A 288,358-nucleotide genomic window follows, 5' to 3' on the forward strand; every position below is an offset into this window, starting at 1 on the left:
TGTGTGTGTGTGTGTGTGTGTGTGTGTGTGTGTGTGTGTGTGTGTGTGTGTGTGTGTGTGTGTGTGTGTATGTGCCTGTGCGTGTGAATTCAGTTCAAGGACAGCTAGTACCAACATCAAGAACAAGGCAATAAGAAAAGGATTAAAGGATTGTGATCTCAAGTCGCTCTCAGACTCTCCTGACAGACTGATGGAGAGTCGGACAGGAAACTGAGAAGCTTGTCTGTCCGTCTGAGCCACCAGAAAAAAACAAGAGAGTGTATTTTAATATCACCTTTCAGAGTGCAGGAAAATTGAGCACTGCTGCTGATGAAGCAAGAATTTATTTATTTATTTACTGTTAATTTAAATAGAAAATGTGAGTGGGTTGATATGGATATAGAGATGCAGAGGAAGGGACTTCCATTAAAAACACATGTCAGTAGTTTATTGTTCAGTTGAAACACATTCTCCATATTATTTCAAGCATAACATCCAAATACTGTACATGTAACAGTTTCATACTTTTTGAACATTATGAGTAAACTTATTTTGATTTGGTCACAAACAACTTCGGCCATCCGTTGGAGTATGCTGTGTTATTCATTGAATACTCTGAAATACATAAATAACACTGTGTTTCCTCAATATACATAATACAATACATAAATACATGTCTACAAATGACACAGCATAGAAATATATCTTGATGCTTTATGAAACAATGGAAAATATACATATTCCTTCCAGCAATCACAATAAATCATTCTCACAAGAGAATTGCACAGATCTCTGGTTTGAATACATAACAAGCCCTCCCTGAATAAATGGAGGACAACTCAATCAGGTGTAATTCACAGTAGATAACATTCAGTGCATCCGAGAAAAAAAGAGATATGTGTTGTATCCATGTGTTCACATTCCATCTACTGACTCAATCTCATGCTCCAGCCTCGCATCACTCTTTTCATGACCTGCTATCAGAACAGGATGGAAAGGAGCTTCTGTATAAGAACCCCACAATCCATCTCTGCGTCTTCATCATAGTCACCCTCCTGTAACTTGTGTGTGGCAAGGGGTTTGGCACCAGAAGATGGGAAGGAACAGCTTAAAACCTCTCTCAGAACAGCATTTGTTAAATAGTCACACACTGGCCATTTTGCAGTTACTTCATAATCACCCAGAGTATGAAGTAAGAACAATATGTCTGTGGTGTAAATATGGACAAATGTCATGTTCATCATGGATCAGCCTGGGACCTATATGCTATTGCAATACATTTTAGGGAAAGGAGGGCCTCACCATGCCATGGCCAATAACACTCAGCAGACAGTTGCACTGAACTGAGTGTTCCTGGTCTTGGCAACATAGAGACAAACTGGACACCCCAACTGCGATGGTTGGCTTTGAACGCAGCTTATTTATGACACAGTTCTTCTATTAATAGCCACATGCCATTCACATGTTCCGTCAGAGCAACACATCACGAGGTCATTGCGCTGTCATCTGTGCTCTGAGCAGACGTAACCTGAATACCACCACTTATATTCATATTAGCAGAACCTAAATTTAACTGACATTGGACAAGGAGGGAGAGGTGTAAAGTTTATCAGGCCATGTGATGTACTATAATGGGAATGCTGGTGTTTAGGCTGATATTGTCAAAGGTCGGAATATGGCAGTAGGTGCCAAGCTGTGTTTAGACTCATGTTGTAAGACAGTTGTTTGATTTGTATGAGCACCTGCTGGTAACAGCCTGACTTGTGGCACATTTATAATGCTTGGATAAGACTTACAAAAGCTTCATTACACATGCATGACTGCTGAATACACCCTTATGGCATCTTTCATAAGGTATTCAATGAATGCCTTTGTCATTTGTGACATAAGGGAGGAGCACTGGGCCATTAACACTGTTGAACTGTGAAAATAAAAGTCCCCATGACCAAGACTGTCTCCTATTTAACATATTTCTTATTTTATCATGTTTATTCTTATCTAGATAATAATCTCGGCTACCATGCTACAAATATGTTACAGACAGATATGTTACTGAGAACTTATTGTGTTCATAGATGTCGCATGGGATACTTTCCTCTAGTTGTACTGAGGTAGACCCAAGGCCATGGTCACAGAGGCCAGGAGTAGGGCTGCACTAGCTATGAGTACAGTCCCCCCTGACCGATACACCATTCGACCATTCAAGGGCTGCACTGGTCGGAATGTCCCCACCATGTGCTTACCGCTATGGAACTGGAGTTCAGAGAACGCCTTCAGCTGGGAAGAAGCACAAACAGCACACATTTGATTTTCAATCATTTGACTATGACAGTATAGGCTTTTAGGCAGTAAAGTATCAAGGCTAGGGCTTACATCCTGTGACACTATGTTACAGTATATCCTGGAACTGTACACAACATTACGAAATATAATATACCATAATATCTGGTAGTTTTGGTTTTGAAACTAGAACTAAAAAATATATTATATATTTATTTAGGTGATTGTAGTTTATTTTATTTTTTTATTTTACAAATGTCAATGTTTTTGGGAAAGTCAGTTGCCATGGCAGTATCGAAATACAGTGCAGATATATGGAGAATTGATCAAGAGCACAGAAACCAACATTCATGACATTCTAACCTGTGTCTTGCTCAAGGGGATGGGCTTCTCAAACACGGTCCAAACGACGGCCTCATTGCAGCTAGGGGTGGTCAGAGAACCCTTGTAGCGGTAGTAGTTGGTCAGGGTTTGCTCAGATGGGATCAGCTGCTCCAGGGAGATTTGTGACACAGACGTGTTGCTGCCTAAAAACAAACAGCAAGAGTACAAGCAAAAACATTTTAGCTGTTGCTATCCAGACACTCTTGTCATTCGCTGTGCTGAATATCTGCTGTTGCAATTACTACTGACCTGTTGTTTTGATGGCTTTCAGGGCATTGACAAGAGGCTCATATTTTTTGTTGGCACTGTTGGACTCCTGAACGCAGAAAAGTGACATATTTGAGTAATTGAGTGAGGATTGCATTTTCTGCTGGGAATAAACTAAATATATTTTAGAATTATAATTAATTCTTATATAATATATTATTTACCTCATAGAAAAACCCAAGGACTGCAACTCCTTCTGGATCTGATAGTGCTTTTGTCAGGTCTGTGTACTCCTGTTTCATGTGCACAATATGCAACTGCAGAGACAATCAACACAACATTACTGATGCTATCATTATTAACAAGGTCTCATCAAGGCACCATATTCAGCTCTTCACTCTGTGAGGAATCCACAACAATATACAATAAAATTCCTCAGTGATAATTTACAGTATTGTGTTGTAGCAACAGACTCAGAGGTGCAAGCATAAATGATATAAATCCAAAGGATTTGTTATTTCTTCACAATTTAATTTCATGCGTGTATGCATGTGAGTGTGCTTTGCGTATCTTGAAAACCGTCCAACCAATTTACTGAGGACCTGAGGGAGTGCGGAACCCGGCGTGAAGTTGGACGGATCAGCGATTATCCAGAACCTGCCGATCCACCCGATATGCCCATATGGGCATATATTGATGACATCAGGGATCGGATCGCTCAGGCAGACACTACAACATTATCAGTTGTCCAGAACGTCGGTTCTGGACAACCAACCGACTTCACACCGGACACCTCAATACCTCGGATCCTTGTAATAGGTACGCCAAGTTTGAAGTCAAGCGGTCAAGCAGTTCTCAAGATGTGTGAGGGACAGATACGTACACACACAGAGATTGGGTAATTTATAGTATGATTGTGGGTATTGTGTTGGAGCTGTAGAGCTGAACTATGAATCATTATCAAAGAAACGTCATAACTAAATGGAGATCATAAAAGTTGAAAGCAGGGTAAGTGGAAAGCATTATGACACTATACCACAGGGGCTGCTGTGTGATACAGTGCCAGTGTGGTACAGTGCCCATGCTGCTGACGTGAGGCCGAATTTCCTGTAATTGTTTATTAACATCAATGAGACCCGAGAGATTCAGGGCTCAGCTCTTGCATGGCAGGACACCTGAGACACCTACACTGATAACTATACAGATAAGCAACCATGTGTGAGACATCAGAGAGATAAGTGGGCTGTTGCCTTCCTAATATTGCCTTGGACCTCAGCCCTCGTTGGGCCAATGGCAGCTTGTGTGAACAGAAAGCGGCCTAAACTGATGGCAAGGTCAGATTACATTACCTTACCAGATGCTCGGGTCAGGCCTTGATGACAACGCTTCTACGCTATTGTCTTTATTACTACTCAGGAACGATATAAGTGAGGATCTCCATATATGGAGCTCCATTTCTCCATGGCGGTTCTTGACAACCGCTGATCCGATCAAATTCACACCGGGCACTGCAGTGCTCTCTCTCTGGTGCTCTGTCAAATACACTGCAAGTTTGAAGTTGGTGTGTGTGTATCGCACTCAGGGATTTGTGTAATTTATAGTAGGAGCGTACAATCTGTGTGTATGTGTACATGTATATCTGCCCTTCGCGTATCCCGAGAACCATCCGACTGCACTCGTATCACCGAGGACCACTGAGGGAGTGTGAGGTCGGTCGGATCAGTGGTTCTCCAAAAATATCTATAGATCCGCAACATTGTTCACAACGGTTTTCAATTTGTCATCCACTTCTCCAAATAAAAAACACTGGGGCTATACGCAGAGAGAGTGTTTATTTGCTATAAATCTTATTGAACTTTGGACGTTGTAATATTTGACCAGGTTAAACTTAGGCTATATTGGCTTTGATCTTATAATTTACCTCCATGGGGTACTGCTCCCCATCAACGGTGTGTTCAGAGCCAGGCCCTCCATTCTCCCCCCAGTGCAAGTGGAACTGCACAGCCTTGTACTGCGTCACCAGGTTTCCTGCTGCGATGGTGGCCAGGTGGGGAACTGAAACTTGAACTGGAAGTGGGAAGATCAGACATGAAGTGATCAACCCAGCAGCTTCAAATCCCTGTGGCTGTATGTAGGTGTGTTTGTTATAAACATTTATTCATTTCATCTTGGTTGACTATAAGCGTACCAGAGTGGCCATTGTTCTTGATGATGCTTTTGAAGTTGTGCTGGTAGTTGCTGAACTGGAAAGGAGTCAGACGGTCATCTCTTTCAGTCTTCCTGTGAACAATATTGATTGGGGACTGGGACCTTCCGCTACATAGCCCATTGGCATGGTCCCACTTCTCTGGTCCTAAAGAACAGCCAAGTAAATACCGCAATCATCACTAGACTGGACCTTTCTGTTGTTATCTTAGCTGAGATTTGACCATTTCCTCACTGGTTCTTGTTTGATAACCTTACCATTGCATTGATGTTCACAGGTGAACTGGGACTGGTAGCACCAATCTAAAAGAGAAAGAGCAATGCATATGTTGGAATGTTATAATGAAGCTGTTTTCCATAACCCTATTAGCAAATAGAGCAATGCAGGGAAGAGTGGTCTGTGATATCGAGAATACATTTAAAAAGCAGAGTTATACATGCAAATGCATGTGTGCGCGAACACACACACAAACACACACGCACACACGTCAAAAACCACAGGGGCAATAACATACAGGAGAAGGTCCACACACATGAAGTGGAATAGGAAGGTGCTGGAGGCGAGAAGAGAGAGAGAGAGAGAGAGAGAGAGAGAGAGAGAGAGAGAGAGAGAGAGAGAGAGAGACAGACAGACAGACAGACAGACAGACAGACAGACAGACAGACAGACAGACAGACAGACAGACAGACAGACAGACAGACAGACAGACAGACAGACAGACAGACAGACAGACAGACAGACAGACAGACAGAGAGAGAGAGAGACAGACAGACAGACAGACAGACAGACAGACAGACAGACAGACAGACAGACAGACAGACAGACAGACAGACAGACAGACAGACAGACAGACAGACAGACACACACACACACACACACACACACACACACACACACACACACACACACACACACACACAGAGTATATTAAAAAGGAGGGAGTCTTCCACACATTTTCTCCATTGAAGATTTACCTGCTGAGCTCAGCACAACACAACACAACACAACACAACACAACACAACACAACATTCAATATGTAACATTCTTAACCACTTAAACCCTTTATTCCTAGTAAAACGGACCTGAGTTGCATATGTACTTGGACCGCTTTTTTGTATGTTGTAAGCTTTTTTTTTGGCAAATATTCCCCCCAGATTGGGAATGCTGGGGTTCAAGTGGTGACATTTATCAGTTAGCCCACTGCATTAAGAGCACTTGCAGTAACATCAACACGCCTCAGATTGTTGTAAGAATTGGAAGGATGTTTCTTGCTTGGCATATTTTCTGGCAAACTACCAGATAGAGTTCATTAAGTTGTATTTATTAATTCTTCTCTGTTATCAATAGTTTATTTTTTCTATTTGAAAACAATGAACTGTTCAAGTATTTGTTTAAGTCAACTGTTATTCCCGGTCATACAAGCACTCTTAATACACAGGAATTGTCTTCCTATTGTCCAAGGGCACAAAGACACACAAGTTTGAGCTTTTTTGGGCTTTATTTTTCCGTGCTAGAATAAACACAGACCCACTTTCTCACATGTTTCTTTGAGGGTGTATTAATATTTCACAATGGGGTTGCATGTTCCACCACATACCTTGAGACAAATATCTACTGCAATCTCACAAATCAAATATTTATGAAAAACACTCATGCCATTGAAAAACATATGGGGAGGGTCTCCTGCTCTGTTATTAGAATTGTATGAGGAGGACTTGAAAGTCTCCTCCCTGTGAAGGAAATGGAGTGAATTGGATGTAAATGTATGGGTTCTTCGCCTCATTGGCAAGCCATTTCCTCCTGTACTGGCATGATAATGGGTATTGAAAATAAACACAGCAGGGGCATTCATTTGGGTGGGATCAGATTGTACATAATGGTGCCATCATTTATTATATTGTTCTCAATTAATAAACAGAAACACATTTTTGAATTTCCTCCAATAAAGCAGCATGTAGCAGGATTGTATCAGCGGGTGATAGCTCACAAACAGCCAGGAGAAGTGGAAATTCTCCTACACAACTCTCTGCTATCTTGTAACACAAAAAAATCTCACCATTTTAGAGCCATTTCAATACTACTGTGTATTGAGAGATGACACTGTTAAAGGACGACTTCACCGATTTTCAACCTATCTTCATATAATTGGTCCTCAATACTCATGATAAAATGGTACCATTTTTTTCTACTTGGTCTGTGTCTCATAGGAGGGCTGTGGACAGTCCAGAAACCCGTCTACCAATGACATCATCGTTAGGCATGATTTTTTTTTTCCAACAAGATTTCACATTTTTTATTTAGATTTGTATTAACACAAGAACAATGGCTTCTTTTATTGCATTGCAACTTTCCAGGAATAGAAAGCCTGCAGTTTCTATTAGCTTGGATTCCCCATTGATGATGTCACTGGTAGACGGGACTCTGAACTGTCCACAGGCCTCCTCTGAGACACAGACCTAGTAGAAAAAATGTGTACCATTTTATCATGAGTATTAGTGAGGACCAATTATATGAAGATAGGTTGACAATCGGTGAAGTCGTCCTTTAAGTTCATCTGTACAATTTGATTTCACTCTTTTTCAATGTCATCACCCATAACAGAACAGAAACCCCAGCATAGGTATTGTGTAGAAAGCTTTCGCTGAAAATAGCAGATCGACAAGCTCGCTAGGCTATTTTCAGCAAAAGCTTTCCCCACAATAACAGAAAACAGAAAATATACTAGTATTGAGCCCTGAGGGGCAGATGCAGATGAGATTCACATTTGATTTTTTGTTTTGTGTTGTTTGTTTTTATTGGTATCATGATTATCTTTACTGACTTTGTATGTTTAGCCAGTCAATTCATCTCCATTCTCCAGTCACTAATGTTAAGGCTTATCCAATCAGATCTCGGTGCGCACAATTCCTTGCCTCGCCAATATATAGCCTACGCTTTGATCTTTGGTCCAAAGCGGGTCGATTAGCATCGGGAACAATGGCTTTCAATTGGTGCTCAACGGCAACGCGCTCTCTGGGGAATTAAGTTGGAGCAAGTCGCGAAATAGGAAGCTGTCAAAAAGAAACAAAAGGCAATGAAAGGAAAATAAATACGTTTGTCTGGGGATACTGAGCTGTGATAAACAAAGACATGGAGTGAGATCTTTAAGATTGTGTGTGCGGTCTCACAAAAAAAAGACAAACTGTCAATCATGGGAAAAGTAGGCTACTCAATTTTGTTTTACCTAAAAGTATCGATACCGCAATGTAGAGATACTGTTACTAAATCTGGTATTCAGAATTTACGTTAATAAAAGTAGGCCTACAAAAGCATTGGCATCAAAGTGTAGGCCTATTTAAAGGACTAAAAGTAAAAGGTACTCATTGTGCAGAATATTATGTCCCATTTCAAGTTTTCAAATTCTTTTGAAAATAGCAGATCAAGCTCACAATGTGTCACATCATGACCAGTTGTGAGCTTGTAGATCGGCTATTTTCAAATAGCATAAATATGCCTATATGAGGCTTAAGTGGTTAATTTTTTGTAATAATAATCTAAATCTACAAAGTAACTAGTAACTAAAAAGTAAATGTAGTGTAGACGACGTCTCCACAACTGGAGTAGAAGTAAAAGTACAGAAAATTGGAAATACTTCAGTAAAGTAAAAAATACTCAAAATTGTAGATAAGTACAGTAGGCTACTTGAGTACATGTACTTAGTTACTTTCCACCACTGCAAACTGTAGCATAAAGTTAACTGCATCGACCGCATTCCACATAGAGAGGAAAGTACTCGGAAGGATAAACTATGAGGTGCGCGCATAAGCTGTCAATCCATCCTTACAGCCAGTCACAGCGTAGGATATAGCACTGGTTCCAAAACAGTGGGTCGGGACCCATTTTTGGGGTCGTGGACACATTTTCATGGGTCACGAGTAATAAATATCCCTTTATTTTTTGTTTACTACATTGTGTTTTTAATTATTATTTAAACACATTAAAAAATGTTTTCATGAGATTTGAGATTTCTCAAAATAATTAAATAAATATAAAATCAAAGAAATTCCATAAATTATTAAACACATGTTTAAGAAGTAGTGCAAATAGCCGATCTACAAGCTAACAAGGCATCATAGCCAGGTTGTGAGCTTGTAGATCTGCTATTTTCACTAGTTTGGGTCTTGGGGAGACTTCTCTTTTGGGTCTCGAGCGAAAAAGTTTGGGAATCACTGGTGTATAGGATAACGGTTTGTGGTGGATGTAAATGCATTGTAAGCAGATGTAATCAGTAATCAGATGCAGTAATCAGTAATCAGACAGATACAAACCATTATGACAGATCATTGTTCTTGTAACCAATCAAATCATGGTCCACAATAATTTCCATACTGTCATTTAATGTTATAGCGTCGCGATGTTCAGGGTTGGTAACTTGGTAGTAACCGATTACCTGCAATCGGGATTATGTAATCCAATTACGTAAAATAAACTATTCGGAAAATGTGTATGGAAGCTTGATGAATTTGCTTGCAAAATATGGTAAATTTCAATCCCCACCCCTGAGCTGTGTTCCGTCAGCAGAAATAACGGAGCAGAAATAAGACTTCCGGTTGACGATCTCTTCAGAATAAGAGTACCCTCTAGAGTAAAAAGAAACCATTGAAAACCATTGAAAAACGGTTCATTTGCACATTAAAACTATAAATTAAGCATTTAAACGAAGCTAGAAAACACATATTATGTATATTTGTAATAAAAAAAGTGTTTAACTGTTTTTATAATATAAAAAATGTATCTAAATGGATAAATGCTGTTCACTGGAGTGCATAGACTTCACAAATTGGGCGCTGGACACGAGACAGGAATTTGTGGCGGCACTTGTGACATACGCACGCGTTCAGGGAGACCCCCTCTACAACGCCACACTCTCCGCTAAGCCAGACAGGTGTATTTGGAAAAGTGGCGGGCCGTCCAGTGAGGTCAGGGGTCAGAAAACAGCCATTTTTAGTGCATAGACTTCACAAATTGGGCGCTGGACACGAGACAGGAATTTGTGGCGGCACTTGTGACATACGCACGCGTCCAGGGAGACCCCCTCTACAACGCCACACTCTCCGCTAAGCCAGACAGGTGTATTTGGAAAAATGGCGGGCCGTCCAGTGAGGTCAGGGGTCAGAAAACAGCCATTTTTAGTGCATAGACTTCACAAATTGGGCGCTGGACACGAGACAGGAATTTGTGGCGGCACTTGTGACATACGCACGCGTTCAGGGAGACCCCCTCTACAACGCCACACTCTCCGCTAAGCCAGACAGGTGTATTTGGAAAAGTGGCGGGCCGTCCAGTGAGGTCAGGGGTCAGAAAACAGCCATTTTTAGTGCATAGACTTCACAAATTGGGCGCTGGACACGAGACAGGTATTTGTGGCGGCACTTGTGACATACGCACGTGTTCAGGGAGACCCCCTCTACAACGCCACACTCTCCGCTAAGCCAGACAGGTGTATTTGGAAAAGTGGCGGGCCGTCCAGTGAGGTCAGGGGTCAGAAAACAGCCATTTTTAGTGCATAGACTTCACAAATTGGGCGCTGGACACGAGACAGGAATTTGTGGCGGCACTTGTGACATACGCACGCGTTCAGGGAGACCCCCTCTACAACGCCACACTCTCCGCTAAGCCAGACAGGTGTATTCGGAAAAGTGGCGGGCCGTCCAGTGAGGTCAGGGGTCAGAAAACAGCCATTTTTAGGGCATAGACTTCACAAATTGGGCGCTGGACACGAGACAGGAATTTGTGGCGGCACTTGTGACATACGCACGCGTTCAGGGAGACCCCCTCTACAACGCCACACTCTCCGCTAAGCCAGACAGGTGTATTTGGAAAAGTGGCGGGCCGTCCAGTGAGGTCAGGGGGCAGAAAACAGCCATTTTTAGTGCATAGACTTCACAAATTGGGCGCTGGACACGAGACAGGAATTTGTGGCGGCACTTGTGACATACGCACGCGTTCAGGGAGACCCCCTCTACAACGCCACACTCTCCGCTAAGCCAGACAGGTGTATTTGGAAAAGTGGCGGGCCGTCCAGTGAGGTCAGGGGTCAGAAAACAGCCATTTTTAGTGCATAGACTTCACAAATTGGGCGCTGGACACGAGACAGGAATTTGTGGCGGCACTTGTGACATACGCACGCGTTCAGGGAGACCCCCTCTACAACGCCACACTCTCCGCTAAGCCAGACAGGTGTATTCGGAAAAGTGGCGGGCCGTCCAGTGAGGTCAGGGGTCAGAAAACAGCCATTTTTAGGGCATAGACTTCACAAATTGGGCGCTGGACACGAGACAAGTAGACATAGTACAATACAGTAAAATAGGAGGAGACACATCAGTGATTAATGGAGGCGAAATTTACTCATGATTACAAATTTGGTTAGCTTTTAGCCATCTTTTAAGGTTGAATTTGAAGGTTAGAAAGTTGTTGGTCTCTCTTACTTCGGTAGGAAGACTGTTCCAGTGATGGGGGGCTCTAACAGAGAAGACTGTTTTACCAACACACTCCGTCTGAATGGTACCTCACAGTCTCCTCTGGTAGTTGCCCTTGTTGATCTGTCACCACTCTCCCTTCGCTCTATGAACTGTTTTAGTGGTGGAGGTGCAAGCCCATTTAAAACCTTAAAAATGAGACAGGCATCTGCAAAATGTTTAAAGCTATCAAAATTAAATAAATTATACTTTTGAACTATACGGCAATGGTGGTAACGGTTGGGTTTTTGATCAAGTGTTTTTAATGTCTGTTTGTAAAGTGATTCTATGGGTTTGAGAGTTCTTAGATGTGTCTGTCAGTGCATTGTGCAAATAACATTGTGCAAATAAGTGTCAATTGGTCACCTGGTAGTACCAGGTGACACTTTGCCGACTGGGACTGTACGTGTGGGACTGGGACTATTTTAAAATAGTTAAAATAGGCGATATACTGTACAAGCTCACAATGTGATTTACAATTTAGGCATTTAGGCATTTAGCAGACGCTCTTAATCCAGAGTGATTTACAGTAAGCAAGGTAATACATCAAATGCATAGAAATAGTAATCTAGGATCATACTGTATGTAAACCAAGAATCATCAGTCTAACAGCTCCCTATCCCCCCAAAAAATCTATAATCGTGTAAATCTATAAATCTATAAGGTCTCCCTGAGTCAGGGAGACGCACGCGTCAGGGAGTGCGTCTCACACTCCCTGTGTGAGACGCAGGGAGTGTCTCACACAGGGAGTGTCTCACACAAGTGCCGCCACAAATTCCTGTCTCGTGTCCAGCGCCCAATTTGTGAAGTCTATGCACTAAAAATGGCTGTTTTCTGCCCCCTGACCTCACTGGACGGCCCGCCACTTTTCCAAATACACCTGTCTGGCTTAGCGGAGAGTGTGGCGTTGTAGAGGGGGTCTCCCTGAACGCGTGCGTATGTCACAAGTGCCGCCACAAATAGCTGTCTCGTGTCCAGCGCCCAATTTGTGAAGTCTATGCACTAAAAATGGCTGTTTTCTGACCCCTGACCTCACTGGACGGCCCGCCATTTTTCCAAATACACCTGTCTGGCTTAGCGGAGAGTGTGGCGTTGTAGAGGGGGTCTCCCTGAACGCGTGCGTATGTCACAAGTGCCGCCACAAATAGCTGTCTCGTGTCCAGCGCCCAATTTGTGAAGTCTATGCACTAAAAATGGCTGTTTTCTGCCCCCTGACCTCACTGGACGGCCCGCCACTTTTCCAAATACACCTGTCTGGCTTAGCGGAGAGTGTGGCGTTGTAGAGGGGGTCTCCCTGAACGCGTGCGTATGTCACAAGTGCCGCCACAAATAGCTGTCTCGTGTCCAGCGCCCAATTTGTGAAGTCTATGCACTAAAAATGGCTGTTTTCTGCCCCCTGACCTCACTGGACGGCCCGCCACTTTTCCAAATACACCTGTCTGGCTTAGCGGAGAGTGTGGCGTTGTAGAGGGGGTCTCCCTGAACGCGTGCGTATGTCACAAGTGCCGCCACAAATAGCTGTCTCGTGTCCAGCGCCCAATTTGTGAAGTCTATGCACTAAAAATGGCTGTTTTCTGCCCCCTGACCTCACTGGACGGCCCGCCACTTTTCCAAATACACCTGTCTGGCTTAGCGGAGAGTGTGGCGTTGTAGAGGGGGTCTCCCTGAACGCGTGCGTATGTCACAAGTGCTGCCACAAATAGCTGTCTCGTGTCCAGCGCCCAATTTGTGAAGTCTATGCACTAAAAATGGCTGTTTTCTGACCCCTGACCTCACTGGACGGCCCGCCATTTTTCCAAATACACCTGTCTGGCTTAGCGGAGAGTGTGGCGTTGTAGAGGGGGTCTCCCTGAACGTGTGCGTATGTCAAAAGTGCTGGCGCCAACAGCCGTCTCCTGTCCAGTGTCCAGTATTGTCTGAAATTGGCACTTTTCTTACGTCAGGCCGCACTGGGCGGCCTGCCACTTTCTTTTTTTTTTACAAATTATCTCTCAAATGTTCACCAATATTCTCTACTGGTCTGTATCCATTTTCTATCAAGTTTAGGGGCGCTCAGTTATGGAGAAGTACACACACACACACACACACACACACACACACACACACACACACACACTAAAAATGTACTAATATTTCTCTATCTTTTTTTATGCTGTGTTTCCATGTTGTATATATGTTGTTAAATAATATAAATTTGTAATATTTTTTTTCTGATTACTTTTGTATTTGTATTGTATTTTAGTTTTTAAATACGTGAGATCAACTTTATAAACCCCAAATTCTTCTCTTTTTTTTTTTATCTCGCTTGCACTATCTACTATTATTATTTGTAGCATATTTTGTGGTCTCTTTTATCATTGTTTATTTGCTTCTGCAATAAACAATATTATATCATCATCATTTTCCAAGAGTGACCTGGCCTAGAGTCATCATTATTACAACAATGGACAAACAATACAAAAACAATACATATATGTAACACACACAAATCAATATCCAGTTAAAGTGCAAAACAGTGCTAAGTGCACATTTAATGGGGGTCAATAGCCAATTTCAAACTGGAACAACCTGGCACTTAGAAGTGATCTAGTATAAGCCATTTAAAAAGACATAATGTACATCATAAATGTATTTTTTAAATACAATTGTGTCTTTCTTTTTTAAACTTGCCACTTAGAAGTGTTTTAGTATGAGCCATTTAAAAGGCATACATCATAAATGTATTTTTAAATTAGATTTGTGTCTTTTAAAAAACATAAAAAATCACGCTCTTATTTTGAAGGCAACCGGAACCCTTATTTCTGCTAGCTCGAAAACCGGAAGTCCAATTTCTGCTGACGGAACGGAGCTCCACCCCTGACAGCTCAACATGCAGGACAGCCTGGATTCCCTTTCTCAATACAGACCCCTGCTGTCCCAATCCATATCTATCTACAAGGCATGTGACATGGTTGTACGACGGCAAGACAGAAATACATATAAATCACGGTGTGTGTGTGTGTGTGTGTGTGTGTGTGTGTGTGTGTGTGTGTGTGTGTGTGTGTGTGTGTGTGTGTGTGTGTGTGTGTGTGTGTGTGTGTGTGTGTGTGTTGCCACTGAAGGTGGCACACAAAGCAACCTTTTTTACATCATTATAATGGCATGAACTCGTGAAAATCTTTAGCAACACATTCACATAATCAGTGGGTCACAATGCTGTTGGATAAATGTGTCTTTTTACTTGCATTGAAATGTTTATATAAGCGGCAAAAGGCCTATATATCTTTTTTTAAATTCAGTAATCCAAAGGTAGGCTATTTTGCAAAAGTAGTGAAATTAGATAACGTAGTTTTTTGTTGTAATCCAATGATAAGGCCATGTAATTTATATTCATTAACTGACTACATTTAAAAGTACTCTTACCCAACCCAAAGCCTATCTGCCTAGTATCATGCTATTGATGCTGTTCCATTTACCATTTCACCAAACTTATGGGCTTTCACACTGAAGCGGCTACAGCCTTGTCTTTTGAACTGTAGCAGTAAAACCCTCCGTGTTAATGTATCCATGTATAACTCTCTCTGATTTAGCCCCGTTTGGAACCTCTCACTCCGCTGTATAACTCCGAGATGAGGTCCCGCTGCGTAAGGTGCCAGCAGAGTGCGAAACCGCCGTACGGTGGCCAATATTGTCGATTCTTACCCTTTTCCGCACATCGTATCCAAAAAGTAAAGGTCGTCCCACCTGCTCTCAGATGTTTTTCATTTTAGCGTTCGAGAAAATCTAACTGACGGATTGAAACAAGCGTTTAAATAACTTCTTTAGTCAGCCTGTGGCCAGCAGTAGCCTACTGCTCCCGTTACGGTTGCATTGGGAAAACATGCCACATAGGCTGACTAAAAAAAGCGATGTAAACGCCTGTTTCAACCCGTCGGTAAAAAGTTCTTGACCGCTAAAATGTAAAACATCTGAGAACCGGGGGGGGGGGGCAACCTTGACTTTTTGGATGCGATGAGCGGAAAAGGGTAAGAATCAACAATATTGGCCACCGTTCGCCGGTGTCGCACCCTACGCAGCGGGACCTCAACTCGGAGCTATATAGCGGAGGGAGAGGTTCCAATTGGAGCTATCTCTGATGGTGTCTGTAATTAGGCTACAACGTACACTTTCAGAGAGATGTAACCAAATGGACGCTTATGGGTCCATTTGGTTACATTTCTACACCACCAGAATTAAATGAACGATGGAGTATTTTACTGTGAGTCGCAAATTGCTTTGGCTTATCCGGGGCTGCTCTTTTTCCCCATGCTTGGTGCGTCTCTCTGCGGCAGGACGCACGACTCCCTCATTGGCTGATGGTGCATAACAGGTGCACGGAGAAGAATGAATGGAGGCATAGTGTCATAACAGAGGTATATCTATATGACACTCTAGTTTCTGACTCACCTTTTTATTTATTTATAGCGAAGCCTATACTGGACAGATTGAAGTGATCTTTGACGCGTCTTTCGTGGGTTACGTTTGTTTTGTTGGCATGATGTCGGATATTATAATGTCCTTGAAGTGTGAATCCATGTGATCAGGTCAGTAAAAGGTGAAGCCATTGGCGATGATCTGAGTGACGCTGGTTGACGATGAGCGTGGACGGTGTCAAATGTGCATGATGGACAAGGCAGGTGTGTGTGTTGGGTAGATATTATTACGCGTGTGTTTTGGTGCTATTTTAGGCACATCACTTTCATGAAGGAAATTATTTGCCCGCATAAGCCCTGAGCAGATATATTCACAATGTTAATGAATATACTTTTTTTGTGTGTGATTATTTTGATTACGCGTTTGAACATCAAGAATGTGGAAAACGTTAACCTTTTCATTGAAATAATAATAGTAGCCTAATTGACACTGTTCTACAGTTTGGGGTTATATTGTATAGGCTACTAAGAAAATTATCAATTATGTGTATTTTAAATTTCTAATGCCTACAGATAATTCCACAGTGCACGAGTAGGCTAACTATCCACATGGTTTTCAAGTAAGTAGGCTACATAAAATTAAAAAAAATCCATAACACTGACAAAGTTAGGCAATACATTGTTGATTGTTCAATCAATATAGGCTATTACGTCGATTCTTCCGTTTCAATTTGGTTCTAACATATTTAAAAATGTATTAAAACAATAATATTTCAATTTTATGGAAGTAGACTCACCACCTGCTCCTGTGCAGATCGTGAACAGGGATGCCAGGATAAAGGATAACGGAGTAAGATGCTGCATTCTGGAGCGTCTCCGACTCGACCATAGGAGGGCAACACAATGACTTGTTTTTTGTGATCGCATTCTTCCAGGGGGTCTTATATTTATCTATCACCAGTCGACAGGAAACGTGGTGGCCCCTCCCCTGTGGGCATTAATATACCTGCAATACACATCTACGTTGATATGAGGCTTATCGATTGCTCCTAAATACTGTATGCTAATTTAACCGAGTCCTTTTATGATATGCAATTAGTCAATTAGTCTACTTTTACATTTTTACAGTGACTAATGTGGCTATATCTAGGCTACATGAATACATGAAATGAATCCTAATTGGGCTGTGTGAAATGAGAATGTACAGCAAATTAAGGCAAATGGTGCTTTTTTACATTTCAAGTTAAATGTTAAATCAGTTAAATGAACACTGAGGATGTGTGTGTGTGTGTGTGTGTGTGTGTGTGTGTGTGTGTGTGTGTTCAGAACCACAGGTAGCCACAGTACCTGTGATCAGGGGTAGTAGCACAGGTAACGGGATAGGTGGGCACCAAGAAAGAGTGCACCTCGTGTAAAATGGCTACTTTTTCCAAAATTGTAAAAAAAAAAAAAAAAAAAATTGGAAAATGTTTTTATGTAAAGTAAAGTATACATGATTAGAACATGCTTAAACATTTGACTATTAAGGTCTAATATTTCTACAATTGCTGTAGAATTGTATAACTGTAGAAATGCTGTAGAGATGTCCAGTTGAAGGAGTTGAAGGATAAAATTAATTCTGATAATGATGTACCATGCATGTTCACATCATGTATACTTCACATTACTTAAGAACATTTTTCAAATGTTTTATTTTTTTTAAACATTTTGGACAAAATAGCCAATTATACATCGAGGTGCCCACATGTCCCTAGTGCCCACCTATCCTGTATCCATAGTACACACTGTACTGAGTAGGGCAGGCCACTAAAGGATTAGGTGTCGAGAGGTATCTGGCAGCGGCTGTCCATGTGGTATAGTTGTCTCTTCAAAGAAGGGATTGTTGGTAGATTCACCCTCCTTCCCGAACCATCAACTTGCTGTCCACTTTGTCCAGTCTCTTGCATGCCCTAACACAGAGACAGACACAGACAGACAGACAGACAGACAGAGCATGCCTGCTTATTTTTCAACCTTGCAACTCACTGTAGCAAGACTAAATGCTTTGTAAAAGTTTAACAAAATCGCTTCTGTCCCATTTTCAAAACCTTTCAGGGTTTATTTTTACTCACCGGTTGAATCCATGGATTTTCTTGAATTATTGATAATTTGAGTGAAGGACACTTGAAAGAGCCCTCATACAAACATGAATCAAGTTGCATTGGACTTTGAGGACAAAAGACCAATTTGATTTGTAGCACAAGCATATTACTCACCAGCGGTGACTTGACAATATAATATATTGGCCCATTATGCAACAAAGGGGGGGCAATGGTTGCCCCCCCTTTTTACACTCTTTCTGTACACACTGACGTGACATCCTGCATCATAGCAGGGAAAGCTGTGTTTATTAATGTGAGGGAGGCACTCTAATCAGACCTGTCAGGACGTGCATTCTTGAGCCAAAAAAGGTGTTTGGTGATTAATCCCATCATCTCCTCTCTCCTACTATGGAATAGCAGTTTTATTGTATGTTTTGTCAACATATTCTAGTTACATAAACACATAGGAAGATCAAGAATTAAGATCAATATGAAATACACGTTTATCCCCGCCCCCTTTATTCTTTGACAGGTTAGTGTTGTGTAGTGCTCTTTCTTCTCTAACATTATTAATAGGGTGATAATGTCATATAATCAAGTGGTTCTCAAACTGGGATCCGGGGACCCCAAGGGGTCCTTGAGGGGGTTCCAGGGGGTCCCCAACTAAATGACTGATAGTTAGGAACCCAATGGACACTTACAGATCTGTAACTCCGAGTGTGCAAATGTACACTGAGGATTTTACAGCATAGATTGGGGTCTGAGAAATATTGTATCAAATGGAGGTCCGTGGCCTAATGCATATCAAACTGGGGGTCCTTGAAATTAAAACGTTTGAGAACCACTGGTGTAATCAAAGTATGCATTGTTCTCTTAATATGAAGTTGAGCAGACCTCTTCAGCAGCAATCCTCTCAGTCCAAGTTTAGATTGGTGAAATGACACCATCTAGTGGACATCTGGAAAGAAACCAATGATAATATTCCAAGGTACATAAACAAGTGCAGGAGCAAATCCATGATATAATCTTTATTTCAACCCATGGGATTTAACTTTTACAGTGCATTTCTTTACAAGTTATTCACTAAGTGACAGGTTTTAGCCACTAGTACAGGTCAGATAAGTATGTATATTACATTTCTGGGTTGCTCTTAAAAGATTCTGACTTCATGAACACCGTGTGAAAGACCCCAAATATTAGGTAATGGATAACCATATAGGTTAACTAATTCAGTGACATTAACTGATCATTCATTGGAAACATTAGCCTCTTTATCAAACAGAACAGTTCCTGTTGATGTTTAGTCATCCCCGTGTTATTAAGCAGCTAGTATATCTGTACCATTAAACATACAAAGAGATAGCCAATTAGAAACCTGCTGCCATTTATATGAAAACAAAAGGCTTAAAAAAAAAAAGACAAAAAGAAATAAATATGGCACTATTGTCTCAAGGAACAACCATTGACACAAACACAGATCTTTCGCAATAGAACAATTCTTAGGGACCATGGCCTAACTCCTCTAAGGAGGAAAATAAACATAATTATTCCAAGTTATTTTGTTCAGTCCTTTCCCAGGATTGGTTCCTGTTAGGTACCACCACTGCCAGTCACTTAGTTATCCAAGATTGTACATGGAGATAAAGTCATTAATTTCTCAAACATTCTCTCTGAAAAGCAATGATATAACTTACCATCATAGAACACACAGTACTTTAATCAATCCTTATTTCAAGTCAGAGGATGATGCACATACCTGGTAACGACATTCCTGGTTCTATAATGCCGTGCTTTTGTCATCTCTTCTCATCGGCGGCATACCTGACAAGCGGTCAACTTTTATCAGCCTCTGTCTCATACAGATGTCTCGAGAAATGTCTTATGCTGCAACAATGTTACACGAGGGTTGGGGGCGGGGGGAGACAAAGCATTGTTAAAGACAGAACCACGTTGACTGTGCATATGCATAACTTTGAAAACACATGGACAAGTAAGACAACCCACCGAATGCACATAAACAAAACACCACTCGTTCCAGTTACCCATCACAACATTACATTCAGGCTCCAAGAAAGAGATGCAACGGCAAAGTAAACAGCAGATTTATCCCTTTTGCTCAAGTTTGGTCTCAGATTCTTTCAAACACACAATAGCTTGTAGTGCACAAAATAAGAATACAAAATTAGACTTTTAAATACTGTAGCAGCAACTTGTTTCTTTTAAAGTTGAAAGCCTCCAGTCGACCAGTTAAAAGGCTTCAGATTCCCCAACATGTGGGAGGGTGGCAGATTGTCCTCTGGTGTGTGAATGTGTGTGTGAGAGAGACAGTGTCTATTTTAAGGGATGTCTGTGTGTGTGTGTGTGTGTGTGTGTGTGTGTGTGTGTGTGTGTGTGTGTGTGTGTGTGTGTGTGTGTGTGTGTGTGTGTGTGTGTGTGTGTGTGTGTGTGTGTGTTTGTGTGTGTGTTTCATAGGAAAGTTAAGTGATTCTTCTGGGGTGGGCAGGTTTGAGATGTAGTCCACTCTCTGTGGGGTTGGTGGGTGGGGGTGGTGTCTAGGACAGGGCACCAACTAGAGGACAAAAGCCCCAGGGATCAGGGGGGGGAGGCAGCAGGACGCTGCAGCACCCCAGGCTGAAAACGTCTTTGACCGTAAAGGTGGGGTTCATCGAGTGAAAAAGACCTCCCCCTGCTGCCACACCTTCACCTCAAGTCTCTCAGTCTACCTACATTCCCCCTTGCTCCTCTGTCCTCGGCCAACCAGTCTGTGTGTCCGTCTCAGTGCATCGTTCAGTCCTGAATCGGACCTCTCAAACAGTAACTGTAAGCTTCCTTCATCTTCACCTACAGCCAACAACACAGCAGCTTTCAGGAGTCGGGGGAGGAGAGGGGCGGTGAGGGAAGGGGTCGAGGGGATTTTGGTGTCGGGCGCTCAGCTCATCTGTCCGAAGCATCAGGACATCAGGCTTTCCGTCGGAGGACCTGGACTGAGCAAAGTGCTCACCGTGCTACAGGGCAGCTCTCTCAGCTGGAGGCCGTGGCGATTGCCTTCTTGAGCTGCTGGCTGCGGATCTCACGGGTGCGGCACTCCAGCAGCTGGTCATGGCAGGTGTTGCACACCAGCACCGCGTCATACAGCTGCTGGTCCGGGATGGGCAGCTTCAGGTGACAGCAGTCTTTACAGAACACGTTGCCACAGTTCCTGTATAGTAAATTAAGTGCAACTGTTTAAGTTCTGGTGTGGAAATGCTTTATTTAAGTTAGTGCTTTAGGCCAGAGGTGGGCGACCATGTCTTTTAGTTTGACAGATGATCAGATTGGGCTATTGAGTCGATGAAAAATAGCCATTCACACTGTACGACAAAAACAATCACACTGAAACATTGAATGTGAAACCTATACAAATCATAGGGGATTAGTGCAGTGCAAATGAACATGTATGGCCCTGGTTGGGGAGTGTCACCTGTTATGTACTGTACTAGAGTACTACTGCTTTTAAACCACTGCCAAAGAGAGATGAGATGAGAGTATAGTATTTAGTATGACTTCATTAAGAGACTGAGACACCAATACAGAAGATAGCAAAATGGGAAGATAATAATTGTGTTTATATATAGACGCTCGCCAAAGCCGGATGCAACACGCTAGATCACTGTGTTAACTCATTCACTGCCAGAATTATTCTGGCTGCGTTTGAACACTGCCATATTTTTCATTGAAAAAAAAAAGTACTCAGGAGCCGAGATACAGAATTTTTAAGTTTTAAGTTAACAAGTAAGTGGATGGGAGTCTATATCTTCGAAAAATCATATCTCCTTGATCTTTGGGTCAAAAAAAAAAAAAAAAATCTAAAAAAAAAAAAAAAAAAAAAATATATATTTTTAATTTTTTAAATTTTTTAAAAAGTCGTTTTAGTCGTTCTTGGCAGGCATGGCTTATGGACAGAAGTCGTTTTAGTCGTTCTAGGCAGTATATGAGTTAAGTGTGTTTATTATGTTTATTCGGATTTGAGTGTAAACCTTGTAGAGAACTCACCTGCAGTGATGACGTCTCTTGGCCATCCAGAACTCACAATCACAGTTGAAACAATGAGAGGCCATGTGGTCGGGCACCCACCTCGTCACCTGTAAACACGCACACGCACACGCACACACACACACACACACACACACACACACACACACACACACACACACACACACACATTAAACAGTGTGCGGTGCTAGGATTCCAGCCAGGAGGGTGAGCTGTGACGCTTTACTTGATATTGTCTGGCCACGCGAGGCTAACACTTTGCGAGAGCCGACATAGAAGCTCTGAAGGGTTCCTACCTCCATGTCCTTACGCTCCACCCTGTCCCAGCTACCCTCAGAGAAACGATCCTCACTGTGGGTGGACAGGGAGTCCTCCTCGTTGCTGTTGTCCGACTCCCTCAGACATGTCTGGAACACAGTGACCAGAGGAAGGTCAAGCAGGGAGATGGGATGAGAGAGAGATAAGATCGTCAAGGATTATCAAAAAGTTTTATGACTCACAGCAGCCAGTATGGGAGACAGTGAGAAGAGACATCTTATCTAGTATTTAGCTGCCATTAGACACTGAAACAAAGTGTCTAACGGCAGATAGAAACAAAGATAGAAAGACAGAGACAGAGCTACACTCACAATGTCATCCTCGTAGTCGATGTCTGGCTCGGAGGGCGGGGTTCCATACTGTCTCTGGTTCTCCAGCCTCATCTGTAGCTGCCGTACCTGCTGCCGCAGCACCTCCACCTCCTGCTTGTAGCCCGCCTCGATCTGCCGCAGCCGCTGCTGCACCGCGTCCATGGGCACTGGCAGCCCATCGTCATCCAGGTAGGCGGGAGCCTGCGGCGGAGGAGGAGAGATGGAGGAGGGCGAGGAGTAGGCGTAGTAGGACGCTGCTGGCAGCAGCAGCTGGTGGCCCGCAAACAAGGAGTAGCCACTGGAGGCGGTGGGCCCGCAGAGGGCATTGTAGCCTGCGCTCTTGACCGCAGACAGCCACCCGGAGTGCACAGTGGGGCTGCTGGGCCTGCGCTGGTCCTCCTTGCGGCAGCACTGTTGACCGCCATTGGGGATGGCCAGGGCTTGGGCACGGAGCAGCTTGCTGGCCAGACGGCGGCTTTGGCAGGTGGCGGGCTGCAGGGCGCGGCAGAGGCCGGAGTGGCTGGCGCTGTTGCAGGCGGATTGGACCAAGCCCTGGACGCTCTCCCAGTTAGAGCTCAGCAGGGACAAATCGGTGAGCTGGCTCTGGGAGATCAGATGGCGCGCTGCTGCTGCTGCTGCCTGAGTGCAGTCAACAGAGGGCACTGCCACTGCCACTGCCTGAGTGCAGTCAACAGAGGGCGCTGCCACTGCCACTGCCACTGCCTGAGTGCAGTCAACAGAGGGCGCTGCCACTGCCACTGCCACTGCCTGAGTGCAGTCAACAGAGGGCGCTGCCACTGCCACTGCAAGTCTTGCAGGCTCCCACTCTTTGCCCTTCACAGCATCTGGTTTCATATCTTCTCTCTCCTTCTGGGATGGAGTGCGGGGTTCAGGCTTTTCCACAATCTCTTTGTCCTGGGACTCTGTCAGGCTTTGACCTTTCCTCCTACCGATAGGCGGAGCCAGGTGGAGCTCACCCTCCTCTGTGAGCGTCTCTGTTGATTCCTCCATGGGGAGCAGCGGGGTCAGTTGCTTGAGAGCCAGCAGCTCTGCAGATGCGGGGAGACCGTTTTCCGGACCATTGACGTGGCCATTCAGGAGTTTACTTTGACTGGCTGCAGGTGGAGTGCTGTTGCAGGGGAGAGGTAAGCATGCTTCTGACTGATGTGTGGGCGAGGCAGCAGCCTCCACAGTGCTGGAGGGGCTCTCAGTCTCCTGCAGAATGGGAGGTGGTGGGAGTGTAGGGCTGGTGATCTGAGGCAAGGCCTGATGGAGGATAGGCATGGGGAAGGGGAGAGGGATGGCAAGGTCCTTATTCAGTGGGACAGGGGGAAGAGGCAGGGATGGTAAGGGTTGCGTGGTGAGGCATCTCTCCTCTCTCAATTCTGACTCCGGGCACGTGGCGGGGCTATGAATTACAGGTTCTACCTCAGAGTCTTCGCTGTCCGATCCAGTATCGGGGCTTAGACCCCCCTCAGGTTTGTCAGGAGGAGCTCCTCCCATGACAGCCACGGGCTCCAAGGCAGGATGACCCTCCTGGCAGTGCTTGTTGAGGTTGGGGTCACTGGAAGTACGGGTGAGGTGCACCCCGTTCTCACAAGCCGACAGCAGGTTGTCCATGGAGCGAGTCTTAGGAAGTCTGGATGTTAGAAAGACACAAGGCATTCATTATTGTCTTCTGTGAATGCAATGGTGTAATCTTGAATTTACTCCACTAGAGGGCAGTATGGAGTTTAGCAACTCCAATACAGACACAGTAATAATACCCATTGGATTAATGCAAATGTCTGCTTTGTCGCCAGCCTGGCAGTTAGAACGAGATGTCTAGACAGTCAGTAAATAAATCTGGTGGCACATAAACATACCTGTCTAGGGAACGGGAGGTGAGTTCGTCTCCTGCATTGCCGGGGGAGAGGTAGAGCTCCATGGCGTCGTCTATGGCTGTGCACGGAGAAGAGGTGGGCAGGTAGACAGCTGTCCATAGCTGTAATGCCCGCGTGTGGCACACTGGCTGCAGCACCTGGCAGATTAACAGGAGGAAGGACCATGCTTGTGTCAGCATAAAGCCTGATTTATAAGTAGTCACTCGCTCCCAGTGTCACGCACTGAAAATATCAGATCTACATTGCATTCGCATTAGTTGTTATTTCAGGTGCACGACACAGTTTATACCGTAAGTATACATCAGGCATAATCCTACTGTTATCAAATGGACATGGTGGCAATGACGCTTCAACACTGCATGTGCAAGACACAGAGAACCTTAGTCTTAACTTAACCTTTATTATTTGGGGCATTATTTCCTATTTTTTTCAGATAGGACGAGAGTGCAGAGAGAGCGGAGACATGCTAGAAATTATGCTCGGACCTTGCACAGGACCTTACAACTCACACAGAACTTGTGGTCAGTAGCTGTTGAGCTACCAGGTACACCTAACCTAAAACAAGCACAAGATCACCATTATGAGGTGATCATGTGCTTGTTTTGGGATTGAATTTGTTATAGTTGTGGTGTGAACTCTGCCATCCACTTGACTTAGAAAAAAATTGTAAACTATATTTTAATAGTTATAGTTATAGTGCTCTTAATGGTCAAAAAAAGGAATACCATGTCATGACTGGGGATGTAGAGAAAATTCTGGAAGTTCTTGTTCCCCATACGGAGCAGGGACCAGACGGAACAGGTACGCTTGTAGATGTTCCGCGCCTCCCTCTCCCGAGCGTTGTTACACAGGAATGTGCCATAAAGGCACGAGTATGTGTGCTGCACCAATTTCACCTGAATGAAGAAGATAGATATAATGCAGTCAGGCTTTTACAAAGGCATTCTGTCAATTAAATTAAATTATTGGCATGGGAAACGTTTACATTACCAAAGCAAGTGTCGACAAACAAACAAATGTCAACAAATAATAAACAAATGCATGGTTAAAGAACAGGCTGGTTGAACTCGGCATCTCCTGTTTCTCTGCAGGTAAGGGCTTTCTTATGTCTGGGTCACTTTTCTTTAAGTAATTATGAAATGTAAATGCTCTCTTTTTAATTGTGATTATTAGTGGCTATCGTCCTAATTATGCTCTGCATGCATTGTTTAGTGTTTTTGGTTGGATGTGGAGAATGTATTTGCAGTCCATCAGTCTGTTTCACTGCTTATGATGTATGGAAGCACACCCTTATTAGATACAGCTGAATTTTATACAAAGATGCACACAAAAACTATTTTAAGTTATGAGAGGTGCAAACAGAGGTTACGGGGGTTTTCCACCTACCAGGAAGGCCTCGTTGAACTCAAAGAGACAGGGGAACTGTTTGAGCAGCTGGTGGACACAGTCCAGCCACTGCAGGAAGACAGGACACTGCTCACTCACGTCGTCTGCGTTTTCCTGGTGGCCACAACGATCCCCAAACTTGTGGCCAAAGTCCAGCCACTCCGTCTCCACTAGCACCTGGAAACCCTGTGCATGGGACAGTTCATGTTAGAGAAAACTCATTACAATTCATGGGGTATGCATGAAAGCTAAACCCACATTCTCCCAATGAGTCAACAGCATCTGAGACAATGAGCAACATGAGACATGTGGGATGAAGACAGTATTTCTAGAACATTTCAGACCTCTAATGTCCTGTAGAAAGGGTCTAACAGGATCTTGGCCAGAGCCACAATCTGGGGGGTGCGGTCCCATCCGTCCGAACAGTGCACCAAGACCGGACGTCCATCCCTCTCCACCGCCGAGCAGACAAGAGTCGCTGCTTTTAGCATGACGGACAGGTGCTGCAGCCAACGCGTGGCCTCAAGTGCTGAAAGCCAGCTACATACAGAACAGAAGAGAAGAGGGAACAATATGTCTGAACAACACATCCACCAAAAAAACGCATTATGGACTATGAAACCATCAAAAACTGAAGCATGATCAGAGGGGGGTAGTAATGTGTTACATTTACTATGCTACATTTAGTTAAGTACGTTTTGGGATATATTGTACTTGTAAGAGTAGTTTTAATGCAATATACATTTTACTTCAGAATATTTAAAAAAAGATTTTCAGCTTAGGGGTCTAACAACTGAAATAGATTAGACTAAATATTAATAAAAACTTGATGGATGTCTTGGATGGTTGTTGATAGCATTAAAGTTACACATACAAAATAAAACTCATCACTGCATGTGCATGTCCAATCAAAATTAATCTTGAATCAAAATAAGTATTGTGAGGAAAATACAATGACACCTCTAATGTGTGACCCCTACTTCAAACAGTGACTGATTTATTCAAGAAGAAAAAGGGCAGTGCCAGTTTCTTCTTAATAAACAGAAGCCTCCAGAACCTGGCTCAGGAGGTAGAGCAGCCGCACGGGAATCAGAAGGTTTCCGGTTAGATCCTCGACGTGTCAAGTGTCCTTGAGCAAGACAGTGAAGCCCTAACTGCTCCTGATGAGCAGGTGTGTTGCATGGTTCCCTCTGCTGTCTGTGTGTGAATGGGTGAATGTAATGTAAAGCGCTTTGGATGAAAGAGCTATATAAATTCACCATTTACTATTTAACCCCCTCACCTGGAGGAACACAAATACACACATGCGCGTGCATGCTCATGCAGACTACGCACATTCCAAGAGTGTGGAGAGGACATTACTTTTCTTTTAAAAACCTTTTTAAAATTAGATATATCTTTTATAACATTAGAAATATAGTTAAATCTTTTTATTGTCTTTTACTGTGGTGTCTTTTAACTGTGCTGTATTTACCTCTTGTCTTGTCTGTATTGTCCAGTGCAAAACTATTTTCCCTTGTGGAAAATAAAGGACATCTAAACTAATTTAATCATTAGTCAATGGCTGAAAGTGACAAATATTGAGACCAATGCGAGTATGTAGAAATATTGGTAATTTGCCAATAACATTATTTTGGGAAATAAACAGCTTTTTTATTTATTTGAGTTATAGTTATACTGTACTATGTATTAAATGCAATCGTCCATAACCCTCAAGTTAAAGTCATTGTTTTATTTTATGGCCTTCCGGCCCTGGCATTTGGCCTTTGCTCCCTTAAAATATTGATAACACCAAAGGCCAAGTGGCCTTGAACCCTATGACGTGACGAAATCCCAGGCTTGATGTGTTTGTGAGAGCTTTGGAGAAATGGGCTTGGCCAATATGACCTATGTGTGTCATGATCCAAGGAATCCCGGATTGACATTTGTTTTGATTGTATGGCCTACGGTTCAAGAGTTATAGGTCAAAATATTTGAAGAAGTCTTTCTACTGGAATTGTGCATGGAAAGCCAGTAGTGTCCGATATTAGCTGCGCACAAACACACGCAGAGACACATGTGGACAGGGGCGAAAACATAGTTGTCGGCCTAGCAAAGACAACTAGCGCTGGTGAACGTATTTTGATTATTGAATAAAAAAGAAATCAGATGTTAAAAGTACTAGTAGTTTTTTCACTAAATACGTTTGTAGGGTATTCATACTAGCCGCCTTAAAAGAATTGTAATGGGAAATGACCAAAATGTGACCGCACAGCGGCCGTCTTTAAAAGGCGCTGGTCAGGGTGCTTTTTATTGCCGAGTGGAGTGCTATCAAAAGTTGAGAAAAGTTAAACTTTTTGAGGAATGCGCTGAAGATGTGGACTGCTTTTTATCAGCTATCCAATCACGAATGTACACAAATGCAGGGCTACTCGTCCAAATGGTCTCTCTCTAGGCTATGCCCCGCTGTTGGCCAGGGAGGCACCCACACATGACTACCACCAGTGTCCCTCCTCCTCTTCTGTCAAACAAAAACAGTATATTAATTACCTAATATAATTACATCATATTCACTATATTCATTGTGGAGTTGTATTTTATTAAATACAGTCCTACTACTATTTATTCATATATTGCAGATTCACTATTAACAATGGAGTTGTGGTTTAGTGTCAGCTCCACTGCTCCAGACTGAGCAAGCCAACAACCATGCCCAACAGGTGAGAGGAGAAACACAGTCAGTCAGTGTTTGTCTGACAGCTTGAGCTACATTTTAGGCGATAAATGCAGTTAATCAATCTTGATTAATTTCACATCCACACCTCCTAGTTTAAAACCTTATAAATTCTGTGCTTTCCATAAGGTATGTGTCTGTTGATTGTGTGACCACCCCTTTTTTGTTTTACTTTTCAGCTGAAAACCAGCGCCCTTTCTTCACAAAAGGCGGACTCGGACCCCACCAAAAAAAATGGCGCTAACGCTTGGCCACAGCTAACGTCTGGTCAAGGCCTTTTTTTTTTTTCCTTACAATTTTTATCCCACGATTTTGTAACCCCATTTTTTACACCCAGTACCAATTGTCTATGTAATCCTGGGCACTACCTTCCCTCTGCAAACCTAGGGAGGCCAGGGCCGAGCTCATACCTCCTTCAATGCATGAGAGCCAACTGACCTTCTTATCACCTGACAGGGGAGAGTTTCCCTGGTTGGACGTAGCGCGTGGAAGGAACACGTTATTCCAACCAGTTCCTTTCCCCTCCATCAGGCGCCCCGGCTGGCCAGGGGGAGGCAGTATAGTGACCAGGATTACTGCATGTTTTTTGTGAGGGTACCTACCCTAGGAGACACGGGGAGAACATGCAAACTCCACACACAGAGGCCCTTTCGCCAACCCCACCTAGGGGGGTATGGGCACTGATGACGCGGAGGAGAGAACACGCCCCCAGCGCCCACAACATCCCCTGCGGGAATCGAACCCAGGACCTTCTAGCTGTGAGGCGACAGCGCTACCGACTGCGCCACCGTGCCCCCATCAAGGTCAAGGCCTTTTAATGAGAATGCGGGCGGGGTGGGAAAATAAATCTGCGGCCAGTCATTCATTAACATGGGAGCGGGAAAAAACGGTGTCCGCGTGCTACTCTACCCACCTCTGGACATACATAACATAAAGGTCTAGAATGGGTAGTGATTATGAAACGATTCACCTGATATGATCCTGCAGCTAGCAGCTCAGAGCCCTTGGCCTGTATCTGGTCGTTATCTATAACCCTGCGTCAGTATACACCTCTTTCAAAATATTGAGAAAAACATGACAGCTCTGCAGCAGTATGCCATGCTTAAAGCCACACACACACACACACACCCACAATCACTCTCACTGACGCGAACGGCCTTATCCCATGTGTTTGAAGCGCAAGGGGGCGGGTGGGGAGAGAGTCTGTGCGCTGAAGTCAAGGCACAGACTACTGTGTTGTTGACGGACAACGGATGCACGCTTATGAGAAACAACAAAAATAAAACCTGGCAAAACAGTTGCGTGCATTAGCGCAAGATGAGGATAAAGGAAACATTCAGTCTAAATGTCCAGTTTGCTAATTCTCGCCTACTACTACTACTTTTGTATTTGAAACTTAAAGTTTCTCTAAATATTATAAACTTTCAGGACAGCCTAAGTACAAATATAATTTATGAAAAGGCTACTATAGGCTACAGTGAAGTCGGACTGAATAATGACTTTTGAAATTTAAAGTTTCAAATACAAAAGTAGTAGCAGTAGGCGAGAATTAGCAAACTGGACATTTAGACTGAATGTTTCCTTTATCCTCATCTTGCGCTAATGCACGTTTTGCCAGGTTTTATTCTTGTTGTTTCTCATAAGCGTGCATCCGTTGTCCGTCAACAACACAGTAGTCTGTGCCTTGACTTCAGTGCGCTGAGTCTCTCCCCCCCCGCCCCCCCCCCCCCCCGCTCCCTTGCGCTTCAACAACATGGGTTAAGGCTGTTCGCCTCACTGACACGTACGCATAGACACAGCATATACTGTGTGTAGATGAGATAGCTGTCCATCCCAGGAGAGGAACTGGGCTGGATAGTGGTTGCATTCCATCTCTATTTGGTGTAGAGATACTGAGGTCAAGAGTACAGTACGTACGTACATACGTACGTACAGACAGACAGACAGAGAGAGAGAGAGAGAGAATCTGGAGTGTCTGAGTGAGAAAGGTCAGAAGTGTTGACTTACTTCCCCGGGTCTGGGATCTGGCTACAGACAGTTCTCAGGGCCTGGAAACTGTTCCTGATGGCATGGATATTGGCCATTCCCATGAACATCACCTCACAATTAGGGTAGTACTCTAAACACAGAACAAACATACAAAAGTACATTGAATAAAGTCATGTGAATTTCCTAATGCAAAGACCAAACAGTTCAAGTGTTTCCATGAGGTGAGTTTCACGCAATTTTCCTTAAAAAATATCCATAATTGAAAAAACGTATACAAGTGGTACAAACACACACTCTAGGTGTAATAAATAATAATAAATAACTCTTTGTATGCCATGGCTCTATTGGTGGCTTTCTATAGTGTGTGTGTGTGTGTGTGTGTGTGTGTGTGTGTGTGTGTGTGTGTGTGAGAGCTAATCTTGCAAACTGCTGGACAATCAGCCACAGTAGTGCCCCCACTACTTTTTCTTTTCACATATATTTAATACTTAAAAACAAAAAAGTTCAATTTTATAAAGGAAGTAAATGAGACTTGGACCAGGCTGAAACCTTGCCCAATGTGGAGTCATACAACTGTATGTCATAGGCTGGCCACATGAATCCACATTGGAACCACACCATTCCCATATGGATTCCGAGATCCTCATGATTAGATTTTTGCAAGATGCATGTAAAACTGCCTTGAGTTTTAGAAAGAGTTTCACATTGTAACATAGTATCAATGCATGCTGCACTAATAACCATGTTAACCAATAGTAAAGGGAGTTTGAGAAGAGAGCAGATAGGAAAGATAAGTCTGAACAGCAGGTATTTGTGGAGACACTGACCCTCACACTCACAACCTCCACCCTTGGCCCGGTTGGCCACTGCAGCTGTGTAAGAGCGGGCATCAAGGATAAGCAGCTTCTGGGGCACAGAGCTGTCATCAGAGCCAGGGCTTCCTATCAGAGAGGAGTCTGGGCAAGACAAGTCCAGAGAGAGAGGGAGAGATGGGATTTGGTGATGACAAGTGGGAGAGGTGGGTTCAGGAGCAGGTGAACGAGGACAAATGAAGATAAGACGATTTACCGGTTCTATTCACCCTATACTCGTAAAAAGAATAGCACAAAAAAACAAATGTGTCAATTTGGACCTTTAAAAAAAAAATCTTAACAAAGTTATCAGTGTGCTTCACACCGATATGCCCCCCCATACTGATGACATCAGCACCAGGATCTAATCGGACCCCAGGTTAGGAAAGACTGCTCTAGAGCTAATCAATGCATCTCCTACTGATGCCATTACTGCACAATCTGCTACAGGGAGCAAATCAGCAGGCTAACAGCCCCTTACTCTGCAGCTAAAGAGAAATAGCAGTAATTACTCCGAGAGACAGTCTCTCCACTTAATCCATGTACCACTGCCAGTTATTTCTCAGCACAGCAGGTTGATATTGTGTTGTCACTGACATTGGGGTGGTTCATAGCCTCACCACTGGGACCAAATGGACCCTTTTCAGGTCTAGGACCGAATACCACCTGGACTTTCTCCCTTGAATCTCCCCCAACCGTTTGTCCCTCTCTGCCAACTGACTCAACAAAGAAACAAAAGAAACAAATTCCAAGGGGATGAAGTGTTCTGTGCAAAATAGGACTTGATGAAATTAAATGACTTTGATTCTGTGTTCTATTCAGTGGTGTAGTCTAGTTTATTGCATTGGGTATGCAGGGGTGTCAAACTGGCAGCTCGCGCGCCAGATAGGGTTTTGAGGGGACAAAATGAAAAAAAAAGAAGACAACCATTATTATGCATTTGTGCGGTGGGTATACAGAAATCATGGAGCTTTCTTATTGGGTATTTGGGGTATTCCTGCGTAGCACGTAGACTACACCATTGGTTCTACTAAAGTCTCATTCTCAGTTGAAGTCACACTGGTGAGGCTAGGCTTTGAGAAGATGCCATATTGGGATTGTGTGTGAGACAGAAACTTGGACGTATACTGTGGCTGCTGTGTGGTCAGGATTTTATATTTGTCCTTGAATTACGGTCATCAACAATACATGCAGAACTTGCATCCAAGTTCTAAAATGGGACATGCAAAAGTGATTTAACCCTAATGAATGCCGTCGGTCTATGCTGTTGACAATCCACAGCGAACCCCATTGAACAGGGGCATAATAGAGAATGGCAGGTTTCCAAGAATTTGAATCACGTTTAGCTTCATTATCAGTGGGTGGTTCCCTTAAGTCTAATAAGGTTAGTTTGGAGTTGGGGTTGAATGAATGAGCCAGATTGAGTTAGGCTTAATCTGTAAATGATAGCAAAAGTTGACAAGGCCATTTTCAGGAATAGAAATTTCAATCCAGATTTAAATGTACAGGATCAGGTGTAAACCAAACTATTGCTTTTACCAAAGTCACTGTCTGAGGAGTCCGGGCCTTCGCTGCGGGGCCGGGAGGCCGGAGCTGCACTGCTGCCCTTGGTACCAGGGTCCATGAGACAGGCCTTGGCGATGGAGGTCACCAGGTACTCGTCCTCAGTGTTCCGCCAGCCCCACCAGCTGATCTCAGGCTGGCTGCAACGAACGATCACAGCCCCATTCCTCTGGTGTCTGCCAAAAAGGAAGGACCACATGGTCAGTTAATACAGGAAGTAGACCGTTCCTAGCATTTACAGTGAATAAACAACTGAATGCGTAGAGAGGATGCCTGGGGAACAGAAGGTCACAGGTTCGATTCCAGGACCGCCCTAAACCGACTGGCCAGGAATAGTGATTCTAATGAAGCTATAGCCTGAATAGAATACTACATTTGTTTCTGTTGTGTAGATCAGTGGTTCTCAACCTTTTCAGGCCGCGACCCCCCAAAATAATCATATTTGAACTGGGGACCCTGACAAGCACTTGGAATTGTAGAAGTTGAGGCATTACATTTTGTTTGACTCTGTTCCACAGATAAATATTGTGAAAATAGCTGATCTACAAGCTCACAATGCCTCGCAACATGAGGCGTTGTGAGCTTGTAGATCGGCTATTTTCAAAAAGTTTGACTCTTTCTTATTTTATTTGACAATTTGGCCAATGTTTGACCAGTTCTTATAGTTTGTTGATTACTTTTAACACAGTAATGGTCTTTTTTTCTTTTTTTAAGGTCTTAAATTGTTAGTTAGTTAGTTTATTTGATCATCTTCACCACTTCATCAACATAAGCAAACTGTTACATGCATGAAACAAAGTAAATTGTCACTTCACTATCATCTGGGGACCCCCCCAAAATGATGTAGGGGGGTCCCCACCCACACGTTGAGAACCACGGTGTAGATGAAGCAGAGAAACTGGAAAACTTTTTGATAGCTGAATTTTTAAGTAGAGTTTGGAAATCTGCCATTATAAGCAACATAATAAAGACATGCATTTTAATATCCACAATCCCTCATAACTCTGCTCAGCTGTTTCCAATGCTCACTTGTTAATTGCACGGTCTTCTTTCTCTCATGTTCAGTCTATTATGTTACTATGGCTTAATGTGCATATTGCGTATTGCTTTTTGCAAATTGCATCGCTTGAATCCTGTATTGCTGCTTGCAGCTATACATATTTTTTGTTATTATAAATGATTTTATTAAGACAAAAGAGTGTACATGCATGTGAACACACCTGTAGACCACCGCAGGGATCCTTTTCCAGGATCTGAATGATGCCACACTTTCCAGCTCTTTGTCAGTGATCCATACTGGGACAAGCAGCTTCTGGGGGTAACTGGAGCACAGCCTGAGGAGAGGAGAGGAACTTTGATGTAGATGAGTGGGAAAGTAACAGTGATTTATCCAGCTAGCAGACAAACAAAAACATCAGCTAATTGTGTTTGTAAGATATTATTTTACTGGGTGAAAAAAGGAAACAACACAGAAAAGCTTGGAATAGAAATGTTTCTTGTCTAAAACACATAATATGGCCTACTCAACAGGGACACACTGTGTAGAATGCATAAGGCACAGAAGCCAGCATATTCTTATCTTCTCTGCTTTTGGGGTTACTGCCTCACTCCATCTGTCCTTTTGATCTCCTCTCCTATGATGTTACCTATTCACCTGCTGTTTGTCTTATGACTGCTCGGGAGGGAGGGAGGGAAGGAGGGAGGAAAACAATGACGGAGAAAGAGAGAGGGAGTGAAAGAGAGAGGAAACATAGAGCTACAGTGCTGAGTCATAGGCCTCAGCAGGCTATGGCGTATTTAATTAGCCAGTTGTCCTGTATGTCTGTGTCCCCTGACATGATGCTCTCTCTCTGGTTGCTCTAATCTCAGTCACCGTTCACTGTACAAGACTATACCATCCATAGACGCCTTGTACATTCTCAGTGTCTTTGTTTGTGCGTCCTGACTAGGGGGTACCTGGTAAGATATTTAGAGTCATGTTTGCACTTGCACTCATATCTCCTTGTTCTTTTATATTTTAGAGGGCATTCAACTGACTTCCCTCCAGTCTAAAATCAAATCCGACTTCAATGTGCAGGAAGCTAAAGCTATTTGTTAACAGAAAATAAATGTTACATTTAAAGATTCTCCTAAACGTACCTGTCTGACAGACATGTTGTGTTATTTTGTGCAAACACACACACCCACACAGGTTGTCCTTGAGACTGTCCGACTGTCATATGTGTCTTTCTGTGATATTAAGGTGACATTGTGGCTGGTCTCGTCTGAAAAATACTGAGTCACTCTCCAGACAGTGGGTCCTAACACGCTGCATTAACTGTAGCACAGAGAAAGAGACAGAGAGACTGAGACAGAGAGCGCTAGCGAGAGAGCTCTGGCTACGTTGGCTCATGTGACGTACTTGTAGTTGCAGTTCATATCCGACACTCTCCAGGCATTCTGCGTGTCAAAGCCCATCCTCCTGACCTCCATTTCCATTCTCTGACGCACGTGATCACCTGCATGCATGCATTGCACACGCACACACACACACACACACACACACACACACACACACACACACACACACACACACACACACACACACACACACACACACACACACACACACACACACACACACACACACACACACACACACACACAGGGCATGAGCTGGAGAGGGAACCGAACACGAGGCATAACTGGATGTCAACACAGTAATACTCAGAGAGGCATAGTTGAGCATCGGAGAATGCTGACTCTGTCTGCATTCTTCGATGCCCTTCTCTGCCTCTACTGTATGAGTGTGTGTGTGTGTGTGTGTGTGTGTGTGTGTGTGTGTGTGTGTGTGTGTGCGCGCGCGTGTGGTCACCTGGGCGACAGAGGTGGACATGCTGGTCTTCGTCATCTGCATTCCCACCCAGACACCAGGCATGGTACGCCAGGGCGAACAGGTCCTCCTGCCGTGACGGGTAGCCTATAGCTCGGTTCAGGCGCTTCACCCACTCCTGGCACTGCTTGAACGTGGCAAAGTGGCATCTGGGGGGAAACAGAACGCACACATTAGGAAGGAGAATACTGGGGTCCATTGACAAAGTGAGTCAAATGGCTTAATTAAGGCATTCTTTTCATGTTATTATTAATTAGTGAGGGGCCGCTCAGCCTTCAATAAAGTACAATTATGTGAGAGCTTATTGATGAGGAACCAAGGCCACCCTGATGCAGCTGCTGTTGGGTAAAGAAAACCTTCTTCACGTCTGAGAACAGATGCGGACAGCAGTGCCCTTTTTCAATGTCAAAAGATTCGATTATTCCCCTGATGAGGGGAGACCTTTGTAAATCCCACAGGGGAAATTCAGTTTCACCTTTCACCTTCACCGAGCTGATGGCTGCTCAGATGAACACTCTGGGGCGGGAGTTGATAGGGGTTAAGTGTCTTGGTCAGGGACATTTCGACACGTAGACATGGGTGGGCCAGGATGCGAACCGGTGACCTTCTGATTACCAGACGGCCTCTCTACCCACTCATGACTTTAGTAAAAGCTGGCACTGTTGCTTTTTACAAGTTGAGTTAAGACATCATATGTTATTGTTCATGAATTGACAATGATCTCATCATTGCCAATGTGATATGGTAAGCAACACTGCAACAGTAACAAGGACAGACAACTTTAGTACCATTGCTAATATTATTACGTTGCCGTTTATGCAACACTCTGTGACCACCAAGCAAACTCTATTCCTGGAACTATTGATTAATGTATTAACGGGGAACAGTGCTGGAAGCTGGACATTTAAGCTACATTGGGCCTTTCAGACAGAGTAAAGCCATTGTGGAAATCAGTCAGCACATTACCAGAACTGTGTGTATATATACACACACACTGTGTGTGTGTGTGTGTGTGTGTGTGTGTGTGTGTGTGTGTGTGTGTGTGTGTGTGTGTGTGTGTGTGTGTGTGTGTGTGTGTGTGTATATATATACACTGTATGTATATATATATCGTCGGTGTCCAGGACGAACCAGTTAACTCCTTTTTCATCTTTTTTTTTTCTCTTCATAAATCAACGCTATTGAACACCCTTTAGGTCTGTGTAAAAAATCTAAACATTTGAACCAATGAAAAGTATTAAAAAGCGCCTCTGACGAAAACTCCCAACGCCATTGGATCCTCAAACTGTCCGTCAAAAACAAACAACTCCCCCCTCTCCTCTACAGCGCTGCCTTTTAACAGCATGAGTAGTGCGCACTGCGCAGTGAACGAGGAGGAGGACCACGTAAACAAACTCCCCGCAGTCTGTTAAAACAGTCTGCAGTGTACCTGTTTATCAAACTTAGCACTGACGCTAATGTTATGAAAACAAGTAATTATATTTCTAAAATCTATGAAGTGTTTAATGAGGAGAGCAATGTGACAAGAAGAAAGGCGTTCATAGCATTTCTGTCGGCTAGTTCTACTACCTCATTGCAGAAGTTATTGTAATATTTAAAGTCCTGTTTATTATTGTAGGCCTATATAATAAGTGTCATGAAGCATCAGGGCATTAATTCACACATTGTTGTGATGCATTGTGAGCTTGGAGATCCATTGTTAGCTTTTGAGAATTTGTACCCTTTTGAAACCTCTCCCTCAGCAGCGAGTGGAGCTATTGTTGTTTGGACACCTAACTCCACTTCAGCTTGATTTCTGCTCGTCTGAAACTACTAACTCCACTTGCGCTGGGTAAAGTGTTGATTTACCCGCGATTTGGGTACAGTGTTGATAATATAATGACACATGCAAGTATCTGACAATATATAAAGTCACTATACCAACTTTGATGAGGCAGTATTGCTTTGTTTTAAAAAGATAAGGTTTTCTTCATTTCCTGAAAAACGTATATTTTGTTTTTTCGTTTCCTGAACAATGAGCGTTTTGGAGTTAGCAGTTTCGCGCTGGACAGCAGAGATATGCGTGTGTGTGTGTGTGTTGTTCCTGTACTTTCATCTAGTTTGCACTGCAGTCACATTAGTCAGTCAGCAGAGCTAGGATGATGCCTTAAGTGGTGCGGTAGGCTGCACTCCTTACCTGACGACTTTGGAGTCCTTGCAGATGATGTGAAGCTGGAACATATCCCTGCTCTCCACGCACTCTATGAGCCTTAGAGGCACCTGTAGAGGGAGACAGCGAGCAGACCCGGTCAGCCTGGGAGGTCTTTGTCAAAGCAGACATATTTTAGTACTGACCAACCCCTGATATAGTACAGACAGGCAGGATGAAGAGGCAAGCCGCTGCCACACAGCATACGTTCTACCCTCATGGGAGGATAGGTGCCAATAGCTCAACAACCCTGGAACTCTTGTTAGGCGCGATAAGCCACACACATCAAATCAGCAAATTATTCTAGGTCCATTGCATGGTTTATGCAGAAGGCTTGTGAGTGCTATTGTGGGCTGGATTGTTAATGAGGTCACTCCAAACAATTAATCTAATTCCTGACTGGGTTTGATCTTTGGCCAACTTGTCAGCACCAACGTGGAATGAACCTTGCATTGACTCCACAACCATTTCATGCCATGTAGTTCAGAATAGTAACATTTTTGGGAGACTCCACACAAGGAGGGCATAATTATAAAATGTCATTCTACAATCTGCATCCAATATTTGTCGAAACAAAAACAGAAACATTTGATTTTAAGGTACAATATAATTTGCCCATAGTGTGGTTTAACCACTTTCAACCTGTCGTCCCCAACATTTTCACTTTTGGAATAGCTGCTCTACAAGCTCAGAATGCGTCACAATGCGACCCATTGTTAGCTTGTAGATCGGCTATTTTTGCCGTTCAACACAATCATACGACAAAGTATAAATCAGGCTTAAGTGGTTAAAGCTCGAACACCTTGAAGAGTGCCTGAGTGACTAAATCCGTCTAGACTATGGCAGAGGGTGGCATTTGACACATGATGGTACTCACAGATATCTCATTGTCCACACCTGGGTAGGTCTATAACACAGTGACACCAGGGAGCACACGCACAGAGAGAGATAGAGAGACAGAGAGAGAGAGAGAGAGAGAGAGAGAGAGAACAGAGAGGGCGGACAGAAAGGAGAAGACACAAGGAAGACAGGAGGAAATGAAAAAAACAAAAAACAAAAACAAAAAAAACTATTAAACCAAAGGTCCAACACAAAAGGAAAATGAAGAGTTATAAGTTATGGGGGAGACAATTAAAGAGGTTGACAGATGAAAGATCACTGAAGCAGAGCAGATCAACAGGAACAGTGTGAACTACACATGATCAAGTAAACTGGAAATCATAGAGACAAACATGAATTGGGATGAAGGGGCAAAGGATAAGAAAATAGTTTAGAAGCCCAACTATGGGGGGAGGCGAGGTCGTTTTTACATTCATACAGTATACAGTATGGTGCTGGGGTTAAGGCAGGACAGAATATCAGTCTTCTCTGGGATGCAAGCTACTGTCTCCTGAACTTAGTGCCCTGATCTGAAACTGCTGTAAAAACAGTCAAGGTGAAATGTTGCAACCTTGTCAGTTAGTGGCAGACAGTGTATTTATGGACGGTGGATTTATGGCAACTTGTATTTTTTGGTCGAGCTGTGTTGGAAAAGATGACATGGATTTGGGGAGAAGGGGGAACTTCGCTGCCAGTAAATGCAAACAAATGGCCTGTTTGTGTTTGAGGAGAGGCTTGACGTCAGTAAAAGCAGACTGCTGGATTATGTTGCCAGCGAGGGTCGGACCTGTGGGAGCTAGATGCCATGTGAAAAAAAATCTCCTGCCTAAGGAGCTTTGCCGCTGCTTAAGTGCAAAGCTGGTCCAACAACTTCATGCCAACTTAGCGGGGGTATAGAGATACCCTGGCCCACCAAGATGTGATAATGTCTTAAAGGAGTTCACCTTATGCAAAGTACTATTAGCTATTTTGCTTGGTTAGCAGCATAACCTGTTGTATTATTTGTATATAGGGAGAAATGTAAATTATGTCATGTGTTCAAATTAAAGTGTATATAGCCTCCTCTCTCATACTTTGGTTAGCTTTGCTGCCATTAACCGTAACACTCAGGTACCATTTGAGCTAAAGTACAGGGTCTACACATTGCTCTTACATTGATGACAGAGTCCTTGAACTTAATGTGGAGCCTGTAGTTGGAGATGGCAATGACGGCTTCATCGGCACGGCCAAGATATTCCACCCCTTCCCCCTGAAGAGCTGGGAATGGCACCTGTAAGGACACAAGACAACCACATCATAAGCACATCATTTTTAGTCAATCGATCAATTTATGGCATTTACTGGACAGTTTACACATTGCCTGTATGTTTATGTCCTTTCAAATCCAACACTTGACTGCCAAGGACGTATGTTTAAGTCTTTAAAAAAAACACACACACACACACACACACACACACACACACACACAACTTAGGAATGATCCCTTGACTCAGAGAAGGAATGGACGGAAGTGACCTCATCCCAAAAAAGTCACTTTTGTCCACTCCTATATTAGGATTTGTAGAAAAACACGGCAAGCTCGGATTTCTTCTTTTTTTTTGCGAAAACAAGCCTTATTCAACGGCGATAGCAACAAATTGACCGATAGCGGTAAAAATGTTTTTGCTCCGGTGGCTAGAGGAGACCCTCCCCCACCCTCCAGACACCCTTTGTTTACTTCTGTGACTACAATGTGGCTTCCACGGCTCTCCAAAGATCGTCAATTTAAGGTAAAAAACACTGGCATGGGGATGAAAATGTATGTTTTAATCTCAGGCAGTCAATGTGTTAAAAGAGTCACAGGCAGGGAGTGCAGCGGAGGGAGGACATCCTGGGTTTGGGAATCGAACACAGGACACCTGGTTGACCCACCACAAAATATTACAAACAATACTTTCTCTATTGCCTCTTACTTTACCCTTGTTTGTTTAAACGTATTGCTTTTCTCTTTTTATTATCATTATTATTATGATTCATTATTTTATGTCTACAATGCTATTTTTGAAGCTGAAGCTGTGAATGTCATCTAATGGTTGTTCTTATGAATGTTGCATGAAGATCACCAAGCTAACAACCCTGCTCACCTCAGTGAAAGGCTATTAACTTTGAGGTTACAATTATCAACAAGCTATGTTCGCTGCAGCTGGGGAAGGGATGAAGCCTGACATGGTGTGTGTGTGTGTGTGTGTGTGTGTGTGTGTGTGTGTGTGTGTGTGTGTGTGTGTGTGTGTGTGTGTGTGTGTGTGTGTGTGTGTGTGTGTGTGTGTGTGTGTGTGTGTGTGTGTGAATAATGTCTGCTGGTAGATAAGGTCATGGTTTAGGTAGACTGACTGACTGGGCTGAATGTTCCACCATTAGTGAGCATGTGTAGGGGTCCAATTAGCACATAGTGGTATTATAGAAGGATCATTGTGAGCAGAGGGGCTTGTCATCTAGCTTGACTGAGCAGGCGGAAAACGAGGGTGGTCCGGAAGGAGGGAGTGTCTACATGACTGCTGATGTCACAGTGAGGGCTATCAAACTGTCCATTAACATTCCTAGTTGCACTACCCGGTTTATTACAGCCGCAACCAGGCTCCTGCTGGAACGCGACCCCTGCATTAAGATAATTGGTTCCCATCAGAGGATAATAGAACACATTTTTCATCTCGTTTCGAAGCAAGGACATTAAGTGCTTCAAAAGCCAACCACGTGGAAAGGGACACACAGCCGTGCTTGCCAACTTCTAAATGACGCTTCCATTCATCTAAAAATGGAAGCATCTTTATCGGTCAAACTGGCCAGCCGCACAACTTCACATGACAATGAAGTTTCCATCCGCTGTAGTTCAGCCAATGCAATTCAGCGCTTCCCAACGAACGTCTCACTGAGAGAATTATGTGGAAGAGATAAAATCACTTTCCGTTACCTAGAACAGCGTGTGCTTTCTGTCAGCTGATGTGTGACAATACTAATGATAACAACTACGCACACACACGCGCGCGCACGCCCACACGCACGCGCACACACACAATCTCAGTCTCAGTTTCTTTCAACCATAACTTCTACACGGTTGCCTGTCCAGACACAGTCTCTGACGACTGTAATCGTAATTGGGGACACAGGGCCTAGTCATTCGATTCCTGATAAGCCACGCTACATTGTTGCCTGGAGACCACATATTGCACTACCCCATTGTGCATTAGCATGCAAGCTGCTGAGTCACGGAGAGAGGAGGACCTGCAGGTGCACTGGTGCATGATGATGACGGCAGGCATGCAACGAGCGGGACCATGGAGGGATTCTCGTAATGACAGTGACGAAGGTGCCCACTCCAAGCAGCGCCATTAACCGAAGCATAATGATGGAGGAAAAAAAAGTATGGCCCTACAGTAGCATTTCACAGGAGGGATTTACAGTGGTAAACCTTGATCTTATTTATATGATATGTGTCCACTCTAGTTCTCAGCTACAACCCACACAGGCCAAATAATTGTCGCTCAAATAATCGCGATTAACGATTTAATTGCGCTTCTGTCGTTGAACGTTGGAACGTTATGAATACAAGTTACATTTCTGTTTGGCTTTTAGGGTTCCTAACTGCACAGGGCAGATCAGGGACAAATATCTTAAATAATTTAACACATTCACTGCCAGGGGTTTTCTAAAACAGGCTGTAGCTTCTGCCAGCATTTTTAAGCATTCTGACTAATCTTTCAAGAACCACAGAATATTTAATTAAATTTTAATTGTGTTTTTGTTATTGAATACTTGACCATAAACATATATGAATACAAATAATATTTCTGTTTGCATGTTAAGCTTTGTAAGCAAAATTTGCACAAGGCAGAAATGACAAATAACTTAAATATATAAAGAAATTACTGATATATTTAACACATTCACTGCCAGGGGCTTTCTAATGCAGAAGCTACCTGCCAGCATTTTTAAGCATTCTGACACATTTTTCAAGAACCACAGAATATTTATCTCCAGTATGATCGATCCCCTAATGGTTGCTAATCACGGAGGGTTTCACTGTGCTTCCATGAAGAAAAAATAAATGTCATCGCGACCTCCCGTTCGCTTGTTATACCCAGTTGAAAATAGCATGTTTCGACAAAAATACATAGTAAAACCCAGGAGCCGATATACAGAATATTTCCCAAATACTTTAACCAATAAGTGAATGGAGGAGTAAATCTTTGGATCGCATTATCTCCTGGTTTTATGTGAAAAACAAAAAAAACAAAAATGACGGCGATCTCGGTCAATGGCGGTGAACAGGTGGATTTTAAATGACGGAGATCTCCAAATGGTGGAAATAGACGATCTACAAACACGTCACATCGTGACGTGTTTTGAGATTGTAGATCTGCTATTTCCACTATTTTTGAAAATGTTTGAAAATATATGAACATTTTTCAACATGGAAACGATTATGACGATTAAGCAAAAACATTATTATTGCGGTTATCTCAAATAATTGCGATTAGGCGATTATGTAATAATTGTGACAGGCCAACTGAAACTACACTAACCTTATGTAGTGACTGATAAAGAAATGCAACTGCTGATAAAGTGGAAGCTGTTGGCTGAAATGCAGCTGTTGGGTTGACATAATATTGTCTCATAGTAGGCGGGGGGGGGATCCATTATCTATTATCTTCAATCTGTCATAGCAAGTAAATAATGGAGTGGAGGGGAGGCAATTCCATTTCAATTTCACCTCGACTGCCAACAGAAACGTCAGAATGTGACCACGGAAAGAACAGCGTGTACCAGCGGTGTTCTGTTCACTGTGTCTACGTGCTGCTCCACTGTGTGGCATGATCTATAATGTGTCCAGGGCCACGGTTAGCAATGGCATGCAGCCTTGGAGCTGCATTAAACAAGCTGTGTTCCGAATGTAGGTGCATGAGTCACTGGCAGCGGCTAGCGCTCAACAGAGGATATATAGTATCACGCTTCCTCTACACAGCCTTCGGAAACACAACTACACAATACATCTTTTAAGCGAGAGAGAGGGGGATGGGGGGAGGGGTCAAAGAGAAAAGTGGCACGTAATAATTTCTGACTTGCTTTGCGTGAGTCGTGACTTCCGATCCAAGCAGCCTGCGCACACATTCATGTGTGTAGGTAACCATGTGCACTGTACATATACTGTACGTATGGGAGGGTGAATGCAGATCAGCACGTACATGCAGCCACCATGTGTGTATAAGAACATTACGCAGGGATAACACATTTTACAGCTATGAGACATCAGCCATGAACTCATTGAACTCATTACATAAAAGCATGACAAAGGCAGCAGGAGATTGTGAATCAATGTGTGAATGCAAGAGAGAAGGGAGCTATACGAACTGAGAGAGAGAGAGAGAGAGAGAGAGAGAGAGAGAGAGAGAGAGAGAGAGAGAGCAACAAATACTGTAGATAGCTTGGAGGATACATTTATGGCAAGTCTAGTTGCCAAAAGAAATAACAAAGACCTTCAAAACATACCTACATGACATATATTACTTATATATAATATATATTATATATTAAAAACCTGTTCTGAATGTGTTCCATGCCCCATTCTCATTTGCATTCATAAATGCAATGTGTATGAAGCTGTTATAATAGATGATATAAACTATTTAATTGTGTTTTTGGCATTGAATATTGGACCATAAACACAAACAAATTATATTAATTTTTGCATTTTAAGCTTTGTAAACAAAACTTGCACAAGGCAGATATGACAAATAACTTAAATATATAAAGAAATGACATAATATTTGTATCTACAAGCTCACCTATTTCTGCTTTTTGGGAAAATGTTTGAAAATGTAAGAACATATTTCAAATCAACATTTGATATTTGACAGCAAAAATAATTGCGATTATCTCAAATCATTGCGTTTAGGCGATTATGTAAGAATTGAGACAGGCCTACGACACTGCCAACTATTCCGAACTAATTTAGCACGGAGGCCACAGTTGTCACCTATCGCACTTCTGTCACTAACAGTAGCACCTTTGACATGGAATACATTTAAAAACCTCTTGCTTCACTAGCTTAAAGAGCTGTAGACAGAAAAAAGCGGTCCAAGTAAAGAGACAACTTAGGTCCAGTTTACTAAGTCTAGAGGATTTAAATGGTTAATACAGTTTTGTTTGCCTTGATAACGTTTGACAGAAGGTGTCAATAGCTTTGGGAATGACAACTTAATTAACTGTGTGTGTGTGTGTGTGTGTGTGTGTGTGTGTGTGTGTGTGTGTGTGTGTGTGTGTGTGTGTGTGTGTGTGTGTGTGTGTGTGTGTGTGTGTGTGTGTGTGTGTGTTAGTGATGCGCGGGGTCGGTTTTTTCATAACCCGCCACGCCAGCCCCGCCACGGAACCGAACCCGCCCCAACCCGACCCGCAAAACGATATATAAATCAACGACTCGCCCCGCCCTGTGACCCGCGGTGAAAAAAAGAGAAGATAATCATGAGTGAGTGTGAGTGAACTGCTGCGCGACACCGTACATCAGTATAAACAAATGAATATATGTTTTGTCCTTTACATCTCATTCAACCTTAATATACAAAACCTACAGCTTGTGTTTAGTTTTGTTAATGTTAAATCTGGGAACCCATCGCCAAATGAAAAGGAAAAACAGCGCCCTCTGCTGTTTTTTACTAGCAGAATCTGTTCTTGAGAGATTAGTTAATGTTATACATGAATGATGGCGCAAGGGAGGTTGATTACTTGTCTTAGTTGCCTGAAATGTGTGTCACTAACTTTCGCCACTAACACTTTATCCATTGCAGACAGACAGTCACTTTGCTTGCTTGTATAATATCCACGACCCATACAAGTTCTGGCTTTGACGGGTTTTATTATCGTCAAGTGGGTCCGGCTTGGTTCAGATTCTATCACTTCGGGACCCTGGTTCTTTTTATCATTACACCCGAGCGAACCACCCGTATGCAGCGCTGATTAGGTGACGCAGTTGTGTAAAGCTTCATTTGTGCTTCGCCGTATGGCGGTGTTGTTGCGTATCGAAAATAGCAGACATACTGTACAAGCCCACAACGGGGCGCGTTGCGACGTGTTGTGAGCTAGTAGGTCTGATATTTTCAACGCGCAACGCCATGGTACAAAGAATAGGCTGATCTATCGGATAACTGCAGCGCTGTGAGACACAGCAGCATCATCAGGCTGTCGGGAATGAACCCACACTGACATTGTCAGATCATGATACAAACTTTAAATAATTATGATGGGTTTTAATGGTAGTTTTATCCAAATATTAATATTAATAATAGGCTTAAATGTGATTTTTTTTTGCGTGTGAGAGTGGTGTTACCCGCAGCCCGCATAATTGCCTCTGAAATCTTGACTCGTCCACCCGCGCCGCAGGTTGACCTGCGGGTAAAGGGTCGACCCGCGCATCACTAGTGTGTGTGTGTGTGTGTGTGTGTGTGCGTGTGCGTGCGTGTGTGTGTGTGTTCAGTGGACACTGAAAAAACCTGACATTTGTTCCTGGAAGAAGGAGTTATTCATGCACCCCAGGAGTGAACAGCTATGCGGTCTGACATCCAATGTGATGTCTGCTCGTACAAGAACAACAACTGACCCAGTCAGCTTTCTAAATAAGCCTGTGTGCGGTTAAGACCTTGTCTAAATGAAGAACATTCAAAAGGTATTTTTCCATTTTCTCTCCAATATGTAATTGCAATTCCCCATGTTTACTGGGGTCCCTGTCGCTGCCAACCTCTATTGTTGGCTTTGGGTGGGGTAATATACATTAGTCTCCAGATGCTTCTTTTCACTAGATAGTTTCCCCAGGAGAGTATAACATGTGTGCTAGGCCTGTCCCCTGAAAGTCGACGAATCGATTAGTCAAGAACCCCTGAGCCAACGCAAATTTGATTCGAGCCGTCTGTTTTTTTTTGTCAAATCATTTTATAGCGTCAGTTACTAGTAGGCTATCTATACGATGCGGAGCTCTGGTGTGTCATGTACTTCTAATTTAGTCCATCTACTTCCTGTAAATAGACTTAAAAATAAAACCAGTTGAGTACTCATATTACAGGAGACTCTTATTTTGAAATCCGCCGTTTTGAAAGGAAATACTTCTTCTGTTGCTGCTAATCTACTATGACGCTTGTCAGAAGTAAATAAGATATCACGTGGATTAAACTCAAGATTTTGGGTTTTTTGGATTTTTGTTTTTTTGGCAAATTTATGATATGAAAACCATGCTCCTGTGACTTAAACAATGTACACCGTTTGGAATTGTGTTAAACTCTTTGAACCTCTGCAGCATTAGGTGAGTGGACTGGTTAATTATCTCATGCTGGCTAAAGTAGCGCTGCGGTAAAGAGACGTCCACACAGCTGTAGCTCTGATAAAAAGGTGACTGTGCAATTATCAGGTTTATCTTGGTCTTTTCTCTTTACCGTTATTTATTTTGTCTTGCACCAGGGACTACTGGATCTGCAACATAGCTATTTGATATAGTAGCGTTGTGCTCCGAACTGTATGTAGTCCTACACAGGATCGTTGTCAATTAAAATAAGCCGTAAAAACAACTCGTCGACGAGTCACATTAAACCCCCGACTCCGAGTCGACTAGATAAATGAGTCGGGGACAACCCTAATGTGTGCAGGGGTTCACAGCCATCTCCCCCAGATCCCCTCCCCACTGAACAGGCACCCCAAACAACTAGAAGGGCTGGGTGATATGACTTCAAATAGAGTCGCACCGCCGATCCTACTGATATTCCCATATATGGATCTGTTGGGCTCTGACTTTGGAAGTAATGCATTGGCAGTCTCTGGCTGCTACTCTAACACAACTGTAGCTTTACCACAAACTTCTCCAGCACCACACCAGGAGCTGAGATTAAAGATGAGCTCACAGTCTGGAGAAGTTCAACAACCAGTCCGGTTCCCTCATTCATGGCCATCTAATCCACAGACAAATAGTGGGTGATTGTTGGAATAGCTGGATCATTACTGTGTAGCACTGGTTACTAACCCATTCAATCCGGGAACGCATTTGTGTCATTTTAGACATCTTTGGCAGATATACAAGCTCATAGCGTGGCACTCGGTGCCGCGCTATGAGCTTGTAGATCTGAAAAATCGTGAACATTTGTGCAAATCTTTGAATATATATTTTTTAAAGCGAACATTTGTATAAAATATTTTGTTCCAGGGACCTCCAGAAGCAAAGATTTGAGTTTAAAACGTTCGCTTCAAAAAACATAACACTCACAGATTTGCACACATTTTCACAATTTTTCAAAAATAGGCAAAGTATAAAATAATGGTTATAGGCAGCTCAAATCTAAAATGACAGAAGATGCGTTCCTGGATTGAATGGGTTAAATAGCCAATCTTGTTGATGTATCTGTCTGTTATGTCTTATAAAAAAAACTATAAAAACTAATATATATATATAAACATTTAAAAAAAGAGTATCATAATTCTAATATTACCTGAAGGCTCTCGTCTTCCTTCACCAGCTCCTTCTGGGGGAACAGGTCTTTGGCCTTGATGTACTCCAGACTTGGAGGCCCCTCTTCACCCTGCAACAACAAAGGCAAACGTGGTCAGCCGACTTGCTTTGCTTTTACGCCAGTACAGTAAAACATGTCTTCTAACCAAGGTTATGTCTCAGAAAATGCTAAAGCCCCGTTCACAAGGAACAAGAGGACATTAATGAGTACATGGGCACATGAAGTACAAAGCCAGTTTATTCAATGCAATGTGAAACTACAGGACATAAGTATCTTTGTGGTCATTGCTAAAACATCTCAGACAAATTACTCTCTACCCTCTAAAATGTTGCTGAATTTAGCATTATTCATTACACTACTTGGCTTCTCTTCCAAGAAACTAAACGTTAGGTGGAATTTCACTATCACATACTAGGGCATATTCACAAGCATCATTTAGCAGCTTAAGTATTGACAATGAAATATCTCAAATTCAACTCAACTTCAATTCAACTGTTCAGAGACAAAGTCAGAGACAGTGATTATTTCTCCAATAATGGAAGCAGAAAGGGGCATTTATAGAAAGCTCAATGAAACAAATGTTTGACACTTTTTACTCTGCGTCCAAAAATAAAGTACTATTGATACTTTGGCTACCAGTATGCGGCCACCTTCTTGTCTATTGAAGACTACAGCATTCTCCTGCATAGTGTTTGACACTGCCTAATGACAGCATTATTGGCTTGTAAAACTAATGTTGGAGCTGCAGCAATTGCATTTTGTAGTCTCGGTTGCTTGGGTCCAGAACATCAGTTATGACGTAGGTCAAACATTTACCTTGCACCTGATGCCAACAGCTGCAGTCTCAGACAACATGGTGCCAAAGTCTTGAGCAAACAAAGAAATTGTGGCTTTAGAAAATACAGGAATGCCTGTACTTCTGTGGGAGCTAATGAGTAATACAACCAATGTGTAGGTTTATCAAGGGAGCCTTGTGAACTGCTAAACCATCAACATGAAGGGTGCAAAATCCTGAGTGTCTAGAATGCCTGTAACACCACAATAGTAGTGAACACGAGAGGAATAGAAGGGGCAATCACCTTTGTCCTTTCTGCCTGGGATGACCAAGTTTCCCTTTCAGACTGAACAAACATTTCAACCAGGTCAGAAAATCATCTGGAATGAAGACCAACAGGGCCAAACGAAATTCAAAAGCTTTAAAGGCATTTCTATGCTGTAACTTTGTTTATTCCTGAGGAAGATTAATTTTGTTTAAGCGGTGCTCAGCCGCTTCTACAAGTGACTGTGTGTATGTCGGTCTGTTTGTAGCACAAACCCCTGGAACTGATTGGAAACTTATCACAAACAGCACGACTTAACAAGATGCATGCACAAACACTGGCTGGCACAAACGCACACTCACGCATGCCACACACACTATAGCTGCAGCCTGCTGTTTCGATCTTTAATAAGCAGTATTTGAAAATTCTAAAATCTAAAAGGCAGCATTATGTCAATGGTTTTGAGGCAGAGTAATTGAAACCGACGGCAACTAATAGTAATTAATACTTGTATAGCATGTATTGCGATTTAGTTAGCTTTGATAGGCTAACCAGGCAACCCAGACTACCCCATGAGGGGTTAAGCCTGTGAGCCTTCCTTCTCCTGCCGCTAGCAATCACCTCTTCTTAAATGGAATAGCTACTGAATCAGCTGTATTGTCACATCACAGGTTTACAGAAGTAAAAAAATGTACAAAAAAATGTGTGCAAGTTTCATCGGTCCAACGTTCTACAGGCGAGTGGTGTTAGCCGAGCTAAGCTAACCTAACGATTATGTACTTAAAAGTTGCACAAGAAGGAAAAAACAATTGTTTCTCTTTCCTAACAGTACACGCAGATAGACACGCAGGAACAGTGCAGTGCATCTATGATAAAGTGGTGGAATTACTACTGGAACAAAATGTAGTGATCAGTCATCATGACACGCACGTGATGTGTACAGTATTATTATGGCTCTTTAAATTTAACATTTGGCCAGTAAATTTGGCCAGCCAAACCCTGGTAGGACCAGCAGATGGCATGTGCTTTTTTGTAACTTTGTCTGCTCCACAATTAAACTACTCTAAAATCGAATTGTCAAAATAAGTCAATAAGAAAAACTGTGAAATTATAACCAACTGGACTTTCCTACTGCACCATACAGATATCAAAGCAAATCACACTGTTGTTCGCAATAGCCCAGTCCTTTTCATATTCTTTTGATACAAATTCAAATCGATTAAATAAAATAATAAAAGGTCTGATTCTAAAAAACTCTATATACATTCTAGCCAACATGCAGCAAAACCCAAACAGGAACCCATCGATCTCCTACAGTAGTTAATGTTTTCTTCTAAATAAATTGCGTAGGAGGAAACAATTCTTCCTTTTCTCACTCTCTCCATTGTGGGTGTCTCGGCAGCAGATGGTCATCTCAATCTCTCAGTGCCTCCAATCAGACACTTGAGTCTAGGGAGCTTTGTGCTCCACAGACAGACTAGACAGGCACCCTTGGCAAAGATGAATTTGGACACAACATACACCAAAAAACACATCTGTGTTCACTGTGCTTTTTATGTTAATCATGTAAGTTGTTACTATAACTGTGTTTTCATACTTTTAAATAACTCAAAATATTGATATTGACATTTTGCACCACTAGAAGTGTCTAAAAAAACATATTACCACCAGGCTTTGGGATGCATCATTATCACTGAAAATGTGCGGTAGTAGTTTTTTAAAATGTGATTTGATTTGAACAATGGCCATTGTCTTGGTTCTGGATGCTACGGACTCAATATAATATAGCAAAATGGATCAAATAACAACAGTTCGTTATAGGCTAGGACAAGCGCACAGTGCACAAAATAAAAGCAATGGCGGGGAAACCCCCTGAGGCCTAATCATACAGACCCCCTGCCATGTGAGCAGTCATTACATCTGTTGTCCTCGGGTTTAAGCCAGTGATTTAACCATATGACAAGCACATCGCCCACTGGGCAGAATGGGAGGAAATAGAGACAGTGTGCCAAGAATAACAGCCCCTCCTCACCATGTCACCAAACTCAACCTGGCTGATTGGCTGAACTGGGAGATAAGAGGGGAGAACCTGAAGTCTGTATCTTTGGCTATCGTCTCTTTGTCATGGTGAAAGGAGAATAAAAAAAACAAAATAAAGAAAAGGAGAACCAAGAGCCATGAATTCAAGGATAAGTCAATAGTTTACAAAACTATTTGAAACTATATTCAAGATTGAGTCAAAGACATTAGTCTAGAATAATTGCACTATGCTATTAATTACAACATTGATACTAGCAAAACATCAGTTGAACATCAGTCTGTCATATGTGTGGAGGAGCAATACAAAAAGGCAACAAAATTAACAAAACACTTTGTGGTGTGGAATGGATAGGAAGACAGTATCTTAGTACATGTTGAGTAGAGCATCTCCTGATGTCTTTGCACACTCTGGATGTTTAGCACACACTGGATGTTTAGAACAAGAGGTATCAAACAAAGCTGCGGGCTAAATCTGAAAATCCCACTAAAAGGGAGCATCACTTGCATCCACAGTTGTGGAGAGCCAGAGCTACATGATACTAAGTGAAGGTGTAATCACACTTTATAGGAGAGCCATCATCACCATCATCATGGTCATCACGATTGACAACAGGCTCCATGTCCTCCTGCTAATGTTCAAGCTAACATTGTGTTTTGATTGAAGCACTGCAGGACCCTCAAGCGGTGACAGTGAATGACGGGGTGAATGTGACAGAACAGAAAACAATATTCCAACTGACTCATAGCAGGACCAATGAAGCTGCCAAACATTACACAAAATGTCCTTGTTGTGATATATTACATTTCTCCTTGTATGTATTGTAATGTAAACTGACACTTTTTGCTTCCAAGTCAGTACTCCAGCATCACTTGTAAACCTCCATCTCCGGTTGTTAATCTGTCTCAAGTCCCTCTATTGCTGGGCAATCTCATACAAACGTCTTAGCGTGTCAACATGAGCTCTGCCTCTGACCAAAGTCAGCCTATGATGTGGACTGAATGATTAGACAGCCTTGTGTCATCAATATTTCTACTTTCTCCTGAGCCTAGATGGGGTTATTGGACCATGGGCATCAGTCAGAGACGACCTGGACGAATCAGGTTATTATAGGTAGATCTCATTCACTGTTGCTGGGTAACTGGAACGGCAGCCTTTTATTGAAGAATAGGCTCATTTGCTATGCTTGGGGAATAAGATTTGTTGGGATGTGCCAGACAGAAGCCATAAATTATGTAACAAGTTAATAGTAGTGAGCAGCACCCTCCCAGAGATTTGATGCCAGTTTCTGGCAAGGGGTATTCACTCTATATTTCTACCATGCACATGCAGGCACATACAGTTAGCTCCAAAGTCAATGCTCCATCAATTTCCAGTTCCTATTTTTCTATGTCCTGCACAACTTGGCGTGACTTAAGTCGGCACCATTTGGTGGTTGCTCTTATAAAGCTGCCCTGACAATCCCAATAGTCCCTGCTAGCACACAGTGTACCGTAAAGGGAAAATGGCTGACCAGAACCAGGCTCAATGTTGATAGATACTGCTCTATAAACCCATCACCACACTCACAGAGGGAGGGTTAGGTACAGTACTAGGAAAACAAGTTGCATGTTGGATAAAATTATAAGGAAAGGAAGAATGTGAAAGAAAGCAGGTGTAGCATTTGCAGAGCCGTGTCTCAGAGGGACATTGAGTAATAAGTGGCACTAGAGGCCTGTCTTGTAGGTAAGCCATTCCAAATGCACATCTGATCATCTTAGCCAGTAGATAAAACATACTGCCACTCTGCTGCCAGGTTACAAGTATACATATACAAACAGTAATAACAACAATATTTTCTGGTGTGTGTGTGTGTGTGTGTGTGTGTGTGGGGGGGGGGGGGGGGAGAGACATGCTGTCCCCAATCAGATACAATCAGATTAGCACATCTTTGAAAGACTGAAAAAAGGAAAAGAAAATGCAGTGTTTGTTCTGAGCCAGAAAGATGGAGAACAGCATGTCCTGAGCCTGCCTGACAGCGTTTTTGCCTCGTCACTGCTGAAAGCCTCCACACCCTCCCCCACCTTTGGCCAGCAAGCAACCAAACTGATGGATCAGACAGACGAACACAGCCTCCTTCCTGCATTTCTCAAGTGCTTGTTAACTTGCTAAATATTTCCGGGTGACAATTTGTCATATACAGTAGCTGGTAACTGGACAAATAATGTCCATTTGGCAGTGACAGGGCAATTTTTTTTATTTATTATTATTTGCTGAAAACAATGTTCTGATCCGTTTTATGAAAGCAATATGAGCAATATGAGACCTCCATTGACCACTATACGGTAAAGCCTAAAGGGACAACATGGGAGTGGTTGAGAGATGGAGGGGTACTGTGTTGATACATCAGATAGAGGGAAGAGACAATGACATGGTCCTCAATAGGAGTTTGGTTGCCATGGATACAACACAGCCTCCTTTTCAGAGTTGGAGGCTCTGTCTATCTCAGTGGGAACAAATGCTGCCTTCTAAAGGCAGCATTCAACAGCAGGAAGCCATCAAGGACCGTCCCATACTGAAGTTAGAGTAAAATGTTGCCTGCTAAGGTACCTTCTTTTGGACGATTCTGAAGGCAGCATCAGAGAGTCCTATAGGATATGCCACAAGATAGTTATTCATTCAATTATATTCAAATATTTTGGTTTCAATAAGGCCGAGCACAGGCACTGTAGGTAACCTTGGTGTGCCGTTAAGTGGTTCATTTAACAGGTGTTAACAAAAGGGCTGCACTTGTGCATGAGCCACACAAACATCAAGTTCATGACGCCCATAAAGCGTACCTCCTTCAGATTGATTTTCAGGTACCTCACACCAAACTGCTGCCCAAAGACCATGACTTTACTTAGGCATCAGGCAGCTACCTTCTCATTGAGACTGAGAGTCTGTTCCTCTATTGCAAATTAGCAATGGCTATTAACCCTACAGTATATGCCATACATCCGTTTCATGGGTTGGTAAGCCATTACAATGTTTTCTACATTGTTCCTGATCAATGTAATGCCTCTGGGAACACTATGCTGTTCTTTTTTCCAAACAGGATACCAACATTTACTAAATATATGACAGAAAGGTGATCACTGTATTCAGTAGCTGTAACCACGCGTTATAGAAGGCATGTTTAATCCATACTGCACAGTTCATCAGAAGTGTCTGGCGTAGTCCAAACACTTCTCTTGCCCAAAACATGCCTCTTTCCAACATCCCTTTTTACACTCTTTCTATAGTTCTTGGTTTTTCACTGTACCTATGTCCCTTAATTGCTATTTTTGCTAATAATAATTGCTATCTATTGCACACACACCTGAATACCAGGTCACAACATAGCTTGCATGAGCATACATCAGGAATGAGCAGCAGAGATTAATTTCTCAGTAGATTTGTTTGGTTACGAATTAATTAACCACCCGTCTAGACTGGGACGTGCTGTAATGACCTAATGTTAAACAAAGAATTTACAGCAGGTAAATATTGTACATACAAGGTCATAGAAAGGGATGGATACGAGATAGTGCCAGTTGCTAACAAAAACAAACAGGCTAAATTTACCACTTAGACCCTCTAGTCTTAGTAAAACGAACCCGAGTTACAACTGTACTTGGACCGCCTTTTTCTCCGTCTAAAGTACACCGAATCTCTCTCTCCGATCTACAAGTTCACAACGTGTCGCAAAGAGACGCATTATGAGCTTGTAAATCGGCTATGTTTGGCCTATTCCCCCAAGAATAGTTCAAGTGGTTAACAAGCTACAGTAGTCAACATCTTGCTGAAGGGTGAAAGGCCAAAATAGATATTTGAGTGAAATAAAGGGAATTGGACACAATTCCTCAGTAGGCGTGTGTGTATCCAGTGAGAGAAAACCCTACACATTTTCCTCGTCCTGATGGCTCTGTGCCTCTAAAAGTAGTCTGTGGCGGTGACCAAGGCCTGGATCAGTAACACAACTCGTTGCCATGGGCTACACGTGAGGGCCTTGCTCCTAGATGCCAGTCAGTATTGGGTTTAGCCCAATACTGGAACAAGTGCAGGGTACCAATGTGATCTTAAAAGGGACACAGACTGAGACTTTGTCCCTCAGAAAGCTCTTGGCTCATGTTGCATTCCTGATTCATTTAGCCCATGGGGTATAATGGCGTCTGAGTCATGGAAAAACAGTCCTCAATTCAATTAACACTTGTTATAGTTCTCTTTATGGCAATTATAGCTGGAACACAAAGATGACACGGAATTCACTGCCGACTTTTAGCCCCTTTTCTACTTTGTACATATAGTGTTTTATATTTGATGATTTAGTATTTCGGTGTTATTTTTATGCTATGTTGATGAATTGAATACATAAGACCACAATGGAAACAAGTCCCCAATAATGTTTTGTGTTATCCTTTCAGCTCAAATAATAATGAAATAAAGTATTCAATCAATCAAAACTGACGATGGGGGGGAGAAAGAAAAAAACAAACATTTGCTGGTGATGCTTGGCACTACTCTCCCATCTCACAAGTTTGTATGCTTCAAAGAGATGGGGACGATACAGAACTATACAGACACGACACAGGATTTGCTGATTCAGCAGAAACACAGGTAATAGTAAAACACATTGGAGTGAGATTGTAAATTGTGTCTATAGCCTATTGTCAAACCAGTTTAGTCGAATTCATGCTAGCCATAGGGAAAGAGTTGAGGAGAAGGTTGAAACCACATCTGTACTATAACTTCAGCCTTCCTGCCATCACCTCAAAATGTTGTTTTTTTAATCAAATTTAACAATAACACGTTTTTTATTCTTATTGCATTTGTTTCCCTTTGTTACAACAATGTAGAACCATTTGAGACGTTCTGCAATTATTAATGTATGATTAAGTATCCGGGTTGACGAAACAAATGAACTTTCTGGCTGTGTGTACTAAATCATATACCAGGTGCAAATTTAACTAGCTGTAAGATAGCAGTCAACGTCATGATTTGAACTTGAATATTGATGCTGTGTATGTAGCTTTATGGCATTATCCGGGGACTTTGTAGTGGCATGCAGGTGTGGATAGATGAGATTAGTTTTGGTGAAAGTTCAGAGGTTGATAGGTAGATGAACACATGCACCTCATGCTATGAAAGGGCTCTTATTCTTCACTCATCTCCTCAACCTTCTACCCTCTGTGCCACAGGTACTCTCTTCTAGCCTGCCATTTGCCATCTCTATGCATGTATGTATACAGTCCCTGTACATCTGGTTCGTGTGACTCTTTGGAACACAAGGTCCTCCACTGCACTCCCAACTACACGTTCTCATCGCCTTTCCCCAACGCCCCGATTCTCATCATGGCCACTCACGTGGCTCAAGGTCCTCGATAGAACATAGGTGTGAAATAGCAGCATGGAGGTGGTTGGGGGTGGGTGGTGGATAACCATCGCATTTCATCATCACATGGCTGAGAAATAGCAGATTTAACACAAACGACTCACATACGTACAGCGTATATGGAGCCTACATCGGTTACTTAATAGCTGCAGCGATCACGTGTGCCGGCGAGTACCACTCCCCTATACCCCATCCCCCACTGACTGACATGCACGCATGCGAGAGCTGTGTAGAGGTGCAAGCGTGAGTGGTTTCTTCCAAACACGCCCATTCCAACCAAGTCACACTGGCACAATGAGAGAACACACTCGCCACAATGCGCTCACAAACACCCAAAAAAAGGTAGTAGAGAAAAGGCCGTTGACTTACGAAGCAGTTGAGCATAGAGCAGGCGACCCTTCCTGCGAGGCTCATGATGATGAGGGAGAGGTGGAGGTGGCGCAGGGCCGTGCCTGACCGACACGCAGCCTACGGAGCAGCAGCAGCAGCGCGACCGGAGCACGAAGGGCAGGCATAACCATTCTTCTCCCCGGCGAGAGCCTCTCCCCCTCCACGGCCCTGCCTGCTAGACCCTCTCCCACCTCACCCCCACACCCCTTTCAGCGCGTTCTCCCCGGGAGGTGGTCCCAGTTGGCCCCCCCACCCCCCAACAGATCGGGTCAAAGGAGCAGAGAGTGCGCCTGAATGAAGCCCCTATTGTGTGGCCATGAGGATGATAATGGCCCATAAAAACAAAACAAAACACAGGAGTCCACCCGCTGTTGAGGAAATAACGCAACAAGAAAATACAGAGCCAGAGAAGCGAAAGCAGGTGCGCCTTCTAGACTGAAGCGTAGGGGATGAGGAGACCGCGTGTTAAGAGAGGAGAGAGAGAGGGAGAAAACAGAGGGAGGAGGAAAGAGGCAGGGACACTGAGGCAGGGAACTGACTGATGCTAAGCTCCACCCCTCTGCATGCCCTGCATCTCACTGTTTCACGTGCTCACATTGCTCTCTTCCTCTCTCCTCCCTCCTTCACCCCTCACCGAGATCTCCCTCACCACCCTGAGGATGCGCCGTCTGCCATGTGCCACATTTATATCGAACACACGCTAGCCACACAGTCAGTATCAGAAGCTCTGTTCACAAGGTTTGTACTGCTCGTATTAACAATCATGGCTTCAGGAAAAACAAATCAAAATGCAAACAACAAAAGGCGCTGGCATACAGTACACGCACCGGGAGGGAGGGGGGTAGACAGACACACCTCACGACCAGCGAGACAGGCATTAAAAGCAACTAATTTGGTCTGGGTGGACGTTTGCGATCCATCATGTGTTGACTGTGTACGAGTGCAGTAGGGAAGGAAAGAGAAGGAGAGAGAGAGAGGGTTTGCATGGTTTATGCAGAGAACCCCAGTGACACAGCATTCTACAGTGTCTGCCTCTCTCTCTCTGAGAGTCTCCTTGCCAGTGTCTGTGTAGCTGCGGTACATAACTGCAGCCGCAAGCTCCTCTGTTCCCCAAGGGAGAGGGTAGGGTGTGTATGTGAGCGTGTAATACAGCATGCAGTATGCTTGAAGGGGCAGACACAAGCCCCTCCTCCTCGCATCCCCCGCACCCCCCCGGGTAGAGTCGTGACTACTGGGGAGCCACTTCTGCACCATGTGGTTGCAACTCCATGGTTAGACACGAGGGCATGAGTTGTATCGTTTCTTGCAACGGTTAGGGTTGTCACGATTGCTAAATTTAAGTTGACAATTGATTGTCATACAAATAATTGCGATTAACGATTTAATTGTGTTTTTGGCATTGAACACTGGAACATATGAATTTCTGTTTGCCGTTTAGGCTTCGTAGTCAGAAATTGCACAGGGCAGATATGACAAATAACTTAAATATACAAAGAAAATAAATTACATTTTTCACCATGGAAACGATTATGCAAAATTATATATATGGTATGAACCGTATATAGGCATATATAAATGTGAATGAGAGGAGTATAATATGAGTTGTATATGAGTAATAAATGAGTTATTTGATTAATAGTTGAAAAATGGTAGGAATATTTAAGTGCATACTTCTCCAAACTCCTTTTTTTTAATCATATTTAATACTTGATATTTAATTTGTGGTAATGTTTAGCTAATAGCTATTAGATATTATTTAAGTTCACCTACATCTTTTTACCATGCTTCATATGAGTCAACTACCTTGGCTTGGAGAACCAGGCTGCTGGAGAGGGGTGATGCATGGCAGTGATTCTCAAGTTAACCTTTTCTGAATCAGGGCCCACTTGAAAACCTTGGTGGACCCGGCCGCGTGCATTTTCAGAGCATGTTCATTTGTGTTCCGGTTTGGATCAATGTAACTAACATTAATCCATTTAGACCAGGAACACAGCTGTGTCATTTTTAAGATTATTTTGGGCTATTCAAAAATAGTTTGTAACTCAAATCTTTGCTTCTGGGGATCTCTGGAACAACATATTTTGAGATATTTTTGTTTTTTAAACATTTAAATATTTTATATTTATTTTATATTTGTTATATTTTTTATATTTAAAACCTATTAGGATTTAGAAATCATTTTTAGAATCGGCCTCAGGTCTTAATGGGTTAAGTTCCTGTTTATCGGTATCACAATGAATATTTTTTTTCTTTCAAAGTTGTGAAGAAAACCATGACCTCATGACCATTTGCTTAACATTATTATTTTTAGATTAATGTTATAGTATCATTTAAATCTTTTTCTGTTTTCATTTAGTTGGGGGCCCACTTGCAATATCCTCACGGCTCACCAGTGGGCTCCGGCCTACAGGTTGAGAATCACTGATGTATGGCACTCATGTGCACTGCACTGTGATTTCCACCTCATCCTGTAAATGGTTCAGAGCGTCCACTGCAGCAAAATGCAATTCTGCAAATTAGGCACTTCTACAGATTACCGCTACTTGCATATGCCTCTGACATGTTTACGTCCCACAGGCCATCTGAAAGTATACGCTCTGGACCATGATTTAAATTCTGTCGTGCTAGCTTTTCAGCATAGCACATTTTTCTTTCCATAATGTGCTTGGGTTGTTAGTGCATGAATGTGCATGTGACGTGTACGCTGGAGTGGTAAAATAGGAAAACTGGAACAATTAACTTATTTCTTGCGATATTGAGCCATTATTAATCGCTGCAGACATCAATGATATGGGTTTTTTGGCTGAATTCCAAATGACTGTACTTCTTGAACTTCCAGAAGTGTGCTCTCACACTGAGCGTAGCTGGGCCTGGGGGCACTCACTTGTTAGACCCCAGCAACCCCACAAAGCTTCTTGTGCAGACATTCTGGCTCCTTAATGACAGTATACTATAGGATAGGACAGACAGATATTTATTCTCCTGGAGCAGCTTACAACACAATTATTTTTTATTTTCTTTTTTATAAAATCTATATCAGTCACTGTCCTCATTCATATGCTTTCAACTACCATTTATATTCATATTTATCTCTTCTCTAGATCGAGAGCTGCCACCAGCTTTCATCCAAAGTTCGAAACAGACTGACCAAGTGAATGAATTAACTAACCATTGAGTCCAGAACAAACACAATGTGTCTTTCCTCTCTCTCTCCCAGCCCAGCCCTACAACAGTCGGTCAGCTCCAGATATGGTCCCGTGTCTCATGTTATTTTAGGAAAGGAGGGCAGCAACTCAACCAGGCAGAAAGCCGGCTGGCATGTTGACACACAGTTACAGGAGTATATTACTGAGAGATGAGTCATTAGACTACAGGTCTAAATAGAGCTGAATCCAAGATGCACATTGTATTTGCTGCCAGCCTGCCACATTATAATATGCAATCCCGTATCTTACTGTAATTAATGGGGAGGAATACCAACACAAGTTTTGAAAATATTTTGCATTAAAATGTGTATGCAGCTCAAAATAAAATTCCAAATATTTTAGTATGTACACAATCTCAAACAGTATCTGCATTACTTGTGACGCAAACTTCACTAGTGTATTGGCTGTGGCAATGTGTGTTGGTGCATTTATATAGTGCCTTTATCCAAAGGCAGCGTCTTGCAATGTGCATCACATTCACCCTTACATTCACACACCGACGGCAGAGGAAACCATGCAACCATGCACCAACCTGCTCTTCGGGAGCACTTCTTACTAGGGCTTTAGTATCTTGCTCAAGGACACTTTGACACTAATCCCAGGAGGAGCCGGTGGGGATCGAACTGGGAACCTTACGATTCCCCAAGTAGCTGCTCTACCTGCTGTGCCACTGCTGTGCCATTATCCATTACTATCCAAAATCATACTATTAATCCTGCATACCATGTAATGAACTGTATTCTTAACCCATTCAATCCGGGAACGCTTCCGTGTCACTTTAGATTTCTTTGGCTATTCAAAAATAGCATATATACAAGCTCATAGCGTGGCACAGAGTCCCTTGCTATGAGCTTGTATATCTGCCATTTTTGAAAAATGGAAAAACATTTGTGCAAATATTTCAATTTTTTTTTTTTTACTCAAATCTTTGCTTCTGGGGGGGTCCCTGGAACAAAATATTTTGAGATGGGGTCAGCAGCCAAATACATATAATTTTGGGGGTCCTTCACATGAAAAGTTTGAGAACCACTGATATTATAGCTTTTTTTTAAAACTGATTTAGAAGACATTTGTAGAATCCCCAGAAGCAAAGCTTTGATCTAAATAAATGTGCTTTAAAAAAACATATATACTCAAATATTTGCACAAATTGTCACGATAAAAAATAAATAAAAGCATCCACAAGCTTGTAGCGTGGCACTCTGTGCCGAGCTATGAGCTTGTAGATCTGCTATTTTTGAATAGCCCAAAGTATAAAATAATGGTTATAGCTAAAAAATCTAAAATGACACAGAATGTGTTCCCAGATTGAATGGGTTAAAGGGTTTAGGCAAGACTGAGACTGAGTACCATAGCAGGGGCATCTGGGCAATCGTCACTTGCCACCAAGAGTACCAGAAGTTTAACATAATGACAGATGACACTGGGCTGTCGGGTGACTTGGGGACACAAAGGGTCATCCGGGTGGTGCAGGGGTAAAGTTCCTGCCCACCCCCATGGATACTACTGGGGTTCCAATACGCAATATCAATGTCAGGCGAGTGAGTGCCCACGCTGAGCAGCTGATGGTCTAACTCGACAAGCATGCCAAGCTGTGTTGGATGTATATATGTTATCAATTGTTTCAAATGTGCACATACACACAATGCATTGAGAGTCCTAATGTTGTTGGTCCAAGAAATGTGGTCTTAACGGCAAGTTGTGGTATCATAGGAAGCCCCTACTCGCATCGTCAGACCTGTCTTTGTTTCAGAGTTGGAGGAAGCATGGGAGAATGAGAATTTGGACTTTTTACCAAACCCACTTCATCTAAGATTAAAGGACCTTGCATACAGAGTCCAATGCAATTCTTCTACTGGTAAAATCACTTTTCAACGCATTTAAAAAAAACACAGGAATTAAATTGGGCTCGACTGAAAAACGAATGCACCTTCGCAACCACTTGGACAGTACTTTTGGAATAGGTGTGCTAGAGGTCATAGAGAAGCGTGTGATCGTTTAACATTTCCGTGGTCTGTTATTTTCATGCAAAACTGTGTGCAAGGTCCTTCAGGCAGTGAAGCAGTAAATCAGGGTAGTGGTATGTAATCGAATTGCTCAAATTACTATGCTGGGTAGCCTTTTGAAGAGCAGTCCTCCATAGGCCAGTTTACCCGTATTGGGTGGACTGATGGCATTCCGGCTAGAAGCAACATACAGACAGTTTTGTAATGGTCCCATAGTTGCATACTTGCCCACACTGACAGACTTCTATCAGGAGCAGCAGCTTCATCCTCCTCCATGTCTCTATATCCCGACTTCATCTTTCAGAGACGGCATGAACTTGGGAAATGATGGCGTGACGAGTGGAAAATAAATGTGTAATATAATTGACTGAAGTGCACCATTAAGGTGATTAATCCTTATCTGGATTCAAAACATATGTGTTAAATAGATATATATTCCGAGCAATCATTATAGTGTTTGTTCAGTAACAGGGGTCTCTCTGTCTTTCCAGCTCTTTAGTAAACAGAAATGTAGACAAACTGGAACTTGAGCACCATAACTATTTGAAGCTGATAAATTATCTTTGTGGGGTTCTCTCTCTTCATTGGATAAAATTGGTATCCCAACCTGAAAATGCATTTTCTGTAGATTGAAGAGCTTGAGAGACAGGGAGAACCCTATAATTTATTAGAATTGGCAAATGGGGGGGGCGGGCCGGCGGACATCTGACGTCACTCTGACTCAGCCATAACCATATAAGTGGTTCCCATTCCCACAGGCACAAAAGGGACACAACGGATACTCTGACAAAGCCCCCAACACAAAGCCCCCAACACTATAACTCAAAGACATATTGGTTGGATTGTATTTTATCTATACTGTATTCTATCCTGTACACCTGTAAATCTGTGACAATAACACTGATTCTCAGTTATTACTGCTATGACAACTTACACTTTAAAAAAATATATATATACATTATTATTTTTTTCCTAAATTTTTATCCCACGATTTTGTAACCCCATTTTTTACACCCAGTGCCAATTGTCTATGTAATCCTGGCTGGGCACTACCTTCCCTCTGCCAACCTAGGGAGGCCAGGGCCGAGCTCATGCGTCCTTCAATGCATGAGAGCCAACTGACCTTCTTGTCACCTGACAGGGGAGAGTTTCCCTGGTTGGACGTAGCGCGTGGAAGGAACACGTTATTCCAACCAGTTCCTTTCCCCTCCATCAGGCGCCCTGGCTGGCCAGGGGGAGGCAGTATAGTGACCAGGATTACTGCATGTTTTTGTGAGGGTACCTACCCTAGGAAACACGGGGAGAACATGCAAACTCCACACAGAGAGGCCCTTTCGCCAACCCTACCTAGGGTATGAGATCAATCAATAGACTTATCTCATTTGGTGCGTAATAAAACATATTTGTCATTTCATTACCAGAAAATTATTATTATAACCTACGGTCCCTCATTCAAATCCCTCAAACGTCTGTTTGGCGAAACATACAAAGACAACATTTTATTCTGGTGACTGTGTTGGATAATACGCTTGCCACACTGCAACGAGTTGTACTATTGGCAAGTTGAAGTTTGCACACGCACGCCGTTACAGATGAAAGAGCACGCAGTTGAAGAACTGGAAAACAAAAGTTAGAAGTGTTCTAGTTTGATTACTTGTATGCTGGATATAGATTTAGAAAATAATACACATTATAAAAAAAGTTGCGTCAATCTGCGGGCATAACTAGTAACTTCATATTGTTCGGCCCGATTGCCTGTCCCTTTCTCCTGTTGTCTCTCCGCGTCCCCACCTGCAAAGCGCTGGTGGCTCACAAGGAGGGCGTGCCTTACACTTTGAAAACCCCTGCTCTATTCTAATAAACTACCGGTATGCCCCTGACAGTAACATACTGTAGACTCAAGTGGCAGTCTGTTGTGGCAGGGAATTGGACTGACTACACTACCATGATGCAACATGTCTTGTCTACCTCAACTCTGTCCTGTCCTCTGCTACCTCCACTAGCAATTCTGCTGGTTAACGAAAACAAGAACATTTGGTCTAGACCCTATTCAGTAATCAAAGCCAGGTCAAACAGCGCTGGAAGCAAATGTCCTTTCATGAAGAACTGAAGTCAAATCATTAACTGCAACCTGGAATGAACCATAAAGGTGTAACTCGAGCCATGGACCAGAGTGTCTGGTATCTTACCAGTTGAAGGGTATCCTTTGTCTCAAGCCTAGAGAAAACACACGCGTGCACCTCATGCACACACAAAGGTGACATCATGTGGGGCAGTAACACAGAAGCTCCCATCGTTACGTTGGACCTCAGAGTGCCTGAAAAGGTAGCTGAGCAGAGTGTGCCCAAGGAAGGTTAGAAAATAACCCCATTGTCCTTTTTTCCATGCTCACATTAACCTGTCGACAATACAGCAGTGTGAACTGAATACTTCCCACTTTGTTAGGGCCACAAAAGGCAAACACGGCACATGGAGGCTGGGAAGCAATTAAATGCTGCTTCACAAGGCGGGCTTAATGGGATCGTATTACCTGTGGAAAAGCTCGCTGGAACAACCTGGCTATAATCCCACCTGAGAAAACAACACAACACCTGGACATACTGTACTGAGAGCTAACATTAGCAACTGACAGAGTGATTTTGGTGAAGGCCGACCGCACTTTCCTTCTTTGCCTTCGACAGTGTTGTGCAGACCTATACAGAACAAATGAATGAAGATTTCTTTAAATGAAAACATCCAATTTACGTTTTTGAGAGTTTAGATAAATACATATTGTGAAAGCAAACCAAAATTACAGAGATTGTAAACGTTTGTCAAAATATTTTTTATATAGTTTTCTCTTCTTCTCCCCAATTTAGTAGTTGCCAATGAATTACTCCCCACATTTATGTGTTTGTTGCCAGTTGCCACTGGTGTTGTACCCTACTGGCTCACCAGCCAGTGAGATGCTCCCACTGGCATCCTACTCCTCCTGCTCAACATTGCTGCTGACAGGTGCAGCCCCATCCCGTAGCATTATGTGCAGTGACAAAGATCACCCTCCCCATCCGCCTTCCCTCCCCTAACACGAGCCAATTGTGTTCGCATAGAGCAGGGGTTCTCAAACTTTTTTATGCTACGTCCCCATTTTATGTGGGATTTTTTTTGGCGACCCCACATTTATAATTAATAAAGCAACCTCAAAGTGGAAATAAAGAATATCTTAAAACAACATTGTTGGCCTTATATATGAATATTTATTAGAAAGTCAAAGCAGTGATTCCTGCTGATTTGTAGGCCTATCTTATCAATGAAATTAGTCAATAATATTGCTGCGCCACCGAAAAAGGATGGATGTCTTCAACGTCCTCTTCACGTTGGTAACGACCCCCCGCCCATGCAACGAAGTGGATCTGAACCCCTAGACTTCACGGTGGTGGACAGGTACTTTACACCTACCACTTGAGCGCCCATAATTATTATATTCTCATGTTTATATCCAGTATTATCTTATTCCTTGTACTACTAAATTGGAGTTAAACTTTTAACTGAAATGGTTCATTAATTGTTCACTTGTATTTTAGTGCAATCAGCCTCATCACCGTACTAACCCATTTCATTCATACAACATAGCTGAATACTTGACAGAAATGTCACCTAGTCCAATTAAAAACACCTAGTCCAATTAACCTACATAAAAACAAACGTGTCTTTACATAATATCCCCGCCACCCGAAAAAATTCGGGACATTTTACATACATGTAGTGTTCATTTAAGTTTTGATCTCTGTGCAGCTGTCCAACAGAGCCCTCGAGATACATCGGACGTAAGTGGAGATAATAGATCGGGTCTTGTACAGAGTGACTTGGTGGGCACATTGTTTGCCTGACGCACAAAAGACTGAAGCCTGGGCACAGCACCATGGTGCCATTCTGTGGACCCAGTCAACCAAAACTCTGGGTCACAAATCCTCCCGTTACACTTCCTATTTCTGTCCCATAATTTCTGCACCAGGCCTCTAACACCATTCATCAGCGCATCTTGTTGTCACCTCTTCATACAGTTACGGTACACAATACATTCCTCTCCCTTTCAGAATCACCTATGGCATCTGGCACCTGGCATCCTACCAAAAGCTTATACATACACACCTACAGTACCACTCAGGTACAACCCCATCCTTTTCAAGGTTCGATGGGTTGCACATGCTCCAAACTCATCTTGTAAAGCATACTGTAGCTTGTAGATCTGCTATTTTTGCCGAATGCACACCACTGATTTATTGAGTTATTTCTTTGTAGCCTTCCTTGTAGCTTTCAGGAGACTCTCGCTTCTCACATTAAGAAGGTTTTAGGCCTATATATTGTCAGTGAACTCATACACATTGTACAGGCAACATCAGTGATTCTCAAACATTTTAAGGATCCCCAGATTGATATCCATTAGGCCACAAATCCCCATTTGATAGGTGCTTCTTTAATATATATATCTGGGACCCCAATCTACACTGTAAAATCCATTCTGTTCATTTAAGTCTGAGAGAGTAAAATTGAATTAATTGGTTCCAATTGTACACTTTCGGACTTACAGACCCATAAAGGGTCAATATGGTTCATAATTATCAATCATTTAGCTGGGGAACCCCCTCAAGGACACCTGGGGGACCCTGGACCCCACGTTGCGAACCAGTGCTGTACAGGACGGTAGCTAGGTAGTCAGGACGGTAGAACCACTCTGTCTGGCACTAACATACCATGTTCAAAGTCACTTGGATTATGTCACTTGCTCATTCTGTTGGTGGAACTGGAACTCTTTCTGCAGAATCTACACGCAATACATTATATACAGAGTTTCAGCAACATCACTCTCTCTTTGTAGGAGTATGTTCTTTGCATTAATGAACGGGGGGTACCAAGTAAAGTGGCCATTGTGTTCAACACTTAAAACTAAAGAAAACATTTAATGAAGTAGCTTAGGGATCTGGCACTACTACTGCGTCAAGATAGATATCGTCTCTGTCGGGTGGAAACCTTGTACTGTATGTCCAAAACTGTTACTTTTCAGGAAATTGAAAATAATGTATTAAATGTTCCAATTAATACATTAAGTTATTTAGTCACAATCTCTGGTTAATACTTTTCATTGGTTCAACATTTATAACATTCACAGACACACTTAAAGGAGTAGTTCACCCAAAAAATGACTTATTTTCTATCAATTATACACCCCATGAAGCATTGAAGTCATGGATTTATTTATTTTTTGTCGCATTCCTAAGCCAATAATTTGATGACCGGCGGAAAGATTCTAATGTATCCGGTAGGAGACACAAAGGAGACTCTTTGAGTCTCCTACCAGAGAGACCACCGGTCATCAAATTATTGGCTTAGGAGTGCGACAAAAACTAAAAAATCTCCATGAATTCAATGCTTCATGGGGTGGGTAATTGATAGAAAATAAGTCATTTTTTGGGTGACCTACTCCTTTAAGCACTTTCAGTCTTTCACTTTACAACATTTAAAAACAATTGCACAAATAGCAGATCTACATGCTCACAACGTGTCACATCGTATTTTTGCTACTTTTGTGTGACACTGTAGCATGACGAAGTACAGCATTCATTTACAGAACAAAACAGTTGAAATATGGAGATACGTGGTTTCCGCCCGACAGCAACAATATGTTGGTTATGTAATAAGTGTTGCCCTTCAGCACATTATGTGGCATTAGATAAGCAGCTGATACATCTCCACCACCAACCAACAGTCACAATCAAGCAGGGACGTGCACAGATAGACTCTAGGTGGTGCTAGAGCACCTGCCCTTTGCCCTCTTGACCAGAAGTGCCCTTTTTTCTTTTTTTTTTAAAGTTTTTTTTTTTCCAGTTTACAGCATGAGTCTTCAGCAGGGGGTCCGGGGACCCCTAGGGGGTCGTCAGAGTTACTACAGGGGGTCTGCCAAATCTTTATGTGATATGATTTTTCTTTTTACCATAACCACTCGAAACTTAGCATCCCTTTTCTGAGGAGAACTTTAGCCAAAAATAGCAGATCTACAAGCCCACAACGCTGCGAGGCGTTGTGGGCTTGTAGATCTGCTATTTTTGGCAAAGAGGTATAGGTGTAGAGGGAAAAAAGAGCAGACCAAGTAAACAAAAAAAAGTATAATTTACTTGAGCACCGGCCCCTCAAAATGTCTGTGCACACCACTGCAATCAAGGCGCATGGAGTAACTTGAGACAACTCTATACTTGCATCATCTACTGCTTCAGAATGATAATGACATACTTATAACCACACATGAAAAACAAACTGGCCTGCTGGCAGAGTCCCTTGCATAGACAGACACTGTGAATAACTGTAGTTCCCTTTTCCAGAAGGTGGCATAAACATTTCCTGTTCCGGGTCAGTTTCCCATAGCTTTGATTGGCTCAGCAGCAGATATTAACCGGAAACACACAACACCTATGCAGTGGTGGAAAAAGTACTCAAATCATTTACTTAAGTAAAAGTACCAATACTACAATATAGAATTACGGTACTCTGTTACAAGTAAAAGTCCAGAATTCAAAATGTACTTGAGTAAAAGTACAAAAGTATTGGCATCAAAATGTACTTAAAGTACCAAAAGTAAAAGTACTAAATGTTTGGAAATAGCAGATCTACAAGCTCACAACGCGTCGCGATGCGACGCGTTGTGAGCTTGTAGATCGGCTATTTTTAAATAGCCTATGTATGAAATAGGGCTGGAGCGGTTATTGTATGTTTTATCATATCATAATTTATATCTGCAAAGTAACTAAAGTTTTCAAATAATTGTAGTGGAGTAAAAGTACAATATTTGCCTCTGAGATGTAGTGGAGTAGAAGTAAAAGTATTGGAAATTGGAAATACTCAAGTAAAGTACAAATACCACAAAATTGTACTTAAGTACAGTACTTAAGTAAATGTACTTTACACCACAACACCTATGTGTTTCCGACACTACAATTATGCACAGAGCCTTTTCTGAGCAGAGGCTCAGAATTCCATATATACATATGTCCACTAGAGGGTGATATTTCCACAGAATCAGAATGTACAATGCACAGTGAGTGCAGTCCCTACTACGGATCAGGTGTAGGAGAGGAGTCCCTCATCTGATATAAGGAGATTTGAGAAGAGACAAGTGTCATTCCATTTCAACCAGCCTCACGTCAGCCCCTTCTGCAACAGACTGATGCCTTGATCATCATTAGGTGTCGCTTTATGCAATGCCACCATGACCACCTGCGGTTGCAGCAATAGGTTGTTTTGATAAATGCATAAGGCCTATACAGCAGGGTTTGACACAGGGCGTGCTCTAGTATCAGATGATAACCAGCAGGTTCGAAAGATGTATGGGAGGAGGCATTTAACAAACAGTTTCTGCGCTGGGTCTGGATGCACTCCAAAGCACAGAGGGATCACTGTAAGTGTTGTACAAGAGACACGTGGCAATTATAGAGCAACCTGGTGCCTACATACATCAAAGACCTGAAACATCTTTCAGCCTGCCCCACAGCACTTTCACTGATACGGCAGCATGTCCCTTCATTGAAACATACAGGAAAATAAAACCCTAGCTCTGTCAGTGGGGGGGGGCAGGGAAGAGCTGCTTCAGGGGATGAACAAGGATGGTGTTTAAAGAAGTTGGTGTGCTTTCACTTTTCACAATTTTTTAACGCATTCCCTCAGCAAAAACAAAGATCTGTGATAGTGAGCAGCATAAAGTAAACCACAGTATGTGCAAGATTTAAAACCTATGCATTACAGCAACATTTTATAAAAAGTAAAGAAGTAATATGAAACATTTGGCAACACCCATGCTCTTTGTTTAGGCATGCAAGAGTATGGGTTCCACCTCCTTTGTGAGGGGGAAAAACGATACGACTTGCCGGTTTCTTGCTCAAGATGAATGTATGAGGGCGGGACCGGGAGAGGCGGTTGGCAGTTTTGGCAAAAAAAAACTCTAAAGGAATCATGCAGTCAAACATACAGTATTAAGACCATATCCATCCCACTCAACTGGCTCACCATGCTGTCAGTCAGCGCTGCAAGACAGTCGACCTGGGCTCTCCTCTCCGGATCCCTCTCTCCTCCCGTCCACCGGGCTCCGCTGTGTCAGCGACCGCGCCTGCAAATATAAAAGAAAACACACTAGTATGTTTAGACATAGTGTGCAGGGCATGTGCGTGCCTGCAATGTGTTTGATGACAGACACACGCGCACACACAATCTATATTCCATAAGAAACCCTTCTCAGACTAAAATAGAACAATAGCAGAAGTGGTAGAAGAAGTCTACATGCAAGCCTTGAAAATAATGTGAAGGCCCAAATCGCTGGCCTTGCGGTCCGGGCACTTGGGCTGCAATGCAGCCTGACAGCGTGTTGCGGGTTCAAATCCCGATCCCGACAACCTTTGCTGCGTGTCACTCCCATTCTCTCTCTTCCCATTTCCTGTCACTCTACTATACTATCAATAAAGCAGAAAAAGCCAAAAAAATATATTTTAAAAATAATAATCATAATAATAATGCTTAGTAATACTGTATGTGTATTATTTAACATTTCTTCTGCTACATTAGTACTGCAAAATTAAGTCTCAGAGATTAAAGCCCCACCAACTAAACCCGCATACGTCTTGATGCTGGAGAGCGACAGGGTAACCCGACTACTGAGGCCAACAACCACTTCGCACCGATCATCAGGTCAAGTCATTGTAAACACGCCCCACGTGAGGTTGTGAGCAGCATACAAGCAAGACGTGCTACAGCTACGCTGTACTGTGCTCGCCAGCAAACCTGATCCAGATCCAGAACAATCGACCTTCGAATAGGGTTTTCTATAGTGATGGGTACTGAGAACCAGTATCAATTTGCTACCAGCTACTGACTGGTTAAAGGAATAGTTCACCCCCAAAATGGCTTTTTAGCGGCGCTAGCCGCTCTATACCTTTAGGTATAGAGCGGATCCTGCTCTATACCTGACTTTGTCCGTGTTCACCGTCAACGTTATGATTGGTCAGACCCGTCAACGTTCTGATTGGTCAGACCCGTCAACAAAGTGATTGGTCAAGCTTCACGTGACACATGGCTATAAACACATTATAAACACATATCGATGACAAAATGTATCAAAGGCGCTGCTACCTTCACACAGGGTGTGATTTTTTTCTAACGATTACTCACCCCATGGAGCCTTGAATTCACGGAGATTTTTAGTTTTTATCGCATTTCTAAGCCTTTGATGACTGGCGGAGTCTCAAAGAGTCTCCATTGAGACTCTGCTGGTCATCAAATTATTGGCTTAGGAATGCGACAAAGTGCAAAAAAATCTCCATGAATTCAAAGGCTTCATGGGGTGAGTAATTGACAGAAAATAAGTTATTTGTGCCAATTTCCTATGTAATCCTGGGAGCTACTTTCCCTCTGCCAGCCAAGGGAGAGCCCAGAACTGAGCTCATGCCTCCTTCAATGCATGAGGAGCTAGCAAGCCGCTTCTTAACACCTGATAGGGGGGAGTTTCCCCAGTTGGACGTAGCGCGTGGAAGGAACACGTTATTCCAACCAGTTCCTTTCCCCTCCATCAGGCGCCCCGGCTGACCAGGGGGAGGCTGTATAGAGACCAGGATTACTGCATGTTTTTGTGAGGGTACCACCACGGAAACTAGAGGTTGGAATCCTCCACGATGCCTCTGGGTTGGCCGGGCATTCCAACGAACACAATTGGCCATGTTCGCAGGAAGTAAGCCAGGCGGGGACGACACTCTCTATGACTGGACCAGCGACTCCTACAGGTTTGTCAGGGGCCTGTTTGGTCAGTGGGGAGATGAACTGGGAAAAATAGCGCAAACCGTGTGCATCAGGTTACACGTGTTCACCTACACCTTCCCTAAGACTGACCAGTAGGTGTCAGCATCGACTTGGGAAGTGACTGGGATAAAAATGGGGGGGGAATATATATACAACCTCGAGGACACGTATCCCATAGCCTGAAGAACAGTAAGACTGAGCTTCACAACGATGTGAAGCAACTCAATCTGGAATTGAGTTGCTTGGCGTGCTGGCAGTGAGTACATGTCTATCTACTTCACGCTGATCGGTCAAGTACATTGCGAGATTAGCTGTGGACAGACATGGGTGAAAACAATATTTTTACAATTTATGGAAAGGAGTTTCAAGCACTGATATATAGCAGTATTCGGTATAGTTAATAAATAATGATTCCCAGCCTAAACTCTGACACTGTCAGAGAAGGGAAAACAGCATTCTTCCCACATAGTGGGCAGAAGATATAGCAGCAGTGGCCAAGTGAGAGCGATAAGCAGCAGGGAGTAACAGGGAGCAACTCTGCTTACGCACCCACCACCCTATAGAACAACAGGTGTTCCAGTTGACCCAAGAGCATGAGGTGAATCTTCTGATACTTAGCAAACACTACCACACTGGGTGTATACTGTACTGTATGTGCAGGTTGTGGGGGTGGAGTAAGGCCTAGGAGGTCATAAATGTTGTATAATGTAAATGTGTGCGTGTGTGTGCGTTGTGGGGGGGGGGGTGCTGTATCCTTGCATTATACAGTACATATTTGTATTCCTTTTTTGTGAAACACGCCGAGTTTACTGTTTATGAAATGATTGTAATCTATATACATCTATATAGATATATAGGATCGATATTATGGGAGCTTGTAGGAGAAATTATTTCACCCATTTTGTTCACTTCTTTACACCTGTAAACCTGTGATGAGACAATAAAGTTGCTGTTGAAGTTACGTTAAATAGAATACAATTAATAATAAGCATGACTATAAGGTAACACTTCAGTTTCAGTAGAACATTCTCTCCTCATGCACAACAAGCCAAACCAGAAGACTCAAATACCAAATGCTGCAAGTGTAAGCTCGAAATATGAGTGTAGACAGCCAGACACAACACAGGCGCGTAATTTCCCTAGTTACACTGAAAGCTACAACTAGGAAGTAGCCAAACATCTTTCTCTCTAAACAGGCTTCTCACTTCCCCATACTTTTGTGTCCGCCCCCCCCCCGACACACCCCCTTTTGCACACAGCTCCACAAAGACAGAGAGGAAAAAAGAAATACTCTAAAAATATCTTCCTCAATCGTTACATTTCTTACCTGAATAAAAACTGTTCAGCTGCAAGCCTCCTTTCTTTGCAAGGGGTTCTGATTATACTCTTCCCTCACTTTTAGAGTTAAATAAAATAAATGACTTTGCAAAGTGGCAGTGCTCACCGTCTCCCAAACACTCACTGGTGGTAATCCAGGGCATGACGTGCCTCTCTCTCTCCCTTTCATTGCTCACTGGTTCTCCCTCCCACTTGCCTGTCTGTGTGCCAGGCTTCTCAAAGTGAAAAGAACCATACTACAGGCAGGGCACACCTAGATTCAACCTACTATACCAATACCAATCTACCACCTTCCATTTCGGAGATCAAAACCAAACACATCTCATTTTATCAGCAACAGTGGATTTAATTGAATATACCAGTTCAATTTACATACTACTAGAATATGTAATCAAGCTCAATAGTGTTGATCAAATTATCACTCAAAGCTAGATTTAAGTGACTGCTTGGATGAATTAACATTCAATAAACCCTAAGATTTTGTGGGAGTGCAGATCTCCACCAGGCCAGATAGCCTGCCTAGGACTGTGTTAGTCATGGGTGCAGCCATCAGGACATGAGGAAGCTGCGGGGGGGAGGAGTTTGGGACAGAGGGTGCAACTTCTCGCATTTGTGGCAGACGTGAACAAACTTTTGAAGGTGCACTTTATGGCTATGGAGTTTCATTTTTAAATAGGCCCCACTCACAACTTCATGAATATAATTTCAGGCAAACGGTATGAAATATGAAAACCCTGTGTGACTGTCATCGTTACATGACCCACGAGAACATTTATGCCTACTGTGATGGGATGGGGGGGTGCATCTGGCGCCACCTATGAGAGGAAGTTAAATCACTTTTGGCTCTGCGCTCTAAACGGGACCCACCCGCAAACTCAGAATGGAATATGAAAAGCCTGACAGATATATCTTGATCACATAAATGATTATGATTATGATAAATGTGAAATGATTTGTTTCCCTGTGAAATAATGGTTGGACTAAACGTGACTTTATGAATTTATTTCACATTTACAAGCCGATAAATTCAGGCTAGAGTTTTAACTCATTTTCAACCAAAATCACATTAGACGTTGTGTTTTATCTGTTGTGTAATGTAACAATTCAGCTAAACAGGACAGGGATATCCATCTAGTGGTTTACGCTTGCTGCCAACTGCCAAGTCAATAGAGCTGTACCCGAATTAGGATTTAATTGATCGAATCAGATTCAGAATATTGTGAATATTCGACCATTCGTTTTATAAATGAAAGTCTATGAGACTTTCTGAAAAACAATACATTTGCAAGTGTTTCAGACAGTGCTGATTCAAATCCAGTCCACACCTACGCAACTAGTCGCAACTTGCAACCAGTTGCAAGAAATAGCAGCAGTCTGGACTGGCTAGTTGCAGGCTGTATATGGGCATGCCCCCTTTTGTACCCATATATGGAGCTGACTGATTTGTTTGCGCCTGATGCAATAACGACACATTGAGGTTAGACAACACATTCCATATTTGGGTGTAGCTGCATTGGGAGCTCCTTATATGGTTATGCCTGTGTCATAGTGACATAAGCGTGATGAAGTGGTCCGCCGGCCCGGCCTGACTTCACTTCACTTATCGTAGACAACTTACGCCTAAATTCAACAGTTTTGTGTTTAGTTGTTGTTATTTTTTAAGAGATTAGCTGTAGCAAATAATGTACAGTCTGCCGGAATGTGTGTTAATCAATTCAAAATGTATAAATCCTACTAGGTTCTTAAACTTAGAAGGGATATTTCACTTTCAAACATGTTTGGGGTAATTTTAACGTCTACTTGGGCTTTTGTGAACACCCCAGACAGTTTTTAAGTTGCTTGATTCAGTATTTAGATATTTGAATAATGAAGCAACTTGAAAACTGTCTGGGGTGTTCACAAAAGCCCAAGTAGATGTTAAAATTACCCCAAACATATTTGAAAGTGAAATATCCCTTTAAACGGTTTATAGACAGCAAATGTATTTAAGAATGCCAAGATTCTCTCTCATATTAGACTACTTACTGTTAGACAGAGAAGTAAGACCACCCTCAAACCTATTGAGAGTATAAACAAACCCTGAAGGTTTTAAATAAAAGGTCAAATTGATACCATCACTGTGACATTTTAGGCAAGAATGACTTGGGAAAATCAGGTTACGTTTACAGATGCTTTTGCGAAACAGCCCTATATGGAACGACTTCATGCATGACCCTGTGACAGAAGAAAAGTAAATGTGTTGGGATGAAGACTTAAGTCCAAAGTAGTCTGATTAAACTCCATCTGGGAATTACAAAGCTATGTTGTGGGTTGAGCATGATGGTGTAATGTACACGGTTTAAAAGACTTTGCTCAATAGTGTACCTTCTAATGACATGATCTCTCTGTAAAACCATGTCATGCATTCTTTCACAGTACCTTTTTCAGCTTCTATAAATTCACCAACCAGAAGAACTAAACTAAACTAAAAATGCTCTAGTAAATCCACCTTAAACTAAAATGAAATCAAACGCCAAACTGAAAAACTAAAACACAACTAACTAGAAAATGTGCTCCTCGGAGCACAGGTCTCCGCCAGTACTGTTCCTGCTAACATTGGTCAAGTGACACGTGACAATATGTAATATAAATATATTACATATTGTCACGTGTCACTTGACCAATGTTAGCTTGGCTGATGCTTCACAAAAAATATAAATGATTTTTTGAAGTGACATGCATTATTTATAGGTTTTTATTTCGTCATGCGTCTCGCTAGCCAATCAAAAGCATTGGTGACAACATATTGTCACGTGAAGCTTGACCAATGTTAGCTTGGCTGAGACGGACGGACACACAGAAGGACAAGAACGAAAACATACTCTCCACCTCTGGCGGAGACAATGACATTTCCAAAACTATATGACCGGGTAAGGGGGAAACCCTGTTACGTCTTTCATACATTTAAGTTGTTAGAATTAAGAAGTGCATCAATAGGCCTAATGAATCAGGTATATGCACAGTTGCTGTTTTATTGTCTGCATCTGCACCCAGTCACGGTTAGTGTACAACAAGTGTATGGTAAACCGCTTACTGGAAACTTGTATTGCAATATCAATACTGATCGGTTTGACCATGGAATTAATGGGTTATCCCAAGATTCGTGCATCCCCTGTAAAATGGTTAAATATCACTCATTTTCAACATTGAACCACATCATAATACACCTTAGAGCTGTTGTGTGGAAATAAGAAAAAGTCCTCCCCCCCTTCTATGTCACCTAGAACTGGAGAATTGATTGCTGCGGTCATGTGAACAGTGACATACGGAAGGTGTACTCTTTGGCCCGTCCTCTAGGCTGCTGCATTCACTAGAATGGGGAATCTCACTTCCAGCTGAAACTTGTAGTAGTTATAATGGCATATGGTTATGTATCACATTTCACAAGACATTGTAATTGTAGATAATAGAAATAAATTGGGTGAAAATGCTCTAACAAGTCTTAGCTTTATATTCAGCTGGAAGTGAAATTCACCATTCTAGTGAATGCAGCAGCCTAGAGGGCGGCCAAAGAGTACACCTCAACAATCAATTCTCCAGTTCTAGGTGACATAGAGGTGGGGGGGGCTTTTTTCTTATTTCCACACAACAGCTCTAAGGTATATTATGACATGGTTCAATGTTGAAAATTAGTGGTATTTCACTTTCAGTGCATGCTGATATAAGCATGCTGCTGCATGACATTTTTTGAAGCAATGAACAGAAGATTTGATTCGATTTTTTTGGTCATATACATAACGTGTTAACTACGTTCCCATTATGACTGCAATGCTCAAAAAGCTGAAAAATATAAATACAGGCTCCTTCTTTGAAACCTGCCTGAAAAGGCTTATTATTCAAGACTCAATAAAAGACTCCCCTCCCTTGTTCATCACCAGCTTCCAGTTCCTCGAGAAGCCATTTAAAAGTATATTTTATTTCCTGATATCCAAATATCAGCCATGTGAAATTGTTAGCTCCCAGCTGACTGGCCATCTTATCTGACGGTAACAGGGAGTGGCTCTCACCAGGTGAAAGTGAAAGTTTAGTTTGTATAGTTTGTCCCCTATTAGTGAGTGAGTGAGTGAGTGAGTATATATGAGAGAGAGAGAGAGAGAGAGAGAGAGAGAGAGAGAGAGAGAGAGAGAGAGAGAGAGAGAGAGAGTATGAGAGAGAGATTGAGTGTATATGAGAGAGAGTGTAAGAGAGACAGAGAGAGTGTAAGATAGAGAGAGTAAGAGAGAGAGTGTATATGAGAGAGAGAGAAAGAGAGAGCGTAAGTGTATATGAGAGTGAGTGAGTGAGTAAGTGTATATGAGAGTGAGTGAGTGAGTAAGTGTATATGAGAGTGTGTGTGTGTGTGTGTGTGTGTGTGTGTGTGTGTGTGTGTGTGTGTGTGTGTGTGTGTGTGTGTGAGTGACAGAGTGAGAGGTGTGTGAGAGAGAGTTAGCATGCTAACCAGATAGCTGCAACACACTACTGGAAGTTGGTTTCTAAAACCTGCTTGCTTGTACGCAAAGAAAAGCTTAAGTAACGTTAAGTTCACGCACTCGGCAAACGACAGAAGGCACGCGGACGTTTCACAGACACACGCAATGTTTACAAGTCGCTTCATTTTGAAGAATTAAATGGAGTTACTACTCACTCAGAAACAATCAGCTGATACAACGGTGACTCAGTAGACAGTACACGGACACTTCCGCATTCCCGTGCGATGACATGTCCGTCAGCCAATCGCCAGGGAGTGCATTCGGCACATTGGACCAATGGCGCCGTGGTATTTCTACTAGCCAATGGAAATGTACGACAGGTACCGGCGCATCATCGGCATCGTACGCACACACCAGTGTTGGCATGTCGGCTTATTATAAGCGACTTTGGGCTTCTTTTTCTGTAAAGTTGTTTGTAAATATTGGTAGTTGCGGGTTGCGTTTTTGTAGGCTTGTTTCTAACGTGTACTTGCTTATTTAGTCTTGCTTAACACGTTTTGTGCCACAGGAGAGCATTTGTGTTTTTAGAATGTTTCAAAAGATATTCCACATTTTATTTCAAGTGTTTGAAAATAGCAGATCTACAAGCTCACAACGCCTGAGCTTGTAGATCGGACATTTTCAAATAGCCGACGTATAGGTTTAAAGGTCTTATGTGTTTCTCTTGGGCTCATTTTCATAGAGCCGGCTGCTTGTTTCTCTCGCAAAACCTGGCAATACTGGCACACACCCACACCGAGGCCAATCAGAGGCGACGACGCGGGTAAAGGTCTCGATCAGACACCAATAGAAAATCACAGCGCGGCATACCGACCGCGCGCGCGCACTCAGTCCACACGCGCCACCGGGTAACATCACATGAATTAATATATATTCAATAATAATAATAGGTTATAATAATAATAATAATAATGAATACATACAAATAAAATACCAAATAAGTCGTTTTTTGCATGACTAAAATATAACGGTAAGCCCATATTAAAATTACAGAATGCGTTTTAGTTTCATTTGGGTATTTGAGCTGCGGTAACCAATACATACTCAAGCACTGTACTTAAGTACAATTTTGAGGTGGCCTACTTTTACTTTTACTGGAGTATTTCCACATTTCTGTACTTTTACTTCTACTCCACTAAATAGCAGAGGCAAATTATACGGTTACTCCACTACAGTTATTTGAAACTTAGTTAGTGACTTTATAGATTTTGATTATTATTACAAAACAGACAGTAACCACTTCAGCTCTGCATTTCGGCCATTTGAAAATAGCCAATCAAGGTCACAATGAATGCAGTGCTATTTGCAAAAGATTTTTTATACATTTGAAACTTGTGAAATGGGACATTCTGCATAATGAGTTCTTTCTACTTTTGGTACTCAAAGTAGCATACATTTTGATACCAATACTATTGTATTTCCACATTGCAGTAGGCTATTGATACTTTTACTTGAGTAAAAAATGTGCTACTTTTTTCCACCACTGCATTTGAGTGTTGTTGCACAACAACAGTACATGATGTTTGTTCTTGTTGTTCACCTGCCTCTGGCCTGTAATCACCTGACCTCAAATGGCCTGTCCAATGGTCAACAGCGTGCAACCTTTCATCTCAGTCCAATACAATGCTGTAGTGACCTGACCCCCCCTGCTATGTTTGGTCAATCATTAGGCTAAGCGTCACACATATATATATAAATATAAATATATACATATACACACTCAGTGGTGGGAAAAGTACTATTTATTTTTTTGCATGGCATTGTGAGCTTAATTGTATCGGCTATATTTTCAAATGGCCGAAATGTATATACTGTAGGGCTGAAGTGGTTAATAATATATGTAATAATAACAATTAAAATCTACAAAGTAACTACTTACGTTTTCAAATAATTGTAGTGGAGTAAAAGTAGAATATTTTCCTCAGAGATGTAGTAGTAGTAGAGGTAAACGTACTGATTTGTTTTGCTTTTTATGTACCAACTACTAAAGGAAGGCAGGACACAAACCACAGACAATGCAGGTGTTTTATCATGTCTATGATTACAGCAACTTGTTTTTAATCTGTTTTACCATCCATTTGAATCTGACCACCATACCCTATTACCACTCAAAATAATTAAACACATTGTCATGTAGGAAATGGCTCACAAATACAAACATGGCTATGTGCCGAGCGAGAGTAGTGTACTATGAAAGTTTCAACTAACAGTGATGGAAGCGTTGGAAGGTAAATAGTCTGCAATACTCTGCCTCCATCTAGAGGTGGCAAGTGGATAAAAATCATTTGAAAATAGCAGATGTACTAGCTGCGATGCATTGTGAAGCTTGTAGATCTTCTATTTTCAAATGGCCAAAATGTATACAGGGCTAAAGTGGGTAATTTATGTTTTTTATTAATAATCAAAATCTACAAAGTAACTAGCAACTAAAGTTTTCAAATAAGTAGTGGAGTAAAAGTAAGCTATAATATTTGCCTCTGAGATGTAGTGGAGTAGAAGTACTGAAAATTGGAAATACTCCAGTAAAGTAAAAAATACCTCAAAATTATACTAGTATTGTACGAGTAAATGTACTAGTTACTTGACACCACTGTGTGCATATATATATGTTTGTTTTATTCATTCATTTAATCATTCATTTAATTTTTTGTGTAGGTCTATTTGTTTTTGTGCAAATCTTCACCAGAATAGTTTATAGTTTAGTCTATTTGTTTTTGTGCAAATCTTCACCAGAGCCTAAAATATGATTTTTTGTTTACCTTAACCTCTTCAACCCTAGCATCCCTTTTCTGAGGAGAACTTTAGCCAAATAATAGCAGATCTACAAGCTCACAACGCCTCGCGCTGCGAGGCGTTGTGAGCTTGTAGATCGGCTATTATTTGGCAAAGAGGTATAGGTGTAGAGGGAAAAAAGAGCAGACCAAGTAAACAAAAAAGGTTTAATCTGAAACACAATTGTATACAATATAGAGGGGGTCCCTGCTTCATCTCTCTCTCAGCTAGGGGGTCCTTGGCCTGAAAACGTTAAAGACCCCTGGTTTAAAGTTTGCGCATTTGAAAAATATTTCTGCAACAAACAATGACATTTGTAGCATTTGTGGCCTATAGGCTGTGAAATTGCTTTTGGCTCTGCATTGTTTAGAGGCCCACATTTGGGGTAAATCGGACACTGCGTTCATGAGATTTGCAAAGGTTTTGTCAAATGGATCGCTCTCGTAAAATTCGTAAAAAAAAAAAAAAAAAGCCATTCATAGGCAATCAGAATGGAATATGAAAAACCTGAATGCTCCATTTTCATCTCATGACTCCAGAGATAATGTGTACCAATTTGTCTTAGTTACAAAACCTGTAGAGTAGTAGCCAATCAAAAAGTGTGTTTTGAAGAAAATGCTAAATGGAGGAAAATGTAGTCATATAGGCTAAAATTAATGTGGCCTATGTGAGAGTTAGGTAATGATCCAAGCCAAGGAATCCAGGGGATTTTTTTGTATTTTGTTTTTTGTATTGTACAAACTATAAAGAGTTATACAGTAGTTGAAAACATAAAGCGGCCTGTTATAGCATCACCATGAGGCTGACTTAAAAAAAAACTTTGGGGTGGAGGTAATTCCTTGGCCTATTGGGAGTGTGCATGCCAAAGTCTGACACCTATCAGTCCAGCAGTGCCAGATTAGCTGTACACAGACAGGAGTGAAAACATAATATCCGCCTCCCGGCCTGCTTAATCAGTAAGCTAAACTATTTCCCCATTTTGGACAGCTGAAGGTTAATGGTTACTGTATGTCATTCATTTTGGTTCTAGGACTGCTAAGCTTCAAAGGACTGTCAACTGAAACATAGTAGGATCAATACTTGACAGAGATGACAAATCCTGGCAAACACTTGCAATTGACAATGCGCTTTGAATCCTGAAGCAGGAAGGTAGTAGGCGGACAGGGGGTGTTGACCCTGAAAACCAATCATAATTGGTCCTCATGCCAGTACTTATCTGTAGATCATTCGGCTAGACAGTGATTTTGGTCTTCTGCATGGTGAACGGCTGGCCATCCACAAATATAGCATGGTAAGGAACCATTATGCCAGCCCATAATGCTAAGAAGGCACCCTCAGTTGTAGGACATATAATAATGTTGTTATGATGGTGTGAGTGAGGAAATCATTATTATTATTTACAGGCACAGAAGGCGGCACTCAATGATTCAAGATTTTAGAAATGTAGACTCTAAGTCCGTCTGAGATACCATGTGAAAATGTGTTTTTTCTTTTTTCAGACTACCTACACAGATAAAGGAGAGAAGGTAAGATGTTAACTGCAAGTGAAGATAAAGTTTTTTTTGGCAACAGCATGTAGTATAATTTCTCACCGTATCACTATCTGATGAAGAATGTTACCTCATGATAGATGACAAAATTCTAAATGAGGAAATTAAAGTACGAAGTTCATATAAAATTAACATACTATTTCTAATTTTCCTCTAGCCCGCAAGGGGAAAGTTTCTCAGGTTTCATCATTTGACATTCTGGGTGGGCAATGCCAAACAGGTCAGTATCCAAACACAGTGAAGCTAAAACAAATGTTCTTAAAAGCTGTTTAACACTGGTCATATAGCAAATACATCAAATTCAACAAATATATTATTTTTCATTATATCAAATAATATTAGGAGGAAGACTAATATAGGCATCGAAGTATTTTAGCAAGCCATACACAACTATGTGAGCACTTTGCGAATGCAAATGCTGACAATTCATCATACTTTTTCTTACATTTTAACAGTCAATGAGCAGGTCTTTACAGAGTAAATAACATTCCTACTTCAAAGGTTCACCTAGTTCATTCAGATGTTGACAAGGCACACAGGCAGGTCAACACACTCTGCAATCTCCAACCTCTAACGTTGTTCTGACCACATGAACCCTAGCATCCCTGTACTGGCATGTTATAACAGGAAAATATTCAGCAAAAATGTATAAACATTCAGCGAAAATGGACAAACATTTGGCAAATGCAAGCTCTTATTATTTCTTGTGTGTGCTTGTAGTTAGGCCATTTTGCCTATTTGACGTACAACACACACAGTATATACAGTAGGTTTTAAGTGAGTAAGTATAACTTGGCTTCACAGTTAGTATGAGATGTACCATTATTTGTTGTCATCTAACTATACCCTCTGTCCAAATCTACTGTAAATTCACTTCAGAATTAAAACATTCAAATTATGTCATAGGCAGCTGCATTCTACTGTGACAAAATGGGATTTGAGCACTTTGCCTACAAGGGTTTAGAGACGGGCAGCCGAGAAATGGTGTCCCATGTCATCAGACAAGATAAGGTATACATTCTCACAGTTTTACATCTCAGGGTGATGTTAAATCAAATCACATGACAAACATGACAAACCTAATTCAAACAATCCCATCAACGTCACTTCACAGATACTATTTGCATTTGCATCTGCCCTGAATCCAGGAAATGAAGGCAAGTCTTTCTTTTGAAAAGTCGTTTTGACATATTATGAAAGACAAAATCTCACCCTGTTCATATAAGCACATGTTGCAACGTGGTTTTGTTTTCCCTCAGAATTTGGAGAACATTTGATGAAGCATGGGGATGGGGTCAAAGACATTGCTTTCCAAGTGGAAGACTGTGACTTCTTGTTCAAGGTAACACTGTGGTGGTTAATGTATGAGTATGATGAAAAGGTAGTGCTTATTTTTTACAAAAAGTTTATTGTTAAACAGAAACATAAAATACATTTCCAGGTGGGTTGCCAATTTCATCCAGTCAGGAGAGAGTACCTTCAATATAATAATTTTCCATTTCTAATTTTGTCTGCCCCTTTTTTTTCCTCATCTCATTTGTTTATCCTGTATCCTGTATGAGTTCTCTCTCCTCCTGACTGGCTGAAATTGTATTTTCTGTTTACTTAAGAGCTGGAGAGATGGGGAGAGATAGTGAACAAACACTATATAGCAATGATTACTATCAGAATATAGCGCTATTTTACACTTAAATAAATCACTTAGCCTACACCACGTTTAAGGACATATTGTTTAAATGGTTCATTTGAACGTTGCCCTCTTTGTATGTTAGACAGCGGGTTTGAACTTTGCCCTGTACTGTACAAAGAGACCTGTAGCTAAGCATCACACATCCAGAAGAAATCTGCCTGTGAGAATTGGACCCTGTTATGATGGCACATTTTATTTTCAGCCACTGGATGGCTGTCAAGAGCCTGGACAGGGACTGCCAGAACCATTATCTTATATTGTGTTTTCTATCTACACTAATGTCAACAGACTGCTAAGGAGCGAGGGGCTGTAGTCGTCAAAGAGCCTTGGGTGGAACAAGACAGCCATGGGAAAATCAAGTACGCTGTGATTCAAACAGTGAGTCAAGAGTGAAAGACACACATAGGACCATACTGTAAAATGTAATCGTTTAACTCAGTACAAATGTATAAATGAACACTTTGGATTTTGCTGTGCAGTAGAATACACACACAGGCAAGAATTCAAATGAATGACAATTGGTCCAATAATTTTTCCTCAGTATGGAGACACCACACATACTTTAATTGAGTACCTTGGACCCTACAAAGGCCTTTTTTTACCAGGCTACAGAGAACCCCTGTTCAAGGATCCCCTGCTACCCACACTGTGAGTTCATTTGTGTATTTTACATATTTTACATTTACTGGATACGGAATAAAGGCCAAGCTGCTGGCTTTCCCCAGCACGCGCGTACGCTTAACAGTTCTTGGAAAACTGATATACTGATAAAATGTTTTTCTCCTTTTCTGTGTAGTCCGACAGGACATCTGAGCTTTATTGATCACGTTGTGGGAAATCAGCCAGATGAGGAAATGCTGCCAACATCAGACTGGTAAGGGCTGTCACGGGGCTCACGTACACACATGGTACAACAGACACATGGGGCAAAAGGACAAGTAAACACCACTGCACGGTGAAACCAAATGAGGTGGATCTTCACACTAGGCCCACACGTAGCGCATATTTAATTACTTATTAAAATATTAATGAAATTAAGTGCTAATTTGTGGAATATTATTGCTGTGTGGGAGTACTTGAATTAACAGATGTTTTAAAATCTTTGTCCATCACCAGAGAGAAAAGTCGACGTGTGTAAAACATTTCCTTTTTTCTTCATTTAAAATGCATTTGTAATAAAATATAAAATCAACAATACAGCTGCAATACTGCTTAGACTATTCCAACTGACAGATTTTATTTGTTTAGTCTAGATTCACTTGAATGTGTCTGTTTCTGTCCACCAATCCTAGGTATCAGAAGTGCTTAATGTTCCACCGGTTCTGGTCGATAGATGACAAGCAGATGCACACACAGTACAGTGCACTAAGGTCCATTGTGGTGACCAACTACGAGGAGACCATCAAAATGCCCATCAATGAGCCTGCACCTGGTAAAAAGAAGTCACAAATCCAGGTCTGACCTCCACCACACCACACCACACTCACCATCAATTATTTCTCTTGCAATTATGTCTCAGTGTTTCAGTTGTTCTTTGCCCAACTTTACACAGGAATATGTGGACTACAATGGTGGGCCGGGTGTTCAGCACATCGCCCTCAACACTTCAAACATCATCCAGGCTGTGAGTTACATTCGTTTTGATTAGCATTTAGAAATGCCTAGGGAATACAAGGTAATCAACAGACTCCACTTAAAAGCATTGGAATTCCTGTCGGCCTCATCTTCAGATGTCCTCCTGAACTCGGCAAGTAAAGGCAGGTTTTAGATCCTGCTTTCTTCTGTTTTGCTTTAAAACAGATAGTGAACCTGCGTGCCCGGGGGATGGAGTTTCTCGCAGCCCCTGACACGTACTACGACAGCCTGCGGGAGAACCTCAAGAGCGCCAAGATCAAGGTGAAAGAAGACCTTGACCGCTTACAGGTAGGAACACTTATTTCCTCACTGTTCATTCAAACTGTTTTTCTTTAGCTGGGGTACTACAAATATCAGCAATAATGCTGCTGTTTTGTTTTCTTCTGTCTAAAGGAATTGAAAATTTTAGTGGACTTCGATGACAAGGGCTACCTTCTCCAAATCTTCACCAAACCTGTGCAAGACAGACCAACTCTCTTCTTGGAAGTCATTCAGCGGAACAACCACTTTGTAAGTACCAGGAAAAAATATTATAAATACCCGGCCGAAGATACCGGTAAAAGCATCGGAAACATACAATTCAGCCTTATGTCTTCATAGTCTACTCAGTTCAACACCTCAATAAGAGGTGACAAGATTTACAGGGCAGTAGACGCTATTTCTTTTCCTCACCTCCATTAAATACCTAACATGGAACAGCCTTAACACCTGCTTACTGCTCCCACCCAGTGTGAACACAACAGTAGCCCATTTGGAAAAGCCCAGTAAATCTATCACAGATGCAGATTAAAAGGCCCACTGCTTTACAGCAAAGGGGATCTTTGGATTGAGTTGCACCCTTTGGCACTAAATTTATAACACCTAGCCCCCCACTCTACCTGTCAGAACAGGCTCCCCTTGTCATTCTCTGGCATTTCACCGAGTCTAGTGATGTGGATACAGTGTCTGAAAGTGAGACGCTGAATGTGAACCACACCAAAGAACCTCTGGGAGCAACCACCAACACTTGATCGGCTGATTAACTATGAAAATATTTACATGATTAATTTGGGAGCTTCACGTGAGGGCAATTTTCTGTCAAAGTGGACTGGATGTTTGAACCTAAAACCCTTTGAGAATATTTATCAACTGCTAGCAATTCCAACATCAAAGTCGTCACCAATCTGAGTGTTGAGTGTGAGAAGATCCCAGAACTGTAACAAACGACATAGAAGAAGGTAGATCTCTCAGTAATTAGCCATCTGTCTGTTTGTTCTGTCTCCAGGGCTTTGGGGCAGGAAACTTCAAGTCCCTATTTGAGGCCATTGAAAAGGACCAGGATGCCAGGGGCAACCTCACTGTGTTTACTCCAGAGGAAGAGCCTAAAGCCTTCTACTGATCCTCCAACCTACAAGATCACACTTATACCTTACTGAGATCATTAACAAAAATGCAACAATCATGTAAAGCATACACAGTATTCGTTGATAAATACATATACCTTTTTGATAAAGTACATATGTAATGAACAATGCACATTAGTTACTATTCTGTAAGTAGTCATCATATTCTATATGGTTGAGCAGTGTGGTTATTCTACAGTAATAAAATACTTACTCATGAGTCGGGAGATGTGTATGGGAAATAAAGCATAGGACACAGACTATACTGTACAGTAGATCTGTAACTAACTGTAGATCTGTAACTTCATTTTTTGCAAATAGATCTACAAGCTCACAACGTGATGCATTGTGAGCTTGTAGGTCGACACATTTTTTTTGTGGTTAATAACAACTTCCAAGCAAGGCAGAAGAAGAGGCAACTCTCGGTGACAGCGTAGGAGACCTGTAGATTATATTACCCAACAAAATCAGCACCCAGGATTTATTTCAAAATAATTTATTTGCATATAATTGGAATGAAGCCAGGTTGATACATCTGTGATGGCACTAGTTTCATATAGTTACATTCTATACAGAAACCACCGTTTCAGACCTGGACAAAAATGGATAAATATATTAGTAAATAAATATATTAGTGACATGTCACCATATTGAAATGTTCTATTATATATAAAATACAACACTATTTCATTTCTGCTTTTGTCTTTCTCTTTTTGTACACAAAGTATCCAAAATATACTGACAGATCCCTTACATTTCTGGAGGGATTGTACTCTATTAGAAAAAAAGGCAGTTTCAGCTCATTATTCTTTCAAAACAAAAATACAAAGAGAAAGACCTTACACAGGACATGATTTAAATGCTATTTTCATGTGCAGATGGTTGTGGGCTTGTTTGAATTCAATGCTTTGAGGATGTTTATGTTTAACTTAATATTTAATATTAATATTTTGAAGCCAAAGTGCTGCTGGTAATTCAGTCATTTTCAGCTCTGTCCAGCAGACCATTCTTGGCATAGTGAATAACATACAAGTAAAACCTGATGATTTAGCTGGAGAGACTGTTTTGAGACACATTCAAAATGAGGTATTAGCACAAGGGGCTGTAGTGGCAAATTACTATATGATTGTCCTCAATTCTCACTGCAAAATTATTTCCACTTGAACCAAAACATTTATTTATGATTCAGGGAAAGGGTTGAAAGAGGACTGTAAGGCACAAGACAAGTACTTCTGTAAGTTCACTGTATTCAAGAGTTTCTTTGGTTAGATACGTAAGAGCTTAGTATATTGCTAAGTCACTGATTTTTGGATCATGAAAAGTACTTCAGTTCATCAGGATGTGAGATCTGAATGAATAAGGCGCATGTGTTATAGACAGCACAATGGCAAATAAAAAATCAAACTTATGAATATAAGTTACACAGAGGATTACTTGAATAGCTAAACAACTCCTGTAAGCTTTTGTAAGTGCTACCAGCTCTGATAAAATACACAAGAGCTCCTTGTCTGCTGTTTGTCCTGCAGTCTGACTGCAGAAAAAAAGATTGTCTCCTTTCACATTTTAACTGAACCTTTAAGGGAAATTCCACCATGACACAGAAATCGTATATGCTATTTCTCCGTATGGCTGAGAACTGTTGCAACTTAATTTGTATTGAATAAGAATCTTGTAAAGTCATAAAGAGACTATTTTGGAATGGCTTAATTTATCAAACAGCAGGGCACCTTTCTGGTCACTGCATGAGCTAAATGGAACCATTTCCTTGAATATGGTTACATTTAAGGACCATACCCAAGTAGCTAATTAGGAACCCTAGGAAAGTTCCCAGTGGGCCATTCAAAATTAAACCTTGATTCTCAAGTTTCTTTCTTTACAAGAGCAGTTGCCCACATTTCTAACCATTTATGAAACTGTCAATGATCATTAAAAAGGCATATTCTGTAAGGTGGGCTTTTCCTTTAATGCATTAACCACAATATTGGGGAAAGATACCTTTACATTTATCATGGTAAAGTTCCTCCAATAGGGGTGTTACGTATATGATTTATTTAAATCTTTTCCAGTGTTTGATTGTTCCTGAGATCTTTCTCAGGGTCTGCCCACTGAAGTCAGAAATCACGGAAAAGTGCTTAACTGACCACACCAACCTTTCATTAAACAGGTGTTTAATTGATGCTTAGGTACTGTGAAGTCTATCAAGCATGGCTTTACTCCAGTTATGTTATACATAGTTGCTACTCTATGTATTTGTCTATGGCTGCAATGTTCAAGAACATCCTTGCAGAGCTTTAGCTGCTGGAAGAAAGTGGGAAAGTATATCCTTTCTGAAGGACGTGACATATGAGTGTAATGTTGAATGGGCACTGGAGGGCAAGGACGCAAGAACAAGGATGAATGCTCCTCACTCAATCACTAAAGAGGAGGTTTCCTCCTCCTCCAACGACCCCTTCAAGAAAAGCACTTAGGTCAAACATATAAGAAGTAACCATTTGGCAAGAGAAGTGACAGGAGCAAGGCAATGTGATGATAATGATGATGACATAATTCAGTCAAATTGGTTCATAAAAGATACATTTACAGACTAAAAACTGAACCAAAACACAAACACAAGTCAGATGAAAAAAGCTGCCATTAATGAAATAATGAATACAAGGCCCATGCTAGGCTCAGCAACCTCTGAGAATGCTCATTGTTTGAGGGGCTGAGGGTACAACCATTCTTTCAATTTGGACAAGGCATAGAGTCAAGAAGAATGCTTCTTACTGAGGCTAGGGGAGCTACGTGGTTAGGTTCAATTTACTACAGCAGTACCTTTAAGGACCCCACATGTTGTAGGGTATGTTTAGGAATCTGAGTTGAGGTAGGCGTGAGAGAAAATCTTCTCTCAGCTGAGATCAAAACTCAGCAAAGGGAGACAAAAAGAACTAGCAAGCAAAATTAGTACCTGTGAGATAAATCAAGTTGCTTCGTCAATGAGCAATGTAGAAATGGAAACTCGCTCACAAGGACTCAAGACCCTAATGCCTAATTTATGCTCCGTCATACAATGGAGTCGCCTACCGCAAATAGCAGATCTAATGCACTGCATCTGTGACATGTTGTGAGCTTGTAGATCGTCTATTGTTAGCATGCAAAACCATCATAATACGAAGTATAAATCAGGCTTAAGCAAGGATCATTCTTTAGTTGTCACCAAGGAGCATGGGTACATGCAATATCATGGTATTGAATAGTCTTCCTATAATTGACTTAAAACAAGGTGAAACACACATGCGCACACAAGCATGCGAGATGCGTGTGCGTGCATGCACAGGCGTGCACAGACACACACTCTCACACACAAAACACATTTTCCCCTTTGTGATGTATGAACTGTTTTCCGAGCACCTCCCAGTATTCAAATATCTAAATAATTCAATATAACCCTAAAACAATAACATAATGTATACAGCACATACTGTAGTATTATCCCAGAGTTTCAATAATACACTGTATCATACTTATTATTTTGGTATGAACGTTATCTCTGATTAATCAATATCTACCTAATATTAAAAAAATGTTTTCAACATTTGAGCTTTGATTCCTGGGAGAGATTTGGGGAAAACCTAAACTAAAGTATTATTGTGGAATTATTTGGAAGACATGACAGAGATGGCCAATTAGAGGCTTGTCCATTCTGGCTCCTGTGTAGCAGCGTGACATTGGGGGATAGAAAAAATTCTCACACACCAGACTCCTCTTCTGATCCTGTGGATGCACATAAAAACAATATTTCACTTACCATTCAAAATATTAGGAATACAAACAGAATACAATACAAAAGCTTCTATGGAAATACCGTGTCTCTAGGGACACCTTATGTTAAATAAAAGTCAATCCCCGATAGTCACTCACCCTGATTATGGTGTAATGTTTCGCAGTATAAACAAATGTCTGTGTTGCGGTCGGCAACAGGGCTGTGGTGAAACCTACAGGGAGGCCTGTCCATGGAACCTCCCGGCCCCAGGAGCTGTGGCTCCGAATGGGCCTGCTGCACCCGCTTTTTCCACACCACGTGGGCTCCCCCGCAACAGGGCCAGTCCTCCATGCCCCCAGAGTCCAGAATGAGGGGCACAGGTAACAGGGCGGGGGGCAAGTCAGGAGGTGGGCAGCAGTAGCTGGGGCCCTGGCCGTAGTGGATGTGGATGCTACAGTCCTCTTGCAGGTCCAGGCTCTGGTGGAACCGAACAGAAGGGCCGTCGAGCATACAAGCGCCCAACCGTCCACTCCTCCTGTGGGGGTGACCATGGCCTTGGTGGCAGCAGGGGGGCTGGAGCTGTAAGGGGACTGGGGATACCAGGACCGGAGGTCCCGGGGGGCCGCTGGGGTCATGGTCTTGGACCTCTGTCGCAGGGCTGGGCCTGTCTGTGGGGTCTGCCTTGGGGCAGTGGCAGGGGCTGTGCTTAAGAGGGCATACGGGTGAGTCTTTGTCCAGAGCTTGGGCAGTGGCCCCTTGCTCCTCATCTGAGCCCCTCCCGGGGCCCTGGCCAGGCTCCCCCTCCTCATAGTGGTGGTGTCTGTGGCGGTGGTAATGGACATGGCTAAACACAGTCTGCGGCTGCTCTTCAGGGCAGCCTGCTTTGTTCACCACAGAATCCAGAGACCTCGGCCGGGCCTGGGCCCCCGCCTCCAGACTGTTTTTGCGAGGGACGTGGCCAGAGCCTGGCCCGTAATACACAAACGGATCGTAGTCACTACTCAGAGAACTACGGAAGGTGGACCAGCTGCCATAGACCCCCTGCAGAGACACATCAGTGCAGTTCAGCACCGAGTCGCTGGACGAACCGTGGCACGGTCCCGAGCTGGAGTCACTGGCTGGGCCGTCGGCCAGGTAGCCGCTGCGCTCCGTTCGGTAGCTGCCACCAGAACAGCTGCCTTCATCCTGCCGGCTGTGGCCTGTTGGGCCACGGGTCTGAGGAGTGGAAGAGGCCGCATGGTGCAGCCTTGAGCTGGAAGCGCTGCGCTGGGCCGGGCAAGATGAACGATAAGCGTGGCAGGAGCGGCGAGGGGTATAATGATGGGTGGAATTCCTGCAGCTGCTACCTATCCTATGGGGCCTCCCAGGGCCCTCTGCAGGGAGGTGGTAGCCACAGCCAAGGCCCCTGCTGGAAAGAAAACGCAAAGTTTGCGTGTCCATGGGAGAAGAGCCATTGTAGTGGCCCAGAGAGGGGTAGGGTCCAGATGGTCCACGAGGGTAGTGGGGCCTCATGGAGAAGGGGATGGCATGCTGGGGGAAGGGGTGGTTGTGTGGGCCAGAATAAGGCTGGGGATGCAGGAAGCCCTGGCTGTGCTCTGGTGTCTGCTGGAGTCTGCTTCTCTGGGGTTGGCGTTCTGTCCCTGAGGAGCACAGCATTACAGTAAGTCAACACAATGTAATACCTACTGTCAAAGCAATAACAGAACAGTTTATTTGATGTTTTATTACCCATGATGTTGTGCATGCAGAGGGGGCAGGTGCGATGCTGCAGCAGCCAGGGGTCTACACAGCCCTTATGGAACTCGTGAGCACAAGAGATGATCCTCAGATCCTTTAAAGGGGGGGGGGGGGGGCAACACATTTGTTAAAAATATGATTTAAAGCCTGTTAAGAAGACCATTCTCCATGTAGCTCCCACATCTCTTCCTACCTGTCCATCCTGGAACTCCTCCAGGCAGATGGCACAGACAGGGCTGGAGTTTGAGCTGCTGGCAGACCCCCAGGCCCCACGGTGGCGCTGTGAGCCTGAACAGCCTTGGGAACTGTAGGTTTTGGTCTCGAGGCGACTGATGGCTCGCATTGTCTGCTGATGGACTGAGTCCTGAATGCAGACGAGGACAGGACAGAATAAGAGATGCCTTCTAGACAGCAAAAAGAACAAACAACAACTCTTATGCAGGAATTCACATTTCTCATTTACATTGATTGTAATACAAAACAGTCTGTGGTGTGTGTGTGTGTGTGTGTGTGTGTGTGTGTGTGTGTGTGTGTGTGTGTGTGTGTGTGTGTGTGTGTGTGTGTGTGTGTGTGTGTGATTCTCAAAGACTTTTTTTCTTTCCCCAAACATATATATTTTTTCTGCACAATCTTCTGCGGCAGGTTTTCTAATTTTCTATTTTTTGGCCGCAGGATTCTTACTTTTTTCTGTTTTTTTTTGCACTGCTCTGATTCACATTTATAATTTCCATAATTTACATAATGTCTACATAATCTCCTGCACCCCCTACTGTGTTCACTCACCCAGGTTCGGTTGGACTTGCACTTGTAGCGGAAAGCAAAGATCAGAACAATGGTCACAATGGCCAGGACTATGGTGAGCACAATACCCACATCATAATGGGGCTGGAGAAGGAGAAAGATAAGAAGCAAATATGGTGATTATTTCATTTCGTAGACATAACACAATAAGTACCACAAGATGATAAGAAATAGGAAGATAAGAGTGAAAGCACCAAACCACAACTCAGAGCAATAACATTGCCTTGGTTGCGTTTGCTTTGGGTATACGAAACAGTGTCTCCTCTGGTCTGGTGCCAGGCAGGTCTGGGTAATGGTGGTGGTTCTTAAATGTTTCAAAGATTTTTGTTTAATTCAAGATTAGTTGATCATGATTATCAGTAGCACTTTTAAAATAATATTTTACCTGATTCTGTCCTCTTGGGGATTTTTTTTTTTGTGAAAAGGTAAAGCTCTATATTCTGAATCATTGCTATGGTGTGAAACAGGGGTCTCTCCAGCTCTCTCCAACCAGGAGGGAGAACTCAATTATCAGCTTAAAATGTATAGTGTTCCAGTTCCAATTTTGTCTGCTAATTTCTTTGTGTCATCAATTCCATTTTCACTTGTTTATTCTGTATGCTGTATGAGTTCTCTCTCCCATTCGTGCCACTTTTTACATTGTGAACCAGCAAAGCAAGGTAGGTTTGGAGGCCCTATAGTGTTAATACCAAAGGGCCCAAAGGGTTCTTAACTGTGCTCGTCTCTAGTACACACCACACGAAACACACAGACTCTCTGTATGGTCGACACTGACACCGTGACTCTGTGCACAACAAAAGAAAGTTGGCTAACGTTACCCCTGTAAAGCCCACCCCAAGGAATAATAGACAGAACATTATCATTCTTTGAATTTGGAGTGCTTAGTAGGCCTTTTGACAAAATGTGATACATCAGATATTGGCAATTTATTGATCACAACATCTTCTTTTCATAACATTTGGGACATTTAGGGCCTTTCAATTGGTTTGGTTCATTTACTTTTCCAAACAGAAACCTTTTTAGTTTGAATTGTGGTATGCAACAATACAGTTTCTGTCCTTGTTCAGGCATTGATGGACTTTACAATTACAATAGTTTTCCTCCTATACCCATTTCACTTAGCCACAACTAGGCCATTACAAAATCCAGCTGATTATATCATTATAAAACAGGTTTCAAATAGGCTAATAACAAATGCATGTACATTTGTCGAATCTGACTGTAAATATTTTGTCTAAATATCACATTTCAATCTTTAATTTGTTTAATTAAATAATTAAAACGGTGTATTCTGCATTGTGGTAGGCTTACTGCATATTGCATCAAGAAAAAGATGTAATAATGACAACTGAGGGATTTACAGCTACATTACTCATAGTCCCGCTGTATCAAATATGATGCATCATTCCTGACACGATTTTGCTGTAAAATAAGATAGAAATATTAAGTAATTATAAGTTGCTTAAATCAAGGTAAGGCTCATTTTGAAATATAAGTAACAATAAATGTTAATTGCACCATAACTTTAAAAAAAAAAATATGTCCCTTCAAAACAACATGCAGGGCACTACTTGCAAGCAGCCATCTTGGATCATCCCATTTAAAGCACTCGAAAGGCATGCAGAGCACAGGTATTCCACCAGGGGGCAGAAGACATGTAGCAAATCATATACAATGTTTTTTTTCCTCCAGTAAAGTATTTATCATATTGATGACCTAGGGCATCAATATTGGCATTACATTTGGAGTTTGTGCCTCCACTGGCATAAGCCAGTCGGTTATCTCAGAGCCAGTAGCTCCTCCTATTCTGCCATGTAAACTTTACAATGAATCCACAGTTCAAATCATTATTTGCCAGAGGGCTTTCGGCATCCACAGGGCCCAGGACTTCAGCTAGTTTAGGACATCCAACCCCTTTTTCCAAGTGTCCTCAAAGTGACACAGGGACTCCTCCAAAATAGACATGTTACCCTGGTGGTGCTAACGCAATGTATGCCCTGCTCTAACCATGTTTTGTAATTTAGCCTTACCCATTTAGACTCCATCATGATCTCAATGCGGACTCTGGCTTCCTCGTTCTTGCTCACCAAACCCATCAATTCCCCAGCATCCTCAGCCTTCACCAGTACTACCGGATGAGGCAGGGAGTCTGTGTCACGCAGCTGTGTGTGTGTGTGTGTGTGTGTGTTTTGAAGAAATTATGACATGATCAACATGGGACAATGGAGAGAAAAAGAAGAGAACATCAGGATAGGATTAGAATAGAATAATTATTATATTCAGTAATTCCTGTATTTTCTTTTGTAGTTGTGCTTTAATAGTCACCTCAATAGCAGCATTGTCATCATCAGTGACATCAAAGATGACAGCCTGAGCTCCTCTCTCTATAAACAGGCGAGCCTGAAAGAAACATATTAGAGGAAGAATGTCAAAATTCTCACACTTCAACTACGCAGAAGTCTGTCATTCAAATCCATGGAGCTGACGGAAGTGAGGAGTAAACATCCTTCAGAAGTCAGTTAGTTAGGGGAAAGTTCATGGACACCTGGGGGGGATGTTAAGGAACACGTCATGCCTTTCAACTCACTTTGTGGTGCCATCACTAGGTGGCAGTCATGCCACAATTTCATGACCTCACTACAGGGCCAAAGTACAGCTCTGCTTGCACAGTCCAACCTGACTCTAGAAAACAGGCTTTGACTAGAGAGCATATTAGTGGATATCCACAGACCCTAGTGCAAACCTGCTGTGTTCTGTGTTGGGCAGTGCATCTAAAAGCAAGAGAGGATGGTGTAAAGAAGAGAGAAGGATTGCACGATGGACAGGAAGGAAAGAAACAATGTGGGGCAACTTCACTGGGCTAAAAAACATACATGTAAATCAACATTGATGTGGGTTCAAACCAACCACTTTTCCACATACCCTGTTATTTCATATATTCTGCCGTGCCACAGTACTATATCAAATGAAAATGAAATATGCCAAAAAGCAACAATAACAAACAAAGACATCAAGGATATCAGGCAGCAGAGATGGTTATCTCCTTTTTAGCCACCTAAACACAAAAAGGTTGTACTGTACAGTTGGTGGAGAACATGAACCTGAACTAATGACTATTGACTTACTCCTTCATTACAGGACCAATTTCAGTCTGAAGACAACAACCTATCAGGCCCGTCTTGTCAGAGTGTCAGTGCTTGCATTGGCTCCTACAGTGCTGTAGGGGCAAGCTCTACAAAAGCAAAGAGATGTTTTGTGAGCATCACCGAAAGGCAGAGAGAAAACAAATAGCACCTCTTTCATCCACATATCATCACATGCGCCCACTGGGTTGACATCACTGCCAATGCTCTTTAGTAGCGAAGAGAAGCCGCAAGTTTAAACAACTGATCACCCGGGTCAAACCCAACACGCCAAAGAGTGACTCCCAGCATACTGTAGCCCATAGCAGAGAGGAGACAAAGCATAAATGTACTGTACAGACTCACACACACTCAAATGTAATATATGCATGCATGAACATCCATAGACAGACACACGTACACAGTAAAATCCTGAGGGCTAGTTTAATTCTGAGAAAGTACAAAGGTAACCAAATGGACCCAAACCCATTTATACCTCTGATAGTATACAAATGGAACCAAATGGACCGGTACAGGTCCATTTGTACGCCCTAAGAGTTAAACTAACACACATGATTTTACAGTGTACTGTACATCAATGCTTTTACAAAAGAATTTGCAGGAAAGACATCACATAGTTAGTTGACCCATTAATCACAAGTTAATGAGAAACCTCCTTGGTGGAATGGCATCATTGAACTCGGATAACTTAGCACTTCAAACAGGAGAAAGTCAATGCATGACTTGGAAGAGAACACTTTTTCTTTGTATACAACAACCATACGACTTCAACCATTCTCTTATTTCCTCCAACTGCATTATGGAAATACTGAGGGGTGAGAAGAGTTATTTATTATGCATGCTGTGCATGAGTATGTGCACAAATCTATATGTTTGCCTGAATGCATGGCCTAGGTGTGAGCACATAGTATCTAGCAACATCCTACAGAGGATCCACTGGTAGTATTTCAAAGGGTAACATTTTGATAGTGAGACAGAGTTGAGAGTTAAAAAAATAAATTAAAAAAATAGCATATCCTCTTTGATCTTGCATCCAGCTCTGGTGCAACAGCCTTACTCTCTGTCAGAACAGTAATTGTAGCACACACATGGGACTAAATGGGGTGCGGTCGCATAAGAGAGAAAAGCTGGATCAGTGACATGTGGTAATATGCTTTTACCTGGGGTTCAAAAGTTCCCAAGCCAGCATGAAGCCAATATGTCCTCTAATCGTGGTAATAAATGCAGGGAAGACTACGCTTGTGGTACAATGAAACGCACGCACGCACGCACGCACGCACGCACACACACACGCACACACACACGCGCGCGCACACACACTTGCGCTTATACACACATGCATATGCATGCACATACACATAGTGTACACATGCATGTGTTTTGAAACTGTAAAAGACTTTTAAATAGCCGTGACCACAGAATTCGAGACTGAGGGGACCACAGTAGCCATTTCTAGAATATATCATAATGTATTTCTGAAATAACTGTCCGGGTCCTATTATGTCATCTTAGTATTAGAAGCAGTGCTGTAGCACCGCAACGTGGTCGCCCACTTTGGCCCGAACCCAAAAGCCTCCATGAGGCCACTCTCCCGGAAGCAGAGACAGAAAGAGCCCATAGCATGATTAACGGGAGATATATTTAACTTTTAATGGTCCCATGAAAGAGTCACGTCTGACTCTAACAAGACAATTAAAAGGAGTGCCAGAGCGAATGTTTCGACATTCCAGCTTTGTTATGGTTGTAACTGTAATAGACATCACTGCGGTTTAGCAATCATCCATCCTCATGAGATACAGCGTGACACACTAGATCAGATAGCTGCTGGCCTTTTTTTTTGGTGGTGGCGGTGGTGGTGGTGGGGGGGTAAAACAATACACCTCCACTGATGACATCAGAAGCGGTTGCGGCGCAGTAAAAGGCATCATCAACAAAGCTTGCCAAACTGTTAGCGCACAATCTTTTTTATTTTTTTATTATTTAAATACACAGTACTTTAACTACTGTCTTTGATGGCTTTTTGGCTGACCCAGCGCACCGTGGCTGTCTCACATGGATGACCTTTTCTGAGTTCCGTGTCACCGCCTGGAATCACTTCAGTAGATTCTCCCCTACGTGACGCTGATAGCCGCTAGCAACAGGATGAGCAGGTTCACATCCCCTCTGGCCCTCTGCGAATCCCAGTGGTTGTAAATATTAGACAGAAACATACCTATTAGACCACAGTGTGACTACTCACAATCTCTCTGTCACACATGTGCTCACACACGCATTCACCATCAGGTGTACACATGGCCTTGTCCAGTCTACGTTCCCCTAGCACTACAGTATCTCCATGTTTTATTCTCATCTCATCCGGATGTGCCTGCTCTAGCAGTGTTGGGTGGCCGGCACAGGACGAGTCCAGTGTGTACCGTTTGTTTCTGTCCTTGGCCAACTGTGGTCTCTGAGCTGGGGGTTGGCATCACTCTGTGTTCTTGACGGAGCAGAAAAAGAAAAGGTCCTCTACTCTCATGTCTTTATTTCACACAGCGGCACAGCCATGGTTTTCCATCGCCTGACAAGATCACTTTGCCCGTTAACATGTCACAGTTTGTCATTGGTTTTATGTGGTGCACAGGGCAGAGCAATGCTGTGGTGACTTCTCTTCATCTGCAGCCATGTTCCAGTGTTACAAAAAGAAAAGAGGAGAGGGCGAAAATAAGGCACGCAAAGTACGCACACATACACACTCCTGCAATCTATGATTACAGGACTATATCTTCAGAGCACGGGCCGACACAGGATCTACACAACGTTTTATGGGTTTGACCGATTTTCAGAGAACAATACCGTCGGCGCAGAGCACCGAACCCGTTTTTCACTGTGCATGGAACTGGAAAGGTCAATAGAAATGCGAAGGCATATAGAGTGAAAGTGTTTTGTGTCTATGTGTGTGTGTGCGTGTGAGAGAGAGAGAGAGAGAGAGAGAGAGAGAGAGAGAGAGAGAGAGAGAGAGAGAGAGAGAGAGAGAGAGAGACACACACACACAGACAGACAGACAGACAGACAGACAGACAGACAGACAGACAGACAGACAGACAGAAAGAAAGAGAGAGAGAGAGAGACAGAGAGAGAGAGCGAGAGAGAGACAGAGAGAGAGAGAGAGAGAGAGAGAGAGAGAGAGAGAGAGAGAGAGAGAGAGAGAGAGAGAGCAGGCGGTGGTGCTGAGAGCATTAAAATGTCTAATGACAGAGTGCAGAGCTCTCGGCCTACAAGTCTGAGGGCGATTCGCTGCTCTGTCATTTCTCTCGTTGGGCCGGCACACTGGAACCATTACTGAAGCACTGGGAAACACCACATGGCTAAATGAGAAGCAGGCCGGCCCTGCAGGAGTGGCATTGGAAACAGGTGCAGGTGGCGGTTGGGGACACCCTGGTTAACTGGGCAAATGTTCTCAGTTCTCATATACTGTGCATCCCTACTGTGTGGTCCTCCTTGAAGAACATGTGAGAATGATTTGTCATGAGAGCAACGGCCGGGCAAGCGACCCCCGCTGGTGACTTAAGAGGTCTGATTTTCTGCCATCACTTGCTTAATACTGAATACAGCCAATCAGCAACAGGTTTCATAATCAGTTAATGAAAATGTGTTATACTGTACATGTGCGTGTGTGCGTCCGTGCGTCCGTGTGTGCGTGCGCATTTGATTGCCGGGTGCTTGACACTGGCTCAGCAGCAGTTTGAGTTGGTTGGAGCAAGGCAGGGTGTGGCCTCCAATGGGTATCCATTACTCACAGGGGTGCTTTGATGTGGGGCCGCGGGGGGAGCGGGGGGGCCAGGAGGGGCCCGGCTGGCATGTCAGGGCAGGTAAGTAGACTCTGCGCTCTCAGGAAAGTACTGAGCCTGGAGGGGTGGGTCTGAATCATATACTCCTCCTCCCATTCATCCTGGCACACACACACACGCCCGCATGCTCGCTCGCGTGCACAGACACACACATATTCCTGAACCTGGACGTGGCCATATCCCCTGCTAAAGAGACACTCACTGGAAAAAGTTATGAATGTGATCTGCCTGTCTGGAGGTAGGAGAGGTCATTTACAGAACTCGGTGCTCCAACCTTTGGAAAAACCCTGGGCACAAATTAAATGTCCTACTTTCTCTCTCTTTAGGTTACTTTTTCCCCTCTGGCTCTCTGTCTTTTCCAAACAAACACACACAATTTAGGCACTTAGCTCTTATCCAGCCTGACTTGAGTGCTAGGTGGTACTGTACCTACAACACACATGTTGGATTTGCAAAACTTTTGGGGACATTGCATTGACACTTACAGGTAAGGGCCTTACCATCACACACACACACACACACACACACACACACACACACACACACACACACACACACACACACACACACACACACACACACACACACACACACACACACACACACACACACACACACACACACACTTCTTTCCCTCCATCTATCCTCCCTACCCTGGCAGTGGCTGCCCGGTCTGACACAGATTTGAAATGCAAAGCACAAGGTGACAGAGAAAAGGCCAGCGTCATCTGATACACTATCACTTGCTACACACATCCTAGATACATCAAAGGGCCTGGCAGAGAGGGCCGGTTGCGTGGGGGTGGGGTGGGGGTGCAGATCAACCTGATGTGGTTGCTGGTGACAGCAGTGATGATGGAGCCAAGAGGCCAGTCCCAATTCCACGCACGCCACCATGTGACCTTCCACACTAATGTATGATACATTAAGGCTGGAGGCAACAGCATCAAAGTAATGACAGTGTGTTCTGGATCAGGCCATGCAGTGAAAAACAAGTGTACACAGTGACACACAGTGCAGCCATCAGTGTTAATTTAACAAGTTAAAGGAGTAGTTCACCAAAAACATTACTTATTTTCAATCACTTACACACTCCATGAAGCCTTGAATTCATGAAGACTCTTTGAGTCACCTACCGGAGACTCCGCCAGTCATCAAATTATTGGCTTAGGAATGCGACAAAAACTAAAAACTGTGTAATTGATAGAAAATAGATAATTTCTTAGGTGAACTACTCTTTTAAGCCATAATACTTTGTCGCATGATGAATAGCAATGTGTCGTGAGATTGCAGATCTGCTATTTTCAATTATTAATTTAAACTATTTTAAACTATTTTGGTGGAATTTATTCTTATATAATTTCCCCCTACAATGACATGCCCAAAATCGGAACACAAGTTGAGAGTAGTTAACTCAGAGAGTGTAACCACTTTAACAGAATTAGGTTAGAATATGTAATGTACACAATTCTTAGCATTCTGGCATTCTTAGGCCCAAGTCGCATGCACATCATGCACGTGCAGTCAGTTACAACAGCTATCAACAGTTCTGCTCAAGCATCACAACTGTAATATAATAATATAATAAAAATGCTCAAATTAGAGAAATACTGTATAAAGTCTGATTTATACTTTGTTGTGACATGATGCGTTGTGCGCTTGCATATCTGCTATATTTGGTGTGAGAAACCATTGTACGATAGAGTAGGCCTACAAATTCAGCATTACTGTCATCACCGGTGCAAATAGCTATAATGACATAGCATACATTTGGGAGGAAACACTTAATAATAATATATATTTTTAAATGAACTAGGAATGAATCCCAATTTAGCTAGGAGTTCAAATACAGCTATGTAGCAAGACAGTGACAGACGTGTTGGATCCCTGGTTAATATTGACTCTGTTCTGATCTAGAATACAAACACACACTGACTGACTGGGCCTTTTAATCCAAACACCAGCTTCCCAGCTGTTTTTTCTCACTCTCCTCCAAACATTTGAAGGGCCTTAAAGCCTTGGCTGTGAAAGTCGCCACATGAGAAACTATCCAATCCCACAGAGGGGCCACTATCTATTTATTGTTTGTATTGCACCCAATCAAGAGATTCAGGGGGAAGAATGGCCTTCCTTTGAGTGGACAAGATATCTCTTTTAGACTTGGAAATTCTCTTTAGCCAGAGTATCAGTATGTTGATACATTCCTATAAAGCTGATGAGACCATAACCGGCGGAAAGATATTTCACAGAGAGCGAGAGTGAGAGAGAGAGAGAGAGAGAGAGAGAGAGAGAGAGAGAGAGAGATAGAGAGAGAGAGAGAGAGACACACACAGAGACAGAGATAGAGACAGAGAGAGAGACGTAGATCCACATAGCTTCACATTGTGGCTAGAGGCTGGCAGAAGCCATACTTTTTTCTCCCACCAATGGGGCGGCAACTGTGAGACTAAGGGGAAGCCAATTAGAGGGCCTTTCCCGGCCTTTTAAGAGGCAGATAATGTTCTTGTTTTCATAAAGCATCCTGTTATTTAATCAGGCTTGTAAGTGAGAGCCTGCCACCCCTCCTACAGCATGTAACAGTTACCCCTCCTCCCTCCCTCCCTCCTTCCTCATCTCTCCCTTTCCCTACCTCCCTCTCTCCCTCCCACCATTCCTGTCCTGAGCCCTCCGTCTCATTCAACAGCTCTTGTAAGCCTCCAGGAATTCATTCTTGGAACAGGCCGTGCAGTGAGCCATGTCTTTCTGCAGAGCAAACACACACGCACACACACACGGACCCACACAAACATACATGTACAACAGCACTGTGACTCTCTGAAAATGAAGCTGAGGTGTTGAGATGATGCAAAACAGGGTTTCCCAAACCTTTTCAGCTCCAGACCCAAAAGATACATTTGTTGTCTCACTGGGACCCAAACTTAAAATAATACATTTTGAAATTAACCTTAAGTCCTATTTAAAGAAATTGTGAAAATAACTGATCTACAAGCTCACAACGGTATTTTCACAGTTTGGTTGAAATTGTATTATTCTTTTCAGAAATTCTTTTTAAAAATGTTTGAATGTTTTATTTGTGGGAAAATGTGGGAAAAATATTTTGAAAAAATAATAACAATATCTATCTAGGAAACGTAAAAAGGGACATTTACTCCCGGCCCATAAAAACAGGTCCTCCTGACCCATTGTTTGGAAAACACTGATGTAAAAAAAGTGAGCTTTGCAGGAATGGACTCACCAACATCATCTTGTATCCTGTACAGAACAGGCCATAAGTAGATCTATGACCTCTGACCTGACAAGTATAATCAAACAGCTATATTCAATCAACGCATACATTTTAAGTTCCATTCCCCAGTAGGTTCACTATCATCTGATGACACCAATGCACAACATTCTCTGTAACCACTCAATGTTGTCTGTTCATTAAGATAAGATGGGCCACTTCCTTGTGGTTACAGACATTTTGAATATAGTGGAAAAGCTTTGATATTAGGTGCAGTATTTGTTAGTGTTACACGGTTAACATTTTTAAAAAGGTTGAACAGTTGGGAAAAAAGTCAACTAGGCCTGGATAGACTTGATATACAAACAGCTTGTAACCAGACTGTAATAACTCATACTGACAGCAGAGATGTTACAGTTATAAAGTCTCATAACATTTTATGCTTCCTTTAATTGAGGATCTGTTGCAACTTGGTGCTGGGCTGGCAGCACAATAGACAGAATGCACAGTCCGACTTCAACTGCCACCTACAGGCCAAAGGTGGAAGTACTGAATGCTAAACACCTGCTGTTGATGGTTAATCCCTCTGAAAATAATTGAAGTAGCTCATTGTAATGTGAAGTGAATTTAGTGGGGTGAGTGAATATAAAATATCCATGAGTGGATAGACATTCTTTATTAATATGTAGCTGTTTATATAATCTAATCATGTCTCCTTTAGTTGTTGTAAGGGTATTTGCTACAGAACATTTGCACATACAAAGTATGTCCTCTGCATTTACCCTTCCTAACCATTAGGAGCAGTGGATGCCATTAAAACAGCACCCAGGGAGTAGTTACTTACTCAGGGACACTTATACAGTAGTTAGTAGACTACAGTACACTGGGCGGGCAGGGGGGGGGGCCTTCCGATTCCCAGGTGGCCTCTCTCGACTCAGCTACAGCCGCCCTGATAATTGTCATTGTAAAGTAATATAATAATAATGAGTGAATAGTGATATATGAACTTAAATTTGAATTTGTATACTATACGGTACTGTATTACAGCCTCTTCATCAAGTCCATGTTAAAAGTCTGAGAGGAAGCACACCTGGCATTAGCCAGTTAAACACTATACTTAGTTGACTGTAAAATAGCAGATCTATTAGCAATGCGTCACATTGTGAGCTTGAAGATCTTCTATTTCTGGTGAATGTTCGAGTGGTTAATGATTCTAGGGTTCAAGTGGTTTAGCTAGTTGAGGTGAGAGTCATCACTCCTTCATAGACTCTCCACTAGGTCTTAGTAGGCCTGCTCGCTGCTTAGTTCGGAATAGACTCTCTCCACCACCAAGAATGGCTAGGCCTGCTCGATGCCTATTTCTGATCTCTGGAAGATGCTGAATCTTTGTTTGCCTAGGGAAGTAGTTATAGGTAACAAAAAGCTCTCTACCTTCCACAACACTTTCAGACAAAGCAAAGACACAGATAGAGAAATGTTCAGAGAGAGAGAGAGACCAGAGACAGTGAAATAAATATAGAAAAGGCAATGAGAACTCAAGAGATATAGACAGAGAGAAAGTAATCAAGGAAGGAGAACAGGGAAATGTCTTTTTTTTTACGGGAATGTTTCACTTAATCTCATAAAAGCAGCGTGAAAACCTCCATCTGTTTGCCGAGCAGTTCAAAAGAAACTCCACATGCCTCCGCTTGCTGCTATATAAAAACAACATTCTAATGTAGATCTTAAAGAGGGCCAGCGGCTCAGCGTGCACACAATGAGAATCAAAGACGTGCCAGACAAACCTGATGGAGGATGTGAGGAAGGAGGAGGAGGAGGGGGGGGGGGGGGGGGGGGGGTTGAAGAGGGACTATATCCTAGTTGGATTGGGAAAGACAGGACATGGCCAGAAGAATTGGGGACAATATGTGAATAAGATAGAGAGACAAGACGAAATCCTGATTTATACATCATGGTGTCTGAAAATACCCAGTTGTGAGCTTGTAGATCAGCCATTTTTGGCACTCAACATTGCCATATGACAGAGTATAGATAAAGCATAATGGAGAGTATAGCATATAGACCTAGATAGATGATAGTGGACTTTATTACGGTCCTCTGAATTTCCCCCTTTATCTTTCACCTTTTTCTCTTCTCTTTTCTCACAATACTTATTGTTTGCCTTTATATTTAAAACAGGACTATGTTCGCTGAAGACAAGAATAATGTTTTTATGAGGATGAACTTAAAGTTCCCGACATTTAGGGTCAGAAAAGGTCATGGAAATGCTCCCCATCCATCATGCAGATCGCGTCGGATCCGATTTTTCGGTATGGACAAATAAACAATGAAATCCTTATTCGTATATTTTCTGGTCTAATAGGGATCAACAGGGAACATACGTAATTATGCATGCACAAATAGCTATAAGATTAAATGACCCATAACATTCTTGGATGGTTAAAGGACCATGACTTTATAGCCACACTGCCCTACCACTAACATCCTCAGTATTCATTTAACCCTGAGATGGTAAAAACCAACACAAATGGACAATTATGGGTCCCCTTACAGGTCCACTTGTGTCCACTTTTACCCTCTCAGAGTTAAATGAACACTGAGGACTTTATGGTGCACACAGGCCCTGTGCTTCCGTACCCCTCCAGGCACCCACTCCCCCAGCAAGGGCAAGACCAGGCCCGATCCCATCTGCACAGCTATGTTCGCAAGCCACCCCCCACCCCCACAAAAAAAAGAAAACTCCAGGCTTCAAACTGTCGAGGAGATCAAAGGACTAATACTGTGGTAATAATAACTTACTGTCCTATGAAAGCCTCATTCATCAGAGAGAGCGAGGTAGTCATATAACACAGTTTTAACTACAGGGCCATTAGAACACTCATCAGACAATCCTGTGTGAGAAAACATCTTCAGTTCTAGAGGCACAGTAAAGAAAGAGGGGCAACACTTTCCAAATGAAAAGTGACGGCAGCAAAGCACAGGGAATGAAAGGTGGAAATCAAGATTCTCTCGTTTTAACAAGTTCGACGAGTGTCACCGTGACATGTGTTCACTGGGGAAATCTCCTATTTTTTTCTAAACCCTTCCTAGCCGTGGCTGTCCCACCCTGCGTATATCCCTCTAACACACACACACACACACACACACACACACACACACACACCCCACCCAACTGTACCACAGCCTATATACCACACAACCCGCGAGTCAGCGAGAGGTATCTCCCAGACTCCCAACCTTTTCGGGGATGGAGGTATGTTAATAACAGCAATTTGACATGGAATGGTATCATCTGGGCTCTGTCCCATCATTTACAAGAGCAGCATGGCATTCTATATTTAGGGGCAGCGTTTTCCTCAGCTCGCTCCATGCCGAGCACTGACGACAGCCTGACAAAGCCCTGACGAATCCCTGAAACCGCTCGCTCCCTTTGAAATGACAAGTGAGAGATGTGCCGTGCTAATATGAACGTCTTGAGGCGCAAACACTTTGCATTCCCAAATACCAGAAGGAGTCACTCGCGCTCTGCAAAACGGATAAACATCCATCCTAGTATGCACAAGCGAATAGGCACATATATAATACACAATACATATACAGTACATGTATATAAGCACACTAACACACCAGATTTTATTTTCCCTCACACGTGCGCACACACACACACACACACACACACACACACACACACACACACACACACACACACACACACACACACACACACACACACACACACACACACACACACACACACACACACAGCTGATATTCCAACTGCTTCTATTTTTAGGCTGTGCCTCCTTCTCCATGGCCCCATAGACATCTCACTGTTTGCATATAAAAGTTTTGTGGTCATGCTGTCAACAAAACCCAAATCGGCCTGCAGACCACCGGTAGCTCTGTGCTCCATTCTGACACCATAATTACAACAACAACAATAATTTCTCGAAAGAGACAGGACATATCCAAAAAGATCTTGCGCTCTGCTCATCTCTCATGTGGTAAAGCAGAGCACAGGCCATGTCTCAGTTCAAAGAGGGAGAGAAAGTGAGTGGGGGAGTGGAGATAGATTGTGGAAAAAAATGTAAAAAGGGAAGACGGGAAAGCCGAAGAAGAACAATGTGCCTCTCAATTGATAGTTAGAAAAGAGAGCAGGCGTTGGAAAAATACCAGAGAAAAACATCACTGTATATGTTGTGGTTTTTAACCAATTTCAACCTGACGTCCCTATTTTTGTAATGGAGTGGAAAGACAGCCTCCTGTAATCACTCAGACCTGGTTGGCCGTACCGATGACAGCGTTGCACTGCGTTCAATGACAACAATGCTTCAGGTCAAGGTGACATCTGTTTGGCTATGACCTGTGGGCTTTCTAATGCTCTGGATTTGGACGCAGACCACATCGTTAGCGTCTGGACCTAGCAGACCTGCAACTTACAACAAGCTCCTGAGAGTGTGCAAGCTGGCTGTGGACTGTGATCCATCAACATTATAAACAACATCAAAAAGACACTGAATGCCCTTCACCAGCCTGCATTTACAGTAGCACTGCTTTGATCTCAACCATGCCCTAAAATTCCTCCTCCAGAATACAAATAACTAATAATAACCAAATTCAATTTTAATTCATATTTATATCACCACATCTTCCCCTGTCACAACTGTTTACCTGAATAGGCACGTTAAATTTGGAGCCCACACTGGAAATGTTTGTTTTCCAACCTTTTTTGTGTGCTTTTTTTCCACCGGGGCTGACAAAAACACCATCCCAAAAACCACATGACTGTGAAATGCATAGCACACCACTTGTTTTTGAAGTGGCGATGAAGGGAGGAATGCACTTTCCCATTGAGGACGGGAACCTGAAGTATTCCTCTTATTGTTGTGCCTCTACAAAGGCAGGCTCTCTGTGAACGTGTGTTAAAGGCTTGCTCCTCTGCTAGCTAATCCTCCAGTTACACACAGAGAGCGCTAAAGCACACCACAGTACAGTATATCCCCCCATCCCACCTTCCCTGTCTATTAAGCTCTTCCCATAACCAGCTGGTGACCTCAGCACAGGGGCCCAGGATACACCCTATGCGACTACCTGGCGGGCAGGCCTAGGAAGTAGTATGAAATCACACACAAAAAGAACAACAGAATGCTCCATTATTCCTCGTTCTAGCTAAGAGGGAAGGAGAAGGAGAGGGGAAAAAAGAACATCACATATCTGTAATTAAATAAAGCAATGAGAGGCTGCAGGGACTTTGCTTTCTATTCATGCTGGGCACATGTTTATTCACCATTCAATACAGCCGTAGGGCTGAAGGCTGGGCCACACATAACTGGGCCACTTGAATGGAGGCTTACTGCTTGTTTGGACACAGTGATTAAAGTAGATTTAGTGCAATTGTCTGGCTGAGCCCGTCTCTCTTGGAGCAGGGCTAGCACAACCAGATAATTGTACTTTATTTTAATATAGCGTGCTTGCCTCTATATACTTCATTGACCGAGATCCCCCAGGGGTCTATACTTGGTCGGCTCATTTTTCCCCTTAGGGAAAATAGCCGTTCCACAAGCTCACAACGCGTCACATTGCGACGCGTTGTGAGCTTGTGGAACGGCTATTTTCACCGAATGTCTGGCCCAGAATAGTGATGCTATGGTTATAGTGGTTCCTGGGAATGGAACAGACTACACACTGGTGTGCATAACACTGAGGATTTTACTGTTCATAAACTAAGAAGCAGCTAGTGGCTGGGTCCTACCACAATATCCTTCACCCCTCAAGGGTGACCCTGTTCTGGGTGACAACAGCACACATCAGACGCTACATGGACTTGTAGATCAGCTATTTTCGGGAGCAACATGATGCGCATTTGTGCAACGACGTATAACTCAGGCTTAAGGCCTTCTTCCACATTATTGGAGTATTTTGTTCTTTTTTGTCGCTGGAGGGTAGACTGCAGCTGATCTTGGCACTGTGTGAGCAAAGTGACTGTTCTGCTCGTGTGTATGTGTGTATGTATGTGTGTGTGTGTGTGTGTGTGTGTGTGTGTGTGTGTGTGTGTGTGTGTGTGTGTGTGTGTGTGTGTGTGTGTGTGTGTGTGTGTGTGTGTGTGTGTGTGTGTGTGTGTGTGTGTATGCATGAACACGTGCGTGCGTGCGTGTGTGTCTGTGTGCAATGATGGTGTATGGGGGAGAGTCCCCAACAAAGGTTCCCATTGTTTTGCTTTATCAAAAGCCCTGTGAGCGTGGCGCTCACTTCCCTGATAATATCAGCCTGTAAACATTATGGAAGGGCTGGAATAGACGCAGCAGGGCACTGGATCAGTGCAACAGTCAAGAACACCACCTACATTAACAACCAGATGATCCCACTCAACTGTCAACGTTTCCAATAAATGATACGGGCCTTTTTTGTCAAGGCTATATGGACCGCCTAAACCATAATATGGGTCAAAGTACCAGTGAGTGAGTAATGAGTGCACTGAATGTCAAAAAAGTGTAAACAACATAATGATAATAATAATAATACATACAATTTATATAGCGAGTTTCTAAGTACTAATTATAATAGTATCTTTAGTGACATCATTAGGACAAACACTGAGTTGCACTCAGATCTCCAAGTGCTTCCTACTAACTTAATCACCTAAACCGTATATACTTCGTCTGTCCCCTGCTTTTTTCTTTTTCTTTTTTTTTTTTTTTACCTCTATAGCAAATCTATTACAAGCTCGCGTTGGAACGCGGAGTGAGCTTGTAGATCTGCCATTTTAGCTGAAGGTTCGCCTATTTCTGCCGAATGTTCACCGATTATACTGTGCCCAGAATAGGGATGCTAGGGTTCATGTGGTTAAGTTAAGCCTAATTTATAATTTGTCATATGACGGTGTTGCTCACTGAAAAATGTAATGGTACGACATCGTACCTATTAAGCTTTAATGAGGCTCATGCTTCGCTATATAGTGAGCTAAAGCGCCCGCTAATTTTAGAAAAAGAGGAAATAGGAGGGGAATAGACTGTGTCATCAGGGTCGGACACAGATAAGGAGGGTGGTGGTTGGTTAGCCTATTAATCTTGCTGCTGCTACAGAGAGAATGGATGGCATGCATGGCCTAAGGTAGAAAACATCTACTGCAAAACAAGCTCTCTGAGCAGCTCCAGCTAAAAGCTTATGGGAAATAATGTACAGTATACAGTGCTTTATTTATCATTCAGTCAAGTCACAGCCATCAGCGCTCAGTAGAATAATAAACATACTGTACACCAGGGTTCAATTTGTAAAACACAAAACAAACAAACATGGAGTACATTTTCTTAACCATTTATGACCTATATGCTTTGTCGTACGACAAGACATGGTGAAAATGGCCCATCTACAAGCTCACAATGTGATGCATTGAGAGCTTGTAGATCTGCTATTTTTGCTATTAAAAAAACATTTGAAAAGTTTTGAAAATGTGCCCAAAATAGGGATGCCAGGGGTAATTTCAAAAATGAAATGTATGTCTTATGTCTGACCAGGAGATATCAAAATCAGAGCCATGGATTCCCCCCCCCCCAGCAAATCGAACCCGGCTGCTTACTAATAAGATACCATATTATTTTTTTAATCAAAGTAAGAATCAGCCCCTTCGCATACTATTCAAATCAATGGGAACTGACCTTACAAGATAGGCAGAGAATATGGTTCTCAGGATAACAGGAAGAGAGAGAAGATAGAAAACTGAAAAACAGATAGATTTTTAAATGCCCCCACGTGGATTGCCAGCTGTTCAATTGCAGAAGTTAAAGTGTGTTTTTCTTTTCTTTTCAGCGTGCTTCAAACCAAATAATACAAAAAATATACATTTTACATGGTTCAACAGATACAAAATATATATATTTAAAAAACATTGGCAGTGAAATTGATTTTATAATGAATCCTGGACTCACATTTTCTCAGATACATTCTAAATATATTTTGGACACTCAAAAAAATATATATATATTACACACACACACACACACACACACACACACACACACACACACACACACACACACACACACACACACACACACACACACACACACACACACACACACACACACACACACACACACACACACACACACACACACACACACACACAGGACTTGGCCAAAGGCAGGGCTAACATGTGCAGGGCAACTGATAGGGAGGCCAGGTGCTGCCCTGTGCACTCGTCAGGCAGGGGGGGGGGGCATCCACCACTGTGACCCCAATTACTACCACGACAAGGAAGGGCACAAAGCAGTTTAAACTTATATTAGAAGTTTTTGTGAGTGAAGATCGCGTTTGAGGTTTTGAGTGTGTTTGATGCGTTTGAATACAACTATCTGGCGCAGGAAGGCAACTAATGGATTTCCTTAGAGGGGGAAATCAATAGACCAGAAGCCTGCCCTTGCTGACGCATTTCATACAGGCCGAAATGTCAATTGTGTACCTGCTGCTTTTTGCATTTACTCTCCAAGCTAAAACGGTCGCCTTTTCCAGATGTTGGTCTATATCCCTCTGTCTTGATTTGTCTCTGCTGAACTGGAGACGTTCAACTCTACAACTGATGGAAAACGATGCAAAGGCAGGGCACGCGCTTCCAACCACTGCTCAATCTGAAAAAATAGGCTACAGACACACGCATCTCGAGAAAAAGAGACAAAAACACTGTCAGCGGGGCCCTGATTGATTCCTCCCTCCATGGATTTCCCCTGCTTTCTAGCACTTCCTGTCACTGCACAGTAAAATCTTCAGTGTTAATTTAACTCTTGGAGTGTACAAATGGACACAAATGGACCCGAAAAGGGTCACTGTTAAATTAACATTGAGGATTTCACTGTGTGGGACTACTGTTACTCTTCCTGTAACTACAGTAAATCTCCTGTCACGCAATCAGACTACTCCGTTGGCAGGATTTATCCATTTTTCTTACAGCAGTGACGAAGCTGACCAATGTTTGGACAATGTTCTACAACAGTCAATGAAGTCGGGTGAAATGTCTCTTCATTAACAACCTCTCTAGTTTCAAATTATATTCTTTCAATTCGATGGGTCATTGGTTCTCCTTCCCCTTTTTCGTGATGACAAAACCACAAGTGCTTTAAAGTGTTATTGGAGATTGCTTACACTTTTCCAAAGGCATGACAGAACCTTTGTGAAAAAAGCCCAGTCATGTAACACGACCTTCTCATTAAAATTATCCCATATTTAAGACGCACGCACACCAGTGTACTGTAGCTAGTGGTGCACTCAGGGCGCGCTCATATACTTATGACCACGCGTGAGCAGCACTGAGCACGCGCGCGCACACACACACACACACACACACACACACACACACACACACACACACACACACACACACACACACACACACACACACACACACACACACACACACACACACACACACACACACACACACACACACACACACACACACACACACACACACACACACACACACACACACACACACACACACACACAGCTTTTTGAAAACCCTAGTTAAAGAAAACAGGATTACAGCACAATTGGGCCAGAAACCCCTTTTCATCTAAGAGGAGCAGAATCAATAAGCAGGGCTTTCTGCAGGAGTCAACAAGTTCAGACACAGGCCAAAGGCCCCAATCATAGTAAGAGCTGTTTTCACACAACAATGTTCTCCTTTTGCTGGTATTGCTACTTCATAAAACAAAGCTTTGTGCCAGAGCAGTGTAGTCTTAGAGAATATCTTTTGAAAATAGAACAGCATCCTGGCAGTTTACATAATTGATATAGTTTAGACTATAGCACCACCTAGAGCTGTAATTCTGAGACAAAGTAGAGCACAACGTGTCGCACCACGACAGCTTGTAGATCTGCTATTTTCAACACGTGACAACTAAACAGGGCCATAAGGTAGAAGAGAATAGACTGAACACCCCTAATCTAAAATAAGACAACATCACTGACATTTTTTGGAGTACTACACCCCCCCCCCCATGATTGGGGGGGGGGGTCCCTCCCATTTAGTTATGCCAATTTTCCCACAGTCGTGTGTGTCACCTTTGCTAACCGCTACAATTGTGTCATGTGGAGAGAGTGTAGACGAACATGTGTATATCCTACGATACACATGTTCGTCTTTTCACCAGACAGTGAGGAGTTTCATCAGGGGGACGAAATGCATGCGGAGGAACACGCTATCCGACCTAGTTCTTCTCCCTGGACCTAGTTCCTCTCCCTGCTGAGCAAGCACCCTAACCAACCTGTAGGAGTCGCTAGTGCAACACAAAGATTTCCCTCCAGACCAGGCTTCCCACCCTTGAACATGGCCAGTTGTGTTCGTTGGAACGCTATACTGTAGTATTGATTTATTCCAAGGTACTGATGTCATCAGTGTATGCCCATATACTGGCATGCCCATATATGGACATATCGGTGTCTGCAGTTATGGACAACCGCATATCCGAACTACTTGACGGCGGGCTCCGCACTCCTTGAAGACCTTGCCGATACGGTCGGTCCCATATATGCACATGACCATATATGGCCATAGTGGTCGGATCTGTGGCTCTGGACAACCGGATCTCCATATATGCCTATGTATCGTATCAGGTTTGTTTATGGTTATGTCTGAGTCATAGTGAAATGCCTATATATGGGCGTATCAGGTATGTTTATGGTTATGTCTGAGTCAGAGTGACGTGGCCGTGGTCCGCCTGCCGGCTGGCCCGCCCACCCTCCCATTAGCCAATTTTAATATAGGATTTTGCATAATAGACAGTAGCATATTAAAGGTTATTTTCTGCTTTTTGAGAAGACAATCCACAAGTCCAGACAGTGTGAATAAAAGATACCATCAGGAGATGAAAGTGGAGCAACCCTGACATGCAGTGTATATCTACACAATAAAATCCTCAGTGTTAAATTAACACATGATTTTACTGTGTATACCGACAGGAGGAAGGATGAAGCATTTATTGTAGCTTAATAAATGATTACCCATTTACTCCTCGGTTTGAATTCGGAGCAGTCCAAGAAATATTTACTACAGCAAAGATAAACCGAGTTCAATGAAACATTCGAAGTAACCTGGCGCACACCTTCAAAGAGGACCTCTTACAGCCAAGCGGTAAACTAAAGCTTGCTAGAGGACGCTTGAATACAAAGTCACCGCAAATCAGGAAAGGAATCTGGCACGTCCCTCGCACTTGCGATGTCGCCAGGGATAGGAACCTCGGGAAAACCAAAATAAAAACAAAGGACAACAATGAAACCTTATCCCCCATGGTTTTGAGCTTCACTTTGTTTGCTTTACGGTCTATTCTGAGTCGTATGCGGTGCAACTCGAGCCCTCTGTGGCTGTCAGAATTATCTATAGATCAGTGGGTCTGGCTACGGTCCGATTAAACTGTAAACAAGCTCCATCCAGAGGCAATGGCTGACCCAGCACTCAAAACATCTAAGTCATCCACTTAAAAAAAAAAAAAAACCCTGCTGCTGCTCTTCAGCAGCTGCATGGCCGAATCCCCCGCAAATCCACCATAACCAAAAGCTTTGAATCTTGCTAAGGAAACAAGGATGCAGGTGGCTGCTGGGGTGGACTGGACTTTATTGCAACACATACTTTCCAGACAACCAAAACAACAAGGCAGATCACTCCCCCCTGATCTCAAAGGCTATCTGTCTGGGAGGGAGAAAGCACTCGGAAGCAGCCTTCTTTTCTTGTTCAAGGGTTTGCATTTTGCATGTGGTAGATCTGTGTTTGTGTTTACGGGGACAACGTGTGTTACAGTGTTGACGTTAAAGGCTTTAATCAAAATAGTTTGGAGTCAGACTGAGTGAACTCCCCTTCAACCATGGTTGTCAGTTTAGGAACAACAGGGGGAGGAAGAAAGGACTCAGAAGTATGGGAATGCCTCTACATCGTCACCATGACAGGCAGCTCCTAAATGAAATGCGGCTTTAAATTAGGGGTAAAAGAAAACAAAGACCAAAAAAAGGGCCCACAGTACAGGCCTGCTGCTCATTTGTCACCACTTGAGAAACTAAGAAAAAAATGGAGGGAAAGAAGTGACAGTTGATTTTTATTTTATTTTTTAAGTTGTGCTACTTGCATGTGTGCCATGCCAGCCGGCGTATGGTAGAACACTTAAAAACACACACAAGGGGGAGATCTAGGTCGAGGTTGTTCCTGGAACACATACATTTTAGACCCAGCGTGGGTGGAACCTATGGCGCTCTGGCTGCTTTCACATTAGAGGGAAGCAGAAATGGAGAGTAGCAACTGTCTAGTCCTGGCTGGCCCGGCCGGCTGGCTGACTGGCTGGCTGGCTGGCCAGCCGGCTGGCTGACTGGTTGGCTGGGATAGAACCAGTGACAGCTGGGGCTTGAAAACCTCACATCCAGAGCCAGGGATCACTGCCACAGCTACATAGCAGCATTGAGCCCCCCATCCATTCGCCCCCACCTTCCCAACAGTCCTTCTCTCAGAAAGATCATAGCCATGGCCAGTATCCTTACCAACACATTGAACCACTGCCAAGTATTCCCCTCTAAGCCATCTTCCCTCTCAAGTCTGGATCCAAGAGTGGATAAAGCACCAGAGAGAAGGCTTATAGGACAGTTTATCTGCTGGATGGGCCATTTAAAGGGGAAGGGGTCAAAGACAGGCTAATTTCTCATGGAGATCAAATGGAGCTTCAGTTGGGGAAGAGGAAAAAAACACAACATGCATGTAACATATCAGTGTGTGTGTGTGTGTGTGTGTGTGTGTGTGTGTGTGTGTGTGTGTGTGTGTGTGTGTGTGTGTGTGTGTGTGTGTGTGTGTGTGTGTGTGTGTAATCCTACCTTTTCTTGCAATGGCATACAGCGGTGTACCCTGCGCTCCAGCTTCACAATGATGATATTATCCTCCTGCCGTTCATCCTCACTTGTGTTGCACAGACCCAGAGGGTGATACTATAGGAGAGACAGAGACAGACAGTCAGAGACACTACAGTATGACTCCATCACATATTGTACTAACATTATACACACAACATATTGATGAGAGGGGCTACTTCTGCATCGACACAATCAATTACACAGATATATTATGGTGGATGATCACCCTCATCTAAAGCCTTGAGGACTGGGGTGTGTCGGGTTGGGGGGTAGACTTTGGTTGGAGCATTTTGATCCCCTCTGAAATGGAGGAAATGACTGCTGAAAGACTGTATTTAGGAGTTCAAGGGATAGGGGCCATGTTTGCGAGTCACAGACGGGGTTGCAGTCACTCCTATAGAGCAGACAACTCCTAGACTGCCACGACACATCACTATCATACTCACGACACAAACCAGGGCAGTGGAGCACACATGTCGATAGCGGATGGAAAGTTCGCACATTACAGTAGATGTCATTATAAATCATCTCCTAATCTCTCTTCTCACCCACACCCCATTGGGGATTATACTGCCCTGCCCTGTTCTGTTCCGTTCTATTCTGTCCTGGCCTGGGTTCGGCATGGCCTTGCCCTGCCTCGGTGGGTCCTCTTAATGTGGGTGCGGGATATGGTCATGGGACTCCCCCTCATCTCACCCAACGTAAATCCCTAAATTAAAAAGACCCAAGGGTGACATCAACAGCTGGCACCCCAGTCAAGGGAGATTGACGTCATACTGTATGTTGCAAAGGGCTGGTGCGTGTCTGTCAGAGAGAGAGAGAGAGAGAGAGAGAGAGAGAGAGAGAGAGAGAGAGAGAGAGAGAGAGAGAGAGAGAGAGAGAGAGAGAGAGAGAGAGAGAGAGAGAGAGAGAGAGAGAGAGAGAGAGAGAGAGAGAGAGAGAGAGAGAGAGAGAGAGAGAGACAGAGAGACAGACAGAGAGACAGACAGAGAGACAGAGAGGGAAAAACATCCCCAGCAAACCGCCTCACATATGGGTGGGGTTGCAAAAACACGGAGGAAGGCAGTGCATGCTATACTATACGTGACACAAAATGATTAATATGATAGCATGAATGGCATGCTGGTAACACCATAACAACAACTTCCATGATTAAAGAACTACTAGGGTGACCAGCTAACCGTAATGTCTATTATGCATATAGACGAGATGTATATATAATTATATATTTATTTTTAGAGACAGGGTATTGTTGGAGGGTGAACGGAACACGCACAGACACACGTACACATCTTCCTCTTGCCTATCGAAAAAGAGACCATCTTTTAGATAGGTTATTATAATTACTACTCATCACAGACCATTTGATTCTGTCCTCAGTAGTACTTTGAAACGTCTAGAGACAGGCAGTCCCCCTGTCAGGGAGGCAGACGGCAAGGAAAGAGAGCATGAACCCCTGGCCTGGCCTTGCCTACATGCTACACTGCCAGCTCCTTTACCAGTCCACATTTACTAGGCCCAAATTAGAGACTGACAGAAGAACTTGGCCTTAAACAAAGAAAAAGAAAGAAAGAAAAAAAAAAAGACTCCTTCACTGATGTTATGACCTCGGGTGTATGCCATATCGTCGCACGGCGGTGTCACTAGCCGAAAATAACAGGTTTTCAATCTAACGATGCGCTGCTGTTAGCTTGAAAAGCTAACAATGAAGTATGAATCAGGGTTTAGAAAGATCAGTACTATACTATAGAATCAACTTTTAGCTGATCATTTTTGGAGATTGTGACTAATAAAACAAGCAGCACACAGAGGTGAGTCTAACTCACTAACAAGGAGCCGTTGGTTTGTGAGAATAACTGCTGGTTTCAGATCCCTCCGAGTCTGATTCTCACAGAGTACTGCACCGAGGGTAACCATGTTGTTTTGTCGTGGTGTCTATGTTTTACATTGCTGACAAGACAAGACTAAGTATTATCTTCTATTTTCGATATGCAAACAGCACTTACAATCAAATGGCTGTGAACACTGTCCATATGCCACTATTGGTGCCATCTACCAGTTAGGAGCAGGCTGCTGGTTAGACTATAAATGGCAACTAGGACAGACTGAAACGTCTTCATTTGGTTTTTGTAAGGCCTTGAGAAAAAAAGAGGGGCCTGGGAAACCAAATCACTGAGTCTCTATTTCGCAGGGACAAGAAACCACAGGGCGCACAAACAGTTCCCTCCAGACCGTTAACAATGGTCACTCCTCCATTCCTCCTCCTCCTCCTCATCTGTCTAGATCTGCTGCACAACCAGGGGACATGTCCTTCACTGTCTTTGTAGCCACGATTAAAGGCATTCCTCGCCGCTCAGTCAAAGTCGGTCCCAAAACATATTCCAAGGCAAGAATCTCAAAAACAAATACATGAACAGATGGGGGGGAATACTAGCTGCGGTGAAGAGCCAAATATGTTATTTTTTTGTTTTCCCACCATTCGCTTAGGCCTATAGATTTTCTTTTTTCATCTGCCAATAATCAGCAAGAGAGTATTCTCGTTCATCTGCTGCCAGGAAGAAGCCGGGCGCGGGCAGTAATGTCACTGCGTGTTAGAGAGGGGAAAATAAAAAAAATAGCTAGCACCTCTCATCAGGCTCTACCCTTCAATTACCAGCCACTCGACTCTGTGCTTTTAAGAGGACGTATGGACTCAGTTGATGAAACACTGCACATAAAATATCACAATCTAGCTGATGGGTTTAGTGGGAGATGAAAGAAATATATCTACAGTGTACATCGTATAAATTAACGCTATGGGTGAGGAGGGCAAACCTTTCCAGCACAGTTCTGCTCTGAGGCCTGAAACACCTGCCAAGGACTGTGTATCAAGGAAGAATCCAATAAACCCTGCCCCCAGAGCATGCAAGCTTGGCACACAACACATGTTCACACGCATACACATAATACACATAATACAGACATGCGTATGCTGCTTGTGACTGAATCTTCTTTTGAAGCTACCTGTTCTGCGGCTCATTTGTTTCTGTGTGGTAACCTGTTTGGTTCAAACAGAACAGCAACAGCCCATTACATACAAGCAGGGCTCAATGTTTGCAGGGAAAGTAACTCAACACGGCACTGGATGCTGGAGAGTGTGCCCTAACCTCAGGGTTAGTTCACGGGGGGCTGATGGCCGAGGCGCAGATTCCCTTCTAAAATGTCAAATCCCTTCCTCATCATCTAGTGCTAGCTTACACACACACACACACACACACACACACACACACACACACACACACACACACACACACACACACACACACACACACACACACACACACACACACACACACACACACACACACACACACACACACACACACACACACACACACACACACGCACGCACGTCCGTCATTGCCACAGATGACATATACTGTAGATAAACACTGTCACACCACACTACTCATTCAAACAAACTTGCGTCACAGGACCCACAGTCAGGACCATCTCTGTGAAAGGCCCAGATGCTCCCAGAACGAGACTGAGGTTAGTTTGCTCACTTGCCAGGGGAGAGGAGAAGGGGTTTCTCTACAAAAGCATCTGGAAAACTGGGCTCTGTGGCCCTCGCCTCTCTATCCCTGGCAAGATGCAAACGAACAGGAGGCAGCTTTGGGTCCTGTCAAAACAAGAGGCGTGTCAGCTTTCCTGCCGCTTTATTGACAATGTCAGTCCCGTATCCAGTAACGGTTACCGCAGAGAATGACTGGGGCGAAATGTGATCCCATAATGAGGCCCAAATAATTACCGCCAGCCCCAAATTTGCCAGGGTGCTTTCTTTAAGTGGGAGTGCCCCCCCCCCCCCCCCCAACTTCAGGCCAGTCAGACTGTCTCTCTCTCTGTTCTATAAAAAGAATTAGAAGGAGAAGTTAGAAGCTCAAGCAGGAACAGAAAGATGGGGTGGGGGGGGGGGGGGGGGGGGGGGGTGGGGGGGGGGGTCCTGAAGAGAGATTGAACGTCGTCTTGGTTTGACGCTACAGCTCATCCAGAGAATCTGCTCATCTCATACAGACTGTGAGGTGGAGTGAGGAAATGTTTTTTTTTCCTCCTGATACTTGTCTCCTGTTTCCAATGTGAAACCTGAACCTGTACATCTGCATCGGATGCCCGTACTGTAGTTACAGTACGTGAATGTGACTACTGTATGATGATAGTGGCATCTCGGGGTGTGGCTGGGATTTCAACAAAGACGGGTGCAATTGCAGAGGTAGTCCAGCACAATCCAACGTGAGCCTTTGTTCTTATGATTGAATGGACAGTACCATACTCACGCATGACAGATATAACAGTTCTCCAACTCATCTTTAAGCATATGGGAATAAATGGTGTTTTGAAAACAATCATTATTCCTAAACTCTGGTATCATCCTTTGAAAACTTGACCTGGCCACCGTCTACCAGTTTCCCATGTGGGTCCGTGACATGAATATCACCATGAAACAGCTTGGAGACCTTGACCAGTGTCCATCCCACACTAGTCAGTCACACACTAGTCAGTCACACACACACACACACACACACACACACACACACACACACACACACACACACACACACACACACACACACACACACACACACACACACACACACACACACACACACACACACACACACACACACACACAGCCACTCCACCAGCCCGAGGCTTGTGCTCGGCTATACATTTCAAAGCTTGCTGTTAAACATAAACACAGTGCTTCCCTGTCATAACAAGTTGCTGGCGTGATAACCCAGGAGTTTGTTAGTGTTGCAGTGATCCCCTCCAGAGACACAGGGGCCACATCCACACGTCCTCCAGGCTTCCTCCAGCCCGCTCTCACACTCTCTCAGGTTCCACAACATCAGTCATGAAGACAACCCTCACTTTTCAATATGTCAATCAATTGTGGACGGGAACTTCAGATCCATTATCTGCATAGAGAGTAGGGCTGGCAATATGTGTGTATTAACCCATGAAGACCTGAGGCCGATTCTACAAATGCCTTCTAAATCAGTAGCAAAAAAATTGCAGATGTACAGATGTAGATGTGTGAGCTTGTATATCTTTTTTGTTTTATGTTAGATAGATTTTTGGACTTTTTATGCCTTTATTAGTGATAGGACAGTAGGCTGACAGGACATGGGGAGAGAGAGATGGGGAGTGACACGCATCAAAGACCGTCAGGATCGGACGTGCTGTCAAGCTACCGGACCGCTACACCAGCGGTCCGGGCCTATATCTGCTATTTTCTAATAATATGATAATGATATGAAACTAGATATCATCTGGGACATTGGATATTGTAATATCGTGATATGGCAAGTGTTGTGTTTTCCCGGTTTTAAATCACTAAAGCCTTAGCTTGTAGATCACCAATTTGTGCCGTCTGATTTTTTTTAAAGGAACATATCTATAGATTATTGGCACGATTTAATATTATCGTCGCAATATCCATATTTTACAAAAAAAGTATTGTGATATTTGATTTTGTCCACAACGCCCAGCCCTAAGAGAGAGAGAGAGCTTTCTTATATAAATAGCGGTAAAATACGGGTTAGATGCCTGGTAGTGGTGCCCCTGGCTTGGCTGGCAGTGTTTGTGAGTGTGAAGCAGGTGAGGGATCATAATCCTTGATGATCATGATCCTTGGAATTGACGGTCAAATTAGGTACAAAACTGGTGAAAAATGTCACACATAAAAAAGGAAAACGCTGCAGTGCATGATGCAGAAAATGTGTTCATCAACAGCAGCACCATGTAGTCTTCTCGCCAGAACAAAGTCCATAAAAGTCCTCACCATCCACATACGAATGAAAAAGTGTTGTGCTGCCATGTCCCTAGTCTCATAACTTTGCTGGCTAGAGAGGCTCTTGGTCCAAGAGCTGTACCATGACCTGGGCTTTTGTGTAAGAGGACAGGGGGTTTTATACCAAAACTGACCTCGGACCAAGAAGTGCGGACAGCATGGCTGCCTCTGATAGCATCTTTGGGGTAACATTACACCTTATCAGGACCTGCATTGTTGCTAAGAGACAGAAGCCTGCTACCATGCAGGAGCAGCTGACCATAAATCGGTTCAAACCAGCCTACTGTACGCAGACTTCCAAACGCAATTGCTGTGAGGAAAAAAAATCCATCCTCTCTAAAAACAGCAAGGGAGATGATACCAAATACGGTTTCAATGTGCCTCTGTTTTAATGAGAGGCAGGTGTCTGTTTTTACACACACACACATAAAAAGTGGCAGGCTGTTGAGCGTGTTGTTTAATACTCCCCCTTCTCATTTGCCCCCCACAAATTCACCCACCACACTTTCCCTTTTGTAGCAATATGCTGTGTTTTTTAAAGAGAGTTCAAAGTTCAACGTGGTATATGAGAGGAACCATTCCACCCTTACCCTGCTCCTTCCAGCTTTCCAAATGTTCCTCCAGTCAAGCTCATAAAGCGTAGAATTCTAAACCGAGCTCATATGCTGAAAATGAGCACTAGTGCACAGCCAGTGTGTTCAGCCTGTGTAATTTTTCTTCTTTAGAAAGCCATGTGCAAGGAAGCGGATAGCCTGGGCTTAGCACCTAACGTGAATGACTACATTCACACACAAACGCACATACATGCAGGACAAAGACTTTAGACACCTTCATGGATTAAAACATAACTTGGAGTACTACAGCAACACTGCTGACTGAATGGCTTGTATAGAATAGCAGCTTGTAGAAACATCATAGCCTATGATCGGGGACGTATGCTATTTCAGATAGTGGGATCAAGAGTGTTTACAGTTTGCCTTTCCACAAAGCGACGTCACGTCTGGGCTGGCATAGCACCTATAGAAGCATATCTTCTAGGGTTAGCCTCCTTTGATGCAGGCTAATTTCACATCTAGTCTGATACTATATTAAGAGTTTACAAACCAATGACATAGACTTAACTGCTGTGGCAGATTTAGCCAAAAATGTATTTTTCCGATATTAGTAAACACATTTTCTAAAAATGTAATTTAGCTGGCACAGATTCACTGATTTATCTGGTATTGTGGGAGTCATCTCTCCTGCCAAAATGATTCACCTATGTGCTACTGAACACAGGTTTAGATGAACTGAACAGGTTGATGCAAGAACTGCATCACTGGAGAGAAACTAAACAAGTTAGATACAGCATTAAAACAAATTCCTCCAAGGCATCACGGTCATCAGGTCACAAAGGGGGGATAAAGATGACTCAAGCAGCTAATTTATGTTTACTTTTGGGTTGATTCTCTGCAAGCCTGTCCTGATGTATGTGCAGCATACTTTACCTATCATTAGACAACACTCTGTCATTGGAGACCTCTAACCAGTTCGTAATGAGACAAGTTTAAGAGAATTTAATTCAAGGGAGGTTGAACTTGTGGGGGAGAATAAATTAAAATGGGCTGAGTCAATGACATATATCTCCACAGATTACAGTAGATGTCTGTCTGACTCGGGTCTGCAACCATTTCTCCACTCAGCCCATAATCACCTGTGGCCAACGGAGGAGAAAGGCAATCATGAAAGGGCAACTAAATACAAGGGCTAAATTAGGGGCTTTTCCATCATGTTATTTTTATTATTTTCGCATGTTTATGTGCGCACTTAGCAACACAGCAGAAAACACAAACACATCAGCATAGGTCCTCTTTGATGTGGCTGCTCCCGTTTGCAACACACCTTGTAATTGGCATCATAATCGTTTGTTTTTTTTCACTGCTATATTTCACCTTTGCATTTAGGCAGGCGTTGAAGTAGTGTGATTTATGCAGAGAGAATGCACTGAGTCACGCCACACTAGCACAGATGTTCCTAGCTAACCCACATCTGTGACACTGTGATATGAGGCCAAACTATCACATGATGAATACACAGAAATAGGGGAAACAGCAGGAGTAGAGGAGGAATAGGTGCACAGTAAAATCCTCAGTGTTAATTTAACCATTTGTAACTCAGGGTGTACGAATGGAACCATTACTACGTTCTCAGAGTTAAATTAGCACTGAGGATTTGACTGTGTCGGAGTTCCTGAGTTCCTGTGGTGCCCTGGTTCATGTGATCCATCTCCCTCCTCCTCCTCCCCACAGGTGCCCCGCTATGGGGGTCTACATGTTCTGCATGCCCATCTGCCGCTGTGTTGCTCCACTGTACGGTCCCCATCTCGCTCGAATGTTGATAGAGTATGTGTGTACAGAAGTGCGTGGATGTATAGGCTTGGGTTGGGGTGGGCTTGGGCTGGACGCGCGTGCGTGCGTGCGTGCGTGTGTGTGTGTGTGTGTGTGTGGGGGGGGGGGGGGGGGGGTTGGGTTAAACATCGCTAAAGCCTTGGGCACACAGCCAGGAGCATGGAGCTCCTCCTGGAATGCCATGGAAAAATGAGACACAGGAATGCAGACTCCACTGAGCAGTGTAAACAGGCTGGGTCAGGAGAATGCTGCCACGGCGCTTTGAAGTCAGCCTGCCACCCCCCCCCACCCCCCACCACCACCATCGCTCTCTTATTGCTACAGTGTGTGATTAGTCAAGATAGTACAACTTTTTTTCCCTTTTTTTTAAAAAGGTGATGGATGACAACACATATTACATTTTTTAACTGCGAAAGAACCAAGGCCACCAAGGCTTGCTTTAGACAATCCTGAGTGTGTTGGGATGTCTAGCAAGCAAATGTCCCACTACATTTTTACCCCAGATCAGTGTACACCATGCCAGAATACACAATCCTATTTATTACCCCCACAAACATGTGCGTGCGCACACACATACACACACAATTAAAGATGTGAACATGCATGCGCTATGTGCACATGTCTGCTCTCTCTCTCTCGCTCTCTATCTCTCACACACACACACACACACACACACACACACACACACACACACACACACACACACACACACACACACACACACACACACACACACACACACACACACACACACACACACACACACACACACACACACACACACACACACACACACACACACACACACAGAAGCTCACACCTGTTCCCTCTTCTGCACACACCATGCATCAAGGCTTCCGGCCTGCTGACGATAGTGGATTTATGAGGCAAGTCCATCTAACTCCCCACCCACTACCCCCCCACCCCCCCCCCCCCTCGTCTTGTTTCAATATGGGCCTTTCAACATCTTTGTTGAGCGCAGGGGCAGTGATATCAGGGTAAGAATGTCTCCAGTGTAGACAGTAGACATGCAGGCACCGGAGCCTCAGTCCCACTGTCTGAGCCAAAGCCAGCAGAGGAATCCACTGGAGTGGGCAGGTAAACACTGCTCCCCTTTAGAACATCACTCTCTTACTAACATGATCAGTACAAACCTTCGGTGTCAACTTAACCCACATGGTCCATTTTTCCACTCCCAGAGTTAAATCATCACTGAGGATTTTTCACTCTGCGTGTGTGTGTATGCATGCCTATACGTGCATGTAAGCAAACGTCAAGGATAGTCTCAAGTCACAACTATTCCGCAAGCATCGTTGGTTTAATTGAAGGCAGGATTAAGTTCTCCCAGAGCTTCTAAATGGATGAAAAACGGTGATTATCTCCAGTGATGGAAAGACTTAAACACTTCAGATAGAAGGCTGTGCAGTATCATCTGCCTGCTCTGACATCCCCACACGCTCGCAGTACCTAACACGACAGGCACACCATATCTACACACATAAAAGTCTCTACAAGTGTATACATACATAAATCACTCCTTCGAAATACTAACACTATCCACACAAGCCACACACACACACACACACACACACGGTAAAGTTGAGACGTTGCTGCTGGCTGCAACTGCATGGCGTCCATTTTCACAGAGCCATGTCACTTCAGCAGGAAGAGTCTTGAGTGTCTTTGAGCGTTAGCAGACAGTCCCAACAAGATGAATGAAACACACAGCATACTGTATGCTGCACATATGGCGGGCCTTCTTGTATATCAAGAAGTCTACTGTATGTATGGCTGGCCGACTCGTCTATCCAGGCGCCACTGGAAAAGCAGATTATGTGGATACTAATGCAGTGCATCCAACAGCATCCAAAATATCCTCCAAAGGCAAAAATAAAGAACAAAGTAATCTTGCGCAAATGACATTTATTTAGTCATCTTTCCTCATTAAAATATATTTGGCACATAATTACAGAAGGGAAAAAGCACGTGGAGCCATTCTTTAGGCCCGACCCGCTCTGCCTCAGACAACAAAACACAAGGCGCCGTTCTACCACAAGGGCAACATTATGGTACTTCCTACTTTAAAGTGCTTTCAGCAGCCTTCCGCTCTCCTTCTGTATTCCAAGGGATGAAAGGTAGAGGAACCCCGGAACAGAGCCGGGCCTGTCATCACTTGTACTCCGTCATATCATGGTGAATGTTTTTAATTGGTACTTGTGCTGCCGGGCTCGGCAGGTCTGCCAGGGTATTCTGGTGTCCACTGAGATAAATCTCTTCAGCAGGGACAGTCTGTCTGTGATTTACGTGGCTGGCTGATACCACAAGTAGGCACCACTCAACTAGTCTCCCGTAGCCAGAGAGACCTTGGCTAGGAGGCTGTAAGGTACTGGAGGCTGTAAGGTACTGTAACACCCCCCCCCCCGGCAGTAGTCTAGCCACTTCAGGCACGCTTTCAATTCTCCTCCGACGAACTTGGTGGATTCAGACCTAGGGACAAAACGGTACTGTTTGTTTTTCAGGAAGTACAGTTGAGGAATCACAGACAAACTGTGTGTGTGTGTGCGTGTGTGTGTGTGTGTGTGTGTGTGTGTGTGTGTGTGTGTGTGTGTGTGTGTGTGTGTGTGTGTGTGTGTGTGTGAACATGCTCATGTGCATCACTGGCACAATGCTTTGCCGTGAACAGAGATTCTGAATCCTCATCACAGAAAGGAAGAAAACATAATAAAAGGAGGCATGCTACAGTATGTCACTGACAGAGATTGGGCCTCTCTTGCTTTGCTGCTGTCTTTTGGCCTCTGGCAGATGACTAAACCAGTCTGGGGAGACGTCCAGGGAGCTCCTTAAGTCATTTCCTGCTGGGATATTTATTTCAATCTCTGCTCTTCAAGGGGTCACTCTCCTTTACCCTCGTCTTTTCTTCTGAGTCCCACCAAAACATTCCTCTTCTGTCCCTGCCTAGTCTTTAGGGCCAGATTTATCACTGGCACTCCCATGTTTTCTAATACTGCAGCTAGCACCACTGACTCTGGACTCTGGTCCAGCCCCATCACTCACAGACGCAAAGAGAGTTGGCATGTTCTCAGTGGCACATCATTTGTCTGCCCTCCTGCTGGTTGGCCTGCTAGTACGTAAACAGCAGCATGCAACGTCTGTGTGGGCTCTAATATAGCTGGAGCTGGATTCACATCGAATCATTACTCGTATTGCATGAACGATCAGTCATCACAAAATTATGAGGCTGCAGAATGAGGCACAGTAAACCATGTTTTTTTCCCCGCTTTCATTCAATGACCATTTTTATTATTACAAGATTATATAATAATATATATATTTGTTTTAATGCGGAGAGGTATTGCACTACACACAGAAGGTCGTTATTCAGTGTCTGAATTATTAGTGAACGTAAGGATGGGTTCCTGGACCATTCTCATAAAAGAAAACTAAATATTATGCATAATGATGCGCAACATCATAACTGTGATGACTGACTTGTCAATGGCTCATACTCAAGTCTTATATTTTGTTGTTTCCGTCTTGCGATATTTACCCAAAGAGAATATCTCAACCAATAACCAATAATTTAAAGAATTTTCTTTCATATTTAACATGTCTAGTATCTCTGTCAGTCAGGAGTTAGTGAATGAAATTCCTTTACAACTGAAACTGCCATAGTAGGTATATCAGTGCTCGCACCGCAGGGCAGGTCCAAGGGTCCATGACACAAACAGGACCCCACTGGTGGAGACGAGACCTATTCAGACACTGCTCAACTCATCTTCACAATGAAGACCTGGCCGGCTTTGCAACTTGATCTGCTCCCCGCCCCCTTCCACAGTCACTCAGCAGGCTCACATTAGACCCTTACACATCCTCTACTGGGGCCCTTTCCTCTGGCCCTCAAGGCACCAGGGCAACGAGCCTAAGTCCCTGTGACTGTGTGTGTGTGTGTGTGTGTGTGTGTGTGTGTGTGTGTGTGTGTGTGTGTGTGTGTGTGTGTGTGTGTGTGTGTGTGTGTGTGTGTGTGTGCTTGCATTCGTGTGTGTTAGGGTGCAAAATCATGTGAGCACACAACCAATGTATAGAGTTTGTAAGGTGTTATGAGAGAGCGAGGGAGAAGGGGAGTAGTTGGGGTGTGCGGAGACAAAAGGGTGTGACCTCATATGACATGAAAGGAGACTTGAGTCTCCTGTCGAGACAACTGGAGTGTCCACAATGCAGGGGAGTCCCACACAGTTGCCTATTAACTGTCACCCGACTCAACCTCCCCTGTTGAGTGGCCCTGGGCACTTCTTTCCCCTGTCCCATTACCCTAAGTCGCTTGATCATAAAAAAAATCTGTTTGGTACAAATTGAAGACCCCCGTCAGTAAGAGAGAGGTGAAACGGAGAGCAAGGGGAGGTGCAAACATCCGTATGGTAATAACTTTTCATCAGCTTTTTCCTGTTGCAGTGGGTCGGTTAGTGGCTTGGTTTGTGGCATTTTTTTTTCACTTCATGAGGGGAGGGACTCTGTATTAAGTGGAACCAGAAATTCCTGATCCATTTTTATGTTGGAGCCTTTGTAGACCAGCCAACACATCGCCTCGGTCTACTGCGTGCGCGCTCGAGCACACACACACACACACACACACACACACACACACGGAGAGGAAGGAGGAAGACAAATAAGCTTTGGAACTTTACAGTTAACTGCAGTAAATAACATAATTCTTTTTTATCCTGGCCAGGAAATTATATGGAGGGAAAACACAGCATTCTTTGAGTGTGTGTGTGTGTGTGTGTGTGTGTGTGTGTGTGTGTGTGTGTGTGTGTGTGTGTGTGTGTGTGTGTGTGTGTGTGTGTGTGTGTGTGTGTGTGTGTGTGTGTGTGTGTGTGTGTGTGTGTGTGTGTGTGTGTGTGTGTGTGTGTGTAGTGGGCTAATGGCAGCTGCCACTCAGTCTCTGTTCTCTGACGGTGAACCACATCACTGCCGGACCTGACATCAACCATGACCTCTTGGTCCACCCATATCAATCTAGGCCTGCTTATCATTGCAATATAACACAGAGCAGCTGATATAGTACACAGCAAAACCCAGCATATTCATTTAACAATGGTGTTTAATTAACTCTCCAGACTTTACTGTGTAGGTAGGTGGGTAGACAGGGCATCAACGTGAGATATGCTTTAGTTGAGATCAAAACAACCTCTTGTGAAGATTATTATGCTAATGCATAACACCTGAGTGACTGGTAAGGTGAGATCTCTGGGTGATTTTTATTTCCATTAATTTAAATTCTGGAAACTTTAGCTTTTACAATGTGGTGCAATTCCCTATAATTCCCACAGTTCAAGATGTCATTCCCGCTTTAGATCAGAGGTTGTGGTTTGTTGAATTGTTTTCGGGAGGTCCCAAACAAATACAACTTTACAAGCAACCTGCCAGTTGTCTGAAAAATACAGGAAATACGCAAAAGAATGTAAGACTAACTAAATAACTCAGTGAATTGTAGTTACAGATGTGTGACAAATTAAAGGAAAAGTCAGAAAATGAGTGGAAAAACATACTGTATGGAATGCAGTCGCTTCCAAAGGGGAGCTGAAATTAAAGATTCGTTTTTCACCGTTTTAGAGCATATAAAAATATATAAATATATATATATAAGCATAATAAAAGAAAAATGCATATCTTTATCAAAAGTCTTATCATGATTACTTACTGTCAGACCAAAGTGTCCTGCATGCTTATATCAGCAGCTACCAACCAATTTCAACAAATAATATCATCACATCCACCTGTCAATCAATCTTCCACCCAGCTATGATCCATTATTCTACAGACACCAGAGGGCAGTGCTTTATGTTGAATGTAAACAAACAAACATTGTCTTTTTATTTTCTCACCTGTCTGATGTGAATTGGGGACTGTATTTTTGAGTTACATATGTTACAGCACATGCACGTAATCTGAGTGCATGAACAAGAAAGTTACATTGTGAAACTTTAAATTGATGTATATCCATGTGCTCCTAAGAAAGCATGACTCAGGGTAGACCTATGCCACAGACTGAATAATGCATGAGAACTTCATTCAATCTGATAATCAAAAATCGTAAATCAAAATATGGGTGTCATGCAATACTTTTCAAGATCAAAGTAGTTCCTAAAAAGAAAAGCTAATTGAATGCCAGCAGACACAGGAGAGACAATGGGCCTGAATCACTAAGCTGGTCGTAAATAAGGTGTAAATAAAGTGACTAAAGGAGGGTGTGTTAGTAAAGAAACACACTAAGGTGTCTAAGGTGTATGTCATGATGAATCCGGACGGCTGCCAGCTGATCGTAAAATCTGAAGCGTGTTCCCGAGAAGTTAATTCGCATTGAAGAGCTTGCATGAGTCATCCAAATAATACAGGTTTACTGTTCTGTAAGCCCTCAGAACCTTGTTAGATGAACTCTTGCCATGCAGTTGCTACTGCACCACTATCTGTGATTGTTCAAAGCAAGCACAGATTCACAAGGTTAAGAGAACAGTTAAATATCGACCTTGCTAATGGCCTTACGCTGAATAATATATTCATGAAAAGGGCTTGGTAGAAAAGTTATTGGCTTGTTGGTGACTGAACTAATGTGATTACACATTAATCTCTTCAGATACTGTGTATGTTTTCACAGAATTAATTCAATTCCAGCTCATGCTAGACGGTCAAATTCTTCTCTCGTCCCTTCTCTGTTAAACCTCTAAGTTAAGTCTTAGGACGCCGAACGAGAGTAACACTAAAAAGAAATCCTCAAGACTTCCTTGACAAAGACCAGGAGGCCAAAAGAGGTTCTCTTTGAGATACGCAGCACTGCATGGCCCCAGGGTGCCTTTCATGTGATGGCCATTTTAATAGTTTAATTCCTCAAAGTGGGCTAGTCAGAATGACTAGGCACTAAGCTACTCTGCCGAGGGGAGGTCTCAGATCTCAACTAAGCCTTTCCTACAGCCTACTTTCAATGGAGACAAATGGAGAAAGGTATTTTCAGCAGCAGCAGTGGATCTCACTCTAGGCTATCCTAATTATGACTCTTATAACTTGTTTATTCAAGTACAAACTGTAGGAGCCGGTGTCACTCAGGGGAAAGATACCGACTCCCACTTGACCACATCATCTTTCTAAATCATTTGCAATAGTCAGTATGTGAGGAGGTTTTGGAATTTAGTGATTTTATGGATGTGTTTGTGATCTATTTTCATTAGCAATCTTTGCATTACTGAGAGCCTATACTGTTGGTCAGCTGTTGCAGACCAATGCACAATATTGATAGCCTATATAAAACACCAGCTACAGTAGGTACTACAGTAATTTCTTTGCAACTACAGTAACTATTTTTTGAAATGTTGGCCATGCCTATTCTAAAGCATGTTTGTCTCATTATGTGGACCCCAGGCAGGCCAGGGCCAGGCAGTTCTATGCAGTGAAATCGTGTGTGTAACACATAATTGATAATATATGATGTGTGAACTTGTAGATCAGCTACTTTCGGTGAACGACGCCGCCATGCGACAAAGTATGAATCAGGCTTAACACTCAGGATTTTTTTCACTGTGTAGTAAAAGAGACGCGACTGTCGCCTCGGGAGAGTTGGATGGATGGGCTGGGAGATCAGTGAAGGGAAGAAGGGAGTTAGGGAGTGAGGGGTGTGCCTCAACACGCAGCCCCTCTGGGTCGACTGGCAACAACATCCAAAGTACTTCCTCACCCATATTCCCTTGAAAACGAACATGTTGAAGAAGAGAGAGAATCTCATAGACATATATCTCAGAGGAGCCATTTGATGGCATAGCCTCAGGATGATTTCTTTTTCTCTTTCTTTTTTTTTTGCATCTGGCCCTGTTAATTTGATCAATGAGTTGCTGACATATCGGTTTATCAGACACCTTCAAGTGTGTGGGATTTTAACACAGAGGCGTAAACTAAAAGTGAATTCCTTTCCTGCATCGACCTCAGCGTGGCCCTGCTATCAGACCTGTTATGCTGAAGGCGTTTTGGAACAAATCACCAAAACAACCTTCTAGTCTGATCTCCAACCTGCATGTCTGTGCGGTTTGACACAAAAAACAGCATATCCTTCCCATATCCTATCCCAAGATTTTCAAGAAGAAAAAAGAAAAAGAAAAAGCAATGGCGAAATATTTAACATAGCTAAGGTTGAATTCTGTGGAATAAACTACAAACGTCGAGGGGATTATAAAAACCAACTGGCATGCGAAACCCCTATCGTTTCAGGAGGAAGTGGAGCCGGACCACGGTGTTTTCCACATTACATGCGGCCCTAATATCAAAGGAGATAACAATTCCAGCTGTGTCGCTGCAGCTACACACAGGATCATCTGGAGGAGTCATCCTCCACCAGCGGCCACAGTACACACCGTGCGCGTGCACACACACAAACGGCCCAACTGTAGCATGTTATGAATTGACACAAACAACAGGGAGAGGGAGAGTAATGTAAAAATATTCCACTGTAAAATGATTTGGTTGCACAGACACGCTAAAGAGATCCAGCATTAAAAAAGCATCAGGGCCTCACTTGAAAACACCTTTCATTTCTTTTCATGTCTTTCCTGGAGCAGGAAGGGAGGGGTGGGGGGGTGGCAGATGGAGGGAAACAGTTGTACATGGAGCTACATCTCTATTCTTAATAAAGGCTGTCGCTCCCTTCAGAGGCTTAATTAAAGGCTGAGAGTTGTTGCACGCAATGGATTCTGGCCCAAGGCACAGACCTGGAAGAGCTGCTGCACTGCTTTGGTGTGGATCCATTCAAAAGCACGCTGTCTATCTGGCCCTTCAGGCCAATCAGGCTGAGAGTGGCGAGGGGGTGTTAGGTTGGGTCGGGGTAGAAAATAGGCCTACCTGTATGTGAATCAGAAAAACACAAGCTAAACTTGAGACCCTAGACATGTGGTTGGTACATGGTAGCAGCATTGGAGACATTCTTTTAACAGCTTACAAAGTCATCCTACAGTATAGTATGCAGTGGGTAGAGGTTAACAATAAAACTGCAACATTTAGGTGATTGGTTCCCTCTTGATGCAACTTTATTAAAATATATGCATTAATAGTATTGAAAAGTGATAAAATGGTAAGTGTTTTAATTCACATCATTTCTGCAGCCGGAACTCAAGCAGACCTGACAGATGATATTTTAAAACAAACAAAGAACATGTAAGGACAATACAGAAAGGATCCCCTATGCACAGAGGAATTCAACAGGTCAATGAACAAACCCACACACACGTAGTTTGTGAGTCATTATATTTAGAGTAGACTGAGAAAGGCTTCCACGACATTCAGGCAGTGACAAACTCTCTTACACCAATGTCTAATCTCCAACTTTAAAAAGCAGTAAATCAGGGTAATAATGTCAAAACAAACATTATTGATGTCACGTTAATATCGCTGTTTGTTATCTGACAAGCGCAGTCCATAAACAGTGCAGGAGAGAGCTGTAATCATAAAGATAAATAAAGATAGCCTATTTTGTGAAAGCTGGAATGCTGACTTTTCAAATTTAAATTGACTGTTCATACAAAGTGTATTCAGACGGCTTTGCATGAGATAGACATTTAATGAAATGTGTGTGTACTGTGTACTGCATCTCCTTCACAAAACCACAACATGCATATTGCTGTAAGTCTTCATAATTCTCAAGGTAAAAAAAATATGTATTTTTCTACCATGCCTATATGAAAGCTCATTTATTTTTGTCTAATGCAGTTCAATCATACTATACAGAGCAAGTCCAGACCATCTCTGTGAACATGGCATGACACTGGCTACTCTGCAGAGAGAGGGCACCAGAGATCTCTCTCACACACAATACTAGCGTGAGCTCAGTCTGGCTCTATATTCACTGGATTCAGTGGATTGTATCCTTAATGCACTGACTGTTTGTTGAATTAGGAATCTTGTTGAGTGTGGGCAAATAATGTCTTCTGTCAGATGAGCTTCACCGTAAGTAGATCAATTAAGTTGTAGAGTAGATAGTTCGCTCTCACATGTTTGAAGAAGTTTTACATAATGTGGCATTGAAATTAACAAGTAATTTCACTGGACCACCTTAACATGTACTTCTGTTTTGTTATTGTGGTATGCCATCATACATTAACTACAGTACCAGTCTTAGACCGTAACATCCAAAATGCATCTGAGCATGCACAAAATCCAGAACTCGTTCAGTTCAAATAGTATAATGGATTCTGGGCTAAGCTTAAAAGAACAGCACTTCCTTTTGAGTTTCTTTGGTTGCACCTCAAAAATCTCAGTTTGCTCCCGGGTCTGAATGTGATCATTATCCATTTAAGTGTCTGTCGTCTGGGTTCTAGACAGTACTGAGCTCAGCCCAGTTCACATTCCCCTCCGGTTCCTGTAAATCCACTGCCTGGAAGAGCGAGTGAGACATACGGCAAAGTGAATAAAGGGGGTGATTCATAGGACCTAGAACACAAGGCCAGCAAAGCTCCAGGCATTTTTCAAAAGCACAAAGGCAGGTTAAAGATTAATATTTCATTGGAGAACACGCCACATTCCCTGACAATGCCCATATGGAAATAAGGCACGCTATTGGTTTTAATGTCTCCCTTTCTGTCCGTCCGCCCTGTCCCTCTCATTATGGCAACAATGAACCCCCCAAACTTCATAAAGAGACATAGCATGGTTTTCGAGCTGGACCTTGTTATGAAGGCCTTTATCATGAGGGACTATGAAAAAATAAAAGCTATGCCGATAACAGGGGGGGGGGGGTTAAAAAAAACTTTCACATAAAAGGGAGCTGATAAAAGATGTGGATTGACGATAGGAGACAAAGGCCGTCCGTACATGCAGCAACGCGCCAAGGCTGAGGAGATGAGGGCCTGTGATAACACACATTACGCTGAAGGAAGGAGGACAGAGGGGTATGAAACAGAGACAGGAGCAGAGAGAGACGGACAGTGAGACAAAGAAAGAGAGAGAGACAGAGGAGGTAGAGAGTCAGAGAGAGAGAGGGGGATAAGGCAAGAGAGAGAGAGAGAGAGAGAGAAAGAGAGAGGTTGAGCATGAGGTTAGGAAGGAGGCGTGTGAGAAGGTGTCCCCCGGTTGCACCTGTGAGTCATGTGAGCAGCGAGTGTGGTCCGTCAGTGTGTTTCAGTGGGGATCTCTGCAGGCATCGCTTCCTCTCAATGGAGCAGATGAATATGTAATCTGTCCCCTTTCATCCTCATCCTTTATGTCGACCCAGCAGCCCGCTTTGACTTCTCAGCTGCTGCTCACAGCAATATGGAAACTATGCATACAGGCTATACGCATGCCACATAAAACAAGTAAGCTTTATACCCTGCTCTGGTATTATACTTAGCTGTGCGCTGGTGTCGCACGCCGAAAATAGCAGATCTACATTTGGTAGATCCTGTGAACCCATGATGCAGTTATGCTTAATTCATACTCAGTTAAGCACGCATCATGGGCTCGCTGGATGTGTCAATAATAAGAAAACAGGTTCCTTATTAAATTGGATTAAACGTCAGTCCTTCAATCCCTGAAGAAGACCATAACAGGTCAAAACGTTGGTTATCATTAAATTATTCTGCATTGTGGTTATGAGCGTGTGCGGCCTTTGATTCACTTACAAAGATTGTAAACTTCAGACCATGCTTTCAGCAGGGTGTCTTGGCGCAGATTCTGTTAGTTGAAAGGACTAAAGGGCCATCAGAGATGACACACATACCGGTATGACTGTGAAATTACAAATAGACGAGATGCCACCTCTAATGTGCTGAATTATCTCCACACTCCAGCAGAAGGTACATTCACAGTAAAATCCTCAGTGTTCATTTAACTCTGAGAGTGTAAACAATTACTAAATGGACCAGACTTAAAAGAACACTGGGGATTGTACTGTGTTGCGGGGCCCAACCAGAGTGGCCCCTCTGGTAGGGGCCCCCAATGGACTGCAGGAATTGATGGGCCGTGTGGATAAAGGGCCTGTGTTTTGACTGTCAGCAGGACCTGATGGGCTGGGATAACATCAGAGAGGACAGGAGGGGGGCACAGGTACAGGTACCCGTAAGGGTGCATTTGGTTCCATTCCATTTGCACACTCTCAAAGTACAGTTACAATCCATACTGCAGTTATATGTTGCCACTTGAAACCACATACACAGTAAAAAACAAAAAGAGTGTAAGTGAGAATATTTACACTGAGAGAATGAGAGAGTAAATATTCACAGCTGCAATTAGTCATATTACACCAACACAAAATCTCAAACTCTTGATTTCCACCGTCTCAACATAACTCTTACTGTAACTCCCCCTTTCAATCCAGCACCATTTGGTTTCCATGGATTCCTGTCTAAGTGGATTAGGGGAGCGCTCCGACACAGCAAGCTGTCTGCTGTCCATCAGTGCACATCAAGCACATCCAGTGTGCTGGCCTCCGCCTCCTCCTGCTGTCAGAATCGAGGGCCAAAGGCGGGCGCCATGCCAAATGCGCCGGATAGTTTCATCCACAGCTGCAAGCAGGCAGCAGCCCCCAAGTAACAATGGAGTCCACTCATTAAAGCCAACCCGCCTCCAACAAAGAGAAAGACGGGAGCGAGGGAGAAAAAAAAGAAAGAGGGGAAGAAAGGAAGAGAACATTTTTTACACTTTGTTCGACAGTTTTTCATGCCTTCTTAGGACTTGCATAATGCATATAATGTTCTATCTCCCGCCTCAGCAAATATTGCTCCTCTATAGAAAACCAAAAAATATATATAGTTCAAATGCAGGAAGTGGCTGTTGGCAACGTTAATCTTTTAGTCAACATTAGTCTATTTACAAATTGGAGATCAGTAGGCTGGAGTAGGGAATTTTCCTGAATTTGATTAGCTGAAAAGGCAGTGATGTACATTATAGGCTTAACTTCCAGGTCACTGGAGTAGAGTGGAGGTGCTGCCTGGCAGCAGGTGTGAGAAAGGGCAGCCTCTTCACAGCCAGAGCTAGCCTCTTAATGCCAATGGAAGACACTCGTCAAATGATATTAGATAATATCAGATGCTATCTCTGGTTTGTGGCCTAAGGGTATGCAGAGCATGTCGCCCACATGCGGAAATGAAATGCATCTCTCTGCCATCATCAAAGGCTTCTCCACCACTGCCAGTAACAATAGCATATTATTAGCCTCCAAGACCCCAAGAGTCCACCAAGCATGCGTAATGCAATTAGAACGATCCACCCTCACAACACTATTCACATTATGATGCCATCTGTATGGTTATAACTCTCCTATTACAGTTGACAGTTGAAATTAATGTCAATGACATTGTGAACTCGGAGAACATTACTGAATACTGATACTGAACTGGAACTGCCTAAAATCACATTAAAGAATAATAATAGTGACACTATATGCATTATTTTCGGCAAGCAGGTCAGCTCTAGGATTAATGACATGAAGTGTTGACTATTGCTTCTAGCTTTGGGAGAGATTTGCTGAAGTTCACAAATCTAGCCTACCGAATTTAACTGCCCACCGGAAGACACATTAATTCAATTTTAGGAATTCATATTTAGGTCGGATGTGTAGCTGTGGTTCCAGACTGCAGACCATTCATAACTTTAGACTTTGTAGTTGAAACTTTAAATAAATAAAATAAATGTGAGCGTCCGAACAGCATGATTAACATTAATTAGACTCAATCTCCTACAACCCTATTCCTCCCCTACTCCATCACCATAAAGTCTCTAAAGTCAATAGAATCTCTATCCCTGTTGGCAACACAGAACTCATTTACTCCAAGGGTTCCCAATACTGTGATTGTTGTGAGACAATAAAAGCCATCGGTTTCTGTTTTTGCCATGCAGTTAAGATTTACAGCATTGTGTCTTCTAATTAAGTGTCAGAGTTTGTGTGAGTGTGCGTGCGTGCGTGCGTGCGTGCGTGCGTGCGTGCGTGCGTGCGTGCGTGCGTGCGTGCGTGCGTGCGTGCGTGCGCCAGCTCGTGTGATTGGAGATGATGAACAGAGCCATGTCGGCAGTGCAGTTAGCATGTTAGCATTTGGGTTCCTCACCACATCCTCCTTCAACAGCGGGGACATATCTTGGTGCTGTGCCCACGTAACCTGACACCTGCTGGTAATGGCATTTCATGCTTTCACAGAAGAAGCAAGGACTGCGGGTGTGGGAGGTGTCCAGTCTGGGAGGGGAGGGGAAGGTGGAGCTGGCAGAGGGGTTGGGGCAAACTACGGCTTGGGTAGAGCGGCAGAGGGCGGCCCGGGTGGAGGCATAGGGGGGCGGAGCGGGGCGGTGGGGGTGGTGGTGGGCAACAGCTGGCCTTTCATTGACAGGCTTTGAATGCTGGCAGTTAAGATTTCACTCCAAAGAGGGGAGTGGATGGGGGGGGGGACTCGTCCCTATTCCCATTGACATTGTTCCAATGGGAGCGAACTGCCTTTGAAAAAAAGAAAAAGAAAAGGAAATATATATATTGTTGTTAAGGAGAAGTGGAGACATGGTCGCCTGACAGGCTGAGGGGGGCATTCGGTCGCCTGGCTGGCTGAGGGGGGCATTCCACTATCAAGCAGGGCACACAAGCTGAGATTAAGGCAGCCTCATTGCCTGTCAAGGTATTCCGGCCAGCCCTGTTGTTATTGGCAGTAGACATTTATATTGAAGCTGATATGGGGGTGGTCATTGCTGAGTGAGTAGAGAGGCTGTCTGGGAATCGGAAGGTCGGCGGTTCAACCCTTGGCTTGTCCAGTCGAAGTGTCCCTGAGTTAGACACTTGAGAACCCCAAAGCCCCAAACAGGTCCCCGTGTGTGGAATACCACTACATTTAAAAACGTGTAAACTATGATATTTAAATAATCTACAACAGGCTACTGTATGCAGTATAGCTTCCTACCAAATATACAAATCACAAAACCTAAATTCTAGTCACTGACAGCACACACTCAGAGGTCAATTATATTACAATGATATAATACTTTGGATTTTGCTGTCCACTAACGCTTCAGTACCATTGACAAACAGAATGTGTTCTTAATGTTTTAGAACCAAATGTAGTTCAAGGACCACTTTTTTGTCTACTTGGTCTGTGTCTCAGAGGAGGGCTGTGGACAGTTCAGAAACCCACCTACCAGTGACATCATCGATGGGGAATCAAAGCTAATAGAAACTGCAGGCTTTCTAGTCCTGGAGAGTAAGCATGCAATAATAGAAGCAGTATAATAGAAGGCAACTGAAAATCCTGAGTGGAGATTTATCTCTGAGAGCACAATCCCCTTGACGGTCCACTTTTACACTCTAACGTTAAATTAACAGGATTTTACAGTGCAGTCTGAAAACATAACAGATAAAAGTATTTTCATTCCTTTTGTTGAATGCAGTTTTTGGTTCAAGTCCACAGAGCAGTTTCATATTGCTCGATATGTACAGAATGGCTTCTCCAGAATCCAGCAGCCTGTTGGATGCTGAAGGTATATGGCACACCAGTGTGGGTACACAGTCGCTGTGTTTCCCCACTACTGTGCCATACCATCAACATCCAGCAGGCTGTGTGTGAACCGTGTACCCCCACTGGTGTGATGGAGCTTGGGGCTCCCATATCGTCCTGACACCCAGTTGTCCCACTCCCAGTGTCCTGCAGCCCCTAAAGAACTAGGCCATCCGGTGAAGCCATGAACATGTTGATTGTTGGGCACCAGGACATTTACCTCCCCCTATATTTCCCTCCACACTGCCCATACCCCCCCAGGCTCTGGTCCTGCACAATGAATACCATACCACCCACTAGGGCCGGGCAATTAACTGAAAATATTAATATATTTAGAACCAATAACCGACTTAATCTTGCTCATATAGGCTAATCGATTAACCGAGAATGTGTCTTAAATGTCAACGAATTCACACGAAAAGAAGGTTCTAACAGATTTTTGATAATCGACTAAATCAATTAGTCTGATTAACCACATAACCTTGCATTACTTGTACTTTTTACAAAAAAGTGTAAATACCCGATCTACAAGGTCACAACGCGGTGACAAGTTCTGACCTTGTAGATCTGCTATTTTCACTTTTAAATCGTACATTAATCGCAATCAAGGCAAAAGTTTGAAATAATCGTGATATAGATTTGAAGTCTCATCACCCCCCCCTTCCACCCACAACCCCAGGCTCTGGTCCTGAACTCTGCCACTGGCCATTCTGTTCCCACAGTCCTCTCCTCAGTAGAGGACTGTGTCACTGTATCACCACCGCTCCCCAACCTTACCCCCGCAATGAGGCCAACCAGTAATGACCTCACCCTGTATGGTCTCAGCGCTAATACACACAAACACACACACACACAAATCCACACACCTACACATTTGTTCACAAACGCAAATACACACACACACACACACACACACACACACACACACACACACACACACACACACACCGAGTCCGCTATCAGCCACCCTCCCCCACTGACATCGGATCCCACAATGCAACTGTGCAAGTGCATAAAGCATGGCATTTTCAATCTTATCCACCTCAGCTCACAGAAACTCCATCCAAAACACATTTAGTGGGCTGATCTACACATACACTCACCAACAAATTAAAATACTGTATGGGTCTGTGTTTCAGGATCTCCATGAAGCGACTGGAGCTCTGGATTAATTCTGTGCCAGGACAGAAAAATGGCATACCAGTGTTTCTTTTTTTATCAGGTCTGTGTGGTTCCACTTCCATTTTCCTCCTGGCTTCCTGAGCTGCCTGGCGGAATAAAAGGCTTCTCTGATCAAAGGAGCCCGAGACAGGTTCCAACTGAGAAACCTGCACTTATCACAACCGTCTGTTTACTCTGTATTGCCATGACGATCTCAGATAAGAGATCTTAAAAGAAAGGGTCTGAAAAAGCAGGCTAGCTGCGAGGGAGTAAAGCATGCATGTTGCAATGCTGGAGGAAATGGGCTGAGATAAAAGTGGAAAACAAGAAGGGGGCTCGCAACTCACTTTAAATGGTCCAATTGTTATTCACAGCAGCAAAATCATAGTTAAAGTGGGAAATGTTTCCTTCCACTGCTATTGGACAATAACAGAAACGCATGCATTAACTTGTGAGGTCAAAGCTCTACTTTATCTTCTGATGGAAAAAACAACTTATTGCTCATGTTTGAAAATGTAAAGTTACATTATCACTCCCTCTTGCACAGTGAACACAACTTAACTTAAATATGGAACATTCAACTGTTGCCATGGATACATCTTAAACAGCATAAATCTATCTCCCAGAGGTCTAGCACATTGAAAAGGGGATAGACACCCTCGTTCTCGGCCGGTACCGACAAACAGTTAGAAGTTAATTAAATGTTATTTTTTGTATTTGAGATCATTCTTGTTTTATATGAGAGAGAATCTAAGGTTCAAATTATTTAACTGACGGAAATGCAAAGCTTGATCCAGAATAAAGAACCTCCCATCTATTTACATTAGATAAGCTGTCTGAATCGGAGTAAAACAATGAACAATGTAAAGTTTCCAGACCATATCGCAATCATGGGAAACAAAAGGCTTTAGGAAGAGAAATAATGTAAATGACTGATTTGGATATACTACACATTCCGTTGTAAACACTGTAGGGAGGCGTCTGCACATCTTGGTCAACAAGGAGAAGCTGCCAAAATCCCGTTGTATGTTGTTGCTGGTGAAGAATGGAGGTGTTCACTGGATTTGACATTTCTGTCATCAGTCACAGTGGATATACGCTCATGTTATATGATCACTGAAACCAGACCCTTACCAATCAGGGAATCAGACACAGCACAATGTGACAGGGGGACAGTGTGTCCCTAATATCCCAGAGCACATGTCTGCCACATGGAACACAACCAAAGGGTGGGGCTGAGACAGAGTGTTTTGGGTGGGATCTCAGGTGGAACGCATCCACACTGCATAACACACTCTGGGCCCCATTTTACACCCCATAAATGATGCTAGGCGCAGCACAATTGTCATTGCTAGTTTACAACCAATGCAGAATGGAGATGACACTCTGATTGGTCTAATTTATGTTATGCCCAAAACACACCCATGACTAATTCAGAGATTAAATACAGCCCCTCTGTGCCGTGTGCCTTGCGCCCAACATACTGTTTAACAAGCCAAATTGGAGCTGGACACACCCCCAACACAACTGCGCCTGCACCAATGGATTGTCTAAATAGGGCCCTCTGTGTGCACCCACATGATGCACACACACACACACACACACACACACACACACACACACACACACACACACACACACACACACACACACACACACACACACACACACACACACACACACACACACACACACACACACACACACACACACACACACACACACACACACACACACACACACACACACACACACTGTGGGCAATGATTTCACAGGAAAATGCCAGACTGAAAAATGATTGACAGGGATATGGAAAGGACTGTTGTTGAAAGCTAAGGAACTAAAATGTGTTACATATCCTTGGTGATCGTACGACGAAGTATAGGGTTGCCTCCCATGTCACCAATTCAGACCACGGGCCTGCAATACTATACCCACTAACAAGGCAGCCCGTCATTCTGCCCCGACTATTTACTTTCCGCTGGATTTATGATCTCTCATCTGTTCATTGGCCAGACCTTCGTATATTCCTTTTTGATTTCCGAAGCACATTGCTTTCCATTAATAAGGTGTCAGTTTACTATGTCAATGATTGCCGTGGCCCTGTGTGTAAACTTTGAACCTGCAAGGCAAAGGATCCCTCTCTGCCCCCTCTCTCTCTCTAGAGGAGGGAGGAGGGACATAGTGAGGGGACACATGGGGGGAGATGGCGGTAGGGTTAACTCGTTTACGATTCACACCATAAAGCTTCCTGGAAGGTTGGCCGGGCTGAATAAGCTAGGATACGTTAACCTTTCACCTTCCCGCGCACCCAGCGGTGCAGAATCACAGGAAACAGCTAGAAAAGTTGTGTTTTGTGTTCATACGTACTGTATGTTCATAAAAGTATGAGAAAATGTCATAAGACGACATGCTGTTTATGTCAACGTGCATGAGCAGGTGTCTGTGAAGTATCCCGAGAGAGAGACGCTCTGGCTATGGTGTTGTGAGATAAGTCCCACATGTGAAGATCAAATATGAGGTATTTATTATACAGGGGGGATTTATCTGGCTCTCCCTATCTGCTGGGCTATGTAATGGAGAGGCCCTGGACAGATCGACTTTCACTGCCCTGAAAGCCTGGAGAAATGACCCAAAAGGAAATCATTATGGGAGAAAACAAAGGCTCGTAGGCGTGGAGGAGAAACCCTCAGATGGGTGCTGCCCTCTCTCCTCCCTCCACTCAGCTCAGACTGGATCTAGTGGGTGATTGCAGGGCATGCTCTCTGTGTAAGATTGTTTGTGTGTGTGTGTGTGTGTGTGTGTGTGTGTGTGTGTGTGTGTGTGTGTGTGTGTGTGTGTGTGTGTGTGTGTGTGTGTGTGTGTGTGTGTGTGTGTGTGTGTGTGTGTGTGTGTGTGTGTGTGTGTGTTGTACATGTACAGTAGTTTGAGTTCTTGCTGCTAACAAAAAGTTAGCAGCTTCTGTACATTTTCGTGACTGCATCTTGCACAGTTGGGATGCCATCGCAGTGAACACATCTGTCCACAGAGACATAAAAACACCACACAGACAAGGTGAAAACAATACCAGCCATGCTGTCACAGCTTAGTGAGTAAGTGAAGAGAGCTGTGGCATCTAGAAGTGGTTGATGGTAGCTCTTTGGCAGAACCAATTAAATTATACATGAAAGATCCGGTCCATGGCATCACAAAAAAAAAGATTAGTTCATAATAGCCCAATTAAAAATAATCGATCCAACATGTTTTGTTGGGTTATACAATAATCCTTACAATAATCATACTTTTCTCGTGTAGGCTTTATAGGTTTATAGGCTAAAAATGAAGTATATGAAGTGTAGCAACTAAAAATAAATATATTAAAGTATTGGACATTACTGTAACTACCCTAGAGAGCCATAATACAAACTATCCTGCAGCATCATAGCAGTGTTGTCTTCTGGCTAACAACCAGACACCAGTCAAATGATGCAAGTGCTAGCTCTCCGCTTACAGTCCTTCAACAAAGGTCTCATGCAAGCGACACTGGTTACTTTATGCACTTATTATTATATAACCAACTACAAAGCTCTCTGCAACATTTCCTGACAGAAATAATATTCAATGTGAATTATTGCCTGAAGGCAACAGACATAAATATTGTAATTTAATTGTTTGAACACGGTCAGTGAATGTACTTGTTTTGTCACTTTGGTTTCAAACAAAAGGTGCAAATGAATCAACATCAATGCATACAAAACAAGAGACGAACACTGAAAAGTATGGTTTGTCTCTATTTGTTGACAAACCTAGAGATAACCTAGTGGTGTGTGTAGCAGTCTGCTGTACATAGTGTTTGCCACTAAAAGTAGCTTCTGTGACTTTCCTCCTCTGACTCCCAAACAAATGGTGCCAAAGTCCCAAGTGGAGTGGGGACAGGTATGAGAGTAGGTGGGTGTAAGCCATCAATTAGTAGATTGAACTGAAATATTCACTGTGAATCACATTCGGGTTGGGGATTAAAAAGAAAAGTGCATTGTAGTGTAATTGTCTATCCTCTCTATCCTCGCACCATTTTCCCCTTGAGATGAAAGTCACAGAGGAAAGGTTAATTGTGAGCGAGTCCTGAAAATTAAATGCCAGTTACAGAGATAAAGCTCGAATGAGAAGCTACCATTTCTACACCCTCATCTGGATGAAACAGGCCACCAGCCCAGGACTTCCTGTTAGGGAGAGGAAGTGAGGAGGTGAGGGGGGCTGATATGAGATTATCTCTCTGCATCAACAGACTCTACAAAACCAGTATTACAATGAATATACTGTGTGAAGACATGTGACATCACACTTTCAGTTAGCAGACTGTACCACACACACTTCAAAGCATTTGGTGTTTACATAACGACAATAAAGAATCAGATTCCACGTTTAATGTACACACAACTATCCACACTTCAAAGTATGATATGTTTACATGCCATCATGGGCTCTGTGCACATAATGAACACACACACACACACACACACACACACACACACACACACACACACACACACACACACACACACACACACACACACACACACACACACACACACACACACACACACACACACACACACACACACACACACACACACACACACACACACACACACTTGGTGTAAGTATGTTCGCTGAAATTGCCACCTGATTAAATGAGACGTACACTATAACATACGCAGACATACATGTACACACGCATGCGTCTGAATGTTGGTTCTTGAGTTCCTCAAATCAATGTAGGCATTCCCATATCATGCGCTTGGGGCAGAGAATTGCTGCTTGTGGCTACACTCATAGCGCAATAACACAATTTTATAAATTTGTCTTTGAATATTATTTCAGTTTCCTTTGAGGTAGGCCTATACATTACTGACATGAATTCCTGCACCGAGTTGGAAGCATTATTGTAGGCTTAAATCGACAAGGTGAAACAACGTGGTAAGTCTTTGTGCTATAGACATCAAACTCCGTAATTAGATCCATAGTAATGGGACCATAACAGGCCACTATGATCATTTTATTTTCCTTATTTATTTTCAGGTGTTTCCCTTGGAATTTTTCAATTTAAAATCAACATAAACTAGAAAGGCACGCTCACTAGAGCACAGATCTCCAACCAGGAATAATAATAGCGCTGTATGCAGTTAAATTTCTACCTACAGCCATGAAAGAGTGGTGTGGCATGTGATTAGCAGTTGTACATAGTCTCTACTGACTTCCTTCCTCTCTTTCCCATACACATTCATTGTCTACCTCTATCTTTCTGTATGTCTAGGGCAAGTGGGGCATGGGATGAAAATGTTTTGGGGTTGTGCGTGAGTATGAAAAGGCACATGGCAATGGGTGGAAGGCATATAATAAAGGATTCTGATTACATTATCAAGTTGCAACAAGAGAGAAATCTTTACCCACTGAACACATCAAAACGTTGTGTGGCATGTTGTCATACAAGTTTGATTAACATGTGTGTGCTTAACCACTTAATCCCCTATATACTTCGTCGTACGACGGATAGCAAAAATAGCTGCTCTACAAGCTTACAACGAGTTGCATCACAGTGCGCTGAGATCTACTATTTGTGCTATTTTTTACATTACTGCCATGCCCAGAATATTGATGCCAGGTTGAAAGTGGTTTCAAACTGAAATGGGCTCATTTGGGCTACTTTTTTACACTCTCTGAGTAAGGGTTCAATAGGGTCTATTTGGACCTGTAAAAGGTCCACTTGGGTCCATTTTACACACACAGAGTTAAATTAACATTGAGGATTTCACTGTGAATGGTTTTTGGAAGGACTCCAGGGCTTGTAGCGCAGGTCGTCTTTGATAATGGGCCACAGTATGTGTAAGAGCGCTGGGCTGCAGCCAAAATACACAGCCTTTTGGTAATAGTTAACAGAGTGGGCAAACAGTGGAAGGCAGCGGCATGGAGGTAGGTCAGAGAACTTCACCAGACCCCCCCACCCCCCACCCCCATCCCTATCTCTTACATTGATCTAGCATTGCTGACTCTCTGGGAAACTTGGGTCAAATCCGGGTCCTGGGGCCTCATAAACATGCTGTTGATTTATATTGAGTAAATAAGTGCTGTAGTGAGCAGCCTACAGAACCTTGTCCACAAACAACTTTGCATATAAAAGTTTCCTTACCATCACCATCTCTCGCACGCACGCACACACACACACACACACACACACACACACACACACACACACACACACACACACACACACACACACACACACACACACACACACACACACACACACACACACACACACACACACACACACACACACACACACACACGAGATTAACCACATGAATCCTAGCGTCCCTTTCATATACCATATAAATAACAGATGTATAAGCTTTGTAACACGACAGGTTGTGAGCTTGCAGATCGGCTGAAATTTGTTGTAGAGGGAAAAAAGTACTGGTAGCCCCCTGGGGGACACCGGTGAACAAAGTATAGGGTTTAAGTGGTTATCCAGTCAGTCCATTTCCAGGAATTGACCATCTTGCAGGTACAATCATCCGACAGCCATGGCACTGTCCTACAGAAGTACCATTGTTGATTTTGTTAACGGGGTTATACTCTTCAGTGTTCCTTTGCCCGAGGGGATGAATAGAGTAAGAACCGTGAAAGTTGTATGAGTGGCAGTGTCACATCCACCACCACTAATGTCAGGGCTGTGAATACATCAATGTGGCGAAACATTAAATCCTCTTTGGAGAACACATTCCGAGCATGTCCAAACACACAGATCTGTGAATGTGTGTGTAAAATGGAAGGAATGCACACCGTGAGCCATCTCGGCAATAATTGAGCATTTGTATTAATGCAACATAATAGAAAGAGGCATAATATTCCTGCGCAATAATCAGAGCCACTTCCATCACTTTCGATCTCTTCCCCACCATCTCCACTTCCGTCTCTGACGAAGCCCTGTTGCCAAGCTACAATTGAATGATTCAACGATGAAAACAGAGTTTAAAAAGTCCTGGGGGCAAAGAAGACACACAGGATGCATTTCTGAACTACCATACCCTTACTGTCGTCACAGTCTCAATATGCAGCAGCTAGTTTAGTTCGAGCACGATAAGCACAATGAGTGAGAGGCGTTCTAGCTGTACAGTTAATTTACATGAACAGGTGTGCCATATAGCCTTCTTATGTTGTTCAGCAGGTTCATTTCTCATACTACTAGATAATGCATGAACATTCATTGGTATACCACCAAGTGACGTTTTGAGCGTAAAGCTCTTCTTCAACAGAGACTAAGTAGTATGATAACTTCATACATTCAACTGACACTCAGTTTGTTGGACTTATTTGCATGGAAAATGTGATTTTGACTGGCTAACACCAGAACCTGAAGCACTGGGTGCATCTTAAGGTCATCGGCACCTAGCGATTGACCGTGTAGCTTCTGATTCAGCGAAGAACATCAATGGCATAGCTGTGACAATCAATCTTAGGGGGATTTATTTTTGTTCAAGATTCAAGAGATTTATTGTCACATAGAAGTATGAGTACATGCATTGTGAAAAACGTAGGTTTGGGGGTGCTCCATAACATAATAAAACTAGAAAAAGTGCTCCTCGGAGCACAGGTCTCCGCCAGGTCAGGTAGGTTAGTGTGGGTTAGAATGGATCGGGCAGATCCATCTTAATCACTTCACTTAAGAGATAATATGTACCGATTTGCGTGATGTTTGGACAACATTTGTCGGAGTAATATATATATCTTTTGTGCAAAGATCACATGACTTGATCACATGACTATAGAGATCATGTGTACCGATTTGTGTGAAATTTGGATAAAATCTGAAGGAGTAATATCCAAAAATGTGTTTTACATAAGTTGGCCTCCTGGTGGCGCTATGACAGGCAGATGTGAAAAATGTAGGGCAAAGGTTTTTCCTAGGCCTCTAGGGAGTTCACGTATAGAAAGTTTTACACACATTGGTGCAGTAACAGTTATAGGTAAAAACACGAATCGGCCTGTTATAGCGCCACCATGAGGCTGATTTAAAAATGGCATTTCTTGCTCGGCCTAGTGAGTATGTGCGTGCAAAATTTCACGGAAAGTGCATGCTGTGTTCTGATGCATGATTTGAGGCATTTTGTTCAGAAGGGAGTACTCCTGCAAACTTTGGAAGCCATTCGTAGCCAATCAGAAAAATCTGAAAGACCAGATTGGTTTAATAACTATAGAGATACTGTGTACCGATTTGCGTGATGTTTGGATAAAATCTGTAGGAGTACTGTAAAGAAATTTCTTTTGCAAAACGCGGCCTCCTGGTGGCGCTATAACAGGCCAATGTGAACATTTTGGGGCAGAGGTTCTGAATTGGCATCCAGGGAGTGTGTGTGCACAGTTTTGCTGCGATGAAGCCAACAGTGCCGGAGATTAGCTGTCCACAGACGGAGGGGGGCGACGGACACACACAGAAGCTACAACCACATATATAAAACATTTTTTCAAAGGGATGGACATTGATGCAGGAAACACACACACACACACACACACACACACACACACACACACACACACACACACACACACACACACACACACACACACACACACACACACACACACACACACACACACACACACACACACACACACACACACACACACACACACACACACACACACACACACACACACACACACACAGTGCAAAACAGTCTCGGCCATGCCTTACGGCCTGGCGGAGACAATAAACATAAATAGCATATAAATACATGATCACACAATGTCGGCCACTCTAACCAAGTGTCCATACTAACTACACTGTACTGTATGTGTGTGTGTATTTATGCTTGTGTGTGCATGCGTAAGCATGTGCCTATCTTCCCACTCTCCTGTGCGTACAGCAGGGATGGTTTTAAAACAGCGTTGCAGTCCCAGACAGTCCAAGGACTCAGTGGGGGTAGAGAGGTCATTACCCAATCCTCTGCCAGCCTGCTGCTCTAATCTCAGAGTCTGCAGACCAAACACCAAACCACACATAGTCCTGCTATAGTCTTTAGGGTTGGCTTTCAGGGCTGCTGTGGCGTAACGCTCAGCTATCCGTACCACATAGGACCAAGAACAAAGAGCAACACCGCACTCCACTCTACTACTATCATGGCAATCTAGGGTTTTAAACAGTAGATCATGGGCACGTGCCATGGCACAGTCACCGAGAGACGGTTTCAGAGTACAAAGAGAATCAAAGAGACTAAATAAAGCTCTCACACCATGCCGCATTAGCCATCGAATGCTACTTTTTCCCCTTCTCTTTTTTTCTGCGTTTATTGCTTTGGAGTGGCTGCCATAGTGGAGGTTATCAGGTGAAAGGCCCTGACGGGACGTCACTGCACTGTTCTTTCAAATACAGACCGCCTTTTGATCCGCCCACCTGCCTCCAATCAAACGCTGTGTGCCAAGGGCAGCTGACTTTGAAACACAGAGTCTGTTTTTTTCCCCCTCAGATTGGTGGCCGCAGTAGGCCTAACGCGGGAGCAAATAGTAAATACAGAGCTTATGTAACCCAGATGTAGATAATATTACACCAGCTCTAAATCTTCCATACAAAGGGCCACTCCATTGGTCAAGGCTGTTTGGAGAGAATAATCTTAAGGAATACACAAGCATTCCTAGTGGAAAAACAATGTACATAAGTAGCCCACTGGTGAGAATGAAAAGAGCTAAACCCAAGAGAGTAAAAACTAAACCCGAAAGTAAAAACTAAACCAAAGAGCAAAACAACAAAAAAAAACAAAAAAAGTTCTATGACGAGGTCTTTCATGTTTTCATTACCTTTAGTGTTAGCGCTTAGTAGCGGGAGGCATGCGTTAATCCGACAGACCTTTTCTCCGACTATGTGGCATCCGCGTGCGGTTAGGGTTAGGGTGCGGGTTTGGTTCGGGTCTAGTATTGGAAGCTAGCGGCCAAAGGTCTTTGCTTTTTAGGTCAGAAATTTAGAGGGTTAAACATGAGGGGAGCCAGTGACTGTCTAAGCCAGTGTTTCCCAAACATAGGGTCGTGACCCATTTTTGGGTCCCCCAAGTAAATACACTTTTTACATTTCCTACAATTATTTATTTTGTGTGGATCAGATCTACAACTAGATCTGCAATCTCACAATGTGTCGTGACCCGTTGTGAGCTGGTAGAGAAGTCATTTTCACTATTTTTTAAATAGGGCTTAAGTGATTCATTCATAATTATTTTTGTAAGTTTGTGTTCTGGGGAGACACTATATACAGTTCCCTTACGGGTCTCGAGCTGAAAGGTTTGGGAACCTCTAGTCTAAGCTACTGTATGCCGTCTCTCCAGGAGCATCCTTAACAGCGTCCTCAGCATTCTTGTTGGGTGCCAAGGTATTTACTTTGGACAAGAGAGGGAGGCACTGTAAGGGACAGTATCTAATTATGAGCAGCCAGTCAGGAGGTCATGGCCAATTGGAGCAGGCCTCTGGATACATACTCCCTCCCGAGGGAGTATCTGTCCCTCGGGAGGGACACAAGACAGTATAGCTTGAGTTCAGCTGTTTTTGGAGAAAATAACAACTGGAGTCTGGAGGCAACGTTGTACTTATTGGGAGCATCCAAGTGTCAGCGGGTGATATGAGTATTCAGTTCTAAAAGAACGTTGCAGTTTCTTTTGAGCACATGCAGTCTGAACAAAGCATTCAGACAGCAGCAGATTTCGGCAACATCAGGGGGACCCAGATGATCGGCCCAGATGATCTTGTAGAGTGAATTTTGTGAGAATTTTGTGAATGGATTTATGGATTTGAGACTCCAAAACAACTGTATTGAAGCTTATTATGCCAGCAGTCCTAATCCACTATCCATGACAATGTTGTTATTTAACTATAGCTCACTGTGAGAGCTTTTATTACAGTAAAACAATTATTATATTAATATATGGCAAAATAATGAGTCAATTTTATTTTATTTTTTACTCTCTAAGAGTTAAACATTTCCAATGTTACTGGTCCAAGAGGAGCAGTGAAGATAATTGGTACCAGCATTATCTGAAGTGCAGTTTGAATAAGGCTGTTCCACCTCAAGCTGATATGTGATCTTTCAGCAGAATCATTTGCAGCTCCCATTGACTATGATGCAGTACATTAAGCCTGATTTATACTTAGTAGCATGGCAGTGTTGAGTGCTAAAATAGCAGATCTGCAATCTCACAACATGTCGCATTGCAAGGCGTTGTGAGCTTGTGGATCTGCTATGTTTGCGCGGAACACTGGCATGCAACTAAGCATAAATCAGGCTTTAGAACACACTGCTGCAAAGCACTACAGTTGTGACCTGCAATGTGCATGGCCTCGCCTCAAAAGCGGCAAGCCTAAGTGTTTTGTTTTCCTCTCCCGCTTCTAATCTAAATGCCATTTGTTTAAGAGTAAGCAGAGACACTGTCATGGCAACTAATCTTCCTAGGTGAATAATGTTTGGAGGAGCCGAATGCACATTTTGAGGGCAAGCCAAGGGAGTGACAGAAGCTGAGAGCGACTTCTTCAGTGGTAAGATATGAGCCGGGCCTGTGTGAGCGCGACTACACTGCAACAAACACTGGAGCCTTTCTGAGCAGAAGGGAGTAAAAAGGTCACAAGCAGGACACGCTGTTTGTGCTGCTAAGATGTTTGGAGGTGACCATGTGACTTTTTGAGACATAAAGCATTTTCTGTCAGCAGCGTTATCTCCCTGAATCCGGGGTTACAATATAGCTTTTGTTGTCACAGAGCGCTGAAAGATCTAAGTCACTTTGATCCCGTTTAATAGAGTTTGGTAAATGATCTCAGCGTGGGAGCGCACACATGCACACACATCAGCACAAACACACGCACTATGCACACACATGCACACACACACGCGTGCACGCACACACACACACACACACACACACACACACACACACACACACACACACAAGCTTGTGCACATACAATATACACAAAGAAACAGAAATACACAGGTGAAATCTCTTTTTTATGCTGATCATGGAGGCAGAGTTTAAATCAGCAAACAACACTGCTATACATCATCAAATAATGAGAGTTAGTTTAACTCTGAAAGTGTAGAACACTTTCAGAGTTAAACGAACTCTTTTTTTACAGTGTACTGTATGTCCAGTGAGTCTGCACGATAATTTGCTCTTGCTCAAAAATGCTCTCATTTATCGACATTACCCTGCATGAAATCATAAAAAGAATGGAAATGTGTGTGCAGTATACCTTGCGCACTGATACAGTACATCTGCAGTGTAAAGAAACTGCATCAAAGGCAAAACAAAATAACCAATATGAAGTTGATACCGATATGTAGAAGATGCGTTGCTTTGCAGTGGCAGCTTACACGAAACCAGACAAGAAAACCATGAGTGAATGACTGAGGGAGACACAGGGAGAGGGAGGGAGGGAGTTTGTCATAGAGCATTTATCTGTGGTATGGTGATGACTCTTTTCCTCCGGCCTCTCAGCAAACTAAGCACTTCCTGCCCTTCAAGTAAATGCAACCATTTTTATCCGCAACACTAAAGTGCACATGATGAATTATAATAACCCTTTTAAAGAGCCGTCAAAAAAAATAATCTGAAAGGCCTGATTAAAGGAGAGAAAGAAATGTAATCTGAAATAGTGCAGAAGGACTTTAAGTAAAAAAGAGTGACTTTTCCAAGCTAGTAGGAAACTTTGATGTTGGCATACTATGCCATTAATGCCACTAGAGTGAAAGCAGTTGGTTGGTCATATTGGTGACACATTTTGTATCCCCTATTTGATGTTACTGCAGTATCATAAGGTTAGGGTAAGGTGATACGGAATGAATGCATGCAATATCCCCCAAAGTTTTCAAAGTCAACTTGAGTGGGATATATATGTGTAGCCTAAGCATGCCTGATTGTTCGGGACATATTGTACGTTGGATAAACCAGTAGTTTGGGTACAGTATGTAAAATTGGGGACAAAAGGTGTCATAAAAAAGTAAGCGTGTGTGGGTGAATTTGTGTGAACTTTGAACACAATGTATGAAGTCATATGGCTGAAATGAAACAGAATGTTGTTGAGTTTAACAATAACAACACATGGTGCATGGCACGCCACCAAAAGGCAGGCATGCACGTAAACACACACACACACACACACACACACACACACACACACACGCACGTACGCACGCACGCACGCACACAAGCTACAACCACATATATACAAAGAAAAATTCAAAGGGATGGACATTGATGCAGGAAACTTCTGATGCTTTTTAGTCCACTACAGCACTCTGCCAAAAATAGCACATGCAGCCAAATTACACTCACATTTGGTTAATACGGTAGATGGTCCTATTTTCCCCACCATTGCTGTATATATTGTATGTCCATATAATACAATAGTCATCTGTTGCAGAAACACTCTCTGTAAACCTTTATAAATGTGGCCTTGATCCCCAGAGATGGGATAGCTTGCCCTGCATACCCATCATGGATCACTGGGCTTTCTTCTGTACTCCCAATGGATCAGTTTCAACTGGAAAGAGACAGGTGGTTCACTTGACCTGGACTGTCAGGACAAATTCAGAAAGGCCACGCAAGATACTCATCTCACTTAGTATGCAAAAATACCAAGGTCTTCTAAACAATTTAACCCTATCAACCTTTCAATAATTGAATTCCATTGACCCTGGCTGGCAACACTTCATCCCTGTCTTGCTAATGCTATGTCAGGTAAGGTAAGAGCGTTACCTTCCCCTGAAGGTTTATGCATGTGCCTGTGCATGCATGCCATGCATGGATAAAAAGAACATGAGTGTAAGTATGTTTGTGTGTGCTTTCATGCATGGATCTCTGTAGTACTTATATGATGACTTGTCCCACTCGACTGCATACAATACCACAACCTAAAGAAGCAGCTTACAGTCACCACCACTAATTTATTAGCCAAAGAAAAGACACACTCACAACAGTAGGTGTTTTCACACTGTACCAGGGCTAAGTCACTTCTTAGGCCTGGGCTTGGTGAGATTTCAGCCTAATAGGGAATGTTCACACTACCATATTTTGAAGTGGACAAGCACCAAGTTGAGCCCTGGGCTGGCTGGCCCTGCTCTGGAGCAGGGTTAACATCAACTTTTCAGGGTTAGCCCCAGAAATTGGTGAAAATATGGTGCCTAAAAGCTAGTGAGAAAGGGGATCAGTGATTAACTGCAGACCTGTCATTGGCCAGCCTAGCCAAGGTCTTATGCTAAGGTCTAGGCCAGCACAAATGTGTGTGAACATGGGCTAAGTGAACCCCAGTTAATCCTTAAACTGGGGTTTACCCCATTAAGACCTGAGGCCGATTCTACAAATGCCTTCTAAATCAGTAGTTCTCAACCTTACTTTCGTAATTCAAAATAATTGAATACGATTTTTCAAAAATGTTGATGTACAAGCTCGCAGCATGGCACAAAGTGACTCGCTGTGAGCTTGTATATCTCCTATTCTTTAATAGCCAAAATCTAAAATGACACAGATGATACTTTCGTGGTTTTAATGGGTTACCTTTGAGAGTGTACAAATGGAACCAAATGGATCCATAAGATTACACTCTCAAGAGTTAAATTAACACTCCTGATTTGCTAGTGTATTAAGAGTGTACACATTTGTTTTGTTATTAAAATCTATCCTGTGTTTTTATGTGCATGTTATTGATCTGAGACCCAGTAGTGGCTCACCCGTTTAGACCGAAAGGGGTCGGTGTATACTCTCAACACGCAAACAAAACAAGGTTACAGGAGTGCAGGATACGTACAGTATATTATGAATGAGATGATTTGGTGAGGCTGTTTGACTTCCCTCTTCCCTCCCTCCTATCAGCCTCAGTCTGTCTGTGGGCCAATTCAAGGATGAGGGCCAATAGTAATGCTTTTACCATACTGAAAGGTCTGTGCATATACATGCACTTTGTGTATGTGTAGTATGTCTGTCTGTCTGTCTGTCTGTCTGTCTGTCTGTCTGTCCATGCGAGTGAGTGAGTGAGTGAGTGAGTGAGTGAGTGAGTGAGTGAGTGAGTGAGTGACTAAAAGAGTGTCTAAATGAGTGAGTGAGTGACTAAATGGGTGAGTGAGTGACTAAATGGGTGAGTGAGTGAGTGATCAGAGTGAAACATGAAGAGCATATGCGGAAAGTAAAGTAATCCTTCTCTGGTTGTTTGCATGAATAGAGCTATGAACATAGCAGACAACGCGTTGTATAACATGAGCCTGACAGACGCAGGCATTCCAGAGATGTTCTAATGACTTAAAAATAAGGTGCCGGCAGACTTAAGAGATTTGCCACATTTCCCCTACCTGCCTGTCCCTTTTCCCAGTGCCCTGAGAAACATCTCAACAGTCATCTCCAAGGAACGCGACGGAGAGCACAGTGCTAGCCCCTGTTTCCTGTGCTGTAGACTGCAGCCTTGTTAGTTCTCTTCTCAGGAGAACCCATTAGACAGAGGCTTGTCTGGCTGGCCCTAACCCGCATGGGGTCTGCTCATGGCATGAAATTTAGAAGTACATATTCTACTAACAGCTCACTTAAATGTTGGATCAAAAAGGAAAGACAAAACAACAACTTGCCTTCTGCTCATAGCCATTATGACAAATCTACTGATACTCAATGATGATAAATTATCCATTTACCCATATCAGAGAACCGTATTCGAGATAGACTGTATAACCTCCATAGCAAAGGGTCAAAATTAATAAATATACACTAAAGTTATATTCTACATAAAAGTTATAGTTATACATAAAGGTCTCATGACAAGCTCACCATTCTTCTCCAAGGTACTGAGGTTAAATCTGGGTAAATTATAAGCTTAAAGCCATTTCATCCCTATCTTTGTATAATTGACCTGGCCAAACGGACGGTGACATGCTTGTACTGCCGTTTATGATGAAGTCTAATATGGTGTCCATATCACAGCGAAAGAGGAGCTGGAGGCTGAATTGAGACTGAATTCAGAGCAGAACTCTTCTCTTCCACATCACCAACACCGTTGCTATTTCTCACACTGTATTGCAGCCTGACATAGGGCGCTGTTTTCAATATGTCTGCCAAATTAGATATTACTTGAAGCATCTTCTACAGTGTAAAATGTAACTAACAGTGTACAAATGGACCCACTCATAGGGTTCATTTGTACACTCTCAGAGTTAAATTAACACTCACAATTTTACAATCAAGTAAAATACTATTATTATGCAATCTATGAAGAAAAAAACATGGCAAAATAAAAATGAATAAAAGATAAAGTTGATTTATCAACACTACTGCCAACATTGTCTAGTTGTCCATCAAGGTGTTTCTCCCACTTACCATGTAACTGCTATACTATCTACTGTAATTCTAAACACAACACTAGAAGGCAGATGAAACATCACAGCAGCTCCCTCCACCACTGACCTAAAGCAGAGAAGTGCTGAAGAGCCCTAGAGAGGCTGTTATCTCATCCAGGGGCATAGGAAGTATGGACAGGAAATCTAGAGGGAGGGGGAAGGAGGGGGCCCATATGGGAAGTGCAGTGTAAACAGTTCCCTTTTTTAATCATCTCGGCTCACGTTTGGAACTGCACATGCTTTGATCTTCTCCCTCAACTCCCCCTCCACCCTCCCACAGCTCGTTCCCAAACGGCTGTGTCGAAGAGCTGTGGGTCGACCAGCCAGAAAAAACACACAGATAGTGGTCTTGGGTTCTTCTGGGCTCCCAGAGAAGAGACATTCAATATCTCATGGGACAATGGGGGGGAAAAGAAAAGAATGTTTAGTGGTACTGAGTTAACTAGCGCTCTGTCGACTGGCCTCTCTGCCTTAATTATACCTGACGTCTTTATCGGAGCTCACACAGGTCAATTCAAACTTTCACTTGTACAAAGCCCCAAAAATATAGAGGGAGAAAAGAAAAGGAGTTTAAAATGATTAGAACAAACATTTATTTGTTTATTTATTTTGTTTAGCTTCCTTGAATCAGCCAGCGGGCCAATTGGAAGATTAACTTCAAGTGTTGCAGCAGGCATAACCAACTCCTCCTCTCTGCTTGGCCCAAAGGACAGTTGACAATACTCTCAAGTTCAAAGCTAAACCACAAGTGTTGCATCTCCTCTGACCCCTCCGTAGCCTTTTGAGAGAGACAGTCAAATTCCATGCTGCACTCACATTTGTCCAAAAGTCTGGCTAGAGCCCAGGCAGTATTCCTGTGTGTGTGTGTGTGTGTGTGTGTGTGTGTGTGTGTGTAAGGTCCTTGATTGTGTGTGTGTGTGTGTGTGTGTGTGTGTGTGTGTGTGTGTGTGTGTGTGTGTGTGTGTGTGTGTGTGTGTGTGTGTGTGTGTGTGTGTGTGTGTGTGTGTGTGTGTGTGTGTGTGTGTGTGTGTGTGTGTGTGTGTGTGTGTGTGTGTGTTGTGGCTAGCTACTGTCTGGTGGTGACATGATAGCTCAAACAAAACAGGGGCTCCAACTCTCCCAATCAAATAGCCTAATGAACCTTTGTATATTATGAACAAGTGATCTGCACTGGATAGGCCAAAAAACACTATAGCCTAAAAACTGTTTTAATAAAGTCTTTCTAAATGCAACTTTCTTTTGCTCACTTACGCCAGACCTTGTTTTTCTATCAATCTACCCAGAGCCAAAGCTAATGGAGCAGCAAGGCAACCTGTGGCCCAGAGAGACAACATGCTTAAGAAGATCAAATGTGGCCAAAGAGGTGTAATTACTGCGGGTTATGAAAACTGGCTGTCATGCTCCTCCACGGTTGAGGGAGTCAAATTCTGAGTAGCCTGGGGTTCTACAAGTCAGACATGTCTGACTACTAGAGAGGGGGGGTTGGATACGCAAATGTTAGGGCCAGGTCTCTGAGCCTTAAACGAACTCCACAAAAACATTTCAACCCTGCGACAACTGTCTCTTCGGTTATTCATTGATTACCAAATACCTTCAATGGTTTTATGACCAATATAATTAATGAATTAATGTCATTGTTGTGTCAACATGGAGGAGAATCTTACAAAGAGAAACTGAGGGAGGGACACAGAGGCTCACTCAGCTATGAAAACAGAAAATCAACCTTTCCAACCTTCACCCCACCACATCTTCTGCAAGCCATGAACATAATGCAGGAACATAAAGCAGCTTGAATACCTGTTGCAACAGGCCTGGACGGCAACAAAGAGCATCCTCCGGCATTACACACCACCTCTATGGACTATGAGCACAACCCAGAAGAAAGGCATCTGACTCAACCATACCTTTTCCTGATGTTAGGCTGGAGGGGAACTACAACCAGTTGTCTGACTAGTGGAAGGCGAACAGCTTGGTTATATTCGGTAAAACTTCAGAGGGGGCAAAACAAACTCCACTGGCATTTGTGGCCTGCTAAAAGGAGAAACCACAGAGCTTATCAGCGCAGGATTAGGCTGTCGCCATCCTGACGGAGCAGAGGGAACAATATTAGTTAGTGACTGGGGGTACACCTCACTTCACACCTTCAGGGAAACCATGGCAGCTTGCTATCATTTCCACAGCCAAGATCAAAAGTGTCACCCGTGTGTGCATTGTGTACAGAGTCAGGTGATAACTGATTTCAACAGTTTCACACACTGAGCCTTCATCCGTGAGTGACAGTGGGTTTCCACAGTATTTCAGTACAGTAAATTCCAGTCGACAAAAACATTGTAGAATAGAATAGACTTATTTGCCATTTGCACAAGTGCATAGGAAATTTTGGAGCTCAGCTCCCAGGGTCAGCATTTAAAAGAAGACAGAAAGTACAGACAAGACAGAGAAAACATACAGTAAATCCTACAATCCTACATGTGTACTGTATGTTTTCTCTGTCTTGTCTGTACTTTCTGTCTTCTTTTTAAATGCTGACCCTGGGAGCTGAGCTCCAAAATTTCCTATGCACTTGTGCAAATGGCAAATAAAGTCTAGTGTACTGAAATACTGTGGAAACCCACTGTAACTCACGGATGACGGCTCAGTGTGTGAAACTGTTGAAATCAGTTCATCAATTGTCTTAATGTCAATGTCACTAACAAAGCCATTTCATCCCAGCACAGCAGCACTGTGGCAAGTTTGCCATGCATCTCCAACCCGTTGTACCCGTTGTCAGAGTACCTCTTGTACCCGTCTGTCTGTCTGTGTCCCTTTTATGCCCATATGGAGATTTCTGTATCTGTCTGTCTGTGTACCTTTTATGCCCATATGGAGTTCTGTGTCAGGCATGCCCAATTATGGAGTTCAGGCCACTCTATGATGTCAGTACTACAATGTCATACTGATGACATCAGGGTAACTCCAGATAAGGGGATTTGCGGTTTTATCTATATTTTCGGAGACCTGCTGATCCTACTGGCTCAGCGATAAGCACGCCACACGATTATGTAGAATCAAATATCATGATTTCTAGCGTGTCATGGAGTCTTTAACTCTAAACAATTTAAGTTGAGAAGTAAACATTTACAGCTACCAGCTTTTCACCATGAACACTGGGCTTTCTCTGTGGAGAGCTGATGTAAATCCTTATCAATTACTGCAAACTGCAGCATCTGGCTTGCCATTCATAAAACCTCCCACACCTGGTGAGTGAAGACAGACAGGATCCTACAGTACCTCATATCTGTCGTCCCCCGTTTCTTTGGAGACAGTAAATAAATTGACACAGCCTTGCTTTATGTCCCAGCAACCGTAATCCGTTCCTGAATCCTAAATATGCACAATGAATAGGCCATATTCTTTACATTTGCAGTAAAAGGCCATGTTTTTTTTTTTTTACAATTAAACGTTTGCATAGGGCTACAATAATTAAATGTATATATCTTGGACCATGCCAAAACTGTGGGAACGGGCAGAGCAATGAATGTCCCTTAAAGCCTGATAGTTGTCAGCCAGTGTCGCACAGCAAAAATAGCAGATCTACAAGCTCACAACCCAGCGCAACATGATTATCTGTGAGCTTGTGGGTCGGCTATTTTAAATGGGCAATATGGCACACAACCAAGTATAAATCAGGCATAATAATAGATTGGGAGAGTACAAAGCTTGCACCTTAGAAAAACTATGGGTGGAGGTTGGCAACCATACCCAAGCCAGTGATTTACTGGCAGGAGAACATAAGATGAGAGAAACTGAAAATAAAGGAAAACAAACTAACCTCAATAACATATGCATATGTCATCACTACTGTTGAAGGAATTTAGATATTCTGTCATCACACCCTGAGTTAGAAGAGTTGCCATTTAGACTGCTTCTAAAGGGGGAGTCGGTGCAATGAAGCTGTGATACAGTCATCCTCTTAGCCATGGCCATAGCAGTATAGCTACAACCAGTATGCTTTCAACATTATTTGTTTTATCAGATAGTGGATGCTGTGTAAACTACAGGTTACATTAGACAAACAGGTGGGGCCAACAGTGGGAGTCACTCCACAGCAGGGATCTGATGGAGAGGATGCAGTTTGAGACCATGGGGACTGTATATTTGATCCTGGATGAAGAAGAGTTTTACTGAAACGGTTTTCAAAATGTCCTGAAATCTTTCCAAATAACAAAGTGGGCCTATTATAGGCCCACTGTGTTATTTGGGAAGATGTCATGACATTTTTATATAGGCAGTCATTTGATGATGGTTTTGTATGTATGTATGTATGTATGTATGTATGTATGTATGTATGTATGTATGTATGTATGTATGTATGTATGTATGTATGTATGTATGTATGTATGTATGTATGTATGTATGTATGTGTGTGTGTGTGTGTGTGTGTGTGTGTGTGTGTGTGTGTGTGTGTGTGTGTGTGTGATTTTCGGTGACACTCACCTGCATCAGCTTCCCCTCTGCAGAACTGGCGCTGGCTCCAGCGAACACCCCCTGGAGAGTGATGGGCTTCCCCGTCGGATCGTGCTTCAGTGTCACCTTGATGACAGCCCTGAGGGTCGTGCGCTCGGACTCCACGGCGGCGGCCAGCTCCAGGCCCGTCTGGCCCAGCACCACCTGCAGGGCCGCCATGAGCAGCCACGGCCAGAGACCCCCGGCCAGTCGCCGCTGATGGGGGACACCGGTCATTTCCTCGGCTGTAGCAGCGGTCTCCGGCCGCACATCGTGGACTTCAAAGCTTGAAGACACTGAACAGGAGAATGGACCAAGTCCCCACAGTCCCTCTTCTTCTTCCTCCTGTCTGGGTGACTCGAGTGGTCCAACTATTCGGCAACAGGTCCGATCCAAACTTTTAATAATGATCGCGGACCGCCATGGTATCTCGTGCGTAAATGTCCTAAAAACTCCAGGAGGATCCAGCACTGAAATAAATGTCTAGGGCCTACATGTTAAAGGCCTTACACGTAATATAGAAATGCATATCATCACCACATCAACCATATGAAATCACCTCCTTCCGAGAAGAAATAAAACGATCGCCTACAATGAACTTTATCCAGTGTCACTAACTAAAGTGGGTGGCTATAAAGACTGCACGCACAAATACACCATGAATACGGACACCATGCAAGAGGCTGAAACGTGCGTTCGTTTCACTCAGACTGGCCTGCATTAGATAAACAAAAGTTGTCATTTGCGACGTTGCAGGCCAGTCTTTTCAACGGTTGTATCCGATCCAAGCCTAGCAGGTCCTGAGTGGCACCAACGTCCAGATCTTCATCAGTGATTGACCAGCCCGAGCCTCAAATATTACAGTGTAACGTGGGTCACTGTCATTTACAATCACATTTTGCGACTAAAAGGCAATAGGTTGTTGCCAAAGCGCGTTATGAGTTATTCCGTCCACCTCTGGTATTCCACAGGAGAAAATACACATTAACGACGACTTGAACTTCAAAGGCTAGAATACAGGTTGGAGCTTGAATATTATAAGACATGTTTGTCATATTATACACTTCTTGTATATCATGTGACAAAGGGTAGGGTAATACTTTACGACTGAGTTGAGAAAACAATCCACAAACGTTACTAAATGGAAGTACACCGAACTATTTAATGATTAACCGACCCAAATGGACCGATGCCTTTACTTCACAGGCTCCAACTCATTCAACAGAGTCCCAAATCACGTGTGATTTGTGTAATAGACCCATCCACATTTCTATTTTTACAGTTGCTCTGCATCTAAACCTTTGGTCCACTTTTCCACGAAACAAAAAAAGTGTTTCCCCTTCAAGTTCAATGTCCCAAAGTTGTTGCTTTAACAGATTTGAAACGATCCTTACGAGGAAGAAGCCGAAACAATGAAACAGAACTTATCTTCAGCAGCTATAACGGAGTAAAGTTACCAAAGAAATCTTGAAACAGCAACAACGCCAAATTAAAGAGTCGCCCGGGACTCTTCTTGTGGTTCTTCAAAAAAGTTCACGAGCTGAAGAAATGCATTGTACACAATGGCAACGTCCCGACGTCTGTCTACCTCCTGGAGTCTCCCTCCCTTGGGATCTCATTGACGGTCTACCTGCTGACTGTCTGTCACTGAAGGCGGAGCAGCCATCCAGCACCCACTGCACCCAAAAGGCAAGTGCAGGGCTCCCTCTAGTGCAGGGGTGTTAAACGTTTTTCAGGCCAAGGACCCCCTAACAGAGAGAGATTAAGCAGGACCCCCCGCCCCTCAACATATTGAATAAAATGGTGTTGCAGATTTTTTTTAAATCATAGATTTCATACTTGTTTCACATAGTCTACATTATCCTTTCTATTATATGTTGGATTCGTGTTGATGTGTATTTTCAGACATTTACCCTTTTAAACCCTCAATATTTAGTCAACTTGACCGTTGGCTTTTTCTTTTTACCTCTACACCAACTCTCCAAAAATAGCAGATCTACGCCTCACAGTCACAGCACGAGGCGTTGTGAGCTTGTAGATCTGCTATTGTTCAACCACCACACAAAGATTTGGTGGACCCCCTGTAGAAACTCTGAGGACCCCCTGGGGGTCCCGGACCCCTGTTGAAGACCCTTTTCTAGTGCAGTGATTCTCAACCTTTTAAATTTCAAGGACCCCCCCTTAACTCTGACAGTATACAAATGGAACCAAATGGACCCTAACAATTTAGAACCCCCCCAAGGAACCCCGAGAGCCCATGGACCGCTCTAGAGGAGATTCCTACAAAACAACTGTCATGCATCTAAATCAGTGGTTCTCAAAACTTAAAAAAATTAATATATATATATATATATATATATATATATATATATATATATATATATATATTTCAAGGACCCCAATGACGCCATTTGGTTCCATCTGTACACACTGTCAGAGTTACAGACCTGTAAAGGTCAATTTTGAACCCCCTCCTCAACTATGAGGGTCCCTGGACTCCACAATAACTGACCATGATCTAAATGTAAATGATAAAGCTACATCCAACAATTATATTAAATTTAAATGACTAAACATATGCGTATTCATAATTAGGCTACATATTATGAATATATATTATGTATTATTCCATACATATTATGCTGATATACTTCTAAAACACAGAAAGGTAATATACAATAAGTAAACATAATTCAGTAAATTAACATACTATGAGTAAAATGTATCAACATATTCCAGTAAGTTAATACTATATTTAAATTAAAAAGTAAAATATATAAGTAAACACATTTTTTCAGTTAGTTAGTATATTACTAGTAAAATATATGAATACACATACAGTATTTCAGTTATTAAAGGTCATCATAGGATGAGTACATTACAATAACTGACCAGCAATCTACTTATTGGGAGTCAATACACACCACCTTGTCCAAATTAAAACAGTATATGGTCCTTAGAACTGGATAAAGGTGGTTTCCATGGAAATAAGATGTCTTCAGAACAGAGCAGAGATGTGCCATGTAGGCTACCTCTTAAGGCTGGCTGGAGGATTATAATGTCACCCTCCCTGGTGGTCAAAGACAGCCTCCACTACCTACAGTATGTAGGGATACGCTGAGATGATGCCCCCCAAGGAACACAGTCCACCCACAAACCAAGTCACCAGTATGGACTCAGTGCCGAACAGCATCCCCCACCAGGCTGCCATGGCCAACAGCCAATACTGGCCATGTCCTTCAACCATGGAGCAGTAACCAAGCTCCAGGAGGACACCACTAAAGATATTAGAAAATAATTAATAACATGTCATTGCAAAGGTTTGGCCAATGGCACAAAGCTCCAAAAAGGTAGAAAGTCCACTAATGCAGTTTTGGGGTATTTTATTTACCTACAAAGATTCAGTACAGGATTGCACAGTGCAAGCCCAGGCAAAAATAATTAAAAAATAAAGACTGGCCAAAACAAAGGTCCAAGAACAGGAAACAGATATTAACACTTGAAAACTAAACCTAAGGAAAACAACGAATTAGGAAAGTCAAGATACCGCTAACAGGCTAAAATCTTCTACAAAGTCCCTACCAGCTCTCCCTTGATATTATCCCTTGCAAGGCTCAACCCAAACTGAACTCATAAGTCAGGAGCATGCATGCCCTTTAAGCAGGTGAGGCAAACCATATCACAATCAGTAATTGGTAACCCAATTAACTAAAACATGGCTATCTAAGGCCCATGAGTTATCTTACACAATCACTATTAAGCATAAAGGAATTTAGAAACAAATTCAACTGTTTCCCTGACGCCAATTCATTCAGTATTAAATAAGACAAAACATAATGCAAACATATGAACAAATACCCCTCCTCTTCTACAGTGCTTGGCCCTTCCAATCAACAGGATTGCCAGCACTGCAGAGGAGAGACAGGTGACCAACTAATAAACTTCAACAGTGTCAATAAATAAACATATTTAAACCCTTTCAATCCTTGAGTGTTAAAATGTGTACACATGAGGGAACATGCAATGCAACACTATTGAATAGTCACTTCAATCCAGCTGGTGATGTCAATTAGTCATTTGACTCAACTGAGTGGTGTGTGTGTTTGTGTGTGTGTGTGTGTGTGTGTGTGTGTGTGTGTGTGTGTGTGTGTGTGTGTGTGTGTGTGTGTGTGTGTGTGTGTGTGTGTGTGTGTGTGTGCGTGCGTGCGTTTGTGCGTGCGTGCGTGTATAGGGCATGGGCTGCCCTGTGACAGTCATGTTGTGAAAATATGCTTATGTAGCCAATAATACTTAATACTTGTAGAAATGTATATATTTCATATCTATGGGCCATACTAAAACAACACAATTATAGTCAGTAGGCCAATTGATTGTTGTCAAAACAAGATGGGGTCTAATCACAGCGTGGCTCCCATGTGGATCTTGGACTTCATGTGGCCAAGGTTCAAGGTTGTGTTTTATTGTTACAGCTTGTGTACAGGTACATAAGAGTACAACTTATTCCAATCCGACTGCCATTGACTTCCATCCATTATGAAATTCAGGTTAAATATTTAAAAAACATATAGAACACTATGTGGAAAAAATGCATTGTACCTCCACACATTAATGTTTTATTTTTTACATTATATGATGATCTGTAATCAAAAACAATACGTTAATGTGTTCAATATCAGTGTTCAATACAATATTCCTCTCCAAACCTGTTGAAAACAGGTTTGTACTAACCTTGACATCGAACCTTTCCTCTGTAACTAGATGCTTGATCAACTTTCTAATCAACAGACCCCAATGTTAATACAGACAATCTCACCTCCTCAACATCACCCTGATCACTGGTGTCCCACAAGGTTGAGTGCTGAGTCCACTCCTCTACTCCCTCTGGCCTCTTCACTTTCAACTGCACACATGTACATGGCTCAAACCGTATTATGAAATTTGCAGATGACCTACATTGATAGGCCTCATCTCTAACAACTGCCTACGAGATGTCCAACACCAGGTGAGGTTGTGTGCTGAAAACAACCTCACTCCAAACTAGACCTAATATAGTTTCTCAACCTGTGGGTCGGGCCCACAGGTTCAGAAAAGGTTTATTTTAGTTATTTTCAAATTAGACATTATGTCAGGGAGAATATCCCACAATTTGAAAATATACAGAATAATGCTTTTAATAAGCTTTTACATATTCCCCCTGACTCTAAACAATTGGTTTACTGTACATATTTTTGTTTTCTAACTGTTTATGTGATGTTTTGCATAGTAGTGTGTTTGTCTGTATGTTTCGACGAATTGAGTTTAAAGGGCCCCAATGGAAACAAGCCATAGGCTTTCTTGGGTTTAACATCCTCTTAGCAGACCTTGTATTGAACTGTACTTCCCTGTGCTTTTTTTTGGTTGCAAACTGCTAATAAAGTATACAATGAATCAATGAATGAATGAATGAATGAATGAATCAATCAATCAAGTCTCTCATTTAGTTTCTCTTTTTTTGTTATTCCTGTATATTCCACCAATCATTTGAAATAGGCTCTGAATTGGGAATGGAATTGAGCGATGAATACTAAGGTGGTGACTGGATTTGAACCAGGACACTCATACAAGTTATTCTACGGATATCAGTCAATTTATCCGCTGCCCCAATTTACCGGGGACTTGACGTTAGTGGGAATCGAACCCAGGATCGCTCGGTCCTGGGTTGAACTGGATTTGAACCAGCACACTACTACAAGTTATTCTACGGATATCAGTCAATTTATCCGTTGCCCCAAGTTACCGGGGACCCTTGACTCGAGTGGGAATCGAACCCACTCAGGTCAAGCCAAGTCATGTTATTGGACAGACGCTCTACCAGTTGAGCTATGCTGTTGGCTGAGAGTTACAGGTTTCCTGGTGGTTTTAACTTGTTTTTCTAGAAGTTAGTCTGCAAAGGGAAGCATCACTAAGGATATCAGTCAATTTATCCATCACTAAGGATATCAGTCAATTTATCCGTTGCCCCAAGTTACCGGGGACACTTGACTCGAGTGGGAATCGAACTCACTCAAGTCAAGCCAAGTCATGTTATTGGACAGACGCTCTACCAGTTGAGCTATGCTGTTGGCTGAGAGTTACAGGTTTCCTGGTGGTTTTAACTTGTTTTTCTAGAAGTTAGTCTGCAAAGGGAAGCATCACTAAGGATATCAGTCAATTTATCCGTTGCCCCAAGTTACCGGGGATGAACTGGACACCATATTCTCAGTAGCCTACTGTACACTATTTAATGGGAAACTGCAACTCAGTAACTGTTGTTTACACACAAACATTGACTGTATTGACCTCAGAAATGACTTCTGTGTACTTATACTGTATATTATTCAACTCATCATGAGCAGAGCTTTCATTAGAGCCTAATAAGAAGGCTCTGTGACGATTTTGAAAGAAAAACCTTTTGGAGCTCATAATTGGCAGCCATCTTGCATTTGAAGGTCAACAATAGGTCAAATCATTATATAAACACCAAATATGTATTCCTTGACCAAAATAAGCTCTGAAACCATGTATTGTGCATCTTTGTAGGTCAAACCATTAAAAAGTTCATTTTCACGGTCGCCATTTTGGATTTTGGTCTCTCAAAAATTTTCCCCGCCCCTTTTAAAAATACATCCCGGCTAAATTTGTTTAATAACCCTCCTAGATGACGAATCCATTGAGAAACGGACCTTCACTCTCCACGGTCACGGAAGTGCTACAGATGACCCAACTAGAAATCTTTTTCTTTTTTCAAGAATACATACCTGTTCCATTAATGCCTGGTACAAATTAATACAATATAAAGTTATAAACAATGCACTATTCCAAGACAAAGTTACGGTAAATAGAATTTCTCCTACAATTTCTCCTCTGTGTAAAACAGAAGAGGGCAGTTGCCACTTTATTACCTCTTTTTTGGCTGTCTACTTTTACATGATTTATGGTCAAAGATATGTGAATGGTTTTCTAGGGTCTACAAAATATATATATATTTTTTTTTGCTTTTTGTGTTTTGTGTTATATTGTGTAGATTATTTTATTCATTACTCTTACCATTATTATTTTCTTGTGTCTTAATTGTTTCATATGTACGCTGAAATTGAAAAAAAAAAAAAAACATAGGAGAGAGAACTCATACATGATAAAGGATAAACAAGTGAAATTGGAAGTGATGGCACACAGAAATGAGCAGAAAAAATAGAACACAGAAACAAAGAAATTAGCTGAAATTGGGAGCTCACCTGAAAATGTCTCTTCTCTGAAGAGCTGGAGAGACAGGAGACCCCTGTTATTGAACTGAACATACACTCTATAGCAATGATTACTATCAGAATATAGAGCTTTAAAGCTGCACTATGTAACTTTCCTCTTCTACCCCGGATTTGAACCCAGTTTCCTGCGCTGACATTTTTTTATCATTGAGCTAATAGAGCCTGTCTGCTTGCTAAGGGGATCAATTGAATCTTGACCTTCAGGTCAAAATTGGTGTAAAATCTTGTGTCTAGGTGAGAGATAACCTTTGACACGATCTAAATGTCTCAATGGAAGAGCAGGGAGACAAAATACAACCAAGTTATATTTTATTACATACTCTAGATTGGACAAAATCAAAACAAACCAATATTTTGGACTGGTTTCCTTTTTTTCATATTTGTTTTGGTTAAAAGCATTAAAACAGAGACACTATTGATAACATAGGTGTAAGAATGTAGCTACTATTAATATCAAAGTTTTTTCCCTTTAAAGTTGTGTCCAAGATCGTTGTGAACTCCGTCAGATTTCTACAATAACATTATTTAATCAGGCATAAACAGGTTTTAGCTATATTCTAAGCCTTGAAATACCTTAGAATCTAAGGTCCCCTGTCTCACTTCCCGGTTTCAAAAATGTCGGGAAAGCTGCGAAAGCTCTAAACCTTCTATTTTTTTGATAATGCACCAAATAATATTACTATCTGGTGTGTCCGAACCATAACTAAATAAATCCAAACGAAATTAAAAAATAATGAAGCAAAAATAAACATAAACATAAACATGGTCAAAGACGGCAGCTCAATGTGAGTGAGTTCGGGGTTTGACCACTAGATGGCACTAGATACCATGTAGTCCTGTGCTGGCTTTTTTTTTTTTTTTTTTTTTACTGTTTTTATACAGGCGCACCTAGGACGGAAATGTGGGGTCCTTTTTGAGGCCCACATAAACAATGACGTATTTATCCAGCGACGGAAAAATACACGAGCATAATATCTGGCTGTATGCATAATATAATATAGTAGATTTCATACGCAAGGGTCGTCAAACGGAATAACCATTAGAAACGCACACCATGGCGCTGGAAACCGTTCCTAAAGACCTTCGCCATCTGCGGGCTTGTCTTCTGTGCTCTCTTGTGAAGGTAAACTGCAGCAAAGTAACGTGGCGACCATAGACAGCTCACATTATTACATGCCTACTGTTTATTGTTCTGTCTACGTCGTCTGGCGCGTACATGTTTTGAATGTACAGATGAATCTTTCGTTTTTCATTGTGCTAAAAAGTTAGTAAATCAACTAGAAATACATACAACGGCCAGGCAGCTGCTTGAAAACTGTATGAAGATGTGTCATAGAGTTAAGAATAAGGGATGATGGGTCGATTTCTTTCTTCCAAGAAAAGACTAATTATTTAACCGTTCGTCCAGTATATTTAAATATCTATATATTAAGTATCATTACCATCTATAACATTAATGTTGCCCTATGATCACTAGCATTTTACATCAAACAGCATTACAACACCACAAATATGTTAGTGTTCCCATGATATAGAACGCATTAGGCCCTGAAGTGTTGTAGCTTAATTCCTTGCAGATATTTCTATTTTTTAAGCAGAACCCCATTTAAGATTTGACTATCCTGTTTGATAAATTCTACAATGAACCTGCAGGAATCATAGTAGTTTGGATTTTAATTCTTTCATGAACAGTCTTGTGTTATATCTTCATTCATCAGACCATTGATCAGTTCGAATATGATGGCTGTGACAACTGTGAGTCCTATCTTCAGATGAAGGGGAACCGGGAGATGGTATATGAATGCACAAGTTCCTCATTTGATGGGTAAGGACCGTATGTTTGTCTTCTCAGTGTATTGATTCATTATGGCTTTCTATTGTCAACCAATATATATTGTGTATTCAGAGTAATTTCCCAGATGAGCCCTGAAGACAGCTGGGTGGCTAAATGGCAGAGAATCGGTGAGTATTTTTTGCACAATGCCTCAATCACAACAAATTACTAGAAGGAGTCTGTGATACTTTTCCTTGATTATATTGATAATTGAGTAATTACTCTGCTCAAATTTCTTGCACTGTCTAAAATGGACTATCTACAATGTTACTGTTCTGCAACCTTCCATTGACAAAAGTAAATGGATAAACACCAATATGCTCATTGAGATGAGATGAGATATATTCTATTATTCCCCGAAGGGAAATTGAGGCGTTACAGCAGCATGTGATACAATAAATCTATAAGACAAACAAAACATACTTCAGACACACATTAGACATACACAAGAACAGGGCCAACACAGAACCATATGCATTTAGGGAAAAAGTTCTCATGCATTATGCAGTCTGATGGCAGTTGGCATAAAAGAAAGTCTGTACCGCTCTGTTTTCATCAGCGCATCTCAGAATCGCAGACCATTCTTAAGCCTGTATGTCACACAATTTGTTACCTTAATATATAACTAAATAATATATTTTTATACTGTAGTGATTTACTTTCTTGGACTATTTTTGCTGGCCGATCAGCAGCGACTACATCATCAGTGGTGTCAAACTCATTTCAGGTCACAGACCTACCTGAATGGGCAAAAAGCTTTGGGCATATGCATTCCTAACAAATTAAATAAAGAGTTGTGGATAAAGTCTTCAAAGTACTTTGATTGCTATCAATGACATGTTAGAGACTTTGTTTTGAAGTAAAATATCTACTTTACTGTCAGCATTGCTCATTCTGTGTCCCTGTCATTATACTGCAGGCAATTTTAAGCCAGGTGTTTATGCTGTGACAGTTACTGGACGGTTACCTCCAGGTAGGCTATATCCAGTTGTAATACAATAACATGTTACCACACATGTACAGGAAACATAAGTCTGTTTTTCTTTTAGTAATTTGCCATTCACTGTAAACTGTGTTCTACCATATTTCATGTTAATTTACTTTTTCCAGGTGTGGTGAGAGAGCTGAAAAGCAGAGGAGTAATCTACAAATCCAGAGATACAGCAGTGAAGTCCTAAGCTTGGTGTTTCCCAGCTTACGTTATTCGATTGGTTGCATCAACACATGCTGCAGTACCAATTCCATCTGTAAATATATTTTTTGCCAAAAGCAGTCCGCTCCCTTTTTGAAAAGTTAATGTCTTATAGAAATGTCAAAGCTGCATATAATTAAAACAATTTGTGGTTAATAAAGATGTTTTAATAAAAAATGTGTCTTGAAACTTAAGTTTGTGAAAGGAGCAATTCACAAAAAGAGAAAGGTAAAAAACTGTTTCGTCAGAGTTGTCAATCGATATCCACAGAAATATTCATGTCTTGCATGAACTTATTTGTTAAAGGGGCGAGGGTGTACTGTATGTGTGCCAAATTTGTGGTGAAATGTTCACTTTTTCATAAAAGCATGAAACTTGCTATACTAGTAGTTTGGGGCCCTGGACATTTTCAGAAATGGAGCCATGGGAACAGAGGAAATGACCCCCTGTTGATACTGTGATTTCCTTCTCTCAATGTCACTGACTTCACAATTAACTGCTAACCTAGAAAGTTTATGATCTTGTATATGGTATCACCTATTCTGTGTTATCATTTTTGGTTCAGGAGATATGATGCAAAATACATAATATGGTCACCATGTTTTTGTGATGGTTCCATTTTTTAAATGCTCAGGCCCCCAAACTGTACAAGTAGCCTATACCAAGTTTTATGAAAAAGTGAACATTATTTGCACATATTACCAGGACTATGATGGAGATAATTAGACAAAGAAAGTAAAGTACAAATAATGTATGATACAAAACATAAGCTAAAGAAATAGACATTGTAATGTGTGTGATTGGGCACCCAGGTTGCTCAACTGGTAGGTAGATGTATCACTTAAATAAGGTTGTAGTTGCCACGGCAATAATAACAGCCTGCAACTGGTCAAACAATAAACTGGTCAAAGTTGTCTGGTTGAATCTGAAGTCATATTTGTTAATATGGACAGTAAACATTTCAAAAAGGTAGAAAACACATGGCACCTGTATGGTACGTGCTTGCCAACAGGGCTCAAATCAAAGTAGCCTACAGTAAAGAGTTGTTGCACACTTAAAGATCTCATGCACTATTTTATTTATCTACTGCCTTCATCAGGGTTCATCATCTGTTCAACTCTTTTTTTTTTCTTTTCCTGTTGTATGTAAATATCAACAGTAAGTTCATATTCATTGTTACTGTAATAGAAATTCTGTCTAGTATCTCAAGTTATTCATAATTTAGCGTGTATCTGATGAAATGAGAATGAAGAAATTCTGTTTAGCTGATCAATATTCTTCCTTCAGCTGAGAGTTAACAGGGTTCTGCATATATGGGCCATAAGATGGCGCTGAGTTACTACATTGATACAGTATACAGTAAATAATGATTACTATACCAGTAATAATTACAAAGCCATAAGGGGGCACTATAAGCCTCACCCAAGTCACAGTTGCCATTAAATGTTTATAGTATCTTCATTGTTCTCTTCACTGTCTCCTATACAATTTGAATATAATGTAGTGCAGCCATTACTATATTGTGACTCCCACAAAGAGAAATAACATTCTGGGTTTCGGTTATCAAGCATTGTTCACGTTTGTTGTTCATACTATTGGAGAACTCGATCTTGCAGATTTTAGTTAACGATGCATCATTGTTGATTATTGCCAGTGGGTCCAGGTATTTACATTAGTATATTTAATGTCATACTCAAAGGTCATGTGAAAATGTATCCAGTTTCAGGATCCTACCCTTGCCTAAATCAAATAATAAATACGTCAATGTTTCATTGCACAGGAATGGATGCTTTGTTGCAAACAAATAGTAGGTCAAACATACATACAGTATAAGATGGTCACAACTAATGCATTCAAATTTACAGATCGCAAAACACAGGGTTTCACAATATTGAAAATAACATGCAAATAAATTGCTTTGAAAAAGTAAGGTCCCATCTATGATTACACAGATTTATATGAATTATTTGTTCCTGTTCACTACAGCTAATACAGCCAATCGGTGCGATGAGAACTGACACTGACCATTTCAACATAATCTCCATGACATTACCTGTCCTTGCTGAATATTGCAATACCAACAAATGAACAACAATCATAGGGTTTTGAGAACATCATTAATATACACTTTATAGTCAATCAAGGCAAAGCCATTGCATCATTATACAAAAGGGAAATAGATTAAATAGAATAATATCTTAACAGAATAACAAAAAATAAGACTTATTATATAAAAGACGGTTTCTAAAAAGTAGGTTTAGTCGACTTGGCTAGTCTAGTGGTTGACTATAAGGGGCAAACCTCTCCCCTTTTCATACATGTCTTTGTGTTTTCACCTTTATCACTTATGATTCTTACAAGTAGTCAAGAAGAATATTTAGATATATATATGAAAATAATCCCACCAAAAAAGACACAAAAAGAACCCCCTCCCCACAAAGGTAATAAAGAGAAAAGATAAAGATAAAGAAAAAAGAAAGAAAAGTTAACGCCATAACATGGCGCCGTCACCATGTGCTTATGCATGGGGAATTGTTGGGTTTCTGTAAGAGTATGGTCTTGACTTGCTCTATATGTAAAGTGTCATAAGACAACCTTTGTTGTGATTTGACGCTATATACGATAAAAATGACTTGAACAATGTCAGGAAAGACCGGGGAACAAGATGGAATGACATGAAACAGGTCATAACCCAGATATGAACATGCCAATGATACCATGGTATAGGATGTCCCAGTTCATTGTGCCACCGTGCAGATGATGCATGTTCTTGACATAGAACATTCAAATATAACATTCATGTGAGCTTACGTCAAAGCCTGAATAGAGATTCCATGCATTCAATCTGCATTGTCATTTCATCTGTTGTTCATAATATAAGTGATGGATATATGGATGTAATCTTTGCTTAATCTTGAAATGCAACTCGATATAGAAACGCGAGGGAATGGATACAGCATTCATCCCTCGTTTCTATAACTCCACCTTTATAAAAGGGTACCGTTCACTTATACAGGAAGTGTCATGGGTGGGTGTGCTGCAGTGTCAGTCACTTCTATATGAAATATGATGCTATACCATAACCAGGTTAGCACTAGAAGCAGGTTAGAATGGCATGATCATCTTACAGTGAAGTCTGTTTTTATCAAATTATAGGCATTAAACTGTCCCAATTCATTGGAAACATATCATTCTAAATTGGGGGTTGGCGGATGTCATGAACCCCCAGAAGGTACAGTTATGATGTGCCCCACGGCCCACATCCTACCTGCCAAATTAAATTAATTGCAAAGTGAGAGACTGACCAACCTTGATTTGTATTCCTTGATTTGTATTTGTGTGAAATAATGCCTACTGTTCTTTTAGAACTAATATATTTTCTTTTAATTGGAATGAAAATGTACTTTAGCTGTCACTTTATCCTCAGATGATGGAGCTCTCATTTGTGAACAAAACTCTTTAACATCATTGTGCTATTATATGATAATGATGATTAATAATTGTATGTCTCAACACATTTGCATGAGATCTGCACTTGTATGTCTGTTTTTCCACATTCTGTAATGTCAGGTAAATGTGACACTTCATTTCATGAGGACTTTAGGAGCAACCGCACACTAAAAACAAAACTCAAGTCAGCCTTGGTACTGCAAACCTTCACAACCACAGATACTGTTCGAGAGGTTTTTTACTGTCAGCTCCACCCATGTGCTTCCACCCATGATGAGTGTAAGATCATCTGACTCCGCCTCTGCTTAGGAAACACACAGTACTACTTTCACACAGCATCACATAAGCCTGTCTGCCATGATCTCATTGGTAGTTGCAATGATTACTTTTGCCCTTATTTGGATAAGTCAGTGATTTCACCAGTAAGCTAAAGGGAAAGTATTTGTTCGATCAGGTGCTACTGAGAATGTTTGTAGTGCCTCTAACGAGGTTTGCCACATATGGCAGGGTTTCTAACATTTTCAGCTCAAGTCCCAGAAGAGAAATTTGGTTTCTCCCCGGGACCCACATTTACAAAATACATTATAAATTAACCACTTAAGCCCTATTATAAAAATCATTTAAATATCAGATCTACAAGCTCACAACACGGCAAGTCAGGAAAAGTTGTGTTATTTTCACTATTTAAAAACAAATATATAACATTTTTTTTAATTCTTTGCATTCTTTTTTCCCCTGAAACATTTCTGAAAACCCTTTTTGAATTAAAACAAATGTATGTATTTATTTGTTTATTTTATAGTAAAGTAAAAAACAAACATGATATTTACTCACGAGTCACGACCTGTAAAAACTGGTTCGCAACCCAAAATGGGTCACGGCCCTATATTTGGGAAACACTAATCTGAGTTCCCAGAAGTTTTCGCCAGCTCTGGCGAGGAACAGGGAAACACTGACTTAAGGTATTGGATACCCTGCTACTGACGTGTGTGATTGAAAGGGGAACATGGTAGAGGTTGTGAAAGTACAGAGTTTGAGATGACAAAGTAACGTGGCCATCTAAATTTGGCTCCATCATTACATGAATGAGGTGGTGATATACCAAGGAGGTATCATGAAAATGAAAGGATGGACTTATAAAGAGAAGTTCAAACATATGCACACATGCATGCGCGCGCACACACATACAAACATGCATGCACGCACGCACGCACGCACGCACGCCTTCACGCGCACACACACACACACACACACACACACACACACACACACACACACACACACACACACACACACACACACACACACACACAAACTGGTTCCTGTGTGACTGTGTTTCATAAGGCTGATTAAAACTTCCTCTCTTCAGCAATGCAGAGAGAAACTACAGATCAGAGAGCTAGAGAGAGGTTTCTTTACTTTTAAATATTACATATTTCTCAGAATAAAGGTGAAAAGGAAGCACCTCGGGGACACACCCATATACGTTTTCTCCTTGGAAGTGCTTGTGTAATTTAGTGCACCACTGAAGCAGGTTTACTATTAAAAGTAAAAGAAACTCAAGTAATGTGGATCGCGGGATCCACATGTGACGGTGTCATCTATGTCATCAATCATCGAAGTATGACAAAAAATGTGGGCACGGTTTAAGCCCGATCAGAGCCCCATTGACTTAAATTTAAAAACTTAAGTTAAAATACATATCAAAACTTATACAAATAAAATAGTGGCCTACTGGCAGTGTGCAAAAATGTTTGGCACTGATTGGTCCAGTGGTTTGCGAGATTAGTGCTGCAAACACACACACACACACACACACACACACACACACACACACACACACACACACACACACCAGACACACACACACACACACACACACACACAAAGCTAGCCCCTAGCAGAGCGACGACATAAAAGAACAAGCTATCAGGCAAAGGTTACGTACATATGTATATGGCATTATAGCTATCTATGGGGGTAGATCCAGAGTCAACATAGCTTGTTGTTGACGCCCGACTGTGACAGTCAGACCAGAGGCAGGGAGGGGAAATGGCTGCCAGCCCAGATAAGGTCTATCACAAGGGACAGTTTGGGCTTTGGAAGGCCCCAAGCTTTGTACACCTCACATAAGGACTCTGGATCACTTCCTTACTGGCAACTTGACCACTTGCAGACACCAAGAAGACAAATGCTGGCAGATTATTATTCCACAACCACATACACCACTGTTTATATTTTCAACAAGTCATAAATCTGTCATTACTAATGACTCGAGATGCCAGACGTTGTTTGCATGAATTTCAGTCACCTTTTCATGAATTCTGGTTAAAAAAAAGTGGAATATGATAAGATGTGATGGCAGGAAACTACCGTTGTCATAACGGATGTTAACTCCAGGTAAAGCTTGGCCATTTTCTCTAGTGGCTGTATGGTAGCCAAATCCAGCAGCAAAATGCCAACTAGTGAAAAGCCATTCCAGAATAGTGAAGAATGTTATCGTAGAAAAGGAGGGACCAACTCCATATCAATGCCTATGATTTGCTTCCATTCAGCCACAAGAGTAAGACCATTACTGAGGTGAGATACTCATGTTAGGTGATTAGTCCTGGCTCAGATGGCATTCCAATTCCTTCCAAAGGTGTTTGATATAGGGTTAAGGTCAGGGCTCTTTGCAGGCCTTCTTTCTCAATTATCTCAACAAACTATTTCTGTATGGGGGAGCATGGGGGGCACAGGGGGATTGTCATTCTGAAATAGGAAGCAGTCTTACGCAAACTGTTGCCACAAAATTGGAAGCACACAATTGTCTATAATGTCACTGTAGCATAGCATTAAGATTTCCATTCACTGGAACAAAGGGCACTTATTTGAAAAACGAATTATAAAGGGTCATATAGTGTATCAATGTCCTTCCTCTGGAGCTGCTTGACCTGGTGTTCTGACTTTACGATTTGCAGTTAGGTTCTTGCTTCTAAGCAACATTAATATTAAAAGTCTCTTTGTGCATAAATGTAGTCCTTGGTTTCCAGAAGGTGGCATACCAGTTTCCTGTTCCGGTTAATTTTCCCATAGCTTTGTTTGCAGCAGATTTAAATGGGAAACCCACATGAAGGTGTCATTTGTGCTTCCCATTCAAATCTGCTGCCAAGCCAATGAAACGAAGCCATGGGAAAACGAAATGGAACAGGACACGAGTATACCACCTTCTGGAACCACAGTTGTGCACAGAGCCAATAGGACAACATGTCCACATCACACCATCACTGCATAATACAGTATATGTACTGTATATGCCCACATGTATACTGTATAACTGCCATCAGTTTTCTAAAGCTTTGTTATTATGTACAGTAATGGACCCACAGACCTACTTCCCTCATAGGTATTAATGTCAGGGAATGACACCCTTTCCTTTTCTCTCTTTAACCTACATGGGCTGTCATGGGAGAAAGTTACGTCAGTATGTCTTGTATTGTCACAGAACTGAAAAGGAGAGATTTTTGAACTTTGGTGCACTTGTCGGAACAATTGTGTGTACTTTAATTAGCTTAAATGACACTGCCTGCTCGGAAGGACTAAAGTAAAAAATATTTTTGTCAAAGACAACTAAACTACACATTAATTTATCTAAATAGATGCAAAATACATATATTTCACAACTATGTGCAGTATTTTCTTTGCATTTATTCTTGCATGATCCATGGGTTGCCTCACCTTTTAGAACACTGAACAATCTTGAAAAGCGTTTTCAAAAGGCTCTGCAAGGAAGAGTGACAGACATGAACACAAGATAGTTGGGCTGAAGTGAGTCAGTGAAGTGAAGGTGGTGAAGGTAAAGGGAACAGTTCTCTACAAAGTTCTCAACAAAGCTGAGTTGAGGCAGCAACAGGAAGTTGAGGCTGATGATATCACGGATTAGTCTTGGGCTTCCTGTCTGAAGCCCAAGGAGGAACTTGTTCAAGTGTATGCTATTTAAATAAAAGCCCACAATATGACAAAAATAATATGCATAAAAAGCTTTAGACTAAAGTTTTTCTTTAGTGCAGATGAGTACGTTTTCAATGCAATCATTCAGCCTCATCCAATCAGTTTACAGTTACCCATTTGATAAAGACTGCAATTAAAGGTCTCTGATCTGACTGAAATGGATGAAAGTTGTGGAAGAATCATGTCTAAACTTTTAACATATTTCATAATTGTCATTATGATTTAATTTCCTGACTTACCACATCTGCATGTCTGTTTTTCAAAATACCACAGGTACTCTGACTCACCCACACATCTTGTACTGTCAGGCTTGCTATTTTTTGAGCCATGTAGTTATAATTGTACAGCGCTTTCACATTCACAGGGAATTTGGCTTTTGATTTGTCTGAAAGTGTGGAACACAACATGAGGATACAGGATCATTATTAGCAGAAATATTTCATACTCCAACTCCAGACAAGCACTCTCTGTTCTATTGAACATAAGAATCCAGTATAAAAGCCATACTTTCTCTATGCCTGACTTTGGTATGAATGGTCAGTCTATCTAACTTACTTAGGTGAATATATTTCATTCAAACATTCATGATGTGTCTTTTAAAATTCATATATCTGCCGTTGTGACCAACTTGCTGTAAAGTTAGCCACACATTAGCCTACCATCATGGATTAGATGCTGTTTGTTACTGTGCCATTTCTGAAACACAAATTACAGCAAAGGATGTTTATAGCAAAGTCTATATAATAGAGCTAGGCTATAGGCTATTATACAGACTTTATTCACATTTAGGTAATGTAATCATAACACTGGTTTAATGTCACTAACAACTGTGCTGCACAAAGTTGCTGTTACTAAATACTGAAAGTGAGAATTGTAGCACATGCAGGCAACTCACAGGAAGTAACACAACCCCCCTTTCTCTCAACAGGTACTTCCTGAACTAGTTTTAATCAGAAAGACTATCTTACCACAAAAATGCTTCCCCGCCTTGTAAGTAATGTGTGTGTAAAGGTCTCTGTATGTAGGTATGTAGAACAATGCAGTGTACCACACTGCACTGTCTGAGGCATGCTACTTCATGCCCCCTTTAAGTTATGAAGTTGACACATTTAAGTACACATGTTATATAGCTCACATTTCATAGACCCACTTCCATCCTACATGTGTTGTAATGTCCCCTCTCTTCCCTATTTTCTTATCATTACAGGGCTTTTACCCAACCGCATGTTGCAAAGGTGTTTCGTAAAGCTATTTATGTGTGAATTACACACATTATACTGCATTTTGATAAGCACCAGCTCAAACAGGAAAAAAAAAGGAACATACTGTAACAAACCAAAATATAAAACATGCTAAATTGAAAATTATGAATTATACTTCAAAGAGAGGAAAAAGAGTGTGGAAGCACGGGTGGTGGGGTGGGGGGTTTCTGTATCATTGTTGGAACACTGTGCTAGAAATTCTAATCCCTTTTGTAGGGTTAGGCTGTGTTTTGAGGATTTTGCATGACCAAGACAACCATGATTACATTAATTCTTTACATCTGGGAGCAACTGATTAGCTGTACAGTATGGTGTACCATTATTACCAATGGTATTGGGTACCACCTTGTAGGGCCTCTAGAACAGTGGTTCTCAAAGTGGGGTCCAGGGTCCCCCAGGGGTTATTGGGGCGGTTCTAGGAGGTCCCCGGAAAAATGTGTTAATATAGCATCAAAATCAGTTTAGTTACTTTACTGTACACAGCTGCAATTTGAAAATAGCTGGTCTACAAGCTCACACTGCGTGAGCTTGTAGATCTGCTATTCCCCCAAATCTCTAAAAGATTTGACAAATTTGAAATATGTTTGAAACATTTTAACAACACAAATCTTGTATGTGGGTGCCTTGCACAAAATATTTTCAGATGGGGGTCTGCGGCCAAATGCATATCAGTTTGGCATGAAGACGTTTTAGACCCACTGTTTTAGAAGCAGCATCTGTGGGAGGGAAAGAGACAAACGCGAGAAAGAGCGGCTGTGACTGTTAGACCTCTTCCTGTGGTTGCATCACGTGGTCGGTTAGAGTCTTCAAAAGCAGCCAACTTCTTCCTCTTCATCCACTTCTTGGACAGACAGAAGACACCTGCAAGGCCTGTGGACGCGCTCGTCAATCACTAGTGTGGAAAAAAGACTTTTCATTAAGGTAGAGTATGGACCACATGGCGTGTTTATTTAGTTGATCACACATTAGTTATGACATTGTAAACAATTATCAAATGAATGTGTTGGATAACGAAATAGTCAGGCATTGCCAGATCTTATTGTATTCACTATGAATCTATTGACAGATACATGATGTGCAACTTGTACCCGAAATTGCAACTATACTGACCATGACTCAAAATGTAAAGATTCTACTTGTAGATTGAATATGGTAATGTATAGTGGTCCCACATTGATCTTGAAGTAAAACGGATGTTTGCTCTCACTATTTAAATTATTTTTCAAAAGATATTTGCAAGTACAAAAAAAGAAAATGTTTCGCATAGACAGAAAAAGCTTACTCATGCTAACCAAAATGGCTTCCTTAAGATAGCGCTTCCACAGGCAGAACTTAGAACAGTCTGAGATGGGTGTGGTACACAGAAAAATGTATCCATTTGTAACTCTTAGTGTAAAAACGTAACCAAATGGATCCAGGTTCATTTGGTTACATTTGTACAGTAGATATGCTTATGTCTCTTGCAGCTTTACTGCCATTGCTCAAAGATAAAACTGTAGGCCTGGCCTTCAACTGACTGAATTGCCTGCGTAAGCAAATATCTAACGGCAAAACCGGGTCAGTACATTTTCTGGTTCATTTGAAAGCACCGTTTTTCTTTTTGTGTAAATGTGAATTAAGAGTTTCAATTTGAGTATGGGTGTGTAGAGTATGTACATGTCTCTGGTGGGGTCAGTGAGTGCATCTGTGCGGAGAAGCAGCACAGGTGCAGGAGAGAAGAGAAGAAAGAAGTGGGCAGACAGAAGTCAGAAGCGGACAGCTGGAAGTACAGTGCAGTCATCCATAAAGTAGAAAGCACTACTAAACTCCTCGCCACAGTGTAGTGTTTCCTACTTTATGGATGAGTGTACTGTTGTCTACGAGGAGAAGAAAAGACCCCAGCGTGGCGCACTCACTCAGGAAGTCCGGAAAAGAGGAACCTGCTTTGTCTCACATGGCCGTGCACTACCCAGAGTGTTACTTCTTTCACATGGGCCGTGCGCGTGCCAGGAAGCAAAGTGTGTTGAATTCTCTCATCGATTCATCTGCGTATTGTATCAAATGTCCAATATGTCATTCATAAAAAATAAGACTTGAACGATTCTTGCAGATTGTCTTGTTAAGAATTTTAATTCAATAAAAGAAAGAAACCTACTGTAGAGTCTCGTTTCACATTCCTTTTTCTTTTATACTACATTATGCTTTGCTTCGTCTTTTATACTAGATTTGTTATCCATTGTCTTTTATACTAGACTAGATATAACGTGTACAGTACTGTACTACATTTAGGGTTTAGATCTCATGCCCATATATGGGGATCTACAGTAGTAATAATAAAAGCGCAATCCAGTTTTTGTGAAAATATACATACTTTATTACCGTAAAAAGATCCATATCGAAAGAGTTCACCACAATTTCAAGTCAACGAGTCCTCTTTGCCTACATCTTAACTTATTGTTCCTCAATCAACACTGCTTAGACATGCAAAAAACAATCTGAAAAACAATATTAACAAAAAATGTATTTACAGATGAGCTTCCAAAAGGGTAATAAAAACAATATATAAAAGGTAAATCTTCCAATGGTTTGAAAGAATGAATGCAGGTCAGGAAAGACAAAAATAAAAAGCTTCCCTTGCTGTATGAAAATATACGACATAGTTTAAGTCCCAACGGCCAACTCTGTTCATTACTGTATATACAGATACGACTCCTAGGAACATCCTCTCCACTGCATCGATGATCACACTACTCAAATATTGCAGATACATACGTCTGTCTAGAAAAACATAGATATGACAACAATAACAAATAAGGCCAAATCGTCATGCATGCAGTCAATAAACAATCTGTAAACAACATATTAAGACTAAACAAGGTCTTAAGGCTAAATATTATCAACTGATCTAAAATGCTACCTATGTTCTAGGTCCTATTCAGTCAGCAGAGAAGGAGCAGGACAGGTGCCTATTGACTATATTCACACGCCGGCCATTTTGCCCTCACGTCATAATCATTGGTGGGAGGGCTTCCCAACCAATCACTATGACGTAAAAGCAAAATGTCTGCCATGTCAATATAACCAATGGAGAGTGAGGCAGGACAGTCCTATAAAGATCGCAGTGTTACAGTGTAGCAGCCTACTCACTACAGAGCAGGTAGGATAATACGTGTGCAGTAAAGGCTGTGAAATACAAATATATCAGTACAAATATTCACTGTACATGTCAGTAACTTATAACACCTCCCCTCCCCTCCCAAAGAAAATAAAAATAAAAGAACATACAGCACAGCCTCAATCTTGCCTCTATCCCGGAGATTCAAAGTCTGTATCTAAAGTGTCATCACCAACCCCACCCTCCCCTCATTCATACTGTACTTGGCATTTTTCTGCTATTTATAATGCTCCCTTTTTTATATAACACTGATGGGTATATACACAAATCACACTAAATGAAAAACATTCAGAATAAAATAAAATTGCCTCCAACTTTTGCAATCAGGTGAGCTTTGACTACACCTGTCCATCTGGGATGCTTCAGTGGGGTGGAATATGCTGTATAATGTAGGTTACGTTTATGAATTTATGTAGAATTATGTTTGATCCGCAAAAAAAATCATCTGTCTAGGTTAGTTTCACCCCAGTGAATATCCCCAATGGCTTGATGCTTGGTCTCTAGCGTAGCTATGTTAGCAGGCAAAGCACCTAAGATTTTGGCATATTTTGCCGTTTTGACAGCCACAGATGCAAGTGGCTCAGCATACTAAAAGACTACCAGTAAAAACCTGAGAAATTACTTAACAGCCCTGTATCAAACAAATAAATTATATAATCAGATTCATAAAACAGACACGGCATAATACATTGCTACTCAACAAATAGCAAGCCTAACTAGCAATATGATTGAACACTAAGGCCTGGTCCACACATTTGCTTCAAAAATGTTTGTTGCGCATGTGAAAACATCATAGCTGGAGGGAAATGGTGTCAAACACCAAAGCATCTCATGACTCAAGTCTACCAAACTGTCAAGGACCAACAAATAAAAAAATACAATACTGCTCTATTTTATGTGCGCTAGTACAGCACACAATCTTGCACTACAACTGGGGATTGTGTTGTGATCCAGGGGGTGGGCAGGGCACGAACTCCAATATGCCAGGATTGGGCATAACATTTTGTGAAATTCGTGGAAAGGGGGCCTATAACCATTTTTGTTGCATTCAAAGGGAGGCTTTAGCAATATTTTCTCCAGAAAAGGGGAGCATAAGATTTTGTTAACCATAATGATTGACAAATGAGTTGCTCCTTGGCTATGAATGGACTATTATGTTTTGGCTCAGAACACTAAAATTCTTGTCAAAAGGGGGCATTAACTTTCTGGGCATTAGAAAAAAAAGGAGGTTAAGTACTTACGTTTTTTCAGCATGAAAAAAAAATGGAACTCTGTGTCCCACCATGCCTCTACTTTGACATAGTAAGAGCCTCCCCCTGGGGTTGTGATAACAGGGCTGTTTTGAGTTCAGCTACGCAACTCAATGGAGCGTGATGAACCCAAACATGACACAAAGTCCATGTTACAGAAAGTCATCACAGTTATATTGTACTTCTGTGGGTAATAATATTAGCATGACGTTTTGAAATTGGTCAAAACCCTATAATAACTTATATCATAAGTTGCTTAAAACTTCTCACTTTACAATACTCCTCAACTGGAGGCTAAATAAGAGATGTATAGACATTGAAGGGAATTAATACAGACCCTCACAATACAGTAGCGTCACAAAACACCAGTGCCATGTCCGAAAACTGTTCTGTACATACACAATCCTAACACCAAGTACTGTTTCATGCAGTATTTGAAAAATATGAACGTGCTACGTGACAATTTCAACATACGACATTCAATCATGTATTGAATCCATATGCTGCCTTGCATGTCTTGTGGGAGCAGTTTTTTCCCACATACACTCAATCAAGCCTGGAAAACAGCTGGCATTTTCAGTGCATTGATATTAGAGAATAAGTATTGCCTGTTGAGCAGTTTTAAAAACATCACATTGAAGCAGCCTACTGATGAGCAGGTACAAGATACTTTTTGGACATGCCACAGGTCTCTCTCTCTGTCTCTCTCTCTCACACACACACACACACACACACACACACACACACACAGGCTACACAGAAATATATCGTCACTGTCAGGCAGAAACCTTGTTAATGCCATATACATTTCTTTTGTTTGTTTTTGTAAATGAATGCCCTATTGTGTTGTATAACAGTGTCGCACAAAAGTAGCGAAAATAGGCAATCTATTTAAACCTTGTAGATCGGCTATTTTTGCTACTTAATTATTCTTTTTGTAAGTTAAAGTGGATAAGTCTGTCTGTAGGTTTTATAAATAGTTAAGAATGAAAAGTACTAACAAGAGGTTGTGACAAAATAATAACTACATTGGATCCATTGGAACACAGGTTCTTTTTTCCATTAGCCTGATATTTTGGACATAAAGGGTTTCTGCCCGACAGCTACGATGTAAACATTGAGGTGAGCTGTGACAGTGGTAAAGTCATGAATATCATGAGTTCTGAGTCAACATTATTTTTTGACAAAGGCATCAGTTGTCCCCCTCCAGTGGGGCAACTCTGGGCAGCTTGCCTACTTGCACCACAGAAGGGCCACTCTCCACATTCTTACTTGCTCAACACACTTCAACAAATGTTAACGGTATGCTTTCCTTAGAATAAATTAGACCTAAGCTACACACATTACAATGGATGGCCAGTGTCTTAAATGGCGCTTCATAATTGCACAACATGCAACTTGGTGACAGGTAAGTGAAATGCCTGACACAAATTAAAGACCATGGTTTGTACAATGGCCAGGTCCCCATGGAATCACACAATACATTTATAATGTAGGGATAACTGAACAAACATTTTAAATACCTCCATTCAAAACACGCCATAGTGCATTTGTTTTCATTCGTGCAGAAGATATAGACAGTTGCTTCAATTGACTTGCATCAACTGAGAAATGACTGGCACTGTAATCTTGGGATGGGAATCTTAATACATTAGCTGTGTAAGGTGGAGACTAAGTCTGGGGCTACCACTCAACATCACTCTGACTGCAAAAAGCAAATCCAATCCTTAAAGAAGAAATCTGCCTCTATTTTTTGTGAATATAGAATCACTGCTGATGGTCAATGTAGTCAATAGAAGCAATGTAATCCTCACTGTGTATTATATTGATGTAGAAATGTGACTAGCCCATAAAGCCTTACCGACAGTGACTTTATGTACCACTATGCGTTGCGTTTAAAGCATCAGCGCAGACTAACAATCCATGCTAAATTAGCCTGTAGTCTTTTTGTACATCACATGGCGGACAGAAGAAAAATAGATTTTGCAGTGCCGCCCAGAGATACAGATATGAGCAAAAACTGCAGGTGTTTTTCACAAGTTAACCTTATTGCAGATTGATATAGATAAGGTTGAATAGCAGTGAAGTGCTCTTTTAATATTGCTTTATAGCTGGTGGTGGGAATTAAAACACGTAAGCTAATCATTAGTTAATACCTATTTGTAAGCCAAGCGTGATGAGTTCTTGTGATAGTGCAATGCCTTGTTGATTTTATAAGACAAGGTTTTGCTGTAGTGATGCTCTAAAGAATTTAGAATAAGAATCACGTCTATTAATACTGACAGGTTAGTGTATCAGCAACTAACCTCATAGACTAACAACTGACACAAACTAACCTCATAGACTAACAACTGACACTAACGGCAAATGGAAAAAAAGTGCTTTCAATGTGAAACGAGTGTTTTGCATTAAATAGGCCAGCACTCATTCTTTCTTGCTGGATCCCAGCTTTTTGAAAAGCTTCCTCCCTTTTGAGAAAAAGCTCTTTTTTTTCTTGCCTGTTGGGGAGGAGTCTACTTGTGTTGGGCTTCCTGCAGCATCATGAGGTGGTGGAGAACTGCACACCTGTGTTGTGGATGGGACGGGTGCCGGGTCGGATATGGGGTCCACGGACGAGGCGAGTTTGGGGTGTAGATCTTGGCTGTAGTCAGTCTGGTCTTTGGAAGAAGGTTCTGCTGGGGCGTGCAGATTCTCTTGAGGTTCCAGCGTTGAAGGTCCAGGACATTGCTGCTCCACAGAAGCAATCAAGTCCACCTTCAGGCAGAAATTGACGAATGAACAGAGTGAATCATCTCCGATGTATGTGTTACACACTATACTCACTAAACCTAGTTTAACAAAACACAGACAATGTTAACCGATTTCATCCAGTCTTTACATGGAGGGTCACAAAGACTTAAGGGCGAAAAGGGAAGAGGGACAATATCTAGCTATTCAGAGATCTCAGCCTTTGTCCAGCTGATCTAATGAACTCAAAGACATTGGGCTTGGAAGGTTTTATCTCTAGTACTAAGGTTAAGGACTGAGGGAGGAACATTCTAACAGAGGGTAGACAAGTGGCACTACTCTGAAGGGCGTTCACACTTACAATCAAGTCTCAAAGTGTACAGTTCGTTTCTGCTTCTGCCAAAGGCCATGCAGGAAAAAAGAGGGGGCGAGAGAAATGCAATGGGGTGAAATCATTGCAACACTGAAAAATGCAACTCACTGAACATGCATACAACTGAAAGAAACTTTGAAGAAACTTTATGATGTCTGTGGAAAGTGGCTGACGAAAAGAGAAGAGAAACTTTAAAGAAACGTTATGATGCCCGATGAAAATGACTGAGGCAAGACTTGACTTCTATACATCCGTCCACGGTGTAGAGTAATTCACTTAATACAGTAATGCATGTACATGTGCATTACTGCACACAGATTGAGTTCTCCAGCTACCTGTGGCTCTTTCTTGGGTTCTGGTGCGGGCTGGACTGGAGGAGGCCCTGACGGAGCCTCCTCTGGTAAGGCCTGCAGGAAGTTGGATGGTGCAAGGCCTTTATGTCCATTCAGGTCTCCCTGGTAACAATAATACAATAAAATATATTGGAGTCAAGGCAGTAATTATTAAGCCCCAGAAGAAAATGGGGATAATGTTGTTGTTATTAGCAATATTGTAAGGAGAAAAAAGAAAGAAGAACATTGTATTGTCGAGTGGAAATTAGTTACATGAATTGATGTGTTTGAATACTTGTACAAGGTGTATTTTTTTTTTAGTTAAACAACAAAAGGGTAGATGTAATAAGCTTAGGCTTCAGTCTATACCTTTTCTTTACAGGAAAAAAATGTTTTGATTAATTCAGTATGTTTTGTATGAAAAAAAAAATCTACTGAAAAAGAAAAAAAAAAAGTTAACTCATAAACTAACAAAACATACCAAATAATAATACATTTAAATAAGGTTTTCAAAAGCTACTCACATAAAAGAAACCATCATCGTCCATATCACCAAGTACATTTATGATGTCTCCCGCACTGAAGGTAAGTTCAGCCTGAATGGGACATAAACAGTAGAATGATAAGCGGGCATTCAGTTACATGCACCTAAATCCTAATTTATGTTTCTTTGCATGCTGACATGACTTTTGGTGAGCAACCATCCTGCGAAGACGCATAAATTAGGCTTTAAATGGCTATACTGTGTCTCTCGAGTTAAGGTACAAATCTGTACTGTAACAAGTTGTTTCCAGCACAATGTACAATTCTGACCTCTATGTCTGTGTTGGGGGAGCTCTCCCGAGGATCGTAATCAAATATGGCCACCATTCTGCGGGCTCTTTGGGCCGGGTTCCCCACAGCAGCAGCAGCAGCAGCAGTAGTTCGGCTTGGATCTGTCAGTGAAACAGAGCAGCACATACAGTCACATACAGGATTCTGGGGCACACAGATGCACAGTGATCCAATCAGCATGTCAGCATGCATGTCATAATCCACTCAGCATCATGCTATGCCGAGGTAATGTCACAGCAGTGCACTAAAACACATGGAGGAAAGAATGTCATGGAATAAAATCTACGCAGAATAAGTGTATTCATTTCTAAAAGAGTATAGCGGTAGGGGTGCAACCGTTCCTTTTTTTATACAGTAGGAAAAATAGCAGATCTACAAGCTCACGATGTGGGCTTATAGAGTGGCTATTTTCACTATTTTGCATGACACCATTGTACAACAAAGTAGAAAATAGGGTGGTTAATAAATAAAGTTGTTAATCAGACAAATCGATTCCTTGAAAGAAAAAAAGTTGATGAAGATAATTTGATGAATAGAAAAAGTAATCGCTAAGAAAATAATGGATAGTTGCAGCCCTAGATAGAGGTTTCAGTTCAGAGAATCCATTAATTTCATATGATGGTTAGGACAGAATTGTGGATTGTGTTAGGGTTGTTATCTTTAATTAGCTCCAGTAAAACGATGACATACTATAAAAAATACTATAAAAATAAATCATTTATACTTTAAATGAATCTATAAATGCATCTATAAATTAAACATTTAATTTATGACCATTTAAAACTTTCAAGCACTTTTACAGACTATTTCTGCATTTTCAATTATATATTTTGGTAGAATGTCTTTATGTGATCTATCTGTAATGGGCTTCAAATGACAATGAAAATATTTATATTTGACAGCCTACAGGAAAGTGAATCCACATGGAAAACTTAATTATCCCACATTACAAAATTGCCAAAGTAAATGACATTGATCAAGGCTTTTCCATCAAAGCCCAAGCTTCGTACTGTAGCCAAAAGCTTGCAATTCCACATGGGAAATGTTTACACAAAGTACATTTCCATAACAAAACTGAGCATTAAGACCTTCTTGAAAATAACGCCAACATTAACATTACCATTAACACAGTACCATCAAGCCAGAACATCTCCAACATTTAGGATGAACTTTATGCTTCAAGTAAGTGTTATTTTATGATTTAGGAAGGACTTTCATTGTATCTTCATTGGGAAAAACAAAACGGTGAGTCCTGAGACGTTATCATGACCAAATTCCTGAATGCTCCAGACACAGGAACTACTAGAGAGACTAAATTGGAAACAGGAAGAGAAAAGGCAAGAACTCCTCTGATTAGTAAAGCAGTGGTTCTCAAAGTGAGGTCCAGGGACCCTCTGGGTTCCTTGAGGGGGTTTCAAATAGACCCTTACAGGTCTGTAACTCTGAGAGGTCCTTGAAATGAAAAGGTTTGAGAGCCACTGGAGTAGATGCATGCTGGTGTCCAGTGCAGGGGGAAACTGAAACAGTCATCTGATCATGCTGGAGAAAAGAAAGGCAAGGCAGGGGGTGGGGGTGGTGGCTGGTGGTGTACAAACCTTCACTGGAGTCTATGCCCTCATCCCAGAGTGCAGCAGACTCCACTGGAAGAGACGGGGTGTGGGGAGAGTGAGCAGGTTAAAGAACTTTATCACGTTTCACTCTAGGCATTGACACAATTCCATTGCATGAGAAGATACTATCACTGAACCAAAATGTGACCTTGAAACCAAACCAAAATATGCCTCAAGTTACTCGTCGATAAAACAAACAAAAAAACAAAAAACAAAAAAATGACAAAGGCACAGATGGAAGAGACCAGAGGGGATACTCTACTATCAAAAAGCACATCGGCATGACAATGCTCTGAATTAGTTATGCACGTGTCCACAAAAAGAACAATGTCTCTGTGTTCTAAATGGACATGTGAGCTGCTCTACCCAAGTCAGTCACCTGTCACTTCAACTCACTAAAGCTTTATTTATACTTGGTTGCACATTGTGTCTCGCCCTGAAAATAACCAATCTACAAGGCCATTAGGCGTCGCAGTGCAACTCATTGTGAGCTTGTAGATTAGAGGTTTGACAGAATCTTGGTTTCCATAACTTGTAATCATGGTTGTCCAATTCAGGCGAGAAGAGCTCGTAAATTAGTTGATAACTTACGAAAAGATAAAAAAGCTTATGAGTTTATCCACATCAGGTGTGTTTCTTGAAGATTGTATCTGAAGGTGAAACTTGTGGATTAATTTGCAGCATTGACAAAATCTACCCATTTCCATATGGGGATATGCGTAGAAAGCATGTTAAAATACTACTACTAAATCTATGTTTTGTCTTTGTATATTTATGGTTATAAAACGGTATTCATGGTTGTGCCACTGTAACTGACATGAAGCCCTTGATCAGGCATTATTAATTTGTTGAAAACTTAACTGATCTACCTCATGAAAAATATGCAAATCATCGTAGTGGGTCTGTATATAAAGGACTGCATATACAGTGAAGCCTTACTTTATACAGAAAATGAGGCCTTTTTTATTTGGGTCGGCTTAACGTATAGAAGCCGTTTCGTGTCATTGCTTGACTAGTTAACCTTAAATCCCCTCTGGTCATTGAGTGAGAGGCAGCAACGGAAAGAGTGAAAGCCAAAGTGACAGAGAGAGAGAAAATCACACCAGAGTTAGAGAGTAACGGAGTGAGGCTGACAGCGGCAGTCAGCAGCGAGACACACCTTTCTTGGAACGTCTCGGTTTCGGTGGTGGAACAGGGCGGCGCGGAAGCTGTGCGTGTGTGCGAGTGCCTTGATGGGAGTTTTAGAAAGGAAAACCAAATTTGAAACCAAAAAGGAACACAGAGAGATGCAACATTGAGAGAAGCAGACAGGACAAAGAGACAGAATGATAGGCCAGTGAAGGGCAATTCAAACAACGACAACCAATGAGCAGCCAACACGGCAGTGAAGACCAAGTGGAAGTGAAAAAGTTAAACCATCTGCAGAAATACTCCGAGAGGAAGTAGGAAATAGAAGCATAGTGTCAGCTTTATCTGCTGGGAGGCATTGCTCTACAGCCCCAACCACTTACCCCACAGGCTAACACGTTGTAATGCTTGCCTTTGACACTTTATGACAACACAGTTTCCGCAATAGTAACTCAAGTGAAAGAAAGAGATACTAAAACAAATATGAGGCATCACTGAATGGTAACATTTTGTGCAATTCGTTCTGTCCAACGGATATACAGTATAATGTGAGGACTTGTTTCTCTGAGCTCCCTTCTGAGAAAAACAGATCAGAGCAAAGATTTAATTTCTCTCCATTCTCTCTTTAGAAAAGCAGTTTTCACTTTTGAGCTTCTGAAATCTTTCTCCAACAGAATCCAAATAAAAATAGTGAGTCTCAAGTCCCAGCTCAACAATTTAGAGACTATATAAAAAGGGAACTGAGAACAGAGCAGCTGCTATTTTCACTTGCCACTTAAAGGGCAAGACCACTTTGGTAGAGGTTTGGGTTGTGTAGTAACCTTGCCATGATGTAACTCCAAAGGTGGGCAAGAAATAAAAAATAATTGCTCCATTGATTAGAAATTGATAATTCAAAATATGCTCCTCATTGACTTATATTGTACGGTAAAACTGCTCTCAAAGTCACTCTTTTAGCACAAAAACGAACGCAAACAAAGTTGATTCAGACAATATAGAACATCACCAAACCCAGTACTGTTTTTTTTTTTAAATAAAAATGTCAACTTCCTGTTGATTTTACTAATTGAAGATTAGTGAAGATACAATGTAAGTCAATGAGGAGCATATTTTGAATTATCAATTTCTAATCAATGGAGCAATTATTTTTTATTTCTTGCCCACCTTTGGAGTTACATCATGGCAAGGTAACTACACAACCCAAACCTCTACCAAAGTGGTCTTACCCTTTAAACATGAACAACGGAGATTTCATGAACAAAAACAAAACACCAGTAGAAAGAAATATCCAAACGTCCCTCATTTTTCAGAATGACAGAACAAGTGGTAGAGGGCGACATACAGTAGTTAAAGTTGACATGATAATAGAAATCTTGAATTTAGTCTGAAAGTTTAAAAAAATAAGTGCACATAAACATTTGGTGATTGGTGGATAAAATGACAAACAATGTTGCCATACAGTACCTATTTTCTCCATGGAGGCATCTGTGGACAAGAAGCCCTGCTGTAGCAGCTGCTGTCGGGTCTCCTCATCCTCCACCTGGATCTCAGACACCATGTTACACGGCACGTATCCCACATGGCCACTACTCTCCCCTCGGTAGAACCCATCTGCGTCTTTATCTCCATAGACCTGAGGCAGGAAAACAGAGTCCATTGGCTCTTTTCGACTACGAGAACTAAGCGAAACGTTTTTCACAGGTCCTGGATGTGTTTCCATACACCATGGTTCGGTTTCAGATATGGTTCTCAGAATTTAATTTGGGCCCTGCTCAGGAGGTCGTAATGTTCCCAGAACTCAAAACGTATTCTCTCCAAATCTTTCTAAAATAGCAAAAATAGCAGATCTACAAGCTCAACTTATACCGCAGATCGGCTATTTTAGATTTTTTTTACAATATAAAATAACATAATATTGACAAAAAATAAGATGTGCTATTTTTGGTGATTGTTCCCCTAGAATAGGGATGCTGGGGTTCAAGTGGTTAATATGACATCAGCTATACTATAATACAGACACATTATGAAAACATAATGCAGAGTTATCTTACTTTGATGATCTGTCCTTCTCTGAAGGGCAGCTCTTCCTCTGCAGCATCGGGGTTGGGTGACATAGTGGAGGGGTCGTATGGGAAGAGGGCCACGAAGATACGGATGTCACTGTTGCCTGTGGTCTTCACCGACTCAATACAGCCTGCATAGACATAGTTTAAACATGTTTACTTTGCATCCAGATTCATATACTCCAGATAATATTATTATGGTTTCAGCTTGGTGAAGCTGAGAACTGAATTACAATTTACAATTTATAGCATTAGAGCAGACGCTCTTAACCAGAGCGACTTACAATAAGCAAAGTAAACACATACATCAAATGCAGAGAGTAGTGCCTCAGTAAACTAGGTTCACGAGTAAACCAAGAATCTAGCATCAGTCTAAACAATTACTATCAAAATAATAATCTGTACAATGAAAGTATAGGATACCAGGTAGGTAAACAATGAACCTAGCATCTGTCTAAATAACTTCCTATCTAAACTAATTTCCCCCACAGGATCAAAAAGGTCTAATTATTTGTAGTTACTGCACTGTGCACTGTAGTAAATGGGACACTATTGTTTCTAATGATGTATCTATCTTTTTTTTGGGGCTCATATGTAGTCACATATATGAGCTGCACACAGCAGTTGGTTCATTATAGGTCATTTTGTGTGATGGGAAAAAGGTCAAAACCTTGTCAGACCATGTGAGTGAACTACAATCTACTGCAGTGGTTCTCAAACTTTGTAATTTCAAGAACCCCCAGTTCGGTATACATTCGGGAAAAGACACCCATAACTATGACAGTGTACAAATGGAACCAAAACCCATTTGGATGATTTGGACCCAGTCCAACTCATCACCAGAAGGGTGCAACATGACATGGCATAGCAATTCTGAAAAGGGAGCTGGTACTGTAATATCAAGCCATTTTTCATGAAACTGCACTCAGACTAGCAATGCCCATGCTTTAACACATGAAACCTGTGAAATTGCAGTAAAGTTAGCAGTTTATGTTAACACAAACAAAGACCTTCCCTTTATTTTTTCACACGTTGGTAGCTGATGAATACAGTCTTGCATTGACTATCGCATTGCACTAGCCAAACTACACGAACATGGCCCAACATTTCTGGCACTACCAGAAATCAGGCGGAAACACAGTGAATCAGCTCGTAGACCTGAATGTCCTAAGTCTAAGACAAACAAGTTCCTTTGGGATACTGCTAAGTGGTGGTCTGACAAGTGGTAGAGGCCATTTCCAAAGACCCCACTCCCCCACCCCCACCCAAAAGCCAGTGCTGCCATGGACTGAACCACTGATCCTAAGCTGTATGAGCCGCTTGACTACTGTTGACAACTCATGTTCATGAGTGCATGGCAAGCCAGGCAAGGGAGGAAATAAAGTAGGTCCTAACAATCTGAAAACACAAAATACAGCCCATATAAATCAACACTGTTGTATGCCCTAAAGTGTTACTTTTCAGGAAATGGGAAGAAGAACCTGTGTTCCAATGGATCCAATGTAGTTATTTAGTCATAAGTTGTTGTGATACCACAAACTTCTACGACGAAGAACGGCATTAATCAAAAAAATAAAAACACAAAAAGTTGAAACACAGACAAGGTTTCTGCGTGACAGCGACAATATATTATATGCCAGAGAGAGGGGAAGAGACTAATTTGCGCCCAAAATAGCTTTGAAAGCATATCATACAAGTCGATACAAGTAATAGACAATAGCCTGCCATACTTTTTGCCTGGGGCACTGTTTTTGAGGCTATCGTGACCAGAGGGCATTGTATGCTAACTTTTAGCCTACAGTATACACAGTATAATAAGAGTAAGTGAACGTGAAGCACTGTAGCAAGATTTAAGCTGTGCCAAAGTGACATCTTCCCCTATCTCATTAGAGGATCAGCCCATCTGTGGCAAGAGTCAGGGTCACAGAAATCGCTCACTTTCACATCCTCACTGACTTTCTGGCAGATACTGTTGTAGGACGACACTGACTTCTCTCTGCTCCCTTCCCTTATCTGCACGCACGTGTAAGAGCTTGCAAGTGTGGTTGACTGTGCATTTGCACACAAAACCAAAATAAAAGGGAAGCTTCACTTGATGAAGCTGCAATGTATTTTAACACAATGATGAGAGAGGAGGAGAGAGCAAGACGGAAGGGGGAGAGAGTCAGAGATGGACTTGTACTTCTGCACGGGAGGGTTTCATCACTGACTAATCTAGGTTACTATTTTCATGGCTGACACTTCCTCCCATCTCATGTCATGACAAGCCACTTTGAGTTAAGCCGGTTCTCAGATTAGTTCTCTCTCTCTCTCTCGCTCTCTTTCTTACGTCCTCCCCCTCTCCTTGCTCTGGTGTGTTAATCTGTCCTACAGTTCTGTGGGGGAGGGAGAGCTTCAGCAACAGAAGGCACATGTGTGTCAGCATTATGTCACGCATCTCTAGTACATGCATCGGAGAGATGGATAGTAAAATACTTTCCTAGTTTACTTTGTGGACCGAGCGAGGTGACCTCCACACGGGCCATGGTACTGTAGCTGCCATGCCCAGGATCAGTGCTCATAGCCTGGTAAAAGACATGCATCTGGGGCCGCCGCTGGCCCAGCGGTCAGGCTCTAAAGCGAGTCGTGGGTTCGACTCCCGAGCCCAACAACCTTTGCTGCGTGCCACCCCCCGTCTCTATATCTCCGTTTCCTGTCTGTCATACTGTGTACTATCAATAAAGGTAGAAAATATATTTTTTTAAAAAGACATGCATCTGCACAGTGTCTGGAGGTTGGAAGCTCCATGCGGTTCAATCCCATCGCTGTGAATTGGCTGAGACACACAGAGCTCCAGTCTCCTGAATGGTTGGTCATTCTGGTTAATCAACCAGAATGACCAACACTCTCATATTATCAGTTAACATGTTGATGCAGAGCTGTGGATGTGGTCCACTCCGGGCAGTGTTGACCAGGTTAATAATGTAATGGAGGCAAAAAATGGCCGCAAACACAGGACATCGCCACAAGCGAACTTGAAGTTGGAGAGCAGTTGCAGTGGATACTCAGATTTTTAAGTAAGTAAAAAAATCACTGTAGAAATGCTATGTTAGAAGTAAAAGTTCTGCGATCAAAATTCTACTTGAATAAAAGTGCAAAAGTATTGGCATGAAAATGAACAAAAGGTAAAAGTAATGTATATATAAGAAATAAACGTTATGCAGAATGGCAAAGGCAATGTTTTCAGAATATGTAAAAGTTTGTCAAAAGTTTTTGAAAATAGCAAGCAATCTATAAGCTCACAAGTTGAGCTTGTAGAACGGCTATTCAAATCGCAAAGTATAGGGAGTAATTGGTAAATGTATGTTTTGTAATAATAATCTAACTCTGCTAGTAAGTAACTAGTACCTAAAGTTGGAGTAAAGATTTTACAATATTTGCTTCTGAGATGTAGTGGAGTAGAAGTATAAAGTATTGAGAAATGGAGATCCTCAAAATAAAAGTACCTCAAAATTGTACATTACTTGAGTAAATGTGCTTAATTACTTTACACCACTGGGGAACGAACTTATTTGTAGTATAGGTGGTCTGAATCATTCGCCTTCCTGCACTGCCAGCTAGGACAAACCCCCTTTAGAGCTTTTGTAATAATATTGTAAAGACATCTTAAAAAGGCATCTCACAGTGTCTATGTTTGTTGATATTTCTGCTCAGAGTACTTTATGGAGGCTAGTCTGGAGCTGCGTGGAACTCTGGAAATAATTTGGTATTATGGAGTTCCACGCATTTGGTAGACTGACGTCACATTTGATGAAGCGAGATTCGAGGCAGCTCGATGGCTTAAAAGCTGATTACACGGAGTGAGGGGCATTAGCTTGAGAGAGATATCACACTGAATCAAGGGATGGAGAGCCTGTCTGATGCTGAGCTGAGGTTGATCCAGCAATATGCAGTGAATGTAACTCTGGACCCTGATATAGCATATCCCTGTCTCATCCAAGTATCAACATAAAGAATCTCCCAGACAACAAAGAGAGATTCTCTTCATGTCTCTGTGTTTTAGGGGAAAAAGGCTTCTCAGGAAGGTTTTACTATGAGGTTCAGGTTAAAGGGAAGACTGTCTGGAGTTTAATTTAGGAGTGGCCAGAGAGTCCATCAACAGGAAGGGAAGAATCCCAACAACGGTTACTGGTCTATAATGTTGAGGAATGGCAAGGCTCCTACTCTCTGCACTGATGTCCTCCTCCCTGTAAGAGAGGTACAGAAAATGGGAGTGTTTGTGATTATGAGGAGGGTCTGGTGGTCTCCTTTTATGATGTGGCGGCCAGAGTTAATCTCTACTCTTTCACTGGCTGCACCTTCACCGAGAAACTATCCATACTTGTTTCAACAATAGTGGTAAAAACTCTTCTCCTCTATGATCATCTCTCCTGTCAATCACACTCATTAGACTAATCCTTACATTTACTATGAGGGCTATTGCATTTACAAGAAAATGAGTAAATGATATACTTTTATGTGAGCGTTACAATATGATATTATGTTATGTGACTGAAAAATCAGTGGAAATCATACACATTAATATTTCTGCCAACAAGTGTTGAATGATTCAAATATGTAAAGATAGCACTGTGTTCATGTATACTGCAACTGCAACTCATCAGTAATTTCCAATTCAATAATGCCGTTTCAGTAGTAGAATTTAAATGGGTTAGTTAATTGTTCCTTCAACTTCAGAGGATTACATGTTTATTATCATTCAATTTAAGAAAGTAAGCCTTGCCGAGCCCTGAGGCCCATAGGGCAGGAGCCTATCTCCTGTTTCCTTAGCGTGAGGCAGCTTGATGTACAAGTACATCCCCTGGACATGACGCTAGTATGTCGCAGGCGATTTACTCTCCTACTAACCTGAACTTCGGCACAGTATGTCAATGGCATGAGTACTCTGCCTCTGATTGGATTAGGTTTAGGCATGAGAAGAGAATGATTGGTTAAGGTAGGGTAACATTTCAGGTCAAGCCCATCACAGGTGGGTCTTGTCTTGGAGGGAAGAATGTCAGTATTTCGCCTATGAAAATACAATACAATCATACAATCACTTGTACGGCGCGCACGTGTGTGTGTGTGTGTGTGTGTGTGTGTGTGTGTGTGTGTGTGTGTGTGTGTGTGTGTGTGTGTGTGTGTGTGTGAGTGAGTGAGTGAGTATTTTTGCACTCTTGTATATCATTTCAGGCAATGAAAACAAGATTTGCATGTGTTCTTCTGACACTACCAAAGTTTAGGCTACGTTGGTTGCACAACCAGTAGAGGAAGGATCAGGCAAGAATACCAAAACCATGTCCTCAAACAGGAGCAGCAACCAGGTACAATACAACCAACCCAACACAGACAGCCACAATTCTTTTGACACAATTACAGACAAATGGTATGGAGTATCAAAGCCCGGTGGAGGTTCTTTCTTGGCCTACTGGGACTGTGCTTGCAAAGTTTCATGCTGATCGATCCAGCGGTGCCTGAGATTAGCTGTTCACACACACACACACACACACACACACACACACACACACACACACACACACACACACACACACACACACACACACACACACACACACACACACACAGGGACAGGGGCGAAAACATAATCTCTGCCTCCTGGCCATTTTGACTTGGCGGAGATAAGTCTCTGACCTTTGGGTTGCCTGGCCGGTGAGCAGGAAGTGAACTCTGATTGGCCTCTCTGCACTGCTCCTACCTCCACCGCTGGGATTCTGCTGGACTCCTGCTCAAAACACATATGTATATACAAGCAAATAATTAGACATGCACCGTATCTCAGGCAGAAACATAACCTGGCACATTAAGACACCTGGGGTTTTGAGAAAAAAATATAACAATCACAAACCTTTTTTCATATGTCCTTCAAAAAGGGACAATTTACAAATGTCCATGACTTGGTTCCATGGATTTATCATAGGTATGAGCCATCAATAATGTAAAATGTATGTGCATATGTTGTGTTGCTACGGCAACACAGAAAATCCATTTTACCAACCCTCCAGTGACGTAATTGTCTGTGGATGACAGGAAAACTCCATGCTGGCCTGTGCTTGGCTGGTAGCATTACCGATACCACCAGCACTGACTCAGTGCAAATTTTATCTTTGATCTATGCTTTCAATTCATTAATAGCTTATGCAATGGTAGCATAATATTTAATGATAATTAAACAAACCCCAGGTTTCCCATCAGTCCATGGTAAGAACCTAGCCGCCATATTTTACTTGTATCACAGTGTGCACAGAAAAGGAATGAGGTACTGTATCTCTACTGAAAGGGACTAAGCAATGCGGATAAGATGAAAAGAGAGGATCTAGGTGTGTCACAAGCACAAAGGGATTTCAAGTGGTATTGGAAAAGTAGTGCAGTCAGACAGAGATTCACCATGGGAGACCTGACAAAAACACTTGATGTACATTGGGAGAGAGAGGAATGAGAGATCAGTGGAGAACTAAACACGGCCAAATGGGAAAGATGAACTGGCTTAAACCTTTTGCATCCGCCCTCTGCAGTACACACAGAAGACACCTACGGGGGCAGCCGTAGTTTATTCGTTAGACAGGTGTCTGATAAGCAGAAGGTCACTGATTCGCCTTCTGACCCCGGTCTATGTTGACAAATAATGGTAGTGTGAAGGGGCATGAGGTCGTATACTGTACAAAAACTGCCCTCCACAGGGCTCCCTGTCCTCTCGTCACTGTCTGCTGCTCAGATCACTGATGGATGACCCTATAAATTGGGAGTCTCCTGACTTTGTGAACTAACTAATCCTCCAGGAATGATCCTCCACCGAAGGACACAAAAGGTTACAGCCGCTCTGCTATAAAGGGAAGAGGGGGTGCGGGACTGGGGTACTGGACTGGGAGAACACACCCTTTGCTGCTGGCTTGCAGCTGCCATCGCCTGCAGATCAGCCTTAGACCGCCTGAGGTGGGGCGGTCTACTGTGCTCCACCGGTGCCCCTTCCACCCACCATTCAGAGCTCATCTGCTCCATCACTACCTCCCCAGGTGGGTATTGCTCTGTCCCCTCGTTGTCGTCTGCTCCGTACTCCACATCAATCTCCGTGCCACGGCCAGTCGGCGATCTCACCCGCCGCACTGTCTTGCTGACGATGTAGGATGCTGGTGGGCACTGACTCTGACTCCGGAGCATGGCCTCCCTCCTGAGGCGGTCCCCTAGACCTCCAATCAGCGACACGGTTCTCTCTCTGCTGGGAGGGGCCATCTGGGGAGGACAGCCGGCTGAGACCTGCCTGTTGTTGGCACCTGAGTACACACCGAAATCCTCCCCTTCAGGATAGCTGACGGTGTCCACTGTGTCAGCATAGCGAACTCTGTGCTGGGTCTTGGGCCTAACCTGCAAAGGTTCAAGCCTGGAGAGGAGCTCTTTGGCGGGGGTTCTGGGATCCCTGCTGAGGTGATTGTGATGGTGATGGGGCTGGGGGTATGGCTGGGGGTATGGGTGGGGGTTGGTTTGCTGTGGCTGGGGGCGGTGCCGAGGGCTATGTTGGAGGTGCTCCGGGCCTCGAAGATGACCATCTCTATGACCGTGTCTGGGATAATAGTCACTGGGCCTTGGGCGGGGCTGCCTGCGGTGGGACGAGGGCTCCTCTAGGCTGTTACCCTCTTCCTCTGTCAACTCCGGAATGCTGAACAACTGCTTGCTGTGGTGGGCTTGAGGAGGCAACTTAAGGATCTTCTCAAGAAACTCCTCGTCACTTTCCGGAGGGTCAGACTTGCGCAACTACAGAGGCCGTGGGAGGCAGAGGCGAGTGGGAATGGGTCAGATATCGTGACGTTCATTGAAAAGAGAAGGAAGTAAAGACAGCGTGGCGGATGACCCAGCCGCACGAAAAAGGAAGAGAAAATAAACAAAAAATAATCAAAATAGTGCACTCAAGGAAAACAAGACAGAAAAACAAAGGAATAAGAACGAAATGGCAATGCAGGACAAACTTAAAGAGATGAGGTCCAAATGGTGCAAATTATGGTTGCGAACGCAGCGGAAGGAGGCGCGCCGAAGGCGCGCCTCCGCGCAAGTGGAGCTTACTATGACACCGTGCTCGGCTTGTGTGTCTGTCTGTCTGTGTGCACTATTGTGTGCACTGCCTGTGTGCAGCCAAGTAAATGTCCAATATAGACGTACCATACATCAAATGAAAGGTCTTTGAAAACTGAACACACCTGTCAAGGTTGCGTTTAAGCCCGCCCCTTCCCCCGGAAGCCACGCCCCGGAGAAGCCTCCTAAAAACTCCCCATTGAAACCCCATGTTAAATGAAAAGTGCCCGAATCGCTCCCAAACATTTTCTACCCCCCCTAAGTGGGGGTCTACGAACAAATACTTCGGGCTCGGATTTTGGCTCCGCCCCCCGGAAGTGGGTGAAACAGGCACTTCAAACACTTTGTTGAATTGTTCAAAACCATTAAAAGTTTTTTTTTTGTTAATTTGTATTTTTCTAAGATGCTCCTTTTAACGCAGAATTTCTTTGCATTTTTTTTGTTATTTCTTTTTTGATACTTTTTTTTAAATATTTTTTTTCATTCATCTTTTGTTTTCCGTTCGCTTCCCGCGTTCGCGCGTCTTACTTGTGAGTAACACAGTAACACAGTACCGTGCACAGTAACATCCTCTGCATTCATTTAACTCGGAGTCTGTAACAATGGATCAAATGTCCATGGCCTAATATATATAAAACTTGGGGTCCTTGAAATTAAAAAGGTCAAGAATCACTGTTTTACCCTGCAGGCTGCGACCGTATAACCCCTGGGTGGTGCCTCTGTAGAGGAGTAGAGATCCTCCTCTTCTTCCTCTAGGATGTCAGAGAGGTCTGAGCGGCTGTTGTCTGCATGGTAGTCACTGGGAGGCTCCACCAGCCCTCGTCCACTATTCTGCAATACAGGACACAGCACACACACTTAATCAACCTACAGTACTCATTCTGTCATGGAATTTACATTTTAATTAGGTTATCTCTACTTTCAAAATATCCAGCCCCTTATAACTGAAGATAATGGCAAACAAACTATTTTATAGAAAAATACATGATTGGAAGTCCAGGTAAAGATAAACCAGGTTGAAAAGCACGTCACTAGTAAGGTTAAAAAGCACACGGTTTTGTTTCAGGAGAATAAACTGTGGCTAATGGAAGGGGGCTCAATAAAACCAGAACTGACCTGCTCATTCTCGCTGTACACTGTCTCCTGCTCTTGTCTCAGGAAGTCCTCGATGGACGCCAAGCGTGAGTTCTCCGTCTCCTCCTCTACCTCTGACTCCAGTGGCGAATGGCTACATTGCCGGAGGGAGTGAAAATGTTGAGGGCTATGGAGGTCTGTGATTGGAGCTTGGCGGGGTGGGCTAAGGAGGCGCACAGGGCTAAGGAGCTTGGCACTGGGTTCATCAAGGAACTCTTTGATGGATGGGAAAGGGCGTAAAGTTCCGGGGTTTTCTGTGTATCTGCTCTGATCCAACACTACTGGAGTCAGTGGTGGCACCACAGCCTCTGGTGCTGGTGGGTTTGGTACCGAGATGGGAGGTGAGGTAAGATGAACCTATAGACAAAGGAAGAGAAATATTCAAGATAATTTATTCAACGCTAAATAAGAGACAGAGGTTGTGATGTGTCTAATAAAACAATCACAAAGTACTTTGGAACTTATGGAATTGTGGACAGCTCATTAAAAAGAAAACGGTACATTTTAAAAGCATGTCGATAATCATACATCTTTAAAAACTCACTCAACCGTGGAGAGGTCCCCTCTGTTTACTGTTTAAGTCCAACATGGCTTTAAGCATTTGTGCACCCAGCATCAACTGTGAGATGGGAAATAGCTTCTACCCTCACTTACGGCAGAACATTTTCCTCAACACCAACAAAAACCTGGTTAATTTGGCTGTCTAAGTCATCCATCTTGACTTTTCACTGGATCTTTTTGGATGGGGTGAAGTGTCGGTCCATCCAAAGGACTACTGCAGAGCTTTTATTCTCTGCAGTAAAAACAGAGAGGTTGTCTTTGTGTTTGAGGGGCTTTTAAAATGTTTTGTGATCCTTTCCGTTAATGAGATGTCTGCGACTCCGTCAGTTTGAGGTTTTGATTAACTCACTGAGTGCCAGAATTATTTCTGGCCATTTCGATTTTTCGAAATGGCCATTTCTAAGTAAAAAAAAAAGTGCTTAGGAAGCGAGATACAGCCTTTTTCAGTTATAAGTTAAACAAAGAGTGGATGGAGCTGCAAATCTTCAGATAATGATATCTTAGGTTCTGAATTTTTTTTTTTTTTTTACTATTTTCTTCAAAAACACGTGAAACACGTTGCACCATAGCGGTAAAACACGTGAAACGCGTGAATGGCACTCAATGAGTTAAGACACTGGCAAAGATCTATGACCCTTATTTAGCATGGCTTGTGGCCATTTTACTAGATAAATGCACATGAGGTATGGGACCATGCTGAGAATTACAGGGCTATTCTAGGCAAGAGACAGGTAGAGAGACGCTTACAACTGGAGTGATAGTGGAGGCTGCTGGTAAAGGGGTATGACATGCTGCCAAGGCAGCAGCGGCTGACGGATCGGCCCAGGCCTCCACGTATGTGGCAGATGAGAGAAGGGCTTCTGTGTAGCAGGGGACAGGACAGTTGGCAGGGGTTTGCTCTGTGAGGCCAATGGCTTGTGCGTCTAGTGGCGGGCTGTGGGGCAGCATGGGGATTTTGGCAGCAGAGTTCCCGTAGGAGGCAGATGAGGGCAGTATGGTCTCTGCAGGGGCACAGGGCAGAACTGGCACTACCGGGGAGGGAGTGGCTGGACCTGCCATGATAGCAGCCAGCTTGGTGGACACGGTGACTGGCAGAGAATCACAGGACTCCCCATGGGCAGACATGGTGCGGACGGTAATCTCCTGGGCTGCCTGCAGAGACTGGATCTGAGATGGGCCCAGCAGAGCACTGCCCGCTGTGGGGGATGATACTTCAAGCACCTTGGATAAGAGTGAAACAGCAACACATTTAAACATCGCCCCATTCACACAATAATTCATACATCATTAGCATAACTTCAGCATATATGTTTATTGAATGCACTAAAGTAATGCACTGCTAAGTCACAAACAAGTTGCGTAGAGTGAACACTCTATTCCTTGCCTTTCTTCTGTCAGCATATATTGTGTATCCAGTGACGCGGACCCCATTGGAGGTTCCGGCAGCATCAATGGTGACAGGCAGCCAGCTGATGAGAGCAATCCCTGGGGAAGGACCTTGTTCCAATTGCACATCCAGAGGGGCATCTGGGGGACCTGACACAGCACGAATTACAAATTATATTTTATCTAGTGATACTGTATTCAAAAGCTAAGCGATACGCTTTAGTTTTTTTTGTTTTTCCCAAAACAATTCACTTCATCCCATATCAAAAATATACTGTATGTATATTGACCCAGTTTCAACAAGACCAGGCAGCACAGTTCTGGAGGAAAAGGTTTCAGGCCAGGGTTTTTTAGAATTTGTCACTCAGGTTATTTTTTGGATGATAAAGTTGAGTTCTGTTCTTATCTTCTGAGAAGCATTTTAGGAGTCCTTTTGGTGACACCTCTGGTAGCTCCGTTGTCATTACAGCTGTCTATGGTCTGTTAGAACTGCAATTCCCAGAATTCAGTTCAAAACAAAACCATGGAAGTACCGTGCCAACGGTATTTTGGAAAGCTACAACAACATAGTATGTATTAAATACATCCCTGGTTCATTTCCGGGGCCTGGGTCATAACATTTTATTCTTAGCATTTTCTACTTTATTTCAGGTCAGTAAGTGTAGAAAGACAGGAAACCAAGGGCAGGAGAGACATTCATGAAAAGATAAGGGTCAAATCTGAACCTGGGTCCTCACACTCACTAGGGGATTATGTCATTTAGCCAACATTGACTCAATTAATCAGGCAAAAAAGTTTTTACAGAGAAAAACAAGCCATTAATGGGAAAATGTTCTTGTACGATATATGGTTGAAGCTGTGAAAAGCCAATGACTTTTATTGACGCCAAATTGATGTGTGTAGATAACCTAGATGCATTGCAGGTGTCAGTCTGTCATTCAAATAAGAATAACTGATCATATTATCAAACACCCCTACCTTCCCCCTGTGTGCATCCACTGACCTGCTATCAGAGTGTTGAAAGTGATGGTGGCGTTTTTGTGTTCCCGCCGCTCCACGGGCAGTTCCCATGGCGTGCGGTGCGGCCGTGCCTCCACTTTCACCGTGTGGTGCAGGCTGGGCGTGAGGTTACTGAGGCACAGTGAATAGCAGCCGGGTTTCACCAGCTCACACTCCTCCTCGTTCAAGGACACAATGTGCACATAGTTACTGTTGCTTGGCAGCCAGGTAAAGTTGGCGGAGGTGGCGGTGACGCGTTCCACGCGCAACTGCGTGGGAGCCACGCACACGTCCCGCCCCACCAGCATGCTGCACCGCAGCTGGTCCGAGAGGCCCTTTTCCGTCAGGCTTTGCACTGACACGCGGTAGGCCTTGAGGTTCACGTCCAGCCGCTCCAGCACTGCCTTGGTCTGGGAGCCGAAGGGCACGTTTTGCCGCAGTTCCTGGTCCACATACACATTATAGCTCAACACATTGCCCCAGCCTGCCGGGACCAGGGGAGGGTCCCAGCCGATGATGATACTTTTTGCCAGCTGTTTAATGAGGGTGAGCTTGCGTGGGTAAGGCACAGTGTCCACTCCCACCTCCTCCAAATCCAGGTCTAGGCCGTTGGTGAGGGGGGCTGGGGTGGCGGAGGAGGAGACCGAGGCCAACTCTGATGGGGCGGAGGCGAGGCCGGATGCCGAAGACATCTCTGTCCTCTCAGAGGCGCTGATGCCCGTGGGAAGGTGGTGGTGGTGATGGTGGTGGTGACTGGCACTGTGGAGGCTGCTGTCCAGCAGAGAGTTATGGGTCATCTCCCCCACCTCTGGATGGGGAGCGCTCATGACATCATCATCAGAAACCCGCTCGACAAAGTTGGAGGGGACCAGCCCTCTCCGACCATCCATCAGCTCACCTGAAAGGCCACACAATAAATTCAATATTAAACAATAGAAATAATACTTTACAGGCAGTAAAAGGAGAATCAAAGGTGAGACTTACTTATCCAGAACGACTTACAAAGTGCAAGATAAAGGTCTATCTAAGATCAGAGTAAATAGCATGAACATTTACCAATAACAGGTAAGGGGTCACAAGTTCAACAAAGTAACTAGGACAGCAGTTAGACATTTAACCTAGCATCAGTCTAAATGTCATAATATCTAAACATTCTTAATACCTGTAAACAAGTAAACAACATACAGTATATCTGACTACTTAGTATCTATCTAAACAGGCAATACAGACACGAAGAAATAAGGAGTGCTAGGGGTTGAGGTTGAGTCAGCAGTGTAAGATGGGGAGTGATTCTGCAGTCCTGATGAAGGGAGATCATACCACAGCTTGGGAGCTAGAAGGGAGAATAGCCTAGCATTGGAGCATTGGATCAAAGTGTGTGGGAAGGTGTGTAAGGCTGGACTTAGAAACCTTCATAGAAACCATCATCGTCCATGTCTCCATACACATATATGTATTCTCCTGCAGTAAGCGGTAGCTCCACCTCTGGATTATCATTGGGGCCATCATATGGGTTATAGCTGGAGAATGAAAAGTCACAGGAGAGTCATCATTATCACATGTTAATGAACGGTTCACTTAGTGAGTATACCCAGCGACTGCAATACATACCTGTATCTGGCAATAAAGACCTGAAGCTTGGATGCTCCTCTACTGGCTGTGAAAGGTGCTGGGGCTACATCGATGTCCAACTCTTCTACTTCACTGGCTGTATCAACCTTAAGACACCATAGGAGCACTGGTCAAGCACAGAGACCATCAGGCATCTCTACAACTGTTTGGATGAATGCCTTCTGTGTTCCCACAAATAGCAGTAGCTCAAACAAAATACAATCATTTACTTTTCAATGGAAATATATATATTTCAGTCTAGTTCCAACACAGTCACATATTCACATTACAAATTAAACTGCCTGCTTTCATGTGGGCTGTGTAATATCTGAATCTGATTTGCCATTATGATCAACACTAATGAGCCATGATTAAAAGGATAAATTTGTCAAGGAAGCAAATTAGCTACGGTAATTACTTTTTTGCTTAACCCAAAACTGGGGGGGAAATAAGTACCATTGTAAGAAAACCCCTGCATGTGCCTTTGAGTTGAGGGAGGGAGTGAGTATGTATTTCTATACATACATACATACATACATACATACAGGTATATATGACTTCCTGTACTTCTCCTGAAGCACCACACGGAAACATGTTACATGTTGTTATACCAAAAATGTATGAATAACAATAAGAAAGACTATACAGTACTTATAGCTCCAGTGGAAAAACCTTTTAAGGATAATCACTTACAACTACTACAACCTTCATAATCCACAGTAGCCAGTGGATTATCTCACTAAATATGAGCTTTATAGAACAGTAGGCAGACTGACTGGTGAGCTAAAGCCAATGACCTGCATACAGTAGGAGACCAAACAATCTCTATTTGGATACATAATGGAAACAAATCTTACTAGAATATTACTGACATTATATGAATACCTCCAATGATGTCACTCTTATCCAGTGCGAGCAGAACATATCTAGCTATTCTGTGTGGTGCCGTGTGAGAGGACAGGAACTTTAAGAAGGTTTTTTTAATCTGTCAAAGCCATACAATCAATGCGATTTGTGCATGGCCATCTTGGTCATCTTGATGAGCAATTTGCTCATCTATTCAGCAAAAAAATTAAGAGATCATAGGAACTCGAGGAAGGTAACCTAACAACCATGAGGAGGATGAATAAGACAAATAATAACAGGATTTAATTCAATCTTCATTGTGATGTGAAACAGAACAAACACCGGTCAACTTTTGTTTATTAGGTAGCATGATCATTGAACTGAAAATGAATAGTTAAAGGTAGGGTAAGTGATTTTCTTTGGTTAAAATAAGTGTTAAATAGCTCTATATTTTGATAGTACTCATTGCTATAGAGTGTTTGTTCAGTAAAAGGAGTCTCCTTGTCTCTCCAGCTCTTTATTAAACAGAAAATGCATTTTCGTTTCAGTTTCAGTTTCATATCCAATTGTATCCAATCAGAACAGAGAACTCAATCAGGATATAGATTAAACAAGTGAAATTGGAAGTGATGACACTAAGAAATGAGCAGGCAAAATTGGTACTGGAACACTATAAAAATGAAGCTTAAAAATGGGTACTTTCTCCTGATTGGCTGAGATTTTGACACCTACCAGAAAATGTATTTTCTGTTTATTAAAGGGCTGGAGAGACAGGGAGACTCCTGTTACTGAACAAACACTCTATAGCAATGAGTACTATCACAATATATTGCTTTAACCTTTTAACACAATACTTTTTGTTTGAACCCAACAATATCACTTACCCTACCTTTAAAAATCTGTCTCAATTTCAAGATTTGCTATGCATTTCTTTTAAACGGTACCTCATGTGTGGGGCTGGACTTGTGGGGACTGAGGTGGCTGTCAGATTTGGGAGTGAGCTGTGTGGGCTCTGACTTGGTGGAAGTGGAGGCTGACTTGCTGACGCTGATGGTGGGAAGCTCTCGATGCTTGGTGACAGGAGAGCGCTCCACCCTGGACAGCCCTGCGGCATGGGGCGTGGCCCCCAGTCGCAGAGCGGCGGCAACATCTGGAAGAAGGACAGGAGGACAATGCATTATTCTCTTACTGAACGGACAACTTCCCAGCTCTGTGACTGGTAACCTGAGTCCGTGAGCAGATAGGTGGGGGAGGTCAATGACTGACATGCAGGAGCTGAAGGTTGAACCGGGGCTGATTAAACAGTGGAGTCAAATCCTCTGTCTCCATCTGTTTGAGTGCAAAGGTCACCATTTACTGTGGCAACACCGCCACCGGTAAGAAGTAAGGGGCTTAGCAAGTACCACAGCCAACAGACGAGTGGCCCTCATTTGCTCATCTGAACCTTCAAGCTGTGACCTTCAAGTGAGAGTGTATGAAAGAGCTCAGCAGGCTCCATGAAAGTGATGAGTATGGCTTGTGTTGGTCATCATGACACTGACGTGGAGGTGAAGTGTTCAAGCATGGAGTGCTCTGACAGTGCCCAACACAATAAACAATGGTGTAATTTGAATAAAGAGTACCGGGGGAATCCCTCCCCTCAGGGCAAGGGAGAGTGTCACCTGCCTCCAGACTCCAAAAGGCTATGTCACCCAGAGACTCCATATCCCATGAGCCACCTGAGTCTAAAAGAGAAACGGCATACGAACTTGGGTGTTTGGTAAATTTAAGAGAAGACTGGTACTATACATACTTGGGTGAATTCACAAATAAATTGATAAAAGTAGGGGTTTGGAATTGTCATACTTCCATATCCGCTGTTATGTCACTTTAAAACACATCTGGGGTCATTCTAATGTTTATTCAGGCTTTTGTTTGCACCCTAGACAATAAAATAAATGTCATATATCTAAATATTGAATCAAGCTATTCAAAAACTGTCTGGGGAGCACACAAAAGCCAGAGTACACATTAAAATGACCCTAGATGTGTTTAAAGTGAAATACCCCTTTAACATGGAAAGTGCTTGACAAGGTAAAGAAATATTACACATCGATAAAAGCAGAGGACAACAGAACTACAAACAATTTTAAACTTCAGAATAGCCTTTAATAATGGCATATGAGCAGATTGAAACTGAAACTGTCCTGAAAGAGGACAATTATTACTTACTTTGTAAATAATGTGCAGTTATTAAGCCAAATACAACCTCAATTAATACATTTTTTATCTAAAATATAAATAAAATCCATGTAATCTCAAGCAAACTAGGTAATTGAAAAAATAACAAAGCAACATAAAAATAGAGATAATAACCACTGTGAGTAAAAAACAAAACAAAAACAGATTGCACTGTTCATACACCACATTCAACAAATGCACTCATGGCCCCTTGGATTTTTAAATATTGTATCTTGTGGATATTTTGGCCTAATGGTGATGCTAGTTCGAAGGTTCACCAACATCAGTACGGTTCATCCCCCCGGGGAGCATTAACACATTCCCTGCCAGAGTAATGCCACATAATGTACTCACCCAGTGCCAGCAATTTGTGTTTTATAGCCTTTTTCAACCGGTCACAAACATTTTATATCCATTATAATCCGCGATCGGATGATGTTTATAAACAAACAGGACAGATCCACCAGCCCTCAAAGGGTGACGTTTTTTCTCTCTCGCTCCAGCTCAGATTTTTCAACAGTCCAAATAGTCTCCAGACGTCATATCCGTTTGGCGGATATAAAATATAACCGGAGCTTAGCATTCGTTTTTTATACCACGTGAAAACCGTGATGTCTGGCCAAAACCAGGAAAAAACAGTTAATTGAAGATAAACCCAGAACCGGAAACAGGTTATGGATATTTTCTTCAAGGATGCGTCAAAAGCGGAAAGGGAAGAGAAAAAAAATCAAGGATGGTACAGAAAACAACGCGATCGTCTATTAAACACAAAAGACCACTTTGCGTAGATCTACACGATCGGCACACTGCGGCTTTATTTAGGTTCGCGTAGATCTACGCGACTGGCATGGAATGTGTTAATTAAGAACACTTAGCAAGTGTCATGGCAATCTAGCCAGTAGTTTTTGAGTTGTTGTTTAGGACCAAAGTGGTAGACAGGCGTTCTGACGGATGGATAGACAGACCAACCAACATAGCCATCTTTACAGTCCTGCCACTAGTATGGCTAAAAATACAATTACTCTTCAGCCTCCAACTATCATACAGCATGAAACACAGGAAATATATTTTACAGTGACACTAATTCCACTACAAGGATTTATCTTGGATTTGATTGAAGGCATCTGAAACCATCAACAACTTATATGTATAAGATCAGAATTACGGGTACATTTATTTGTCTGTACATAAATAAAAGTCCCAATGGTGTGTTACCTCTGTCTGTAAGGCCCAGCCCATTGGTCAGAACAGGCAAACAGGGGTTGTTAAGGAGGGTAGCCCCAGCCATATCCACCTTGGACGCCGACAGCCGGAAATTATCCAGCTCCTGGGACAGCATGCCAAACTGTTCACTCTGACTGCGGCATTTCTCTTCCAGATCTCGCACCTTGGACTGCACGAATGTAATAAAACAGAGAACAAACATTTAACCCCATTGTTTTCATTTTCTTTAAAGCTATGATTGCACTATAGGCTTAAGTCAAGCTTAGCAGTTTTTATTCATACATCAGCCACATCAATACATCTTTGTATTGAATGTACAGTATATGTCCGATGTTGGTTATACTGATTGACAGTGTCCTGCAGAAACCATATCTAAATGTATCTAAAAGAAGCTACTTTCTTGGCAGTGGGTTGATTGTTTAGTAGATGTTTAGAATAAATGCTTTCACTTATTCAAAATCATGAAAAGTTTGACACTACTTAAACAATATGCATTTTAGTAAAAAAAACTGAACAAATAACAATATTTGTAAAAAATCCTCATGAAGAATTAGATTTTCAATTTTTCCAACATAAACCTTGTTCACAGGCAAATGGATTATTTTTTTAAATAAACCAAAGCATGACAAACAATATATTTCTGCACACTGTACTAACAGGGAGGGTGTAACAAAATCTAACAAATAAAGGTAGGTTTCTGCACAACACAGACAATTAGTTGCTGTTGAAAGACTGATGTTACGAGTTGCAAACACAAACCACTAAAGAATTCAAGGAAAATAAAACAGTGGAGAGAAATAAATTCAGGTTTAGGGGCCAGGTTAAGGGTTGGCGTTATGGTAATAGCTAAATGGGAGAACAGGGTGAAAACCAGAGCTGGAGGTGTAATGTCATCTGCAATGGGTTGCATGTTGGCCTCCTACCTTGCAGCACATTCATATTAGCAAAGCCACTACAAAGATATGACTGCTAGAACACTATACGGGTTAGACCTGAGCCTCGCTGTGTTTCTATAAGTGACTGATTTCGCTTCCGGTTGTGGTGGGGGTTTCCAGGCAGGCCGATCTAACAGAGCCTCTACATGTAGATGCAACTATTTCCTGTTAAATGTCTCACCTACGCCCAGCCTAGACCGCACACAATCATTATCTATGCACATATTGAGTTCAAACGATAAATAACAGCACAAACTGATAGCGTGTTTTGCACAGAATAACTGCCTAATTAGTGGTCACCTGCTACGCACGGCAGTCCAGTTTAACATATAATGACAACGATTGACTAACTATACATTTTGGGCGGGAACCCCTTTTTGTAACTTTACCTTTCAGGACGGGAACCCATTTTGGGGTTCCTGTTGCTATGTACAGTATATAGCAACATACATTTTATGTAATTTTTGAATAAATATTTGAAGTTTTTCAGAAAACTCAGGACAGGTCAGGATTTAGAAGCCGTTTTTAGAATCGGCCTCAGGTCTAAATGGGTTAACAGCCAGTCATAGTATAGCTGTGACACATGCATGTTCACATGCAGAATTCACTGTGCTGACTGCAGGAGAGGTAACTGCTAACTGTGCGAACAACAGATACATGCCTTTCTAGCAGCTTCACATGAACGTGGCCTGATTTACACGCACACACACACGCACATGCACACACGCATACAGACACTAACCCACACAACCAACCAGCATCGAAAGACTCCATGTAGGCCACGCCACAGGCTTATGGAAATGAATATTTAATTTCTACAATGCAGACTCTTGGCTCAATATTCAGCGCATGGGGAAAACACAAAGAACCGTATGCAAATGTCGGCTAATTTTATGTAGTAAATCAGAACCATTGTATCTCAAACCAGACCAACATTACACCTAACTAAACAAAGCACTGCACTAAATGAAATAATTTGTTATCTAGCCAGCCTATCTGGATTATTCATTTTTGGGAGTTTGACAAAGCAACAAACAGGATTCTACTGAATCTACAGGAAGGATAAAGTAGGTTTTGTAGAGGGACGACAATAGATTTGGCATAGAATGGCAAGGAAGATCAGGGTTGCTGGTACCTGCATGCAGTCCAGCGTGCTCTGGTTAGCAAGAAATAACACAGAGAACACCAAAGATATTCAAACGAAAGCACATGCTTGTGAAACAGTAAGTCCAGGAAGACATTTAATAAATTAGAAAACACAGCAGTCCATGTTTGATAGAATCAGCCCTGTCAGAAACCATCACTAGAATGTCTCTTTGCCCTAAACAGAAACACACTAATGGTTTTGTAAAGCAATGTCTTTCATTTAAGATTAATAAACCACTAATAACCACTTGAACCCAAGCATCCCTATTCTGGGGTGAACATTCACTGAAACACGTCACAGACCAGATACAGAGCCGGCCCCGGTCAACTAAGTATTATTTTACTAACTGTAGAGGGTTTACATGGTTAAAGCGTAATTTGGATCTCCCGCCAAAGGGAAAGAGACTTTCTCCCGTGATGCTTTGTATTTAAATAGAAAAAGAGAGAGCGAGATAGAGAGAGGAAGTGAGCATGGGCATATTTTCAATACAGTAGCATCTATACTCTACCAGCTCCCTCTGCCACACAAACTGCATCAAGGCCTAAAATAAAATACACATTTTCATTTAGGAACACACTCCATTATTAGAATGCACAAAAATATATAAAAATGACATGCAATAATGTGTGGAAGGTGATGCTACTGTATCTTAAATCTTTGTTCTTCTTCTTCTTCTTTTAATGGGAGCCAGAAAGACCAACAGCAAGCATTTAATTTATGCCACTGTATAAGCAAATTTAGCGTGAACATTAACTGCACGAGGAAGTAGAGAAGACATCTCTTCAAGTGGTTACCAGGCCTATAAAAGCTGCAAAAAATAGAGTACAGCTATTTTTTTGTAACGGCTTCACAGCCAGGTGTCTTTTGCTGAACACAAAGAGCTGCTTGTGTATTCATACTGCTTAGAGCGGCAGAGGCAAGTCTTTTGTCTGCTGGTGAAAAAGACAGAATTAAATATTTATACTGTTTTGTCTTTGGTGTTGGGCTAAAGACAAATGCTTCCTCTAATAATGAACGAGATCCACTTGTCAGATGACTGCAGTATCTGAGTACAGTACATGACAGTAATGGGATTGGACAAATACTCCAACTCTCACTAATGTGGGACTGAGTGACAGGGAGAGAGTTCCTTATGGTTTGGATTAACAGTGAAACAATGCCCACCCAAGTAGGCAAGCACCTCAGGGCTCCAATTACTGCATGGTGCACGTGCCGTGCGCATGTGTGTGTGTGTGTGTGTGTGTGTGTGTGTGTGTGTGTGTGTGTGTGTGTGTGTGTGCATGTGCTTGTGTGTTTTTATGTGCGCTCATTTATTATGTATTTGTAATGTATACTGCATATATATTGTATGTGTGTTTTTAATTTCTCTAATAATCACACTGATATATCATACAACTCACCTCCAGCATCTGCACCACCCCCTCATGCTCCCTCTTGGCAAATAACTGTGCCTGATGATTAGAACACATGTTTCAGATTAACAAAATGTCACTTGTTTACTTGAGTCATTCTAATTCACAGCACGGTGAGCTCTGTCAAAAGAAACAGCCAAAACAACGAGGATGCTCAATTGGTACCCAAAGGTTGCCTCCTGCTGGATAAAACACAAACCATTTCCCTTCACATGCAGGGTGAAACAAAGCAAAGACAATTAGGTTGAGCTTCATTAAGTGTGTGTGTGTGTGTGTGTGTGTGTGTGTGTGTGTGTGTGTGTGTGTGGTGGGTATATTTGGCATCAACTGCAGAGGTCCTCACCCGCTGTAAGCGTTTGATTTCATCCTGTTTGAACTTGAGGATAGCCAGTGCCTGTTCATGTTCCAATTCCAGCTGCTGCCTTCGCTCGGCGACCTCTCGCATATGCTGCACACGCAAAAAAAAATACAATCACAGTTTTTTTTAGCACATCACTGCTTCATTTTACATTAGATGAGTCCAACAATAGGTACCCGGAAGATTGGGAACCAAGGAAGAGTGGGCACCTCAATGTTAAACAGGCTATTTTTTCCAAATGTAAACAAACTAAATATTTGTAACCGATGTAAAGTATACTGTACATGATTGGAACAACGGTCTACAATTAAGGCCTGATATTTCTACAATTGCTACAAATTGCTACAAAACCTAATTTTTCAAAAGTCATTTTGGGCATAAACAAGAAGTTGAAGAAGGGCAAATTTAGGTCTGAAATGATGTACTGTGCATGTTTCACATCATGTATACTTTACATTACTTAGATTTTTTTTTTTTAAATAGCCAAATTAACATCATACTGTATGTCCCCGTTACGTCTATAGCTGGTACCTTTAGGACCTGCTCTAGGTTCTCCAGTTTGGCACGGAGTCTCTGGTTCTCCTCGAGAACTGAGTTGTGTTGAGCGGTCACTTCAGAGAGGTCTTCCCTCAGCTCCTCATTCTCAGCCCGAGTCTGGAGAAACAATAGAGATGAACCATTGCATCAACTGACACCTGTGTGCACTAAAGCAGTGGATCTAAACTTTTTCAGGATCAGGGCCCACTTGAACATCTTGAAAGCATTCGCGGCCCATCCATCTGACCACTTAACACGGTAGCCGAATGGCTGCCGTGTTAAGTGGTCAGATGGGTGGGCCACATGTGTTTTCAGAGCATGTTTATCCTCCTATAATTTGACAAACCTGTCATGGTGTCATGGTTGGTGGGGCCAAAATTGCTCTGCTCGGTTCACCATGCCAGATCATGTGCTCATATCCCCCCACGGATGCGTCGACCGGGTATGGACTAGTTTTAACTAATCGATTGTGTTCCAGCTTGGATCAATGCAACCAACGTAGTACGTATAATTTAAGTTTGTATTTACCATTATCACAATGAAGAACACATTTATCAAGGTTTTAAAGAAAATCTTTGTCTTTTGCCAATTATTTGGGGGCCCACTTGCAATATCCTCACAGCCCACAAGATTGAGAATCCCTGGACAGAAGTTTCAAGGGACTGCGAAGAGGGCAATCACTGACCTGGTCGAGCAGCTGTACCTTCCTCCTGAGGAGATCTTTCTCCTCCTTTAGTTGCTCATTTTGGCCTCGCTCATCCTCAAGCTGGCTCTCCTGTTTAAAAAGGCCAAGAGAGACTGTTAACCTAAAACAAGGTGGAACCTATTTCTAACCCTTGGTACTGTAGCAAGGACGAGTAATATTTTCTCAATCTGCAGCTGATCTGACAAACCCTTAACAGAGACTGGAGGGACAAGAGAAATGGAGTGAAGACCATAGCTGGCTAGGTTTTCTTACCAAATCCAGACATCTCTTCTGTCGCTTCTTTACTTCATGTTCAAGGCTTTCACATTCTTTTCTCTTCTTACACAGCTCACTTTCCTGAATGATCACAAAAGGCACTAAATGTTACACTCTGCACACGTCACTGGATGTCACCCGAAACGGGATCTTCCATGTTTGTGTTGTTTACATGATATCTGTTGACAAAAAGGACAAATTCTGGAGCAAGGAATGCGATATGCGCTAAAGAATATTATATCCTGTGAGAAACTGCCTTTATTTACTAGTTTGTGTGCCTGTGCCATCAATCTGTTTGGGATCTAGAATACATAGGCTAAGTCCTTAATTTCCATATTGACCTCAGTCATGGTAGAGACATGGCATTACAAAGCTTAGCATCCTTTAATTATAATAAATGGAGCTTACATGCAGGACCAGCAAAGGAGAAATCAGCTTATTTCTGTACGGCCACAGTACTATAATCATGCATAACTGCTGGGACTGAGTGGGAGAGCCTGGGGAACCAAGGGGCTAATTGCAGACCACTAACAGTTTAATGGAGGAGACAATCAGCAGCCAGTGATGCCACCACAAGACAATATTGATCATTAACATGTGGTCTGCGGCCTGACTTGTTGTCAGGATTGTCCGCATTATTAGGAGCCGTGTCCACAGAAAGTGTTTTATGAGCAGAGGAGCGCTTTGATATCATGACCAGAGGGCTCGCACTGAGTGTTAATTGATGCCCGCAGGGCCGCAACATTCAAACCTATCAACTTAGTTGCTGTGCTCCAACGGAATGTCATCTGCGTTATGAGCACAAATAGCCTAGCTGAAACAGTGGTAAACATGAACTTCTATGGTTATTATGGTAACGATTCAATGTCAGGTCGTAAATGACCGGATTGTCAGACACAGCCAGGGGGATCAATTGTAGCATTGATGAGGCGCTCCTCTCCAAAAGTTTATCTATTTTCTTCTGTAAGCACCCAGGGCACTCACAAAAAAAAAAAAAAAACATAGACATACATGGCAGAAAGGCTGGCAGCTCAAAAAACACTGTCTGTGGACAAATCCCCTTTCAGGTCAGTCTGAAAGACGTGCAAGACAGACCCTCTTATTCTAATAATTGATGTGTGGTCTGTGGTGAAAATAGCATTTCAGTGGCACTATTCCTCACTCTTGTGTGTGTGCAACTGTAAATGTGTGTGTAACAGCATGCTTTTACACACACCTAAATGGCTTTTATGATAGCCTGAGATGTGTACACATGCTTGTATTGAGAGGTCTTGTGGGGATGTACAGATACAGTCGCAACTTCTAAATCCCTGAATTCAGAGCTTCAGGAGGTGGATCATGTCATCTTACAAACCACCATCTAGCTCTACCTCCACCACCCACGTCTGCTTGTTGGTTTTGGGGAGGGATGTAGACAACCACGTAGAATCGCCAGTCGCTTATTTTCTAAGGAGTTTAACCGGAAGGGAGAAATGCATGCAAAGGAACACGCTATTCCTCTGAGTTCCACTCCCTGCTGAACAGGTGCCCTGACCAACCTGTAGGAGTTGCTAGTCAGAGAACGCACAGAGAACGCACTCCCCAGCCGCGGTTTCCCACCCGAGAACATGGCCAATTGTGTTTGTTGAAGCGCCCAGTCAAGCCGGAGGGACTGTTGAGGAATCAAACCCCAGTCTCCATGGTGGTGGGCAGGTACTTTTTTTTAATCTGCTTGTCCAAGACAAGCAAAACAAAATGTCATTTGATAGGCCTGTGATTTCTGTTATTCATTCTGGGGCCAATCTCCACACAACACTCAGTGAGGAGATTATAGCTTACATTATAACTATCAGATGGACACACTTATCAAATCAGCAAAGGCAATAATATTCTGATCTTTGCTTTTATGCTTCTGTACTGTTTCCAATAGACAAGACCAAAATAGTCCCAGTTACTGTACATAACAAATCTCACAGCGTCTTTTCTTTCAACATCAACAATGCGGTCTTACACCAGCACTAGCTAAACCATTTATTTTGAAATACATTCAAAATAAATATTTTGTACAAGTTTCTACATTCAAATACATTTAAAAGTAATAATCAGCACATTAGAAAATAAATGTATTAATATAATGCACTTGGGCTTGTGTAAGCTCTACATTCAATGCCACTTTGTGTTGTCTTAATGTTAACATGGCTAGATAGATAAATTATACATTAAACAACAAACAATAGTGTAAATAGCAAAGCAGCATGCTTGAAATAAACAGCTGCAGTTTGAGGTTCCTACACTGTCATGTAATTTAAAAACAACAAATTTAACCCATTAAAACCGGGTAAGCATCTGTGTCATTTTAGATTTTTGCGTTTGCTATTCAAAAATAGAAGATCACAGTGCGTCACTTTGTGCGGCGCTGCAAGCTTGTACATCTGCTATATTTGAAAAATCTTCAAAGTGTGAAAACTGCTGATTTAGAAGGCATTCGTAGAATCGGCCTCAGGTCTTAATGGGTTAAACTGTAGCTAGGTCAAAGTGCAGTAATAGGCAACTACAACTGCTCTCACCAGATACTGTATGTGCAGCTCCTCTGTGTGCTCCTCCTGATGGGAGGGGGTCGGGCTGCGGCCCGGCGGGGGCGTCACTCGCAACCCCAACTCCTCCTCCTCTCCGGGAGTCTCCTCACACCTGGATGGAGCCTCATCTAACGCCACACATGGGGTCTCGCCTGCAACCTGACAACGACAGCAGAAATCAATCTATTTAGAACCACTTCACATCTCTATGCAGTTGGGAAAATATGAGACAAAATATGTGGCGATCTGGGAAAACATCAAAGTTGCAAAACAATAGAATAGAATGCAACCTTATAATTAACTATAATTAAATATGCCATAGACCATGACCCATGATGAGATTAAGAGCTTTCATTCTCACTTTTATTTGTGTGAGTTTTGACCTACAACTGAAGGGGGAGGGGGCAAAGCTGTGGTTGTCATATTGTGCTTTAACATTGACATTAACATTATACCCCCTCTGTGAGCCATGGGGATTAGCAGTGAGCCTCCTACCTAGTGGTCTAACTACAATCACAGAGTAATCCAGGGGGAATCCCTCTAGCCTGGACCATGACTAGAATACATTAGCAGAGAGCCTGTCTTTTCTAATTAGACTGTCTGTAATTCTCAGGTGGTTTCAAAAGAGCCCTTATTTTCAGCCGTCTCAAGTATTGTACAAGTTTCTAATGTGTGCTGTTCCTTTAACTGAGTGGTCTGTCTGATGTCCAGCTGTCCATTGGTTAAGGGTTAAAAGTCAGGAATCAAGTATCTAATTTTAGAGAACTCCTACTTATGTTCAGGAACTGGACCAGTGCAGCCAAGGCCATGACCCAATAACAGGATCAAAGACACTCTGCCACGTGCCACAGGTGGATGTAAGTCTTCACACTTTATTAGTCGTCCATTAGAAGGCAGACCACTCCGATGATACAAAAGAACTTAGTGTTTTTCACAATAGTTTATCGTGCTAGGATATCATCCTATAAGGAACATTCAACACTCAACTTCAAATGTTACATCATTGAAGCTTACAGTACATGCAATAGGGCGATTAAAAAATGACATGAATTATGTTTTGTCTCAGCTGGAGCATGTGCAATGAGAAAATTGTTAAAGTCTGTTGCTTTACACACTTCTGAATTAGATTTTGATTTAATCTAATTTACAATTGAAATAATAATTTTATATATTTTCTGTTAATTTGCTGATATGTCTGGCAAATTAGCAAAAGCCTGAAGAGGTGACATTTACCCCAACTCATGTCAGCAAGTTAGCAAATTAGCTAGGTTCAACTAGAGATACTCTATACCCATTTGTGTCTTAGCAATATTCTCAAAAGTTCTACTTCCACAGATGGTTTGAAAAGGTTGTGCAGGAGGTTAATAAACTATTAACCATTACACCGTTAACCAAAAAAAACAAACACGAATGGGTACCCGAGGCTATTACCCTGTCAACTACGCTCCATAAAACCTGTGGCATCTCTTCGAGGTTAAACATGGCTATCCCTGGTTGATGTTTTGGAAGAGAGATCAGATTGTGATAGTGGTGCTAGAGAGCCAGCAGGAGGCACTAATTCTATTGGCCTTTAGTATCATCAGCCATTAAACCCAGCCCATGATTTGTCATACTTTGTCACTGGAGATCCTGATTCCTGAGGTATTTACCTTAACAGTAGGTGTGGTAGGTAGGGATGGGCAGGAGTACTCAAGTAGTTCAACGTGGAGTAATCACTTTCTTTTTTCTTTTTTTTGTTAAAAAAGTGTATAACTATAAATGTAAATTGAGCTTGTTCTATATTAAAAGTTTTTTTTTGGGGGATGGGAACTGCTATCTATAGTATGAAAATCAGCGCAGAACCATAAAGCAGAAATGATGTCTGCATAGCAGCGTCATTTTTCAGATTCCATTTCAATTGGCTATGACTGCCTTCCAAAATTTGCAGGCCCTGGGTAGGCAACCCGGCCTGGCAGAGACCCGCCCTCCAAGCACACTTTTCTAGTTTTGTTTTTAGTAAAAAGGAACGTTTCAGTCAGACATCACCTGATTTTACGTTTCAGGTAGAATGTCAACCAAGCATACTGTAACTGTGGAGTGATTTTGGAAGTATTTCAACAAAATAAATTGAATTAAAGGAGTAGTTCACCCCCCCAAAAAAAAGGACTTATTTTCTATCAATTACACACCCTGTGAAGCCTTGAATTTGTGGAGACTTTTTTGTTTTTGTCGCATTCCTGAGCTGACATGGTGCAATGAATGATATCCGTTTTTAAAAATCTAACCACACTTTCACTTGGGTGTTCATTTCAGACCTTATTCTTAGGCCTACGTTACTGTTTTGTAAGCACTCTATAATTCAGTTTTGTGAGTACTCTATAACAATTTAATGTCAATACTGGAAAATGGAAATGCCCATCTCTAGTGATCACCTCAGCTACTTGTAACACGCCACCCCTCTTCACTGAGCTAAACCCTTATTTTGACACCCTTATGATCAATTATTTACTGATCAGTACCAATACGTGGACACACGTTCTATCAAACTACACTAAAGTTAACGATAAAAAGGGTGCGTGTGCATGACCACATTATGGTTACTGTATAATTAACAGGCAATATGTCTTTGAAGAGGTAATGTGAGTGTTTGTTCAGGGTCATGGTTATCAGAGATAATAACAGAGGGACAATATTACATAAGGACTAAGGACACAATGTTATGTTGAACAAAAGGATACTTACTGACAGCATTATACTAAGGCTATTATCTTAAAGATTTGTGCAACACGGTTAATGTAAGGAAATTAAACACACATTGGCCAACACCGATGGGAATGTTGTTGTCTGAATATTTTCGGTCATTTGTTTCCCTGCTCTAAAAGCAAGAAACCAGAAGTAGATTAAAACAAATGTCAATGAAACGGATTCTGCCAATATGCGTAATTTTATGTTTTACCACACTTAACAAAGTACTTTAGCACAGCAAAAATCGATATGTCACCAACATTGTCGAAGTGTAATGAGCGACAATGATGCCAGCTGGTGTTGTACGAGGAATAGTTTTTTTCTATACTGTATGTTGGGAGTGGGACAGAATCTGATTTGTTGGCTTTCATTAGTGTATTCAAAGTGTGAGAGTGTTTGAGAGCTTTGGTTTTCGTTATACAATGAGAGTGAATGGAATCAATACTTCCAGTTCCTCTCTCACAGAGTACAGGAGCAACATATGAGGATTGACAATGGCCGGGTTTCCCAAAGCGATTTCAGGTCGTGCGTAGCCTAGGAAGCTGCGTAAGAGCCTCCACGCAGCTGCGCAGTAGCAACCCCGCTACGAACTATCTTCATTAGTAGCAGCTGGTTGTGCCTTACGTAAACATGGCCAGCGCAACAGCTGTCAGTGAGGGGAGTGGGGACTTTCATCATAACCTTTAACTATAAAACTTCGCTATCAAAGAAACATTTGGCTCAGCATCATCTAGCTACCTTTAGAGCATGTTTTTATCAGATGATTGGATCATCCGTGTGAGAGTACAATTTGTAAACGCCGGGTTCATGCATAGAGCAAACATTTTTTTAATCATAAAAAATATTAAAAATGAATTACATATATGTGTGTGTGTGTGAGTGTGGTCTTTTTATCGATCTATTTCGCTACGCCCCAGGCGCTCGTAACAAACTGCTGCGTAGGACAGCAGGTAACGCACAACCAGCTGCTACTAATGAGGGTAGAGCGTAGGTTTGGACGGGTCCCAGCTGTGTAGGAGGCTCTTACGCAAGCTGCGTAGGCTACGCACGACCTGAAATCCCTTTAGAAAAACCTGTCTCTTACGTGCTTGCTAAGGTACTGCGCAGCCTGTGTGGAGAGAGGCTCCTACGTGCGGTGTTTGGGAAACCGCACGTGAGATCCTCCGTAAGGATCCCTACGCAGCATCTCTTTGGGAAACCCGGGCAATATTCAGACATATGCTATACTGTATCATGCTGTTTTTTTTTGTTGTTGTTGTTGTTTGGCAGCTACTTTTTTTGCCTACCGTGTATTGGATTATGGTGATATTTTATACATGAATGCCCCAGAATCACAACTTCATACATGAGACACACTATATCGTGCTGCTTTATGATTTGTAACAAACAATTAATTCATCACATATCACTGTTTTTGTATGAATTATCAGGTCAGTCATCTCTGACAATAAGAAGCCACATTCTACTACAATAAGATTCTCTAATTGGAATTGATCATTTTAATGAACAAATTGGAAGCCTGTTTGCCAATAAGTGCTCATGTTTTTAACCTGTTTCTAGTTTTCAATATTTATATTGGTGTATAAATTGGTGTGCAAATAGTGTTATTTGTATTTTATTTTTGTATTCTTGTTTTTATTTGTTTTAATGGTTTTAATGTGAAACGATATGTAGGCTGCCTTCTAGGCAAAGGGGGTATTACCCTGATTAAATAAAGTATAAATACAAAATACAAATAAAAAAGGCCTTAGCTATACAACACAAGTTTCTACCAAAGATCAACATCACTTTTTCAATAAATCACCATTAGAATATACCATATATGAAGGTGCTCAGAACAAAGTTCAGTGGATGCTGGCACTCATGGAACAGTGGAAGACACAGCATACTATACTCACTTAAATTCAACAAGCAACCATTTCATACGATAACATTGCATAAGGAAGATTTTGCCTTTTTTCTACATCATCTTCATATACAGTACGTGTATGGGTCTCAGTAATACTCACTATGGGATAGTGTCATTTCTGTCTACACACTAGTCAGAGGTCTGTGTCTCACAGGTGGACTGAAATGTGCCTACAGTATGAAAACAGTGGCTTCTATTTCAGCATTCTAACTTTCCAGATTGTGAAAGGCTGTAGTTTCCATTAGCTTGGAATACCCACTAATGAGGTCATTGGTAGGCAGGTTCTGAGTCTGAACTGCCACAGCCCTGGACCACAGCCCCTATATGTTTATCATTATGTTGTTTGAATGAAAAGTGCAATACAAATCAAATGTATTATTATTATTAGTAGTATTATGCCATGGTATAGTATGACCATTAGTGAGGACCAAGGAAGAAAGTTGAAAATGGGGGAAGTATTCCTTAAATTATAATAAAAATTTGGTTTGTATATTTTACAATACTACTGTCATGTATTTTAATTAGCCCCATTATCAAAATAGTCATACTTCAACTTATCACCAGATTGAGCATACAGTATCAGAGTTTAAGTTGACCTATGCTTAGTGTTACTTTTCATTAATAATTCCAAGATTACTGTTGTGGTGTTTTGAGGTTTGAGTTGACAATTAATTGTCGTACAAATAATTTAACGATTAACCATTTGTGTTTTTGGCATTGAAAATAGGAACATATAAGCATTGGGAGCTTGTAGATCTGCTATTTTAGAAAATTAAATATGCTAAATAACTACAACTATCTCAAATAATTGCAATCATATAATAATTGTGACAGGCCTAGGTTTGACATTTAAGGAAAAAAAAATCAGTCATTATTTAAAGTACTCTTGATCTTGATCGTGAGATCTTCTGATTCAAAATCGTGGGAGGAAATTATTCTAATTAAATGGTAGAATACAATAGTAAACATAAATACTCTCATTACTGTCCATACAGGACTCTGAATGTGATAGTGGTTACTGTACAGCCAGAAAATAAGTAATGGCTGTTACACAGCTGTTACATCCAGGAAATAGGCCCACATATTTTAAATAGTGACATATGAACACACAGACACTATATATAACTGTAGTGTAGTGCAGTGGTTCTCAACCTGTGGGTCAGGACCCCCATACCATTTTAAGGCGGTCCCCAGATGACAGTGACAATTTAAGACCTTTATATACAATACTACTTGTCAAACATTGTCCAAATTGTCAAATAATATAACAAAGAAGCAACATTTTGAAAATAGCTGATCTACAAGCTCATAACGCCTCGCAAATTTTTATCTGTGAAACCGAGTGAAACTAATTGTAATGCCTCAACTCCAACATTCCATTTCCAAGTGCTTGTCAGGGTGGGGGATCCCCAGTTCAAACATGATTATTTTGGGGGTCACGGCCCGAAAAGGTTGAGAACCACTGGTGTAGTGTACACACATACACACAAACTGAAAAAAAGAAAAAAGAAACAAAAATAAAGCGCAAAGTCCTAAGCTAATTAAACATCTTGAGTCTTACTGCAGAAAAGGTGTCTTTACTAATACGGAAAAGACAGGTTAAAGGGCAAGACCACAGTGGTAGAGATTTGGGTTGTGTAGTTACCTTGCCATGATGTAACTCCAATTGTGGGCAAAACACCTAAAATCATTTCTCCATTGACTAGAAATTAATAATTCAAAATATGTTCCTCGTTGACTTACATTCTATGGCAAGACCACTCTGATGCTGGCTCTTTTAGCCCGTAAACGGACACAAACAAAGCTGATTCTGACAGTATAGAACATCACCAAACCCAGTACTGTTTTTTTTATATAAAAATGTCAACTTCCTGTTGATTTTACTATTTGAAGATCCGGATCCAGATCCTCGGATCCAGTCCACGTCCTAATAAAAATAGCAAAATCAATACAAAGTTGACATTTCTCTCTAAAAGAAAAACAGAACTGGGTTTGGTGATGTTCCATACTGTCAGAATCAGGGCTAAAAGAGCTCCTCCTGAGCATCTTCTCTGTACAGTTTAAGTCAATGAGGAGCATATTTCAAATTATCAATTTCTAGTAAATGGCAGAATTTTTTTTTAATTTCTTGCCCACCTTTGTTGTTACATCATGGCAAGGTAACTACACAGCCCAAACTTCTACTTAAGTGGTCTTGCCCTTTAAAAGGGGCACGACCCATTATGCTGAGGAAGGCTCCGGCCGGGCATGAACCCCTAAGGTGAATTTGAGGGTGAACTTTTCTGTTCAGGTAAAAATGTAAAGAAGGGTAGAAACATAGCAGTCTGCATAAGGCTGGGCTTATAGTACTGTACACTGTGATGTAAACAATGAGATTGTAGCATCTGATAACATTAATAATGGGTGGGTTAGATTTAGGTGTGCCAATCAACAGTGACAATACTGTTCACTACTGTTTAAGCTTGTAACATATTTCTAGCCAGTGTTTAATTCTGGAACTGCCAATGACTTCTGATATAAAATCTGTTGGTTAAATACATACTGTATAACATAATACGTGTTCATTTGAATAGATCAAATATATTTCTGCATGTCTGCTTATAACCGAAGAGTTAATCGTGTCAAAACTAACACTCAGTCCAGTAATCTATGTGAATTGGAGATTGCAAGTAAGCATACATGTTTAGTAAGCATGTGAGGAATGAGCTCATCGGTCTATTATAAGGTTTATCAAAGATTGCACACATATTGTATAACAACTGGCTTGCTAAGGCTACAGCCTTGCTCTTCTACTGAGGCAATGTCAAGATGCTACATTTAAAATCTGCCTTCATCTGTTCACAAGACAGCAGAGCATGCACATCATTTTATAAGACATGGCCCTTGCTCACAGGTTAACAACATGGGTCATGTCCGCTTGCACACCCTTCACACTTTGCAGTAATATTGTGTATACTTCACATCAGTGTGGTCCATGCTTGCTAAAGGATCAAGTACAGCCTGGGCCTGTGCATACTAAAGCAGGGTCAGATCCCATTCAGCAGGCCCTGAATGCCATAAGCACATTGGTGTAATCCCTGCAGACTACTGAAACGGGTAACTGGATCACTTCTTTTAAAAGCACCTTAATGGATTGGCCTGGCCGTTGATTTTCTTTTTAATATAGAGCATATCGATATCCGTCAATCAAACGCTTTGATCAAAGGGTTTTGTCATGCTTTCCTTGACTAGGCCTTGTTCATGTCATGTCCCTTTAATTTGCAAGTAAATGGCACTCCATTGTAGGCTGGAATTGGACTTGCCAGCATTTATTGAAATGAGAATTGAAAAATAACAGCAACAACTTGCAAAGAAATACGCATATTTAGCTGTTATTCATATTGCACCTTGCTACAGTATAGCAATGGACTGACCCATGGCGTGCAGGACGTGAACATGCATATAATCTCTTCAGAAATAATTCTGTCATTTATGACACATCTACCCCAAACATAAAACCAATGCATTTAGCCAATTCTCCTGTACTCTGCATTTCCCATTGCACTGTTTCTTATACTGTATCACCAGAATGTACAGTAGTAGCAACCCTGCGCTGGTTCAGTCTGACATTTAAGCAGACACATACTGTACAAGATTAAACAAATAGCCTACACAGGACCACTGACATCCAAATGTAGAAACAGAGGTGCATAAATGATGACCTACCCCTTCTTCTGTGATCTGTGGCAATGTCAAGGCTTCCTTTGGCCCCTAGTTATCCAGTGCAGGGCGAGCTATAAAAGTCTCTGTTGCGGTTAGAGTCTTACCTACCACCCAAAACCCTCTCCCCGCTGCCACAGCAACAGAGAGCGGATTACTGGACTGTACCATTCTGTTGTTAGAGGGGATTAGAGCATGGCCCCTTTCTGGGTGTGTGCGAGTCACAGTTGGTTTGTGTTTGCCTATGTGTGTGTCCTGCAAACAACAGATTACCCGAACAAGCATTCTCATTTAAGCTTCAAAAGGAGTAATACGTTTCACACAAAAACTTAAGGTGCTCCGAAATAAGATATGCACTTTAAAATGACGAACATTGAAACCTATTAGTAACTGAATTGATGCAACTGAATTCATTCTAAAATGAATTTCAGTGAATTGCAGAGAAGCCACTTTCCCTTGTTGCAGATGTTCTTTGAGGTTTACCTAACACAAATAAAACCAACAGTCGGCTGCATTTACTAAATTGTTCATATTTGTGAAATATTTGATCACTGACCGTAAAGTCATCACTCCATACCTACAGTGGAGAAAACTGAAACTACTTCTAAGAATTAGATGTAGAGGACCAGAATTAAATACCAGAGTATGTGACTTGTTTATCTTGATCAGGCCCAAGTTCAAGACAGGGAATCATCTCATTAAGGCTTGTGGCAGATTAGTATCAGCTCTAACTGCAAGCCATTATATAACACTGCAAAACGGCATCCATGCCAGTGTAAACAAGCTAAGCTTTGTCTTTTTTAAAGACAAAAATCCCAGCAGAGCAAATTCCACATTAACTGACAAAACGTAATCCCAACTGTAGTACTAAGACCATCCACCCCTTTGGTTAACATACATGATCTAGTCCATCAGTTTGCCCTGTTTACAGACATAAACTCAAACAAGGTGTGCCATGTCATCACGCTTCATGTTCACTATTTTCGTAACTCTACTGTTTGAACCTGGACACTAAAGCCATAAAGTCAGCTCTCCACTAAACTACTACAGATTACTACAGACTGGTAGTCGACTGAAGTCGGGAGATCAGTCGGTTGGAAGGTGTGAACAAAAGTTGCTGAATGCACCCGAGAGCCGACACCGACAGACGGCTACTATGGTGCTAAAAATAGCCTATCGCAACAAGCCCGCTGCTATCCGACGGTCAGTTTTCGACGCTTCCCTACAACTTGCGACCCGACGCGACAGTGTACCCACCGCTCATTCAACAGCAGATTTTCGCCAACAGACGCTTTCCAACACTTACTGCCAACAACTTTGGTGCGGTGGAGAGCTACCTTAATACACTACAGTCATTTTAGAATAAAACATTTCTCATATCAAGGAATGTGAATTCAGCTGTTTAGAGATTTTGTTTGCAACAGAATAATCTACAATTAAGGAATTTAGCAGACTCATCTCTGCTCGTAATTTTGGTGTGCATGAAGGGACACGACCAAATGACTTGAACTTGATCACCAACAGGGGTCAGAGTAGAGCTGGATAGAGCCAGGTACCTGTACTTTCTCTCCTCCCTCTTCCATCTTGATGTCCGCAGCCTTCTCTGTCCCCCCAGGGACCCCAGGGCTTCTGTTGTGCTGCTCATGGGATGAGGTGACCGACAGCTGCCTCTGAAGTCGCAACACTTCCCTCTGGGACTCTCTCAGAAACTTCTCAAATTGCTGCTTAGCAGATGGGACGGGGGAGCCCTATAGAGCCACAGAGCCAGTAAGAAAGTAACACCTCCATCAATTTGCTGCTTTATTTACCGCTAAATTAATAGTAACATTATATAGTAGTTCCTCATTAAATATGGGGTTTGTCTGCTGTCTACTGAAATTATGTTCTGCAATATATAAAAAAGTCCTGCATGTGCATGTAGTAGTTGTCTTTCAGTTGTTAAATGTTAGTTTGGAGTTGTCACAGCACCAGATACTAGAAACACTAGGCACAATGATCCCAGTCTGTGTGCAGTGGTCTGAAATTGGCAGTACCAGTATATTTATATTTTGTATTAAAATGTTGAATGTTGTATTCTGTAAATCACCTACTGTAGATCTAAATTAATCTGGGTCATGTGTTACCGAAAATAGCATTTCCATGATTGGATCAGCTTTATTGTAGTAATGGAAGTCACAACAATCTGCCTCTGAACGTTGTCTAGTGTTGACATAATAACACGTTACATTAAGCGTTAAACAACACAAACACTCCCATCTGCTCAGTGCACAGCTACTGTACTGTAAGTCTGTAGCACCTCTCAGTAATAAACCTGACAGGTGTTCAGGGAAATCAGCTCTTGGGTCACACAGCCCTGCTGGTAAAAACAGAGAGGCAGCCTGCACCTCACTGTCATGTAGACATTAGCAATGATGCTAATTTTAATACAGGCTTATGCTGAATTCACACCAGCAGTGTCAAGCGAATGTTTTTGCAAAATGCAATAAATTGAGCATTACCGAAGTTATGAGTGACAGTTTATCACCATGTGTCAACATGTGTCTGCTGCTACCGAGGTGAAGAAACAGACTGTATGGAAGTAGCGAATATTTATAACGTTTTTAAATATTCCAGCTAAACAACCTATTAACTTTAGGCAATAAATAGGCCATGTAGCTAGTTCCATCAATCTTGATCAATTTCACATCTACAGCTGCAAGTTTAAAACTTTGCAATCAAAATGTATTCGCTACTTCCATATAGTCTTTTCTGTGGTGTCACTTGTATGCCTACTCCACGCCTACTTCCATACTGTTCATCTCAAGTGGTGTCGAGTGTGTGCCTAACCCACGCCCAGCGAGAGCTCCGGATGGTGAAGCTCAGCGGTAGGGAGGAGAAGTACAGACGCTTCATGCAAGTCTCTGGCAGCTTGATTGTAAACTATTTATTCATTTTAGACAATAAATAGGTTGCTCAATCTTTTACAACTGCTATAGTACTGATACTAGTTTAAAACAATATCAATATTCACTACTTCTGTACAGTAGTCAAGTGTAGATGCCCACTCCACGCATACTTCAGAGCACAGCTCACTCCGATTGGCTTGACGTTCTGTGCAAAAGCGTCAAAGTTGAGATTATCTCAATTTACAATTTTACAATTATAGTCCGTGGTCACATTGTGACATGTTGCGAGGTTGTAGATTTTTTTTTTGTAGACTGCTATTTTCGGCCCTGACACTTCCATGTGACGGACTATACATACAAGCATGAGGTTGCAATGATATTGTTGGTACCTTTGTGGTGCCAAGCCGTGCCTCCAGCTCTCTGCATTCCTGCTGCAGGGCAGCGATCTCCTTGTCCTTGTACAGCAGTGTATCGGCGTGCTGGGCTAGGTCACGGGCTCGCTGGCGAGCAAAGGCCCTCTTGTATTGCTCCACTGACCCTGGCCTCATCAACGATGGGGAGTTGACCTGCGCAGCAGAGCACGCAGGACTTATGTGTCAGCAGAGATTACATTATAGGGTTAGGTTATGAAATGAAAATAATAGCTTGATACATACACCCATGAGAGGCAGTCAAAGGTCATGATGATTAGTGATATTATTTATTATTGTAGGTCAGCACCTTCCCTGGTGTATGAATTCCAAAGCAAGTGAGTGAACTGTGAGTTTAAGAAATGGTAGTGGTTAATAATTGAGGTCTTTCTTTTTGGTACAGCTTTTCTGCCTCTGTCCATCATTGAGCAGCAGGTGGAGAAAAGCAAAGGGGAGGGGGTAGTTAGAAGGGTTTCTCTGTGTGTGTCTCTCTCTCTCTCTCTCTCTCTGTGGTGAACAGGTGTTGTGGCATATAAAAACAGACCAAAGGCCTGGGTGGCTAGGATAGAGATAGGTGTGTGTACAGTTGCCCAAAAAGACTATGGCACTTGCAGGTTGTTTTAAGTATTTACGGTGCATCTCTATAAGTGTCTGATGTAACAAGGACTATGTTAAATAATTATAACTAATGTATGGTAGCATTCCAAGTGGCATCTCCTGGGATAAAGTGCAATGACAAAGACATGACATACTGCATGTATTGAATTTGTACAATATTATCATATGTAACATCACATAACTAACCGGCTAACCTGTTAACAAACCTCATGGAAGCGCTTGAATAGCATTTCCCCTGCTGAAAACTATACCAAAGTTAAATCTTTTGTGTTCTCATAACCAGTCTTAGTGATTACCCACACTGTTCAAAGGGCTAATTGCATTTTTTTCTTTTAAACAATGACTCCCATTCATCATTTGCTGATGAACTATTCCACTCGGCTCATTACTAGACATTATGGTGATTTGGACACTGGTGCTTCTTAATGAGTCCTTCCCATCATTTGGCCCGATGGGATGACAAGCATGCTGTGCAAAGCAGTAACGTAGCTGCGTTCCCAAGTCCAAGGCATTGTGTACACTACAGTATGCACAGCATACCACTTTCAGGTTGGCCTCCTGCAGTTTGCGAGCCCTCTCTTCCAGTCTCTTGGCAAGGACAGCCAGCTCCGTGTTCTTCCTCCTTAACCGCCTGACCTTCTCCTCAGTCTCTGGAGCGCTGCTCTTGCGCTGCACACACAGGAGACAAACAGCAACATCTGTCAGGGCCTGCAGCAACAGCTAAAGGCTTTATACTTGGTCGTATGACCCCATCCATCGGCGGACAAGAATTACGTTTTTTCAACTGATTCAGCACGTATATGGTATGTCATTTTTCACATGCAACGCGTATGCATTAGCCTTACCTCAACACAGTTAAACCTAAATAAAGAGACTCCCAGATAGTACAAACACACAAGAAAGGGATTCCAAAAAGCTCTCCGTGCCTTAGGTATACATTAGCACCAGGTCTGGATTACTACTGTTGATTTTTTTTTCTCCATGATTTTGTGACCCCATTTTTTACACCCAGTGCCAATTGTCTATGTAACCCTGGGCACTACCTTCCCTCTGCCAACCTAGGGAGGCCAGGGCCGAGCTCATGCCTCCTTCAATGCATGAGAGCCAACTGACCTTCTTGTCACCTGACAGGGGAGAGTTTTCCTGGTTCGACATAGCGCGTGGAAGGAACATGTTATTCCAACCAGTTCCATTCCCCTCCATCAGGCGCCCCGGCTGGCCAGGGGGAGGCAGTATAGTATTCCTACTGTTGTATCATCTCTAATGTGGTGGGTTTACAGCACTGTTTCCCAGTGGGTCAGGACCCATGTTTGGGTCGTGGACCAATTTTTATGGGTCGAAAGTAAATATCCCCTTTTCCTACATTAAAAAGAACTATATATTATTTCAAAAGATGTTTTTTAAAGTTTAAAGAGGTGGTGCAATGGTTTTGCACTTTTTCTGTTTTTCATGTGTCTATGAGGTTGATAGAACTTCATTAAGCCCCCTGGTGGTGTTTTTATGGTGTTTTATGTCTTCTCTGACTATTTTGAGTTTCTTCCTGGAGGCTGAAACCTTGAGGGGCAAACGTGCTAATAGAAAAACAGCGCTTTAGTGACACAGTAAAAATATACCCTCCCCCTCATTATCATAACACAACAGGTGTGGGCATGAGGAGGAGGAGGGACTAGGACAGGTGGGTGGTGCTAAGGTGGTGGAGGAGGTGCTAAGGTGAGAACCAGGTATACTTAATGAACTGGAGGCGTGTCCACAGAAAAACACTTTCTGTACACGTTTTTGAAAAAAAATCTTCCTCCTAGTATAACCATAATACCTTATGATTATGTTTTAGGGGGGGGGGGGGATCACTGTAAATCACAACACCCCATCTTCAGACAAAAAACCCACAACTTTTCATCAATTAAAAACAATTCAGAATAAAATGAAAACATCTAATCATTTCCATAAATACATTTTTTTAAAAGTTTAAGAGGTAGTGAAAATAGCAGATCTACAAGCTCACTACGCGGTGCGAAGCGACGTGTTGTGAGCTTGTAGATCTGCTATTTTCACTAGCTTGGGTCCCAGGCAAACGTCTAATTTCTCTTTTGGGTCTTGAGCTAAAACATTTGGGAACCACTGGTTTACAGCACAGATCAACAAGACACATAAAAATACCAACAGAAATACAACTGTCCAAAGTCGCGGGTCAACATTATTAGCGACACTTGATGGAGGAAAAGAATCATATTCACCTTTCAATGGCATTTAAATGGACAGACCAAATTATATTAATGGTGACTTTAACAGTTCAAGTACAACATGGTTCTTCCTGATTATATTAAATGTAGGATTTTTGCAAGGAAAACCCGGTGAGGGTAATGTCAATACAAGTGAATTTCTGTATACTGTACTTATTGTTAGACAACATGTTGCAATGGTATTCATCAATTTAGTGCTATGGCCAACATTTTGTGAAAGGAAATATCTTAAATATTGTGTAAAATGTTATGAACTGAGGTGTAGTAAAGATGGCTCCCTCCAACCCCCCTCACTTAGCCGGTAATGCTGTATACTCCGGTCAAATTTGGGAACTGCTTGGCGGTATGAAAACATGGATACCGCCCATCCCTACAGGGTACATTTCAGCATTTGGGCCATCATCTACGTATTTTGCAGGTATCTATTTCCATTTTCGCACATATCTGGCCTACTTTGGAGCCCAGGACACAGACTTGTTCTACATTTTGGAGTCTTACCAGCAGGCCATTCTCCTCCCTCAGAGTGGCACAGGTTCTCTCGAGCTCACTGAGGTCTCGTAGGAGCTCAGAGTTCTGATGCACCAGGAACCCGTAGTCAGTACCATTCTGGGAAACAAGCAGGAGAAAAATAAACACACATACATTAGTGAGTCTTTTTGGCTAGGAGCGAATGGAATGAAGTGCTGCAACTGTTCATACCGTTTGTGCTTTGCTGCTAAAATGTAGTGTCTCCAACCCACTAAAAGAGCCATTCTCTGCTCAGTTGTCAGTCACAGTTTCACTTTCTAATGTTGAGTGACAGATGACAGGCAACTGAATAGCCTTTTCATTAAGATTGCTTAAACAGCCCACCAATGAATACCTCTCATCCTTCACTAACTCAGCACTTAGGAGCCAGGGGGAGAAGTCTCTGCTCTGACGGCATTGCACGAAAAGAAAAGTGCATTGAGAGATACACAGTAAAGACAGTGATTACACACATCGGGCAGCAGCAAAAAGAAGCTGTGTAATTATCTTCACCCAAAATGCCCTCCTAAACCAATTCTTGAATTCAACCAGTTGTCATGATGTTTCGCAGACCTTAAAATGCATTTAGGAGTTTTAGGAATGTACTGACTTGATTTCAGTCCCACTCTATTTATTATGGCTCCTAAAACAAGTGTGTTATTTGTGTGTGCTTTCAGAGTGACGTTCAATGCACACTATACATTAAACAGACTGATATGGAGGCAACCACTAGGCTGAACAACAGACAACACCTCACACCAGGACGTTACTGTCCATGTGGAAGGAACTTGGTTAAAAGATATCTGAGAATGTTGAATCTCTTGGTCTTCTGGATGGAAATGTTTATCACCCTGGTGTATTTGGGATGCGCTAAATGGACCCAGAAGGGTGAGTGAGAATGGCTGGGCACCAGACCTGGCAGAGTGCATTCATGGCGGAGAGAACAGATGGACAGAGAGGGTAAAAAGATAAGCTGGAGGTGAGAGCGGGGGGGGGGGGGGTGTTTGGGGTGGGTGTCCTTGGTGTGGCAATTATTCAACAGTCACCAACACTGACTTTGCCCAGAGGCAGAGATTTGCTCATGTGAAATTGGTAACTGTTGAGAAAGCAGATGCTCTCTCAGCTGATCTGTAGTCAGACTGACTACAGTACATGTCTGAATGGACCTCTGTCCAGTAACTGGAGACACATATCGTAAGGAGAAGTGGGAAATGAGAGTGAATGTTACCGCGATTGTTTTTGCGCACAAGCACAGACAGCGAACAGTATACAGGATTTCTATATTATGTCATTGTGTGAAACTCCAGTGAAATCTCATTTTCTATAAGATTTCTCAATGCTCTTGAGATGCCTTTCCATCACAATAAAATACCAACTAAAACAGTGTTGAAGTTGTATCACATTGATAATTATGATAATGATAATAAAAAGAAAGCTGAATTTCTCATTTGTTGATAAGTTAAATTAATACTGAGGATTTCACTACATTAGATCTAGGAATGCTTGTGTTGCCATGATGACGGTTGATGATTTGGTATATGGGGGGTCCCTGGAGGTATTTCTTTTATGATACCTAAAGTCAACACTAATGACCAGCTGTTGACTTGCTCTGCAGCTGAGGCTCCTTCTGCAAGACTATTGTGTTGGTAATGAATGACCAGAGAGCCTCTCTGAACGGACGGATGGTAGGGTACATACTAGACCAGAGGGCCCAAGAAATCCTAAAGTAACACAATATTTTAACAGACTAAAGCAAGGGGGAAGAAATGTGTAGGCAAAAGTAGCCTAAACAAATCTGGACCATAAATGCTGAAATGCTCATGTACTGTATAACAATATACATTTACATATTTTATCCAAATAGATTGGTGGGTTATTTTGAGATGACAGTGCTTCCCCTGTCAACTCAAGACATAATGCTGCCTTAATCTGTGAGTGACGGACAGACCCACCGCAGTTTCCCAAAATGGATGAATTCTCTAAGGAACGTCCCTTGCAACCTAAATTAGTGTTACAAAGCATGGCCTGAAAGCACTACGACTGGCTGCTTGATGTTACTGTAAGCAAAAAAGATGCTTCTTTAAAGTGCATCTCTCATCAATGCAGGCAGTGAGTCAGCATGCAAATAATCATTTGAACAACCCCTGAGCGGGGTCATCCCTGTGTTCCCCCTGAGCAACAATGAACAATGAACCTGAGCTGATACACACATTAAGATAAGATATGTTATGGCTCACTGTAAATTATAGCACAAGCGTTCTGATTATGATACTTCACATCATCACATTACAAGCATTTGCGTCAAATTCCGGATCTGGAAACAGCAGTAAAGACCAGTTTGTATATTCATAAAACCTTACTAGTTAATTAACCCATTAAGACCGTGAAAGCGTCTGTGTCATTTATAATTTTAGCCATATTTTATGCTTTGTCTATTCAAAAATAGCAGATATACAAGCTTGCGGCACAAAGATCTGCCATTTTTGCAAATCTTTGAATATTATATATATATTTTTAAAGCCAACGTTTTTAACTAAACTCTTTGCTTCTGGGGGTCCCTGGAACAAAATATACCATGACAGAACCACGGTAATCCACCTATAATTCGACAAAGCTCTGTGAGGGTGGTGAGGCCAAAATCGTGGTGAGGCCAACATCTCTTTTGCCCAGTTCTCCTCAGTGGCTGAAGAAATTGATCTGAATTTGCACACAGCCATTGACCATTACCATGTGCACGGAACAGCGAAGCCCATTTTTGGCTTTCCACAACCGTCAGCTGTTTATTAGCGTTTTTGTGTTCGCTGGCTTCCGGGTTGCCAGATCATGTGAGCATACCCCCCACAGGTATGGACTAGTAATAATAATAATATGAATAATCATAATTTTTGTATCCTTGTCAAAATGCAAATATATAAAAATGGGAACATGCTACTTTAAAAAGGGTAAGGTAGGGTAAGGTAGGCTAAGGCAAGTGATATTTTTTTTGTTAAAAGGTTAAAGCACTATATTCTGATAATAATCATTGCTATAGAGCGTTTGTTCAGTAACAGGAGTTTCCCCGTCTCTCCAGCTCTTTGATAAACAGAAAATATACTTTCAGGTAGGTAACAAAATTTCAGCCAATCAGGAGAGAGTACCCATTTATCAGCTTAATATGTATAGTGTTCCAGTTCCAATTTTGTCTGCTCATTTCTTGAGCAGTTATCACTTCCAAATGCACTTGTTTAATCTGTATCCTAACCTGAAAATGCATTTTCTGTTTAATAAAGAGCTGGAGAGACAGTACTGGGGTCTCCACCACAGTTACTGAACACTCTGAAACATGTGCTTTTTCAGATATACTGAGAATGTTACTGTCTGGCTGAACATGGCTAAACAGCCTACCAGAGGGTTCTATCCCCTCTCCGCCACCTCTCGCTCTCTACCCACTGTTATTGACAGGTGATGCCGATGGTGCTTCAGGGTCGATTGACACCTCATTATCACACACAGCCATGTACCCACCAGACATTCTTGATTTTCGTCCACAGACGCTTATTGGCGGCCCAACATCAGCTTGGTGTGTACTTGGCTTTACACACACACACACTTACACTCCAAGGACCACAATGGAAATAAGCTCTTGGGCTTTTATTGTTTTATCCTTTTGGCAGATATATACAAATGTATGATTTTTAGCGGTGCCAACCGTTCTACGTTTGACTCTGCGTGTCCGTCCGTCCGTTTGTTTGAGCACGGGATGAGCACGGCAAAGAAGCAACACATACAAACACACGCACACACACACACACACACACGGACTTGGAGATTGCCTATGCCATCTCTCCTCTCATTGGCCACACGTGCCACTGGTTATCAAAGAGGGGTCCAGGGACCCCCAGCGTATGTTATGTCCGTCCGCCCGTATGAGCACAGGATTTTAAACAGCTATAACTCCAGTTTGCAGCATGCCACCAAGTCCAAATTTGGTATGTGGACTTAGACCACAAATAGGGACGAGCATGAATTGCTGAAGCCCCACCCCCTCTGTTTTCCCATTGGCTGGCCTTTAAACAGCCATAACTCAAGTTCGCAGCATGCTACGGAGTACAAATTTTGTACATGGACTAAAACCACCAATAGGGACGAACTGTAATTAGTTAAGCCCCGCCCCCTCTGTCTGCCCATTGGCTGGGCTTTAAACAGCCATCATTCCAGTTTGCAGCATGCTACCAAGTACAAATTTGGTAAGTGGACTCAGACCACCAATAGGGACGAACTGAAATGAGTTAAGCCCCGCCCCAAAGGCACCGCTTCCTTCACACAGGGTGATTTTTTTAAATAAAGATGACAATCAATCAATATTTTTGATTACTCTACCTTCATGATGCTTTAGCAAGTTTAGTGTTATCCCTTGAAGTCATGATTAAACGACTGTAAGGCCGGTGAAGGATTACACCCCATCCTGACATACAGCGACACGAGAGAAAAGGTAATTAAAAGACATGTCTCAATTAGACTGTCCTCGCGTACCACGAGTGACAGTGAGTTGTGCAGCGGTGACGTCCGACCATCAAATATTTGCTCGCTGTGTCTTTATTTTAGTGTATAGTGGATGGACAATACAGTAGCTTCTTTACCTCACAAACACTTCATATTTATATTTGAGGATTGTTCACGGTGAGACCCTTGTTACTTCATATTTGTAGCCTATTTCAGTATAGTTCAAAGCCACTTAAGTTGCTATACATATCAGCTAATCAGCTAAAATAAAAAAATCACACCCAGTGTGAAGTGAGCGGTGCTATTTAGGAGTTATTAATTTCATCATGCATGATGAAATAATTGCATGATGAAATTAGCCAATCACAGCATGTCCTGCGAACAGCGCGTCTGCGAAGTTTGAAGTTAATTTCATCATGTGTCTCGCTAGCCAATCACAGCACGTCCTGCTGGGTGTGACAATTTTTTAGCCTATGGGCGTGTTTTCCACAGCATGGCGTCACAGCAAAAGACACATTTTCACGACGGAAAGAAAAACTTTCACCACGGATGGGTCCTAAACCCTCTTATAGGAGCGGTTGCACCGCTCAAAAATGACACATATGCTTTCCCGGATTGAATGGGTTAAGGGAGACCTGTGACACCTGTCTGCATAGCTAGTGTGTTAATATCTGAAGGAGAGTGTGTTTGTTTGTGTTTGTTTGTGTGTGCGTACGCCACGTTGTACAATAGCTTTATGAAGTGGAGACATTCCTTTACTCTCTCATTAGTTATTCATCAGTTAATTTGATTGGTCCAGGCTATGTCGCAAAGCCATGGCCTGCGTTACATATCAGGACAGTTTGTTGCACGATTTATAGCCAGATCACTTGCTCGCTGGCAGTCAGGATGGGATGTTAAAGCATGGTATAATTGAAGTCTGTTTTGCCATCGTGGTTACAGGAGTCAGCTGCTCTCAATGCCCTGGCTCTCGGACTACTACACTAAAGCCCAATGAATCACCTAAGCAGCAGGACACCCAGGGTGAACTCAGCCACTTCCAGCCACCATTCTCATTCTAATGATCTTTGAGTGTCCCTCCACGCCTTCTAATTGTTACTGTAGTAGTGGCCTTCAATTACGCATGAGCTGTAACTGAGTTTCTAAATTCCAGACACAAGCTATGGTCATGCCTGCCACTCACCTCTAAAGGCTGGTCTACTCAAGGCCAGACATTGTTTAGAATTCAGTCACTTCCACTCTCTTATACTAGTGTGCTTTCACAGAGGGCCGGCTACGTTAGAAGGGCAGATATGACGCCCTTATTATACTGCCAGAATATTGTGGGCCCCTAGTTGAATATATGAGCCTATTTGACCCAATACTAGCCCCTCTATTGTTTGCTCTCTCTCTCGCTTGTCTCAGTCATACATTAATCTGACAAAAAATAGACCATTATGAAACTTGGTTGACTGAAGCTGAAACTTGCCACGTGCTTAAGAAGTAAACAACATGGGTTGACCTGAGTGTGTATACTGTAGGTATAAGTGTATAGCACGCATACCACATGGGCTCTAATGCCTGACAGCGAGTGCCTGGTTCGACTCCCATTCGTCTGGACCATTTGCTACATGTCACTCCCCTATCATCTCTCTCCATGTTTCCTGTCTTTCTCCAATGTACCTGTCAATACAGGCTCAGAAAAGCCTTATCGATAAAATAAATAAAAAAAGAAGTCAACAACCATGGTTGGTGATCAATGCTCTGCTCTCGCCTGGGCATTGTGTTGGTGCGTGGGATGCTCAGTACTGTGAGAAACATTTATGAGATCTAGGTCAGCTTTTCATTGTCTCAGTCTCTAATATTTTTCCCTTTCCATTAGGATCAGCTGAATCGCTCTGAGTCTGAACCTCTAAGAGTGTTACAACGCAAAATTGTAAATGGATTTAACATTAAAGCCTGCATGTAAAACATGTTCACACATCCACCGATCACTTAACCACTTAACCAGCATCCCTACATTTGCAAAAATATCTGATCTACAAGCTCGCAACGCGTTGTGAGCTTGTAGATTGGCTATTTCTGGCAAAGAGATTACATTTTGGTGTAGAGTGAAAAAAGAGTGTACCAAGTACAGTTGCAGCTCAGGTCCATTATCCTAAGTATAGAGGGTTTAAGTGGTTAAAACTTAAAGGGCCACTACTGAAGGACAATAAACTCAACGTAAAGATGTTGAGTGGGATGAAATATAGGCAGGCATATATAGTTGTAGTGGAAAATAAGTGATTTTGACAGATAATAGATAGACCATAACCCCCAAACTATGAATAATACCAACATTTACAAGTACATTTAGTTTTTAGTATGAAGTAAACTGGACTGTTTTGACAAAGTAATGGCGATAAACGCTTTTGTACTTCTTCCAATTGACATTGATCCAATTACACCTAAATTACACTGCTACAGGGGTGTTGGGGGGCTGAGGATGATAGTACGGTCAAAACTTCACTTACATAAAATCTGCAGCAATATGGTGAAAATGACAAGACTGAAATCTGCGACAAGAGTAGGCTAAATTACTCTTTGTTCTTTCAAATTATCTAGGTCAGCTTCTGTTTTGTATCCAGCTGAGATTTGCATTGTAGGTAATTTATTGCCACAAAGTAGAGGAAGCCCAAAACAAGAATTGTTGTGGAGTAATGGGGGAGATGAAGAAATAAAACTTTATAGGAAAAAGGGAAATGACAAAACAGAACTATTAGGACAATGAACTGTAGTCACTCAATATCAATGATGAATGTGAACATTTCAGAATTTACACATTTCTTAAGTTTTCGGATACAAAAATATCCTTGTATTCAAGCCATTACGGGGTGAGTAAATGATAGAGAATTAAAAATGTCATTTTGGTAGCAAACTACTCAAAATTCTGAATACCACCATTCATCCAGACATTATCAATGTGAGTGCATTTGAAATAACAAATCAAGAAATACTCCTTCCTGAGGGTAGCTGTGGCGTTCTGTGCATTTCAGGTGATTTTTTGGTAAAAAAAAAAAAAAAAAAAGCATTGGGGAATTTGGCGAGACAGCAGTCTCAGACACAGTCTCACTTGGCAACAAGGCTTAATGGACTACAATGAACGAGGCAATCTGCTGCATCTGGAAACATCCTATAATTAACCCGGGCACCGTCTGCTCCTGGCAGTAAAAGGAGTACCATCCTTCAAAAACGCATTGGATACACCCCCTACACACACACACATTATTTATTTATTATTCAAAAAATAAATGAATAAATAAATAATTTCAATAGACGGGGAATAGCTGCCCTCCACTAAAGCGGATACTAAATGCTATTATGACACCAGTGAGGCGTTAAGAAAAATCAATGCCTCCCTGTGTCCATTAAACCATGTTTAATCAGTGTGTTTCTTATGAGGTTTCCTGAACTAGTGCTGGAATGGTGCACCGCGTCCGCCCCTTTGACGGTCATAAAGATCACGGAATTCATCTATTTACATCTACTATACCTCATCTCCCACATTCATCCAGGCTTTTTGGAGACTTTTCTCCACTACCTATAGCTATGTTTCACACCTCTGTTTATGCACATATCATCATATCATGATACAGTACATCACAATTACACATCTCATGTTGATGCACTGCATACAGTATGTCTGTCTGCGTTACAATACAACTGAGTCAAATGTCATTAGATTCAAATTTGGTAATATGCCCATTACACTGTTTAAGTTCCATAAAGGATGAACATGGGAGGTCAGATCTATAGCGGTCCAAGACAAAGCAGAGACGAATCCTTAGAACAAAACATGGATGTGGAAACAAATACTGTAGAAAGCGCAACAGAAAGCTTACTGTAGGCTCCGGACACCATAATAAAAGCTGCTCTCCCCATGCACTCATATATAAGTCATGAACCAGAGCACTCCTAAGTGTCTCCTCAATCCCATCCTGCATTCATCATGGCTGGTTGCATAGTATACCAAAAACACCTCCTTTATGCCCTCCAGCATCTAACACTCCTGCCATTTCTTCTCCTTATATCATCTGGATGAGGTTGTTAAAAAATACAATTGTGTGGATGAGTTGCACAAAGGTAGCATGGTAGCGCCTGACCATCTCCTCTACTTTACTCTACTTTACTCTACCTAGTAATATTAAATGTCACAACTCACGCTGTAAAACCTGTACCCATTATAGGCCTGTAGGCTGTGTCAGACTCACCCTAACAATGCCTTTCTGTCATTGGCCCTCCAGCGCAGTAATTAAAATCCACATTAGCCCTGCAAGCTGTCTGCCTCATCATCTCATAGCCTGCACATATCCTATTTACCCAAACATCATGGGGCTTAATAAGGTGTCATACATGCAGAGGACATCTGGCCTTTTAAGAGACAAAAAACGGAGAGTACAAGGGGTCACCAAATTATTCCATATAATGCAATGTCAGCAGAAAAAAATAGATAGAAGGGAGACAGTGTGGCGGAGATGATTTGTACCCAACCCCCTGCCAATCACCCTCCACAGACCGAACCCCGACAGCTTCAAAAGGATATGAACCTTAATCTTGTCAAATTGAATTGAATATGCATGCAGCCCCTTCAACCCCCCACGTTCACATCAGCCCACAACTTAATTTGTGGTCTAGTAGCAGAATTGTTTAAAATGGTTGAGAAGTGAGTGTCTGCCTTCAGCATTTCTGTCATCATAAAGAGGAGAAACAGCAGCAGCACAGGGCTTTATCAAGATAAGTATCAGAGAGACACATTCAATGAAAAGGGCCTTATCTACCTACACAGACTTGTCCCAATTGTGCTTCGCAATGCAATATGTAAATACTTAACTCAAGCCATATATTTTTTGCAAAAAGAAAATGTGCCAGCAATTTTTCAATTTTCTTATACCTTTTTTAAGTAGTCACAGAATATTTATCTCCAGTATAATCGATCCCCTGATGGGTGCTAATCACTGAGGGTTGCACTGTGTGGTTTCACAAATGTCAACAAGGTCATTGGACCTTGTTGACATTAATTGTCTGCCTTTTGAAAATAACATAATAACATTGAAAAATACATTAAAAAAAGTGCTCAGGAGCCGATTACAAAATCGTGGGATAAATTAAAAAAAAAAAGGTATTAGAGATTGCACAGTGGAATCCCAAAACAGGAACACATTTGTGATATATTGTAGTGAACTGTATAGCTCTGACTGAAATGTCCAGGTTGAGAAATAACGTTGTTTAATAGGGGTGCATAATTCATGTAATTGCATTTTACAGACTAGACTGACATTGACAAGCTACTTTTTTCTTAAATGTAAGCCAGAAATAGAGGTGCACTAAGGAATTGATTAAATATATATTCTGCTCACCAGGGCTAATCTTGGTATTCCTAAACCACTGCTACCTTATTAACATGTTAAAGCCTAGTGCTAAGTCTGACCTACAGTACAGTATAATGACAATATAAAATAAAGCACATTTCTGTATAAATAAGGAAATCACAAAAGTTGTCTCCCTTTCACACATGAAGATCTTATTTGCAGTATTATCAAGAAGAATAAAGAATAATCAATGCCATTAGTTTTTTAGTTTTTTTCATGCTCCCTTGTGAGTAGATTGCACAACCCAACATGAATAAGAAGGGGCTTTAAATTAAGTGGTTTTCCTTTTAAGGCCAAGAGCAGCCAGATCATCACAAATAATATATAAGCTCATCAAGGTCAACCTTGCATCAGCCACCCCACTGTGCTGATAAAATGGTACCATTGTCTGGAGGTGAGCGATGGCTCAGAGGTAGATACCTAAACCATATTCAAAACAGTGAGGTGGGGCAGCCATTAATAAGAGGTTGTGCTCTAGATGACAGGAGAGGGTCAGGAGATGGTCAGTATATCCCTGACCCGATATTTACACACGTGTCAAAAACCCTATTGTGGTTGACACCATAATCCGATTAAAGCTATTGATTGTGCTAGAGTAGGATGCAATTAACGAAAGCAAACATTAGGTTGAAAAAAATGTATTCTCAGCTAAAGGTCATGTTAAATAATTGTACATATGGCATGGGCTGTCAGAAGTATCCTCAGCAACACAACACCCTAGTGACCTCCCCGACATTCTGTGGGCCAGGAAATTAGCTTCCCATTGCTCCTCCAGGCTACAGCCCTTTCCATTGTATGGGGAACACAGGTAATCAAGGTGAGAGTGCCTTTGGAGGACAAAGATGATGGGAAAGGATTAAAAGCCTTAAAGCCAAACACTGCAGGAATGGAGACCCAAATAATCAACGAAGGTGAGTTTGAAACTGATAAAATAAAAAGGGCACAAACTCTGCTGAGCTTTAAGAAAGACCATTTCTCCCAAGGGAACCACACAAGTACCTCGACTTTTGTCATAATTTAAAAATAATGGGAGCACTGGCAGACAAGACAGAAGAAATATACGTTCTTGCCGTTGAAAATTATGTTCGGCTGCCTTGGCTGAGAAAATCCCCAGACCAAAAAGTCTGTCATCTTTTAAATTGAATGTCAATATAAATGTATGCAATCTGTTTTTTGCATTCCTTAATATTGTTATACCTTCCCATCTATATTCAATGCTCATCGCTATTCACCTTTGGTCAGTCAAACTCAGCAAAGTAAGTGGACTCACAGGTCATGATAAAGTGCATGTGATTTAAGTACATATATTTACTTAAATTAGTGTAGCACAAGGTCAGACACACACACACACACGCACGCGTGCGCGCTAATTCACCTCTGACAGTGGACAGAATGTTGTGCCTACACATTCAAAGAGACATCAGTTCCATTGCCAGACAGAAAGCCCAAACAGTGATGTTTGGGGTTAGACATGTGCTGAGACAGTGAGACCAGACACTCTGGAGAATCATTTATCAATTATTCATCAACTATGAGACCCTAGACATCCAGCTATATCATACTCATGCACAAGTACACAAGCCTGGTGACACAAGGTCACACTCAAGCAGTAACTTGTGGATTAAGGAGTGCTTTGATGCAAATTTGCATTTTAATTTCTATGAAGGCTTTATCATAAAGACTGTCAAATGTTTTTTTTTTTTAGAATGGGTACATAGTATATATATATATATATATATATATATATATATATATATATATATATAAGAATGAAAAATAAGCACTCAGGTGGTGCAGTGGTAAAGTGGTGTAGCCCAACACCACAGGGGTTGTGGGTTCGAATCTACCGTGGTGCATCCGGCTTTGTTGGCGACAATGCGAACACAATTGGCCCGTGTTTGGGGGAGGGAAGCCGGACGGAGAGGGTGATATTGGTCATTGCACATACTTCTATACTTCTATGTATACACCTGAGTGTTTGGGCGGGAAGAGTAGGACGAAGGCCCTAAACGTATGTTTTCTCATGCCAATAAAGCCCCCTTGAATTGAATTGTATAATCAAAATACTGTAGATGCCTTAAAGCAGCACTATGAAATACAAAATATGAATAAATTGTAATTTTGTCCAATCTGTACGGTAGTATGTTAATACAATATATAACTTATACAAATTTTGACCTAATGGTCAAGATTCAATTTATCCCCTGAGCAAGCAGGCAGGCTCAATTATCTAAATGGTAAGAAAGTGTCTTCATTCTAGCTTGTGGTTTGCAGATCGCAATGAACAGATTTCAAGAGCGATCTGACTATCCAGGTCTCATATTCTTCAACACTGTTCCACTTTCAATCTCCCCATAGGTTCAAACTGGGCCAGTGCTGAGTTGTAAGGTAACTAGGTTCAAACTGGGCCAGTGCTGAGTTGTACGGTAACTCTGAAAGAGTATGATCCTGGTCAAGAAAAATAATAGAACCAACCCACACACATACTGTACGTGCTCCAATAACTATTAATGAGGTTTTGAGCCTAGGGTCCTGTTATCATTAACCACTTGAAGAACCCCAGCGTTGCAACGTGTGAGTGTGTGGATTATATTCTTTTTCATGATCCTATCTTAACCCAGCCGGTGCCCCGACAAATGATGAGTGTATTCTATCAGATTAAAGGAGCAGACAGACCTTGTATAGGGTCCCTGGGGGACCCTGATGTACAGTATATAGGGTTCAAGTGGTTCAAGCTTGCTTTCAACACAATACAGAAAAGTGTGCAGAACATTGAAGCCTGAAGAATCATCTTTCCAACTAGCCTGTTTTCCATTCTAGTGCATCAAGAACAGACTGACGAAGAAAACTGCTTAGTTTCAGACTAACTGATTTTTTCCATATCCAGCTACTGCAATGCTTTTATTTTTTAGCAAAACTAAACAATAAAAGCCTGGAGATCGAGGCTACTGCAATGGTAACTTGTACAGTCACTTATGGTGTCAACACTCAAAATTGCGCTATCATCTTGTCAACACTGACTTTTAGTCTTTGATATTCATCAAAGTCCGACTTGAGCCAACACTGTGAATATACTATATTGCCTTGAAAATACACAAGAAAAAGGTACATTTGTCTGATTTACATTATACTGACCTAAACAAATGTAAATCAATCTCAAGAATAAAGTTGGGGGTATTGAGAGTATTGTGCATGCAAGAGTAATCATTGCATGCAAGAATAGATGAATGTATGGGTTACACAGCTCTGTCACTTCTCATTAAACAGGCCTCTTCTTCAAACTGGTCATAAAATACTGCTCAGCTTAGAACAGAAGGTTGAATGAGCTGAATTAATGGTGAACCTGTGCTGCGGTACTGTGAGAATTGCAATGCTAAATTAAGTTCCCTGTAGCTTCTCAATGTCTTTATCATGAACACAAACCATCAACAAACCCTCCGCCATGGTCATAGCCTAACAAACAGAGAAAATATGCATACAGCACTAGTAAAGATCAAACAGGGGCACTTTGAATTACTGTGGGCCTTTGACCAAAGTACAGTACATTTGAGACATATTCACAAAAACACAAAATTCTCCATGCTCAAAATAGCAGGAATAACTACAGTAAAAGCTGGTAACTTAAAAATCTATGCCCTAATTTGGTGTCCCTTTGCATCGCTGTGCGAAATGACTAGTTGTGACATAATCACATTGTCACACAAATGTGTTCATTACACTTTGTTTCTGTTTTGTAAGCAACGTATGATATTAAACACTGTCAGTAGTCACAGGTTTGCTCATTATATTCCAGGATACCATTAAGTCTTGGTACTTGCACTGCCAGCCAGGGTTCGAATCCGACCTGAGGTTCTTTGCTGCATGTCCTTCCCCACCTCTCTCTCTCCTCGTTTCCTGTCTCTCTCTCACTGTAACTCTCTCAATAAAGCATGGAAATGCCTAACTTGTTTGGGAAATAGCTCACATAGCGATAACAGTTAAGGGTTGTCATTGGTGTAACATGTTGCACCAATGACAACCCTTGTCCCTTTCTTGGTTGTTTTCCAAAACATTATGCCTCCAGTGTGACCAAACTGCAACCCGAAGGCCTAAAATCAACCCATACTTTACCTACCTTAATCATCATCAAAAAATATTAAATGTTTATATTAATTTACATAATTCACTCTAAACTCAATATCACCTCTTGCAAGCTTGCAGATAGTGTGCCTAGAATTCAATGAAAAAGTCAATGGTGTCAAGCATTTGCAATTGTCTAAAACTTCAAAAAATAGCTTTAGATAAACACCCTATTTAGCAAGATACAAAAAAGATGGGAGAAGTTTATATTCTACAGTTCAATTGGCCCCAGCAGTTCAATGTCTGGGCCATGATGACACAGATGTATAGAGGGCAGAGGATGGTCAATATCATCTAACTCAATGGCATCTTCCAGCTCCACACACATCTCCTAACAGCAGCCAGATATTTGGTGGGGGTTGGGAGGCCTAATGATCTTTTAATGGCAAACCTTCACTCAACCTTCCTCCTACCATATTTGCTCCCTAGTACCGTATATCCACAATTTCAGTCCTACTGTCTCTCCGCCTGTCTGGCACCCATCCCCCTTCTGTAACCTCTACTGTGGGTCCACCTGGGAGCACGTGATAATGCCCACATTGTATGAGAACTGTCTAGAAGATCTATATTTGCTGCCTATGTGGAGAATTCCAAGTTAACAGATTGCAGCGCCTAGCAAACCTTATTCTATAATCTTTATAAGGACCCACCAATTACATGAAAAAAAATGTGGGACACCTTTTAATTTCCATTTGGTTCATGAAGAGGATACTCTGTCATTTCATTCAGGCTATGCAGAGGCGTGATGTATGGGATAAGAACACAGTGTCTAAACATAGTACCTGCCACCTCACTGTCTGCATCAGAGCTGCTACAGCACTGTCCTAGATAAAACACTAAGATAACCTACTGCCAGGGTAGGGTAGGTTCTTTAATGACATACTGTAATGCATTCAACTTTATCAGTAAATATGCTCAACTTGAGAGCAAAAGCCAAGAATATAAATGGTATATATTCCAGCATGTAATAAATAGTCATGAAAAACTAATACCTGAATATATAGGCTACTGTAATATACTGTATATACTGTCAAAATGTCACATTAAAAAAGCTTTTAATTAGCTTTTAAAAATCAGGTAATCATTGGTTATTGATTGCCTGTTAAGTGTTACGTTTCAGATGTTTGTAATCCTGTAACGTTTCAAACAAACAGACTTTAGCCCTACTTTCCAAGCTTACAAAATCAACAGAGTTGCCACAAGCAGAGAACAAATATGAGTTCCAGCATTACCTTGCATATCCCTTCTACTTCAAGGCCACTGAGGTTCGCATAAAGACAGTGGTGCCTCTTGCCGAGCACTGATGTCGGAGTGAGATTAGCCGTGGTGGAGGCCACATTATTCTCCAGTTCATGGTTAGTACACTGCTTGTCTATCCTCTCCAACTCTTGCTGTCGGGGTCCTGGGGCTTCAGCCTCCTCGCGACTCTCCATCTCGCTGCCTGCAGTCGCAGGCTCTGGCTGCTCGGGCCGAGAGCACAGATCATACATCACTCTCTGTCAAAGTCAAAGAGCAGAGTTGAGATCGATACAGCCAAAATCGAGCCGTTGCAGGCTATTCATTTTCTGAAGGAGAATTACATGGATCAGATGCAGCAGGCTTCCTTCAACATTTTTTCATACCCTTTCTCCAAGTGTTTACAAGAGCGGGTAATAATCGGCTGGGGCTCAAGATTAAGTTTGTGACACCAAAGCAGAAGGATCACTCAGCACGGCCATGGTTTATCAGAAAACGATTATACAGCCTCCAATATTTGTTAATCCTAGTCCATGAGGAATTTGAAGGCACAAAATGAGAAATAGAGTGGCTCTTGTTCCATGTGTAGGATGTTCTTCATGGCAAAAGGGCCTGTGCTATCTCCAAGACTAAACCAGGAGTTGGAAAGCACCCTTTCCTTCATTCTCTCCCTCCCTCAAGGGATGTAAAAAAAACATCTGCTTCATTGGGATGTCATATTTATTTTATGGCATTGAACACTCATGGTACGTCTATCAATATCATCGTCCTCGTAGCATGCTTATAGTACTGCGATCATCATCAACAATGGTGGTGCATGCAGATTCAGAGCCCTACTTACTAGACTGGCAGAGCTCGTCTTCCTGCCTTCCCGCTCTGTCGTCTTCTGTAATGAGAAGGAATTGTCATCGCTGCTTCTCGTACAGAAATGGAAAAGACGGCCCGCGGAATAAGAGGCCCACTTCTAAGTCTGCGTGACGCTAAAACCTCAGATGTAGGCCTCACTGATGTACGTGCCAGTGAATAAGAGGAGAAAGAGAGGAAGATTTAAATAAAAGATCTCTGGTCCCCATTCTCTCGCAACGCAGCGGCGTAGGTGGTGGGTTGAGAGAGTCTTCAACTGTGCATATATCCTCAATGATGACGATGTCTCAAAAATATATTTCCCCCAGTTGCAATACGTCTCCTCGAGGTGCTTAATACCGTCTCTGTGATAACAACATAGGGGTGCAGAAAGAGGATGAAGGGGAAATATTTGTGCGCGTGTGTGTCTGAGACAGACACACACACACACTGCATGTTGGTAAGAGGAGGGGGTGGAGAGAAGGGCTTCAGTTGCCCAATCACAAAAAGGCAGGCTCCGAAAAGGGAGCCAATCATGACCAGGACTAGAACTCGTTTCCATGGAGATGACGCTGGAATGATGTTGGTTGCCTATTGATTGTTGAAGAGGCAGTACACACTGCAACACAGGCTGGTAGAGGAGCGGGTGTATCAAGACCAATTCCAAGTTATTGTCTCCGCCAGGCCGAAGGCGTGGCCGAGACTTATGTTTTGCACCCTGTCCATCCAGTGTGTGTGTGTCCGTGACGTGTGTCCGTCTGCGAGCAGGAATCTTTGCCCCGATCGCAGCAAAACTGTGCACGCACACTCCCTAGAGGCCAAGGAAAAACCTCTGCCCTGCATTTTTCACATCTGCCTTTAATAGCGCCACCAGGAGGCCGACTTTTGTAAAACAAATGTTTTGATATTACTCCTTACATTTTTGTCCAGACATCATGCAAATCTGTACACTTTGCATGCACATTCCCACTAGGCCGAGGAAGAAATGCCACCCTTTTCACATTGGCCTGTTATAGCGCCACCAGCAGGCAGCAGGCCGATTTTTGCTAAACAAATAGTTTTAACAAATCATGTTTTGCCGTGAAAGGCAGAGAAAGAAATGGCACCCTTTTCACATTGGCCTATTATAGCGCCACCAGGAGGCCACAATAACCTACCTGACCAGGCAGAGCTTTAATCAAAGCAGATTGCTTAACCACAAACTAATGAGAGATTATGATGTGTGACTACAGGGGCTAACTAATAAACTTGTAATTTGATTTTAACTCTCCCTTAGCTCCACCAGATTCATATCTGCAAAAGATGATTCAGTCACTCCACCTAATTGCATGTCAACTGTGTAAAATGAGAGAAGGCCTCTGGATATTACTACAGAGAACCGCCACAGTTTTAAAAGAGGCTATCATTTTTTGCTATGATTATGGTATGTTTGTAAACAAAAGATGAGCCAGAGAGTGTCATTATTAATCATATAGGTTAGACACTCATGTCACAGTGTGATTGAAGTTCCCTTAGGCTTTCAGTGTCATTGTCTAGCTCAGCATTGATTTGCATTGGAAACATGTCTCATTTAGGCTATTGTCTAGGCCCATACTGTATACTGCAAGTATCTGCTGGAAGGCATATAACCATCAGTTGTTAATTACTGAATTAGATTCCTAATACCGTCCTCCAGCAGGTCTACTGCCGTAAGTTTAAATTCAAGAGACATGAGACGTGATTGTAAAATATGGGTTCACTTAGACAGACAACAAGATTAAACAACTTGTAGTACCCCCTTTCTCTTGCAGGGCGTTTCACCTCTTCTATCCACTTAAACTTTAATTAAAGTGTGCTCACAGAAGCATGACCATGGCACAGAATGAAAGAACCGCAACAAGCACTCACACTCCACTGAGCCCAATCGCTGCTGTGCTTCAGCTTTTCTTTCCTAGTTTAATTGCCCTGGATAAGAAATACTGACAGTGAAACAAGCATAGAGTCAGGGACAGTTTTTATACACAAAACTGCAACCAACCAAACTTCATTTAACAGTCGGAATTAAATTGAGTACTTGGGGGGGGGATGCTTTTAAAGCTGAGACAATGTATTGGTGCACAGTAAAATCTTTAGTATTAATTTATGAATTTGTACAAACAGAGTTAAAGAGTTAAATTAACATTGAAGATTATGTGTGTAAGGCTGTAAGCTGATACACACCAAACAGCATAATTATGCTATTCACACAGTTGTCCCAGTGGTATAGTCACACACAAGCTATTTTTTAGACTCCATTTACAACCTGTATAAACATGTGTCGCATTTCCACATAGTGCCAACACATGCCTGCTGACAATGTTTGTTGTCCATCTTGAATGAGATGGATGTTAGCTGTTGTAACACACTTTGGGGCAACTAGTTAAGTGGAGTGTGTATGCGTGTGTGTGTGTGTGTGTGTGACCACTGGACCGATTACCGGCGTCAAACTTTGCATGCACAGTACCAGTAGGCCAAGGAAGACACTTCACCCCAGATTTTTCCAATCTGTCTCATGGTGCCGCTATACCAGACCGCCTTGCATTTTGGCCTATAACTATAGAACCATAGGTCACAGTTATAAAGACCACGTCCATTTATGCCTAACTAGATAGGCATTTTGCTACTACTCCAACAGATTCTGTCCAAAACTCACATCAATCTGTAAACATTATTTCTGGAGTGTGATACATGTGATACAAACATGTATCATTTAGATTTTTCATATTCTATTTCGACTGCCTTCCACAGTTTGTGGGAGTGGCCTATTTTGCAAAAGAAATCACACACTGAGGAGCCTCTAAACAACACAGAGCCAAAACTTGTTGGCGGGGTCCAATTTCTGACTGTATACAGGTGTAACTGCACGTAGCGTTCTGGTGTTGCACCCATCCAACTGGGTCCAGCATGCACAGACATAAAGGAGAATGGACTCTACAGTCGTTGATAAGAAGCCAAGCCTCACAGTGTTGCTGTGCATAACAACCATGAAACACCCATGAGGTTGCACACAGTGCTTGAACACAATTCAACATTTGATTAATTATTTACACTCCTTCCCAGAATGGAAAAGGGGGAAACACATTAACCCACTTCTGCCAACCATCTCCCAAAACAAGAAACATGCCCAAATGCCCAAATGCATTAGCCCCCAAATGTAGCAGAGTGCTCTCCTTCTTTCAAAGCTTCTGATGATCACACTCAAACGTACGCAATATTAAATGTTTACCAGATGGCCCACATCATCACTGCACAAAGACAAAGAAAAAAGCTGTGGTCTGGAGCGTGTTCAACAAGCAACAAAAAATATTTTATTAGCCAACTGTGGTTAGAGAAAGATTTAAGGCATTGATAAAGTTACTGTCATTCCGAAAACATTCTAGTGTTTCTCATTTCTAAATGGACTAGCATGTAGCCCGTCTTGATGCCAATTTGTGATACCCTACTGTAATATACAGTGTGTGTGTGTGTGTGTGTGTGTGTGTGTGTGTGTGTGTGTGTGTGTGTGTGTGTGTGTGTGTGTGTGTGTGTGTGTGTGTGTGTGTGTGTGTATGTATATATATATATATATATATATATATACATACATATATATACACACACACACACACACACACACACACACAGTATATATATATATACCTAGGGTTCAACTTACCTCCTCCATATGTCTCCCCAAACATTTGGAGGGAGATGACGATTCAGAACAGAACGAGGGCTGGAGGTCCCAGCCAGCATGAGGAGTGACTTCAGGGTGGCAAATGTCTGTGGAGCTGCAACAACAGGTGTTCCCTTCCACAGCAGTGGAGCAGTGGTCAGCTGCAAAGATGTCCTTCCCCAGGGGCAATATCTGCTGCTCCTGCCTTGTTTTCTTCTTAGGTGGTGGGGAACCGCTCTCGGAACGATCAGAGTTGGTAAGAGGAAGCCCAGTAGAACAGGAATGGAGACTGTCTGACTTGGTGTGGTTCTTGAGTAAATCCTTTAACGTACGGCTCATTGGTCTAGCTCCCTGCCTCCACTGCCCTTGTCTTCTAAAGGCCTCTAATAGGTCGCAGAGGAAAATGGCCCTCTCCAACTCCAACTCCTCTCTGCGATGCAGGTTAAAGATGACCTGGTCAACATTTGTCTTTTCATGCAGCCTTGGCAGCAGCAGCTGCTCCACTTTCTGATAGGTAGTTCCACCTCCCGGACATATGTCTTTCCTTTTGCTCGTACCCTTCCCACTGTCTTTAATGTCCCCCTCCTCCGCCAGCCAATACTGTTGGAGTCTGTTGGGACGCCTGACAGTGGCCTTGCTGTGTTTCCCCAGCCTGGTGCTGACAATCCCCAGCTCCTGGTCTTTACAGTGTGGGAGACGGTAAACCCCTGTAGTCCAGTCCCACTCCCTGCACAAGTCCTCCCGGAGCCTCAGCAGATCTCTGGCTTTTTGAAACTCATACTTGGCAGTCAGCTCCCTCAATGCTTGCTTCTGCTCCCTCTCTGCCTTTTCACGCAGCTGCCTTAACTCAACAGATAAGAGCTGGTGGGCCTGTTGTCTGCGGCTCTTCTCAGCCACCGAGTCAGCATGCAGCCTCTCTAATGCTTGAGCCTTGTTGGTCTGGGACTGGCATGGCTTTGTGGATGACAGTGCCAGAGTGTTACCCTTGTCTTTCCTCATGATGCTATATTCACACAGCACACCAAACAATGCAAACATAGATGGGAGGGCTATTCACTATTAAGGCGGGGTGCATGCAGTAGAACTGAGGAGACTGATTATTTATCAGCCTCATCAAGTTAAGATGGATGATGCGTAGTAATCAGAAATACAGCATGCAATTATCACACCAGGCCACTGAAAAGATGAGATGATGAAGAATGTATTAGAGACATGGTCAGTGGTTTGCTAAACGGAATACTACTTTTACTGACGAGAGAAAGAGTTAGGCTACATCTAAAAAGGCAGGGCACAACTGTATTTGGAGGACTATTTGTGAGGTTGCATTATTTGCATGCAGACCTCCAATCGACAGTGTGTGTGCCTTTAGTGCTGGTTAAATATATAGATATAAATAAGTGCAAACCTAAACATTGTTCTAGCTACACAAAGCATGCAATCGTGCAGTGAGTCAAAAGAGCAGTCAAAAACAGTGGCAGTGATATAAAGCATGTGTCGTTGCTGCTGGGTCAAGTAAGTAAATAACCGAAGCTTTTATATAGGTTGCATGTATGTTATATGTGAGTCCAGTCTAATAACTCAACTTTACAAACCAATATGGAGTTATAACTTCATACTGGAGGGGTTTGTAAACAACAGGCGGAGGATGGAAAAAGTATTGGTTAACTCTGGATAGATATGAGCTGTGCCACGTTATAATACCGCGATAATAACATTTACAATACACACAGCACATCGCTAATGTTAGCTCACCAGCTGACATACATCGGTGGTAACCGAACACCAGCTTAAAATGAGCAGTAGTATCCATGCTGATGATCATATTTTAACCAACGTTGAGCGATGCGTTCATGTTGACTCATTATTACAGGGGCTATGGAAGGGGCAACAATAAGGCAACGGGTTGTGTTTGCGAGTGTAGAATAGATAATTAACATAAGCGAGAAAGCGAGTGTTGTTATGGCGAGATAACTAGCCATACCATGCCGTTGTCATGCTAGTTAGCTTAATTTGAAGCCATATGTCTTCTGACTCACCTCTCGTAGGCTGAACTTGTTAACTTTTCATCAGAATAAGAGTTCCCCCTCTAGCCAAAGTATTTCTTCAAAGCTCATTGTCGCAATCAGCAACACGTGTTGCTGGTAGTATGGGTTAAATTTCCAGCTATTCATGCCAGAACTGGGTTTGTTGTTGATGTGTCTAACAGACATGGGCCGTGTTGTTGTGTGCTCCTGCTTCATTACAACCGTTATCCTGTGTCCAGATTCAACAGACGACCATCTCATCCATGCGGGATGAATGACCGCTAGTGGTCACTGGCTGGAAGTGCAAGGTTATCATTATAGTTCAAGTTCTGTAGAGGGGCATTGTAGAAATAGTAAGAGGTACCAGTGGTGGAAAAAGTACAATTGCTTTACTTGAGTAAAAGTATCAATACTGCAATGTAGAAATACTCTGTTACAAGTAAAAGTCCGGAATTCAAAATTAACTACAGGAAAAGTACAAGCATTGGTATCAAAATGTACTTAAACCAAAAATAGAAAGTATTCATTAAGAGTCATTATGCAGAAGGTCCCACTTCACAAGTTTTCAAATGTATTAAAAATCTTTTGAAAATAGCAGATCTGCAAGATCACAATGCATTGCATTGTGACGCATTGTGAACTTGTAGATTGGCTATTTTCAAATGGCCAAAATATAGGACTGAAGTAAGTGGTCACTGTATGTTTTGTGATAATTATCAAAATCTACAAAGTAACTAAAGTTTTTAAATTATTGTATTGGAGTAAAAGTATAATGTTTGCCTCTGAGATGTTGTGGAGTAGAAGTAAAAGTAGCCTACTGACAATTGGAAATACTCCAGTAAAGTAAAAAATACCTCAAAATTGTACTTAAGTATAGTACTTGAGTAAATGTACTTAGTTACTTTACCCCACTGAGTGCACATCAGATTTATGTGCACAGTATATTTGTCCTTCATGGTTCAAACACAAAACAATATTATGTTACAATGTAATACAGTTTCAAAAGAAATGAATGAATGCTGACTGAAAATGACTGGAAATGCCATGCCATGTTTTCCTGGCAGAGAGATGCAGATGAACTACTTCTCAACGCCTCCTCCATCCTCCTCCATGGCCTCCTTGTAGGCCACAAGGGCTTAGATGACACCATAGGCATCCTCTTGCTCTGCCACTCCTGGAGGATCCACCTTTGAGCAGTCCAAAGTGCTGCTGGCGATGCAATAGCTATCCCATTCTTCACAACAGCTCAACCCAGTTCACGATGTCAGGGAGATCCCGGAGAAGTATCTAAGAGCATGTTTTAATGAACTTTTGAATAAGGAATGGTGTCGAATGACTTCAACAGAATCCCACACCCTTGCAGAATCTATGTCAAGGACCACTGGAGCTGTTCTGGCAGACTGTGACCTTTAATAGTCCTACATCTATTTACCTGCCTGCTTGTTTGCTTGCTTGTTTTCATTGCCTTTAATTTAACCTAAACCAAACAGCCCGTGTTCAATTCAATACTCCAGTTTAATCTATGGAGAGGACAAGGCCTCAGTTTAAACATCTACCATACATTTATTTTATGTCACTTCTACATTTGTGAAATATGTTCAGTTAAGTTATGGGAGAGTGCTACAGGAGACACAACACATCCTTTTATTTGTTATTGTGAATAAACAGATGCTTATGTTGTGTGACTTATACATAGTGAGTATCACCTCTTAATATGGACACTGACTGTGACCTTTAAGACGTAAAATGATGGTGTGAATATACTGAACATCTGTTTCATGCTGTACCAGCTGTGTTGTGTACAGTACACCATGTGGTGTCAGGTAGCTGCGCAAAAAAAGTTATGTTCTTTTATTCCAAAACATTCTCATATTTCTCACGACAGCCTCTTGCCCTGATTTGCTAGAGACACACTTCAAGAGAAAGGTGTCACGTTTTTTTCCACCTAGAAACAGCAACGGATTCTTTACATTTTCTTGCCATCTTACCACTGATGATAGGACCCTTTACAACATGCTATATTGAAATTTCACTATAAAGTTAAACAAAATGATTTTGTTTCACAGTTGAGGGGAATGGAAGTTATATTGCAAAGGTGCAGCAAGTACCATTCTTTGTAAATATTTAGATGCTGTAAGACGTGATATTCTTTGGTTAAAACAAAAAGAGTTTTGTTAAAAAGCTCTATATTCTGATACTAATTACTGCTACTGTAGAGTGAATGTTCAGTAACAGGTTGTCCCCGTCTCTCCAGCTCTTTAGTAAACAGAAAATACATTTTCAGGACGGACACCAATATCATCCTGTAACGGAGGTCCTCTTAATCTCCGTTACGTTACAGGACTTTGAGATATGTTCATGTACTTGTCAGGGGACACACAGTTATACAGGTATATATTGCACATGATAAATGAGTAGGAGACAAGTAATGGATTATAATTATAATCTTTATTATCTGTTGCCATGTATGTGTGTTCCAGACATCGGGGGAGGGGTCACCTGTGAAAGACAAATGGCAAAGTTAGAATAGTTATGCTATGGGCTCTAAGAATATAAATGTTATTGCTATGTTTCTCACAACTTACTTGTCCTTTCCTGTCTCCTACTCCCAGGGTGCAGTATTAAAAGAGTCCCCGGGGAAACAACAGCTGCTTTTGTAGTTCCGGGAGGGTTCCATCACATAGGATTGTGCCAGGGGTGGGGAAAATGTTATATAGTTATGTTTGTGGGTTATTGTGGGGTTTGGGCATGGTAGTTCCTTTAGATCAGTTAAGTGATGTCGTATTGTGGTTTACATAGTAGGTATATTGCTGGGTTTGGTATGTGGGGGGGTTTTATGGGAAATTATTAGGATAGAGCAACCCTGTAGTTGGTAGCACCTGAGGGTGGGGAGTATAAAAGGCTGCTTTCTATGCCAGTCTGTAATAGGGCTGGTCAGAGTAACATCTGGCCAGAGGACATGATTTTATTGTTAGGATGTATATTATGGACACTGTAATTCTCTTTGGAATAAAGGCCCACCAAGTGGCATTTCATATATTTCCTGCCTCTGCCTCCTCACTTCGGGTCATGACCGCTCGGTCAATCTAACAAATGGTGTCGGAAGTGGGATTTTTTTTTTCTTTTTTGTTGACCTTGGTGAGGAGGTGAAGATGAGGAGAGGATTAAGAAAAAATGAGGAACAGGATGAGCCTGATAACGGAGAAGTGATGTCGGGAACTGACCAGGGGGCCACGGCAGCCCCCACCGGGGACACGCTGGAGGAGCTGTCTGGCATGATGAAAACGTTCATGAAAACTCAAGCAGCAAGAGAACAGAAGCATGACAAAGAACTGTCTCGCCAGGAGTTGAGATGGAAAAATTTGGAGCTCCAGTTTCGGCAGATTGAGGGCCGAGTACAGGACATGAGAGGAGAGTACGACGAGGAGCAAGAAGTAACGATTGACGAAGATGACGGTGGGGGTGATGATGATCTGGAGGTGAGGCACAGGCGCAGGTCACCTGTCCATCGAGACCCAAAACTGTTGCCACTGTCTCCCGGAGATGACATAGAACAGTTTTTAACCACATTTGAAAGAATGGCACGAGTATGCCGTTGGCCTCCAGATAAGTGGGCTGTCCGTCTGGTTCCTCTCTTGACGGGGAAGGCCCGTAGTGCATATGTGCTCATGGACATGGCGGACTCAGAAGACTACAAGAAGGTGAGAAAGGCGATTCTTGTCAAATATGAAATCACCCCTGAAACTTACCGACAGAGATTTCGTGCCTTGAACATCCAGTCGGGTGAGACACCCTGTGAGCTGTACGCCCGCCTGAAGGACATGTTTAACAAGTGGGTCCGAATAGAAACCACCACCGTTAAAGACATGGCTGAACTTTTGATCCTTGAGCAGTTCCTGAGAATGGTGCAGCCAGAAATGGAAGTGTGGATTCGGGAGCATGACCCAAAGACTGCTGATGAGGCTGCCCGTCTTGCGGAAGTGTTCCTCTCTGCCAGGAGGGGCCGCCAAAACTTTGCCGCCAATCAGAGTGGTCCCCCCGGTTGGAAAAGTAAGTCCTATGGGGAGGAGAGGGGTGGTTATGGTCAGGCCCAGAGTAGAAACTCCAACAATAGGCAGGACCCCCCATTTAGACCCACCTATACCAAAAAGCCAGACAGGCCAGAGTTGAGGTGCTATCAATGTGATGAGTTAGGCCACACCCAGTACTCATGTCCTGTTGCTAGACAGAATAAAACATCTCTTCTCTGCTCTGTTCCTAGACCTACTGGGCTAACTGCTGTCAGTCAGGAAAGAGGTCGTATGGTGTCAGTGCATATAAATGGTCAGCGGGAGGACGCACTTGTAGATTCAGGCAGTTTTCAGACTGTAGTGCGATCCAGCCTAGTCCCCAGAGAACAGTGGACTGATGACAGGGCTAACATTAGCTGTATCCATGGAGACGTAAAGGCCTACCCCACTGCTGAGGTCTATTTGACAGTGGAAGGGCAGACATTTCTTCTTTCAGTGGCACTAGCACCCAAGCTCCCATATCCGGTCATTTTAGGACTTGATGTTCCCACTTTATTAGATTTTTTACAACCCACAGAGCCACAAAATAGCCTGTCTAGTCACAAGTCTTTTACTCCCATTGAAACTGTGTCTGCGGTAGAAGTGGCCCAGGAGTCAGTGCTCTGTAAGGTCGAGTTGGAGGAGGATTCAGGGACCATATCAAAGTCCTGTAATGTGGCCACTAGGGCGCAGAGTGCAAGGGAGGCCCTCAGGGAACTACCGTTTTATGACGCTGAACTGAAGGCAGGTCCAGAGAAGCCACTAAGGTCCAAGACCCAAAAGCGAAGGGACAAATTTTTGGGTGCCCCTAGGGAAAGCGCAGAGTTGCCCAAACCCGACCACCCCTTAGACATGGACATTCCCCCTGATGTAGGTGTACTGCAGCGACAGGATCCTACACTGAAGTTATGGTTTCAGAAAGTGTCAGAGGTTGAGGGGCGCAAACATGCAAAGGTGGGCTGTTTGGGGGGGGCTACCTACGTAATTAAGAAAGGTATTCTGTACCAGTGTCAGGGCAGTAGTGAGGCCTTAGCATTACCACAGTCCCTCAGGCATACAGTCATGGAGCTAGGCCATTCAGTTCCTTGGGCCGGGCATATGGGGTTTTACAAAACATTGCGTAGAATCAGTAGCCGATTTGCATGGCCAGGCATGTACACCCAACTTTCACACTTTTGCAGCTCATGTGACACATGTCAGATTACCTCAAGGAGGAGAGTAGCGAAGGCCTCCTTACAGCCATTGCCTATTATTGAAACACCATTTGAAAGGATAGGCATGGATGTAGTAGGACCGTTAGAAAGGAGCGCCTCAGGTAACCGTTTCATTTTAGTTATTTGTGACTATGCCACTCGTTACCCAGAGGCATTCCCCCTGAGGTCAGTCAAAGCCAGACACGTGGCAAATTGCCTATTACAGTTGTTCTCCAGGGTAGGAGTAGCCAGAGAGATCCTCACTGACTGTGGAACTAACTTCTTGTCTAAATTATTGCAACAAGTGTATCAGCTGTTAGGTGTAAAAGGGATTAAAACCACCCCCTATCATCCCCAAACGGACGGGCTGGTTGAGCGGTACAACCAGACCCTAAAGGATATGCTGCGCAAGTTTGTGTCTCAAACAGGCTCCGACTGGGACCAGTGGTTGCCATACCTTCTTTTTGCCTACCGTGAGGTGCCACAAGCTTCTACCGGGTTCTCCCCTTTTGAACTGCTTTATGGACGGCAGGTGAGGGGGCCCCTGGACCTGTTGAAGGACTACTGGGAGGAGCCAAAGGGGCCAGGGGAGGATGTGGTTTCATACGTGGTGAAGATGAGGGAAAGACTGGAGAAGATGGCTGCTCTGGCAAAAGAAAACATGGCCACTGCTCAAGAGAGACAGAAAACGTGGTATGACCAGAATGCCAGGGAAAGGGTCTTACAACCAGGACAGAAAGTACTGCTGTTGCTACCGTCATGTGAAAGTAAGCTGCTGGCAAAATGGCAGGGGCCTTATGAAGTCACCAAACAGATCGGTAAGGTCACATATGAAATCTATATGCCAGACAGAGTAAAAAAACATCAAAACTTTCACATTAACCTGTTAAAAGAATTCCATGTCCATCCAGATCCAGAGCCAGTTGTACAACAGTTCCTCATCCGACCTGCGGGGGTGGAGGAAGTGGAGGAGCTGGTGTTCCCGACCAGCACAGCACAACCCAGCCCAGTGGATGTGACTCATCTCACAACCCCACAGCAGGAGGAGATGAAAGCTCTCCTAGATCCTGGGCTGTTCCAAGAGCGACCAGGGTTCACCAATCTAGTCCACCACAACATCTACCTTAAAAATGTGGCACCCTGCCGGAAGAGAAGCTACCGTATCCCAGAGCGGTTAATGCCAGCCTTGCAGCAAGAGATACAGATGATGTTGGAGATGAAAATCATTGAAGAATCGAACAGTGAGTGGTGCAGCCCTGTGGTCCTGGTGCCGAAGAAGGACGGCTCTTTAAGATTCTGCATTGACTTCAGGCACCTAAACTCCATTTCTAAGTTTGATTCATACCCGATGCCCAGAATTGATGAACTGCTAGAGAGGGTGGGTAAGGCAAAGTTTATCAGTACATTGGACCTGAGTAAAGGGTATTGGCAGGTGGCCTTAGCACCAGAAGCCAAATCACTGACTGCCTTTACAACACCTTCTGGTCTGTTCCAGTTTCGAGTTATGCCATTCGGCCTGCATGGTGCCCCTGCAACATTCCAGAGGCTTATGGACCAGGTCCTGCGAGATGTCCCTGGATTCTCTGCAGCCTACCTTGACGATGTGGTGGTCTTTAGCCAAACCTGGGAAGAACATCTGGCCCACCTACAACAGGTCCTCCATCGGATCAGGGCTGCTGGGCTGACAATCAACCCCCGTAAGTGCGTATTTGGGAAAAGGGAAGTGGAGTACCTAGGTTACGTCATTGGGGGCGGAGTCATCCGACCTCAAGTGAGTAAGGTGGAGGCTATTACATCTTATCCTATCCCAACCACGAAGAGGAGACTAAGGTCCTATCTGGGGCTAATTGGCTGGTATCGCAAATTCATACCGCACATATCAGAGCGAGCTGCTGTCTTGACAGACCTAACTAAAGACTCTGCACCAACCAAGGTCCGGTGGACTGAAGAAAGTGACAAAGCCTTCAGAGACTTGAAACAGGCAATCAGTACCGAGTCCGTTCTACACAGTCCAGATTTTAACCAGCAGTTTACCCTTCAGACAGATGCCTCGGGGGTGGGCCTTGGGGCTGTGCTTTTACAGGAAGCTGAAGGGGAGCTGAAACCAGTTTTGTTCCTCAGTCGGAAGCTGCTGGACCGTGAGACCCGGTACTCAACAATTGAGAAGGAGTGCCTGGCCATGAAGTGGTCTATTGAGACGCTGAGATACTACCTGCTGGGGCGCAAGTTTATCTTGGAGACAGATCATCGAGCACTCCAATGGTTACATAAGATGAAGGATGCAAATATGCGGATTGCTGGATGGTACCTTTCTTTGCAACCCTACAACTTTACTGTCAAGTACCGGCCAGGGAAGTCCAACCAGGTAGCTGACTGGTTGTCCCGTAGGTCCGAATGTTGAGGTACTGTGCTTCTGGGGGGAGAGGAGGAAGGTAATGTAACGGAGGTCCTCTTAATCTCCGTTACGTTACAGGACTTTGAGATATGTTCATGTACTTGTCAGGGGACACACAGTTATACAGGTATATATTGCACATGATAAATGAGTAGGAGACAAGTAATGGATTATAATTATAATCTTTATTATCTGTTGCCATGTATGTGTGTTCCAGACATCGGGGGAGGGGTCACCTGTGAAAGACAAATGGCAAAGTTAGAATAGTTATGCTATGGGCTCTAAGAATATAAATGTTATTGCTATGTTTCTCACAACTTACTTGTCCTTTCCTGTCTCCTACTCCCAGGGTGCAGTATTAAAAGAGTCCCCGGGGAAACAACAGCTGCTTTTGTAGTTCCGGGAGGGTTCCATCACATAGGATTGTGCCAGGGGTGGGGAAAATGTTATATAGTTATGTTTGTGGGTTATTGTGGGGTTTGGGCATGGTAGTTCCTTTAGATCAGTTAAGTGATGTCGTATTGTGGTTTACATAGTAGGTATATTGCTGGGTTTGGTAACCCTTTGGTAATTATTAGGATAGAGCAACCCTGTAGTTGGTAGCACCTGAGGGTGGGGAGTATAAAAGGCTGCTTTCTATGCCAGTCTGTAATAGGGCTGGTCAGAGTAACATCTGGCCAGAGGACATGATTTTATTGTTAGGATGTATATTATGGACACTGTAATTCTCTTTGGAATAAAGGCCCACCAAGTGGCATTTCATATATTTCCTGCCTCTGCCTCCTCACTTCGGGTCATGACCGCTCGGTCAATCTAACACATCCAATCAGGAGAGAGAATCTATTTATTTATTTTATTTAGAGCAGCCAATTATTTTTTGCCTCTTTTTCTCCCCAATTTAATTGTTCCTCCCCACACACATGTCTGTGTTGTCACTGCTGTCGTAGCCTACTGACCTGCCAGTGAGGAGCCCCCACCAGGAGGACGTAGAGCCTTCATCCTACTCCTCCCGCCCAACACTCCCCGCTGACAGGTGCCGCCCCAGCCTGTAGGAATACGTGCAATGACCCATATCACCCTCCCCGTCTGGCTTCCCTCCCCCGAACACGGGCCAATTGTGTTCGTGTAGACGCTCGACAAAGCCGGTTGCACCACGGTGGATTCGAACCCACAACCTCTGTGGTGGTGGGCAGGGACTTTACCACTGCGCCACCAGAGTCTCCCAGTTCCAATTTTGTCTGCTTCTTTTTTGTTTCATCACTTATGAGTTCTCTCTCCTGATTGGAGGAAATTGGTATCCAGACTTGCAAATGTATTTTCTGTTTATTAAAAGAGCTGGAGAAACCCCTATTACTGAACAAATACTAGTCTATAGCAGTGACTACTAGTATTATTAATAGTATTACTACTATTATATATTTTAACTAAAAATAGTAATAATAATAATATAATAATAATAATTATTATTGTATCACAGCACCTTTATGAAACGTACACAAGCTTGTGATTAAATAATTACTACATTGATTATTGGAACACAGGTTCTTTTTCCATTTCCTAAAATGTCATAAACACACAAGTTGTCCGCCCGACAGCAACAATTTACTATTCAAAAAACTTGGTATTATTATTATTAGGAGCTGTAACGCGTTTTTAAACTTTGCCCAGCCATGATGTTAAAATAAAGGCTTTTAAATATTCATTTTTTTTGCCTGACAGTGGAGAGCCTTGGGCTCTTTTTAAGTTAGCTTAATAACTGCCTACACATTCTTCACAGAGGAAACGAACATACAAATATTTTTGCCACTAAAGGTATTATTGTTAGTGAGTCTATTGATTGCAAGAGACTCACTTGCTGAACTATGGTATGGTTGTGACAAACCAACAGTTTTTCATGCCTTTTCATGCCAGGTTATGGTCAGGTGGAATGTACAGTACTGTATAACATAATACCAGGGAATGAAGAAACCTTTGATAAAATGCTTCCTGAGTTTTCAGTATCTTGCCAAGTTAGTCAAATGTATAAATCCCCCAAGGTATGCTGCATATTTTTTCAATATCATGTTGCCAAATCCACCTCAGCACAAAGTGTAACCCTGCCTGACCACTGGGTGGTGTTTGTGTCAACAGAGCTGGTCATTAAGCTCTAAGTTATTATACCAAAAGTTCAGTCATCTATGGCAGTAGTCCTCAAATCTTTTGGTACCATGGACCCCCAAATTTATATGTTTCTGGCCGTGGACCCCATCTGAAAATGTTTTGTGCCAGGGACTCCCAGAAGAGAAGATTTATGTTTTAAAAAAGAAACAATATTCAAAAGTTTCCAAATAAAAGCAATATTTTTCAAAGCTCTTCAAAAATAGCAGATGTACAAGCTCACAGCGCGGCACAAATTGATGCGCTGTGAGCTTGTAGATCTCCAATTTTTAATAGCCAACGTATAAATGCATGAGGTTAAAATGATTGCTGCTACATTAACTACTTTTAACTACTTTTGCTGGGGACCCCCTGGAAGCCCCCCCCCCCCCCCCCAATGGCTTACATGGTTCACAAATTGTGGGTCGGGATCCCCACGGGGGTCCCCAGATGATTTGCTTGCTTAATGTGCAACATTGTTTTCTCACTCAACATTAAACAAACCAACATACGGTGTAAGTGTATACAGAGTTTCATTTCTAAAGTGACAATTTAAGGACTATAAAGGCCTTTTCAAATATGATTATTTTGGGGGTCGTAGCCTGAACAGTTTGAGAACCACTGATCTATGGTATGTTGAAGTGTAGCTGTGTGACAAAGACAATGAAAGAGAGCAACGTATGCGGACAGCGAGACAATGGCAGGTTTAGCATACGGCTATTTGTTATCATGAAGGTGTCCCTCAGTCACTCCTGTTCTAATTCCCATTCTATCACTGTTAACATGCAGAAGAACTGCTGGCATGACTTCATATAGGCTACTGTAGTGCTGCATAATGCAAAAGTGGCACAGTATTCACAAACTGTCAAACATCTACAAATACATGTATTTGAGAAGTCCCTGCAAAGTAATGGGGTAAGATTGATTTTTAAGAAATTCTCATTGGTTTAAGATAGGCTCAACTTACCCCAAAACAGTTACTCATGGGGTGGCTCATCTTACCCATGGCTCAACTTACCCCATTCTTCCCCTAACTACCTTTGCTAGGGTCATTTGTATGGCAGTGATATTGAATACATGATGGGACATCTTCTCTAATTACTAGCTATTTATGGATCATTCAGATCTAGTAAGTTTAGTCTCTTTCACAACAGCCAAATAACTAGAGGCTGACATTGTGTTATCGTTTGATCTTTTCTCTCAAAGACATGCGACTCTCATTTTTTCCGCCTTGTCTCATTGTGTGGCTTGTCATGCTATTGCTCATGTTATTGTCCTCTAGCATTTGCACAAAAAGTACACAAATGAAAATCCAGTGAAACTCAGTTTCTTTACACACCACTTTTAAGATTAAAGAATGGGTAGTAGTATCAGTATCAGAACTATGATCATTTCAAATATTTGTAACTACTGTAGGATACACAATAGCCTGCTTCTTGCCTGTATGACCCACTTTGAACTGTTAAACAAAAGTGGTAGAATGTCACAGAGCGGATTTAGTTCAAGTTCAAGTTTTGCATAACTTTGGAGAACATATTGTACTGAACTCCCTATCCCACTTCTGTGACACACATGACATAATAGGGGGTCTGCACATGCAGGTACAGTATGACAGTTATGTAGGTCTCTGGGGTAATAAGCCATTAGATAACTCTTCTAGCAAATCGTGGCATTTAAGAGGGTGAGCAAGAGGAAACACAATGAAAATGCACCATCAGAATGGCTGCTGAGATTACATGTCTCTGTCCTGATCTTCAAGTGGGGAAAAAAGAAAGTCCTTTGGCCCATTTTCTTCGTTATAGTCTTTTGTTACAAGCTCAAAGCCTCCTTTTCAGAAAGCTTTAAGCACAGAAGAAGCGCCGGCGGTGTAACTACAGTATCCTTGAGATCAATCTAAATAAACGTCTTGGGCTGGAATCTTTGCGGAAAGTCAAAGCTTTCAGGAATGAATCTCTCCATGGGGAGCACTACATCTTTATTTATCTTATCTTAATGAGGCCCAAAGCTAAGATATATTTGAGGTTTTCAGAATTCTTCTTGTTCACAGCTTTCTTTTCACAAAGAGTCCTCCCATACACAAATGATCAGCTCAGACATACAGTATAGCTTATCCCCACTGACTATCTAATCATCATTGTCGAGGATTAATCCAAGAAATGCCAGTGAATTCATCCAGCAACATGTAAACACTCCCAAGACAGGCGTGCAAAAATGCAAGAGGGATGTCTCTGGCAGACAGCACTCACTGGCTTACAGTATGACTGCTTCATGTCACAGAGGAGACACTGTACTTTCTTTCCATCAAGCACCTTTGGATGAGATACTAGCAAAACAGATAAAACAGAATATTGTCTGCACAACTGTTGGTACGATCACAAATGTCATACACTAGTTTTCATTATATTTGTGCCAATCAATACTTGACAACATTACTTGACACAGAATCATGGTTACAGGTGCTTCACTCAGGGAAGGATTTGGGTGAATGTTCTTTTATGTTGCATTAACAGTATAACCTGGGTTTATAAGGAAAGCATGCAGCACTTTGGAGGGATATATATCATTATTTTACACATTTGCTGCCATCCATAACATCTTTGTGAAAACTACAGATTTCAGTTCATATGATAGCTCATGGCCCTGGCTTCAAACTCATACTGTACATTATTATAATTATAACTGGGCATGGCATGCAGTCACAGCAGCTACACAACCTAAGTTGTGTGCACATTATACAGTAGGAGGACATCCTGGAGGATTATAGGATTAGCTCAATGTAACAGAATCTCCATCTTTTTACTTATCCAATGATGCAGGTCACACCACAGAAAGGGTCCCAGAATTGCACCTTGCACATTTTAACAATGGTCATGAGCAGCCTGCATGTTGCTTTGCAGCTCAGGAGGAAGGATTAGTATTTTGAAGGAAATCGCTATTAGCCTGCTGCGCCACTCAAAGAGGCCTGGGGCCTTTTCTTGACACAAGACATGCAATAATAGATGGAACGATATTGTGTCTAGGCTATACTACTTTAGGTCACAGTAAGCCTATTGACTCCTCTAGCTAAAGAGGATTAACTGTAACTGGGTTGTTTCAGAAAACAAGTTAACAAGTTAAGATTATGTGAGAAAATATTGAATATACTGATATCAAAAAATATTGATTTGATCTTCAAATAAATTCCAGAAAAAAATGTCTTCATTTTGTAGTCCAGAGGTACTGGAGGAGCACTTACAGGTTACAGTGACCTATATTGACATGTGTCAGGCATGATATTATGTCCTCTGATTGTAGCTCAAAGCTGAACTATTAAGCCTAACACCATCACAATGCAAGGTTCCCAGGTACTGTCATTGCTGTGTTTTAGTCCATTACTCTATGAGAATATAATCAGAAGATTATAGTCTCAGTATTCTAGGATGTCTGCGGTATTTAGTGCTAAGCACTCCCACCCCCCAACTGTCTCAGTTGCTTTTTTTTTTGTTGCTTTGGAGTGATTCTGTGTGGGAGAGTCTCACAGTCTCTCTCTCTCTCTCTCACACACACACACACACACACACACACACACACACACGCACACACACACACACACACACACACACACACACACACACACACACAATCACGGTCACTGCCCTGTCTCCCTCTATGAATGTGTACACTCCTTTAGATGAGCAGGACCGCACCTTCTGTGAGCGCTACCTGAAACTGGAGATGCTGGGGTACCTGTAAAGGGTTGGCCTTCATTGTCTTTCTCCCTCCTGCCTGTTTAAAGCATAGGTTGTTACGGGGCGTTAGGATATTAACATACAATGCTGTTGTCTTTATTGTTTTACGTAATCGTAATCGCTCTGACGCGAGTACTTATAGCCACAGAGGGTTAAGGACATGAAAGACCTCGTACATGTACATCTGGATGAGACGTTTTTGTGCAGATTTTCATTTTTCTGTGTGACTTTTGGAATTAAACTACGCACTGTTTGAATTCCAAGGACAATTTGCTTTTTGAATCTGTTTTCAGAGGACACCTACTTTATTATATCTAATTTTTGTTTGTTTACCTTGGCAGTAGAGAAATTATCTTCCAACAGGTATGTATACATTCTTGTTGTTTTTGCTTTGCCATACCTGTTTATTACGTACCCCTTATGAGCAAGTGTTACCACAATATCAATGAAAACACCTGGATTAATTTCAAGTCAGTGATAGGGAATCTCTTTGAATTCAGCCTTTTCATTGAGGTTCTGAGCTGATAATATGACAAACCTGAAGATAAATATGTTTTTAAAAGAGTATGGTGATGTTCAGCAGCCAAACAACGTATTTAAATTGCCATGTAAGTTCATATTTATATTTAAATTGGAATGAATATAGTCTCAAACAAATGAATATTCTCGGTTTGGAATTATATTTCCTCTTGTTTTCTTTACTATTCTATATATGGACTCCTCTATTCTATTATTTTCATATTACATATTAAAAGATCAATTGGTACAGTACAGTATATGTAAACCAGGATTACATTGCTTATGGAAAAGGATGCGGGTGGGATAGACATGTTGAGAGAAGCAATGATAGTGATTTAAATGGGAAAATGGGGGTGGGGGATCCTCCTTGTTAAGCAAGTGACAGTCATTCTCTCATTTATCTCAGACATTAAGGGGTATTTTTGTGGGGCTGAGATCTTTCAGCTATTTCTCAGTGTAGAGAAGAGAGAAGGGAGGGGAAGCACAGCCGACACAAAAGGCGACATTATTCCCCGGCGGATCTGCGCTACATCCCACTATGAATGGAGTATTGAAAAACACAACATTGGGGACTAGATTATTTTTCATCTCTCATAACTGAACCATTTGTCCCAGACTTTGGAGTGGTTTGTTAGCACAGCGTGCAAATTAAACTGCCGTGATGCTAGAGTACCCAGGCGGTGTTAAAATCCCCAACTCCCAATTGGATATACAATGACCTATCTTATGGCCTCTGGCCCTCTGCTTTCATCTATTATGCCCATGCAACAGCTTGCTACAAATGACTGCTCCCGGCCAAAGTTGAATGGTCATAACTGTTTTTTTGGGTCCACAACACTAACCTCTGTTATTCTACAAGACTAGGTATGTGAACATGCATTATATCTGACTCCATAATAAAGACACTAAAATGAACTGTACATATACTGTACAGTTCCCTAAAAAGGAAGTTGGATTTTGACACGGCCCCCTCCTGCCTCCTACTCTCCGAGGAGACGAGAGGCGCCCCTACAGTGTCATCGGGTGCCTAAGCGTTTTGGAGGGTTGTAGTGACAGATTGCAGGAAGCAGCGTTTATGCCTGAGGATGGGGACCACTGAAAGCAGAAATGTCTTTTTGTGCCCACTGGGCTCGGAATGTCCACTATCTCAAGGGGCCAATATCAAATTCTCCCCTCATCATCCCCTAATACACATTCCAGTGTAAGGTCAGGGGGGATTCTGGTTGTGCAAAAAGACAAACAACCAAAAACCCCAGTCCCATATAGACTCACAATGTGTTTTAAATAATAACTTAGAAATATTAAGATAACCCTGTCAGACAAGACTCATTGTTTTCCTAGTAAATTTGATATTGGACATCGATTCATAGTGCTCTCATTATAACAGGACTTCATTAGAAAATACATCATTAGAAAATAGAAGCTATACTGTACATACAGTACTGTTCAAATGTTACATTATACTGTTTACACTGTTTACATATTTACACTGTTTACATATTTTTCAGAATGTCTCACAGATGTGTATGATGTACAGTAGTGTCTGGTTACAATATTATTGCCTGGTTATTGAGTGATTGCCAATGAATTCCAACTAAAGGAAAGCCCCTGGAATCTAAATTCCAAAGTAATAAAACGTCCTTTCTGTACATGGAGAACAAGCCCTTGCCACTCTGACCTTGACGAAAATGCAAACTCATCAGTTGTATGTGGTCCTCTGCTATCCCTATAATTAACTTATGAGCACGACAGGACCTCAGGACCTGTACTGTCTTGGTTTATTTGGACCACTGTTGCAGCTACCAGGATGATGCATTCATGGTAGCCATCTTGTGCAGCACGTCCAGTAGAGTAATAGAACTAGACCTGAGGCTGATTCTACAAATGTCTTCAAAATCCTAACAGTTTTCTGAAAATCGTCATGTCAAGGACCCCCAAAATTATATGTATTTGGCTGTGGACCCCATCTCAAAATATTTTGTTTCAAGGAGCAAAGATTTGAATTAAACATTTTCGCTTTAAAAATACACGAAGTGACGCGCTATGAGCTTGTATATCTGACGAAAACACTTGTATATCTCACACAAATCTCTCAAGAACAGATTCAGAGCTACGCTTGATACAAAAGTGAAAAACGCTGGGGGCGCTGTTTTTCCTTTTCATTTGACGATGGGTTCCCAGATTGATCTGACACTAACACTCATACATATAGCTAAAATCTAAAATGACACAGATGCTTTCCCAGTTTTAATGGGTTAATGGTCACGGCAATAGTGTTTAGGCAGTTGGAGCAGAGGACCAGTAAATGGGATGTTGTTGTTAGTGGTACTTTGGGAGGTGGTCATATGGAATAAAGCCACAGCATGACTTCCTTACACCTCTCCAAAAATATCACGCGCCACACACCAGTTTCAGCCCTGTGCATCACATGATCTCTGGAAACGATTTATTTTGTGCACCACAACTTTCACTTCCCTGACCTCAAACTTCCATCAATAGCTATTACCACAACAGAAATCTGGCTGCAGGGTCCGTCAGAGAAAACAATCCAATACTGAACCACAATACTCTGAACAAGCATGAAATGAGTTACTATTGCTGAGCAGTAGCACAACAGTAAGAGGGTGTACTAGGTTGTGTATAACAGCCATACAAAGGAGGAAAGCAAAGGGTAAAAGGTACAATTCAGGACTTGAGGAAATCTGATGGATGGACAAAGACAGTGACTGCTGATTTTGAATGTGTGTTCCAGGTGAACGGTTAGTCACGCAGCCATGCAAGGCCAGCACTGGTGCTCTAAGCCAGTCACTTGGATCCTGGTGTCCCTGCTGGGCACACTCTTCTTGGTGGCATTCAGTATGATGCAGCAACAAGGTGAGCGGGTTGCAGGTGGAGAGGCACTTCTGTTTTTTCCCCAAAAGTATACAACCAATCAAAGCCACTAGGCCAAACCTGCTTGTCTGTTGCGGTTTGGCTTTTGGGGATTCTGTCAGATCTGTCTGAGGGTTTTTTTATGTTTTATTTTTACAGTTTAAGTTTAATTCTGAAATTATTCGAGAAATGTGACAATGTAATCTTACAAAATGGTAGCTGACTTTTGTTAACTGGATTGCTATTGAGGTGATAAGCTAATCAAACATTTGATTATAAAACTGTTGAACTTACCATGACTAGTATTTTTGGATCTCTAAGCAACAAACATGAGATACCGTGTTTTTCCTAAACATATACATTTGTTTATTGCAGTGGTTCCCAAATGGTGTGTTGAGGCACATTAGTTTGCTGTGAGTCCAGGTGTGCTTTGGGATGTTAAGACAACCACACACACAGTCATTTTCCAGTACAGAGGCAAATGTACTCCCTAAAAATGTATTTTAACCACTGTCAACCTGGCATCCCTATTTTGGACATGGCTGTGAGCTTGTTAATCAGTTATCTATGAATACAGGTGTGCCTTGAGAATTTCACTTGCCCATTGGTGTGCCTTGGGCACCAAAAGTTTGAAAACCACTGGTTTATTGTACATAGCAAAATTATATTTGTTGTACTCCTCAAGATCCATTTTACCTTGACAGAATGAAACATTATACAATTTATTTATTTTAATTTATAGGTTTTGAGATTCAGTGGATGGAATTGTGTGAAACCTATAGGTACATCGTTACTAAATAGAATGTATCATTCTCTAGTGACTCAGCAGCCTAAAAACTTGCCCACAAAAAGTACATTTTGTGGGCAAGCCCACCAGTTTTGGGTTACAAGAAAGTTATTATGAAAATGTGAGTTTCAAAAAGAAGACTTTGAAAGTGACTGCCCTAAACTGGTGAGAAGAGAATGTGACACATGAGATAGAGCTTGTGTGCCAGTGAAGAGACACGTGTATAAGGCCTAAATAGAGCTCAAGAACCGGGCGTAGCTGCAAGTGATCTCCCTGTAGATGGGCGCCTTTGTGTTCATAGTCACTGTCTGCCCAGTGTTTACCAGTCATGGGCAGCGAAAAGCCATTCCGTTGTTTTTAAGGGATATACTGTAGAGAGAATCTGCTTCCAGTGGACATTATGGATCACTAGCCCATAAAGAGAACATGTGTAGGCCTGCTTACAGTAGTCAAATATACAGATATATGTATATTATATACAGATAGTATATACAGATTCATTATTTGTTTCCTGATATATGGGTATCCAAGTGGGGATGTGACTAACATGTTCATACTGTATGTATTCTGATTTCAGGAGATGTAAACATAAACAGACGAGCCATATCCAGTAAGTATTATTAAGTCATATTTTCTGGAACCTCTTAGGAAAGGAACTATAGAGTGTGGTACCCTGCATCACTGCTGAATATACAAAAAAATAACCTCCATGTGACACAAAAAACAGCTCAAGTATTTTCATGTATACATTTGGTTTCACTAACTGCTACAAAACATTCACAATGAGAGAAGCTTGTGAATTGACCTACATTGGGTGTGATATTCAGAAAAGCCCACTTGCTGTCTTTGTGAGACATTGCAACCCAATACCACTGACTCCAGGTATTAAAGCTGCAATCCGTAAGTTTCATGTCCTACCCGGGATTCGAACCTAGGTGTCCCACGAGGGAGACCAAATTCGGCAGATATTGTGGTCATCACCTTCATTGTGAACCAGTACGTGGTGTACACAGTAGGTCTAAATCTAGGAGTAGGGAGACCACTGCACATGTGCTGGTTATGTTGTATTAACACCATTCATATACAGAGAGAGAGTGTGTGTGTGTGTGTGTGTGTGTGTGTGTGTGTGTGTGTGTGTGTGTGTGTGTGTGTGTGTGCGTGCGTGCGTGCGTGCGTGCGTGCGTGCGTGCGTGCGTGCGTGCGTGCGTGCGTGCGACACATCCCATTCTAGAGAATCGGGACAAAACCTTTATTTGTATTTATTTTGTTATACATTCGTCAATTATGCCGGGAAAATATCTTTTAAAAGATCAAAGTGTTGACTATTAAGCCATGTAATGGGCCAACCTCCCAGAGTCTGACGGAGTTGACAAAATGTTGTGTTTTTTTCACAGCACAGTCGTAGTGAGTTAACAATTTACTTTTCAAAGATTACAGAATTACTTTTTTTGTATTTATTTTTTTATTTAGTTTGGATTTAGAAGGACTGACGGAGTTGACATGTTATGGTTGGGACACACCAGATAGTAATATTATTTAGTGCATTTATCAAAAAAAATTAGAAAGCTTACCAGAGCTTTCGCAGCTTTCCCGCCTTTTTTAAACCGGGAAGGTTTTTTTAAAAAAGGGGCCCTTAGAATATAGGTAAAACCTGTTTATGCCTGATTAAATTATGTATTTGTAGAAATCTGACGGAGTTGACAACGATCTTGGACACAACTTTAAAGGGCAAAAACTTTTGCAAAAAAACACATTTAAAAAAAGAAGTTGATATTAATAGTAAATTCTTATGTTATCAATACACATGGTTAGACTTTTTAATACTTTTAACACTTTAAAAAAAAATGTTTGAAGTGAATCCTTGTCTTAGACAAGGGTGTTTTCTGACAGAGTGCATGTTTAGATGTAAAAATAAAATTAAAAAAAAGGAAACCAGATGAAAACATTGTATAAATCTTATGTAATTCATATATATAAACCCTTTAAGAATATATTTTCACCATTTTTTTTTAAAATTAGTGTGGTAATAAATAATAATTTGAAATGTTTTGGTAGAACATGATTTGTCCAAATTCTCAAGAATGGGCTAAAGATAGTTATTTATTTGTTAAAATAAGCTTTAAATTATCCCCCCATACACTTTAAAGTACCTATCTCAAGACAGAAGACCTTAGCAGAGTCTTGCTTTCCCTAGTTTTATATACACACTAAGTTTTGTAAGAAAGGCATTTGTCATCGATTCACTTGCCAGACTAATTAGCTTTGAATTAGTTTGGTCATATGGAGTCTAAAAGTGGTGCACCAAAATAAGAGTTCTGCATTTCAGAGCACAGTTTTGATAGAGACTATCAGAATCAGTAATTTGTCTCTGACACAATAATGCAACAGTTCTCACAGTAATAAGCGTAACGTAAACGTATTTCTGTTGTGGCTGCATTCGCAGCGTAGTAAATAAGCTCCCTGTTGTGTTTCAATCAGGGTGTAGGGTTACAGGAAAATAGATATAGTAGATATAGAGCACAGTGACTATGGAAGGCCAAGAAACTCCTTTCAACAAATAATTTGACTACACTGTCTCTACCTCACTCTCTCATGTCCCCTCCTCCCTCTTATTTCAGCCAGTAACCCGGAACCAACGCATTATGAAGGTAGGCACGAGCTCCGTCACCTCCACCACACCTACACACACCCATATTTACATGTCCAATGCATGACAATAGTAGCTGACCTAGTCGAGTGTCAGGAAAAGAGAGAGTAAACATATTAAATCAGGGCCTGGGGCATTCAAAAACAAGGCTACTTTCCCAGTTCTCCATTTCCCTAATCTCCTCAATTACTTATTTTCTATGTGCTCTCTCTTTCTCCCTCTTCATCTCCTTGTCTCTGGTCTATGGAGTCATGTGGCTTATTCAGTCTTATTTTGTCTCTTATGCTGAAAGGGATTAGACCTGTTCTAAAAGGATTTTTTTTGTCACTATTAGCTATCATTACAGCCATGCTAATCTGTCCTCTCTTTTCACATTTTCCCAGCCCAACACAAACTATCACGATGTGCACACACAGTACACCTTTTATAACCCTTAGCCTTAGATTCTTTTGTAGTATGGCATATGCATGACAAATCAAATGAGTAAAAACATTATGAGTATATGAGTTATTTCCTCAGTTTAAGATCAGATAAAACGTTATTGTCAGTTTTCATGAAGATTTGTGTTGAAGCATGTGCTCCAGATACATCATACAACATAAAAAAAAGTCTACCAAAAACATAATTTTGCAATTAGATTCTAACGAGTGATATCACAAATAATTACATTTGTAGCCTTGGACTGAAATGTGACACTGCAGTGAAACCATCACTGATGACTATCTCGTTCATCCCTATGCAGTGCGACTGGTACATGGCCGTAACAGGTGTGAGGGTCGCGTGGAAGTGCGCTTCAATGACACATGGGGCACCGTCTGTGATGATGACTGGGACATGGTGGATGCCAACGTGGTGTGTCGACAGCTGGAGTGTGGACTGGCTGCATCAGTGGGGAGCAGCTCCCATTTTGGCCAGGGCTCAGGACAGATCCAGCTGGATAATGTGAACTGTAAAGGAGGGGAGACAAACCTTGGCCAGTGTGGCAACCAAGGCTGGGGTGTCCACAACTGCTATCACTTTGAAGATGTCTCTGTAAGATGCAAAGGTAAAGCCTTCACCAGAAATTACATAGGGTAGGCTACTTAAATCAGAAATCTTTGGTGAGCCAGACTGTAGTACACCGAAGTATAATTTAGAGCCCTACACTTGGCTGAGGAACTGGTGGCTCATACCTTTTTTAACAATAGTGATGTGAAACGTGAACACCAGTGAAGTGCTAACATTCCTGTTTCTTTATCATTTTGGCAGATGCAACCATGATGGAGTCAAAGCCTCGTGGAGAGATCATCACCACACCAGTGCAAAACACAGGTTTAAGTAAGTGGCTTTATCTAAATGAGACCAAGTCAATTAAGATTTTGTGAGAGCACTTACACTTTAATGAAAATATATCAAATGTAAGATAAATTTGACATAATACATACACTATTCTTTGTGTTAAATATTTAGGAATGTGTGGTCATTATGCGTGATTTAGGAATGTGTCAGACACTGTTGCAAAATCAAGTGTGGCATTAATTATACTAACCTCATCCCAAAAAGTATTGTTCCATTTTTCTCAAACAACAGGAGATAAAACTGTAGGCTATACTGGTTGAGGTGAAAGTGTCTCCTGGAAACAGTGCAGCACCTCAAAGCCTTCTGAACATTCCAGGACATTTTTATTCTTTGCTGGGTCAGCCTTTGTTGTCATCAGCCTTTTATTTGTTTTTATTCTTTAATCCCAAGTGGGTCACTTGACACCCAGCATTCACCAAATTCACTGAGAATGTGACGTTGGACTTTCTAAAGACTGTCATTAAATCCCACTGGGAATGTACAGTACCAATGTCACATAGATCCATGCTTTCCTTACTATAAAAAGAAAGCTATTGTACTGTATGTGATGGCTACATGAGAACTTCTGTTGTCTATAAAGGTGCTTTTGTCAGTCTAAACAAATGAGGCAACAACATTTGCGCTCCGTGCTATGCTCAAAACACATGCTTCCTCTCACCTCGACGTTACTATAGCTATAACTGTATAGGGCCACATCCTGACCTTTTCACGTGCACACACGTGTGTATCTGCATCACGTGCAGATGCACAGTATGTTGGCTTGGTTATTTAGACACATACAGTACTGTTTAATACTGTTTAATTGAACACAAATGCCAAGTATGTTATTTTAGCATGTTGTTTAGACAGATGCTAGGTTTTATGTTTACCTGGTATTCTTACTTTGTAGCACATAATATATTTCTTTGCACTCTATTTACTTGACAAGGTTCATGTCATTTACTCTGATCTTAAACTTTGTAGTTCGCTCTGGATAAGAGCATCTGCTAAATGCCTAAATTGTAAATTGTAAGACAGACATGTTTTCTCAAAGATAAACATGAGTCTCACAGGGAAGGAGCATGTATGGATAAATCCCTCTCTCTTGGTTTAGGAGATGGCGTCATCCGCTTGGCTGGTGGACAGGACGGCTGTCAGGGCCGCGTAGAGATCTACTACCAGGGAAACTGGGGCACAGTGTGTGATGATGACTGGGAGGAGAACGATGCTGAGGTGGTGTGTCAACAGTTAGGCTGTGGCCATGTTGTCTCGGCATACGGCAAATCCTACTTTGGTTATGGAACGGGACTGATTCTACTGGACAATGTCAACTGTCATGGCAATGAACGGCAGCTGCACAAATGCAAAAGCCTGGGCTGGGGCATTCACAACTGTGGTCATCATGAGGATGCTGGGGTGCTCTGCTCTGGTAAAGACATGAAAAATAAACAGTGCATGGCAGTTTACGTAGATTTATCAGAATCTCTTCTCCAATGTTTGCTATCGTATGCATAAATAAAATTTAAAAAAGCATTATCGTGATATAGTAACATTATTGTTGTTGGTGTCATCTTCTTTTTCATGTTTACCTTCTCAAGGTTCAACTTTCACCAGTACTGTGACACCTCTGGGAACATCCATCAGTTCCAGAACATTTGACCATTTAACCATGAGCACCGCAGGTAAGAAAACAGTTTGGAACTAAATGAGCTTGTTTGACTTCCTTGACATCTCATCTAAACTATCGCTTGCTAGCTGGGCATCTGCACACAACCCCAATCTGCACTTCAAGCCCAAACCAGCAGAGAGTGCTATTTCCTCCCCCAATATCTCACAATGGATGCAGTTGTGCCATGAAAATGTGGTGGTGAATATGTACATACAATAGTCCAGTGTGGTCTATGGAGTGACAAGTTTGTCCTGTCTTGTACATCCCCTTCTAGAAACAGAGGAAACAAAAACTGACACTGATGGAACGGTCACCGACAGTACAACAGCTCATCCCACACCTGCAATGACAACAAAAGGTAATGCTGCATAAACTACATCATCTATATCTATTATTGTGGTTGTTTTTACACTACCAGAAAGTTTAGAGTACACATTCTCCATCAAAAGAGACTGGCAGTGTAGATAATCCTTGAATAGAGTGCTTAATCAAAGCATTAACCAGTGAGTGAAAATAGTTAACCCCCTCTTATCCAAAACTGCTATGCTCTCTCTTCCCTCTCTCTCTCTCTGTCTCTCTCTCTGTTGATGTGCAGAACGGCCAACCATTCGGGTGGCGAATGGAAACAGTAGTTGCCAGGGTCGCGTGGAGGTCCTCTACGGCAATGAATGGGGGACGGTGTGCGATGACGACTGGGAAATGAACGATGCTAACGTGGTGTGCAAGCAGTTGGGCTGTGGCCCGGCCACTGCTGCTAAGACCATGGCATATTTTGGCTATGGGGCAGGCCGTACGCTGCTGGACAATGTAGCTTGTCAGGGCAATGAAAAACAGCTCTCTGACTGCTTCCACCTGGGATGGGGTCAGCACAACTGTGGCCACCATGAGGATGCTGGAGTCATCTGTCAACGTAAGATTGAGCCTCCATGACAGGAAGACAGTGAAGCTATAATAGGCTAAATTTGAGCACATAATACAATGCACAGCTCTATAGATATGTACAGTACAGTATAACACATACCCACACTTGCAGCCTCTTTCTTACTTTCATTCTTTCTTTCACAAACACACAATCACACATCCTCGTTAGTCAACCCCTTAGTTATTATATCTTCACTCATCTATGAGCCTCTCTCCTGTTCTATCTCCTTGCACTGTGTGATTGCAGTACATTGATGAGCAGACAGCCCAGAGAGCATAAAAAATAGAGTGGAAGGATCAAGGCTGATCAGCATCTCAGGATGCCTGCAGGCCAAATTTCAATTCTTTAAAGCTGAATCAGAAACGTAGTAAGACAAAAGAATGAACTAGAAAAGTGCACTCCTCGGAGCAGCTATCTGCGCCAGACTGGGTGGGGTGCAAGCCAATTATAGCCAATCGATCATAATGGAATATGAAAACTCTGAATGATACATGCGGATCACATGAATCCAGAGATATTTGTACCAATTTGTGAGGTTTGTGACAAAATATGTATTGGGAGTAGTAGCATAAAGTGTGTTTGTTTTGAAGAAAATGCTAAATGAGGAGTGGCCTGTTATGGCGTCATATGGCAGCCGACTTGAATAACCTCCACATGGGTAGGAGGTTACTGCCTACTGGGAGTTTGAATGCAAAGTTTCACTGCGATTGGTCCAGCAGTGTCCTAGATTAGTTGTATACAGAGTCTGTATTACAGACGGTCACACGGACAGGGTTGAAAACATAATCTCTGCCTGCTGGCCTTTTGGCTTGGTGGAGATAAAAATAAATGTATAGCACACAAATACTTCAAGGTTGAAAGAAAAATATAACTGTATTTAAAATGATATTCCATTATATAATGGGCAGAACTTTCAATCAATTATCATACTTTTTTTGCTATTTTTCCTAATCGGAGAGGCAATAGGCAAATGGGACACAATTGAAATTGCATAGACGATTGCAAAACCGTTGGAAATGTTATATGTTACAAATTTGCCACAGATGTTATCTCTTCATGATGGCTCTACAAAGACATGGTAAATGAATTACTGTTTTGATCACTAGAGAAACGATGGGAGAGACAGCTTTATTTATGCTTTTGTATATTATATTTCCAGAGTTTAATTATGATTATCTCCCTCTGCTTCCTCTAGCCTTCCAAGGCAGCATTCACGATACACGCTTTGGGGCAACAGAGAGGATTCCCACCGCACCACCAATCCTTGAAGGTAGGCCCTGAATCTTCAGTGATAAACTGTCAATTCTGGTCCCTTCAATAAAGGTCTAACTAAGCCCATGTCATCAGCATACTTGTACAAACTAAAGCATTACTTCTAGATCATGATCTGTGTACAAAGAAAACAGTACAGGGGAGAGAACGCATCCGTGCGGGACTCCTGTACTAATAGTAAGTTGATCAGACATATTTCCACTGACAGAATTTACATGGTCGGTTGGAGAGGAAGTCTATTATCCACAGAACGAGCCACTGTTAACCCCAAGTTCAAAAAGTCTTTACAAAAGAATGTTTTCATTGAATTAAAGGCACTAAAATTGAGACTAAGACCTACAGTATTATTGAGTTGCACCATAGGTGAACGTAAATATCTGTTATTTCTATATTTGCGTAGGATCAGTGAGACTAGTGGGTGGCCTGCATCGTTGTGAGGGCCGGGTGGAGATCTTCTCTGGGAACGAATGGGGCACGGTGTGCGATGATGCCTGGGACCTCCCAGATGCCAAGGTTGTGTGTCGCAAAGTTGGCTGTGGAGAAGCTACACAAGCCTGGAAAGAGGCCAACTTTGGCCCAGGCACAGGAACAATCCTCATGGACAATCTCAAGTGTAGTGGTGATGAGGCCTCACTTGGGGAGTGTTCCCATATATCCAGGGATGTGCACAACTGTGACCATACTGAAGACGCTGGTGTCACCTGCTCCGTTTCATGATTTCAGCAGAAACACACTCCCACCTCCACTACAAACTGAAAGTGGGGGTATCAACCCGGGACTTGTATACATTATGTAAATAACAGCTCACACAATGCCGGAAGACTCCAACAATAAAAATAAGAAAATAAACAAAACAACTAATATAACAATATATAATTACATATTATAACTATCTATTCCTATTAAGCACTTTATAAATATATATATATGATAATAAGTACAATGTACACATTTTTATTTGATAAACAATGGAAACCAAAGCTTCTAACTGTCTCTCTGTCTCTCCTTTCTTTTTAAATTGCTAAAATATTTACCATTCATGCCAGCCATGATGTGAAAGTGAGTTCTTTGATGATTAAGTAAGGTATGCTGGAGGAAGCTTATCAATTATTCATTCTTTAGATAAAAGGACTAAGAGTCATCCCCACTAGCCTCTGTACACCAGCACAAAATGCAATGCTATGACAACGTCAGTCCTCTTTGCCAGTAACTATAAGCAAATGGGTGGTCAGTGTGAGTCATGCTTGTGTTTGCAAACTGAATTCATTTTTCTTTCTTGTTTTTATTTATTACTTAATAAAACTATGAGTGGTTCTAGTCACACAGACCTCCCCAAACACCACAAAAATGGTTATGTTGAAAGAACATCATAAACCTTCTATGTACAGTAGCGAGCATAAATCATCATTTTATCTTGCATATATTGTTCCATTCATGGAGCACCTGATAGCATTTTCTATAGGTTAAAATTGTCATAATGTAAAACATTATCTTAATAATCAGTGGGATTCCTCTTCCACATTGCAGTTTACAAAAGTAGATTAAACAATCTAAGTTTTTGCGGCGTATCTATAAAATCAATACTTGCTATGTGGGTCTCAAATTTGTCATTTTGTCTAGGATGTGTACAGTACCTCTAGGTAGGTTTCATTTGATCTCTGCATGAGAAAAATAACGTGTGTAAATGTATATTTTTGTTCTTGGATTTTTACATTAACATTTCAAGCTAGCAGTCTTGTGATAATAGATGTTTAATATTCAATAGAATGTGTGAGGAACTACTACCACAAAATTAAGCTAAACACTTCAGGAATGATTTAAAATGATTATCATAACAGAGGGAAACATTGGTTGGGAACAAAACAAATAATATTTAAAATACCCATAATTACTTGGTTAGGTCCTACCACTGGCACAATTCTCAGGTTTGAAAATATGCTTTGACTTAATGCAGACTTTATTAGGCCAGATATTATGTATATAACACTGAGTGGGCTAAAATGGCACGAATCTAATAGAAATAATATTACGCAAATATTCCAAAAAAATCTATGTAGCCTACACCATTCTGTTGAAATCCACAAAAGTGGCCTTGAACAGCATCTGGATGGATGTCCAATGTTAAATTATGTTACTGAGCTGTTATGTATTTATAATAATGCATATATTTTGATGGGAATACATTTCACTGCAGTGCAAATTTGGCATAATGCAATTCTGATTTGTAGACGTTTTTTATTATTTGTGTGTACGTGCGTGCGTACGTACGTGAGTGCGTGCACACATGTACACACACACACACACACACACACACACACACACACACACACACACACACACACACACACACACACACACACACACACACACACACACACACACACACACACACACACACACACACACACACACGTGCCTGTGTCTGCAGTAGCAAACCAGGCACCTTTTTCACATCTTACTGCTAATACACCAGATGTTGTAGTGGTCAATAAAGTGTTTGTTTTAGAGGTAGTCTGCACCTTTGTCTCAAGCCTAGAGGAAGCCTTTATGACCACGGTCATTAAATACCAACCATGCCTACATTTCATCTCAGAGCTTGATTCTTCAGTAGGTGCACTACTTGTTTTCATATTTGGCAGCCTAGCACACTCACAGGTTGGTCATAAAAGGGCTTCAAAATGTGGGATACCCAAAAGGGCTAAATGGCTTGCAAAATACTGTGCTGTCTGTCTCTGCTATCATTGGCATCCATACAGTATGGCGGATATGTTGCTACTTCTACCCCTGAGAACTGCTGTACTGTGTTTTGTATTGTGAAGACCTATGCTACTGGTCCATGATTTTGTAAATGTACTCTACTGAACCTTCAATATTAAATTGAAACTGAAATGTGTGCTTGTAACGTTTTCTTCTATGCGGAAATACATAAATGGCTATGTGTGAGAGAAAGAAAGCAAGAGAGTCAAAGAATGATTAACACGAACATTCTTAACAACTAAACCTCTCACTCCATTTGAGAAAAGATGAGTGAAGGACTGTTTTTTCTTCTTCTCAGCATTACACTTCATCAGGTGCTAAGTGATGAATGAATAAGAAGAGAATTTAAATAAAACAAGAACGTATGACCCTTTTTTCGAGGTCAGGCATGTAGTGGATAATGGGATGTGTGAAGCTTGTGTTTTCTGCCATGTAGTTGATTGATTTGGCCAGCATTGGTAATGCAAGACATGAGTTACAAGAATATGTAGTTGTTACGTGATAACAAGTTGTTTCGAATTTTTGCATTACATTTGTAATGTTTACATTACAATTGATTGGATTCTGTAATATTTCAATATTTAATTATTAAGAATTGGTACAGTAAAACATATTGGTAATACTCACAGATGGACTTGAGGAAGTGTGGTACAAGAATCAATATATCAACCAATAACTCATACTAAATATCAACATTTTAGAAACAAGGACAAACCGCAACCACTAGTCTTTACAAGCACCTTCACAGAAAACAAGGGCAATGCCGCTTACAATAAGCAGACATGGCAACCAATCATGACACTTTCAGACCCTTCCTTTCCACAGCCACGCCCCCACCTTTTTGTGACATGCAATATACTACATTTTCATCCATGATACACATGATGAAAACAGAGCTATATTGTCCAACTTGACCATACTGTACAATACCAAATACTCTAAAACCAGTTCACCTGTGATGCAAGCTTGTACATCTGCTATTTTTGTGCAGTATTTGAACATTTCTTTTATACTTTTGAATTTTTAAGACAAATGTTCTCTTCTGGGGGTCCATGGCCTTAATGGGTTGCACAAATGATAAAAACGTAAACATACAAAGTTGTTCTTTTAACCTGAGGTAGAAATTGCAGAAAATAATTATAAAATTATAAAATGTAAACGTAACAAAGTTGTTTTTCTTGTTTTTAAATATATTATATATTTTGTCAAAAATATATGATATATTTTGTCATATCCAGCCTACATTTGCAAAGATTTCAGTGCCGAGTAGACCCCGTTACATTTGTGCAACAAGAGAAGAGCCAGTGCCATATTAATGTTTGAGCATTTTGGGTATTTCTTTCCCAAATAAACAAGCCTTTGGGGGGCCTTTAAAGTTATGTTACAGCAATTTCACATGAGAAATGTATCATCTGATGTTATTGTTATTAACTTCTTCCCGCCAATAACATAAGACATGCAATGTACAACATTTTCATCGATGATACACATGATGAAAACATATTATATATAAATATATTATATATTATGTCAAAAATATATTCGATATTTTGTCATATCCAGCCTACATTTGCAAAGATTTCAGTGCTGAGTAGACCACGTTACAGTTGTGCAACAAGAGAAGAACCAGTGCCATATTAATATTTGAGCATTTGTTTTTTTTTAACAGACATACCTGGAGTGTGTAGTTTGATGTTGTGTGTAACAGACATGTCCAGCAGTTTGTTTTGTTTCTCCAGCAGAGTTTCTAGTGTCTCTAATCTATCTCTCTCTGGAAGAGGTTGCACATGAACTCTGCAGCCGCACTGAGGCGCTCCAACACAAACACTTTGACAAGCTTCACACAACAAACATCAGCACCACCTGCTGTTTGTCCAAAGCACACAATATCTCCTCTCTCCCACCGAAGTCATGTGTTCATTTATCTTCAGCCATACAGACTCCATTTGCCACCTCCTTTAAGACACATGTCCGAGAGTTTCTAGTGTCTCTATCACTCTCTGGAATAGGTTGCACATGAACTCTGCAGCCGCACTGAGGCGTGCAGCCCTATATCTAGCAAACACGCCCCCTTGTCACAGAACTCTCTGGAAGAGGTTGCACATGAACTCTGCAGCTGCACTGAGGCGGCAGCGCTCCAACATGACGTGTTTTTTTTTACCAAATACAAATACAAATAAAACTCCACACAGAAAGGCCCAGTTGGGTTCAAACCCTGAACCTTTTTACTGTGTGTGAGGCAACCACTGCTAATCACTGAGCCACCATATAGCAACCCTTAGCTGTAAGTACTTTAAGTATGATGAGATGGCAAATGTATAAGTTGTGGAGGACGAGGAAGATAAAAAAAGAGGATGAAGTGGAAGAAAAAGAACGAGGAAGAAGTTTACATTATTTTCACAACTCTAGACTTGAAGTCACAACCTTCAATGCCAGAGGCAGCCGCAGATTATGAACAGATTGGTATTTATATAACAAGAATGTACAGTAAAAGTGTAGGTTATA

General features: G+C 42.1%; 7 protein-coding genes across 15 annotated transcripts; 3 read left to right on the forward strand and 4 right to left on the reverse strand.

Annotated features, from left to right (window-relative positions):
* Positions 1-870: 870 nt before the first annotated feature.
* Positions 871-16,844, reverse strand: ca4a (carbonic anhydrase IV a). 2 transcript variants are annotated; one of them, XM_084073838.1, is made up of 8 exons: positions 16,743-16,844; positions 5,314-5,358; positions 5,039-5,203; positions 4,772-4,917; positions 3,075-3,167; positions 2,893-2,959; positions 2,623-2,786; positions 871-2,256 (listed from the first exon to the last, which is right to left on the reverse strand). In XM_084073838.1, the coding sequence occupies exons 1-8, from the start codon at positions 16,807-16,809 to the stop codon at positions 2,077-2,079; spliced, it is 927 nt and encodes a 308-aa protein (XP_083929964.1). In that variant the 5' UTR covers positions 16,810-16,844; the 3' UTR covers positions 871-2,076. The 2 variants fall into 2 exon arrangements, with proteins under 2 accessions (XP_083929964.1, XP_083929965.1); XM_084073839.1 differs by having other exon boundaries at positions 16,746-16,840.
* Positions 16,845-19,039: 2,195 nt separating this feature from the next.
* Positions 19,040-78,451, reverse strand: mtmr4 (myotubularin related protein 4). Of its 4 annotated transcripts, XM_084073352.1 has the most exons (20): positions 78,416-78,451; positions 70,636-70,735; positions 48,509-48,598; positions 40,165-40,281; positions 38,121-38,203; positions 35,927-36,093; positions 35,474-35,570; positions 34,293-34,406; positions 33,049-33,248; positions 31,486-31,614; positions 30,677-30,788; positions 26,301-26,496; positions 25,957-26,142; positions 25,296-25,466; positions 24,553-24,707; positions 23,456-24,326; positions 22,688-23,365; positions 22,355-22,465; positions 22,059-22,147; positions 19,040-21,225 (listed from the first exon to the last, which is right to left on the reverse strand). In XM_084073352.1, exons 2-20 carry the CDS (start codon positions 70,636-70,638, stop codon positions 21,048-21,050), a joined length of 3,747 nt encoding a protein of 1,248 aa, XP_083929478.1. In that variant the 5' UTR covers positions 70,639-70,735; positions 78,416-78,451; the 3' UTR covers positions 19,040-21,047. The 4 variants fall into 4 exon arrangements, with proteins under 4 accessions (XP_083929478.1, XP_083929475.1, XP_083929477.1 ...); XM_084073349.1 differs by having other exon boundaries at positions 22,688-24,326; XM_084073351.1 differs by lacking the exon at positions 78,416-78,451 and adding an exon at positions 78,230-78,367 and having other exon boundaries at positions 22,688-24,326.
* On the forward strand, positions 78,426-87,358 carry hpda (4-hydroxyphenylpyruvate dioxygenase a). 3 transcript variants are annotated; one of them, XM_084073354.1, is made up of 14 exons: positions 78,426-78,571; positions 82,532-82,558; positions 82,740-82,802; positions 83,489-83,593; positions 83,697-83,739; positions 83,842-83,924; positions 84,561-84,650; positions 84,814-84,920; positions 85,069-85,146; positions 85,565-85,727; positions 85,825-85,896; positions 86,073-86,195; positions 86,301-86,417; positions 87,172-87,358. In XM_084073354.1, the coding sequence occupies exons 1-14, from the start codon at positions 78,485-78,487 to the stop codon at positions 87,283-87,285; spliced, it is 1,272 nt and encodes a 423-aa protein (XP_083929480.1). In that variant the 5' UTR covers positions 78,426-78,484; the 3' UTR covers positions 87,286-87,358. The 3 variants fall into 3 exon arrangements, with proteins under 3 accessions (XP_083929480.1, XP_083929482.1, XP_083929481.1); XM_084073356.1 differs by lacking the exon at positions 78,426-78,571 and adding an exon at positions 79,099-79,230; XM_084073355.1 differs by lacking the exon at positions 78,426-78,571 and adding an exon at positions 82,297-82,323.
* A 417-nt stretch (positions 87,359-87,775) lies between these two features.
* On the reverse strand, positions 87,776-164,114 carry rnf43 (ring finger protein 43). Its single transcript, XM_084073674.1, has 9 exons — positions 162,359-164,114; positions 116,606-116,716; positions 95,895-95,969; positions 95,600-95,731; positions 93,552-93,653; positions 92,962-93,132; positions 92,760-92,862; positions 91,190-92,671; positions 87,776-91,042 (listed from the first exon to the last, which is right to left on the reverse strand). Exons 1-9 carry the CDS (start codon positions 162,602-162,604, stop codon positions 91,017-91,019), a joined length of 2,448 nt encoding a protein of 815 aa, XP_083929800.1. The 5' UTR covers positions 162,605-164,114; the 3' UTR covers positions 87,776-91,016.
* Positions 164,115-170,604: 6,490 nt separating this feature from the next.
* On the forward strand, positions 170,605-172,847 carry supt4h1 (SPT4 homolog, DSIF elongation factor subunit). Its single transcript, XM_084075286.1, has 5 exons — positions 170,605-170,773; positions 171,369-171,475; positions 171,557-171,612; positions 172,404-172,457; positions 172,595-172,847. The coding sequence occupies exons 1-5, from the start codon at positions 170,705-170,707 to the stop codon at positions 172,660-172,662; spliced, it is 354 nt and encodes a 117-aa protein (XP_083931412.1). The 5' UTR covers positions 170,605-170,704; the 3' UTR covers positions 172,663-172,847.
* Positions 172,848-183,707: 10,860 nt separating this feature from the next.
* Positions 183,708-256,696, reverse strand: tspoap1 (TSPO associated protein 1). Of its 3 annotated transcripts, XM_084073241.1 has the most exons (30): positions 255,568-256,696; positions 235,819-235,926; positions 233,621-233,749; positions 232,442-232,618; positions 230,724-230,915; positions 220,827-220,994; positions 218,278-218,361; positions 218,005-218,094; positions 217,314-217,436; positions 216,768-216,872; positions 216,413-216,463; positions 215,521-215,553; positions 212,922-213,099; positions 210,431-210,636; positions 208,641-208,747; positions 208,440-208,549; positions 207,034-207,927; positions 206,029-206,180; positions 205,392-205,865; positions 204,066-204,440; positions 203,631-203,780; positions 200,520-200,610; positions 194,838-194,980; positions 194,251-194,419; positions 192,818-192,886; positions 191,644-191,688; positions 190,028-190,149; positions 189,739-189,810; positions 189,218-189,337; positions 183,708-188,536 (listed from the first exon to the last, which is right to left on the reverse strand). In XM_084073241.1, exons 1-30 carry the CDS (start codon positions 256,603-256,605, stop codon positions 188,207-188,209), a joined length of 6,105 nt encoding a protein of 2,034 aa, XP_083929367.1. In that variant the 5' UTR covers positions 256,606-256,696; the 3' UTR covers positions 183,708-188,206. The 3 variants fall into 3 exon arrangements, with proteins under 3 accessions (XP_083929367.1, XP_083929368.1, XP_083929369.1); XM_084073242.1 differs by lacking the exon at positions 192,818-192,886; XM_084073243.1 differs by lacking the exons at positions 191,644-191,688; positions 192,818-192,886.
* Positions 256,697-271,321: 14,625 nt separating this feature from the next.
* LOC311056976 (scavenger receptor cysteine-rich domain-containing group B protein) lies at positions 271,322-283,828 on the forward strand. Its single transcript, XM_084073843.1, has 12 exons — positions 271,322-271,455; positions 274,364-274,485; positions 275,847-275,879; positions 277,888-277,917; positions 278,659-278,961; positions 279,165-279,233; positions 280,348-280,662; positions 280,832-280,915; positions 281,177-281,260; positions 281,498-281,812; positions 283,020-283,094; positions 283,497-283,828. Exons 2-12 carry the CDS (start codon positions 274,386-274,388, stop codon positions 283,811-283,813), a joined length of 1,725 nt encoding a protein of 574 aa, XP_083929969.1. The 5' UTR covers positions 271,322-271,455; positions 274,364-274,385; the 3' UTR covers positions 283,814-283,828.
* Positions 283,829-288,358: the final 4,530 nt, after the last annotated feature.

The sequence above is a fragment of the Gymnoscopelus microlampas genome, assembly GCF_963454915.1.
Source record: "Gymnoscopelus microlampas genome assembly, chromosome: 12".
In the NCBI taxonomy this organism is placed as follows: Eukaryota; Metazoa; Chordata; class Actinopteri; order Myctophiformes; family Myctophidae; genus Gymnoscopelus; species Gymnoscopelus microlampas.

Coding starts and splice junctions, on each gene's coding strand:
- ca4a (XM_084073838.1), bottom strand. CDS start 16,809: ATGCAGCATCTTACTCCGTTATCCTTTATCCTGGCATCCCTGTTCACG. Junction 2,960..3,074: donor TCCTTGGGTTTTTCTATGAG/GTAAATAATATA, acceptor TTCTGCGTTCAG/GAGTCCAACAGTGCCAACAA. Junction 2,787..2,892: donor GAAAGCCATCAAAACAACAG/GTCAGTAGTAAT, acceptor GTTTGTTTTTAG/GCAGCAACACGTCTGTGTCA.
- mtmr4 (XM_084073349.1), bottom strand. Junction 30,789..31,485: donor TGGAGGTTGTGAGTGTGAGG/GTCAGTGTCTCC, acceptor TTCTGTGTTTAG/AGTACTACCCTAATTGTGAG. Junction 24,708..25,295: donor ACATCCCCAGTCATGACATG/GTATTCCTTTTT, acceptor TTAATCTGCCAG/GTGCTGCAGCCAGTGTGCCA.
- hpda (XM_084073354.1), top strand. CDS start 78,485: ATGACATGTCCGTCAGCCAATCGCCAGGGAGTGCATTCGGCACATTGG. Junction 84,651..84,813: donor AGTACGCTGTGATTCAAACA/GTGAGTCAAGAG, acceptor ATTTTTCCTCAG/TATGGAGACACCACACATAC. Junction 84,921..85,068: donor GATCCCCTGCTACCCACACT/GTGAGTTCATTT, acceptor TTTTCTGTGTAG/TCCGACAGGACATCTGAGCT.
- rnf43 (XM_084073674.1), bottom strand. CDS start 162,604: ATGACCGGTGTCCCCCATCAGCGGCGACTGGCCGGGGGTCTCTGGCCG. Junction 92,863..92,961: donor AGGAGTTCCAGGATGGACAG/GTAGGAAGAGAT, acceptor CCCCCTTTAAAG/GATCTGAGGATCATCTCTTG. Junction 91,043..91,189: donor AACATTACACCATAATCAGG/GTGAGTGACTAT, acceptor GTGCATCCACAG/GATCAGAAGAGGAGTCTGGT.
- supt4h1 (XM_084075286.1), top strand. CDS start 170,705: ATGGCGCTGGAAACCGTTCCTAAAGACCTTCGCCATCTGCGGGCTTGT. Junction 171,476..171,556: donor ACAAGTTCCTCATTTGATGG/GTAAGGACCGTA, acceptor TTGTGTATTCAG/AGTAATTTCCCAGATGAGCC. Junction 171,613..172,403: donor GGCTAAATGGCAGAGAATCG/GTGAGTATTTTT, acceptor ATTATACTGCAG/GCAATTTTAAGCCAGGTGTT.
- tspoap1 (XM_084073241.1), bottom strand. CDS start 256,605: ATGTTTGCATTGTTTGGTGTGCTGTGTGAATATAGCATCATGAGGAAA. Junction 191,689..192,817: donor ACCGAGACGTTCCAAGAAAG/GTGTGTCTCGCT, acceptor CGTCTCTTCCAG/TGGAGTCTGCTGCACTCTGG. Junction 190,150..191,643: donor GGGCATAGACTCCAGTGAAG/GTTTGTACACCA, acceptor TTTCACTGACAG/ATCCAAGCCGAACTACTGCT.
- LOC311056976 (XM_084073843.1), top strand. CDS start 274,386: ATGCAAGGCCAGCACTGGTGCTCTAAGCCAGTCACTTGGATCCTGGTG. Junction 281,813..283,019: donor TGCTGGAGTCATCTGTCAAC/GTAAGATTGAGC, acceptor TGCTTCCTCTAG/CCTTCCAAGGCAGCATTCAC. Junction 283,095..283,496: donor CGCACCACCAATCCTTGAAG/GTAGGCCCTGAA, acceptor ATATTTGCGTAG/GATCAGTGAGACTAGTGGGT.